We start from the raw sequence: 283,358 nt of genomic DNA, 5'->3' as shown, positions 1-283,358 counted from the left end.
GTAAGTCCTTCATTTCTAAAGGTTAATCTGAACAGTAAATTCATCGCCTTATCCATGACATGCACTTTCCTCAACTCCTAGATCTCTGCTTAAGAGAAACCAGTGCATTCACGCATACTCACCTCATGTACAAGAATGTTTGCAGAAGCTTTATTTATAATAGTCCTAAAAAAAAAACAACCCAAATATTCATTGATAGGAAAATGGATAAATAAATTGTGACATATTCACATAATTCAATACTACACACAACAATAATAATAGAACAAACTACTGCTACTTGTAGCAATATAGATGAATCTCATAAATAATATGTTGAGTGAGAGAAGCCTAACACAAAAGCATACACTATGATTTCATTTTTATAAAGTTCAAGAGCAAGTGAAACGAATCCATGATAACAGCAATAAAGGTTACCTGGAGGGGGAGGGGGCAAGGTATAAATTAAAAGGGCTGAAGGAGACTTTAAGGGATGCTAGAAATTCTGTCTTGATCTGGGTGGTGGTCAAATGGAGTATATAAATATGTTAAAATTTCCAATTATGTTTAAGATTAATCCACTTTTCTGCATGTAAACTAGATATGCCTTCATAAAAAAATATACAAAAACATTTTATTAATTGCACTTACTTTTTTGAATAGTATTACTTGCACATGGCTCAAAATTCGAAATGTATAAAAGAATTTACAAAAGAGTATACCCTCCCAGGCCTAATCCCCAGTCACGCTGGCCCTCTCCCTGGAAGATTCAGAATTATTCTATACAGAATAAGGCATTTTTATCTCCCCCACCTTTTAAATCTTTTTATTATTTATGTAGCATACTATACTCACTGCTATGAACCTTGCTTCTCTCATTTAACAAAATATCTTAGGTATCATTCCAAATGATTCCATAGCTTCCATGGTTCTTCGTTTATTTGGTTTTGTTTTTACAACTGCAGAGGATTCTTTTGAAGGGATATACCATAATTTATTAATCATTCTTGCATCGTTGGATATCTGGGTTGTTTCCAGTCATTACTGCAGCCAATGCTGCAATGAATAGCTTATACACAAGACATTTTGCACCTACCCAAGGATATCTATAAGTTAAAATCCTAGAAGGGGAATTACTGGATTTAAGATATGTACATTTATTATTTTTATGGGTATTGCCAAACCTTCTATAGAAATCGTACCAATTTTCAATCCCACCAGCAATGCTTGAGAGTACCTGTTTCCCACAGCTCTGAAAATATGCACGGGTCCTGGGGCTCCCAGGTTAACCTCTCTAAGCTTCCCACATTTATGGAATAACATCCACATCGCTTGCCTGCACTATTTGACTTCTGCCTGCCTCATTTTCCAAGCCCCACTGAAGCCAAGTGTTGGGGAGACCCAGAAGGATCATTGCAAAAACCAGGATGCCGACCAGAAAGTGGGGTGGGGTGGGGTGTGAGTAGGATTTCTTCCCCAGGAGGAGGTGTGTTTGGCAGTGGGTTTGGCAATCTGTGCCCCATCCTTCGACAGTGGCAAAAGACAGCATGGCAAACGAATGCCGCGGAAGGCTGCAGTTTCCCGACCTTGGGTGTTGCCATCCAGGATTTGGGACCTGGGGGATGGGGGTATTCGGGGATCCCAGATGAAAGCCACCCATCTAGATGTGAGCCCTGTCACGGGCCAGCCAGCAGGGGGCAGTGTTCTGCGTCGGGGCTGGGCCACTTCTCTATGAGCCTGGAGGACGCCGCCCCGAGTTGTCTAGCAGGGGGCAGTGAGGACATGGCCTGGGGGCCGCAGAGCGGCTAAACGAAGCTTGAGTCGAGGGCTGGTAACCACCAGCGTTTTGCGGCTAGAGTCCCCAGCAGACCAAAAGCAGACGCGCTGTTCCGTGGGTCTCAGGCCCGAGAGGCTGGGACCACCTGGGGATGGAAGGACCTGATGTCCTGCGCCCCGAGACGCCCATAGGGGTGGGCGAGGTCCAGGCGTCCCTCTACCACTAGCCCCTCTTAAGCATTGCAGTCATTGGGTGCCTTCCCTGGGGGTCTGCAGACGTGCAATGGGGGTGGGAGACCAGTCCAGGAACCATCCAGGCCAGGCCAAATGGGGCGGCTGGCATGGGTCCCAGCGCTGTGTCAGCTATGCAAAGTGAGACATCTGTTGTCTGGTGCCCTCCAGCGCACCACAGCCTTTTCCTCCCCACACCAAAGACACCAACTCCGTAGAGGAGGGACTCTTGGATATTTCTGAGCACCTACTACATGCCCAGCTCTATTCCAGATGCTGGGTGATAGAGCAGGTCTCAGCCCTCCAGGGCAAAGTGACAGAAAATCAGACAAGTGAAGACACAAATAGGTGAGATAATTTGAGACTGTGCTAAGTGCATTGAAAGAAGTAAGGGGAGAGGCGATCAGGAGCACATGGGAGGGTGGCCTGGGAAGCAGCACCTGAGCTGGAGACCTAATGGCTAAGGAGGAGGCCACCATACATGCCAGGAGAAGAGCGGTTCACATAGGCGGCAACAGCAGGTGCAAAGGCCCTGAGGTGGGAAAGAGCTTGGCTTGTCTGAAAAACAGGAGGCCAGGGTACTGAGTGAGGGACTGTATTTGTTTCCTACTGTTGCTGTAACAAGTTATCACAAACTTAGTGGCTTAAAACAACACAAATTTATTATCTTACGGTTCTGGAGGGCAGAAGCCCTACATGGGTCTTATAGGGCTAAACTCAAGGTGTCAGCAGGGCTGGGTTCCTTCTTGAGGCTCTAGAGGAGAATCTGTTTTCTTGCCTTCTCCCGCTTCTAGAGGCTGCCTCCTTCCTTGGCTGGGATTATAGAGAAGCATGAGAAAATTTGGGGGGTGATGGATATTTCATTATCTAGATTGTGATTGTAGTTTCACGGTGTATATACGAAGGTACTTTAAAAAGTTCATAGAAAAATAGAATTAAACGATAATACAAATCTTTCCATGAACTTTTTGAACTACTCTTGTGTGTATATATGTCAAAACTTACCAAATTCTACACTTTAAATATGTGCAGTTTATTGTATGTAAATTAAACCTCAATAAAACTTTTTTTAAAAACATGCTGATATGTCAGAAAAAAATATTTCCCATCACTGGCTCAAATTTTCATATCTTCCTGTGCCATGTATACTGCATGAGTTGGGGCATGAGGGAATAGAATAATTAGCGGTCGGTAAAGGTGATCAAGGCTTAGTACCCGTTTCACGATATACTGCTTTTCTTGCTGAGAGCCTGCATGCTCGTACAGCTGAGTCAGAGCAATGTAAACCTACATATGCTCAGACCTCCCATAATGTGTTCGTAAATGTTTTGAGTGAGTGGAGAAACAATCTCTGTTCTGTGATGCATTGGGTTTGTGAGCTTTGATTTCTTCCATAGCTCTCAGGTTTTAGAAGACTCGGAGTGTCAGTCTTTCTGGATGAAGTACAACCAATTCCATATTCTTTCATTTTTATATGTAACTAGGGGTTACCTACTTATAACCTTCTGGGTTACAAAAGTATGTACAGGTTTATATTCATAAATTGAAACCAGCACATTTCTGGTGTTGAGAACTCTTCCTTAACACTTTTCCTAGAAGGCTGGCTACTTATGAGTTGAACACACATGCCCACAACTCAGAACCAATGCCTTCACCATCTGGCTTCTATCTTCAATTGTGCTACTCTTGTTTTTATATTATAAACTGTTGTTCATTTAGCTTCATCATGACTAATGGAGTTTGGGGTGGGTTGCTTATACCAGTGTGTAGTGAGGCCTATCAGCTTCAAATCTGGTTTAGGTCTGTCACTTTCCAGGAAGTAAACGTGGGCCGCGGTATTCCTGTGGATCCCCAGTCAAAGTTTACGAGTTCCTAGTGTAGTGGGGAGAATCATGAACTTGTCATCAGGTGAGCTGGTGTGGGTTCTGGTTTTGCTGCTTAAAGACTGTGACCTTGCCAAATGACCTTATCTTTCTGAAACTTGAGTTTCTCTTAAAAATGGAGTTGAGGATGTCAAATCTCTAGATCTGGTGTAAGAATTAAATGTGGTAAGCAGAGCTTTGTGAAAGTGCTTTGTAAGCTAGACAGTCCTCGACAAGGCTAGGCTTACCTTGTCCTCCTTTTGTAAACCTGACATGCTCAGTACAATGCCTGGCCCACCGGAGGCACTAAATAAATATTTGTCAAATGAATGAATTGATAGCCCCCAGCTCCTGTTAGGTGCTCCTCCATTAGACTGCACAGCACTTGGCTTTAGGACATATGAAAGTCACCCCAACTCTCATTCTTCAGGACACCAAATGCAATTATCCCCAAGCCCCTAGTAAGTAGCAAATGTATCAGTCCTCCGTATGCATTTGTGTTTGTTTAACCTGATGCTTGGCTATCTCTTCAACATTCTCATCGAGTCACCAGACAGCCTCTGCTGGCATACCTCTAGTGACAGGGAACTGGCTACCCAGCAAGCCAGCTCATTCCATGGACAGACCACTTCAACAAACTTCAAAGTGTGTCTCCCTGTCATGTCTACCTTTCTGCCTTAGCTCTCCCTTTGGAGTAACACAGAATCACTCTACTCCCTCCCCTCCAGGAGAGCCCTTCAGATAGTTACAGCTGGTGGCCAGGACCCTGGAAACTTCTCCAGCTAGGCCTCCCTGGTCCCTGTGATTGTTCCTCATCAGACACAATTTGAAGTTCCTTCTCGGTCCCCAATCCTGGTCACTTTTTGTTGGACAAGCTCCAGTTTGCCTGTATCCTTTTTTAGAGTGCGTGTCTAGAAGTAGACCCAGAAATCCTGGAGTGGCCTGACTGATACAGAGAAGATGGGACCACCACCTCTTTCCTCTTTCTGAGCCTCAGACTTTGGTGACAGCAGTTCAAGTCCCCATTTGCTATTTTCAGCTGCTGCCGCACACTCCTGATTCATATTTCACTTCCTGTGGAATTAAACCTTAATCATTTTCATACCCACTGCTGCATCATGACAGCATTGATTTAAATATACCTATGCAGTATTCATTTAAATATGACACAATGCTACACAGAGATAGTAGGTGATTATATGGTTATATTTCAGTGCTAAACATTGAAGATTCTGAGGTTCTTGGGCCTCTGAAGAGTCTGTGCATAGAAATCAGGAAACCCATAAACTCAGATGAGGAAAAAATACATTTTTATGTTCTCTAACCTCTCATTGAACTTGCAATTCCAGTAATTATGGATGTAGGCAACCAAACACAGTGCCATTCGCAGTACCTGTAACTCTATCACCAATAGAAATCACAGCTATGCTCATATCACATTCCAGTTGCAGAAAACTCAAAAAATCATTTATGCATAGCACTGCTTTAAAATTGTGTTAGCTACCAGACCTGCTGTGAGACTTGGTTATTTAACACCTTGATGAAGAAGTACATGTAGTACTATGTCACAACTTTGTTTTTATTACTATTTTGACAACCATAAGCTTCCTTGATAACTTGATGTATTTTGTTTTATACATTTAAAAAGCATCGTTCTCAGAAAGGGACCTAGGTTTCACCAAACATGAAAAAAAGAGTAAAAACTTCCACTGAAAGCCAAGGGATTCAAAGAGCACTCATTCCTTCATTCCTTCCAGACGTTTCCTGAGGGCTTACTAAGTGCAGGATCCTACATGGTCCTGACCCTCAAGAAGCTCATGGTCTAGGAAGGGAGACAGACGCACAAACTGGGACATAAATACCATGTTATACCTGCCATGTATAATGGTTGAAATGGAACAAATTTAGAGTCCTAGAGCTCAGGTTCAAATCCTGGCTCCTGCACTGACCTTCAGTGTGATCTCTTCACATCCCTTAGGCCCTTTGAGCCACAGCCTTCTCATCTGTTTCCTCATCACAACTGTGCAAGATAAGTTTTAGTTCCCATTTTACAGGTGAGGAAACTGAGGCTTTCTTACCCAAGATGACTCAGCCAGTGAGGAACAGAGCCAGGATGAGATCCTGCTTCTTACTGATTTCAAGCCTGAGCTCCACCAGCTCCACACCAGCTGCTTCTCAAAGATCTCAGAGGGAACATTAATTGTTCCTGCACCTGCCTCAGAGCCTAAAACCTCTGCACAGCAAACACAGAAGATACTACCTGTGGAGAGCAGGTGGGCTGACCTGCCACGCCAACCTTATGGTATAGCCCCGCAGGTCCCCTTCAAGAAGTATCTTGAAATTCTCACCGGGAATCCAGTGTTAAATGTCCCCATGATAGTGGCTGGTGTTACAGCAGCCCCCAGGGGTCCTGATTACATGAGGCCCCCAGGCTTTTGGAGAAGGGACAAGGAAGGGAAGTAGAAGGTCAGATCGCAGAGACATCAGGGTTAAGAACTTTGCACTGAACATTTTCTGAGGGTGCATTTTCTGCTAGGCCCTGTCCTAGGGTCGTGGATCCAGGCACAGGAATAAATCAGACATGGCCTCTGTCCGCAGTGAGCTCACGATCCAGTGTCACAAATAAGCAATTACAATGTTATGTAGGAAGTGTCATGACAGCACATCACAGACAGCATGATGCGAACTCAGAGACAGGGCACCTAAGTCAGGTAAGATTGGGAGTGAGAGGAAGTCAGAAGACTCCTGGAAGAATTGTTGCTCAATTTTAAGTTACTTTGCTTCTCTGTGTCTCCACTGCTTCATATATAAACTGGGGATAACAATGGAGCCAACCTCCCAGGGTTGTCATGAGTTAAATGAACAACCGTATGTAAAAAGCATGCAACAGTGCCTGATACACAGCACGGGCTATCACCGTTATCGTGATTCTTATTAACCAGTCAGGGATGGCGGATGGAATTCCAGGCAGAAGTAACAGCAGGAACAAAGCCCAAGCAATCAGGAAACAACAAGCAGTCTGGTGCTGCTGGAATGAAAATCAAAGGAGAGAGTGGCAAGTTCACAGGATGTGACATACAGAGAATCTGGACATTGTCCAAAGTGGGGAGCCATTGAAGGAATGAAGCCTGGGATTCTGGCCTGGGTGCCTGAGTGGATAAAGGCAGCCTGGTTCTGTATTAACTGTGTTTTTTATTTCCTCTCTTCTGACACTTTGACATCTGGGGCCTTGCTGACTCTGGGACTGCTCATCCCCTCCTGCCCCGGCCCCATCCTTACCCCCAGGGCTAGACTATTCCTAGAGATAGCAAACAACTCACTCGAAAGCACACTTTTCAAATGTAAACCAACCAATCTGGAGCCCACACCTCAACCACCTCCTTTACCAGGCTGTCACACTCCAGACCACTGTCCACTTGCCCTAATCACCCCAGGGCCAGGTGCCGGACAACCAAGGAGAGCCCATATTCCCAGAGCCTGTGAAAGTATTCAAAATAACCATGTTGCCTTGCCCATTCCTTCCTGCAGAAACCACAGTGAAAGCTCTTTCCCACAGTCACCCCATCCCACACACTCTGCCTCCTGCCTGATCCTGATGCTTCCCCATGTGGTCCCCTGTAGCGTGGCATGCCCCATTCTCTTGGGATCAGTGAGTATAACACAATATCTTTTCAACGGCAATCGGCAATCGTCTTCTGATCTGTTGGCCTTACATACTTAGACAATAATAAAATCTACATTAAAACAGGGCCCCTAGGGCTGGCCCGTGGCTCACTTGGGAGAGTGTGGTGCTGATAACACCAAGTCAAGTGTTAAGATCCCCTTACCGGCCATCTTTAAAAAAAAGAAACAGACAAAAACAACAACAACAACAACAAAAGACAGGGCCCCTAAATGGTACCTGTGGTAGATGGCCACAGTAATGGCCCCCAAGGAATCATACCTCCCTTCACTCTGTATAGTCCCCTCCCACAATGGTTCTGTTTGGTTATGTGACTTCTTCAGCCAATGGACATTTGCAAACGTGATATAAGCAGAGGTTTGGAAAGTGCTTGCACATGGGTCCTTTCCCCTCTTGCTTCCCTGGGACCACCCTATGAAGAAGACCAAGCTAGTTCACTGGAGGATGAAACCCTGTGGAGCAAAGATGAGTCATCCAGTTGAGGGCCCCTAGACCAGCTAGTCCCCAGCCAACCCACCAGCTGACAGCAGCCCCATGAGTAGCCCCAGATGAGACTGGCAGAAGAACCACCCAGCTGAGCCCAGCTCAAATTGCTGACCCACAGAATCATGGAAAATAATGAATAAGTTGATAGTTTATCCACTAAGTTTGGAGTGGTTATGATAAAAAGGAAAGTTTGACGTGAGGTAAGACTTGTTGGACATGTGTCTCATCATGACACAGCTTCAGCATTCATGCAAACAGCTGTTGACCTGGCAGAGTGTCTTCCTGTTCCTAGCACTACAGGAATTTGGAAGAAGTTCATCAGTGATCGTGATCCTGCAAATGCAAGGTAAACGTCCTTCTAGGAGCAAGGGAGCTATGGCAGCTGAGCAGCAGCCCCAGGAGGAATGCCTCCTTCCATCAGAGCCAGCAGGAGCTGCCAAGCTGCAGGGGCAGCAGCTACAGCTGAGTAAAACCAAAGCCTGCAGCAGTGGGCAAGGAATGGAGCTGATAACAGTAGGGCAGTTCATGGGGAAGGAGCCAAACGCCTCCACGATGTGAGGGGAGAGTGTATTGGGGGCACGGGAGAAAAAGGGTAGCAACCTTTAAAGCTCCAACTGAAAGGAATAACGGGTATTGTGGAATTAAACAGAGAAGACATGGTGAGGGACGCAGGGACTAGCATCCAAAGGGAGCCACTAGCACCCCTAGTCTGAAAGAAAAAGGAAGGAAATGGCGGTACAGACCTCCATAGAGTTGGAGCTGTGGAGGAGGGGCTGGCTGACAGGAGCCTTGGCTGCAGAGGGACACAGACCCTTTGGGGTGTGGGGAGCAGAGTGGATTCCAGAACGGAGCAACCGGAGAGTAACCAGCACAGAAGGTAAAGTATTTGTTTAATTTTCAGGAGTCTATGTGGTCTCAAGTCAAATTTACATACAGTAGTGGGCAGGATATTTGAGACAAAGAGTGAAAAGGGCAAACACTGGGATCCAGCAAACCTGGATTCAAATCCTATTCCTCCCGCCTCCCACTGGTGACCTCAGGCAAGTTCTTTCACCTTTTGGAGCATCTGTAATCAGAGAAACAATATTCCAGCTGTCTACCTTAAACTGCTGTTCTCTGGCGAAGGCGCTTTTCATACTGTAAAGTCCTGAAATAGACCTTGATTATTAAGGTGTTATGAGTATTACATCCTTAACTCGTCTCAAACAGAATCCCTCCCCCGTCTCCCGCCCCTTCCTCTCCAATCCAGCCACTGAAGCTGCCCCGGCTACTCTTGGCCAATTCCAGGCCACAGCGGGAGGACCCGAGTTCTGATTCTGTCTTCGCCATTTAAATGAATTACCCAAGGACCTCCTAGACCTCAGTTCCTCTTTGGTATCACGGGGATGAACATAGATAAGGGGGTGTGGTATGAAAGCGCTCGATAAGCCGTAAAGCACAACAATCACTAGGTATTTAGAACGGGAATGATGAAATCAAAACCCCGGCTGGGACACTCGAGCCCCCAAAGCGGCGCGCAGACCCGACTCATGCCAGCCCCAAGGCTGCTCCAGCCCGAAGGAGCAGACCGCACCTCCCGCCTTCTCGCGCGCGGGGAGGGCTGGTCGGTGCGATCCAATTGGGCGGCCCTGGGGGGCGGGGCCTTGGGAGGCGGGGCTTCCGGCCACCTCCTCCGCTGTTGCCAGGGAGACAGCCGCGGGGAGGCGGAAGGAACCGAGACCCACGGTAGGTGCGGGGCGCGGGAACGATGGCGGCCATGGCGGGCTCGGGGCCCGGGTGTCGGAGCTGGTGCTTGTGCCCCGAGGTGCCATCCGCCACCTTCTTCACTGCGCTGCTGTCGTTGCTGGTGTCCGGGCCCCGCCTGTTCCTGCTGCAGCCACCTCTGGCGCCCTCGGGTCTCACGCTGAAGTCCGAGGCCCTGCGCAACTGGCAAGGTGAGCAGGGGTTGGGCCGCGATCGCGGGGCGAGCCTGTGCTCCGACCTCGCCTGTCCCAGGCTCCAGCCTCCCAGGACTCGCCCCTTCAGTCCTCGCCGTCGGTCTGCCCCCGTCTCCGTCCGCGTCACCGTTCTCCCCACCCGAGGACCAGCCGTGAGCACGGGCCCTTGCTCCCCATCTTCGACGTCTTTGTCTCTGCAGAGTACCGTCTTCGTCATCACTGTGTCCCTTTCCTACCCGAATTTGTTCCCTTCCCTGTCGTCACCGTGCTGGTCAGGGCCCCCAGACCATTTGCTAGCAAACCCATGCTCGCTCTCCGAGGATAAGGACTTTTCCTCTCCCCTTCCCATTTCATATACGCACCTACGTCTGTTTTAGGCCTAAGCCCCACTGAAAAAATTTTTTTTCTCACCTTCATCACGAGAGTTGAGCTAAACGACCTGCCCTCTTGAGCTTTGGAATTTCTTCTGTTTCTTCGTTTGTATCTTAATCCTGACTCCAATTCCCAGATCTTGTGGGGAGGAGAGGGTCTTCTGCCTTTGAGGAGGTGCTTGTTTTCTCTGGGGGAGAGAAATTTTGCAGTTTAAGTATAAACATCCGTCCGTAAAATACATTTCTAGTCTCTGTTTCTTCCTCATTCCTTTCTGGGAAGAATACGAGAAATTTGTGTAGCTCTTGCTGTTTTGCAAAACACACTTCTCGTGCATTAATCTCAAAAATCCCATGACGTAGCCCTTATTATTTATTTATTTATTTATTTATTTATTTATTGCCCGTTATTTAGAAGAGATTGAGATGAGGCTTAATGCAGAGAATCGCAGAGCTATTAAGTCATACAATTAAGACAGGAACCCAAGTTTTTCCTTTTATTGTGATGCTTTGGGACTAGAGCCAAGGAGTATATAATTCCCAAATCATAATGAGTAGTTTCTAGAATCTGTTCACATTTATACTTGGAATTTCAGTTTTGGAAGCACTAAGCAAATAATGAAGTACTCTTCAGATAATGAAGCCTTCTGGAGATGCCTGACTGAGATATAGGGTCCCATAGCCTGTTTCCCTGCTCAAATCTAAAACTCTTCCCCCACTCTACATACATGCAGCACCTCCTCCGAGACAGAAGCAAAATGCCAGCCTAAACTGGGCCCCCCCTTTTTTTTTAGTGCATAGCTTCCTTGGGTGTGGGGCTCATGGACCATTAGATACATAAGGACCTTTAAAGGCCTCAAGCCTAACCCTGTCACTCTATAGTGAGGAAACTGAAGCCAATAGGGCCTGTGACTTGACTAAGCTCAGCCAGCCTGAATGTGATAGAGCAAAGGTTCCACTCTAAGTCTTTAGGGTCCCACATTTAATAATTACTGTCACTTCATCAGTCTCCATCCTTCAGTTTAGTGTTTTGGCCTGCAGGGACATAAATGTACATTAGAGATAACCGCTTTTAGAAGAATAAAAAAGTGGGATTCTTTGCTGGCTTATTGCACATAAAGCATTGCCCTACCTGTAAGATTGGATAAGCACTTCCAAAGAAGACTTCTAATTCTATATCTGTATTATTAATGATAGTTTTATAATTCTTATAGCTGCAAAATAATTCATGGTCCCTTTTTTCTTCCTCTGAACAGCCACTGTGGAAGGAGAGGTCAGGATTACAGCTGAGGAGACTGGCACACAGAGTGTTAAATGACACCCACTCAATCCACCCTGAAGCTCTTACAGTTAATTAACACTCACACTGCCCAGTGAGGTAGGTCAGTATTAAAACCTTAAACAAGGATTATAAAGCACTGTACAGATTCAGAGACCACTCCATGCCAAAAAGTATTATTCTTTTTCCACATGGAAGGCAGTTACTGATAGACTCACTGCAGGTCTGGGAGAGAGCAGGGATTAAACATTCATGCCTCTACTTTAAGTCTTGAGTCCTTCGCTGTTGCCTCCCTCTGCTTGTCTTGGGTCCTGCTGATTTTCACTGGCTGTCAGTTCTGTCATGGGAGCTACTCCCTTTCCAAGGTGGGTTTCCTTCCTTGAAGCAACCCAGCTTCAGGCCTCTAACCCAGCTCCTTCTTCAGTTTACAGGCTGGTGACCTACATCTTTGTCTATGAGAATCCAGTCTCGCTGCTCTGTGGTGCCATCATCATCTGGCGCTTTGCTGGCAATTTTGAGAGAACCGTGGGTACCGTCCGCCACTGCTTCTTCACCTTGATCTTCGCCGTCTTCTCTGCTATTATCTTCCTGTCATTTGAGGCTGTGTCATCGCTGTCGAAGCTGGGAGAGGTGGAGGATGCCAGAGGTTTCACCCCAGTGGCTTTTGCCATGCTGGGAGTCACCACCGTCCGCTCTCGGATGAGGCGGGCCCTGGTGTTTGGTGTGGTTGTGCCCTCAGTACTGGTGCCATGGCTCCTGCTGGGCGCCTCTTGGCTCATTCCCCAGACATCTTTCCTCAGTAATGTCTGTGGACTTTCAATTGGGCTAGCATGTATCCTTCCTAGAAGAGAATTGTAGAGTGATACCATGCCAAAGGGTGAACCAGGTTGGAGAGTCTGGGGTGTCAAGTAGATAGAGTCTTGGGCTCAGTTGTAGGCAGTCTAGGTTCTAGCTTCAGCTTTGGAAACCATGTGGCCTTGGACAGTTCACCTCCCCTCTCTGAGCCAGAATTTCCTCATCTGGAAAATATCGGCATAGTTGTCTCCTCAAGCCAGCTTAGCACTGCCAGTTAGTGAAATATGCTGATTTGATTTTTTTTTTTTTTTCTTGTATGCTGAGGTATAAACCTACATTTAACTAAATTATGAAAAGAGTTTTCATTAGAAGGATCTGGGATACTTGTAAACTGGAGATGTTGTCTATGAAAGAAATAAGAAACAGGTTTGTTTTTGTTAGGTTTGATCTTTTTCTGAGGGAAAAAAAATGAAAGAAAGGTAGGCTTTTACCATATGGGTGGTTAAAAACAGGGTAAGCATTACAGCCTTTGAAAAAATATTCTGGCAATTAGGAAAAAAAATTCTGAGATACAAAGTGGGGTTTTTTAAACATTAGAACTGGCAGTGTTGGGGGTTAGACAGGGTACACTCCTAAAATGTCTTCCATTTTAGGATTCTATAAGCTGTTAGGGATAGTGTATAAATACAGGTGATTGAGAGCATAGCTGCTTTTTTTTTTTTTTTTTTTAAAGCATGAACTGTTACTTATGCAGCTCCTACACAAAAGATACCAAATTTAAGGGCAGGGAAAGTCTGAAAAGCATTTAATTTATGCCTTTTTTCTTACCACATTCACTAGTTTCCAAAAGGGAATGGGCAACACAAAGGCTACTTAGCTCCTATTTTTAAATTATAGCTTAATTTCATTGATTTTATACCTTTAACTTCTACTATAAAAATGTAAAGCTATAAACTCTTTTGCTTGTACCACTTTAGTTGCAACCCACAAGTTTTGATATGTTGTGTTTTCATTATCACCAGTTTAAAATAATTCTAATTTTCCTTGGGATTTCTTCTTTGATCCAAAGGTTATTTATAAATGAGTTGTTTAATTTCTAAATATTTGGTGATTTTCCAGGTTTCTTTTTGTTACTGGTTTCTGATTCAATTTCATGTGGTCAGAGAACATTCTTTGTATGACTGCAGTTCTTTTTAGTTGTTTCTGGCCCAGCATTTGGTATATCTTGGTGAATGTTCTGTGTGTATTTGAAAAGAATGTGCATTCTGCAGTTGGTGGATATAGTGTTCTATATATCTCAGGTCAGGGTTTTGAGGTTGTTCAAGTCTTCTATATTCTTATACTTTATCAATTGCTGAGAGAGGACTTTTGAAATCTCAACTATAATTGTGGATTTGTCTATTTTTGCATTTCGATTCTGTCAGTTTTTGCTTCCTTGATTTTGAAGATCTGTATTGGGTGGATACACATTTAGGATTATATGTCATCTTAGTGAATTGACGCTTTATCATCACGAAATGACCCTTTTTATCTCTGGTTTTACTCTTTACTCTAAAGTCTATGTTGTCTGATATTAATATAGTTATTCTAGCTTTCTGCTTTCTTATAATTAGAGTTTACATAGTATATATATTTAAATCCTTATATTTTTAACATATTTGTGTCTTCATATTTAAAGCACATTTCTTATGGATAGCATACAAAGGTACTTCAAAAAGTTTGTGGAAAAGCAGAATTAAAAGATAATGAGTTGGTTAGAGTGTGGTACTGGTAACACCAAGGTCCAGGGTTTGATCCCTTTACCAGCTAACCACCAAAAAAAAAAGTAATAATTCAAACCGTTTAGTGAACTTTTTGAAGAGCCCTCATATAGTTGGTTCTCCAGTCTGACAACCTCTACTTTTTAAATGGCATGTTTAGCCCATTTCCATTTAGTGTAATTCTTGATATGGTAAGGTTTAAGTCTACCAGCTTGCTGTTTATTTCAAATGTTCTTTGTTTTTTTTTCCCTCTCTTCCTGCCTTCAATTGCATGTTTCCTTAGTAATTAATTTAATCTTCTCTGTTTGCTTATTAGCTATATCTCTTTGCTTTCTTTTTTTAGTGGTTGTGCTAGAGCTTACAATATGCATTTTTAGTTTATCACAGACTACTTTCAAATAATATACCACTTTAGATATAATTAAAAAACAAGCAGACATTTACCCACATATTTTCCATTTCTAGTTCTCTTTATTCTTTTGCTTAGGTCTCAGTTTCCATCTGGTATCATTTTCCTTTAGCCTAAAGAATGTTCTTTTACATTTTTTTTTATAGCAAGTCTGCTGGTGACAAATTCTCTCAGCTTTTGATTATCTGAAAGTACTTTTAATTCACTAACTGTAGGATTCTAGCCTTCTCTGATCCCCCTAGATTCCCTTTGTACTATTAAAGATGTCATTGCATTATCATCTGGCTTGTATTGTTTCTGATAAGATATTAGTGATCATTTTTATTGTTCCCTTTTATGTAATGGCTTCTTTCATGATTTTTTGTTTATCACTGGTTTTCAGCTATTTATGATATGCCTTACAGTAGCTTTCTTAGTGTTTATCCTGCTTGTGATTCATTGATCTTGAATCTATGAGTAGAATTTTCATCAAATCTGAAAAAATTATGGTCATTGTTTCTTCAAAAATTTTTTGTCCTATTTTCTCCTCTCCTTCTAGGACTCCAATTACATATGTGTTAGACTACCTGATGTTTGGTGGGTCACTGAGGCTCTCTTCATTTCTTTTTTCCCTGCCTTTTCTCCCTCTACACTTCAGTTTGGATAGTTTCTATTGCCCTGCCTTCAAGTTCAATGACTTTTTCTTCTATAGTGTCTAATCTGTTATTAAACCCATTTCACGTGTTGTGTGTTTTTATTTCACATGCTTGTATTTCAGTTCCATTTGATGCATTTTTATAAGTTTTCATTTCTGTATAGAGATTCTTTATCTGTTCCTTTATTATGTTTATGTTTTCCTTTAAATACTTATTTTTTATATACCTATGTATCTATAATAACTGTTTTAAAATCCTTATCTAATAATACCATCATCTCTCCCATTTCTGGATCTGTTTGTTTCTATTGACTGGGTTTCCTCCTGATTATGGACCCCATTTTCAGGCTGCTTTGCATGTCTGGTAATTATTTTATGCTAGACACTGTGAATGCTATATAATTAAGGGCTGGGTTTTGTTGATTTTCTTTAAAGTATTGATTTTTGTTCTGATAGGCAGTTAATTTGCTTGAAGATTGGCTTAAAATTTGAGATTTGTTTTTAAGCTGTTTTAGGGAGAGTCTAGAGTAGCCTTCATTCAACTGCTAGTTTAGCCTTATTTTTAAGGCATTGCCTTTTTGGAGATCTCTTCCCGAACATCCTGGATGTTCAGTGAGATCTCTCCACTCTGTCTGGTTGGAACTCAAGCTTACATTTTGTAAGCTCTAGGAATTGTCAAGCTCACAGCTTTCCAATAGTTGTTGTTTCTCCAATAGATTTTCTTGCCTGGCTTGAGGAATCTCAGCCTGTGCATGTGCACCTTAATATTCAGCTACAGATTCGGAACTCCTATGCAGATTTCCAGCCCCATCTGTGAGTAGCGCCCTCCTCTCCAGCACTCTAACCTACAAATCCCAGCCACTTCATCCTCCCCAAACTCATCTGTCTCTCTGGCTCAGCAACAAATGCTGCACTCATGCTGCAGTTTGGAAAGTGCCTCATAACAGAAAGCCAGTGTGATCTTTGGATTCACTTCGTTTGTTTCCCTTTTCTTAGGGATCACAGTTTGGCAATGTTTGTTGTCCAAAGTCTAAAAACAATTGTATAATATATTGTATCCTGGTTTATATTTATTTATGGTGGAAAGACTAGCTAGTATCATTACTTCATCAGACTCAGAAGCAGAATAAATAGATTCTTGAGATCATTCTGAAATCATCAGCCATGACAACTTTTGACAACTTCCTTACAGCTTTGATTATCACCAGGTATCAGTATTTGGAGATACACTACCCTCCCTGAAAGAGTTTAGAAATATGCAGGGGCATTTTTAGATATCATAATAACTAGGTGCTACTGCTAGTTAGTTAGTGGCCGATGGCCAGGGATGCTAACCATCTTGTAATGAGTGAGACAGTTCAGCCCAGCAAAGAATTGTCTTGCTCAGAATGCTAGTTGCATTCCACTTACGGACACTGCCTCGAGGTGGTGCTTCCCCACAGCCTTCTCTCCACCACCACTGCCTCTCTCCTTGCTCTTGCTACTCGCGATTTAGGGTTTGGCATCCACGTCACTTCCTCAGGGAAAGCCTTCTGCACTCTCCCTAGACTAGGTTAGGGTCCCCAGCATATCTTCCATAGCTAAGCTTTTGTTTATCACCCCTTATTCTACCCCAATTACTTGTTACTTGTCTGGCACTTATTACTTATTCCTTAGTCAGGCATGTAATAGATGTTCAATAAATATTTGTAGAAAGGATATATGAAAAAGTGAAGGCTGAATCTTTGTGCCTGCCTAGGCAGTGGTTGGCTGACACAGGTCAGATGACCAGGATGCCACCAGTGATGAGATGTGACAGAATGGGAGAAGCACTGCCAAAGAGCCCCAGGTGAAGCTCACTTGGTCACACTGAGGTAGGGTGCCTTCCATTGGGGACAAAAGTACAAGAAGGTATCGGTCCCTCTGAAGGATATTAGGACAGCCTCCTGCCTCGTCCCACTGGAAGGACAGAGTGTGTGCTGGCTTGTGACCGTGGCTGCAGTGGTCAGAAGGCTCAGGAGATGGGCTGGGTTGGCATAGGGGTAGTTGGAGTGTGTTGACACTGTCTGCCCTCCCCTGCTGCTGGGCCATGTTCCCTGTGAGGTCTAGTGGATAGGAACTTTTGACTCTCAGTTTCCCCTGAGCTTTGTGGTGTAGTAAGCATTAATGCCTCTGTAGGTAACATGGGAACCTGTGTTCTTCGTGGGGCGCATTCAGCCCTCCTCCCTTTTGCTGCCTCCAGTTTTACTTAATATGCCAACCTCAGATGGCCTCACGTACTGCTATTCCATCGACCTCTCGGAGCGAGTCGCACTGAAGCTTGATCAGACATTCCCCTTCAGCCTGATGAGGAGGATATCCATGTTCAAGTACGTCTCAGGGTCTTCAGCTGAAAGAAGGGCAGCCCAGAGCCGGAAGTAAGTCCCAGAACTTTTAAGTCATATTCTTAAAGCATCTCCAGAGCCTGTAGAGGGTGTGGCTGGTTCAGTGCCATGGGTAATAAAGGAATAGAGTGTGGGCACATTTGAAAATCTGCACACAAGTGTCTTTTGAGCACTCTGGATTCTGCCCAGCTGTGTCTGAAGTAGGGACCAAGCAGGAATGGGAAAGGAAAGACACTTGAGGACACTTGCGTGTAATCCTGAGTGACTTGTGGACAGGGTAGGAGTGCCCCTGTCTAATGTTGTTAACCATCTATCAATGCTGACAAGCACCCTGTGCAGGTCAGACTGGACTGTGGCATGTGGTAGCCCTCATAAGAAGCATAGACAGTACACACAGCTGACTGTGTTGCCTAGGAGGTGGCACAACCCGGGACCTGAGAGGTAGGGTTTTCTTGGCCACCCATCAAGAGAAGATAAGCTTTACTGTTTTCCAGGCCAGGCTCATTAACTCTCAGATGGAAAGTGCTAGGCAAGCTGCCAGATCTCATGTAGCCTTGGTCCTTCTTTTATAGAGGACATCCAAAGACAAGCTGGCCATCTGGACAGCTTGTCTCCCTGAAGGCTCTTGTTAAGAAAAAAATTTTAATGCCATGAGAAGTACTGTTACATGAAGTGTCCTGAACCTGGACTTAAGCAGCTAATTTGTAAGGTCATGTTTTAATTGAAATGTGTACAGATTGAGTCTAAAACCTAACACAAACATCAGTTGTATTGACATTCACTCTCCATATTTGGAACTGTGCACAAAAGTTCAGAGGACAAAACCCTTGGCTTGTGTCTCCATCCATATTCCCAGCCACATGTGTCTGTAGTGGGGTCTTTAACCTCAGCACAAGCAGCCCCTCACTTCCACTTCCTGCCAGACAGGAATTTGAGCTATGAATCTTAATTCCTGAAGTCACAGGTAGAAAATTTCACACCAGACTAGGCCTGGGCCCAGGCCCAAGCCCTCCATCCCTCCCTCCACAGGTGGCTGTGTTTTCTTTGGGTAAAATTTCTGAGCCAGTCACAAACACACTGACTGCTGTGACCTGGTCCTGTCTCCATGTGCTTTATCAGCTGCTGTGAGTAGGTTATGCCTCTGCTGGTCTCAGTTGCAGACCCTCATACTGCCGACTTGTGTAGGACTGTGAGTGGGTATTCCCTTTCTGAGCATCTGTTTTCTGTTCCGTTGAGATTAACCCTACTCCCCACTTGGTACTTGGAGCTAGTCACAGAAAATGTCCAACACGTGTAATGTCAAGCAGGACAGCAACACTGCACTTTCCTCATGTGGAATGACAAGGTTCTTTGTACGTTGGCATTCCTACCTGAGTGAGCATTTATTCTCTTGTTCCATTCCAGGCTGAACCCTGTGCCCGGCTCCTACCCCACGCAGAGCTGCCACCCTCACCTGTCCCCAAGCCACCCCGTCACCCAGATGCAGCATGCCAGTGGTCAGAAACCAGCCTCCTGCCCAGCCTGTGCTCCAGGGCACACACCCAGCCTGCCTCCATACCAGCCTGCCTCCGGCCTGTGTTATGTGCAGAATCACTTTGGTCCGAACCCTAACTCCTCCAGTGTCTACCCAGCTTCTGCAGGCTCCTCCCTGGGGGTCCAGCCTCCTGCCCCTGTCAGCTGCCCTGGCACGGTGTATTCTGGGGCCCTGGGCACTCCTGGGGCTGCAGGCTCAAAGGAGTCCTCAAGGGTCCCGATGCCCTGAGAGAGAATTTCTAGGGAAGTTCTCACATCTTGGCCTTCTGAAGAAGGTCTTCTCTGAGCTAAGATTTTCTTGACAAAAAATTATTTATTGAACACCTTTATGTGCCAGGCTCTGTGTTGAGTACTTTGATAAATGTCCCTATTTCAATCTCATTTATGCTCATGACAGCTTTGTGAAGTACAGTTTATTGTCCCCAGTTTACAGATGCAGAAAGCGAGGCATACTGTGGTTACATGTGAGTCCCGTGCCCTGTAGTGGCACAGCTGGGGTTCTTAGCTCCAGGCCCAGGGCTCCTCCCAGAGGACATGTGGGAGAAGAGGCCGTGCTGGTCAGTGGCCATTTCCAACTCCACTATCCCTTCCTGTCGTGTGTGCAGTGCTCTTGGTTATATAGTGTCCCTGTGTCTGTGTCTCTGCCCTTCGGGAGCTCCCAGCTGGTGTGCTTGGAAGTTTCCAGGCCTGTGCAGTGTATCTCCCCTGCAGTCATCCCCCCACCCAGACCCTTCTGCCCCAGATGTGATGAGATGGGCCAGTGTGAACTGCACCAGCATGCTGATGGATCCATAGTGTTGACGGCTTTTGTATAAAGATACAGCTTGAACCTGCCCATGGCATCTGCCTCATTTGTGGTCTTGCTGAGGGAGATTGAGAGCACTGAGATTTACGTGGGGTAGTGGCAAAGATGAGAGATGCCCTGGGGTCGGGTCAGGCAGACAACCCACACCCAGTGGGTCAAGAGTGGGCATCCAACATGGATGAGCTGCAAAGGTACTGGGAGAGGTGGAGGGACCAGTGAGAAAGTAGGGCAGCCCTGGTAGGTAACAGCAGGAAGCCACTACTGCCCTGAGGGAGGAGCTGGGACCTCAAGAAGGGTTGCTGGCAGGACCATATACCAAGAAGTGACATGGGCACTGGTAGATGTCATCTGAAGCAAGAGAGATGAGAAGAGAGCCCTGTTCTCTGCCTGTCATCTATCGTCAGTGTCTCCCATTGGCCACATTAACCAGGAACCAGCTGGCAAGTGAGCTCAGAAAAGGTAGTTTGTGGGGGGCAGCCCCCCTGATGCAGAGCAGGGCAAGGGCCAGGGTGTGACTGAGCCAACAGGCACTGACAGCCCCTGAGGAGAGCTGGCTTCTGATCGGCCATCCACTGGGCTCCTCATGGTGGACTCACGTCAACAAGGTGTGCCAGCTGTCGGGGGCTTTCAGGGACATTGTAATGCATGACCTTCACTTATTCTGGGCTGGTTTTCTGATAGGTCCTGGGTATTCAGAGGTGGATGAGACGCAGAACCCCAAACCCACTCAGCCTGGCAAGGGTGGGGCAGTGACAGGCATGTACCCAGGTGGCCTCTGAGACATACTCGGGGTGAAGGGGTGGGGGGTGAAGATAGGAAGATGACACTGAGCTGGATTGGGAAGTCAGATTTGCAGCCAAGGAACTGGATGCCCAGATTGCAGCTGGGGCTTATCCGAAGTCACAGAGCAGGTCTGGCAGGGCCCAGCCTAGGCTTCTGACTCCAGTCGCGCCCGCCCGGGGCTTTCCCCATAGTGTCACTTGATGCATGTAGGCTGCTTTGTGTTCTTAGACATTTTCCCTCCATTCCAATCCTAGGCCTCCACCCAGAAACGGGTGAAAGGGGCACCTGCTCCCAGTGTGGCAGGGCCACATCCCCTGTTTTCTCTGACCTTCCTACAGGGACTGGCTGGCTGGAGCTGCGGAAGCCATGGGGGTGGTCAGGCTGGGGGCCTTTTCACAGGTCCCTGAGACACAGAGCTGTGAGGGTCCTCAGAGGCCATTTGGTCCAACTGCCCCTGGTTTTACTACTGGTGTTCCAGGGAGGCAGGACCCTGACTCGGGTCCCTGCTGCACCTGCTGCTCCAAGACTGGTTCTTGGGTTTGTTCAAGGCCTGGGCGGCCTGGAGCCAGATTAGAATGGGGCCATCCCTCACCCCCACGTGCATTCTGGAGGACCTGGAGGGGATGCTAACCTCCCCCGTTTGCCCATCGAATCATCCACTAGTATGTCCCATGTCCAAAAACCATTGTCAAATCTGCCAAGCCTCAGGCTGGGGATAGAGATTTGCAGTGAAGGTCAGCTCTGTGTGCACTGGGAACCCCTAACACAGGGCCTGCCGCTCAGTAAATATTTGTGCAATGAACAAATGAATAGGTGACTTCTGCCCTCAGGGAGCTCAGTCTAGCAGGGGAATGGACAAATAAAGAATTGTACTTCGGTGTGCTGGAAAACTGTGATGGAGTCCCCCAGCCCAGCATGGGTCACTGAGCACTAACCCTTCCATGGAAAGAGAGAGGGGCTTTAGAGGAAGGGGAGGAGCATTCTGTCCTCTGGCTGTTGTTAGGAGAATGGGGCATACAGCTCAATCAGTATAAGGGAAAGCTGTCACTCCCTACAGGCCAGAAAACTCTCCCCTGCCTCCCCCTGGCAGACCAGGACCCACTGCAGCCAGAGAAGCTTCCAGACTTTATCAGTTTCCCCGGTTCATCAGCTGAGGGCAGCAGAGAAGCAGAATCATGCTCTGCTATCTCTACAAATCTTCCCTGGGGCCGGCCACAATCCACAGCTCAGGGGAAGCAGGAGGAAGGTTTGCTCCTGTACCCCGAGGACCTCGAGGACCTCGTAGGTATGTAGGGGGAGTCCCTGTGCAGCCAACTGCAGCACAAGGTAAAGGACTGGGGGAGCCATGCATGCTCAACCCTGCGAGGATCATCCCTTCACACACCTCTTCATTCATTCATTCGGTCTTTTATTGAACGAACACTTTGTGAGCAACTACAGAGACCCAGGCCTGTGCTCAGCCCTGGGGCTCAAAGATGGAGAAGAGCAGCCACCGCCTTTGATGTGCTCATAGTTCCTTAAGGAAGACGTGCTGTTTGGAGAGAGAGAGAGTGACGTGTGCACAAAGGTACAGTGGGCGCCACCCAGGAGGGGCAGAGGACAGATTTCGTGGAGTGGAGTCACCCGGGTGGGGCCAGGGCCAGGAAGAGAGGGCAACAGCTGAGCCAAGGCCAGGAGGTGTGAAGCCAGTAGGCAGGGCGGAGGGGGCCAGTATGGAGCCTGGGAGGACAGCTAGGAAACTGTCTTCATAGTAGTCTAAGCAGGAAGCCAGGGGAGTCCGGCCGAGGCACCAGCAGCGGGTCTGGGCAGGCAGAAACGGAAGCCTAGGGCACAAAGTGACTCTCTGGAGTCCCATGGGGTGTGGCAGAGCAGAGGGGTTGTGCACGAGTTCCCCCACCCAAAGTCCAGGGCTCCTCCCTGCCTGGAGGTGCCTGCTCCCTCAGGTGAGTGGGGTGGGGCAGGGCCCAGAGAAGGCTGGAGGCAGGATGAGGATCTTGCAAGCATGGAATGGGGGGTGGGGGTGGGCTGTGGGACAGCACTGAGGGAAGAGTTGGCCTTGGAGTTGGTGCTGCACCCTTGGGCTCCTGAGACCCACAGGGGCACCTCCCCCAGCCTCCATCCCAGGATGCCTTCTGAGCTCCCATATGTCGCTCTATGCCTGGTCACCTTCCAGCTGCAGGAGCAGCACCCAGAGCTGGACTTGAAGCCTGGCTTCTGGGGGACTACCACGCCATCTTCAGGACAGATGACAGGCTGCCTGGAACCCTGCTCTGCAGTCCTGTTTTGAACTGGCCTTGATCCCCTGCCAGCTTGGCCAAGATCCCCAAGAAAGGTCTCCAAAGGCTTGCCTGCCCATCCTTGCCCTCGTGTCATGGCTGCCTCCTGGATGGTTTCCTACTCCTCCTAGGGGACTAGCTACAGCCTCCCAGTGGCCAAGGGCAGGTGGGCTTTGGCCTTCCAGGGATGGGAAAATCAGAGCTTCCTGCTCACAGAGGTGGCTCTGGGAAAGCTCTGGCCTTCCCAGTGCCCAGAGCAGTTGAAACTCACAAGGCCCACATGAGTACACATGCACACACACACCCTACAAAGGCACATACAAACAGAGACACAAACATTTGACCTCACAAATCTGGGCCTTCACCCACACATCAATTCAAGTCCAGACAATTCAACACTGATCCACAAAAAATGTATGTGGTCAGGAAAACACCTACATGTATTTGTTAAACACACAAGACATGCATGAGCTTATCTGTACACAAGTACATGCCATGCATACGTGCACATATAAATGTGACTTCACAGAGGAAAGAGAGTACTCAGGCAGGAAGCTCCTAACTTCCCCCTTCTCCTTCCACCTTGCCCAGCTTGACCCTGGCCTCCTTCCCCAGTCTGGCCTCTCACCACCCTCCAAGCACGCTGTGCTGCTGGCGTAGCTTCCTGGCATGAGTGAAATCTCCAGGGGTGAGAGTGGCCGTCTGTGGCATGGCAGGAAAGCCCTCCCCGTCCACCCGCCCATCACACAATGCCTGGAATTCCACCACTGGTACATCATTCCCATGAATTAGGTTTATCAGACTGTGAGGGAACACTGGAAAAGATCCCCAGACCAGCCTTCATACTGCACACGGGAACCTGAGGCCCTGGAGGGTAAGTTACTTGGCTAAGGTCTCACAGTGAACCCATGACGGAGTGAACACAGAACCCAGGTCTCTTGATCCTGGTTGTTGGGTGGAGGAGGCAGCTAGTTGCCAGTTGGGGTCACAAGGAGGCCCAGTCAGGGGCTCTTATCTGGTTCATGTGATCCCGCTTGGGTGAGCCAACTTCAGGAGCCTGGGCACAGTCTGGGACCCTCGTGCTCACCAGGTGCCCTCTCAGCCACATCAGTGGGGACATCCTGAGGCCCTCTATCAGACACTCCTGCAGTGGGGGGTAGCATTGGTACATGGGAGCATTTCAAACCCTTCCAGGACAGTTGAGAACTCTGGGGAGAGACCAGGAGCTTGGATAAGAGCAGGTGAAACCTCTTCTCCTATCAGGCTGGGCCAGGCCCTGGTGGCAGGACATATAGGATTCCTGCCTGGTCCCATCTGCACCCCAGGATCTCCCTGGAGAGAGGAGAGCAGAGAGGGTCCCCTCCTGGGGCTGTATGGGACCAAAACGCTCCACCTCTTCAGCCATCCCTCCCCACCTTTAGCTCCCATTGCAGGGAACAGCCCCTCCCCTTCCACTCGCCCTCCTCCTGAAGGGAAATCTTAGGGAAGGCGTTAAGGGCATAAGAGAAATGCCCTCACCCCAAGACCCCCAGCTCTGCCCTTAGCCCCCTGCAGGAACCCACCACCTGTATCATCCGCAGAGCCCAGGCCTCACCCGGGAAGAAGTGGATCAGGGCCATCAGGAAAGCCAGCAGCAGCAGCAGGGTGGCCCCGCTCAGCACCTCCACACAGCAGCCCCACTGCCCAGACTGCAGCACAGAGCACAGCGCGGACAGCAGTCACCCTCCCCACAGTGACAGCACAGCCCTCCGCCCCATCAGTGCAGCAGCCTCTGGCCCAGCTCCCTGTGCCAGTCATCTCCAGGCCCTTCCAAGCCACCTTGTTCCCTTCGGTCAACATCAAAGTGATCATCCTAGTGCCTGTGAATGTGACATTACTTGGGAATAGGGGCTCTGCAGATATAATCAAGTTAACACGAGATTATACTAGATGAGGGTGGGAACCTCCCAATTCTGGAGCAGGTGACTCAACACTCAGAAAGGGACCAGTGATCCATGGCAACCAGCACAGGCCTCGTGAACCTGAGCTTCTGAGGGCAGGAAGGAAACGAGGCACATTGTTTCCGAAGAAGAGCCAACAGGACCCGGTAAGAGGGGAAGGAGGGGGACGTGGAAGAGAAATGTAACTCTGAGAGTGGTGTCTGGAGTCCCTGCTGGGAAGCGGAAGGCGGGAAGAGGTGCTCCGGCTTCGGGGTGCAGAGGGGCGTGCAGGCAGTGATGGCCGGAGCCTGGGGATAGCAAGCCCACTGAGCGGCCTCCGAGGGAGGCCTGGAATTGGCGAGGGCTCTGAGCAGAACCAGAAAAGGCCACCAAGCCTCCAGCAACCTCTCCCTGGCTGTGAGGCCTTGGGCTTGGCTTCTCTGAGCCTTGGGCCCCACCTCTGAAGAGGGAGAATTATGCCTGCCTGAGAGGGGAGACGATATGGGTAAGAGAGGGAGGGATCCAAACAGTGCTTCTTCCTGGTGTTTGCCTTGGGGGCAAGTTGCCCAGACTCCCTGGGCTTCTATGTACTCACCTGTAGAATGGACATAGTAATTCCTGCTTTTAAAGAGGTGTGAGCATGGGCCGGCCCCGTGGCTCACTCGGGAGAGTGCGGCGCTGGTGGCGCCGAGGCCGCGGGTTCGGATCCTACATAGGGATGGCTGGTGCACTCACTGGCTGAGCGTGACGCAGACAACACCGTGCCAAGGGTAGCGATCCACTTACCGGTCAGAAAAACAAAAACAAAAAAATACATAAAGAGGTGTGAGCAGAGCAAGGGACAGAGGCGCCTGGCATGAGGTGCACTTGATAAACACAGCTTTACTGGGTGATGAGAAGGCTTTCATCACTGTGGCATGTTCTACCAATCCGTGGCCTCCTCGTGGAGGTCTCTGTCCACTGTCCTGCTCCTGCAGACACCTTGAGGACATGGACTGTCTGGCTTGGCATTCACTCATTCACTGAATGTCTAATGAGCGCCCACTGTGTGCCAGGCACTCTTCCCAGTGCTGAGTGCTGGGCATGCCACAGCGAGCATGGGAGCCAAATGCCTGCCTTCAAAGAGCTCTGTCATCTGTGGGGAGAGGGAGAAGAGGAAGTCAGTCAGCAAACAGATAGGTAAGCAAGAAAAATAGGAGGTATGAGATTAAATGTGATATGAGATATGAGTTAACTGCGTGATAAGCCCAGTGCAGACCATTAAAACAAGATGATGGAACAGAGAGAGTGGCAACTGTAAACAGGATGAACAAGGAAGGCCTCCCCGAGGAGATGGCATTTCTGCTGAGACCTGAAGGAATCCAAGGAGCAGCCATGAGAGAAGCAGGTGAAGAGCTTCCAAGTGGACAGAAGAAGCAGGGAGCCAGGTGGAGATGGGCTGGGCATGTTCCCCAAACTTAATGGAGTGACCAGGGGCATGTTCCCCAAACTTAATGGAGTGACCAGGGGAGAATGGCATGAGTGGTGCAGACAGCAGGTGCTCAGTAAATGTTTGTTGCCCTGGGCCTCTGCACAAGGGCAGCCTGGGCTTGGGAAGCCACACCCATGCTCACGGCTTGGTGCTCTGAGCCCAAGTAACCTGTCCACCTGGCCCACAAGGGAACCCATAGTCAAGGACCACAGATCCTGGGAGCCTGAACCTTGACCAGGCTCTCCCTCACCCTTGCACTCATTCACTCACTCCCTCACTCATTCATTCCCTCATCAAATAGTCACCGAGTACCTCCTATATCCTGGCTCTATCCCAGAGGCTGTGACACAGAGATGACCAAGGCTTGTTCCCAGCACAGGTAAGGGACAGAAACCCACGATAGTTCCAGGAGGCACCAGTTCTGGGAGAGGCACCTGCTCATGCTCTGCAGAGCGCAGCAGAGGGAGCAGCCTGCTCTGCAGGATCCAGCAAGGCCTCTCAAGGGAGGTGACCCCTGAACCTGGCCTTGAGGGCTGACCAAACCTCTTCAGAATGGAATGTGGAGAGGGCATTTCAGAGGAGAGAGTGGTTTGTACCAGGAACACACTGGCCTGGCAAGACCAGAAAGTGGGGTATGGGAGGTTACACGGAGCCAGTATGGAGAGAAGGACATGGAAAGGCCACAAGGGCCAGGGGGAGGGCCCTGAAGGCCAGCCCAAGGGTTTGGATTTGAGCTTGTGGTTGGTGGAGGCCATTATAAGGTTTCTCTGCTTATGTTGTTGTGCATAGAACCAGGGCCAGAGAGTCTAAGCACAATGACAGAGCCCCGGGCTTCTTCCAAGGCTGCCCCTGTGTATCCAAGGTATATGTGGCAGGTAGACCTAGCCCTTTCATGTGGCTGCGGTCTGCCAAAACGTGAGCCAGGCTTTCTCTGCATCTCCCGCCAGCCACATGATGGGCCTGCTCTTCTGCCCATGCACAGCCAGGGGCGTTCCTGTGGTTGCAGGGAAGCGAATCTAAAACCCTCAAGCCTCCTGTGTGTTCTTTGTTGTTCTCTGCTATCAGGTGAAGCCCACCTTCTGTTAACTGTCAGGGCTCCAGGTGCGCTCAAAGGTGACCTTCCATGAGAGGTGGGGTAGGGTGTAGCCAAACACACAGCTGGAAGGACAGAGCCCAGGTGTCCTCACCAAGATCCTCCCTGCCCCACATGCTTCCCCTCTCTGCCCTCCTGAGGAAGCGAGCAGACAGAGAGGTTTGTCTCCAGCCCTGCCTTCCCTAGGGGGGAGGAAAGAGAGATCTCTGCCATCTTGACCACGGCTGCTGGGGATGGCACCTGAGCTCGTATTTCTCCCATCCTGGAAGGGAAGACAGCTGGCATCAAACCCACAACTCCGGTTCCCTTCTTACCTGGTGGCTGAGACTAAGGAGGAAGGAGAGGAGGGGGCCTCCCCGGTGTCTGGGGGAGAGGGAGAGAGGTCCCGACAGCAGCACCCCATTGGTCTCCCTTCCCTGGAGACCCCAGGGAGGCACAGAGGAGTGAAGGTGTGGGGGTGGGGGTGGCACCTGGGGAGGCTGAGTGCAGAGCGTCACTCTGTGCATGTTCAAGGTAGGAGCAGGTGGGTGACAGTGAAGTTGCAGGGGACCTGCCAACTGGAAATGATTTCTCCAGTGGGAAAGGCCCTTCTGAGGATAGGTTTGGCCAAGGGCACTGATGACTGCTGGAAAGGCCCTTTGAGCCCCTCTGGTTCTGAAAGGAAAAGAACCTTTCCCAGGGCTGCACAGGGTGTTGAGGCAAAGCCCACACACTCCCCCCACACAGTGAAGATGGCCCCAGCCCCCACCCAGGCCCTGTGTCACCCTCTGCCCAAGTTTCTCCAGCCAATATGGCTTAGTCCTTCTTGGCGTCCAGTGATCCCTCCGGATGTTTGGGGTAGAACAGTCTGCCTGGAGTCTAGCCTCAAGCTCTCCTGCTTCAAACCCAGTCCTGGTGGAAGAAGCCTGGGCCTCCCTGCAGGCCCTTGGCCCCTCCCTTCCCAAGAGCACCTAGGTCCTCCTGCTGGCTTTTGCACCTGGCAGAGGTTCAGCTTCCCTGAGAACACAGAGCTGGCTGGGCATCAGGTTGCAGGCAGCAGAGCGGGGCTGGAGCTCAGGTTGCTGCTCACCCCGAGGCTCTGGGCCTGGCAGAATTAGGTAACAGTTACCACCCTCACCAGCCTTGGGAGACTGACTCAACCCCTTCTGCAGTCCTGAAAGGAGAAGTCTGGTGCCAGGTTGGGAGTGAGAGAGGCAGAGGGGTGAGATCTCTTTCATCTTCCAGTGGCCCTGCAGGGAGCCTTGAGCCTGTCCCCATTTTATGGATGAGCAGACTGAGGCACAGGGAAGGAAGGGACTTGGCCAATAGGGGCACAGTCTTGATGAGCACCTAGGTCTTCAGACCACTGGTTCTGCCCTGCTCTTCCCACTGCCCAGGCTGCTCCACGGACGGGAAGGGGCTTGGAGAAACAGTAGGTCAAAATAACGCCGCCGGATGTGGCTTACCCAACCTGGGTCTTCTCAGAGCTCTGTGTGTGTGCATGTGTATGCACGTGTGTGCACATATGCACATGCACGTTATGTGCCTGTGTGTCGGTGTGAATGTACGTGTGTGCCTGTGGCTGTGTGCATGCATGTTATATGCATGTGAGCATGTGTGTATCATGTTGTGTGCCCATGTGAGTATATACATGCCTGAGTATGTGCACGCATGTGTGTGCACCTGTGCACGTGCGTGTGTGTGTAGGAAGGACTGGATTCCTGAGTCTGGGTACTCAGTGCCTTCATCTTTGTCACTCCTCCTCTGACGGTCCCTCCCCTACTTGGAGCCCCCTCCCCTTCCCTCTGCCCCTCATGGAGTCCCTTTCTCCCTTAAAGAATATTCCTTCCCCTTCAGAAGCCCCTCCCTTCTCACCCATCCCCCTTCCCACCATAAATAAAGCTGCCAGTTAACTTTGAAATCCCTGGCCCTGGCTTTCCTCCTTACCCGTGGCCATCCTGGGGGCTGGACATTGGGGGGGACAGCAGTTACCTATCCAGAGAACAGCTCCTCAGTACTGCTGCCTCCCGGATCCTGGGGAGGAGCCATGTGGTCTCTGGACTGGCAGAGAGAAAGACCCTGAGGTTATGAAAAATATTGAGGACACCAAGTTGCTGTCCCCTGGGGCTTGTGGGGATCAGGCAACCCTTGTGGCTTCTCAGGGGGCCTCGCCTCTCCCCTGCTGAGCACTTGGATCCAGGGCCCAGAAGAAGGGCCAAGCAGAGCATGCTCCCTCCTCAGGGCCTTTGCACCTGCTATTCCTCCTGCCTGGAGACTCCCCCTCCCCCTCCCCCTGGTGTCATAGGGCTCTCTCCCTCACTTCCTTCAGTTCTCAGCTTAATTGTCCCCTCATCAGAGCTGCCTTCCTGGGCCACTATATATAAAACAGCACCCCAAGATGCCTTGCCCCTTCCCCTGCTTTACTCTTCATAACACCTGCTACCACTTGACTTCTTACACAGTAATTCTTCCCACATGAGGACGGCAGTCCCGTGAAACCAGAGCCTTCTTTTCATTCACACCTTTGTCCCCAGTGCCCATCCTCCCCGTCCTGGCACATGGCAAGCACTCAATAAAGTTTTGCTGGGTAAATGTAGTAACTCATTGAATCATTGCAGCAATCCTATGGATCCTACAAAGTAGGCATTTTTATTACCCCCGTTCTCGCACAGCAAAACTATGTGGCACAGAGAAGCAAAGTAAACCATCTAAGATCCCACAGTTAAGAAGTGAGGATTGTCTCATTATACACCAAAATCAACTCAAAATGGATTAGAGACTTAAATATAAGACCTTATAAGACCTGAAACTATAAATCTTCTAAAAGAAAACATAAGGAAACACTTCAGGAAGTAGGACTGGGCAAAGACTTTATGAATAAGACCCCAAAAGCACAAGCAACAAAAGAAAAAAAATAAACAAATGGGATTACATCGAGCTAAAAAACCTTAAGAAACTGCTAACGGAGCAAAAAAACAACATACAGAATGAGAAAAAATATTTGCAAACTATTCATCTGACATTAATATAACATTAATATGCAGAATATTCAAGGAACTCAACAGTTAAAAAAAAAAAAAGTAATCCAATTAAAAAACGGGCAAAGTTGCTGAACAGGCATTTCTTAAAGAAAGACATACAAATGGCCAACAGACACATGAAAAAATGTTCAACATCACTCAGCATCAGGGAAATGCAAATCAAAACCACACTGAGATACCATCTCGCCCCAGTTAGCCTGTCCATTGTCAAAAAGACAGAGAATAACAAATGCTGGTGAGGATGCAGGGAAAGGGGACCCCTCCTACACTTTGGTGGGACTATAAATTAGTGCAGCCATTATGGAAAACAGTATGGAGGTTCCTCAACCAACCACACGATCTAGCAATCCCACTGCTGGGTATTTACTCAAAGGAATGGAAATCATCATGTCGAAGGGACACCTGCACCCCCATGTTCATCACAGCTCTATTTACAATAGCCAAGATATGGAACCAACCTAAATGTCCATCAATGGACAATTAAATAAGGAAAATGTGGTATATACTCAATGGAATACTACTCAGCCATAAAAAAGAATGAAATTCTGCCATTCGCAGCAACATGGATGAACTAGAGAAAATTATGTTAAGTGAAATAAGCTAGGTACAGAAAGAGAAATACTACATGTCCTCACTTATAAGTAGGAGCTAAAACAAACAAACAAACAGCAATCACAATAATTCATTGAACTTTCAAAAGGAGAGAACAGAAGTGAGGCCAACAGAAGTGGGAAAGGGGGAGGGGAAGGAGGGTTGGCAAGAAATTGGTAAAGGAGCACAAAGCATGAATACATTGTATAATGTTGAATAGACTAATTATCCTGATGTGAGCATCACATATTGCACGCAGGTATGGATATTCAACGCTGTACCCATGGATATGTGCAATCAATAGTGTTTCCATAAAAAAAAAAATAGAACAAACTCAACAAAGAGATATGAAGTATAAAAAGTATCAAACAAACAAAAAAAGAGGTGATTGAACCCAGGAGGCAGAACGCCAAAGCTCTGCTCCTGGCCACTCTGCCAGCCTGCTGGGTCTGACCAGTGTTCATTTCACTGTCCCGTGGGGATTGGGGAGTGTTGTGAGCAGCTGGGAACAGGGCTGGGCCCCAGGCAGGGCTGGCATGGCCAGAACATGTCTTCTGAGCCTCCACCTTGGGGGATGGCTGGTCCTCCTGGCCTCACCCCTCCTCCACAGTGAGAGCCCAGGAGTGCTGTCCCCTCAAGTCGACAGAGGCTGGGCCCAGACAGGGACACAGACAGACAAAGGGAAAGGTCCTGGGGAAAGGTCCACAGGGCCCCTGAGGCAGCTGTCCAGAACATAACAGGGAGAGCCCGGAAAGATGGGCCAGGGAGCTGGTAGTGAAGTTCCCTCCCCAGACAGACTTTGGTGCAAGAAGCATGTGCATGCCTTTGTGCAGTACAGTCTCTGGACCTGAGCAGAAGGGTCCCCTGCCCTGGTCCCCACTCTTCTCGGGGCCAAGGGGACATACCAGCCTGGAACCCATGCCTTCCCCTTCTAGAGGCTGCCCTGGGGCCCTGGAATTCCCTGCCAAAAGGGTCCCAGCCTGACCACAGGGGCCAGATGGACCTCTTCCCCAGTTCATCCTCCTGAGATGACCCACATGCCAACGTGCCCACCGCCAGGCCCAGGAGCAGCTGTAGGCAGAGAGTGTGCCCAGCGCATGGATGTGTGGGCTGGGACATCTATGTAGCAGGCCCTGCGTGGCGCAGGCTGAGCAGGGGGTGGGGAGAGAAGGGGAGCTAGTGGCCCACAGGGCTGGGGAGTGGGAACTGGCATGCCCACATGCTCCAGCATGGAACTCTGAGAACTATGAATGTGAACTTGGCCTTCCAGTTTGTCATGAAAGCATAGCTGTCTATTTCACAGTTTGCTATAATGTGTTGGCCTCCTTCATAACTTGTAAATATTTAGCTATCTGGTGTGAAGGACTGCACTGGAACACTTGCCCTGGGCTCATGTCGGGAATTGACCTGCCCACACATGTCTGTGCATGTGTGTGTGTGTGAGTGTATGTGTCTTCTGCTGGGAGGAGGAGGCAGACCTGAGATGGCTGAGCAGGACAGGCAGTGAGCACGGCGTGCTGCCCACTCTGTGGTGGGGAGCCCTGGCGTGGGCTTCAGGAGGCCTGCTTTACCATATGACCTTGGGCAAGTGGCTTGATCTCTCAGCCCAATGTTTACCCAGCTGTAAACTTCAGGGGGCTTTTCTGGGACCTGGGTGGGATGGCACAGGGGTTCAGTGGGGGCTATCTGAGTGTGCATGGTTGCCTTGGGAGATGGTGGGGTCCCGTCAATGAGGCAAGCAGAGGAGGGGTACTACAGAGGGCTGAGTTCCATGAGCTTCAGTTTTCATTCTAAGCCTGACGTTCTGGTCTTTTCTTTTCTTTTTTTTTTTTTTTTATACAAAGATGACCGGTAAGGGGATCTTAACCCTTGACTTGGTGTCGTCAGCACCACGCTCAGCCAGTGAGCTAACCAGCCATCCCTATATAGGATCCGAACCCGTGGCCTTGGTGTTATCAGCACCGCACTCTCCTGAGTGAGCCACGGGCTGGCCCTGATTCTGGTCTTTTCTGCCCTAGTGTCAGGAAGGATATGAAAGGCCGAGGGTTGCTGGACCCAAGGGTCCCCCAGAGCCTGCAGTCTCCCTTCAGGCTGAGGGGGTCAGGGCTAGTGGGGATGGGGACTGGCCACCACATGGAGGTGGGACTGTCCTGCCACATCCAGCCCAGGGCCCTGGTGTGGCCCTCACTGCCTTTCCCACCCAAGATGACCTGGGTGTGTCCCCACTGCCCCAGGAAGAGTTCCCTGTTGCCCACCCTGGATGTCAACTGGGCTGTAGGCTCCATGGTGGGAACTTGCCTGCCTACCATTTCGTAGTCTCCCCATTTCAAAGATGAGGAAACTGAGGCCCAGAGGGAGAAAGTGACTTCTCCAGGCTCACCTGGCTAGGAGTGTTGGGATTTGCACCCAGCCCAATCTGAACCTGAGCCTGAGGTCCCCACTCAGGGTATAGCAAGGCCCGGCCTCTGCCTTGCCCACATTCTGTCCCTGGCCCTGTTCAAATGCTCTAACCAGTAATCTGCTCTCCTTCATCCATGTCTGCAAGTGATTCCCCCATTTCAAATGACTTTGGGGCCCTCTCCGTATCCTGCCCCACCATCAGGGCTGGAGTCTCAGCCCTTCCTCCAGGAAGCTTTCTCTGATCAGTCACTATCACCCTCAGTGATTTCTCCCTCATTGAACCCCTATAGCACTGGATCTTAGACTTCTTGTGGGGTCTAGTCTAGACCTTGCTCCTCAAAGTGTGGTCCCTGGACCAGCAGGATCAGCATCACCTGGGAGAAATGGATGATCTTGGACCCACCCCAGACACAGAAACCAGAATCCATACACTAATAAGATCCCCAAGTAATAGGTGTGAGTAAGTTAAAGTTTGAGCGGTGCTGTTCTAGAGCCTAGAAAAACATTAATGCTGAAAATTTGGGCAGAGTTTGGGCAGATCACGGTTTACCTGGGCCTCATCCATATAATGGGCATTTCTCCAGAATAAAAAACTCTGAGCTCCTATTCCCTGCTGTCCAAACCACTGCCTGGAGCCAGCCTGCTGCCGCTTCTCCTTGCTCACCACCCTCCGCTCCAGAGTCCCACCTTCTCTAAATGCTCTAAGGGAATGGGCAGTGGTTGAGGGAAGCTGCATGAGCAGACCTTACCCTCCCAGGGGTCTGAATCCCTGCTCAGCAGCAAGCAAAGCTACAAGATGCCACCCTTCTCTGGTCCTGGTCCCTCTTTCGGGGCTTTCCTGAAAATTCTTGGGTCTCGGAGGATTTTCTTGCCTATGGCTGGAAAGTGGGCCCTGCCTTGGACAAGCAGGTGCATTGAGAGGGCTGAGTACACAGGAAGGGGCTGCTTGAAAACAAAGCATGCACTCTCTCTGACACCTTTGCCTCCACCTGGCCAGGAGGGACGGCTAGGTGATATCATCCTCGTCTTGTGAGGAGCATGCCGGGTGCCCAGAGACGAGACACAACTAGCTGGGAATAGATCTCCTTTTGCTGTTCTGGTCTGGAGTCCTTGGGGGCAAAACTGAAGATCTGAAGAGCAGAATCCTCTCTGGTCTCCTGCTCCAGCCTGCCTGATACTCACACCCCAACTCTGTCCCCGCGGATCAGTGGCTGTGATGGTTAATCTTACTTGTCAACTTGGCTAGGCCACCATACCTGGATGTGTGGCCAACCATGATTCTAGATGTTTCTGTGAAGACATTTTTTAGGTGAGATTAAAATTGAAATCAGTGTACTTTGAGTAAAGTAGATTATCCTCCATGGTGGGGGTGGGCCTCATCCAATCAGTTAAATAAAGACTTACATCCTGGGAAGAGAGGGAATTCTGCCAGCACGTGGCTTTTGGGCTAGAACTGCCACTTTTCCGTAGGTCTCCAGCCATCTGGCCTACCCTGAAGGTTTTAGATTTGCCGGTTACCACAACTGCTCCTTAAAATAAATCTCTCTGTCCCTGTCTCTCTGTCTGTATGTATATATATACACACATACATCCTATTGCTGCTGTTTCTCTGGAGAGCCCTGACTAATATAGTGGCCAACACAGTGACCAGAAGACAAGGAGTCAGGCTACAGTTCTTCCCAGCCCATTACCTCTCCCTCCACCCCCTGCATACCCTTTGTTTATCAATTAATCCAATAGATGTTAATGAAAGGTCTACTACATGTCAGGAACTGTGCTTGGTGAAAGGACATAATGGTGACCAGAACTGGCTTACAGGCTGGCGTGGAGAGAGACAGTCATCACGCAGTCACACAAATGAATCATCAACCACAGTAAATACCATGGGGGAAAGGAAGATGGTTCCACGGGGGGTTATTTATTTATTTATTTATCTATTTTTCCATGGGGGTTTAAACAGAGGACCCTGGCCAGCCAGTTAGAGGAGCAGGAGTTTGCAAAGGAGCCTGAGTAGGGAAACCAGAAGGTCATGTGCTGCAGAAGCCAAGAGACGAAGGGCAGTCCCAGGTGTCCCATGCTGCTGAGAAGTCGAGTAACAGGAGAAGAAGAAAACGTTCTCAGAGGAATGCCCTGACTTCTTAGCATGGCCGTCAAGTCCTCCATAATCGGGCCTCACTGATACCTCCATCCATCCTCTGGCCACCGCAGACACCAGGCCTTTCATGCTGTTGTTTGTGCTGTCCTGCCCCACTGGAATCCCCTCACCTCTGCTCCTCCTGGCAAATGCCCAATCATCCATTAAGCCTCAGCTCAAAAGCCATCTCCTCCACAAGCCTTCCTTGAAGAACATCCCTCAGGCAGAGTGTGCTACTATACCCTCGGTGCCCCCGCAGCACTCTGTACAAACCTCTGTTGGAGCATGTGGTAGACACAACTGGGCCTGCCCAGGGACCACTCTGCTCATTTATTATGCTGAGAGAACCCTTATTTTCTCTGCAGTAGCAATGTTCTCAGCTCCAGCAATACATTGGGATTGGTCTAATCCAATCATGATCATCCTATGTCTGCTTTTCCAGTCTCCCTTGCAATTAGAGGTTGCCATGTGACCCTGTTCTGCCCAATCAGGCAGGAGCAGAAATCTACTGAGGTAAAGGCAGAATTGAAAACTTTTGTCTTCCACTCTTTATTTTGTCTTGAGCACAGATATGATAGCTGGAGCTGTGGCAGCCACCTTGAGACCAAGAGGGAAAAGCCAAGGAAACAGCAGAAATGTTGGCTATGACACTATTGAGCTGCTGAACCAGTGCCAGCAGCTGACATACTTTGGATTTTTGTGTGAAAAATAAAGCCTTTTTCATTTAAGCTGCTGTTGTTTGAGTTTTGTATTGCTTGCAGCTGAGTGCCTCCCTGATGCCCAGCACATTGCAAATCATGTTGTAATTTATTTGGATGCACGTCTCCCTCCCCTACCTATCTAACAGTGAGCTCCCTGACAAAAGGGGTCATGCCCTCTTCCTCTTTAGGGCCTTGGGATTTGGCACAGTGCTTGGCAGTGAGTTGGGGCCCAGTGAGGGTCCATTGTTAACTGAAGAGAAGGTTTCTGAAGACCAAGGCCACCCCCCAGGTGGAGGTAGGAACAGCAGTGACTTCAGAGTTTTCAGAATAGGATTGCCAGATAAAATACAGGATGCTCAGTTAGATTGAATTTCAGATAAATAATAAAAATTTTTTAGCATAAGTATCTCCTAAACATTGCATGGGACATACTTATACTACAAAAATTTTTGTTATTAATCTGAAATTCATATATGACTGTTTTTTATTTTTTGTGCTAAATCCACTTAGGTCTGCTGTCCACAAGGTGCCCTCAGCTGTGTTCAGGGGCTCTATAGTGGGATTGTGGCGTCTCATTCAAGGTGGGAGGGACTATTCCCAGACCAAAGCTTGGGCAACATGGGGTGGGGGGTTGTGGGCTTTCTGGCTACAGAATGAGTAAGAGGGAAGCTGGTCAGAAGCCCTGCTGGGAACGGGAGCCCAGTGCCAGGAGGGCCAGGAACATGTATGGAGGTTTTGAGAACAATGGATCTGACCTTCCAGGAGGCCAGTGCTAAGACCAGGCCCTTCATGTCCACTGGCAGAGGCAAGCATGGGGACTCCGCACCCCCAGCCTATGGGTTGGAAAAACTGATGAGTTTATGTCTGCTCCACTCTGTTCCCCCCAACTTGAAATACCTCTCACAACCAACCCCCTGAGCTCCTGCCCTGCTAAACAGGCTGGCTGGTATCTGTTTGTCTCTTGCTGGCCCACAAGTACCCTAGGGCTCTTTCTTCACAGCCCTCAGCCCAGTGCATTGTGAAGCACTCTGTAAATGAGAATGTTTACAGAGACCAAGGCAAGGAGGTGCTGTGCCAACTTCCTGCAGCACCAACTAGAGTAGCTTCTGGACTCACTCCTTGTGTTGCATAAAACTTTCAATGGCTCCCCAGCCACTTGGTGAGACACTCAAGACCCCCAATCCTGGCCTCCTCCTACCTCTCCAGCCCCGGCTTGCTGCCCCCAATTGGTCTGACTTGAGTCTCACCAAATGTCCTCTAAGCAAGTTACACCCCTTCATCCACCTTGTCAGCTCAGCCTGGAACACATTCTGTATGTCTGACTGTTAAACTTCTGGGCATCCTTCGAACACCACCTCCCAGAACCCTTCTTGGATTTTCAGGACAGTTAGACTGTCCCTCCCCAACTTTGCTCACAAACTTTGACCATCTGCAGTGGACTGAATGGCCCCTCAAAGTCATTGAATTTTAATCCCCACGGTAACTGTTGAGGGTGGGAAATCCTGTTATGGCAATTGAAAGGTGGGTCCTTGAAGAGGCGATTGGATTCCGAGGACCAAGCCCTACTGAATGGATTAATAATGGTGGTCACCGGTGTGGTTCTGAGGGCTTTAAAAGGAGAGCACGTGAGAGTTTCTCTCTCTGCTCTGCCATCAGCCATGTGAGACCCTGTGTCACTGTCACCACCAACAAGGCCTTCACCAGATGTATTGCCTGGACTTTGGACTTCCCAGCTTCCCAAACTGTAAGCAATAAATTTCATTTTCTTAGAAATTACCGAGTTCCAGGGCTGAGCACGTGGTGAGCTTCTGGCAACTGCTGATGAAGAGCCATGCGGGTGGGGCTGGGAGGAGATCAGTAGGACACGTTCAGATGTGAGTAACAAAACCCAAGTTTGAATTGGCATAACAAATGAGGACATTTGGTATCTCACATGGAAAGAAGCCCAGAGGCAGGGTGGTCAGCAGGCATGGTATGACCACAGCTCAGGAATGTGCTCAGAAACACTCTGTTCTGAGGTCCTCACCATGGGCTTCATCCTCAGGCCAGTTCCGCTGTGGTCACAAGACAACTGCACAAGTCCCAGCTGTTGCATCTGGACGTGACAATATCCACAGGCAGAAGGGGGCCATTTCTTCTAGTATCTTGCTCCTAGGAGCCAGGAACCCTTTCTCTGCAACCTCCCCACAGACCTCCTCTCCTGTGTCATTGGCCAACTAACTGCTTAGGAGAACAGGAACCTCATCATCTGGGCTCAGTGGGCGTCACAGTCTGACAATGACAGCACAGTGGGGAGGCATTCAAGGAGGCAGGTGGGAATGGGGTGTCTGGATCAGGCAAGGGGAGACGTTGAGGAAATAAGGTTGCTAAGGCATGTATGGGTTGGCTCCCACACTCCCACCATCCTGGTCACCTGTCTGTTTTTTCATTCGTTCATTCATTCATTCAAATATCTATTGAGCACCTACTACATGCTAGGTCCTGTGTCAATCCTAAGAAGTATTATCATTATTTCTATTTGGCATAAAATGAGGCTCAGGGTGGCATAACTTGTTTGATTGAAGTTCTAGGGTAGGTGGGAATTGTCAGGTCTGGCTGGCTCCAGAGTTCCCTGCTCCTGAGTCAGGGGTCTGAGCCCCCAAGAGAATGAGTCCCTGAATGGACTACACTCCTCTGGGCCTTGCCCAACCCCATGGCTTCCATGCTTTTGTGTGAGAGGGGAGGGCCTCGGCCAGGAGAGAGGATGTTCCAGAACCAGATCCAGCCTCAGCTGCTGGCTTCAGTGCCTGGCAGGGGCACTCAGAGTGGGGGTGCTTCTCAGATGCATACACCACGGGCTCCACCCCAATTCCTCACACCACACCTCTCTGGCCCACAAAAGGGCCACTGTGAGACTTAAGCCCTGGGAGGCCAGGATGGCCCTCAGGGCAGAACCTGTACTGGCTGGTTGGCCCTGCCTGGGACACTCAGGTGGGTCTCCCCTCAGCACAAGGACAGGGCAGACTGGAGGGTGGGGGGCCACAGACTGAGCTGTTGGAGGTGACAGTCCTGTTGCCCCACCCCTCCTTGTCCCTTCAAGGAATGCCTGGTTCCAGGGAAGGAGGGAAGAGAGCAGGCTGCCTGTAGCTGGCAGGTCAACTGGAACCAAGAACTGAGGTACAGGTAGGGGGCAGGATGGCCACAGCTCTGAGCCCTGGTGAGGAGGCTGGGAACAGGCTGGGCCCTGCTGTGTCTCCTTCTTGTCCCAGGCTGGGGGTGGGGGAGGGGCAGGAGCTGGTGCAGGTCCTGTACCCCAGCTGGGCCCAGGCCTGGGGATGCAGTGGGGAAAAGCCCTAGACAGGGGTGCTGAACCAAGGGCTCTGTTGAGTCCCAGTCCTGCCACTGACTTTCTCTGTGCCCTGGGCAAGTGCTTTACCCTCTCCGGACTGAGTTTTCTCATCTGTACAACCAGACCGTCAATGTGCTGACCTCAGTTTCTTCCATGCTGACCATCTCTGCTGGAAGCTTGTGTTGATGCCCCCGCCTCTCTCACCTTCTTCCCCATCTGCTCCCACCCTTATCCACCCTGCAACTATTTCTGATTTGCAGCCTTGAGCCCCCAAGCCAAGGGATGGTGACTTTGGGTAGTTTTCCAGGGCTTTGTGGGGCACAGACCTTCATTGATGTCTTCTCTCTTCCCTAGAGGCAGCAAGGCAGGCATTATCAGCTGAAGGAAGTGGTTTGGAGTGGCCAAGGCTGCATAGCTGGCCTGTCAAGGCCAGTGCTTTCTACGTAATTCCAGTGAGCTTGGGTGGGCAGCAGGGGCCCTGGGGTTGCCTGCCCAGCTACAGGGAGTGGGGCTGCATCCCTGGAGAACCACCCCTAATTTCTGTGCTTTCAGGACCAGCTGCAGGGCAAAAATGTGTGCAGATTCCTGGCCCGTGGCCAGGAGTGGGGCTTTGTATTAGTTCATTTTCCATTGCTTATAACATAATACCTGAAACTGGGTGATTTATAAGAAAACAAATTTATTTCTTACAGTTTTGGAGGCTGAGAAGTCCAAATTTGAGGTGCACATCTGGTGAGGGCCTTCTTGGTAGGGAGTCTCTACAGAGTCCTGTGTGACCCAGGTGTCACACGGTGAGGAGGGTCACTTGCTCTCCTATAAGGCCACCAGTCACTCCCTGACAACCCATTAAACCATTTATCCATTAATCCATGAATGAATTAATCCTTTCACGAGGACAGAGTCCTCATGATCTAATCACCTCTTAAAGGTCCACCTTTCATACAGGAGATAAAGCTCCAAGATGAGCTTGGGGGCATTCAGACCACAGCAGGCTCCTCTGCCTACTGAAGTTTGGAAGCCTCTGTTCTGGACAACCAGATGGCTGGAGACGCCTCCTGCAGCCTGGGATGCCTGGCATCTGGATGCCCCATGGGGTGGGCACTCACAGCTATCTGGAACTGAAGGTACCAGGCTCAGGCCAGGAGTTGGGGTGTTCTCCAGAGATCCTTTATAAAGGGGAAGGAGGGGAACTACAACAAAGGAGCCACCCTCTTCAAACCTAGGGTGTGGACAGTCACATGCAGGCTGGCAGCCCAAGGCAAGGAGGGTATTTATAGGGCTCTTTCCTTCTCATGCGAAACACTACTCTCTCTTGAAAAACATGTTCTGGGGAATGAGACCAAGGCTGTTTTTTCTTTCTTGAGCTATGGCATTATCTTTTCTTCTTGGCAGATTTGCCAAAACAATTAAACTAATCCTGTAATTGTCCCCGAGGATCTAGGTGAGGGGTCTGATCAGGTTTCTTTCCTTGTAGGACACAGACCTCCCCACCCCCCAAAGCAAAGGATTTCTCTTAGGCCTGAGAGCTGCCTCTGGGGTGAAAAGTCTCTCTGAGCCGAAATGTGAGCAAAGCTCTCTCTCTCAGAAATGCTCTAAGAGCCACTTGGGAAAGGGCCTTGTGAAAAATAATTCTGAAAACCAAAAATAGTGATTGGTGACAAGAGGTGGTTTCATTGCGTTTTGTTAGAGAGCGCGTCCTTTAGGGGCAGATGGGATCACTGGTTCTCCCACCACACTCTCACCGAGATTGTCCACATGCAGAATGCTAAGCTCGAATGCCCTTGTCTCTCTTCCCTTAGCCTTAGGAACAATCAATCAGCCTACTCTCCACTCCTACTATACTCTAAGAATTCATCTTTAGAAGTCAGAGGATACAATAATATCTTGGCTGATATTTTCCCCTACATTTAGCTCGTTTAAGCCTCCAACCAACTTTGGGTAGTGGGTAGGGTCACTCTCATTTCTCAGATGAGGAACTGAGGCCCAGACAGGGCGACAAGCTGCCCAGTGCCAGAGGCAGATTTCCATGAAGTTGAAGTTGCCGAAGCCCCAGGAAGCCCATTCACTGAAAACAATAATGTATATGAAAATTATAACTGAAAACACAATGGGTGAGTTTTAACTTTTCTGTCATGACAAGCCATCCACCTGTGACTTTATTTGGAACACTGTCCCATAAAGCTGGCTCTGGGCCTGCCAGTGTCTCTAGGGGAGTAAGTGGCAGGACGGGGGCTCCCACTTAGTGTCTTTCCCTCTTCCTCCTGTCCCCCACTCCCTTCCCAGCCTGGTTGTTCCTCCTGTCCTAGAGGTAATGGATCGGTTGTTTCTGCCTGCTTTGTTTATCTGCAGAGGTGGTGGTAGACTTAGGGGAAACGGATTGCATAGGTATTCTGATATCACACTTTACAAATAATCCTGTGATGCCCGTGAAGGGAGATTAGACACTCATATTATAACAGGTGGGTATTACACAAGGGTGTATTTCAGCTCATTCACAGGGAAACTTAAACCAGTCAGAGATTTCATAGACGAACAGGCTGCCTGAAAAGGCACTGCACTCCCAGCCATGGCATGTGTGCAATAGAGCGTCTGGAAGCCATTTGTTGCTGAAGAAGAAATTCCAGATTGGGGGTGAGGGAAGTTCAGGCAGATGTTGTGTAAAAGAGGACCTTAAGGGTTTGTAGGGGCAGAAGCGTGGAAAGAGACCAACTTAGCATGCAGGGAGAAGGTCTCAGGATCGGGGTTTGGGCAGGAAGTGGCTTGGAAACCTGGGATGGCCTGCTTTGTGGAGCATGATGACAGCTTGGTGTCCCCACATTTGGGGCAGGTGGCTGTCACTGGGGATGATTTCCTGACTCTACTCCCAGCTCTGCTCTGTTGGGAGGCTTCCATTTCTCTTTGTGTCACTGCTCAGAGGTGCAGAATGGGCTGGGGAAGCCTCATGACAGGCCAAGCTCAGCCCATGGCCCTGCTAGACACTGTGTAAGATACCTCCAGTGGCCTAGGATTCTCTAGCTGGGACCAGCTGCAACCCGGGAAGAGTAATATTTGCTCATCACCTCATCACAGGTGATACAAAGGTAGACCTCGACATTGGGAGGTCCCTAAGAATCCACTCCCTCCATAAACCATCAGCAAGTCGGCACACCAACGAAGGACAGAGCCTCAGTTTCTTCATCTGTGATATGGGAACCACCATCCCCATCTTTGGGGATTGTGTGAGGTTTTAATTGGGTCTGTACTTCTCCATCTTCAGCCTGTGTCAGCATCACCTGGAGGGCTTGCTAAAACACGGGTGGCAGTGCCCCACCCCAGAGTTTCTGATTCCATAGATTTGGGAAGAGGCCTGAAATTTAGCATTTCTTTTTTTTTTTTTTTTTGAAATTTAGCATTTCTAACAATTTCCCAGGTGATGCGGATACCCCTGGTTTGGGGACTGCACTTTGATATCACTGAGCCAGACCAGCAGGTGCCCAAATGTGAGTGTGCCAGGAGACGACCAGCCCCTCCCTGGAGGCCAGGGACCAGTTCTAATCGACTTCCATTTTCACTGAGTGACCGCTCAGAGGCACACAGCAGGTACTCTTTAAGGGCCATCTGAACTGAGCCATCAGTGAAAGAGCCACGCAGGGTCCTCTGGGGAGGTCCTCTCACAAGGGTGCTGGTTGCCATGGCAACAGCCAGCAGCAGCCAGGCGATTTGGGGAACAGACTCCCGTGGCTCTTTGCCATGTTGGGGAGAGAGGGAGAGGGACCTGCCCAGCGGCACGTGGACAAGAATGTGGAAGGGAACAGGGAGGAAGGAAGTGGCTTCCAAAGTCTCCTCTCATCCATTTCCTCAAGGCTTGACCTGGCTCCTGCCTGCAAACCCAGGAAGGGCTTAAACCTCGGTTGCATAACAGAGAGATGAGCAAAGGGAAGGGGGTGGTGTGGGGAGATGCAGGGAGAAGGAGAGAAGAGAGGAGGGACCCTGGGCACTGAGGAATACTGGGCAATAGGCTATTTCACACTCATTGACCCATTTAAGCCTTACCCAAACCACTCAGGTCCATGTTCCAAGGGCCCATGGGACCCACCCACAGTCACACAGCTGGCTGGGCTGTGGCACAGCCTGGATTGGAAACCCGATCTGCTGTTGCTAAAGGCCATGTTTGTTCTTTCATCTCAGGGCTGCCTCTTGTTGAACTTTGGACATGGTTAGGTGGACCTAGGGGTATGGGAGTGACAGGGAGGCAAGGACGAAGGTCTGGGGAGGAGAGCCAGGCTGGTCACCATCTGGGCATTGCACTTGACAGCAACCATCCCCTCCTCTTTATCTGTTCTCATTTTAGATCCATCTGAGCCACACTTGACCCCCATCCTGACCCCCAGTTCTGGCCAAGGTAACCCCGTAAGACTGGTTCTCAAATTTTAGTGTGGCTGAGAATGAAGCTTATTTAGAGTTTCAATTTCTGCCTTGCTCCAGAGATTCTGATCCAGTGGCAGGGGTAGGGATGCCTGAGGTATTTGCAGTTTTAACGAGCCCCATGAGAATTTCAATGCAGGTGGCAGCCCCTTGAAACATCCAGGGTCTCTGATTTCCACCTGTACTTCCATGCTCCCCTCTGGAAGGTCCCAGGTCACAGTGACTTCTGGCTCTAGTCCCTCAGCTGCCTCTGCCCTCTCTTCTCTCAGCTGCTCCCTGGGAACTCCAGCAATTTATCTGGTCCCCACAGTACTGTCTGCAGACAGTATATCCATAGCAGCCAATGGGGCCACACTCATCTGGCCTAGTAAACCCAGCAGCCAGAGCCTTTCCTCTGTTTTATAAGGACCTGGTTCATGACCAGCCATGGGCCTGAGCTTAGAGGCTTTGACCAGGGCTGAGCCAGCTTCCCCTGACATTAGAAGGGAACTAGGATGTCTGGGGGCCCTTTGCAAAAGAGGTTGGGTCAGAGAACCATCCCATTTGTGGAGAAAAAAAAAAAACCTTGGGATGCACCAACCAGATGGGGCTATTGCACTTCTCTACCTCATTTCCTTATCTGTAAAATGGGGAGGATGGACCAAGTGCTCATCGAAGAGCTTCAGGAAGTTCAAAGTCCTCCTAGGCATGAGGTAAGGCATGAGGTTTGGCCAGGGGTTAGAGGTCAGGGAGATGTTTTCAGGATCCTCACTCTCTTTTCTGATAGTAAGGCTCACGTGGGTAACTGCCTCTACTCTGCTGTTACACATTCGTCTTCTGTTCATCTTCATGAGTCTTAGAACCCACAGGAGAAGCAGGCAGGGACAGAATTCTCCCCCACCCCCACCCCCCCACTCCACCCCACACATTTTGCTGGTAAGGAAACTGATTTCTTATCCAGGGAGTACAATAAAGAGAGGGCCAAGTTAGCTTGCTTGGGAGAGCATGGTGCTGACAACACCAAGTCAAGGGTTAAGATCCCCTTACCAGTCATCTTTAAAAAAAAAAAAGAGACTCAGCCAAGGCCACGCATCTGGTTAGCAGTCTAAGGGGAATTTGACCTCTGATCTCCAGATGGAGACTCTGCTTCTGCACTTGGTGAATGTCTCGTCCTTGGCCCTGCAGGCTCATCCCAGCTGTTTTTTTCAGAAATTCTGCAAACTCACTCACCTTGCATGCTCATGGAGACTTCTCAAGGGAAACAGCAATGCTTAATTCAAAGGGCTTGGAGTACCACTGGTGGCATTTCAGACATGGTGTCAGAGAGTTGGTGTGACCTTTGTAGTTTCTGAGAAGTGGGGAGGCTTCTCATCAGTGGATTAACCACGCCCCTCTGGCGTGTGGGAGGGGATGTCAACCCAACTTCTCTTAGCACCAACTTGACCTGGGATCCTCTTTTTCTTCTCATGAGAGGATAGATCACCCCTCAGCCACGCTGGGAGTGAGCTCCTGCTCAAGGCAGAGGGTTGTTCAGCACGACCTTGGAGATTCTTTAGGCCTCTGCGTGCATGGAAGAGAGGAAGCCTGAGTCAGGGGAGCAGGGAAGAGGCAGGCCAGTTGAAACCAGGGCCCTGAGGCTGTCAGCCAGAAGGGGTGCCCTGGACATGGAGAGCCTGCACCAGCGTGGGAGGTGGTACCACCCCAAAGTGAGAGCTGAACAGACACTGCCTAGGGGCTGAGGTGGATGCCCCCAGGGAGCCAGACCCAGCTACCAGAGAAGGGAGGCTCCTCTCCAGGGACAGAGTGAAGGAGGAAGGGTTTGGACGTGTTTGACAAGCCCACTGATGGGCACAAGGCCCAGTCACAGTGTAAATATTCATGAATTGGGGACCTTGGAACAAATCCCTTCACCTCTCTGAGCTTCTGTTTACTCATATGTCAAGTGGGGATAACTGTGTATGTTTTTGAGAGAAGATCTATAGTCCCAGGGATAGAATGTTTAGCACGTTGCTTGGGGTCTAGCTGGTGTTCCATTCACGGCAGCCGGTTCCTCTCCTCCACCCCACAGCAAGCAGGAACACATTGTGAGAACTCAATAGACTTTTGGTTCTACAGAACAAGGAAAGGATCATGGCAATCAAATGGCACTGACGCAGGGTAAGCTTGGTTTCATGGGATGCTACTTGATAGCCTGATAGCACCAGATCCATGGAGGAATTGAGGATCCATTTCTTTTAAACAGAGCCAGAAAAAAAAAAGAGCCTCCAGGCAGAAGAGAAGAGCTGCACAGGAAAAGCCTGAAATCACAGAGATTGTTGGCTCTGCTGCGTTCACAGTGCACAGTGTTAAAACAATGTCACCGGTGCTTGTTGACTTTTAGGCCCAAGCTACAGACAGAGCAAAGCAAACATATTCAGAATGTCAGTGCTATCAAGTTCAATAATGAAAATGCGGAGGTTCAGGCAGCTGAAGTTGGGAGGCAGAGGTGGTGGGCAGTGGGAAGGGAGCGGCAAGCGTGCTGAAGCTTCATCCTTCACCATTAAGAGATACTGCCTGCAGTTCATGGACCAAAACCCAAATGTCCAAAGCTGCTGCTTAAATTAGAAGGATGACTAACAGAGAAACTAAATTTGGCATATAAATAGATACGTTGGAAAGGTATGGGCAGGGGAGGTGAGCTGTGGTTTATATGACCTAACTCATCATTAGCAGGACTCAAGAGATAAGATCTAAAATATCCGGCATAGGATAAAGCCAGCCACAAAAACACGTATTCGCCAGCATGGAAATAATGACTAGATGAAAGTGCTAAACAGGGTAAAAAGTTATCCTTTCTGGGCAGTGAAGATAAGGAAAAACAGAGGAAACTGTTGTCTGTAACTCCGCACAGATAATTTTGATTTAAGAAAAATGAAGTTTATAGTCAGTTTTAAATCCTGGGAGTCAGTCAGTAAAAGAGTTGGTTCCTTGGCCAGCGACAAGGGTGTCTCGGTATTTTTAAATATTTATGTATTTGGCTTAGAATAAGTAAAACATTCATAAGGCAGAAAATTTGAAAGATACAGAGTATACAGTGAAGCCTTCCTTCACCCCTTGTCTCCAGCCTCCCAGGGACAACCAAAGTTACCAGTTTCTTTTCTTTCCAGAGATATTTCATGCACATACTGGCAAATATGTCTACATAGTATGCCCATTCTTCCCCTACTTTCCACCACAATTGTTCGAAAAAAACACAAATGGTAGCATTTTATACCAATTGTTCTGACCTTGCCATTTTTATCAACTTATCTCAGAGATTGTTCTGTATCAGCAATAAGTTTCCCTTTTTATAGCTGGTTGGCATCCACGTACAGATGTAGCAACAATAAATGTCAGACCTATTTCCACACAGCTCCACCAGCTATGTGTCATCAAATGTTTGGATTTTGTCATAGCCATAGGTGAAAAAGCGGGTATCTCAGACAAGTTTTAATTTGCATTTCTTTTATGCATGAGGTAGAAGAACTTTTCATATAGTTAAGTATTTCCTCTTCTGGTACCTATGATTCAAATCTCTTGCCCATTTTTGTTAATTAGTCTTCTTATTAAGTAGTAGGGGCTCTTTCTTAGCAAAACTAGTCCTTTGACGATTAATAGTTGCAAATAGTTTCTCCTAGTTTGTCATTTGTCTTTTGACTTGGCTTGTAGGTTTTTGCCACCCATCAAGTTTTGATTTTTATATAAGCAGATTTCTCAATCTTTCTATTTATAGCTTCTGGGGTTTGCATCATAACTCAAAAGAGCCTCTTTTGAAACTTTCGGTGTTTTTTTTTTTTTTCTTTTTTAAAAAAAATCATTTAAATATTTTATCTATCTGGAATTTATATTATTAGTGTAAAATGTGAGGTGTGTATCCAACCTACCTTTTTTTCCCCAGTTGGCTGGTGAGTGTATTTTTTCCTGGGGTGGGGGCAGGAAAGTGGGGCAGTAAATAAGGAAGAGAAGCTTCCCTGGCCAGGAGAAGAAACGAGGTGGCATACAGTTAGGAAGCTTCTGATATCATTCAGATAAAAGGTGACTCCAGGTGACTAGGACAGGGGCAGCAGGAAAGGTGAGAAAAGATGTTCTGGAGATAGAATCCATAGGACTCTGTTACTGGTTCAATGGGTGAAAACAAAAGAAATAAGATGCCTGTTTCCTGATGTTTCCTAAGTGATGCTAGCAGAAAGAGGGGACTCAGTGTTCTTAGGAGTTCTGCTTCACAGAAACAGGCCACAAGAAGTCAGAGTTTGAAGCGTCAGTGGGACATCCAGGAGAGATGTCCAACAGGGTGTTGAAAGGGTGGGACATAGTATTGGATATCTGGGTGATGAATTTCTCCGCAGCTCTATCGAGGGCCTTGTTGGGAGTCACCTGTTCAGTTCCTTAGTTGGACAGGGTGTGCCCCACCCTGAGAGCTCCTGCATTCATCAAACCTGTTGGAGGGACTGGTTCCTGGACATAGGAAGCCTAACACCAGGCCGTGGTAATAATCTGTTTGTACAGGACTTTACTATTTTCACAGTGTTTGGCTGTCAGTTGGTAGGCCCCGTTTTTAAAGAAGGAGAGCGGGCTCTGAGAAGAGCTGTTCACTGTTCCAAAAGGAACTCGCGGCAGGGTCTGTAACGATAGCAGTAGTAACAACAATAATGGTAATGGCGTATATTTCTAGTGCACTTACTATCGCACTGCGCTACATTCTTTAAAAACAAAGGTTCCATCACTTAATCCTCACAACCCTGTAACGCAGGAACCAGAGTAGGAGGCAGAGGTGGGATTCTTATCCCCGACCAAGACAGCCAGACTTCAAACCCGAGGCGCACTCTGCGCCTTCCCCGCCTCTTTGGTGCAGTCTTCGCCCTCTGCACGGTCACTTCCCTCCTGTAAGCAGGCCAGCATTTCAGTCCCAGCTAGCGCACAGCCACGGCCCCGCAGTGATCGTCGAGAGGGTGGGCAGCCGGTCCGTGGGGCCTGCAGAGTCGGGGAGAGAAAAACCGCTGCGACTCAGCTCGCTGGGCTCCCAGGCCCGGCGGCCTAGCAGAGACGCGAGGGGGCGTGGCCTGGACGGGCCATACCAAGAGCACGGATTCGACGGGGGGAAGGAGGACAGGGCGGCCTGCTTCGGGAGCGCGCGCGGGGCCCGAGTGGGCGGAGAGGCTGCCCGACGGCCGCGCTCACACCCCCGCGGCCGGCGCGGGCGGTGGTAGCGCCTCAGTGGTGTGGGCCTGCGTCCTGCCCAGGTGCCCCAGAGAGCTGCCCGGCCTCCCGCGGTGAGTGCGCGTGATCGCGGGCGCTTGGTGGGCGAGGTCGGGGCCCGGGGGCTGCCGGATGCTTCTGCCCGCCGTGGCCGCCTGGCTCTCGGCGGTGGGGCGGATTCTCCGGCCAAGTCGCGGTACCTCTCACCGGCCGCGGCTCCCACCCCCGCCCTTCCCCCGGTGGCCCTTCCCCGGCGCTGACCTCCCGCGGCGGCTTGAGTGAGGGTCGTGGTTGCCACAGCGCGGGCCGGAAGCGCCCGGCAGGCGTTTGGGCCGGGGATCGGGTCCCGACGTATGAGGGCTCGGGCTCCATTCCCTGCGCCGCCGCCCTCGGGCGAAACCAATTTCCCTCTCCGAGTTTCAGTTTCCCCGTCTGTACAATGGGCCTTGGGAGGCAGCGAATTATAGGGGTAACATGTAGGAGGTGCTCGATGAGCGCGAATGGGACCCGAACCTGACTCTAGCACCAGGTGGACTCAGTCGAGGGCTCAGGGGAGCCCGCCTGCCCTGCCTCTCCTGGGAGTCGCCCAAAGTGCATCCCTGGGGCAGTGTCCCTCACAGGCAGGAGCAACTGGGTAAGAGGTCGAGGTCTCTTGGGCGGCAGGGGGAATGGGGCGCTACAGGGAATTTGACCTCGACCTTTTGTTTTTCGTTTTTCCGGGCAAGTCACAGTTGTGTAAACTGGTGACCAGTACTGAGAAGTTTGGGGCCATTTCAATGGAAGTGGCTGTAAAGCTGTAACTTTCTCTCTGAGCTTGGCCAAGCTAGAGAATTATGCTAGCATACAGGGAGAATGGACTGGAGTGGATGGTCCTGGGTTTGAATCTTGGCACTTTGTCAGGATACTTCTTTGAGCTTCTATTTCTTCATCAGTAGTACGGGTAGTAATATGGCCACTCTGCTGCCCTCATAGGATTTAGGTTCTGAGGATCAAGACAGGGTCCTGGAGAGTGGCACAGAGAACTGAAACCTGCCTCGTAAGGCAAGCGGTTATCTAACCCGCTGGGGTCCAGTATCCATGCTCTACAATTCCTCAGGCCCTGTTTGTGGAGAAGGCACTGATCCATCAACCACCCTATGCAGATCCCCTTCGAGTGGTTGTAGGGTTGACTTGGTCAGGAAAACAATCCAAAAGGCCCAGTTAGTAAACCAGTGAATCCAGAAGGGTCCGCTTTTTTTTATTGCTTGTTTCTCTAAGGAATCCTACTTTCGTTTTGGGAGAGTGGTTCTTGAGCTGCTTCCATACCATCTGATGTGGGAAACTGTTTCATGGAGCAGATAGCTTAATCACTGTCAACAGTATCCCCAAAAGAGGTCTGCATTTCAGTGAATTAGCTTCCAGTGTGTTGGGTGTTGAAAACTTCAGAGCGCTCTTAACTCCAAAATTCCTTACATCTAGCATTGAAAAAATAATAGGTTTGAAATGAAACAAATCCCAGGGATATACTTTGGCACCTGGAAATAGCAGCATTGACTGCAGCCACTATCTGCAGATCCTGATTTTCAAGGAGTTAAAGGAGTATCAACCTGGAGTCAATGGCAGGTCCTGAAAGTTCAGTTTTCTCAGGCAACAGGCATTCCCTGTGGCTGTTTACAAACTCCTACCACCCAGGAGTATCCACCTGACTTACATTGGCTGCGTATACTTTGGAAATGCACTATACATCTGTCAGAGCTGCTTGGCAAATCCAGAACATATACTCGTTAGAACATTTCAAGTTAAAAAGAATTCAGTTCTTAAGCAACTTTTTTTTTTTCCTGATGGACCTTTCCAGGTTCCAAAGAGGCCAGCTGCCCCTGCAGCGGTCTCAGCTTCCTTGTGCTTCAGGGAGGAGCGGAGCACTGAGTTGGGAGACAGAGAAACTGAGGTCAGGCTCTGGCACTAACACTGTGCGTCTTTTGGGAAACCACTCCAGGCCCGTGGGCTTCAGTTGAGTGGTTTGGGATTTAACTTTTTATTGTATGTCAGATCCATTTTTAAAAATTAGAAAAAAGTGAAATGGAGAAATGACTATTTCTATTTAAAAATGTACTTTTTTATTTACAAAGATATTAAGTGCTCATTGTAAATAAAACTATTTACTGAAACATGCCCTATAGATAGGGAATGTCCTTCATAGCCTTACAGTGAGGCAGAAAATCACCACTAGTGGTGTAGGGCATATTCTCCAGATATTTTTCTTTACACAAAAATATTATTATTACTTAAAACAGCAGGAAGTTTTTACTATTTAAATTTTTATTTACTTATTTTAAAAAGATGACTGGAAGGGGATCTTAACCCTTGACTTGGTGTTGTCAGCACCACGCTCTCCCAAGCGAGCTAACCGGCCATCCCTATATAGGGATTCGAACCCTGGGCCTTGGTGTTATCAGCACCACAGTCTCCCAAATGAGCCACAGGCTGGCCCTAACTATTTAAATTTTTAACTGAAAATACTAGCCATACTGCTCTAAGACTGGCTTTTTATTACTTAACATGACTATTTCTATCTTTCTATATAAAGATCTACCTCACTCTTTTTAAAAACCTAATTTTTTTCAAAAATTCCAATAACTAGTACTGTTGAAGAAAGTTTGTGTCGTTTGCAGCTTTTTGCAATTATGAACTCTGCTGCAGTAAGTAGTCATGTTTGTCTTTGTGTACTTGGGCAAATATTTTTGCATAATGAGTTCTTAGAAGTAGAAGAAATGGAACAATGTATATGAGCTTTTAAATGTATTTATTTAACAGATATTGGCTACCTAATATGTAGCAGGCACTCTTTGAGAGGTCAGGGGTATAGCAGTGAGTAAAGAGACAGATCCCTCATGGATCCAGTCTCCTAGTGGGGAGCTAAACATGTATGGTCTGTCAGATCCTGGTAACCACTAGAGAGAAAAATAACACAGAGGAGTGTGTGGGTGTGTGTGTAAATGTCGGGACTTTAAATGTTGACAGAGATGGCCAAACTCCCTTCCAGAAAGGTGGTATCTTGTTATGTTCCCACCAATGGGAAGTCATTTTTAAATTCAGAATTCTAAGGCCAGTTTTGAAGACTAACTGCTAATGGCAGAGATCTTTGTATTTCAGGGAAGTTTATGCCAGACTCTGGGCTGTTTGTACTGTGTATATACCCATGCACATACACACAGAGATAATATCAGAAGTTTAGGTTCTTCTGATGACCCCAAAATGTTTGTGTTTCCATGTCCACTTCACAGCTGGGGAGGTCATCTTGAGGTGGCCTCACTTGCTCAGGGCCGTGAGCGTGAAGCTGAGGCCTCACCTGGCTGTGTGCCTCCAAAGCCTGCTCTCTTTTGTGCTGTGGTATCTCACTCTCTGGCTGTAGAGGATTGGTTTTTTTTGTGGAGGGGAAATCTCCTAATATGTATCATTGCTTAATAATATGATTGGTCCTCACTCCCACTACCACATTGCACGAGTAAGTGTATGCTATCTTGTATGCTTCACTGCACATTTTCTCATACTGTATGTATAAGAAACACAAATGAGTATCTTCTAGAGAGACAGAAAATGCCAATTCTGTATTATTTTCAAACAGGCTACAGAACAAAACTTGTATTCCTGTGCAGTTCTGTTCTCTGGCATTTGGCAGAAATTTAGACTCACCAGGCAGGAGGAGAGAAGCACCCGGGTCAAAGGTAGCTTACCTGCTTTACAGGCCATCGGCCCACACTGAGCATTAGTTTCTTCATTGTAAAGCTGGGTAATGAATCCCTACTCCACCAGCCTTCTGGAATAGCTCAGAAGGTGTTGCTTTTTTCAGCAGTTGATTCTCTCCATTCTTGGCAATGTTTAGATCCCTGTGGAATGACACTTAAAAACGGATTTGGCCCTCAGGGTATATGTTTCTGTTTGTAGGGTCTGGTTCAGGCACTTGAGGACTCTGATGGGGAGGGAAGAAAACATAGAAATCAATAAGTTTGGCAGAGTGTGGAGTTCATTCTTGAGATGATGGTGAAAGGTGCTCATTAGTGCTGAGCCTGGTGTGTACAACCAGAAGAAAGTGTGTGCCTGGGGGAGCATGCAGGAGGAGCCGCCCCTGGGGCTGCGTGGAGGAGGTGCCTTTTGAGTTGGGTCTGGGCGGGTCAGTAGGAGTTCTCTGAGCCCACAAAGGTACACCGTCTCTGGGGTGGTAGGGTGTAGGTTGCATGAGGCTGAGGGTGAATGGTGGGGCTTATCTGAAAGTGTCTAATGAACCACGCAAAGTGATGGAAAGGCTTTTTAAAAGTCAGTGGTGTGACTTACCCAGAACAGTGTTTTCTCGTATTGGGTATTCAGACCTTCTTACTGCCTAATGTCCCTCTGGGTGAGTTACCAGTCATTTGGGAATTTTTACTGTGCCTAAATTTGTAGTCATCCTGTTTTAGAGCTCTACATCTTAAAAGTGTTTTTCCTCTCCAAACCCCTCCCCAGGTGAGATCAGTTGTGTACCTGTTGGGGTTAGCGTGCACACTCAGGTGTGGGTGTGTGGGTGTGAAGGTAGTGGAGGAGTCCATGGGGCAAGCCATGGTCTTCTGCAGGCTGGTGGCTGTGTTGGTTGGGTCCATTGGAGCCAAGTTCATCAGCCTCTGTCATTTCTGATGCTGGTTGTTCTGACACCTCAGTTGATGCTTGGAAGTGCTGTGAACAAAGCACCTGGGGCACCTGGTCCTTCTGGGTGGCTTGTGCAGAAAACTAGTGATGTGGAGAGCTTTCTTATTTCACTTGTAAAAAGAGGAGACTTAGGCAGCTGCAAATCTAGAAATTGTTCGTTAACTGGATTGCTGGAGGGTGAGGCATTCTGATCTCCTTTGTACAGCATCTGTGCATAGCCAAGAGAATTGTACACATGCTTTCCAGATATTAATTGGCTTCAAGGCTAAACTAGAATATGATAATGGGCTGAGCTGTGGTGCTCTCAGCTATGGACTATTCTCAGAGAATCGAATTCTTGAGGAGACATTCTGTGCTAGGACAATAGAATGGAAAAAGTGGGCTTCTGTCCACCTGGTTGGGGTAAGAGGGAGGAAGATGGATGCTGGGGGTGTGCTCTCTACTGTGGAACTTACACAGTTTACTTCAAGGTGAAATTTATGAGTAGTCTGGAGTCATCTCCATTTATCTCCCCTACTTTTATCTTTAGTACTTTTTCCTATGACCCTGCTTGCCCCACCCTGTTTGCAGAGTCAGCTGCCCTGTTACCTTTCACTTTGATGTTTGTGCATCTGTAGAGCACTGTGTTCTGGTGATACTTTGATTTTCACAGGCATGCATCATCACTGTGTTGGGTAGGCTGAGTTTGTACAAAGCTTTGCAGGGTTGAGCAGGAACACATGAACTCTCAGTCACCTCTGAACTCAGGTGTGTTGACTGTAGGTCACCTGGGATCGGTTTTCAACATTGCAAACAGGGATAGTGGTTCTTGAATACACAGGAGAATGTACTAGCCAATTGAGCCCGGATTCTTTCAGGGGTGGGGTTTAAGTTGGTAATACATTCCAGGCATCAGAAAGTTTTCTACAAAGTTTCGGTCTTGTGAAGGAAAGCACTTGTTGGTTTTGGTTAAGGGTTTCAGAACCTGTGTGAGTGTTTATGAAAGCACATGGTGTTATGTGGACATATTGGATGCAGTCCCTTATGTAGTATGATTTGCAGACTCTGAAAGGTCATTTAGCACCATAACAACAATGAAAGGCCCCATCCCACCTGAAACCTCCACCAACAAGGTCTCTATCCTTGCCATTGGCCTCACCATCTTTCTAGTCCCTGAAGCTCTAAGGACAAAAGACACCTTTCTCTTTCCCCCCTCTTCATCCTGGGTCTCCTGCCACCATCAAGCCTGATCAGTTTTTAGTCTTTGAACCTCTTTCTCTGTTGTGGTCTTCATGGAGCCCGTTGTCATTTCCTGCTGTGCTCACCCCCTAACTTGCCTCCTTGAGTCCATAATTCTTCCTCTCTGTTCCTCCGCACCACTGCCCAAGATCTGTCCATGGTCCTAGTGCTAGATTGATCTCGAAGCCATGCCTGTATCACCCTGGCTTTGCTCAAGAATTGCCGTCCCTCTCACTGTCTTATTGTGTGTGTGGGTTTCCTTCTCCTCCGTCTACATCCATAAATGATGCGAAGAGGTTTATAATAAAAGGAGTCTAATTCCCCTCTCCCTGATGGCAGTGTGGCTGGAATAAAATGAATGCAGTAAGAACAGGGGACTTCCCTGTCATTTCCATGAGTGTAAGCCAGTGCACAGAACAGTGCCAGGCGTAAGGTGGGCAGGCAGTAAATAATGGATGAATGGATGCATGTGGCTTTTCTCTTTCGAGATGACTGCTGAGATTTCTCCTGCATACTGATTGAACCCAGATGTCAAAATTGGGCCTGATCTGTACTTTTGATGATTATCCTAAGGTACAATGAACTTTTGGTAGGATTTTAGTTTTCCATCTGGGTATAAAATTTCAAATGTTTCAAGTTCCTGCTGCAATTGATATTATTAATTTAAAAATTAATTCAATAATTATTTTATAATTGCAGCAGAGAAAGAACTTAAGTACCCCCTCCATAGTATTCTAAGTACAGTCATGTGCTGCATAACAATATTTTGGTCAAGAATGGACTGCACATATGACAGTGGTCCCATGAGATTATAATGGAGCTAAAAAATTCCTATCGCTTAGTGACATTGTAGCTGTTGTGATGCAATTACTATTTTAAAAATAAATTTAGTGTAGCCTAAGTGCACAGTGTTTGTAAAGCCTACAGTGGTGCACAGTAATGTCCTAGATTTTCACATTCACTCACCACTCACTCACTGACTCACCCAAAGGAGCTTCTAATCCTGCAAGCTCCATTCATGGTAAGTGCCCTGTACAAGTATACCATTTTTTAATTTTTTATACCGTACGTTTACTCTACCTTTTCTTTGTTTAGATATGTTTAGAAAAACAAATACTTACCTTTGTGTTACAATTGCCTACAGTATTCAGTACAGTAACATGCTGCACAGGTTTGTAACCTAGGTGCATAGGCTGTGCCATATAGCCTAGGTGTGTAGTAGTACCATCTAGGTTTGTGTAGGGACACTCTATGATGTTTGCACAACAATGAATCACTTAATGACACATTTCTCAGAATGTATCCCCATCAAGTGACACATGATTGTATTTCTAGATCTTTCTAGGTTAGTTACCTGGATGCCAAAGACATGAATGAATTGGTTTATTTTTAAAATTCTAATGAAAATAAATAAAAGGAGTCTAGGCTAACTTTTGAGTGTTTGTTGTATGTCAGGTCCTGTGCTGGGTGTTTCTGTCGCATGTAATCATCATAACACCATGAAGATGGTCAGCGAGGGGACTGAGGCTTGATAAGAATGTGCCCAGGGTCCCTTGGTGTGTAGGTGGTGTATCTGGGGTTTGAACCAAGGTCTGTCGATCAACAAGGCCCATGTTTATTTATGCCTCAACTGGGTTGTAATTTTGTCGAATTTCAAATCTCACACTATCCCCAGCAAAACTAAAAACTACAGAAAGAGCTAAAAGCGGAGAAACCTGGTAATTGAGAGAAGGACACTGGGAGGCTAGTAACTACAAAAACAGTCAAGGGAAGCTATTGTGATTAGGCACAAAACTCTACTCAGAGCTTCCAAGAAGTCAAGGCAAAGAAGGATGGGATTGCACAGCAAACATTATTGAAGAAAGGAAGCAGATTATTTTATCACAAGAAGAACTTTTCCCTGGGCCTTCACCTGAGGGTCATGGAAGAAAGCAGTGGGCAGCAGCCTCTGCATTCAGCAGGCCTTTGTAAGGCACCTTGTGTGTGCTGGGCTCTCCTTGAGGTGCTGGAGCTACACTTGTGCAGGGACAAGGCCAGCAAATGGTGGTGGCTTAGGCAAGGGTGGGGGTAACATTCCAAAGAACAGAGGAGTGTGCACAAGTGGCTCTTTCTGGGACCCATCCAGGTAAGGAGTCAAGAGCTTCAGGCTCAGTCATAATATTGTAAGGGCAGATCATTGGGGGAATGGGATCCAGAGAATAGAGTAATATATCTTAGCAGGCAGGGCTGAAAGTTGAAGATCTGGGGGAGAGAGTGAGTAGAGACCTTTTGCCAGAGTGGGAGGCAGCCAGTCCGAAGTGGAGGTCCTGAAGTTTTTAAGACCTCCCACGTGCAATGTCCTGCCATTTTGCTGTGAAAGTTGAAAAACCAGGCTCAGCTTCTTGCTGCTCTTAGTGGTTGACCTTAGGCAGAGCCAAGAGGTCTCAGAAGGCAGCAGATGCTGTTCAAATGCTCCTTGCTGATTCTGCACAAATGCTCTAGTGTGCTGTACCATTGTGTGTGAGGCAGTAACTCCGATCTGGGAGATTTTATTCATCCAGTCATTCAGCAGATAAATACTCAGCACCCATGTTATGCCAGGCCTGATGAGCACCGAGGGTGCAGAGGTGCAGGATAGCTCCAGCCAGACACCAGCTTCCTCCGAGTCCTTCTCCAGGGATTACTTAGTCTTGAGCAATACTGTTTTCTCCTGGTATGGCCAGGATGTCAGCCACAAAATGACCTCAGCTTGTTCAAGGAGGCAGCGTCTATCTGTAACTATGCCTTATTCTAAAAAGGTTTTGAAGGGGAGATGATCAATAGAGTGGCCATGGCACCAACTATCTGGGTTTGAATCCTGTTTCTGTCATTTACCAATTCCCTGACATTGAACAAGTCATTTTAACCTTTGTGGTAATTACAGTTCCTCTGCCTTAGAGAGGTGTTGTAAGGTTGAAGTGAAATAGTAGAATGTCATATTGTAAGTGCTTAATACAGGTTGTTATTGCAATCAGTATTTATTTAGGAAGCAATAAGTAAATGAGGCAGTTAGTGCAAAAAAAAAAAATGATAGAGGGAAAACCTGGCATTAAGGGTAGTGGGTGGCTGCTTGACACTCCACAGATTTGTTGTGAGTTTCTTGGCATCCAGAGTAAAGAGGGGAAGACTCTCTCTTAGACAGTTCACTCTGTCCACCAGTCAAAGACAAATCAGGAATGGGGAGTGACTGCTGATGGGCTGGAATTTCTTTTCAGGGTGATGAGAATGTTCTGGAATGAATAGTGGTGATGGTTGCACAAGAGGTGAGTATAGCAAAAACCACTGAATTATACACTTTAAAAGGGTGAATTTTATGGTGTATGAATTCTATCTAAATTTTTAAAAATTGGGTTTCTAGGCCATGAGTTCTTTCTTATGCAACTAGACTCCCACCAGTTCTGCCACTGGCCCTGCACCACCTTGAGCAAGCCCTGCACACTTGTGGCAGGTGCATTTCTGCTCACTGAATATTTCTGCACTCCTGGCGTTTCTTAGCCCTCTTGAAATTAACTTTGGTTAGTGGACGATGGAAGGAGGCGATGTGCGTTGCTCTTGGATGGAAGCATTTATAAGCTGGGCCCTCCGACAGTCTTCTTCCCATCATTGCAGCCCTGGAAGTTTACATGTTGAGATGGTAGGATGACAAGGAAAAAGCTGCTGAACTACTAAGTCACCTTGTGGAGACCAGGGGCCCAGCAGAGTCACCCTGCCTGCATTGGACAGTGCATGTAGTTAAGCATGAAGCCACTGGGACGTGGGTCGGTGCTCAGGAGGACTTTTCTCCAGTACTACAGCCTGGAGAAATTCCCTCATAGCCCCTCGTGCAGGTGCGCGGTGTGATGTGGTGGGTGTCTTTTCTAACAGGAAGCTACAGCAGATGCATTGAAGCAGCAGTTCTCATAACCCAACTGTGTCCCCACCGCTTGCTGCAGCCAGGGGTGCACCTTTCTGGGTAGTGTCAGATGGAGCATTAAGCCATTAGCCAAAAGGAAGGAGCAGCTTGTGTGACCCAGTGTGCTTGAGCAACAGACGCAGTATGAAGTCAGGGCAGACCAGAGGATTTTGCCATCCCACCTCATAAGACAACTTGGCCAGGCATAAAAAGCTCTCTTTGGGTAATTGTTTAATGCTGAGGGGCAATCTTATAAATGGAGTAATAATTGCAGATGTTTTTATAGACATCACAGTCCTCTATCACCATAGCAATGGGATCTAATTCTTACTGACTTGTTCGTATTGTAGGTTTTTAACAATAACCCTTCTCCCCAAATTCTAGAATTTAAAAACACGGCGTGCATATCCAGACACAGGTCACAGAGATGACCTAGAGTTGGTGGTCAGTACACATTTGATTGACACCGGCCTTAAATGTGTAGCAATGGCCTAATGTCAAGGTGAAATGCACACGAAGTTGGTCAAAACAGTGCCACCTGAGGCCTCAGCTCAGTGGCACTCTGGCCTGACTGCTGGGTGAAATCTGGACTCTCTGCCTTCTGTCAGCGCTGGTGCTTCCTGCTGTTGCCTCTACTTGCTGGCCAGAAGAAAGGCACCCTGAGACCTGCTCCGTGTGTGCGGCTGCTGCCCAGAGCAGCCCTCTGTGGCTCCCTGGTCCTCACTGCCCTAGTGGAAATTCAGTTTTTGCAGAATGGCACAGCCCACTGCTGACTGAACCTGGGTGACTCTGCCAGCATGAGAACCACTGGGAGCCAGCAATTGGGTCGCCCCCTTTCTTGTTAGGATTGCAACAAGAAGGCACAGAGAGGGTCCCACAAGGTCCTTCAGTCTTCCTCTGTGCATTGCTGGCTGTGGGACCTTCGGTAATTTGCTTGGCCCTTAGGTCTTTGAATTTGTATCTATAAAATGGGTGAAATATTTCTCCAAATAGGTTTATCATGTGAATTAAAAGAAAGAACTTGTATAAAGTGCCTAGCATGGTACTTGGCACATAGTAGGTATTTAGTAAACATTAGTTCCATTGCTTGGCTCCTGCTTAGTGAGCCAGCAGTAAACACAATGCTGTCTTGGAGTAGGCTGGCCTTTCTTCTGCAATTCTGAGTGCTTTTCTTTTCTTTTTTAAGAACCAAGGATACTAACCCTTGTTTCTTTGAGATTATAAGGAATCCAGGTCATCAGACATTTGTTCAACACTTGCTTGGATAAATGTTGTCTTGAACAGGGAAGTAGAAAGAGGCAGGAAGGTATAAAGTATGTCTGGGGAAGCTGATGGGAAGGACTTACAATAAGGCTGCTGCTGGAATTTTTGTTGTAATTCTTTTTTAAACAAATTTTGTACTTATAGAAAAATTGCAAAAATGGCACAGGAGAGTTTCCCTGTATTTCTCTCCCAGCCTTCCCTGAAGTTTACATAAACATAATAAAATGATTAAGAACAGGAAATTAACATTGGTATAGTATTTTTAACTAAGTCGTGTGTTGGCAAACTTTTTCTGTAAAGGACCAGATCAGTAAGAACTTTAGGTTTTGTGAGCCGTGAGGTTTCTGTGACAACTACTCAACTCTGTTTTAGCAACAAAGCAGCCATAGATAATACGTAAATAAATGGGTATGGCTGTTTTCCAATAAAGCTTTATTTACAAAAATAGTGGGCTAGGCTTGGCCTGCAGGCCATAGTCTGCCAGTCCCTGAACTAAACTATATACCTTACTAGAATGTCATCAATTTTCCTATTACTGTCCTCTTTCTGTTCCAGGACACTATCTAGGACCCTGCCTTGCATTTACTTTATCACATCTCCTTAGCCTCTTCCAATCTGTTACTGTTTCTTAGCCTTTCACAACTGCAGCATTTTTGAAGTGTATTGGTCAGTCATTTTGTAGAATGCCCTTCAATTAGGTAATGCATTTGTGGCAAGAATACCACAAAAATATTACTAGTGATGTTTACCTTGATCTCTTGGTTTGATTGGTGTCTGCAGGGTCTCTCCACTATAAAGTTACTATTTTTTCCCATTGTAGTTAAGTATCTTGGGGGAGATACTTTGAGAAAACACAAGTCCTGTTTTTTGCCCACTTTTTTTTCTTTATCATTATACAATGTAAACATTTTTTGTGGCCATTTATCACTTTCTCCCTAACCCCCCTCCACCTCCCACTATGCCCACCAATTCTTCAAATGCATTGATGGATCTTATCTGTGGCAGTTATTACTGTCGTATTTGTCTAATGATAATTCCGTATTTCCCTCTTCTACATTTATCAGTAGGAATTCTACTCTGAGGAAGAGCTGTCCCTTCTCTCCCATTTATTTATTTATTTATTTATTTATATCTGTACGGACTCAGTTTTTTTGTTTTTTTAAAATTCTACGATGGAATCTAATACTCTGCTAGCAAGACAATCTAGAAAGGAAGTTGAGAAAACAATTCTGTTTACAATAGAATCAAAAAGAATAAAATATTTAGGAATAAATTTAAGTAAGGAGGTATTAAACTGTTACACTGAGAACTACAAAACATTGCTGAAAGCAAATAAAGACCTAAATAAATGGAAAGACATTTTGTGTTCATGGATTGGAAGACTTAATAATGTCGAGACGACAATACCTCCCAAAGCAATGTACAGATTCAGTGCAATTCCTATCACAATCCCAGTGGCTTTTTATGCAGAAATACAAAAGCTGATATAAATTTGTATGGAATTGCAAGAGACCCCAAATAGCCAAAACAGTCTTGAAAAAGAACAAAAGTGGATGACTCATACTCCCTCATTTCAAAACTACAAAGCTACAGTAATTAAGACAGTGTGGTGCTGTTAGATGGCTAGACATATAAATCAGTGTAACAGACTTGAGAATCCAGAAATAAACTCATAACTTATACATCTATGGTTTTTTGATTTTCTTTTTTCTTTCTTTTTTTTTTTTTTTAAAGATGACCGGTAAGGGGATCTTAACCCCTGACTTGGTGTTGTCAGCACCACGCTCAGCCAGTGAGCAAACCGGCCATCCGTATATGGGATCCGAACCCGGGGCCTTGGTGTTATCAGCACCGCACTCTCCTGAGTGAGCCACGGGCCGGCCTGTTTTTTGATTTTCGACAAGGGTGCCAAGACCATTCAGTGGAGAACGAATAGTCTCTTCAACAAATGGTGCTGGGACAACTGGATATCCACATGCAAAAGAATGGAGCTGGATCTTTTTCTTATACTGTATACAAAATCAACCCATGATGGATCAAATACCTAAATGTAAGAGCTAAAACTATAAAACTCTTAAAACATAGGGATAAATCTTCATGGCCTTGCATTTGGCAATGATTTGTTAGATATGATACCAAAAGTGCAACAAAATAGATAAATTGGACTTCATCAAAATTAAAAACTTTACATCAAAGGGCACCATCAAGACAGTGAATTATTGTGAACATTCATAAATGTTCCAGGAGTCAGGGATGATGCAGAAGGGACACTGAAGGACACTGGATTAAAAGTCTTCTGGAGAATCATTTGGACTAAACCAGAAAGAAAGGGAAATTAATAAAAGTATATTCATTGGTTTCAGTGGAAAAAGAATGCTTATATCTGTATTGATAACTAGGCTCCTTTTGTTCAGTTCATAATAAAATTGATTTTGTATACAAAAAAGAGATGAAAAGACGCTCCCATAATGGGAAGAAATATTTGCAAATTATATATTTGATAAGGGTTTAGTATCTAGAATATGTAAAGAACTCTCATAACTCAACAACAATAAAACAACCCAATTTAAAAAATGAGCAAAGGACTTGAATAAATATTTTTCTAAAGAAGATATATAATTTTTGTCTGTTGGCAGCTGGCTGATAAGGGGTCTGAACCCTTGACCTTGGTGTTACAAGGCAGTGCTCTAACCAAATGAGCTAACTAGCCAGTCCAGAGAAGATCTATAAATGGCCAACATGGCACATGAAAAGATGTTCAACACTATTAGTCATTAGGGAGATGCAAATCAAATGTAATTCAAAACCTCAATGAGAAGTGAGGTACCACTTCACACCTATGAGGATGGCTATTCACAACAAAATAAGACAAAACAAAATGGCATTGACAGGAATGTGGAAAAACTGGAGCCCTCATACATAGCCTATGGGAATGTACAGTGGTGCATCTGCTGTGGAAAGCCGTTCAGCATTTCCTTAGTACATTAAGCAGAATTATCATATGACCCAGCAATTCCACTACTGAGTATATACCCCAGGGAATTGAAAACAAGTACTCAAACAAATACTTGCGCACGAATGTAGCAGCATTATTTATTATAGGCAAAAAGCTGAAACAACCCAAATGTCCATCAACTGAAGAGTGAGTAGACAAAATGTAGTATATCCATACGATGGATTATTATTCATCCATTAAAAAAATGCATTGTCTCCTGATTCTTTCAACAGCCCCATGTTTTCTTGAGCATCTCCTTAGTATATAGCACCGCGAGGTATTCCTGGCTCATCTTTTGTTCTCCATGTCCCAGCTGTGGAATCAACCATTTCTTTAAGAAGCCCTGGTTCCTTTTATTGGAGAATGACGTGTAGAAACCAAGACCTGGGGGCTAGATGGCATGGCTAAGCCTCCGTCTGGAAGAATTTGAGTGGGAGGAGAAGTACTGCCATGTTCTTCGAGCACCCATTGTGTGTTATGTGTCATTTTACACATAATGTCCTCCCAACAACCCTTTTAGAGTTGTTTACGATGATGACACTCCATTTTAGATAGGAACGTGGCTGCCGGAAGTTGAGATTTTCCCGAAGTCGTACAGCTATAAAAGGCAGAGCAGTTCTTGAACTAGTTTTTCTTTTTAAATTGGTGACCCCATTGTCCCTTCAGGCCTTTGTGTATGCTCTTCCCCACCCCCTCTCCATCACCTGCCATTTTGTGCCCCCTCCCATCAGGAAGCCCCACTTAACCACTGTGGCTCATGCCGGACTCACCCAAGCACGAGCTGGCCCCCACAAGCCGTATTGTGTATTTCAGGAGTGAATGTGTGTCTTCTACCAGAAGGGCAGAGGCCGTTCCCTGACCTAGGATGCCCTTCCTTCTGGGGCACAGGTGTCTGGGCCTCTCTCGAGGGCTTATTAATTCCTGTACTTCACTTCTGACTTGTTTGCCCCCCAGGCTCCTGGGATCACAGTGCTGTGGAGTTGCTGCTGTCTGTTCAGGTTATCAGTGTACCTTGAAGATGAAGAGCAGTAGAGAAATGTAGAAAATAAATTACTTTTTGGAAAATAATTTGACAATAAGTCAGGAGTCTTAAAAATACATATTCCTTTTGATTCAGAAATATTTCTAAGATAAATCCAGAAACTCTATTTGAAAGAAGTATTCAAAGGTTCACAAAGACATTGAAAATATATCAATCATGTTTTTCATGGTATTATTTATAATAGTGAAAATATCCAGTAAATGATTCTATATTCATAAGCTGGAATGACATTTGAGAATTTATGATGACATGGGAAAATGTTCACAGTTGAATAAAGGAAAAAAAAGCAGGACAAAATTGTATGTAGTTAAAACCAATAATGTTAAAAATAAATATTCTGTAATATGTGCATAGAAAACTGGTAGAATGAAAACAAATAGTAGGCATTTGGTTTTTTTTTTAACTTTATGTTTTTAAATTTAGCATATTTTCTTCAATAAGCAGGTATTTTTTAATTAACAAATAATAGTTGTATATATTGTGTGCAACATGTTTTGAAATATGTATACACTGTGGAATGGCTAAATTGAGCCAGTTAACATATGCATTACCTCATGTACTTATTTTTTGTGGTGAGAACACTAAAACCTATTCTTTTGACAAATTTTCAAGAATTTAACATATTGTTATTAACTATAGTCACCATGGTGTGCAATAGATCTCTTGGACTGTATATATTTATTTTTAGCTTTTTATTTTGAAATGGTTTCAGATTTACAGAAAAGTTGCAAAAATAGTGCAAAGAGTTCTTGAATACCCTTTACCCAGATACTCCAAATATTGATATTTTACCATGTTTGCTTTATGATTCTCTGTGTGTATATAATATATAATATATACACACACTTGCATTTTTTTTTTCCTGAACTACCTGAGAAGAAGTTGCAGATATTACCTCTAATGTCAGTATGTATTTTCTAAAAATCAAGGACTTTTTTTAATATATAACCAAAGTAGAATGGTCAACATCAGGAAATTAACTTTGATACACCATATTGTCTAATCGTAGAGTTTTGTCACATTTTTCCACCAATATTTTTTATACAGAAGAAAAGTCCTTTTGCTGGGTCCAAGATCACATGTTGCATTTAACTGTAACTACTCTTTCGTTTCCTTTGATCTGGAGCAGCTCCTCAGTCTTTGTGTCTTTCATGACCTTAACATTTTCTAAAAAGTCAGGCCTTTTCTTTGTAGGATGTTCCTCAGTTTGGATTTGTCTGATGTATCCTCATGGTAAGATTCAGGTCATGTATTTTTGGTGGAATATCACGTAAATGGCATTGTGTCCACTGTGTACCATATCAGGTGGCATATGATGTCATTTTGTCCCAATATTGGAGCTGTTGACTTTTATCACTGTGGTTATGTTGCTGTCAACCAGGTTCTATTTTTCCCTTTGTAATCAATAAGTTTCTCACCAAACTTTGTCTACAAGTTTTTTTTTTTTGTTTTTTTTTTTTGTCTTTTTCGTGACCGGTACTCAGCCAGTGAGTCCACCGGCCATTCCTATATAGGATCCGAACCCGCGGCGGGAGCATCGCCACGCTCCCAGCGCCACACTCTCCCAAGTGCACCACGGGCTCGGCCCTTTGTCTACAAGTTTTAACATTCATGATTCTTTTCTGAAACAGTGATTACCATGGCAATTACCAATTGTTGATTTTCTAAGTCCTTCGTTCTTTCTACATTTATTAGTTGGCATTCTACTGTGGGAAAGAACTTTTCCTTTTCACCCACGTGTTTACTTATTTAGGTCAGTATTGACTCATGGATTATCCTTTTATCAGTCACTAATGTTATTTATTTCGATGCTCAAATGTTCCAGTGTGGGCCACTAGGAACCCCTTCAAGTAGACTCCTGTGTCCTCCTCATCGTTTTCAAGCACTTCCTCACTATCTGGCACAGCAAAGCGACAAGGTTCATCCATTGCTTTTTCTGCCCCAATTCTGGAGTTTGCCATTTCTCCAAGGAGCTCTGGTTTTTGTTTTGGTTTTTAAATGGAGAATGGTGTTTAGAAACTAAGATGTGGGTGGGTGAATGGTGTTTAGAAACCAAGATCTGGGTGTCAGATGGCTTGTTGCTGCTGAAGTGTCATTGCTTCTAAGCCCTCTCAGAAGAGAACTAGGAAATACACACAAAAACACACGCATTTCTGTATCTGTCTTTATACATGTAAACCGTTGTGCGTACTGATGCCTCCAAATTTCAGTTTAACACCACAAAATTCATTCTCCATTCTTTCTGTATTTGTAACTTCCTTCTCCAACAGTATGAAATCAAGCTCCCATGTGTTTATTTTTAATTTTGGAAACAGCACATGAATAGCAGTCATTAAGCAAAGATGCCTTTAGACATCCACCACCCCAATTATATTCTAGAGGAAATCACTATTGCATTGTATATATCCTCCTGGATCATTTTTTATGAAGTATCTAATTTTTATTTCATTAATGGTTTCATATTAAAAACAAAAGGGTCTTCAAAAAGTTCATGGAAAGATTCATATTATCTTTTAATTCTGTTTTACTATGAACTTTTTGAAGTAACTTCATATAGCTTTCTTTATTATTTATATGTTTGGGCAGTCTTTCCACAGGAACACTGTAGTTCCATGTTATTTTTAACTGCTACGTAGTATTCCATTGTTTGTAATTGAAAACATAAGCATCCGTTTTGGGCCTGTTACAGACAGTGCTGCAGGAATATGCCACTGGCCCAGTGAGAGGCACCTTCCAGGAAGAGAATCACTGGATCCAGCCGCCTGGGCTTTCTTTTTTTTTTTTTTCCCTTAAGAAAACAGGTTTAAAAATGTTTTTCTGATTATGTAAGTAACACATATTCATTGTTTAAAGAAACAGAAAAGGCAAAAAATACATAAAAAAGAAGTGGGGAAAAATTAAAATCTCACCACTGAGATAATATTTTTGTGATGACCCTTTGTTATGCATATACATACATAAATATTTTTACATCACCAGGGCCATAACACATATGCTGTTGTATTGTGGACATTTATTTATTCTACAGTGCAGCTCACATACAGTAAAGTAGACAGATCTTAAATATACAGCTTGATGAATTTTTACATATATATACTCCCCTGTAACTACCATCCCAGATCAAGATACTGAACGTTGTTGTCCAGCATGCCTAAAGCTTCTTTTGTCCCTCCTTCTAATCAATACCCTTGCCACAAAGGTAACCATTATTCCGATCTCAGTTGCCGTAGATTACTTTTGCCTGTTCTTGAAGTTAATCTGTACATGCAGTCACACAGGTACGCTTCTCTCATTCAGCATCCATGTCATTGCATGGAGCAGCAGTTCATTCATTTTCATAACTGTGGGTACCGAATACATTTTTCGTTGTTCACTTCTCATCTTTCAGAATTCTTGGTCATAGTTACAGCTACATTTATTACAGCACATAATGTGCTAGGCACTGTTTTAAGTCCTTTCCATGTTTAGTTTATTTAATCCTCACAACAACCCAGTGAAGTGGATACTATTATTACCATAATTATGTCTGTGACTTTTTATCTGGTTGAGAAAGTTCCCTGTTACTTCTAGTTTACTGAGAGTTTTCATATGAATGGGTGTTGAATTTTGTCAGATGCTTTTACTACATCTATTAGATGATTATATGGGTCTTTTTTTTAAGTCTGTTGATACTGTGAATTGTATTGATTTTGGAATATTGAACCAACCTTGCATTCTTGGAATAAACTCCACTTGATCATGATGTAGTATCCTTTTTATATATTCCTGGATCTGATTTGCTAATATTTTAGATTTTTGCATATATGCTCACGCGGCATGTTGGTTTGTAGTTTTCTTTTTTCTGATTTTGTCTGGTTTTTGCATGAGAGCAATATAGGCCTCATAAAATGAGTTGGGAAGTCTTCTATTTTCTGAAAGAGTTTGTATTATTTCTTCCTTAAATGTTTGATAAAATTCACTAGTGAAGCCATCTGATCCTGGAGCTCATTTTTGGCAAAGGTTCTAACTACTAATTCAAATTGTTTGATAGAGAACTATTCAGGTTATCTATTTTTCTTGAGTGAGCGCTGACAGTTTATTTATATTAAGAATTTTTTCCATTTCATCTAAGCTACAAATGTTGGCATAAAGTTCATAATTTCCTGTGTTATCCTTTCAATGTCTGTGGAAACTAATGGTGTTCCCTGTCTCATTCCCTGCACTGGTAATTTATATTTTCTTTCTTTTGTCCTGATCAGTCCAGCTAGAGGTTAATCCTATTTGAAGGCAATTTATATAAATTCAAATCTAGTTGGGAATTTAAATTTTTTTTAAAAAACCGGACCAGCCTGTGGCTCACTTGAGAGAGAGCGTTGCTCATAATACCAAGGCCATGGGTTTGGATCCCTGTATAGGGATGGCCAGGTAGCTCACTTGGGAGAGCGTGGTGCTGACAACACCAAGTCAAGGGTTAAGATCCCCTTACCGGTCATCTTTAAAAAAAAAAAAATTTTTTTTTTAAAAACTGGGGCTAGCCAGTTAGCTCAGTTGGTTAGAGCACAGCCTTATGACACCAAGGTCACAGGTTCAGATCCCAATACCAGCCAGCCACTCCCTAACCACCACCCCCTAAAAAAAAAACCCAGGAACCATTTGTCTAAAGATGCTTTTCATAGTGTTATTTAGGGAGGAGGTCAGAGTGGACTTCAGAAAGAGACATACATTAATTCAGGCTCTACCACTTACCAGCATTGTGACCTCAGACAAACTGCTTGAACTCATCTGAGCTTTGATTTCATCATTTAGAAGGCGGTAACAGTAACTTCAGTGTAGGGTGGCTGAGATATTAACATATACCCCAAAGCATCAGGCTCAGTGCCAGCTTATAGTGGGCTCTCACAACACTGTTATTTAGCAAAGTGAGGAATTGGAAACAGCCCTGCCCCACAGCCCATTTGTGTACTCCCACCTCCCCTGCCGCTCACTTCTTCCTCTCTTTGCCTGCGGTTCTTGGTAACCATTTATTTTACAGCATTTCTCACATTTGACTGTGTTTTCTTTTTCCTTGGCCGGTCTGTGAACTTCTACACAGCAGGACCATGGTTTTTTTTAATCTTTTCTCCCTTATGTCCAGACCAAGACCTGGTCTGTATTATAATAAATATTTTAAGGAAAATAAGTAAGTAGTGGTACATCAAATCAGAGACTACTGTGCAGCCAAGGAAAATATCGTTGTAAAGGATCATCTAGCAACATGAAAAAATGTTTTAAAAAATAGAATATATTTTCTCTGCTTTTGGTATGTGTATATATATGAGGGGTCTTCAAAAAGCTCATTGAAAGATTCATATTATCTTTTAATTCTATTTTTCACAAACTTTTTGAAGTACCCTCATATATGTGTGTACATAATATTACATTTATGTATGGGGAAAAAATGAAGGAAAATCCTAGAGAGAAAATAACTGTGTGGGTGGTGGGATTCTGGCCTGAGTTTTCATCCTTTAACCTGTGACATTAGAAGCAGAGTGGGACTTGGACATGAGGTGGTAAGTTCCCCATCACAGGTGGCTTTGCAGACAGAGGCTGGAATGTCACTCAGTAGAAATGCCTGCTGAGGTGCCTGGGCAGGAGGCTATCATTCCTCTTCTGTTCTGTCTTGGTTTACAGATACCAAGCCCTTCCCCCTCAAGCCAGGAGGAGCAGTGCAAATACTGTTTGGGAACAGCATCTTTTGTCTGCGTAGACTTGGTTGGGTTTGAAGAGACATAACACAGACATATGGTGTGCTTTGGGGAACTGGGAAGCAGAACATATTCATTTACTCCCCAAAAGTCTCCTTGTTCAAGCTGAAAGCCCGGCTCTGTGTGGAGCACTGACTGTTCTTGGGACCAATTTTTTATTTTTTATTTATTTTTTATTTTTTATTTTTTCTGGCCAAGGCATCAGATTTTTATTTTTTATTTTTTTATTCATAATTGATTATACATATTTTGGGGATTCAATGTTGACATATGTTGATCAAATCAATATTACTAGTATGTATATTGTTACAAATTGTACTTATTCTTTATGCCCCTTGTCCAATCTCTCCCCATCCCCCTCCCTGCTCCCACCACTGATAACCCTAGATTTCTTCTCTCCCTCTGAAAGAATAATAGTTACTCTGTTGATTTGTTGCCAAGATGATCTGTCCAATGCTGAAAGGTGTGTTCAGGTCCCCCAATAATATTATCATAGGAGCAGATGCTTCTTCTGTCACTCTGGAGTGGGCTTTGTGGAGAGAGACATCCTCTTCTTTTCTTTGGTCTCTACTGGTGACTCTCCTTCTGTCAATGCACTCCAGTGGCTGGTGGACCATCTGCACGGTGGTTGTGACGTCAACCACTTTTGCGGCAGTCATGGTTACTGTGGTGGCTGTGATGGGCTACCCACGTGCAGGTGATGTTTTTGGCATGCTCCTTGGTGCTGGCAGTGTGCCTGGTTGTGGGCAGGGGTCTGGTCCCTGGTTCCATGCCCCAGGCCCCCGGGTGGGGCCCTGAGGCACTGGGACCAGTTTTTTAATGGGAAGAGTTAGTCCTCCCCACTTCCTGCTTTTTTGGAGGGCTTCCCTGAGCTGCTGCTATTCCACCTATTCCCTGTGGCCTTGGGATCTGCCACGGGATCAGTCATGTGTCCCTGTGCCTAGTGTCTGCCTTCTCTTTCCATAGCTCTTGTATAATGTGTGTGTGTGCACACGTGTGTGTTTCAGCGCCTCACAGGGGTAAAAAAAGGTCTAGGAATCGGTATTTAAGTTTTAACTCAGGTCAGAGATCTGGGGATTTCCTTTGGTATTGTCAGTTATCACCAGTCAGCCAGTTCCATTTAATGGACATTAGATCAGTGGATCTGTGCCCCAGGCCCTTGGGGTGTGGGCACTTCCTCTGTCATTAAGCCTGTATCCCTAGCCTTCTGTTGACACCTCTGCTGTGATGGGGTCCCACACCTACAACAGCTCATTCCATTTTCAGACTTTGTCAGAAAGTTCTCACTTGGACAGCAAGTAACTCTCTGTCCTCTGTGACCTCTCCCCGTTTCTGCACTCTGGGCCTCTCCCTCCTCTCTGTTTTCTGACCACCCACAGAAGGGATAAGCTGCCTCTGAATCTTCTTTTCTTTAGGATAAATCTCTCCACTTCCTTTCCTCACGTGACATGTCTTGAGGACCACTCCATGCTGGGGACGCTTATCTGCTTGTGCTCTGATTTATCTTTGATGCCGAGTGTGGAGCCCATTTGTAACTCTGCTCATGAGCTCCCCATGCATGTTGGCTTTCAGGGAGGCCACATCACACTCGCCTGTCCTGTTCTCATTTCTGTGGTGCTGTCCAGGCCACAGGCTTGCTACCGTGCATGAGCCATGGGAACTGTAACATGCACACGTGTGTGTGGTGGGGGGTTCTGATTGTTCTTGGGTTCTTACCACACTGTCACCCCTTGTTCCTGCTGGTGTACTAGAGGCAGAAGCACACTTCAGAACTGGTCTGCTCAGAGTTTGAGGAAACCAAGGCACATCCTCCAGTTTTCTATGTTTCTCTTTTCTATATTTTTATTCCATATTATTTGAGGCCAAAAGGATGTTCAGGAGGCTGAACCAGTATGAATTCTAGTGAAATACTCTGTGTACCTAAATCGCCTGTGGGTTCACCCCACTTGGAGATCAGGCCAGGTGGCCGAGGCCCCCAAGATGCCACAGGAAGTAAACCCACACTGCTGCAGTTGCAGCAGGTGGCACCAGCGGGGCACAGTCCATGCGGAGTGGCACCTGCTCTTCTGCCTGCTTCCTGCCAAGTCACACTTACTCAAAGCTAGTTTTGGTGGCTGCCTTCCTCTTTCACTGCCATTGCATCAGACACATGCCAGTCATGTGTTTCCAGATTAAGCCGTGCTATGTGGGAGAAAGGTCACCAGCTGGGGGCACTTGGCATTTGCTGTAGAGAATGTTCTCTAGGACACCTTGTTCAAGGCTCCATGACTGTACTGATACTGAGGGTAAAGGCACCATGTACAGCATTACCTTCCTATGGCACCATTCTAATCCCGCCACCCCTTGATCAGTCGTCACCAGCTGCCCAAACACCTCAGACTGCATACAGGTCACCTGGGCCCTTGGCACACTGGTCTCGGTCCCTTTTGAAAGCTGCTGTCTTCCTCGCCATCCATCCACCCACCCCCACATACAAACACAGCCTATCATAGCACACTGGAGTCAAATCAGATTCTGTCCATGCTGCTTTTTCATGTTCTAGGCCTTGATAGTGCCTTCTCCATCGAGAACTTCTCTTATTCCTCTGTTTTGACTGGTGGACCCTTGTCATTCCTCATGACCCAGCTCAGATGCTGGCCCCTAGAAATACTTATTAGCAGCTTAAAGCTGGTGTGTTCCTTGTTGATTATCCCCACCTTGCTTTATGGAGAAGAAACCTGAGGCCAGATGCACACAACCAGGAACCAGCAGGATCCAGACTGTTCAGTACAGCTCTAGTTAACTAGGTACACTTCAGTTATCTAGAGCAGGAGCTGGTTAACATTTTCTATAAGAGACCAGGTAAAAAATATTTTAGGCTTTGAAGGCCAAGAGGCATATTATTATATTATGCAGGTATTTATGTAATAAGATAGAAAACAAATTTCCACAGCATTTTTGTTGATGAAGTTCAAATAATAATAATTGAGTACAATTTTTGGGATTGTTTTTGTAGGGATAACATTTTGCTTAATTGGAGTTAAAGTTAGTGTTCTCTGTCATCAAAATCAGCTGCAAATACTCATCTGGTAATGATGATTTGTAATGAGATTTTACATATTTCATCTTTGAAAATATTTTTTCACACAGATAAGTAGTGCCAAATAATGATATCAGTCCTTTTTTTTTTTTTTTTTTTTTTTGGTCAGGTTCAGATCCCTGAACTTTAACGAAGTATAAGTTTTGCATATAAATGCTGTTATGCTTTATAATTTTAGATTGGCCTCATTAAGAAACATCAAGTCTTCAGCAAAACCCAGTTTCCAAAGCCATTCAGTGTTCAGTAATAGTGGTCGAGGTCAGTTCTTCTTGTTCAGAAAATTTTCAGTATTGACTCTGAGCTCAAAATAGTCACACTAAATTTTACCACTGCCAAGCTGTTGAACTGCCACATGGTAGGACAGTAGGATATTCAGCTTCTATTTCTGACAAAAATTCACAGAACTGAGGGCCAACCCCGTGGCTCACTCGGGAGAGTGCAGCGCTGGGAGCGCAGCGGCGCTGGGAGTGCCGAGGCCGTGGGTTCGGATCCTATATAGGGATGGCCGGTGTGCTCACTGGCTAAGCGCGGTGCGGACGACACCACACCAAGGGTTGCGATCCCCTTACCAGTCACAACAAAAAAAAAAAAGAAAAGAAAAGAAAAAAAAGAACTGACAATGGCTAAGTCCATGAGAGCAAATAAAAGTTTACTGTTAACATTCCTGGTTCAATAACACATAAAAGATTCACGTATTTTCTGTGTAGTATCTGCTGATAAATAATATAGTGAATAACCATAGGCTTTAAACACCTTACATTTTCGCATCTCTGCATATTTGTCCAACTAAGCCTTTTTCTGCTCCACACATATTTTTCACCACTGTCCGTTATAACACATCTTAGCTGATTCCACTTTAGTTGTACTAAACTTGTATTTTCTCAACTTAAAATGTTCTTCCTTGTGGTGGTTCTGTGCTAATCATTTAGTAACATCAAACTTAGTATCGACAATTCAAATAAACAACAACTGAGCAGTATTGGTAATGTCTTTAGACTCACAAGAGCCAAGGAAATCTTGGCTTCCTAAGGAAGGAAGAAGACCTACTCTCCTTGGGAGTGATGTCAGAGGAGGCCTAATGGAAGCCAAGTCTTTGCCACCACCTGGCCATGCCAGGATGCCCCACCCTGAGGTGTCAGCTGAGGCCTGGTGGGGAGACTGAATTCCTGCCTGACAGCAAAGAGTTGGCACCCTTCTTCCCCACCAGCAGGATGACAGAGGAGCTCTGCTGAAAGAGAAGAGTTAAATAAGATTCAGAGTCTTATAATATTTGAAATGTCCAGGATACAATAAGAAATCACTCATCATACCAAGAACCAGGAAAACCTCAACTTGAATGAGAAAAGACAATCAACAGATACCAGCATCAAGATGACACAGATGTTAGAATTATACAAGACATGAGGAAGAACCAAATAGACATCTTAGAACTGAAAAATACAACAGCCAAAATCGAAATCTCAGTGGATGGCTCCACAGCAGAATGGAGAGGACAGCAGAAAGAATCTGTGAACTTGAAGATAGAACAGTAGAAAGTACCCAGTCTGAACAACAGAGAGAAACTAGACTGTGGGGGTGGGGAAAAAAAAAACAGAGCCCCAGGGACTTGTGGGACTAATAACAGAAGATCTAACATTTATGTTATTGTAGTCCCAGAAGGAGCAGAGAAAGAGGGTGCTGCTGAAAAAGTATTCAAGAAATAATGGCTGCAAAAGTTCCCAAATTTGGCAAAAGACATAAATCTGTAGATTCAAGAAGCTGAGCAAATCCCAAACAGGATAAACCCGAAGAAATCCAAGCCAACAACATCTCAGTTTGGAAGATAGACTTTCTGGACACTCCAGCTGTAGAGAAATCTGCGTCAATCTTTTGGGCACTGCTTTTAGTAGGTTGCCTTGGGAGTGTACATTTCCCTGAGCACCTCTCAGTCTCTGGAGGTTGAACTATTAGGCAACAGTAGGGTTTGTTCACTCGAGGGTTTTCCTGCATCCTGAAGTCACTAAACCTTGGCAGAGGTTTGTGAACCTGAGCAGACCTTGTCCCCCTTGCAGCTAGGGGAGTGACACCAGACTCTTGTCTAGGCAGCTGTGGTTGACAGTGATTGCCACTGGGCAGTGCATGCTAATGAGGCTAACTACATTGCTTGCTTTCTCCTTCCTTCCTTGTTGTTGCTTTCCTTCAGGAAACTGATTCACCCTGATGTCAGTGCTGTGTTGGTTGCAGTCTTGTTTACTGACCAGAAGTTGCATATAGCAAATGCAAAGCTGCAAATACTTCCTGGAGGATGACCCACTCCAATGTTGTAAGCAGTTGACTGGAGAGAGAGCCCTCCTGTTCTTGCCTCATCTGCCCTTTCAGAAACTGGCTAAACTCCTGCCGGTGCCCCCAGCCTGATTGGCCAGTGATCTATTTGTCCATCTTACTCTGCAGCATGCTGGACTGGAGCTGCTGCCCTTTGCTCACTGCATGGTGGGAACCACCCAGCCGTTGAAATTCAGGAAGAATAGTGGCCACACTCTACTTGTACAGTTTTTGCCTTTCTCTCTATGTATGTTACAATAAAAAAGAAAACATTTATGTAGAGACCTAATTTATAATAAAAGATCAAATCAGATCTGCTCTATTTGGGGTGGGGGAGACCTGCTTGGCTGCTTCCTTGACATTCTCCTTTTTCTGTGCCTGATTTTTCAAAGCCTACTTTTGGTAGGGGATTTGTCCAGGGTCCCAGCCAACTGGTGGCAGGGCTGTGGCAAGAGCCTGGTCTAGTCAAAAAGTTACTTTCCAAAAAAAAAAAAGAAGAAGAATTTTAAAAAGTTACTTTCTATTTTTTGCTGCTATTGCTGACAAATGCAGCTTTTGGCCCCATGAGCTCTGCCTTGTCCCATGACCCTTTCCAGTGAAGGTGGAAAGAAGAAAGTCACAGATTAGAGATCCTTCTGGGGCAGAAGGATCTCATAGCTCCCAGGGTCTCCTTGGAGTGCCTTGTGGGGACCTCAGACTGACTATCTTGTGGTCACTTTTGCCACCACCTGGCATGGAGGACAGTTGCCAAGCAGGACGTCCGGAATTTTCCCATCAAAGTATCTCATACAGCAGGGGTGGTTCTCAAACTGGGGCAAGGTGCCTCAGGGCACTGCAGGGAACTCTGAGAGGCGCCTAATGTCTGAATGCAGTGAGAGATCACATCTCACAGCTCTGTATGAAATGCTGGCTTGGGGCGTTCCCACTTTCAACCTCAGGTGCTACATGCTCCTCCTGAAGATTTGGCATCTCAGCAAAGCTGGCTTTGCAGTAGTTGTTTGGAACTAACTACTTCATACATGGGACTGTTAGGCATTTCTTTTGGCCTTGGGATAGCATGAAAAATGTGCTGAGCTGCCAGGGGTTCCGTGAATGGAGAAAGTTTGAGCACCTCTAGCCTAGAGGATTGCCAGATAGGTGCACTACAAGCCCAATGTTTCTTTTAAATCTTCACAAGTCATGCTGATTCGTGCACAGTTTATGTTCCATGCATTTTAGTATATTCGTTTCCTTCATTCATCCTGAGTAGTTACTGAGCACTGTTTTGTGCCAGAAAAGATGCCCCATGGATGGGGTGGTAGAGCTGAGGTCCGAAGAATGAGCAGGAGGTGCCAGAAGGAAGCTGTCAGGCCCCAGGGCAGGATTGCAGAGATGCAGCTGGCAGGAGGCTGGAGAGGTGGGTGGATGTCTGCGTTTGCTTCAGCTGAAAGTAAAGGCTTGTGTGACTGAAGGGGGGCGGGGGTGTTTACTCATGGCTTCAGCCCCCAGGCACACTGCTGGATCCTCGTGTGAGTGGCATAGGATTAGGAATTTTCCTCCAAGTTTGACTTCCTTCTTGCCAGCCCGCCAGCCCCTCCTTTCTCACCATGTGCCAGACACAGAGGTACCTAAGACAGGGTTCTTCCCTCAAGGAGCTCACAGAGCAGGGGAGAGTGACACGTGTCCAGCCAAGTCTTCCTAGGTAGATGGGCAGTGGATACAGCCCTCTGCTGGGAAGCTGGGGCCCCTTTCTGGTTTGGCCACTCAGGTGAGTTCCTAATACTCTTGGAGCCTCAGGTTCCCCATCTGTAGATTGAGGCCTTGGATAAAATGATCACCAGGTCCTTCCTGCCACTCCTTTATGGCTCTTGTCTGTCCAAAAGTGTTTGATGCTTCAGAGTCAAAGCTGTGGGGAGCGTTCTGAGGCTCCAGGCTGGGTGCTGGCAGTGCCCGACGTGGGGTGGGGGTGCTGCAGGGAGTCAGTCACAGTCACAGCAGGCAGCACCTGTTCATTTTGTCAGGGCTTATTGTTAGTTTCTTCAGGGATGCAAGAATCTGTGGCTCTGACTCTTATCTGAATCGTCAAGGCTCGGATGTTGGAAGAAGCCGTGAGTGCAGGTGTTAGAGACAGAGCCAGAGCACTAAGAAGTGCGCACCACCAGCCTCACAGACCGCGTGGCAGTGATGCCTCCATAGCGTGCTTTCGAGATCATAAAACCATCCCATGATCTGGATGCCATGCACTGCCAGCCCAGGTACCCTAGGATCGGGGGATTCTTGCCTTCTGTTTGTGTGTTCATTCGTTCAGCACTGATGCTCCTTGTATACAAAGGAGCACCTATGAACAAAGCTAAGTCCCTGCCTTTTGGGGGCTAAGTAGTGGAGATAGTCAGTGGAAAAACTGTACCAAAAATACAATGTAAGCTATAGTGATAAGTGCTATGAGGAGAATGGACAAGGGGAGTGGCCAGGAGGCTGTTTTAGATACAAGAGTCAGGCAAAGTCTCTCTGAGATGGTGACATCTGAGCAGAGACCTGGGTGAAGTGAGGGAGCAAACCCTGCAAATAACTAGAGGAAGAGTCCTATCCACACGTGCAAAGGCCCTGAGGCAGAAGGAGGCCAGTGTAACCTGTGTGGAAGGGGAGACGAGTAAGAAATGAGGGTGGTAGGAGTGATAGCCAAGGGCCAGATCATATCAGCTCTATATAGTGCATAAGGACTTTAGATTTTGTACTAAGTATGATATGAAGCCATTGAGGGTTTTGATCAGGGAGGTGATATGATCCGATTTACTTTTTAAAGGCTGCTGTGTGGAGAATGGCCTATCCAGCAGGAGTCTCTTGCAGAGAGTGGTCTGGGTGGCATGAGCCAAGTGTTACCAGGAAGAATGTGATTACATGGGTGCAGATGGTCACTGCCTTTGCTCCCCAGCACTGTCAAGTTAGAAACCAGCTGCAGGGAATGAGCCTCCTCTTCCGAGTTGTGTAGTCAGCGTGTATATGTGCCAAGAAACAGTGACTTCGCTTCATGGGCATTAGTCTTCACTGCGGGAAATAAGGGCCTGGGCTACCTGAGTTAGAAGGGAGGAGGGCAGCAGGCCATGGAGACGACGGGTACCAAATGCTGCTTTGGGATGGACACCACCTGGGGCTGTCCTGTGTTAGCACATCTCCTGATCAGCTGACTCAGGGACTCTGAATGGCTGTTGTGTCATGATTCTGTGGGGTCGGTCCTAAGTGTCTCTTCATCTGGTCTTGTGAAAGCTTGACAGAGATATTGACAGTATTGGACAGACAGACATGACTAACAGTGACTTAATGTGAAATGTGTTTATATGCTAATAATTTAAATATAAGCTATATTCTCTAGGGACACTAGAATTAAATTTGTCTTTGAATGTCAGCTGTTGGGATAAGTTGAGATTAACTCAACCATTGGAAAAGCACCTCAGATTAATAAGAAAGAACCGGGCTTGAGGACCTGTTCTGAATGGCCTGTCCCCAATGTCCTGGGGCCGTGGAGTGGCAGGACTGACACCCAGAGCCCTCGGCTACTCCAGCGGCTCAGGGCCAGCCCTGTGGTTTCCTGGAGGCAGTGACAGCCAGCAAAAGCCATGTGCAAAGCAGCATCCCATTGCCTAGACTGCTGAGGTGTGACAAAGGCATTCCTGATTTCAAAATGGAATTATGTAGATTCCAGAGCTGCACCCAGCCTTGTCGATAAGTGGCAGAAGTGGACTGCCGCGTTCCCAGATGCTCTCACTCTGGCCTATGTTGATTCATATCCAGTCTACCTACCTGCCAGGTTTCAGTGATGGAAGGACCAGCTGAGCATCTTTCAAAGGAACTAGGTTGGTTAAGTTGGGAGTCCCCAAAACCACCTCTGATTCAGCGATTTTCGAGGACTCACAGAATTCAGAAAAGCTTTTACTTAGAATTGCAGTCTATTACAACAAAAGGGCACGTGGGGCGAATTCCAGGAGAGACCAGGTGCAAGTTTCTGGTTGTCCTTTTAAAGAGGATCACACTCAGCGCTTAATTCTTCCCAATTCACACGTGACAACACATAGGAAGTGTTGCCAACCAGAAAAGCTCACCCGAGCCTTGGCGCCCAGGGTGTTTCTTGGGAGTCAGTCGCATAGGCATGTAGTACCCAGGTCTCTAAGCTTATATTCTCAGTCTCCAGCACCCCCGACACCAAACTGACACAGGGTGACTCAAAACCCCAGGCATATAAAACCAGGTCTTTACCATAAATCTCATTGTTTGCATCAACTATCTTTTTATTTATTTATTTATTTATTTATTTTATTAAGTTTTATTTTGTCGATATACATTGTGGCTGATTATTGCTCCCCATCACCAAAACCTCCCTCCCTTCTCCCTCCCCCCTCCCCCCCTCCCCCCCCAACAATGTCCTTTCTGTTTGCTTGTCGTATCAACTTCAAGTAGTTGTGGTTGTTATATCTTCTTCCCCCCCCACCCCCGGTTTGTGTGTGTGTGTGTGTGTGTGAATTTATATATTAATTTTTAGCTCCCACCAATAAGTGAGAACATGTGGTATTTCTCTTTCTGTGCCTGACCCAAGGTCTTAGACGACAGAGACACTCTTATCAGAATATTTCCAGGCTTAAAGGTTATTTCACAGGAGCCATTCAAATGTCAGTCCTGAAGACCTTTGGCGTGTGCAGGGATTGGGGCCACCCAGGCATGCTGTACAGATGGGGAAAGGATTTGCCATGAGGCAGCCGCCTCACTCAAGTGGAACCCACCCTGTGCATATCCTTGTGGGGCTGGAGGATGCTCGATGGCCAGGGTGTCTGTGGTTCCATATCTCTGCCTGCAGTGGACCCAGGCCTACTTCAGCCTTAGCTGGCACCCAGCATACACCCTGGGCTGCTGCCAACACTGCTGGGGCCGTTTGCCATGTTAGTTCTGGTCCAAGGCTGCGTCTGTCTTGGCAGAGCCTCGGCAGGCAGCTCCTGCCCCATTGATGTGTCTGGTTGCTACAGCCCCGTGGGCCTGAAGCCCAGGGCCGAAGTGGTCAGGTGGGCACTCCAGCTGGCCGCAGGTGCACCCTGCTCCTCCATGCTGATGTCTGCTTTCTCTCTCTTGACAGGTTTATGATCAACATGGGCAACTCCCACATGGACACCAGTGCCACCGTGTCTGAGGCGGTGGCCGAAGAAGTGTCTCTTTTCAGCACGACGGACATGATTCTCTTTTCACTCATTGTGGGTCTCCTAACCTATTGGTTCCTCTTTAGAAAGAAAAAAGAAGAAGTCCCCGAGTTCTCCAAAATTCAGACAACGTAAGTGCCACTGCTCAGCACCCCTTGCATTGCTCCCGTCTCATTCCTCATTCCAAGCAGCACCTGCGCTCGGGCCTCAGGCTGAGAGGGAAGCAAGGTCCCTGCAGCATTTCGAGCTCAGTCTTGCATCTGCCTTATTGATAGACCGTGCATCAGTCTACCTTAATAATCCCTATGGTTTACACAGCACAGCAGAGTTCATAAGGCCCTTTCATATTTGTTTCCTGTTTGTACTTCGCAGGAACCATTCAGAGTAGAAGACACCATTTTGCTCTGAGATAAAAAACCTGGGACTCAGTCAAGGTCATCAGCCAGCAAGTGTCTGGGCTAGAGCTGGAACCCAGTTTTCATTTTATCCCAAGCCCAGTGATCCTTCCCCTTTGTAAACAGATGGCATCATAGAGATGGATGGAATTGTATATCGAGCCAGTCACTCTCTTTCAATTTTTTTTCTTCCTTTTGATTATGGACAAGGAGAGAGTCACAGTTTGGTGCTAATAACACCTAACACTTGCTAATTTCTCTTTTTGTGAAGGGAGTATCCTTAAGCTTAGAGCCTTGAAGGGTGACAGTATCGGGGCTGGCCTGGGTGCTGATAACACAAAGGCCACAGGTTCGTATCCCATATAGGGATGGCCGGTTAGCTCACTGGGTGAGCGTGGTGCTGACAACACCAAGTCAAGGGTTAAGATCACCTTACTGGTCATCTTTAAAAAAAAAAAAAAGGTGACAGTATCAAGCTTGACTTTACTGACATTCTTTTGTTTTTGTTTTATTGAGTTTTTGGGGTTTTTTAGGCCAGTGTGGGGATCTGAACTCTTGACACTGGTGTTACAACACCGTGCTTTAACCAGCTGAGCTAAGTGGCCAGCCCTGTTTTATTGAGATTTTTAAACTTCCATAAAGTTTCCTTTTAAGGATAAGTAAAAAAGATGGATTAGCTTAAAGAAAAATATTAAGGAACTAATAGTACAGGTGGTATATAGATGTGAAAAAATGATAGTGAGGAATAACTGAATGACTACCCCTGTCTCCCCAAGACTGATGTCCATAAGCCACGTGTGAAAATCATTCTCCAGACTTTAGGGTCCCACAACCAAAACCATTTTCTTGCATTTACTTTTGGCTGTGTTTAACTCCAATCTCAGATGCCAGAGGTCTGTAACTGTGTTTGAGTGGGGATGTGCCAGGCCAGGTCTGTGCTCATTGAGCCCCAGGGGCATAGCCCTGCCCTCGGGGGCTCACTGGAGTGGGCAAGGGAAAGGTCTCAGGCCAGAACTCCAAGGCTAAGCAGGGCGAAGCAAGCAAGCTCACATTGAGGCCTCATTCCCTATCCCAATTTGGGTAACAGCTTTCTCTCCTAGAAAAGTTACGACCTTCACACATTAAAGCAAATATTCACAGAACATAACCTTGTGGCTTTGACAAGGCCTTGTACCTTAGTTTTCCATATTTAAAAACTGGGTTCAGGGGCTGCTGGTTAGTTCAGTTGGTTAGAGCATGGTGCTGATAACACCAAGGTCCGGGGTTTGATCCCTGTACCAGCCAGCTGAAAAAACACAACTGGGTTCATTGTTACCTTTATCATTAATTCACTGAGCAAATATTTCCTGCCCTACCTACTATGTCTCAGACTCCTTTCTAAAGTGTGTGGCTACAGCTGTGAATAAAATTGATGAATCCCGTTCTCATCAGACTTACACCCTAGTCCTAGGCAAACCCAGGGCAACACCCTTGACCTTGCTTTGCCTCAGTTTCCCCATCTGCTAACTGGAGGCAATACTCTGATCTCCTAGGGCTCTTGTGAGTATTAAATGAGGTAATGTGTATGAACTCACTAGCACAGTTCCTGGTGCAGAATAGCTGCTTAGTGTTTGAGTCAAAATGTATTTTGTGCCAGGCATCATAAGGACCACAGAGGCAGCATTACATTTCAGAAGTTGGGAAGTGAGGGTGTCGAAAGGTACTTTTTAGAAACGGTTTATGAAATGCTTTAATGTACACTGTCCCATCAAGGCCTCCTTGTAACGGCACGGTGCCTCAGGCAGTGCAAGCGACCTTGCCTCTCCTCACACACAGGCTGTGGGACGTGCCCGGGGCTGGGCGGCTGCAAGGTTGCAGGGGGGGAGCACTGAGAAAGGAGGAATGCCTTCTGGTGGGGGAGTTAGGACCGTGTCCTTCCAGAAAGGTGCTGAGCAGGTCCTTGAGGGTGAGTCACACCCCAAGGCAGAGAGGACTTTTTGAGCAGAGGGCCAGAGGTAGGAGTGGAAGAAGGATGTAGGCGCTGGAGAATCCAGCCTGTTCCATCCAGGACCAGTACAGGGTGCATTCCCGGTGTGGGAAAGTATTTGTGGTGAAAAAGTGTAGTACTTGAGATAAGGGCACCAGTGTCCAGGTCCCAGCTTCCAAACTGGCCCTCCATCTCCTCATCTGTAAAAGGAAGTCCCATCCCCGCTAGGAGTGAGGACATGGGTGTGTTGTAGGGGCATGTGGAGCCACCTCCAGCGGAGGTGGCCCCTTTATCATGACTCATTTGTCCCCACAGTCACCTCTCTGGTTTTGCAAGATGAACTTGAAATAAAACTTGAAGCTGTGGGAACAATTAAGTCCTGAAGCACTTGTATTTTGTTGATTTTGCTTCTCTTTGCCAGATGCTAAAACCCTATCCCCCCTTCATAACATCATGTTCTAACCTTACGTGTGAGTGCTATCTTACCCTTTACAAACTCCCTTCTCATCCCTCCAAATATCATCTTGACTACCTGCTGTGGCCGGGGAAATGCGTGCACTGTATGGGGAAACATTTAAGTACAATGGTTCAGTTCTAGGCCCCAAAGTTGGGTAACTGACGTTTGAATCCTGACTCTACCACATGTTAGCCACGTGACCTTGGACACATTACTTAATCTTTCTAAGTCTGTGTCCCCAGCTGTAAATTGAGAATAATAGTTGTACTTACTCATGAGGTTATGGAGATTGAGGTAATCCACTGTGGAGCCCTTTGCCCAGTTCCTGATGCGTGGTTAGCCCTCAGATGTTATGTATTATTATTTTTATCCGTATTTTTAATATCATCTCCAATCTTACAAGAGCTCTTAAGGAAGAGACCCCATTTTGCAGCTGAGGAAACTGAGGCACCAGTGATTGAGGAGTTTGCCCAAGGCCACCTAACTTACCAGCAGCAGAGCTGGCTTTTAAGCTCAGGACTGCAGACTCCACAGCCCATGTTTTCTCTACTTAGCTGTACTGCTTTCAGTGTCTTAACATATCCTTAATGTGCCTGTTTCAAAGATGAGGAAACTAAGGCTCAGAGAGGTCACTTAGCTGATACAGCTGAGCCTCAAGCCTGATCCTGCTAATTCCATATCGCTGTCCCTAGTGACTTGTTTTTTCAGTGAGCGTGGATGATTTTTGCCACAGCGCAGAGCTGGAGGGAGTGACAGGGCTTAGTGTGGGGAGTGTACATGGCCCAGGGCTGTATCAGCAGTTCTCACCATGATTTCTGATGGCTTCTAGAATTGGTATTTTAAAGTCTTTTAAGGCGTTAGCCACCTGGGAGGCCGTGTGCTAATGAGCATGAAACATTGGGCATGGATATTTTTACAAACCAGACCAGTGGGCCAACTATAGTCTGACCAGCAAGCACTTTGAGTAGCAGAGAGGTACAGGAAACAAATTTGCCGTCTCCCCCGGCTCTGGCCCTGGACTGTTAGGTTTGGGGAATCCAAGAGTAGCCTGAATGCTAGGTGACTCTCCCCAGCTGTGTTAGCCTCTGTGTCCCTCACCACCAGTCTAGGTTTGGCATCAGAACCTCAGGGGCCAGGTGCTGTCTCTGCTGCCACTGTCCAGATGTAGCTGGACAGTGAAGAGCCACCTGTGAACCTTCTGGAGGCAGGAGCCTGGTGTCTGCAGAGCTGGCTCTCCGGGCCCAGATCAGCATCACTCCAGGATAGCACTTGGGACAGTGTTTGCCCTCAAGGGCACGGGAGGGAATGGGGGTGAGAGAGGGTTTAATAGACATAGTCAGAGTAGACTTTGCCCGTAACACTCCTCCTGGGCAGAGTTCCAGCTCATGAACCACACTGTGGAGCTGGAATATTGACCTGCAGGCAGATGAAACACACATGGAGACTCCCCAGCCTCGCTGGTGAAAGGGATGGCATGGGGATGGGGGATGGCTTTGAAAATCCTCATTACAATCCTGGGGTTCATTGAGCAGACAAATGACCAGCAAGCACTTTGTCCTTTATGGCATACCTTTCTGACAAAAAGTTCAGTAAAGTGGATCCCTGCCTTCCAATCTTGTGGGAAGGGCAGTCACTTCACAGATTTATCTGGAGTGTGCTGTGCTGGGATATGATTGTGTGAAATGAGTCAGATCGGGGAGACCCAGGGGGAAGTGATAGGTTCTGACTTGGGACAGGGGAAGCTTTAGAGAGGAGGTGGCATTTGAGTTAAGTCTTGAAGCCGGGGTAGGATTTTGACAGCCTGAGACGGTGCTCTTCAGGCTCAGGTCAGAGGGGGACTGTGACGTGCTGGGGCGGCAGGGCTCAGTTAGGTGGGGTGTGTGTTTGGGATGGGATGGGGGCCAGGGAGCCAGAAAGTGCAGTTGGAAAGGCAGGTGGGAGCGTGACTCGAGAGGGCTGGGGGTACATCCTGAGGGGTGTGGACAGCATTCTGTGGAACAGTGAAATGACCAGACCCTGATTTCAGAATGGCCCCCATGCAAGCTGCATGGTGGATGGCAGGAGGTTGCAGGGCAGGGAGACAGGTTGATGGGTCATTCCAGGCAGTGGTCCAGGGGCAGGTGATGAGGCCTGAGAGGAGGATCCTGGGGTGGGAAGGTGTTCAGTGATGGGACCCAGGGGCCCAGTTGGGTGTGGAGAGGCAAGAGGGACAGTTGTGGGGAACACCTGGAGAAGGCAGAAGGGGAAGTTGAGCCAGGGCACAGGGGCAGGTTTGGGAAGGAGTGTTGAAGATGTAGTTTGAAGGTTCCTCTGAGGCATGGAGTAGGGAATAGGTAGACAGGAAAAGGAGCTGAGCTAAACCCACATCTGAGAGATCTGGACACCTTTGAAAGCAGGGAGGCATGGGACTCAAGTAGAGAAGAGAGATCAAGGCTGTTAGAAGCAAAACGGTGACATCAAATTTAAAAAAAAATTTAAGACTGAGAGAGAGCAGTAAGTAGTTAGCAGGGCCATCTACCGCTCCCCTCTGTGGTCTCTGGTCCTCAGGCCGACATGGAGAGGTGAGGGGGAGAGAACCCAGGGAGGGCCTCGGAGGGAAGGTTGTTTCCTGGTAGGGCTCATTGGTTTTCGTTTGTGAACTTTTACTGAAGTATATAACATATGTTCATATAACACACAAACCAAGTACAGGGCCTGAGTGTCACAAAGTCAACGTGCTTGTGTAACGAGCACCCAGGGCAAGAAGCCCCTGCTTACACACCTCAGAAGCCCTGTGCCCCTCCTGCCTCCCTCCTCTATGGGATCACCGCTCTGACCTCCCATAACAGATGAGTTTAGTCTGGATCATGGAACAGGCATTCCTCAGCTTCTTTCTCAACACTGTTTAGAAGGCTGGCCTGTGTGTGTGTACCTGTAGCACTGTCACTCCCCATGCTGCAGAGCACTCCCTGTGTGAATAAACCATCTTGCATTCAGGTTGTGTCCAGTCCAGGACTGTGAAACATAGTCCCGCTGTGAACATTCTAGTGTGTGTGTGTGTGTGTGTGTAGGTTCCCATATGTGCATATTTCTGTTAGGTGTGTATTTGAAGTGGAATTGGTGGGTCCTAGGGATGGTTTGTATCAGCTCTGCAAGATACCGCCAGAGTTTTCCAGCATGGTCATGCCACCTCACAGACCACCAGCAGCACGGGGAGTTTCAGTTGCTTCCTTACCGACACTTATTGTTGCCAATTTTTTTTAGCCATTCTAGTGGGCATGTGGTGGGATATTGGTTTAATCTGCATTGCTCTGATGACCTGTGAAGTTGCTCACCTCATGTGTTTATCGGCCATTCAGACATCTTATTTGTGAGGGTCCTGTTCCAGACTTTTGCCTATTGGGTTCTTGGCCTTCTCATTGCTTTGTTAGAGTTCTTCGTATTCTAGACACGAGTCCTTTGTATATGCACGAATATCTTCTCCCTTCTGCAGCTTTCCCTTTTACTCTTAACTGCGTCTTTTGATGATCAGAAGTTCTTAATTTAAACTTAGTCCTGTTTGTCAACCTTTTGGTTGTCATGAAGCTTTACGGTTAATTTTTCTGTGTCTGGTTTAAGAAATCTGTATTTATCGTAGGTCATGAAGATGTTGTTCATCATGAAGATGTTTCTTCTAGAGGCTTCATGATTCTGCTGTTATACTTAGATGTGCAATCCAGCGGAAATTAGTTTTGGCATATTGTACGAGGTGATTCAAGATTCACTTTTTCCCTTTTGGATGTCCACTTGCCCTGGCACCACTTACTGGAAACGGTCTTTCTTTTCCCACTGTACTTCAGTGTCACTGTCATTACAGATCAGATGGCGTCTGTTCAGGGTCGATTTCTAGACTCGCTGTTGTGTTCTCTTGATCTGTTTTCTGTCCTTCACCAATACCACACTGTTCTCATTTTCTGTGATTCTGTAGTAACTCCTGTCTTGGTATCTAGTAGTCTAAGTTTTGTTCTTTTCTTTTAAGATTCTCTTGGCTTCTTTTGGCCCTTGACATTTTCATATAAATTTTAGAATCAGATTGTCATGTCCATCAAAACCAAACAAATAAAAAAAGGAACGTGCTAGGATTTTTGTTGGAATTGGATTGATTTCATAAATTAATTTGGGGAGAGTTGACATCCTAGAAGTACTGAACTTTGTATTCCAAGAGCACGATTATCCCCCCAGGGCAGTCTTTTGAACTGTTTGTAACAGCAATTAAAGACTTGTTAAGGAGGAGCAGTTATAAGCAGCCGATTCTCTTTAATAATAATAGTGGTAATATTAATAATAAGTGAGTCTTTCATAGCCACTCCCACTAACCAGCAACATTCATGGGACGAGCATTCCAAGCTAGGCAGCCCGTGCCCTAAGGGGAACACTGGTTCCACCAGAGCCCGAGGCCCCCGGGGCCTCCCCTGGGCCTTTGCTCACGCAGGTAGTGCAGCACTGTGTGGGGAGCTGGTCTTGGTGAACGGGAGTTTGTATTTCTGCCTTCACGGTGGTGCGGAGGCAACATCCTGTCCCTGTCTGGGCCCCGAGCTCCGCACAGGGCTGCCTGTCAGAGTGAAGACACTCAGAGAATGGCTGTTGAGTTAATAAATGCTAAGTCTGTATGTGTGGCTGCCTCTAGGGCAAACTGTGCCCCACTGCCTGGGTTTGGCTTACACAGTATTATTTTAATATACTTTAATTAGAACATTAAGCCTGGCAATTTCACATAAAACCCCAGACTTATAGCTTCTTTTGAAAACAGTCGGAGGATTGGCTGCGCTGAGCCACGGTGATGGGCGCCAGCAGTGCGGGAGCTGAGCACAGCCCACCTTCTGGCTGGGGCCTGGACCCTCCGCTCCCCCCGTCCCCCAGCCAGCTCAGGCTGCTGGACTCATGTCTGTCCCCCTGGCCTGGGAAGTGGCCCCTGGACCCTTCCTTCCCTCCTGGCGCCTGCAGGTTCTTTAAAGAAAAAGAAAACTTTTTTATTATGGAGCCTTTCAAACACCAAGTATAGAGCTTGGGAGAGTGAACCCACGTACACCCACCGCCTCTTTTTCACAGGTACCCACTCCTGCCCAATCTTGTTTCTTTCCACACCACCCTCAATGCCCTGCCGCTCCTGGAGTATTTTGAAGCAGTCCCCAGAAATCAGTTCTCTAAGATTCAAGGACTCCCCTTTTTAAACGTAATGCAGGGTTGTCCTTACATTCCTGAAAGTCAGCGGTCACTCTTCAGCTCCTCCAGAGGGCCGGCATTTGTTCACTGCTCTGATCGGCCAGTCAGTATTTTGTTTTATTTTTTAAATAGTTTTTGTAGAAAATTCAGGATCTAAGCAAGACTCATACATTGCAATTGATTAATAAATCTTATGTTTCTCTTTCTCTCTTTTGGGGGATCAGGTATATTAGGGTATAATTTACATACAGTAAAATTCCCCCTTTTAAGTGTACAGTTTGATGAATCTCAACAGATGTATGCAGTTATATAATCAGTATCACCATCAAGACGTAGAACATTCCATTTCCCCGAAAAGTTCTCCCGTGGTCCCTTTACAATCGGTCTCCTCCCTCCAACCCTCAGCCTCTGGCAACCATTGATCTTGTTTTTGTCCCTGTAGTTTTAGCCTTTTCCATAATGTCATGTACATGGAATTACAGTCATGTGCTGCATAATGACATTTTGGCCAACATCAGACTGCATATACAACGATGATCAGAGCCATAGGCTATACCACAGAGCCATGGTGTGTCGTCGGCCACACCGCCTAGGTGTGTGTTAGCACACTAGACGACAGAATCGCCTAGCGACGCATTTCTCAGAACAAATCCCTGTCCTTAAGCAACTCGTGACTGTGTGCCCAGCTGCTTTCCCTTAGCATCATGTTAAGTTCCTTCCTGGGCTTCCCTTCCGTCCCGTTTCTTCCTGGCAGCACTGGCATGGAAGAAGCCACGTCATTTGTTCCCGAGACTTTCCCACAGTCTGGAATTTGCTGATTGTGTCCGACGGGTGTTGCTTTTGAAAAGCCACAAAAAATCTTATTTGCCTAAGTGACCTTTATCTGGGGGCTTGCTCTTGACAGAAAGCTCAGGAAAGCCAGCAGGCAAGACTGCCAGCATGATTTATGTCTGTTTTATCTGCTTCTGCCGGCAGATGGAAAGTGAGCTAGAGGCCTTGCCACAGCCATTTGAGGATCACTGTTTCTGTGGAGGGGTCCTTGGCACCACCATATATGAACTCAGAAGCACAAGTACAGAGAAAATAGAAACAATTAGGAGTGAAGGAAATGGTTAATGGACTTCTGTGGTCAGCACCCAAGGACGTGTTCACTTGGCGAACTTGTAAACGAGTTAACCAAGAAATGTCAAGGATTGCAAACAATCCTTGACAACGCTTGAAGTCGTGAGAACACTTTCTTGGGATGTTCCCAGGAGACACAATATAGATAACCAAGTGCTTGAGAAGGGAGGTAACGGCCTTCTGCTCTTGAGAAAAGTATAACAGAATTTATGCATTAATGCTTATCTTGCATGCACTAGCTTGCTAAATGTAATAAAAGCTGTAACAGCGGTTGGGTCGGTGCTATTTGCCTGAGAGAGCAGTAGCCCCCCACTCTTCACCTGCATCTTGTCTACTGTGTCTTCCTTCGCGTCTCTGATAATTTTAATCAACACAGGAGAGGCCTCTGGGCATGGAGGGTGGGCAGTGTGCGATGCCTGAAGCCTCCCAGTGTCTGTGGAAGTAGCCAGAAAATGGGCCCAGGGTGTTTGTGCCACCACTGCAAGTACAGGTCTAGGTTTTCTGCTGCCACATGACTACTGAGGGGACTTCATCCGCCTTTCCTTCCTTTCCTGGGCCCTGATGAGATCAGGGTGGTTTTTGCCCTTCTGGCTAGTGCCTGAAACTCCAGACATGGCTGTCTGGGGACGTCAGTGCCCAGCACTCAGAGACTGCCCTCTGGACCTCACTGTGTGTCTCCATGTGCCAGGCATGAGGGGCACAGAGGATAAAGAAGAGTGTCCTTGGGTCATGTATAGTCGGGGGAGATGAGGGTGGTACAGTGTGACCAGTGCTCTAACAGCCCAGGGGTGGTGGGGGCACAGACAAGCGGCACCCCCACTGGGTTTGTGTCAGGGAGGAGTCGCCCCCTGAATGTGGCTGGGAGACAGAGCAGGAAGCTGGGAGAGGGCTGCGTGTGCAGAAGCTCAGTGGCGAGGACAAGCAGGGCCTGCTCTGGGAAAGGCCGGTCTTGGTAGAGCCTATGTATAGGTCACCAAGGGAGTCAGGAGTCATGGAAGGAGTCGGGGTCATCAAGGAAGTCAGGGGTCATGCAGGGAACTGAGACAGAAGAGAGGAGGCCAGGGGATGGATCTTGGAGGGTCTCAGGGGCCTTCCTTGGGGCATGGATTTCTTTTCCCAGATTTATTGAGATATGATTGACAAATAAAATTGTATAAGTTTAAAGTGTACAGTGTGATGTTTAGATAGGCATATCTGACACTCATGGGGAGCCAGGGAAGGACTTTGTACTAGGGCCCCATCTGGAAGCAGGAAAGTCGGCCAGGAGGCCATTGGCCTTGACCCTGTAGGAATGGACAAGGTCCCCCGTAGCAGAGGATGGAGAGCAGGGCAAGACAGCAGAAGGTGTCAAAGGGCCAGAGAAGGGGCTGTGTGGCAGCACTTTTTAAAGCATAGCTCTCGGACCCTCACGGCGCACCTTATCCCTATTTTACAAATGGCCGAGCTGGTCTGGGGAGTGGCTCAGTGACTTGCCCGGGGTTGGTAGTGAGGGGGTGAGAGCAGGTTCCCCCAGGTGCTCACATCCTACACTATGGCTCTTCCTCCTGCCAGCCCCCAGCTTTTGTCATGGTTACCCTGCCCCTCCTTCCCTTCCCCCTGATTGCACACGGTGGCCAGGCCACTTAGTCTGTGACAAGACCAAGTCATCTTAGTGCCAGAGGGCCCTCTGTCACTTACAGGCTTCAACCTCAGACTCTCTTCTCTCTCCTGAAAAGCATCAGTGGCTCTGCTTGGCACCTGACTGGCCTGTCACTGCCCAGTGCACTAATGGTCTCAGAGACAACCCTGTCGAGCCTGCATGCTGTGCTGGCAGGGCAGGCCACTGGGCTGCGCAGACTTGCTCACAGAGTCCTTCTCTGCACGTTAGTGAAGACATGTGGGAGGGCATATGGGGGGCACAAGGGAACCAGCAGTGCACTCAAGCTCACAGCACCCTGAATGTCAAAGCCCTGGGAGCCCTGGGAAGGCTGCAGGGTATGTTCTAAGTATGGCTGAGCACACTGGGGACCTTGAGAACTGCACCTTGGCCTATGTGGGGTGGGACTGGGGTGGGGGAGCAGACAGGAGCCCCGGGCACTGGACTGCCATGGCTTTGGTCTCTCACAGGCCTGGAACTGAATTACTGTGTCAGCCTGAACATCACTTCCTTAGCTGTCAAGTGTGGATAGAAACCCTTACCTACTTCACGGGGTGGTGAGGTTAAATGAAATAAAATACAAAGTTCCTGAATAGTAGCTGGCATACAGGAGGTGCTCAGTAAGTGGTCGTTCCCATTCCCTCTTCTGCCTTTGACCTGTAGTCTCTCATGCTTGCTTTAACCTTCCTCCTGACGGCGCAGCTACCCAGGGGGCAGCAACCCTCACTACAGGTCATTAGGGACCCAAGGGGCCTGCCAGTGTAGACAGCTGCTAGTTTTTATTTAAGCTCCAGCAAATCACTTTCTGTTTTCACCAAAGGTGGATCTTTCAAAGCATTAGCCCCATGCCACAAGGCTCAAAGGTAGAGAAATCTGGGGCTGCTTAGCAGAGCCATCTCTCTGCAGTGGAGGCCTCCAAAGCCATCCCTCTATCATGCTATGACTGATCTGCCCGAGCTCTGCCTTTGTGGATCTGTGCCGCTGCTCATCCTCTCTCTGTCACCTTGGTGCCTGTTACCCTGGGCCTGGAGAACTTGGCTGCCAGACACCAGGCTCTGGAAGGGAGCTGTTCAAAGCAGCCCCATGTGTCTCCAAGGCAGATGAAAGTCCCAGAAGAAATCAGTTCTGCTGTGCAGAAAATTAAATTTGAGCTGCCATTTTCAGAAGTGCTTCTCAGCTGGAACAAAGTGAATTACATCGGGCATCTTGGTTCATCTCTGTCCGAGTGACTCAGGCCTTTCCCTCCCCTCCCCTTCACCTTCCCCCCATGGTGGACTGCAGCTGAGTTCTGAAGCCAGAAAAAGGGAGACTCCTGCTCCCAATTTAGGAGCCGAGAGGCCTAATTGGAACCTATCAAGCTCCATTGTGGAGCCACACAATGTCTGGGCTCCCAGCCTGGACCAGCTGCTCCTCTGCGAAGTGGAGCCTTGGGCTTTCCGATGGGCTGTCTATGCCTGGGCACCTCTGAAATGCTCCTCTAGACAGGATGTCTCTGCAGTGCACGGAGTATCCTTGCTGACTGCACATGGCAGAAGGGGAAGGTATGTTTGTTCCACGGCACACAGGATGCTCCCAGGTGGCACGGACCCACGGTCTTAGGCTCTGTTTGCCTGCGGTTCTTTTGTGTGGGGGAAGACGGGAACCAGAGCTAATTTAATATAGTCCCAAGGCGCCCTGGCAGCAGAATCAGTGCGGCTTCCTTTATGGAGAAGCAGCCCTGCCATAGCAACCTGCACAACTGCCTTCTAGAGTCTAGAAGGGCTTTATTCAGCCGATGTGACTTCCTTTTTTTTAATGAGACAGGGAGAGGGTGTGGGGAGAAGGGCTCTGATATAAACAGTTACCAAGGAGACCCGAGTCGGGGTTGGAAAGGTTCTCTCCTTCCCTCGGTCCATACAGAAGGAGGGGTGTGTGCCCAGCCGCAGGGTGTCATGGGAGGCCGATTCCTCCCTGCTGGAGCTGCCAGATGTTGCAGAGTTCTCAGGCTCGTGGGGACGGATGCAGGCAGGGGCTCAGGGAGTTTCCCAGAGGGCTTTGGGGTGCCCAGGAGCACTTTCAGAGTCCCAGGCCCAGGCTCCCTGCCCCCCAGCACTGAGTAGAGAATGGACAGAGTGGAACTTCCTGTCTGCTGGCTCCCAGCCGGTTTCCAGGAAAAAGCTGTCACCTTCCTTTTTCCTTAAGTCCTGGAGCTGGAAGTGAGACGCCATGGGGTGCACATATTCATCTCCACAGGACGAGCCCACCCTGAGAAGGTCAGTTCTAGACAGTGTCCCTGCAGCAGACTGTGTTGATGCCCCTTGGGCAGGGACACACTGGCGGCATGCAGCAGAGTCGAGCGCTCCCCAGGGTCATTTCCCCAGAGCCTCCAGCAGGGGGCTTGGCTGGGCATGGTGGCCCCTTTGGTCCTGGATTTGCAGGCTGCATTTCCCTGCTTCTGAAGAGAGGGATTTGGACTGGAAACTTGGAAGTCCCCATTCACCTGCTCCTTCACCTGTGAAGGGTTAGGTTCTGTGTGCCCATGCAGGTCTGAAGCTCTCGGGTGGGGAAGAACCAGTCCTGAGCAGTCTGAGACGTGTGTGCACTCAGCTGAGCAGACGAGCTCTGCTTCTCTGAGCCCGCAGCAGGGCTTTGGGGTGGGGAGGGAGTTTCCTAGCTTCTTCCAGGCAGGATGGCTTTAACCAGCAGAAACATAAAGGAATAGCTCTTTCCTCACCCTGTGGATCCCAGCCCAAGCTGGATCTTGGAAAGTCAGTCCTGGAGCCGTGGGGAGAGGGTGGAGGTTCTTCCTGTCCGCCCGGGCCAAAGCTAACGAAGGGATCGGTGCTGGGCCTCAGCCATGTTCACACTTCTTGGAGGACTCTTGCTCTGGGGACAGGGAGGCCTCAGATGCCTTGTCCACCCCCTGATGTTCCCAGCCAGACCTGCCCGAGGGCTCCCTTCTCGGCTCCCAGAGCCAGCCAGCCTGGAATTCCACTTTGTTTAACTGAGCCAGGAGGTCACCCCGAGGCCCTCATCCTTGGGCTGCCAGAACCAGAGTTGCGCTCACCACCAGCTGTGTGGTCCTCAGCCAGGTCCCTTGGCAGCCTGGTTTCCGTGCTTTCTCTCTTGGGAGCCATTTCTGTGTCTGGGAATAGAGCCTGACTCTTCTAAAAGGCCTGTCCTGGTTCTTTAGCTGCAAGTGCCTGCTTCCTCTGAAGCCCCATGGCACGAGCCGTCCAGTCCAACTGTGTGTTCTCAGCACTGCCACCAGTGTTGCAGGGTGTCTTCGAGATCACAGATTGACCCAGACTGCTGCCTTCCCCCAGAGAACACCCTTTTGCCCCTTGGGCATTAGCCAAATTCCAGGTGTCGTACAGGGCACGGGGAGCAGTTGCTGTGGATGAGAGGAGCGCGAGGCCTCGGGAGGGCAGAACTTGGCATCCTGTGGCCGTTTGGTGGCAGAGTGGGATGGGAAGCCAGCCGTGTTCCTGAGGTGTGGCTTGCCTGTCCCGCTGTGATTCCCTGCAGCCCTTTGAAGGCAGAAGTTGCCCCTGTCCTAGTCTCTGCCCTCAGCCTGGCACCTCCCGGCTGGCCCGCATTGGCTGTAGGTGGAGGGAGAGCACAGTGCTAATGGGGCAGTGGCGTTTGCCTCTTGTCCCTTCAGCAAGTCTTCAGATCCACCTTGTTGGAGATGTCATGCCTGTGGACATATCTCTCCTTTGAGAAAAACAGGACTTGGCTTTTCAGCTGATGTCAGACCCTCTCAACATGTGATTTATGTTTAGGAGGTAATGTATTCTCATGACTCAAAATATTAAAGTCACGCAGTGGCAGAGCGCACATGGCTGTACCCCCGGTGCTTTTCCTTTGAAAGGTGTATCTTGGAGAGTGAGCCATATTGGTACAGGGATAGATACGGAGTGTTCTAGTTTATATTCTAGTTTATGGGAACATAAACCAGAGGAGTATTGAAGATGTGCTTGTCGTGACTGGGCGTGGACAGAACTTAGACATTGGGGCCAAGGTGTCCAGACACAAGACCTCTCCAGAGTGGGGAGAGAAAGGGGCCAGGCCTGAGGCCCTCCAGTCCAGCTCTTGCCCTGGCTCTGCCAGTGTGACTTCCATGATCCCATGCAATTGACCCCACACCCCAGATCCCAGGGGCCTAGCGAGCCTTCCTGACTGTGGTGGGCCCCAGGGTGGCACATGGGCCTGGTGCTAGCAGGCTGAAGGTGGAGGGAGATCATGAGCTCCAGAGAGCCTCTGGAGCCCTGTTGGGGGAGAGGGTGGACGGTCGCCCTCCCCGAGGCCAGCCGGGTCCCACTTCTAATCCCAGCCTTCCCCAGACACAGCCCACTTTGGGCCCCCTTCATACCTCATCGAGTTCCTTGTGCCCTGCTCTGATCCCATCCACGGCCCACCTGTGTTTCACGGAAAGCGCTGCTCCTTGGTTGGACTTATCTGAATAGGAAATTGGGATAGTCCTGGCCACTCTGTAAAGAGGATTTGCAAAAGAGATCAAAGGAGGCCAGCCATCAGCTCACTTCTGAAAAGCTTTTGGAGTATGCAGTATGCACCTGCACACACCTGCTGTCACTCCTCTGCACTGCGTGCTTTGGGTGAGGACTTGGTGGCATCCCTGCAGCCACCCAGAAACCCTTTGTCCGGTGTCTGGGCTGTAGTCTGGCAAGTGAGGTGGCCAGGTAAGCTTGCAGCCATAGCTCCCTTCCCAGTGTGATAGTGACAGTCAACAGTGAGGTAGAGCCTACCCTGTGCCACACACCATGCTGGGTCCTTTATACCCTTTTTACTTCACCTGATCCTTGCAGAAACCTCTGAAGTAGGGTTTGTTATTCCCAGTGCTAGTGGAGGAGCAGTGGAGTGAGTCCCCCCAGCTGTGAATTGGCAGGACCTGTGCCCAGGTCTGCTGGGCTCCAGAGCTCACCTGCTCACTCTGTGGTCTCTCGTGCCTGCCTGAGAGCCTTGATAGCGGGAGAAAGAGGGTGTGGAACCAAATTGGTGTATGCGTGTGTGTGTGTGTGTGTGTGTGTGTGTGTGTGTGAAGTATGAACTTTTTAATTAAAATTCAGTATCTACAGAAAGGTGCATCTGTATGTCACAAGCATACAGATTGATAACTCTTACCTCCTCGATCAATAAGAAGATGGTTACAGCCCCCGGCAGCCCTCTGTCCCTTCACCTCCAAGGGTAGCTACCACCCTGGCTTCTGTCCCCACAGATGGGTTTGCATGTTTTGGGACTTTCTATAATGAAATCATGTGCTATGTATTCTTTTTCTGTCTGGCTTCTCTCAGTCAGCGTCGTGTTTGTGGGGCTCAGTCATCATAACATGTACAGTAACAGTTCGCTCTTTGTACCGCTGCAGCGGAGAGGGTCTCCTGCTATGCGAGTGGGCCACAGTTTGCTTATTCTTCTGCTGATTCACGTGAGCGTTGTTTCCTGCAGCAGCTTGTCTAACGCTCCTGTGAACACTCTTGCGTGTCTTTTGGTGCTCAGGTACAAACGCATTCTCTTATGTGTACACCAGGGAGAGAATTGCTGGGTTACAGGGTGAACTCAAGTTCTGTTTAAGCTGCTGCCAAACAGTGGTCCACCGAGTCATACCATTTACACTCCCACCGACGTGCACAGGGCACCATCTGCTCCACACCGTCACCTATGCGTGGCGTCAGTCCTTTCAAGCGTTCTGATGGGTATATTATGTACCTTATTGTGGTTCTAGTCTCCATTTCTCTGGTGACTAATAACCCTTCCGTATGTTCTTTGACTGTTTACCTTTAAGAAAGTGCCTGTTCAAGGCTTTCAGCGATTTTTCTGCTGGATTGTTTGTCTTTCCTGACTGATTTATTGGGATTTCTTACGTTGCGAATGCAAGTCCTTTTGTCATATGCACCTCTATTGCCCATATCTTCTCCCACGCTGTGGCTAGCCATTTCCTTAATGGTGTCGCTTTACATGGAGGCAACTGTGCTGTAGGGTCACACTCATCATTTGATTCACAAGGGCTATATTTCAAACATCCTAAAAGTTTGCCACCCAGAAGAAGGTGTATTCACCTTGCTTTCTTAGACCGGGATTCTTAACCTTGTTCAACTCGAGAGTCCTGGGCTTGTTCCCATGGCCCTGCAGGCCTGGGGCAAGGGTAGGAGGGAAGAAAAAGGACAGAAAATGGAGAGGGAAGGGGCGAGAGGCCAACGGCTGGGAAGTGGAGAGTGGACAGGTGATTGGGTCAGCCCAGGCTGAGGCCGTGATGAACAGGCTGCTTTCCGGAGGGGACAGATCCAGTTCAGGGCTCTAGAAAGTACAAGGAACACGGAGAAGGGAGCAGTTAAACTTGGCCCCAGCGCATGGGAAGGGAAGGGGATCTTAGGAATCCCAGGGGAGCTGATACCTGAGCAGGGCCTCAGGGGGAGCAGGGGTCTGCCAGGGGAGGAAGGCAGGAGGCAGTGGCATGACAGGGTTCTGAGGGCTGTCGTGTGGGGAGGTGAATAGCACATCGAGTGTGGTTTGTTGTGGAGGGGAGTGGCAGGCAAGGCTGGGGACAGTTTCTGAGCGCCCTTCTGTTCCCCTATCCTGTGGGCCATGGGAGCCATTGAAGGTTGTAGAGTAGAGCGGGCAGTGGCCTGGCTGTGTGAGCGAGGGTTGGAGGAGGAGGCTGAGAGTGGAGGTGAGGTGAGGCCCTGTGGATCTTGGCTGTGGATGGGGAGGAAGAGGGGAGTGAGGACCTGGACTCTTCTTTGTTTGAGGAAAGCAGGTTCTCATCTATGTGGGGCAGGGGGTCTTGGTTGTGCAAGGCATTGGTGTCGCAAGAGACTTTGGATTTACCATAGGGGGGGTGGGGAGGCTGGACTGGCCCAGGAGGCCTCAGAGCCCTGGTCCTGCCTCTTCCAGCCCCGACGCTGGACCCGAGCCCAGCTGCTGGCATGGTCACTGGGGAGTGGCATGGAGCACAGCTGGAATGTCGCCCTGCACCTCATCCCATGACATTCACGTCCATACCCACTGGACACTTTTGTTTTTCAGGACCCAGTCTGTCAAAGAGAGCAGCTTTGTGGAAAAGATGAAGAAAACGGTGAGTTTCCTCTGCTTTTGCTCTTCTCAGCGAGTCTTGGCCCTGGAGGCACACAGGGGAGTCCCACAGAGGGCCAGCTGCACTGGCCAGAGGAGGGCGGGCAGGCGCCGAGCAGGGGCAGGCTGGGCTCATCGCACGTGCGTTGCTGTCTGACCAGAGCCCCGAAGCTGCTCTGCCGTTGCTGGGACAGTTGACTTTGTTGTTTTGAGTGTTTACTTCTTGAACAAACCAAGAGATAAGAACAGACCCTCCCTCTGACTCATGATGCTGCCCCTTCTCCCCTTCCATCCCAGGCTGTGTCCAGGAGCAAATGTAAATCTCACCTAGCTGTGGTCGTGGCTGCCACAGCTTTATCTCTGCTTTGTTTTTGTTTATTTAAGTGTTTGATTTTATGAATAGGCACTACATTCACATGGTTAAAATCCAAAACATAAACTATTCAGTAGAAAGCCTGCCTCCCCTGTTCTTAGTATTTATGGATCCTTCTAGTGCTCCTTTATGCCCATACAAATAAAAACAGAGATTCTTATTTTACCCTTTTTTTAAACATAAAAGGTGGCATATTACATGCACTGTTACAGACCTTGCTTTTTTTTTTTTTTTTTAACTTAATAGTATGTCTTGGCAATCCTTCCATACCAATACAAAGATACTGCCCTCATTATTATAGCTGTGTAATGATTCCCTTTTATGGGCATATGGATGTTCTGTAGTTTTAACTGTGTCCGTTCATGGTCACATAGGATATTTCTAATCTTTAGCTCTTACAAACAATGCTTCTGTGAATATGTAGATCAATTTGTACATTTTCAAATACAGTACGATCCCAGAAGTGGAACTGTTGGATGAAAAGGTACATGCATTAATTGTGATAGAAGCTACCATTTGCCCCCATAGGGGTTACAGCAGGGCATACGCTGGAGAATTAGCAACATGTGAGAAAACCTGCTCCCCCACAGCCTTTCCAACAGAGTTTGTTATCAAGGTTTGGATTTTTGCCAGTTTTCTAGGTTAAAAAAAAATCTCAGTGTAGTTCTGATTTGCATTTTTCTTATGAATGAGGTTAAGTAGATCTTCATACATTTAGATGGCATTTTTTTCTTCTTTTTTAAATAGATTTTCTATTCAAAACTTTTGCCCATTTTTCTTTTGGGATTGATCTTTCTCAAGGAACTCCTTAAAATGATTAGGGAGATTAACCCCTTGTCTGTGATATGAGTTGAAAATATTTTGCCCATTAACAATCTATCTTTTAACTTGGCTTACCGTGTTTTTGGTTGTGTGGTTGGTTGTTCATTTTACTGTATAACAGTTATATAGTCAACTTTATTATTCTTTCTTTTTATGACTTCTGCCCTTGGAGTCATAATTTGAAAGGGATTTCCTACTCTAAAGAGATGAAGGTATTCTTCCATGTTTTCTTCTAGTAGTTTTATGGTTTTGTTTTTTCATATTTAAAATTTTATCTATAGTGATTTTACGCTGGTATAAGATGTGAGGTATGGATCCAACTCTACTTTTTTACACATGTCTAAATGCCATGTAATAGAGTCTGTCTTTTCCCCACTGGTTTGAAATGCCACCTTTATCATATACTAATTCCCATGTGTTAGGGTCTATTTCCATATTTTTCTGTTCTAGTACTTTGACCTAGCTGTCTGTTTACATTTAGTATCATAATGCTTTAATCATTGAAGTTGTATAATTTGTTTCAATATATGATAGGGCCAGGCACCACCCCACCCCAAGTCATTGGTCTTATTTTTCAGAGTTTTCCTGGCTATTATATGTATTTATTTTATTTTGGGTAATAGCTTTATTGAGATAATTTACATACCATACAATTTACCCATTTTAAAGTATACACTTCAGTGTTTTTCAGTATACTCACAGAATTGTGCAACAGTCATCTGTCAATTTTAGAACGTTTTCATCATCCCAAAGAAACCCTACAGCCCTTAACAGTCACTCGTCATTCCCCAAACCCCCAACCCCCCCAGCCCTAAGGAACCACTCATCTTTCTGTCTCTATGGATTTGCCTATTCTGGACATTTCATATAAATGGAATAATATAATATGTGGCCTTGTGTGTCTGGATTCTTTCACCTAGCATAGTGTTTTCAAAGTTCATCCATGTTGTAGCATGTATCAGTACTTCATTCCTTTTTATTACCAAATAATATTTCAGTGTATGGATTCAAGCTTATTTTTCCATATGACTTTTAGGATCAGTTTGTTCAGGAAAAGAGTCGTTTCAATTTTTTATTAGGATCGTGTTACATTTCTGTATTGTCGTAGGAGAACTGACGTCTTTGTGGGATGAGTCTTCCTGTCCACAGTCAGTGCTTCCATTTGTTTAAGTCCTTTATGGATCATTTGGGAGTTTCTCCCAGCTTTGTTGTAAGTTTGTTTCTAGGTGTTTTATATATGTTGATGCTACTGTAAATATTTAGCTACTATTTTATATCCTGTTTTGTTCCTTTAACCTGATATCATAGGCATTTTCTCCTTTATTAAGTAGTTTTGTAGTGATTATTTTAAAATATCCATTTTAATGATTTAACAATGATTTGTAGAAAACACAGGAAATTTAAAAGGTATAAGAACACATTAAACCAATTGTAGCCCTTAAGTTTTATTTTGTACCTGTATGAGTTGGGGTTCAGTGTGAAAACCAGAGACGACTCCAGGCATTTTAGGCATTTTCATTGGAAGGGATTTCACACGGGGATGTTGGGCTTCCAAATTATTGGAAAGGGCTAAAGGAGGAGGTTTCAGGCTGGTCTGAGGGATATAAGGAGCTGATCTAGGGGGAGCTGTTCCCTCTGAATCTAGCCTGGGACTGTTGAGTTCAGCATACACTATGTGTAGCTGTGATCCAGGGATCAGAAGCTCCTTCTGCATTTGCCCCTTGACACTCCATAAGCCAGGAACCAGGCCTGGGAACTCAGAGTCTGGCTGCCAGAACCACCAGAAATACCTCGGACACTGAAGAATGGGCACTGTGACAACCACTCACATCTGCATAAAGGGACAGGAAGCGTTCGCCTCCCTTCCACCTTCCAGAACTTGCTAATAAGCACATTCAGTTCACTGAACCTAATTTGCTGCAACTCCTGCTGCGAGTGGGTCTGGAGAGCATGATTTCAAGCTTTTCAATAGCTGCTACAGGGGGAGGGTAGAATGAAGAGCATGTGAGCCAATCCCTGTTGTCTAAAATTTTTATAATGAACATGTATTACTTCTATAATCAACCAAAAAACACACCCACAGTTCCCATTTAGAGACTCTTGGTATATTTCTTGCCACTCTTTTTCCTTTGTGCATGTGTGTGTGTAAACAAAATGTATATTATGTTTTGTTTTATATATGTGTGTGTATACATATAAATATATATATATATATATAACAAAATTGGATTCTACTATACATACTGTTTGGCTACCTTCTTGTTTTAATTAACATTATGTTGTGTTCTTCCCGTGTCATTAAAAATGTGTCAGAGGTGTGATCTTGATCAGCTGTGTGTGTAAGATTCTATGGCGTCCCCGGCTGGAGTCCTTTGGGTGACTTTTGCCCTCCTCCAGGACAGTGTCTGTGACAGGAAGATGCCAGCCCCAGAGGGACTTAGAAAGAACTTGAAGGAAAGAGGGTGCCCGTGGGTGGCCCTGCCTGACGGGCCTGCCCCTGCTGGTGTCTGCTGGAGCCTGGGGTGAAGCCTGTGGCTCTTGGGCCTCCCTCTGACCCCCTGTGTCTGGCCTTCCCTAGGGCAGGAACATTGTAGTGTTCTATGGCTCCCAGACTGGGACCGCCGAGGAGTTTGCCAACCGCTTGTCCAAGGACGCCCACCGCTACGGGATGCGGGGCATGGCAGCAGACCCCGAGGAGTATGACTTGGTAAGCTCCCGCCAGGCACTGGCCCCTTCCTCCCGGCACTTCCGGCGGTATTAAGGAATTCATCTCTGGATCATGGAGAGGCATAAAGGGCTGAGTTAGCCAAAGGGCCATCAGGAATGGGCATCTCCTGGCATTTGTTCTGGCGCCAAGTAGTGCCAGTGTTCAGGACATTAAGAAGCCTTGGCCTGGGGGCAGCGAGGCTGCTATGTGCACACATGCTGCTCAGGCTCACCTGCTGTGGCCACCACACCACGGGGCTTCACCGGCTGGGCAGGGGCGAGCAGAAGGGACTTGACCACTTAGTGGACTGGGTGCAGCCTAAAAAATGACAGGGTCTCAGAAGGTCAGGAGAGGAACTCTGTCCCATTTCCCCCCACCCGTAGTGGCCCAAGAGCCAATATGAAGAGTCAGGGGTCTGGATACTGATTCTACCTGCCCTGACTGCCCTGTGACCCTGGGCAGCCCCTGCCCATGCAGGACCCTTTCCTTGCCTACGAGGATGGACACGGGCATCCGACGGCTCATCTCTGAGAACCGTTCTGCTGGCCTTGTGATGAGGCTGTCATAAACTTGTGTGTCTGCACCAGAGTAGGAGGGGACCAGGGGAACGTGTGCCATGGGGAGGGGCTGAGAGAGCCTGACAATTTGGGAAAGGGCCACAGTCTGAACTGCAGGATCCCCCTCCTGTGGACTGCCTCAGCATGGTGCCCCCCTTTGGGCCACTATGAGGCTAAGTTGCCCCCAGCCTTGTCTCTGAGGGCTGTGGGGAGCAGGCCTGCCCCCCACTGCACCCCAGGCTTGCCTCACTCTTTCTCCTCCTGGCACTGGTCCCCTCCTCCTCCCCCTCCTTGCATGGTTTAGGCTCTCCAAAGTGCAGGACATTTCCAGCAGTCTGCTTGCCTGTTTCTGGGTTGGGAGAGCTAGTAACTGTGACCAGGCCACCAGCACCAGGAGGAGGCAGTGGGCAGGAGAGGGGGATCCGATCCTTAGGCATCCACCCCTCAGGAGGGAGAGGCTGGTCGGAGGCAGGTGGGCCTGGGAAGATGCCCCCAGGAGTTGCCTTCCTGTAGCTCGCTGACAGGTCACATTATGGCCAGTTTTTGCCCGGCTGACTGAAGGACAAGCTGCTCCTGTGGCTGTGACAGCACAGAGCACACTTTCCCTCAGAAGCAGCCCTCCTGAGCGCCAGCTGCTTCCCTCACGGCCCGTCCACTCCCCGCTCCACTCTCTGCCTTCCGGCTCTCGGTGATGGGTACCGCCTGCCCCCATCCTCTCCAGGCTCCTTCCAAGTCTGTGGACAGTTTAGTTAGAAATTAGTGAGTGCCCAGGCCATGCCACGTGCCAGGGACTCTGTGCAATGATGAGGCTCCCCCAGAGCAGCCCAGGGCCGGATGCACAGGGGACCATGTTCTGAGTGCCCGAGGGTGGCCCAGAAGCCAGTCTGCTCTTTGCTTATGCCACCAGCACTCCTGGCCCCCACACCGAGCCCTTTGTACCTGCTGTTCCCTTTCCTCTCCATGCCAGCCCCCTCTGGTCCCACAACACCCAACATCCCTGGCTGGGCACTGCTCTGGAGCAGGCATGGTCATGGTTGGTGGGCAGCTCTGACTTTGCCTCTCCAGGCCGACCTGAGCAGCCTGCCAGAGATAGACAACTCCCTGGCCGTTTTCTGCATGGCCACCTACGGCGAGGGGGACCCCACTGACAATGCCCAGGACTTCTATGACTGGCTCCAGGAGACAGATGTGGATCTCTCTGGGGTCAAGTATGCGGTGAGTCACCCAAAGACGCCAGTGGGCTCATGGCAGCCTGCAGTACCTCTCTGGGCTTCTGGATCCTCATGTCCAAAAGGAAATCCTCCAACCCTTCACCCTGTCTTTATCAGCCAGGGCAGGCTAAGTTGCCAGGACGGGGTGGCTTCAAGCCAAGGGCCTGATGGGGAGCTAATCAGGGGCAGCTGCTAATGACTGGATCCCCTCTCCTGTCCTGGGCCCTGGCACTAAGAGAGCATCTCCTCCCATGTCCCTAGCCCCAGTTGGCTCCAGGGGGCATTTGTTGCTGGAGACTAAAGGCAAGAAAGGTCTAGCAGGATGACCAGGCTTTGGCTGAACAGAGGCAGAGCTGCCAGCCAGGTGGGGAGAGCGAGCTGCCCCCTGCTGGCCACACAGTGTGGAAAGAGATCACCTAAACAAAGCCACTTCAGGGGCCAAAGGTGGCCCAGGTGTTCCTCATGGTGCAAGGTGTCTGGTGGGTACAGAGGCGCACAGGTGCTGCCCAGCCAGGCCGGGGCCCGCTGGTCAGGCTGGAGCCAGGCCTCAGAGCCTCCCTTGGGCACACAGGTGTTTGGCCTTGGCAACAAGACCTACGAGCACTTCAACGCCATGGGCAAGTATGTGGACAAGCGGCTGGAGCAACTCGGCGCCCAGCGCATCTTTGAGCTGGGGATGGGCGATGACGACGGGAAGTGAGTGCCCAGGCCCTATCTCCACACACTGGGCCACCCCTCTTGGAGCCCCGCCCCTCTGTCACACATCAGGAGCCACAGGCTGAAGGAGTCGGCTGTGGAGCATGAGGGGATCACAAACCATGTGTCAGCCGAAACTCAGGGAGAAGGGCAGGGACTCACTCCTTCCCCCAGCCCCACTGAGGGCTCCGGGTAGGCTTCTCTGCGTGCTCTTCCGGCTTAGCCAGCTAAGATAGAAGCCTCTCAGCTAAACTAGATGCTCTTCTAGATCCTTCTTGATGCTTCAAGCTTACGTCACTGACGTCCACAGTGACATGGGCGCTAGTGTTTTGGGGTGGGTGCCGGGGTGGGGGACATGCCTGGGGAGAGGGTCCAAGCTGGCCTGGCACCACCCCCAGCTGGGGCCCGGCTCACCTTCTCCCCTCCCCAGCTTGGAGGAGGATTTCATCACATGGCGAGAGCAGTTCTGGCCGGCCGTGTGTGAGCACTTTGGGGTGGAAGCCACTGGAGAGGAGTCCAGGTGAGTGTGGAGGACCTTGGGGGGGGTCCTGTGCCCAAGGGCAACCATTCCAGGGTGGGGGCCTGGCCTGGGGGTGGCAGTGGGGACACGGTAAAGAGAAGATTGGCGGAAGCTCAGTCATGGGGTCAAGGAGGGTCTTTGGTCCCAGGCTGAGGAGCTTGGGCTCTGCCTGAAAATGATGGGAGCCAGGAGAGGGCTTTCCATGCTTCTCTCGGAACCCCATCGAGGCCAGCCCACCCTTGCACGGCTCTGGGGATCTGACTGCAGACAGCCTGGCACCAGCACCTCTCCTTGCTGTCCTGCCTGCCCCACCCACATGCCTCTGCTGCAGGGTCTCCCTGGCTTCCAGCGTCATAGCTGAGTCCTGCCCTCACACCGTGCACTGTCTCCTCTACAGTCCAGCCCCCTCCTCTCTCTTGGGACTGACCCCTGTGGTCTCCCCTTTCCAGCATTCGCCAGTATGAGCTTGTGGTCCACACAGACATAGACATGGCCAAGGTGTACTTGGGCGAGATGGGCCGTCTGAAGAGCTACGAGAACCAGAAACCGTGAGTAGAGGGAGTGGGGTTGGGGGCCAGTGGCCCTGTGGTGCTCAGTGCACCCATGTCGCAGACAGCCAGGGATGGCAAATAGCTCAGGCCACTATGTCCCCACAGGGCCTTCCCCAGACCCCATCCTGTGAGTGGGCGCAGGTGTGGACACCCACACTTTCATGCCCACTGCACAGGAGGGCGTGAGCCCCAGAGCAGGAGCAGGCAGCCGCTCCATGCCCAGGACCCTCAGCACTCCCCCATTACCCTCAGTCTGGGGCACGGCCTCTGAGAGACTGGCACTCGTTCCATTTGCACTTTGTTTGTTTTGTCTCTTGCTCTATAAATATCCTGGGCAGCGGGTGCAATACCCATTCTTGGACAAGGACACAGTAGTTCGGCTTTGTGTCCAGGTTGAACTTTGGCAAAAGGGTTCATTTCCTTAAAAGCTGCAATCTATGGACTTTTTGTCCAAAAACATAATGTTCCTCTCTTGGGCCCCTGACTACCCCTGGGTGCTGCCCAGATTCCTGCTGGAGCCGCCCCAGCAAAGTCCTTGTGCCACTGAGATTCAAGTCCAGCAACGCTGCTTTCGTCAGTCCTGCTGGAACCCTGGGGAACGAGCAGCCCCAGCATTTCAGTGACTTTGCAAAGCAGAATCTTCTCTTCTGTTTGTGTTACAGTCTGGGGCATGTGGGGGTGAGGAAGGTGAGCTCCTTCCATCTGTGGCTCCATCCCTGGGGCCTGGCCCTTGTCTGTGCTTAGCCCACCAATGGGTACAGCGCGTGGAGGGCCTAACAGGTTTTTTAGGAGCCAGCCTCAGTTTCCATATCTGTAAATGAGGACACTAATAACCTAGCTCTGCCCACTTTGTGGGGTTGTTGGGAGCACTGCATGGGATCAGGCTGGGAGGGCCCTTGACATGATTGGTGAGGTTTCCCCATGGCCCTAGGAGGCCCAGAGGACCCCCAGACAACTCTGAGGTTCTCTGTGTTTTGTGTAAGCAGAAGGCCCCTGGGGAACAGGGAGATTGAGATCAAAGACCTGGCCAATCACTGAGCTTCTCTTCTTCCCACCCAGCCCCTTTGATGCCAAGAATCCATTCCTGGCCACAGTCACCACCAACCGGAAGCTGAACCAGGGAATGGAGCGACACCTCATGCACCTGGAATTAGACATCTCAGATTCCAAAATCAGGTACCAGCTGCCGCCGTCACCACCTCCCTGAACCTTTACTCGGGCCTCTTGATCTGAGGGCAGAGCCAGCCTCCTGCCCACCTCCTGAGCCTTGTGTCTGCCTCTAGGTATGAATCTGGAGACCATGTGGCCGTTTACCCAGCCAATGATTCTGCCCTTGTCAACCAGCTTGGTGAGATCCTGGGTGCTGACCTGGACGTCATCATGTCCCTGAACAATCTTGATGGTGAGTCCTGGAATCCAGGCCTGGGGCCTGAGGTGGCTGGGGGGAACGGGCCTCTTGGCAAGACCTGTAGATGCAGCTTCTGTGTGGGCCTGAAGCCCTGATGCCTAAGAGGCCCTTACACCCAAGACTCCACGGTTATAGGTTCTGAAGCAAACCTGGGGGAGGCAAAGGAGCTGTGGGGTCTGGCCCTCTCCCTTGGGGTTACCCCCCCATTACTGTCATAGTCCTTTAGGGAGGGAGGGTGCCTGAGGCCTGGAGGCACAGCCCTGGTCTTTGGGCCTGGCTCCACACTGCTGTGGGCCTGGGGCTCCTCTTCCTGCTCCCAGGCCTCCATTTCCTCGCTGGTAAAATGCAGGGATCAGATTTGGCGACCTTAACAGCCTTTCTAGGCCATCAAGGGTGCTCAGCACACCAAGAAGCACACACACGGTGCTGAGTTTTCCTGGGGCCTCATGGGGCTGCCCAGCCTTATCCTCTTGCAGTGAACCCCTGGCACTCCCCTCTGACCACTGACCTGGGCCCAGCCCTACCTCACCTGTCTCCTGCTCACTCATGTCCTTGGTGACCCAAGCTGGGCTGTCCCTTCTCTCTAGTTCCTGAATGAGCCCTCGAGCAGAGCCCACAAAATGGGCTGGTTGTGTCAAGCTTGGGCTTGCTGGCAGTGGAGCATGCACATGTGGGTGCCCTGCACTGCCTCCTCAAGCAAGACCCCGCCTCTGCTGAGGACTTCCTGTCTGGCCTGAACCTTAAGGCCTGGCTGAAATCCTGAGGCTCTGCCCCAGGGCCAAGGAGGCACAGAGAGCCAGCCTTGTTTCCAGTGCCAGTGGGGACACCTGCTTCCCGCAGAATAGCCCCAAGGCCTCACCCTGCCCCCTACAGCATCTCCATCCCCAGGTGGCAGCCACTGACCCAAATCCTGCCTGCCTTCTCCCTGCAGAGGAGTCCAACAAGAAGCACCCATTCCCCTGCCCCACCTCCTACCGCACGGCCCTCACCTACTACCTGGACATCACCAACCCACCGCGCACCAACGTGCTCTATGAGCTGGCCCAGTACGCCTCGGAGCCCTCTGAGCAAGACCACCTGCGCAAGATGGCCTCCTCCTCGGGTGAGGGCAAGGTGAGCCTGCCACACCCTACCTGCCTCCAGCCCTGCAGCCCAGGCCAGCACCCCCTCAGCCACCCCACCCACCTTTCTCCAAGCTCCTTGGACCCCACCTTCAGCCCTGTCCCCGTCTTTTCTCACGGCTGACCCCACACATTCTGCATCTTCTCCCAGGAGCTGTACCTGAGCTGGGTGGTGGAGGCTCGGAGGCATATCCTGGCCATCCTGCAGGACTACCCGTCCCTGCGGCCCCCCATCGACCACCTGTGTGAGCTGCTGCCACGCCTGCAGGCCCGCTACTACTCAATCGCCTCGTCCTCCAAGGTGAGGGGGAAGCCTCTCTGCTGGTGAGGCCCGGATGGCTGTGGGGGGCCAGCCCTGTGCTGGAGGCCTGGCCCTGCTTAGCAGGCAGCGCTACAGTCCAGCCCGCCCAGTGCCTGGGGCAGTTCCCTGAAGAATCAGGGCTGTGGACTCAGCAGGGCTGGGCAGGAAGATTGCCAACTTGCCTCCAGCCCTAGTCCTGCCAGCCAGTCAGGAAAGCTGCTTGGAAAGGGGTCTATGAAAAGGTCTGGGCACCAGGAAGGGTGCGAAGAGACACTGAGCAGGGATTGCCTGTAGGACAAAGCTCAGTGACAGGGCTGGGAAAGGGCATGGCACACACAGCAGCTGTGCTCACTCCGGCCGCCCTCCAGGTCCACCCCAACTCCGTGCACATCTGTGCTGTGGCCGTGGAGTATGAAACCAAGTCTGGCCGCATCAACAAGGGCGTGGCCACCAGCTGGCTGCGGGCCAAGGAGCCTGCCGGAGAGAATGGCCGCCAGGCCCTGGTGCCCATGTTTGTGCGCAAGTCCCAGTTCCGCCTGCCCTTCAAGGCCACCACGCCTGTCATCATGGTGGGCCCTGGCACTGGGGTTGCCCCATTCATAGGCTTCATCCAGGAGCGGGCCTGGCTGCAGCAGCAGGGTAAGCATGTGGGGCCTGGGCAGGCAGGGCGGTGGCAGGTTGGGGAGCCCATCTCACTCTGGCCTGTGCCACCCAGGCAAGGAGGTAGGGGAGACGCTACTCTACTATGGCTGCCGCCGGTCAGATGAGGATTACCTGTACCGCGAGGAGCTGGCCCAGTTCCACAAGGACGGTGCCCTCACCCAGCTCAACGTGGCCTTTTCCCGAGAGCAGCCCCACAAGGTGAGGTGGGGCAGGCCGCTCCAGTAGTAGCTGGGCAAGACCACCCCCGGAAGAGACAGGGCTGTGGCGACAGGCCCTCCCTTACGGGTCCCCTGCTGCCCCTCAGGTCTATGTCCAGCACTTACTGAAGAGAGACAAGGAGCACCTGTGGAAGCTGCTCCATGAAGGGGGCGCCCACATCTATGTCTGCGGGTGAGTGCGGGGGAAGGGGTGGGGCGGGGCCCTGCCTGCTCACGGGCATGGCCACCACCTAGCCCCCAGTGCCACCTCCTTCCTCCCCCCAGGGATGCGCGGAATATGGCCAGGGACGTGCAGAATGCCTTCTGTGACATTGTGGCCGAGCTTGGGGCCATGGAGCACGCTCAGGCTGTGGACTACATCAAGAAGCTGATGACCAAGGGCCGCTATTCCCTGGATGTGTGGAGCTAGGGCCTGACCTCCACCTGCACCCCACAGACTTGCTGCCCACTTGATCACTTTCCTCATCCCTTCTGCCAGCCTCCTGGGAGGTTTCCACTTGGCCTTGCCACGGGAGGCAGGCCCAGGGACGAAGGCTTCTCCAGGCCTGAGATGTGCCCTCCTGAGCCCCCAGGGCAGATGACAGGGGTGACAGGACCCCACACTTAACGATGCCTGAGGCCCTTGGTGGCTGTCAAGCCAAGGCTCTTTCTCTCAGCTGAGCTGGGAACTGGCCCCTCCATGTGATTTTCAATGAGTGTAAATTATTTTAAATAACCTCTGGCCTTTGGAATAAAGTTCTGTTTTCTGAATTTGGCTGGTATAGCTTGACTGGATCCAAGGCCTCCGCCTGGATCTACTTAACTCAGACCCCAGGAGCCCCAAGAACCTCTGCCGTGGTGAACACACACCTCAGGCTGCCTCTGTGCCTCTCTTCCTTTATTAAGCCTCTGGCCCCAGCTCCTTACACACTGGGACATAGGCCCAGGTCTTCCTTCAGGGCCCACAGAGCCCACAAAACCCCCGGGGAGAAGAGAAGACAGCCCTGCTCCTGCACATGCGTGCCTGCACATACACACGCACATACTTCCCATCCCCTCCCATGACACGTGCAACACAGCCCTTTGGGGCTGGCAGGGGAAGGGCCAGCCTCATTCTTTCTTGCTCCCGCGCCGCTGGCTGTGGAATTTCTGGTGCACAACCCGCAGGGTGGTGAAGAAATTGCCAAGGAAGAGGAGGAGGAAGGGGAGGCCACACATGAGCACCTGCGGGAGGGAGGAACCTGGTCAGGACCGGGGCCAGGGCCCTGCCCTCCCAGCTGTCCTCTCCAGGGGCCTGGGCTCACCTGCCACTCCTTGCACTGAGGGTCCCGGGCCAGGTTAAACAGTGTCAGCGCATTAAAAAGCTGCCAGAACTGAAGGGGAGGGCAAGTTTTACTCAAAAATCTGGGGCCTGCTAGAGCCCAAAGCCAGAGCAGGGGATGGACAGTTGGTCAGGGACACACAGGTACAACTTACATGTCCAAAGAAAAGAAAAGGCAGCAGGAAGGTGAGGCCCCGCCACATCCAGGACTGGAAGCCCTCTAGAGGTAGAAAGGGCAGAGCACGGAATAACCAGGGACAGATGTGGCCGCCGTCACACTGATCCAGATGGGGAGGAAAGAAGTCTGCCTTCCCAGCTCCCCACCAGGATTCCAGAGGTGGGCGGCCAGCCCGACTCACCCACAGTGAGGTCCATGGTGTGCCTCTCCCCCAGGGCCCGCAAGCGGTACAGACAGCCGCTCTGGTAGTAATACTGGAGGAACTGCACGAAGCCTGGGGGCCGGGCACGAGGAAGCGGCTGGAGCCTGAATTCTTTCCCCGCCCCTCCCCCCGCCATGGGCAAGTCCCGAGCCAAGAAGGGACCTCTTAGACACTCACTCTGGTACATGGAGAAGGACAGGAATTGGTTCCGGAACTTCTGGTACATGAGACCATCAGGCCTGAAGTGGAAAGCAGAGGGAGGTGTGGGAGGCTTGGGACCACCATCTCTCTCCTTGTCCCAGCTCCCACCTGTGGAGGCCTGGGCCACTCACCATGTCAGCATTACTCCCGACAGGAACGTGGACACGTAGTGATGGAAAACCCACCAGCCTTTGATCCTGCATCAGGGAGCCACTGTCACGCCCCCAGCCCCCCAGCAGGACCAGTGCTCATGGACAGGGAGGGGTCTGAAGGGAGAATCCAGTGCCCCCGCCCAGCTCCTGCTTCCCAGTGGGTCATCCCCCAGCCCACGGCTTCCACCCCCCAGGAGGAGCTGGTGGGGCCGGCTCCCTTGCCCACCGGGAGCCGTTGTTGATGAGGATGCTCTCACGGATGGTCAGGGTGCAGTAATACCAGACCAGCAAGAAGTTGAAGGCGGCGTCTGTCACCCTGGGAGGGGCACAGAGGGTTGGTGCCAGAGTGCCTGAGAGGGCGCAGGCTCCGGCCCCAGCAGTAGGATGCCCACCTGGAGTTGAGCAGGAAGCGGCAGGTGAAGGAGATGAGGATGAGGATGATGGTGAGGTAGAGCTTGAACTTCTCGTATTCGTCTTTGTAGGCAAACCTGGGGGCACACGCTCGTGGGACAGGCTGGCGGCGCCCGCCTCGCCTCCGCCCCAGGAGGGAAGCTCCTGCTCCAGACACATGTCCACAGGTGGCAGGGGCTGGCATGGGGGAGCAGCCCCTGAACCCCAAGGCTTAGCCGAGGGAAGTCAGGGCAGAGTGGGAAGCAGTCGGGAGGGGTGGAGAGCAGGGCTGAGCACAGCCCGTGGTAACCAATTACTTAGCCTGCTTGCTCAGGAGTGTCACATTGACGTTCCCCAGGACCAAGCTCAGGTACAACCTAGGGGAGAGGAAGACAGGGTGACGAGAGGCCTTGAATGACAGAGAAGCCAAATGGCACAGGGCACAGAGCTCAGAACCCCGAGTGAGCTGGACCTGAGTCGGGCCCACGCCCCCCAGCTGGCTGCCTTCCCCATGGTGTTAGCTTTGGTTCTGACCTTGGGGGTGCTGCTGACCAGCCCCACACGATGCCCAGCCTTTTGTCCTGCCTGCTCCAGAACCTTGACCAAAGCTCCCCACCTCAGGGCCTTGAGAGAATCCTGCCTCCCCCACCTACTGAAGCCATCCCCACATCCCAGAACACTCCGTGGGCCCAGGCAGTGGACCCAACACCTGTGCAATGACCACCACCACCTACCCCACAGCTCCATGGAACTTTCAGTCCTGAGTCCATTTCAGTGACCCATGGCCACACCCTGGACCTCCTCTCAGCCCAGAACAGCCTGGAAACTCGGAGCTCGGTCTGGTTGAATCCTGACCCTGGACACCTGGCCTGTTTCTTCCCACTGCGAGGACCCTTCCCCCGTCCTGAGTCCTCCCACAGTCTCCTGCCCCAGGTCTCCCTTCCCGACTGCCCTCCTCCACATTTCCAGCACGTTCCTGCCGATCCCCGTAGCTCCCAGCCTCCTGGCATTTCTATCACACCCACCCAGTAAGCTCATCTTGTCCTTCTCTGTCAGAGAAACTCCAAGAGGTGACAGCAAAGTCACAGTCATTTACTAAGCAGCTGCACCCGACACATGTGCTCCTGTTCACACTCAACCCATAGGGACAGAGGTTCAGAGTGGTTCAGGGACTTGCCCAAGGCTGCAAAGAGACTATGGGGCAGGGTGGGGCTCCAACCAGCCCAGTGAGCTGACAACCCTCTCACGCAGTCCCAGACTCCGGTCCCCACTGCCAGCCTACCAGGCTGCTGACATCACCACTCAGCTCCCTAACCCCTCCCCACAGTAACACTTCAAGTCCTTTCTCCTAAACCCTCCACCCATCTCCTTCCACTGCCAGCCTTGCCTGCAGCAGCGCCACACAGAAAACAGCCTGGCAGCTGACATCTCTGTCCGCCTCCTCCCCCACCTCCGCACCCTCCTGTCAAAACGAGGGCCCCCACCCGTCTCTTCCATCTCTGTCACCCACTGCCCTTCTCTGAGTCTTGTGCCTCCATCTGCCCCCTGCTCTCAGCAGGTGGATAGACCCAAGTCTCCTGTGTACAAGGTAACACCTACAGCCAAGCAGAAGCTGCCCTCAACCCTTCAGCTAACTTCTAGTTACGGTTTCTAGTTACGAATTCCCTCCTTCCACTCCCAGCCATGCTTCTGAAGACAGCTGCTGTCCCCTCCTCAGCGCCTTCCTCACCCTCCATCCCAACTTCCACTGTCATCGCTCTACCGAGTGCTTCTCTACAAGGTCCCCTGATGTCCCCTTCCTGGGGACCCCACTCCCCTGATCTGAGACTACTGACCCTGCTTTCCTCCTTGCCTTCTGGGACACGTTCTGTGCCTGCAGTCTCCTCTGCTGGGATTGCTAGGCCTAGGGTTTTGCACTGTCCCTGTCCATCTTCCTTGGTGATGGCAATTGATCTTTCTAGTGCATGTGTGCCCATCAGTCTCCCTTGCCTACTGGGCCCAGGGCGAGCTCTGCAGCCAGGCATGCCTCTGGTCTCACAGCTGCCGCTGAACCTCTCCTCCTGCCTTGGCGCTCCCTGATGTCACCCACCTTCCCGTGTCTGTCACTCTTTGTCCTTTAGGACTCAGCTCAGCAAGCTTTCGCCGACCTCCTGGGCCAGGTTAGGTGTCCTCACCATGCCCCCCCCCAAATGCCTATACTTCTCCACAAAGCACCTATCACAGTGCGCTGTCACCATCGATCAGGTTGTCTTCCCTGATGCCAAGACTGTGCCTGACTGCTCAGCCCACAGTGGGTCCAGAGGACGTTTGCCGATTGAATGACCAAGGAGTGGAAGCACCCAGCATCAGGCCTCTCTCCCAAGAGTGGCTGTGAACGGAGCTGGGGGCGGGAGTGTGGGGCCCTCACCCATTCTTCTTGGGCAAATAAGCCTCCATGTCAAAGAAGAGGCCTTGGCGCTCTTTCATCTGGTTCTCGAGCTCCTGCGCAGACTCCTTGGCCTCTGATGAGAGGGAGGGTTTGCATCTGCAGTTGGGGCCAGAGAGAGTAAGAACAGGCAGGCTCCCAGGTGTCGTACCTGACACCCGCGGGGTAGAAGGGCAAACGAGGTCCAGGAGGGGAGAAGCTGTGCCCAGGGTCCCAGTCAGCGCCAGCTCTTCCACCCCACAGGTCAGACACAACACACCCAGCCCAAGGTGAGGTTGGGGGTCAGGGTAGGGTCCTAACTTCTTCAGGACGAGGGCCAGCTCCTGGAGCTGCTTCTTCTGCCGAGCAATGGAACTGGTGCAACTGTTCTGCAGCTGGGTCAGCTCCTCCAGCTTCAGGCGGTATAGCCGGTGGGTCTCCTGGGGGCCAGATGGGAGAAGGCACAGGCTGTTGGGGAGCCACTGAGCCAGAGCCTGCTAGGCAGGACGTGGGGCACAATCTACTCCAGGGTTCCCTGGGAGAGTTTCAGCAGCAAAGGCAGCAGAACTTGCTGTGCCTGCCCAGTGACCTCCCTGAGGTTGCTGTCTCTCCAAGGAAGCAAGGAGCCAGGTGTCCTCCTGCAAGCCAGAGGCCCCCACGGCACCCATCCCCCAGCAACAGATTAGTTCCTGAAGGTGTTCTTAGTGTCAGCCTATCTACTAGTTGTCCCAACCCCTCCACAGGCTCTCTGTCCTCCCTGAATCTGGGTTCTAGGCCCACAGGTCCACCTTCTGTAGCTAGCAGGCTGCTGGAAGCCACCCCTACTCTCAGTGCCTCCTGCCTCTCCAGCCTGCACGTACATGGGGAGAGTGGGTTATCCAAAGTGACTTGTGCTCAGACATTACCAATGTCTTCCTCCCAGGTTAAAGGTCATCAGGCTTCAGTCCTTAGACCTCCTGCTATAAGACCAGTCCCCCTCCCCAACACCTTTGGCCCAAGGCTTCCTTGAGCACTTTGCCCTGGTGAGTCTCGAGATGGTACAGACTAAAGACTGGGCAAGGGGCAGTGCGGAGAGGCCAGGCAGGGTGCTCAGGACTTGAGAGAAGCACTAACAGTGGCAGGCTTGGCAGGGCCAGGGGGCAGCTGGGTTTCAATGGAGACAGGAAGGGGCTGGAAACAGTCCAGGAGAGGCAAAGGCCTAACCAAGTCACTAGCTGGCTTGGGCTCTACTCTGAGTCTACTTTCTCATGCCCAGGAGGGGCCACCACACCCCCTCAAACGCAAGCATATACCACCTCTGCCCACCCACAGCCACACCCTCTCCTGCCTGGAGCAGCCTCCTTCTCCCTGGCCCCTGGACAGAAAAGCCAGTGTTCCATATGAGCCCGATCCACAGAATTCCTCCCGTGGCTTCCCACTGGCGTCAGAGCGACTCAGTCAGGCTCAGGACTGGTCCCTGCAGGGACCCGCCCACTTTTCCCTTCCCATTTCCTTGCAACATCCACATGGGCCTGCCAAGTCACCTCCTTCCCATCTAAAGACCTTGGTGGACGCTGTCTCTCTGTCTAGGACGGCCCCGCCGCCATCGAGGCCGAGGACTTCACCTAAACACCGCTTCCCCGGCCAGGCCGGGCTGCCTCCGGCTGCTCCCCACAGCAGTCAGCCCGGAGCGGCCGAGGGCGGGCGCCCGCGGCGTGTTTGCTGAGTGATGACCCAAGGCTGGGCCGGCCGGCTCTGACTCAGCCGGCAGCTCTCCTGGGAACGAACGGGGTCGTGTTCCGGGGCCGGTGCTGAGACCGGGGACAGTCGCGAAATCCAGGGCCCTGCCGGGAGGCCGAGGTCGCCCGGCGCAGTGGGGTCCCGCCAGGGTCGCGGCGGCCGCGCGGGCGAATGTGGCTGCCACCAGACATCCAGGAGGAGCCCGCCAGGGACAGGGGCACCCGGGGCCTCGCCGCCCCCGGGAGCGACGCCAGAGCCCCCGAACCCTGGCCCTGAGCTCCCCGCTGCCTGACCCGGGGCTGCCCGACCCTTGACCCCAGGCCAGAGAGACGTGGCTCGGGGAACTGGGCGCCCGCAGCGGCGCTCACCTGGATGCTCTGGAAGTCCTGCTGCAGATCCTCCCAGTCCCGCAGGCAGTCGCCCAGCGGGCCCGGGGGCGGGGGCTGCATGGCTGCCGCGCCACCGGCCGCAGGAGCCGCGAGTTGAGGACGGCGCCGCAAACCCCGGCCGGCCTGAGGCGCCTCCGCCCCCGCCGCCCTCGCCGCTTCCGGGCTCGAGCCGCCCGGGCCGCCAACGGGAAAAGGCCCGGCGCCGCCCGCGCGCTGGCACCGCCCCCCGCCGGAGCCAATCCGGGCCCGGGGCGGGGCCAGGAGCGGAGGGCTAGGCGCCCGGCGGCTTCTGGCCTGGACTGAGGCTCGGCTCGGGCGTTCAGTCATGCTGGGAGCAAGCCAGGGTCAGGGAGGTGACACCTGCCTCCGACACCGTCGTCCTTGGGAAGCTGCGCCTCTTTGGGAAAGGGATCCCGAGCCCCTTTTCTCGCTTGGATTTTTACAGAGGCCTCTTTACTGTCTGCCCGCCTTCAGGCTCAGCTCTGCTGCCCCTTCACACAGCCACCAGACTGCCCTTCCTAAAACACAAGGCTAATTCCCCACCATGCCCCTGCTTAAAACTTTCCAGTGGCTCTGCCCTACCTACCAGGAGGAGCCTTTGCTCTGCAGCCATCCCAGACTCTGTTCCAAGTCAGACCCTGACTTAAGCCAGCACGGCCTGAAAAGCCCTCCCCTCTCTGGCAAAACCACATTCCTCCTTGAAGCTTGCCTTTCTGTTGGGGTGGAGGTGGGGGAAATCCTGCAGAGAGTCCTAGGAGGTGCGATGGCATTCACTTATGTATCCCCAGCCTGACCCAGGTGGTGACAGGGAACATTTGCTAAATGTACTTAGGGAAGGCCCTGCATTGATGTACATCCTAAATTTCCCCCCAGTCCCCTTGCCTGTGCCCTCTCCTGACTCCCAGGTTGTTGTGAGTGCTGCTGGCTCTGGAGAAGTGCATTCAGGAAACAACTCTCTTTAAGACCTGAGGGATTTCTAGAAATCTGGGTGTCCGGAGTGGAGGGGTGGGACTCTTGTGAACACAGTCAGGCAGAAATGAGTGGAGAGCAACGGAAAGAAATCTGTACCCACTGACCAGAGGGTGTGTGGTGGGGAGCACTGGGACAAGGGTGTGCCCTCATTCCAGGAGCCTGGGGCCTGGGCCAAGGCTGGGCCTGGCATCTTGGGCTGGTGGGCATTGTGACACCCCCTGTGGACCAACATAAGGCAACCTCTGGAGCTTCCCCCAGACAGCCTCAAAAGGGTACAAGTCATGGGTGGGGGGAGGGAGCGAATGGAGCAGCTGCTCCAGCTGCCAGATTCTGTTCCAGAGGCAGCCTCAGGAGCACAGTGGGGTTGGTCCAGGATGCCCCAGGGATTTAGGTTCCGCTGAGCCTGAGCAGAGTGTACCTGCTGTGTGGAGTGAACACGGCGCCTGGGAAGAACCAGTGCAGGAGGCTGACACAAGCTTCAGGCAGCAAAGGCCTTCTCCTTCCAGACAACCTGGGTACACACTCTAGCCATCTACCCACAAGAAGCCCCCAAGTGGAGTTCTTCAGCACACATCACTGGGCTGCAGAGAAGATCAGTAGGGCAGATCCAAGATGTCTGTGACGGAATTTCCAAGGATAGTCTTCTCCCATTCAGACAGCTGAGTCACCAAGCCCCGATTTGGACTCATGTTGTTCTTACACTTCTTGACATAGGTCCAGGACCTCTGTGAACACAAAGAGACAAAGAAGACTTCACGATTGGTCCTGGGCCCTTTCCATCTGGGTCAGGGGCCAGCAACATGGCTTAAGGGTTGGGGTTCATTTGTTAAGGCAAGGGGTCGTGGGAGCTGGCTCCCCCTTGGGCCAGCCTCTCTGAACCTCTGCTTCTGAATATGGGGACAGAAATAATTCCTATTTCAGACAGCTCCTATGAAGATTGAGACAACATATGTGAAACCTCCTGTGGATGAGAAAACACTGTGTCCAAGCCTGGCTCACAGTGTGCCCTCAACAAAGGTCTGCATTGTAACTGGATGAATTAATGGAAAGGGGAGAGAACTGTGGGCACATTCTCTGAAGAAGGAAAATCGAGCTGCCTTCCTTCAGGTGTCCACCCTAAAGTGCAGGAAGGGTTATTACATGACGGAAGGTGAGCAGCTGGTCTCCATCTGGATTGAGGTCAGAGGAAAAAGGAAAAGGCAAAAATGTGCCTTAACAAACTAGGACTAGAAGGAAACCACCTCAACCTCATAAAGGCCATATATGAAAAGCCCACAGCTGACACCACACTCAGTGGTGAAAGACTGAGTTCTTCCTCAAAGATCAGGAACAAGGCAAAGACGCCCACTTTCACCACTATTAAACACAGTACTGGAAGTCCTAGCCTGAACAATTACATAAGAAAAAGAAATAAAAGGCATCCAAATTGGAGAGGAAAAAGTAAAATTATCTCTGTTTGAAGATGATATATCATACATAGAAAACCCTAAAGATTATACACTAAAAAAAATTGTTCAGCAAAGTTACAGGATACAAAATCAACACACAAAAATAAGGTACATTTCTACATACAGGTTGAATATCCCTTATCCAAAATGCTTGGGACCAGAAGTGATTCAGATTTTGGATGTTTCTGGATTTTTGGATATTTGCAGAATACATACTAGTTGATCATCCCTAATACAAAAATCTGGTTGAGTGTCCTGTTGGCAGTCAAAAAGTTTCAAATTTTGGAGCATTTTGGATTTTGGATTTTCAGATTAGGGATGCTCAACCTGTACTACCAACACACAATTTGGAAAAGAAATTAAGAAAACAATTCCATTTACAACACCAAAAAGAATAAAATGTTTAACTAAGGAGGCAGAAGACTTGTACACTGAAAACTACAAGACATAGCTGAAAGAAATTAAATAAATGAAAAGACATCCCATCTTCATGTATTGAAAGACTTAATATTGTTAAGATGTTAATACTACCCAAAGTGATTTCCAGATTTTAGGCAGTCCTTATCAAAATCCCAATGGTATTTTTTTGCAGAAATACAAAAATCCATTCTAAAATTCATATGAAATCTCAAGGGACCCCAAATAGCAAAAAAAAAAAAAAATTGTAAAAAGAACAAATTTGGAGATTTCACTTTTCTTGATTTCAAATCTTATTATAAAGTTAATATCAAAACAGTATGGTACTGGCATAAAGACAAATAGGCCAATGCAATAGAACAGTCCAGAAATAAATTCTCACATATATGGTCAAATGATTTTTGACAAGGGTGCCAAGACCATTCAATGGCAGAACGGACAATCTTTCCAACAACTGGTGCTGGGTAAACTAGATATCCATATGGAAATGAATGAGACTGAAAAGAGAAAATCAATGAAACCAAAAGCTGGCTCTTTGAAAAGATCGATACAATTGATAAGCCTCTAGCTAGGCTAAGAAAAAAAGAGAGAGAAGACACAAATTACTAATATCAGAAGTGAAAGAGGGGACATTACTACAGATCCCACAGATATTAAAAGGATAATAAAAGAATACTATGAACAACTCTACACCCACAAATTTGATAACCCAAGTCTACAAATCTGATTCACCAATTCCCTGAAAGGCACAATCTGTCAAAACTCACACAAAAAGAAAGAGACGATCCCAGAAATAAACAAAAATAAAATTAAATTTAAAAAAAAGAAGAAATGGACAATCTGAATAGACCTATTATAGACCTATAATATCTATTAAAGAAATTGAGTCAATAACTAATAACCTTCCAAAACAGAAAGTACATGGCCTAGATGGGTTCACTTGTGAATTCTTTATATAATGGAATATTATTCAGACTTTAAAAGGAAGGAAATTATATAAGGTGCCTAGAGTAGTCAAATTCGTAGAGACAGAAAATAGAATGGTGGTTGCCAGGGTCTTGGGGGAAGGAGGGGAATGGAGAGTTGTTTAATGGGTACAGAGTTTTAGTTTCAGGGGATGAAAAAGTCTGGGAGATTGGTTGCACAACAAAGTGAATGTACTTAACACTACTAAACTGTACATTTAAAAATGGTTAAGACAGAAATTTTATATGTGTTTTACCACAATTCAAAAAAATGGTGCTGGGGGCAGAGTTGTGGAGGTATAAAGTTTACCAAGTCCTGACCAGGAAGAACCATAAACCATATCCCTCCACCCCACCCCACACATACCCCTCCAGCCCACAAAGCATCTGCTGGGATTCTCACAGCAAATGCAGGAGGCAGGAAAGACAGGTGGCACTGACCTCATTCTACCTGCTGAGGGGACAGAAAGGTGAAGGGATGTGCCCAGATCACACTTAGTAAGAGTAGTGCCCAGCCCAGACCCCATTCTTCAGACTGCCAGGCCAGCATTCTCCCTGCCACCTTAGGGCCCTCCTGGGCCATCTGGATTCCAGCTCTGCCATTTACAGCTGTGTGGCTTTGGGCAAGTTACCTGGCCTCTTTATGCCTCCCGCAAAAATGGGAATAATAACAGTACCTATGCCACAGGGTCGCTGTGAATGTGTTTTTATTACACATGAAGTCCTGAAATGGCCTGGCATGTAGGAAGTACTCTGCCAACATTAGCAATTATAGTGCCTCGGGAGTTTTGTTTTTTTTCTCTCAAGATCTTCAAGGGACAAAGCTATACCCAGCAGTTTAAAGGCACTGAAATCGATTTCTTAAGGGCTTGCTGGCTCTGGGATCCCAAGCAACCTTGCACCAAAACTTTGAAAGCCCAGGTCAGGGGTGGCTCTGGGTGACAGCAGACTCAGGGTGACAGCTTCTTCCTACCTCACTCCCTGATCCCCCCACCCTTGGCCTTATCCCCCAACGAGCTGGGCGGGGGCCCTGGAAGCAGTATGTTGCAGAGCACACACCCTTCTTTGCCAGTCCCGAGGATGCTGATCATCACAGCTGAGCTGACAGCAGCCAGAGGGCACAGCATCCCCAATGCACAGACAGGGAGCCTGCCCCCAGGATGCCAGAACCACACAGACAAAAGGAGGCAGGAACATCTCCCAGAGAGTCAAGCCCAGGTCAGCCTGTGTCAGTGACCCAGTAGCAGAAAAAGCTAATCGCCACCAGGGACATGGTGGCAGTCCTTCCTGACCACAGCTCCACAGGCTGAGCAGTTTTTTGGCCAAGAGTTATCTACATGGCATCTCTGGGCAGAGCATCCAGCAAAGGACTCCCCTTCAGATGAGACAGATTGATTGCTGCTCCAGTAAGGGAGGACCAGGGTTTCTCCTAAGAGCAGAATCACCTGGACCTCAGGGGCCCAAGCACCTGTCCATCCACTGACCAGGATGACCAAGCCCAGACAAGATGGGCTGTGCATCTCCCTGAAGGGGCAGTAAAGATCGGGGTGCTGAGCCTGTGTGTACTCCATTGCCTTGGGGGCCTGGGGCGAGCCGAGCAGGGGCAGGATCCTCCTCACTTTGCTCTTGCCCTGGCCAGTCCTGGCAAGCAGCCTGTGACATCTGCTTTTGATATGGCCAGAGAGAGGACTGTTATTTTTTTTTTGTAAGGGTCAGAAAACACACTAAATGTCAGAGCTGGAGGGCTCTGAAGACCTATTTGTGACTAAGCCTTCATGTGGAAACCAGTGACCACAGCAGGGCAGGAGCTTGGTGAAGGTCACCAGATTGGCCCCTTTCAAAATCCAGGGGAGCTTAAGTTTTGGAACTCCCTAAGGACCTTGTGGGCAGGCAGGCAGGTGAGCTCTGTCTCCAGCCCAGCTGGGAAAAGAGCCAGCTCCCAGCCTTCTCCTCCTACCAGCACACAAGGCAGCAAACAGGCCTGTGCAAGGACAGATTCCCGGGGAGGGGGCTAGAGAAGCATCTCTGCACAGCCTTCCCTCCCAGGCTTTATCAGTGACATCACTCACCTCCCCCAGCACACGCCAAAATACTCCTTAAGCAGCCAGTGATCCCAGCATGGGGACCCCCCAAAAATTTACCTTGGATGGTGTAAGAAAACAGGGAGCTAGGCCTAACTCCAAGCCCTCTGATTCTGCATCCAGATTCTTGTTTTTAAATTGTGGTAAAATATACGTAATATAAAATTCACCCTCTTAACCATTTTTAGGTGTGCAGTTCGGTGGCATCAAGTCCATCCACACTGTTATGCAACCATCACCACCATCCATCTCCAGAACTTTTATTTCCCAAGCTCTGTGCACCAATACACAACAACTCCCAATTCCCTGCTCGCCCCAGCCCCTGGCAACCACCACTCTACTTTCTGTCTCTATGATTTTGATTACACTAGATACCTCATATAAATGGAATCATTAAATATATGTCCTTTTGTGACTGGTTTGTTTCACCTAGCATAACCACCTCAAGGTTCATCCATGTTGTAACACGTGTCAGGACTTCCTTTCTTTGTCAGGCTGGATGATATTCCCCTGCATATACACATCTTGTACTGTATGCCCAGTCATCTGTCCATGGATAGACACTTGGGTTGTTTCCACCTTCTGGCTATTGCGAATAATGCTGCCATGAACACAAGTGTGCAAAGATCTGTTTGAATCCCTGCTTTCACTTCTTTTGGGTAATACCCAGAGTGGAAGTGTAAGATATCCAGGACTCTTTCTAGAATGTGACATCACTACCAAAGAGCACACTGGTCAGCCTCCAAAACCACTGGTCATGGGCCCTGACCATGGTTGTTCTTTGTGCCTCTTCTCCCCCCAAACACACCCCTGGGCAATTGTGGGGATTTTTCAGGTGCTACCCAAGCCCTCTGAGACCATGAACAGGTTGTGACAGGCAAGGTTTCCCCTCCTCCTGGGGCAGACCCCCAAGAAAGCACTGCTTGGGGGTCAGGAGCCCTGAGGACCCACCACCCCTGGGGTTTGGCACGATGGCTGTCAATGTAAAGGAAGATGCTTGGAGTGGGGCCTGCTGAAGCCCCACCAGTGCTGCAATTCTGTGACTCCAAGCAGCTCTCACTGGGACAACCCCAAACAAACGCTGGTGCGTAGACTGATGGCAGTGACAGCTATGTGGACAGCACTGCCTGCCACAGCCCAGCCCAGCCCGAGTCCCTGGGACTGGCCTGTGTGCCCCACCTCAGGCCTCTGATGTCACAGCTTCAGGCCCCTAGCCTGCAACATGAGGACCTAGCCCTTGGGTGCTATGTGCTAGATAACACCCTAGACTTGGAGTTCCCTTCCCCAATTCTTCCCCTTCCCACTCCCCAATTAGAGCCCCAAGGTAGTGCAGGGGCCCAGTTCCTCTCAGGTTGCCATCGGTTGAATTGTGTCCCCCAAATTTTTATGTATTAGAAACTTAATTCCCACTGTGACGGCATTGAGAGAGCGGGCCTTCAAGAGGTGATTAGGTTGTGAGGACTGTGCCCTTGTGACCGGATTGATCCATTTATGGAATAACAGGAGTGGTTCTGATGGCTTTAAAAGGAGAGCAAGTGAGGAAGTTGCTCAGCCATGTGATATCCTATATCTCTGTGGAGAGTCACCACCCACAAACAAGGCCTTACCAGATGTGTTCCCTTGACCATGGACTTCCCTTCCTCCAAAACTGTAAGAAATAAATTCTATTTCTTTACAAATTACCCAGTTTCAGGTATTCCATTATGAGCAACAGAAACGGGTCAATACACAGGTCTAGCTCTGACCCCCCTGCCTGGGGGTGGCTGGGTCCAAGCCTGGCCGAGGGGATGCGCACCTTCAAGGTCTGCTCATTCTGGTGCATGAGGTAGGCCACGATGGCTGCACAGCTGCGACTGATACCCCGAGTGGAAAAGACCAAAATGACAGAGTCAAGCTCAAGGTGAATTTCTGCAAAAGAAGGAAGCGGGAGGAGGGGTGTTGTGCATGGCCCTCCTCCCTGCAGACCTGGGTTGCTGTCAGAGGCCTGACCTCAGTAGGCCTAAGGGTGAATTCAGAACCAGAACGCCATGTCCTGGGCAAGTCACATGACTTCTCTAGGACACTGTTTTGTTGTCTGGCTGATAGGGATCCTCAGATAGTCTGGCAGTTCAAGAGCACCATGCTGGGCACCCAGTTGCCCTCCCAGGGTGGGGATGAGGGGATCACCACCCAAAGATACTCGGGTGCTGACAGAGACAGTGTAGCCTGGGTGCCAGTCCTGGCTCTGCCATTCACTGGGGCTCGGGCTAGTTACTGTAAACAACAGTTTCCTCACCTGGAAAATGAGATAACAGTACACCACCAACTTATAGGGTTTAGTTTTGTTCTGTGCTTAGCCCAGTGCCTGCCACAGAAATGTCAGCTATAAACTTAGCTTCTGAAGCTGAGTCTCACCTAGTGAGGGATGGGAGGAAGTTTAAGCTGGCATCCTAAGCTGGTCTGGTAACCCCCAAGAAGTGAAGACGAATACACCAAGTGAAAAATTATAGACTGTCCGGGCTAAAGGTGGACTCAGAGATGATTAAGAGCAACTGCCTCATTCTGTGAACAAGGAAACTGAGGCACAAATGAATTAAGGATTGGCCCAGAGCTCCCCAGGGGGGAAGGGCTAGAGAAGAGGCCTCTTTATGCCACAAAGCTCTGCCATGTCATGGTGGGACACATGGGAAGTCTCAGTCTCAGATGCTAGTCAAGTGATAGCTATGATCTGCTGGGCAAATAAGGGATGATTGGGCCAAAATGTCATTCCTCAGGCTGGGAGCTGTGTGGGTACCGGGCAGGTAGTCTTGGGGTGTGGCCTCTGACCTGACTCAGCCTTGCCCTCTCCAGGGATCTTGCTTTCCTCAGGCAATCCTGAGCCCTGGGAATGACTGAAAACCCACCCTTGATGAATTAAGCAACTGGTGGGCACTGTTTGTACATGGTGGGAGCACAGGGGGCTGGGTGCACACCCACAGAATTGTGGAAGTCAGAGTTGGAAGGACTTTGGAATCTTCCTTCCACCCCACCCCATCCAACCCCGCTGACCAGAGATGAGGGCAGGGATGCAGTAAGATTCACCTCCAGGTCCACAAAGCCCAGCCCAGGGCAGGCATCCACGAATGTGGGCACCCATGGTTGGCCAACACCCTCATTTTATGACGGGCCCAAAAAAGCATAGCAGTCTAGCCATGGCCAGAACACGGGGCCCCAACCCACAGTCTGGTGCTCTTATTGGGCCCCATGGCCCCCACAGAAAATGCCATGGCTGCTCATATTGCTGAGGGCTCCTGAGAAGCTGTACTTGTCCTGGGGCTTGTCCACACCCAGCTCGGCATGGGCTAGACCTTGCCCTTTCTCTCCTGAGCACTAAAAGGAACAGACCAGTTGCTACCTTGTTAGGGAATGCTCCTTACCAATGAAGTGACAGAGGTGGCGTAAAAAGGGGGAAATCCTGGCTTCCGAGGAATCTTCTATCTGAATGTGCAGAAGCCTGTCAGGGTCCCCTACAAAACTAAACAGAAGAAAGGCACAGGTGATCAGACAGACTTGCATACACCCTCACTGCAGCATCCCTCATCCATAGCAGCAGGACCACAGGGGAAGGATGCTGGGCTGGCAGGTAAGGGCGGTAACTGAACTTCTCAGAAAAAAAGCAGCTACCTCATAAGAGTGTTGTGCAGATCAAGTGAATTAATCTATGTAAAGCATTTAGCAATCTCTTTGACACATAACAGGCACTCAATACATGTGACATTACTATTATTATTAACCAAAAACATGGTGCTTTCCTAGAACATGGTGCAGATAATTAAATGAGGGTGGACAGGGAGGTGATATTTGAGCAGGGGCTAAAGGAGATAAAGCAGCAAGCCAGGCAGATATCTGGGGGAAAGCTTTCCACGTAAAGGAGAATGCAAATGCTAAGGCCCTGAGAGGCAGTGTGTTTAGTGTACTTGAGAAACAAGAGGGAGGTCAGAGTGGCTGGAGCTCTATGAACAAGGCATGGTGCATGAGAGGATGCCTGCAAGGAGCTTGCACAATGCCTGGCATGCAGTAAGCATGGTGTTAATGTTATTCATGAAGACTATGGTCTCCTGGTGACATTCAGGAGAATGCAGACCACTGTAGCTTTCAGGAAGTTGCAGCAGATTCAGAAACAAATATAAGCTGAGTCAGTTTCTGCACGAGCACTTGCTGTGACAAATACAAGCACAATTCACCATCCCTCCATCCATCCCTCCCTCCATCCATCCATCACTCCCCATCCCACCCCTCCATCCCTCAATCCATCCATCCCTCCCTCCATCCATCCATCACTCCTCATCCATCCATCCATCCGTCCATCACTCCCCATCCATCCATCCATCCCCACCCATCCATTCTTCACTCAGACAGTCAACTAATGCCTGTTATGTGCAAGACCTTGGGCTGGATCCTAGTAGACTAGAGATTAATCAAATAGGGCCCCTCCCAGCTCCCAAGGAGCTCCCAGTCTGATGGGGGAGGCAGACATATAAGCAAATGGCCCCAATCCAATTGGCTAGGTGTTTGGATAAGGACCTGCACATAATACTGGGGAGGTGGGTCAGAGAGAAGTCAGGGGAGCTGGGCAGAGCTTCGCAATGGAGGAGGTATCTGGAAGGAGAAGGTTGAAGGATACAAGGTCAATATATAAAAATCAATCTGATTTCCATATACTAGCAGTAAATAATCAGAAACTGAAATTTTAAAAATACCATTTATAATTGCATCAAAAAAGAACAAAACTTGGGAAGAAATCTGACACAAAATATATAACATCTATACTAAAAACTACAAAAGATTGCTGAGAGAAATTAAAGACCAAAGTAAATGGAGAGACAGATCATGATCATGAAACAGGAAACTCAACAACGTTAAGATGTCAGTGTTCCCCATATTGACCTATGGATCCAATTCAATCCCAGTCAAAATCTCTTTCAACAGGATTCTTTGCAAAAACTGACAAGCTGGTTCTAAAATTTATATTGAAATGCAAAGGAAACAACTTTGAAAAAGAACAAAATTAGGACCAACAGTACCTGACTTCAATATTTTTTACAAAGCCACAGTAATCAAGAGTGTGGAATTGATGTAAAGAAAGACATAGATCAATGGGAAAGAATAAAGAATCTAGATATAGCCCTATATGCGGGCAATTGATTTTCAACAAAGGTTCCAAAGCAGTTCAACAGAAAAAAGATAATCTTTTCAACAAATGATGCTGGAACAATTAGCTACCCATATGCAAAACAATAAACTTTGTTTCATATCTGGCACCAAAACCAAAAATTATTTCAAAAGGGATCACAAAATGTAAAAGTTAAAACTATAAATTTTTAGAAAAAAAACATACGAGAAAAATCTGTAAAAATTCAAGTATTATATATGATGGGATGACGTTTGGACCCTATTTTGCTGCAATGGTTCATTTTCCTACCCTCATACCAACATCGCAATGCCTTACTTGCTATATATATTTTAAGTGTTGATAACTGTTAATTAATCTTCCCATTTGTGGTTCTCCAATATTCAGCTGTTTTTGCCCTTTGCATTTCCATATACATTTTAGAATTACTGTATCTATTTCCATAAACCTTTTGGAACTCTATTGACATTATACTGAATCTATAGATCAATTGGGTAAGAATTGACATCTATACAAAATCAACTCTTCTAATTCATAATCATAGCATATCCCTCATTTAGTCTGGTAATCTTATTAACTTATAGTAATGCTGCATAATTTTTTGTGTAGATATTATCTTGTACATCCTTCATTAGGTATATTCCTAGGTATTTAACATTTTTGTTCTATTGTAAATTGTATATTTTTTAAATTTCCTTTTCTATTTCTCATTGGTATTCACAAAAACAACTGATAATTGTGTGTGTGTGTGTGTGTGTGTGTGTGTGTGTGTGTGTATTTCAATATTTATATATTGATCTTATATCCAGGAATCTTATTTATTAGGTCCAACTGCAGGTCATTTTGGCTTTTCTGTGTGTACAATTATATTGTCTGTGAGTGATGAAAGTTTTATTTTTTCCCTTTTGCTGCTTCTTTATCTCTTTTCTTGCCATTTTTCACAAGCTAGGACCTCCAGTACAACGTTAAATAGGAGTGGTAATGGTGGCATCTTTGTTTTGTTCCTAATCTCAGAGGGAAAACTTTCAGCATTTCATTGTTTTTTTTTTTTTTTTTTTTTGACATTTCATTGTTAAATGTAATGTTTGCTGCAGAGATTTTTGTAGATTTTTAAAAATTAGATCAACAAAGTTCTATTCTATTCCCAGTTTGCTAAGAGTTTTTTTTCAAATTACGAATGCATAATGAATGTTATCAAATGTTTTCACTGCATCTTGTGAGATGATCCTAGTTTTTCCTCTATGTTATTGATATGGTCAATTACATGAATTGATTTTTCAGATGATAAAACAACCCTGTATCCCGGGATAAACCAAATTTAGTCATTATGTATTATCCTGTTCACATATCACTGTATTCAATGTGTTGATATTTTATTTAGGATGTTTACCTCCATGTTCATGAAGAAAATTAGTCTGTAATTTTCCTGTATTATAATGTCTTTGTCAGGTTAGAAAATCACAATTAAGCTGGTCTCGTAAAAGTTGAGAATTCTTCCTCTTTTTTATTTTCTGAAAAGAAAAAAGCTTAATAATGGCTTTATTTCTTCCTTAAATATTAGATAAAATTCATCACTGAAGCTATCTAGACCTGGAATTTTCCTTGTGGTAAAGCTCTTTATTAGTTATTGATACTAATTAAATTTTCTATTTTGTCTGATGTCAGCTTTGATTGGTATTTTTGAATTTGTTATTTTCATCCAAATTTTCATATTTATCATGATATAGTTTTCATAATACAATGGTATATTTCAAAAAGTTCAAGGAAAAATAGCATTAAAATTTCCATGAACCTTCTGAAGTACTCTCGTATCCTCTTATGATCTTTTTAAGATCTATAGAATATGTAGTCTCCTTTTACACATTAGTTATTTGTGCCATCTCTCCTTTTTGCCAAGGGACTACCAACTTTATTATTTTTTTTAAAACTATTTTGATTTGCTTGATCCTCTCTATTTTATTGTTCCTATTTCAATATTCCTTCCTTCTTTATTTGGGCTTAATTTGCTGTTCTGTTAGTAATTTCTTAAGATAAATGCTTAACTGATTTATTTTTAGCCTTTTTACCTCTGGTAGTATTCTTTGCTGTGAAGTCTACTTTATCTGATGACAATATAACCATTCCAGAGGCTGTTTTCTTTCATTAGTCTTAGTCTAGAATATCTTTACCCATCCTTTTACTTTTAAGCTATCTTTAGAGTACACTTCTTACAGGCAGCCTACAACCTTTGCCTTTTCACTGGGGTATTCACACCATTTGCACTTAACGCAATTTTGATATGACTGAGTTTAAATCTACCACCTTGCTATTTGTTTTCTATTGGTTTCATTTCTTCTTCGTTCCCATTTTCCTCTTTTTCTGACTTCTTCTGCATTACTTTTTATGATTCCATTTTATCTCCTTAGTTGTCTTATTAATTTTATCTTTTTGTCCTTTGTTTTGGTTTTTGGCAGTTGCTTTAAAGATTATAGAACAGGCACGCACACACACAAAAAGATTATAGAACACATCTTTAACTTGTGATGGCCTACCTTCATGTAATATATATTACTTCATGTGAATACTGCAAAATCTTACATGTGTATACATGTAATCTTACATGTTTCCCTCTTCCTGCCTTTGTAAATAGATTGTAAGCATAAATATTGGTTCTACCTATCCTATAATCCCAATATATGTTATTATCTTTTCTTTAAACAATCAGTTATATTTTGAAGAGATTTAAAAACAAGGGAAAAAGTATTTTACATTTACCTACATAATCATTATTTCTGACAATCTTCATTTTTTTTGTAGAGATTCAGATTTCCATTTGATATCACTTTCCTTCTGTCTGAAGACCTTCCTTCAACACTTTTTGTACTTCATGTCTGTTGATAATTCTTTCAGCTTTTATACATCTGGAAAAATATTTATTTTGCCTTCATTTTTATTTTTATTTATTTGTGGGAGGGTGGGCAGCTGGCTGGTACAGGGATCCAAACCCTTGACCTTGGTGTTATCAACACTACATTCTAACCAACTGAGCTAACCAAACAGCCCTTGCCTTCCTCTCTAAAAGATGTTTTCATTGATTATGTAGATTTCTAGGCTGAAAGAGTTTTTTCCTTTCAGTGCTTCACAGTCTTCTCAATTTCATTGTTTCCAGTGTGAAGTCAGCTACCATCCTCACCTTTGTTCTTTGGTATGTAACCTTTTATCCCTAGCTGCTTTTAAGATTTTGTCTTTTATCACTCGTTGCAAGCAACTTGACATGATGTGTGTTGCTGTAATGTCTATCATGTTTCTTGTGCTTGGGTTCTATTGAGATTCTTGGATCTGTGCATTTATGCGTTTTAACAAATTTGAAAAAAACTTTTTTCTCTTTTTCTTCAAAGATGTTTTCTGTCTCTGCACTTTCCTCTCCTTCAGAGAGAACAAGCAAGAGATCAAGAGAGAATGAGCAAGACAGAAGCCAATGTCTTTCTGTAACCTAATCTGAGAAGGGACAGCCCATCACTTTCAATTTATGATATTCATTAGAGGCACATCAGGAAGTCCAGCCCACAGTCAATGGTGTGAATATGAGGAGGTGGGGATCACCTGAAAGGCTACCAACCACAAAGATTACATTCCATTTTCTTCTAGTTTCAATTGTTTCTACTGAGAAGTCATCCATCATTCTAATTGTTGCTCCTTTGAAAGTAATGTCTTTTTTCTCTGCTGTTTTTAATATTTAGATTTATCTTGCTTGGAGTTTATAAGTCTTCTTGAATCTATGGCTTGATATACTTCATCAATTTTGGAAAAATCTCAGCCATTACCTTTTGAGATACTACTTCTGCCCCATTCTTTCTCTCTAGACTCAGCAGACATCCCTCATGGAAAAGCAGCACCAAGTTCTGGACTCATCTCTCTAGTTTTCTCTCTTCTCCTAGATATTTCCACTAATTCTTCACTGTTTTGTCCACTCTCTGATACATAAAGCAGAAGATTTCATATTTGAAATCCCTTCTAGTTACTCTTGCTGGCCTGAATCTCCTAGTCCTTATTCATCACAAACTATTTAGTTCCCTATTTGAACTTCAATCTCAAATTGTCTAGTTACACATACATAACTCACTTTCTGAGTGAAATCTTTTTGAATCTATAGATTAATTCAGAGATAACTGACATTATCACAATATTAGACCTACTATCCAAGAAAGTCTTTCCCATTGTCCATACCTTCTTTTATCTCCTTCCACAAACTTCTTTTGTTTTGTTTTTTTACATAGGCCCTGCATGTTTCTTGTTAATTCCTGGGAATGTTATCATTTCTTCTTCCTATTGTAAACTGAATATTTTTTCTTTTAATGATTGTTGTTTTTAGATCAATAAATCAAATTCATTGATTTTTATACGGTATTTTTTTGTTACAAGATACTTTACTGAATCTTGTATTATTTCCATAAATTCTCTTTGAGATGAGTCTTTATTAGCTTTGATCAGGAGCTGAAATAGGAGGGGGGTACCTTGGAGACCACGGTTGGGCCTTAGAAACCAATGACTGGATATGGCTGGGAAGACAGGGGCTGACAAACAAGGCCATGCAGGGCATTCCTGCTCACTGAACATGATGGGGGGGGACATTTATCAGAGTGCCTGAAAAAGGAAAACTTGGGTAGAGCAGGACATTTTGTACAGTACTGTTAAATCCAGAAAAGCATGACTTTTGATAAGATTTAAAGGCAAGTAGGAGGTCTCAGTCTGGGGCAGAGGATCCTAAGGCCAGGACAGGAAACAGACTCCAGGCCAGGAACAGATGAATGTAACAGCCAACCCTGCTCCAATGGGTGCTGGCTTCTAAGAGCCTTTTCAACTCAATAAATGCATGTCACTAGGAATCTTGAATAAATAAGCAATATTTAACCTAAAAAAGCAATCAGTAGTAGCTCCTTTACTTACAAGGGCCCCGCCTCCATGGAGACATTGACATGTGCTTTGATTTTCAAATCCTTCTGAATTTTAGGGTCACAGGCTTGAATGAAATTTCCCAGGAAGACCCTGCCCGGAATTATTTCAACAGGGTATGGCTGAAATGCATCCAGTTCCTGAGATGGGGAAGGAGAAAGGTCACTTTGAGCATATTCCCCAGGAAAGATGGTGGTCTTTTTTTTTTTTTTTTTTTTTTTGTCTTTTGATGTGTGGCTCATAAAACAAGCTTAAAAGGGTAATCCCAGGGCAGGAAATGAGACTGACATCCGGACTTTCAAAGAGATGGGCAAATAGTAACTTGCACAAGGAGTGAGAGGGCTGGTCACTGTGGAAGGACTGAACCACAGCATCATGGTGCAGAGTGCTGGGTCTCCATGCTGATGTCAACCTCCCTCCATGACCCCTGTTTGCACTTGGCCAGGTGCACAAAGGTTAGAAGAGTTGAAGACCTGGTGGCCCAGAACAACAACAACCCAGGATGTGTCCAGTGGCAGGCAGGGTGGGATGGGAAGGATAGCCCTCTTACTATATACTCAGAGGCCACCAGAATTTAAACACCTTAAAAAATAAACAATAAAATTCTTCACACAGAGCCTATTTGCCACTAGGAAATAAATTCTGATGAAGGAATTGAATGTTTAGAGAGGCAGGGAGAACAGGACAACCACTTAAAGTGGAAGTTTACTGAATTCTGAATTCCAAAATTATAACAAAAACTTTGGTTTCTTTGCAATACAAGGAACAAAGAAAAGAAGTATTTCTACATTTTCCAAAGTGTGTTCTAAGAAACACTTGTCCCTCACAATGCACTATGAAAAAAGGTTTCAGAGAAGCAAGTACATACAGAAAGCCTACCTATGATATCCCTCTCTCAGAAACTTGGTGTACATCATCAATCTAAGGCTCCAAGAAGCCCTGCAATAGAGAAATCTGCTCACTTTGTACAACCTGATGTTTCCCATATGCTCTGACCTGAGGCCACTTTCCTCTATCAGTACTCCATGAGAAATGTTGACCTGTGTCATTTCAAAGTTCAAAACCACCTCCAAAGTCCTCTGGCTCCTAGTCTGACTCAGAAATGACGTCTTCAATATCTCAGGCTACTTCAACATCCACATCAGTCCTTCAGAGCCATCTGGCCTCAACACACCACATCCCCCTCCCCATCATGGTGACCCTGCTGCAAGCCCACATCCTTCCCAAGCCGCCAGCCTCAAAAGCCTTTAGCAAAGAGCAGGAACCAAGCTGAGCCCATTCTCAAGCTTGTGACACAGAGATGTACCACTGATTGCCCCAGAGCACAGGCTGACCCCACCCAGGACCTCAGCTTGCTGCAGCCGAGTGAAATCCCCATGATTGCACTTGAAAAAATTTCACTGAAAACCTGTAACAAATCTATTAACTCATTTCCTGCTGCTTTCACACGAGCTTCCTTTTCTGTGGTTGTGTGGGTCTGGCTGGGAAGAGGGTGTGGTGTGGATGAAAACATACTGTACAATAAAGAGCATGCTCCTGTTAATAATGCTGGGACAAACAGTGTAAAAAAATCAGATATCTTCCCCTAAAACAGCCTCCTCCTCCCGCTGTGTTCTGCACCCCAATAAACCACACTACTGCCCACCTGCCACCCACACCTAAACCCAAGGTGTTTTCCCAGTCTTCTCCCTCTCCCATGCCTTCATGTCCAAACAGTTCTCTCCTCTTCATCCTGCCTCCTGGCAGGGCTCCCCAAGTCCACTCTGGCCCCACTGGCCTGCTCCCCATACTGCAATACAAAGTGATCTTTCTAAAGTGCAGTCTGACCAGGCCACCCCTCAACTTAGAGCTGCCCAGGGGCTCCTCATCATCTACCTCTAGTGGTTGGTTTCCAGCATGTTTTAGTCATAGAACCCCTGTGCTCAAATGGAAATCTTATTTAGAGGAGGCCACCTGTAAAACAGAGGGAATCATAAGTCACTCTGACTAAAGGCAATGTCAGAGCCCCAATGCTGGGCTCCATCTCCCCTCACACAAGGAGCTCCTTGGGGAACAACCGAGACACTCCTTTGACCCTTGCCCCTGAATTGGTGGCAAAGGTCCCACAGCACAGAGGGACAAATGCTAAGTACCTACATTCTGAAGATCCACAAACAAGTAGGGCTACAACTTGGCCCCTCCCCAACCCCTCCAGCCCTTATAGCTACCACCAGCCACAACCCACCCACTCCTCCCATCTATAGAAGACTGGGGGCAAGGGACAGGAAAAGTCACAGGTGTATACACACGTGTATACTGACCACGCTGTACATTTTAAATATGTGTAGTTCATTGTATGTTATACCTTATTAAAGTTTTTAAAAGAATGGGGGTGAGTTATCAGCAGTGTCATGTTTGCAGAGAAGAAATCAATCCCTGCACACCCTGCAAAGCCAGTGAGGGGTATTCCTCCAGGAGCAAGAAGGAGTGCCTGGCAGGACAGGGAGACTGGCTGGACACAGGTTGCGCTGAAATTACTAGTGCTGTGATCTCAGCAGAAGGAGGGAGGACGTCCTTGGAGAGCTTGATGTGCACACCCTGGATTTGGGAACATGTGTGACCTGAAATGAGAGTCCCCGCCTTTTCACATAGGCCTGCGGAAACGGCAGAGCCAGAAAGGCCAGCAGGGACTGTGCTGAGATCTTCTGGGCCTTTTTCTCCACCATCATGCTCCCTCTGGATCCTTCTAGGATTCAGATGAAGGAGTAAGGCCATGGTGCGAATGATGAGCTGCAAAGGGAAGGGGGGACGGGTTGGGGGGATTCCTGGCAGAGACTGAAGAGAGTCCTAGCTGGCTCTCTCTGGGAGATCCTCAGCAGCACAAGGGGCCAGGACAAGGCTGAGCAGAGCCCCAAGAAAACCAGCAACAGAGACCACCAGCAGCACACAGAACCAGACCTGGCCACAGTGATAACAGGCTCTTCCTCACCACTAACAAGCAGCCAGTGACATATGACAGGCCCCACTTGGGGCCACCACCCCAAGAAGCTACGCCCAAGAGGGGAAGAGAGATGTCCTTAAAGCTCTCCCACACCCCTCTCCACTACAAATCCCCCAGAAAACTGAAGCCTGCCCAGCACAAGAGGCTGGGAAGAGATGAGTTTTGATTCAGATTTGAGACTGGAATATTAAACTGCCCTAGCTTACTGAACTGATTGTTTATACTTCATTTAAAATTATTTTTAAAATATACAAAAGTAGAAAGCATAGTATTATAAACCCCTCTATCACCCAGCTTCAAATATTATCAACCCATGGCCAATTTTGTTTCTTCTATACCCCTGCCAACTCTCCAACCCACTGCAGATTATTTTGAAGGAAATTCCAGACACCATATCATTTTACCCATAAATATTTCATTCTGTATCTCTATAATGCAGGGACTCATATTTCTCAAAACATAACCATAATAATGTCATCGCATTATTTTAAAAAATGACAGCAGATATCCAGTGAACATTCATTATTTCCCCAGTCATTTTACACTATGACTTAGATTGAAATTTTTCATAACCAAAGGTGGCCAGAAAATATGGAATCTGCCCAAGATGTTGCTAAGGGCAGAAATGAGCACAGCTGAAGGCAACTGGAAAAATGAAACCACTCCATGTTTACATTCCAGTGTTCAGAATCCTCAGTAAATCACACACTGATGTACAGAACGCCTTCAGGGACCGGCCCCTGCCTGTGAATCACTACACAGCCAGTGCTTGCCTTACACACCCTTCAGCCAGATCTCTTCCTTGCAAACTCCTCATCCTTCAGCCTTGGCTCCAGGAAGCTAAGTGCCCCACATTCATCCCAGTCTCCTCTATCTCCTCCATGTCCTCTGTCCCCTTCCCCTCTTTCTCCTATTTGCCGCCTACCCCTTAACCCCCAGGCCCATGCTTCCCACCTGAGCCTACCTGTGCTCAGCACTCTGCCTTACCTGGGGCATCCAGATGATCTTCTGGGTCCGGAAGAAGTGATACATGGCCGAGAAACGCTCATAGCCCCCTTTCAGGATACAGACGGGGTGGCGGGTAAGGTGGGTCAGGATCCTGCCACATTCAAGGGCGGCTCCTGGCACCAGTTCTAAGTGTGGAGACCAGAGAGATGAATGTCTCTTGTGTCCTCACCATTTGTCTAGAGCTGGAGGGATGGCCACTTCCTTCAGAAAAGCAATTATTTAGGAAGCTGAAGCAAGTATAAACTGAAATGAGTATTCCAATTAAAATTAAAAAAGCAACTTACCACCAAGTTGATCTTTTTTCCCCTGTAAACTCTGAGATATATACATATACCATATATATACCACATGCTGTATATCATGCAATTTGCCCATTTAAAGTGTACAATTCAATGGCTTTTAACCATTGTGTAACCATCACCACAATCAATTTTAGAACATTTTCATCACACCAAAAAAAAAAAAAAAAAATCCTGTACCAGTTAGCAGTCACTCCACCAATTCCCCCCAAACTCCCAGCTCTAATCTCTATGGATTTGCCTATTCTGGACATTTCACAAAAATGGAATCATAGTTAATATGTGATGTTGTGTGACTGGCTTCTATCACTTACCATAATCTCTTCAATGTTCATCTGTGTACCAGCGTGTATCAATACTTCACTCCTTGTTATGTCTGAGTAATATTCCATTGTATGGGTTTACCACATTCTGTTTTATCCATTCATCAGCTGACTGATATTTGGGCTGTTTCCATTTTTTGGCTATTATGAATAATGCCACCATGAACATTCATGTACAAGTTCTTGTGTGGATGTGTTTTCATTTATTGTGGGTAAACCAAACTGTTTTCTGAAGCAGCTGCACCATTTCACTTTCCGGTCAGCAGTGTGTGAGGGTTCCAGTTCTCCACATTCTCACCAGCACTTGTTATTATCTGTCTTTTTTATTATGGCCATCCCAGCAGACGGGAAGTGATATCTCATTGTGGTTCTGACATCAGTTTAATCTTAAATGCCTTCATTGATCTACAAAATTACTATTAGACTGTATGTGAATTAGATATATGTGACAGGAAATTTGCATAGTTAAGGCTAAGCCAAGATATCCTGAGGCCAGGATCTAACCCAGAAAGAGAAATATTGTGTAGCAGATTGGAAGAGCCATATAAAAGCAGAATGGGAAAGGCATGGCCTCTGACTTCTATATTGAGTTTGTGTTCAGGAAGACAAGGGCAATTCCATCAGGGGCTGCTCAGGACAGAAGTAGCCTGGGACCTATCTAGAGAGACTACATTTGGAGGAAAAGTCTAGAGTCTGTAGCCTGGCTGGGAGAGACCCTGCAGCTGTCAAGACAGGAGCCAAAGTCCACTCCAGAGGTCCTGGCTCAGACGTCAGAGTCCAGTCAATGGGTCTCATGGCACCTGCCATATCACTCTTGAGCAAGAGTCTGGTGGGGCAGAGGGCCCAGGGGAGCTGGGGAGGGAGTCCCAGGCCACACCACTGCTGCCCTTAGGCCAAACAGCTGCTTCCCCACTGCTGTCAAAAGACCTGCTGGAGGCTTATTCACACTCAGGAACAATGGGGTCAGTGATGAAGAAAGGCCAATTTCCAGAGGCCAATCAGAGACTCCAGCAGACCAAGGCTGCTCTGCCAAGCAGGGTCAGGCAAGATCAGGCTCCACTTTGTTAGAATGGGATGTACCTCAACAACAATAACCATCTATTAAAGGGAAGTAGAGGTTTTCCAATGGAAGAATGTAGTGGAGTTAATATACTTGAAACATTAAATTTGTTTATTTTTATCTCCATCAATTCCATTGACATGCAGTTTCCCACACTCTGAATTGGGGTGCCCACTGCCTCAGGGAGAGAGAGGACACCACCCAGAATGAGGCTAAATTATTTTGGGTCCCTAGCCAGCCAATCATCATAAAAGTCAGGCTTTGCTGAAGGAGGAGAAGAGGAATCCTAAAATTCCCAAAGCTTCTCTTTATACATCAAGAGCCCTGCTTGGGGGTCTATAGTCCATATTGTTGCAAGGCAAAGTAATTAACATAAGAGAAATCTCTCTCATACAAGAAAGGGTATTTGAATGCTGTTTGGAGAGAGTCACAGAGGCCAAGACCAAGGAAGATACTTCCTGGGTCTCTACAAAGAGACTCAGCTGAGGAGGGAGAAGCCCACAGGTTGGGCGGGATGGGGACTGGGAAGGACTGCTGAAACAGCTTGTGTCCCACTTCCCACTAGGAATTCGGAGGCCCCCATGGCAGAGAAGGTGGAGATTGAGGGGAGATGCAGCAGAGACCAGGGCCTCAGCAGCACCCATGGGAGTCCAGGTGGAGCCCAGGCAGGAGTGCACAAGACTGAGTTCCCCATGAGCAATCACTGTGCACTGCCAGGTGCAGAGAACCACTCACAACTTCCACCAGCCATGGGCATTTTGGCTGCAGACACAGCAAAGACAAAGGTCCACAACAAAAGGCCACATGGCTGAGCTACACCTCACCAGGAGGCCCGCAGGAAAGGACGACACATACATCTACACCTTGTACCCATTTCTAGGATGTGATGAAGGCACCCTCCATGCCCAGGTTTCCTTGGGGACCAGGATGGGCTTAGGGAAGAAGGAACAATTCCTGGCCTAGGACCTCCTGGGAAGAAAGTCAGCAGGCTGGTGTTATGAAGCGCGGGAACTGAGCGCCACCCAGTGGTAGTGTGAGCACCCCAGCCTCTGGAACTGATTAGCTACTGAGCCAAGGGAAGCAGATCCCCCCAGGCCAATGGCAAGGAGTGGTTAGCTCAAAACTAGGACCAAATGGAGAGCACAGAGGAGTCTCAGAGGTTCAGGCGAGCACACTGGAACTGACGATGTCTGAACACTCATGCTGGGGTTAGAGTGGATTTGTTTTGCTCTCCAGCATCACAATCCAAGCCTCAGGAAACAGGACAGAGCCAAGCTGCCTGGGTTTGAGTCCTGGCCCACCATTTACTAGGTGTGGTGGTTTAAAAACACATCTACAGATTCTTTCAAATGCCTCCCTTTAAAAGGTCAAGCCTAACTGCTCTCCCCTTGAGAATGGGCTGGACTTAGTGACCTACCTCTAATGTGGCGGACTAGGTCCCAAGACTAGGTCACAAAAGGCAGGTGGCTACCCCTGCCCCCCACCCTCCACCCTGCCATCCTCCCTCTCTCTCAGATCACTTGCTCTGGGGAAAACAGCTGACGTGTGAGGCCATTCAAGCAGCCCTACGAAGAGGTCTCCATGCGGAAGGAAAGGAGGCCCCCGCTGACAGCCAGAATGAAACCAAGGCCCCCTGGCTATAGCCACGTGAGTGACTCATCTTGGATGCTGAGCACCCTGGTACAAATCTCCAGATGACAACAGCCCTGGCTAAAATTTTGATCACAACCTTAGAAGAAACCCTGTGCCTGAACCTCCCAGCTAAGCTGCACCTGAATTCTGGACCCACAGAAACTGTGAGATGGTTAATGTTTGCTAAGTTGCTGAGTTTTGGGGTAATTTGCAATGGATAACTAATCTTCTAGGTGTGGGACCTTGGATGAGTTACTTAACCTTTCTGAGCCCCCATTTTCCCATCTATAAAATGGGGGGTAATGTTAACTATTAGAAGACAATTCTCCAAGGTCCTATGTCCCCACATGTCCTATGAACAAAGGTGCTGGCTGCCTTTGCTCCAGGCTATCTTTTCAAGATATCTGTATAGCTGTCTTGGAAGATAGACAGTTTCTTCCTCTTTTTTGTCCATTATAAAAGATTCAGGTCCCCTAAGGTCAGGTTTTTTTCTCCTATAAAGAAACCCACTCTACGTAGAGGTGTCATCTGGCCCTCTTCATGTCACCCTGTGAGAACTGGGACTTGAAGAACCAGTGCAGGAAAATAATGACATTCTATCTACTTCTGTTGCTCTGAACGATACAGTCCTTTGTCTCTGACCCAGGAGTCTCTGCCAGTATCCATGGACCGTGGCAGGCTACTTTGTCATCTTGCAAGGAGGGTAAAACCTCAGACCCCTCCCAGCTCTTGACATAGCATCTTCATCAGGTTGTTCTGCAGGTTACATGAACTGACCCAGGTGAAGCACTTGGCATCACGGTGCCTGGCACATGGTAAAAGTGTTCTGTAACTGTTAACTAGCATTCTTGATACTCTTGTAAAAACCCACCTTGGCCAGAATCATCAGAGTCTGTATTGTTGTCATCTTTTAAGTGTATCTTCAGGGACCAGGTGTTGTTATCATACACCACACAGTATTTCACACACTCCAGATCCACAGACTGCGGGATAAGATATTCATTCCCCCTCTAAGGAAAACATAAGAGAGGCCTATTGTTGGGTGGACTCAGCTGAGCAGATATTCCCTGCACACCATCACTGGGGCAGGCAAGGAACTAGGACTGTGCTCTTTCCCCAACTACACATGCAAGCATAGAAGCACAAGAGTGGACCAGAGAGTCTATTAAATTCTAAAGATCATTCACACCTACATCCCCTTCTGAGAAAAGCTGACCACAGCTGACTGGACCAGAGATAAATGCCTGACCAATGAACAGCTGGTCTCTTAACAGGCCTGCAGCACATTAGGTGCCCTGGCATCAGAGTATCCGTGGCCAACTGAATTAGTGCCATCCTTTCTCATGGGGAAAGTCACTGGCAGTGGGGGCTGAATCCAAAAACACCCACTAAGAGGGCAGTAAGCAGAGGCTTGGAGAAGCACAATTCATGAGCAAATAGACACAATGGGGTGGACTGTAAGATCAAAGATGAGCTCTGTGAGAGCAAGAATTTTTGTCCTTTTTAAGTCACTGATGCATCCTGAGCTTGTAGAATTGTGTCTGGCGTATGGTAGGCCATAAATACGATTAAATTAATTAATGGATAAACAGAAGCCATGAAGTAGAGAGGAGTTAGTGAACAGTAGAGTCAGGTAGTGGCTGGGTCACCATAATGGTGGATCACAGAGGCAGGAACAAGAGATGTTGACTGTTAAGGCGATAAGGTCACCTAGGAGGCAATGAGGTCACCTAGGGAGGTGATGCAATCTCTCAGTACTAGAACTGCACAGGACCCTACAGGGTGTTCCAGAGCACAGAGAGGGCTGGCTGGGTGGGTGGCTGGGAGTCTAGTCTTCATTGGTTCACAGGGCTCCCGTAAACCTCCACAACTCAGAGGAAGCTGAGCCTCACTCTATCTCTCGCAACCGGGGCTAGCTGAGGTAAAGGCCCTGACAGAGGACATGCCAGTGGGATATGACAAGTGCAATTCTACTCTACTTCAGGGCAGTAAGATAAGGATCATGGAAGTATAGATCAAGGAGGTCCTCTGTGATTCAAAGGGAAGAAATCCTATTGTCTCAATGGATTAAGAGAGAGTTCAAGAAGATGCCAACTAGATGGCACTCAGAGGATGAGCAGGGTTTACAGTGGTGATGAGAAGGAAAAGGGGGTTCTGGGTGTGGAGGAGAGCCAGGACAAGGTGTAAAGATGTAAACAGCCCACAAAGGCAAGGGGTTGGATGGAGCCAGAACAGATGTGGCTGAACATTCATTCGCTTATTCAATAAACATTCTTTGGGCACTGATTTTGCATCTATACCATGCCAGGCTATAGAATACAGAGGTTTAAAAAAGAGAAGAGGAAGGCCTAAGTCAGCCTGGGGGACTGAGAAAGGCTGTGCTGAATAGGAGGTACTGGAGATGAGACTGCAAAGAAACTTCCCAACCAGGCAGGGGTTGGGAGAATTCCAGGCAGAAGGAACAGCTTCCGGTCATTTGTTCTAGTCAACAAATATGTCTTGAACACAGGGGCTAGGTGAGCATCTGAGGTCCAACACGGGCAAAGCAGACATATCCCTGCCCTCAGAGCAAAGGCCCAGAGGCCTGCAGGAGCCATGTGTGCAAGGGCCACACATCTTGTATTTCTCAGATTTGAAGACCTCATTGACTGTAAGATGCACTGCCAATTTAGTAATGAAAGTAACCAGGAGTGTACACAAAAGCAGGGACTTGTGGGCATATGTGAACTCTCCATGCAGGGCAGGGGTGCAACTGGCTTCCAGGAAAACCTGAACCAGGGTTTCTAAATCCTTGACCTCTCCTCTCTGCCTCTCACTTCATGCTGACTCCCCTTCGTAGACAACTATCTCCTGAGGCTTGAGCCATGGCCAACAGCAATGCTCGGACTCCTGTCTTCCAAATTCCACCACCAGATTGGAAAGAAGTGACCTTCTCTAATTCCAGTTCTGATTGGCTCAGCTTTTGTCCCAGACCCGTGGCCAATCACTGGTGGCCAGGGTTCTGGATTTTTTTTTTTTTTTTTTTGGTGGCTGACCAGTAAAGGGATCTGAACACTTGACCTTGGTGTTATGAGCACTATGCCCTCTGGATATTATTTTAGAGAGCACCACTAGAACCTCATCCTTTGAGCAGAGAAAGGAGTTCCCCTCAAAATAAAGAGGGGGAGGTTTCCAGGCAGAAAAACAACAGATGTCCACCACATCCATCTTTTGGGAAAAAGATACTACCACATTCAAAGTACAAATTAATTGTGAAATGGATCCCAATTTCAAAAAATGTTAAGGTATGGGGGAAATATGTGCATCGTAGAACCAAGGAAACATGGTGGCACAATGTCATTGAGGTGTCAGATGAGAGCGGAGAAGGAGGTGGAATCAGATCCAAGAAGGCCATGAACATGAGCTGGGAGCTTCATGTCCTGCTGAGGCTCCCTGAAGGCCTCAATCTGCTAGCTGGAAAGCTAGGAAGCAGAGGCAAGAAGTATCAGCCTAAATGAGAGGTTCTGAGGGGCTGAGGCAGAGGCAATGTCTCTTTTCCAGAGCTGGGGGTGCTGCCAGAATCAAGGGAGTACACAGATCTGAGAGCTGAACCAAGAACTGCAGCCATACGGAGGGCTCTGAATAGGCAGCAAAACACAGAGAAAGGCCTGAAATGGGGATTAAGAGCTAGATAATGGACCCGGAAATTGAAAATCAAGGGAGAAAAAAAGCAGATGATGATGGAATGGGATGGGGAAAGGGGAAGTGCATGGCAGCAAGTTCATCCTGGAAAAATACTTGAGCCAGGGCCCGTGCCCCCTGCCAAGTTGTATGTAAGGCAAGGGTGCCAGAGACGGAGAACATAACAGCACAGTGGGGATGGGGGGAGGGGAGATTTGCAAGACAGAATTTTAGAAGTGAATTTGGCAGGACAGCTAATTGCATGTGGATAGCTGAAGTTTTAAGCCTGGGTGAAATCTCTAGCAAGAAAGTATCCTGACAGATAAGAAGGAGACCAAGGACAGACTGACAGTTATCTTCAGGCAGCAGAAGGAGAAAATGAAGCTGAACCAAAGAGATGGAGAAGAAACTGGGAAGTAAGAGAGAACCTCAAAGTCAAGGGCAGAGAATGTGGTCAGTACTGCAGAGGTTAGAGATGGATACTGAGTGAAGGCTGCCAGGCTTGGCAATGATTTGCGAGAAAAGATACGCTATAGGGGTGGAGAAAAGGGTCTCACTGTAGGAGGGGGACATGGTGACTGTATGCAGGGCTCCATCCCTTTGTTGGAATGGGGAAAGGAAGACGGGAAGGGAAGGGAAAGGAAAGGAAGGGTTTCCATCTTTGGGTTATAGTAAATATCTCTGGTTTATTGTCTGTCACTGAGTAGAACAGATGGTCCATGAGGGCAGGGACAATGAACTAAGGGCCTCTTGTATTCTACTGTATCCCCAGGGTATGGACAGTGCCAGGCACATCAAGGGATTTAATCACCATTTGTCAAATAGAGCTGTTGGGCATGCTTGTCAACAATGTTTTTCATGTATGTCCCCATAGGGGTGGGGACACTAGAGGACGTGTGAGAGGTGTGGAAGACCACCATGTTGAATGCACTGAAAATAGTCCTGCCTCTGCTGCCCACAGTGGCCAACAGTAGGTGCCCCCTCCTGGATTGGGGATAAAATCTCCCACTCCTTCCCACCCTCCTGCCAGGTAGCCAGCCTGCCCGATTCTGACTCTGCCAGCATACCTTCTTCACTCGGTGGGCTGTAATCACATGGCTCTCATCATAGTCCTGTTTGGAACGAACATCTGGAAAGGAAAAGTATTCAACTGAGAACTGTATTATATATTAGCAAAGGAACACATGACCAAACTACTTACTTACATCAGCAGCAGCATATATTTGTCTGGCAGTTAGGTGACAGCACCGTCAGCTTGAAACTCGAGGTGTGTAGTTTTACTGATCTGGGCAGCCCACAGTATGACTCCCCCTGCCCCATCATACCCACCCCTGAGGGCCAGTGAGACTTTGTATCTCTGATTTAGAAGGAGTTTTCTCTGAGGTCTAAAAATAGGGGAGGGGAGAGGTTCAAAGCCAAGTGAGCTCAAACTAAATGTTCCATTGAATTTTAGACCCATATTCAGACTCTAGAACCGAGGAGCTGAGGTTCTAATGTCTGTGCTAGGACAAAGCTGGGAGAAACATGAAACAGGAATTGAACCTTATGCATAAATCCTAAAACCTAAAAGATCTCTGCCGTATTTGTGAAAAGGACTAAAATATTTCCACCCACCAGTCTAAAGGGCTGGCTGGTTAGCTCAGTTGGTTAGAGCATGGTGATGATAACACCAAGGTCAAGAGTTTGGATCCCCATACCAGCTAGCCACCAAGAATAAATAAATAAAATAAAATCACCCACAAGAAACTGAAACCAGGCCTGTTTTGTGCACAGAAACTGGTTTAGGACCATTGAAATTTGCGGGGCATTGTCAGGATCAATCACAAAACTTTTCTGTAGGGATACCTTCACAATTCCCATGGACATATGAATTCACCATCAAAAACTTAAAACCACATGAAGTATGGAGAGACAAAAGACACAGACTAGCTATATTGGTCCATTTCTGTTGCTTATAATAGAAACATCCGAAACTGGGTGATTTGTAAAGAAACAATATTTATTGCTTACAGTTTTGGAGGTCGGAAAGTCCAAAGCCCAGGGAGCACACCTGGTGAGACCCTTGTTGGTGGGTAGTAACTCTTTACAGCAAAGCAGGGTGTCACATGGCAGATGGTGGAAGCAGAGAGAGAGCTTCTCATGTGCTCTCCTTTTAAAGCCATCAGAACCATGCCCATGACCACCATTAAACCATCACTTGTACTAATTCATCTACCAAGACATGGTCCTCACAATCCAATCACCTCTCCAAGACCTCACTCTTTAACCACCATTATAGGACTTTCCACCCTCTTAACACTGTCACAGCAGGGACTAAGTTTTGGGGGGACATGCAGTTCACAGCAATAGCCAACTCCACACTGAAGGAAAGAAACAAAGTCAGAGGACTGACACTACCCAACTCCAAGACCTACTATAAAGCAACTATAATCAAGACAGTGTGGTACTGGCAAAAGAATAGACAAACAGATCAATGGAACGGAACAGAGAGCCCAGATATAGTCCCACACAAATGCAGTCAACTGATCTTTGACAAAAGAACAAAGGCAATACAATGGAGAAAAGATAGTCTTTTCATCAAATGGTGCTGGAACAACTGGACACTCACACGCAAAAAAATTAATCTAGACATAGATCTTATACCCTCCACAAAAATTAACTCAGAAGGGACCACAGGCCTAAATGTAAAAAGCAAAATAATAAAACTCCTAGAAGATAATGTAGGAGAAAATCTAGATGAACTTGGGTTTGGCAATGACTCTTTGGATACGACACCAAAGGCATGATCCATGAAAGAAATCATTGATAGGTAGACTTCATTAAAGTTTAAAACTTCTGCTCTGCAAAAGACACTGTCAAGAAAACGAGAAGACAAGCCACAGACTGGAAGAAGATATTTGCAAAAGACCTATCTGATAAAGGACTGTTACCTAAAAGGATTTTATCTAAAATATACAGAGAACTCTCAAAATTCAACTATAAGATAACAATCAATTAAAAAATGATCAAAAGATATGAACAAACACCTCACCAAAGAAGATATACAGATGGCAAATAAGCATATGAAACGATGCTCAACATCATATATTATTAGGGAATTGCAAATTAAAACAACAATGAGACACTACTAGAATGTCCAAAATCCAAAACCCTAACACCACCAAATGCTGGTGAGGATGTAGAGCAAAGGAAATCTCACTCACTCCTGGTGGGAATGCAAAACGGTACAGCCACAGAAGATAACTCGGCAGTTTCTAACAAAACTAAATATACTCTTACCAGCAATCATGCTCCTTGGTATTTACCCACATGAGCTGAAAACTCATGTCTATAGAAAAACCTGCACACGGATGTTCATAGCAGCTTTATTCATAATTGCCAAAACTTGGAAGCAACCAAGATGTCCTTCAGCAGGTAAATGGATAAATAAACTGTGGTACATCCAGACAATGGAACATGATTCAGCTCTAAAAAGAAAAGAGCTATCAAGCCATGAAAAGACATGAGGAAACCTTAAATCCATGTTACTAAGTGAAAGAATCCAATCTGAAAAGACTACATACTGTATGATCCCAACTATATGACATTCCTGAAAGGATAAAACTGTGGGGACAGTAAAAATATCAATGGTTGTCAGGGGTAGTAGGGAAGGAGAGATGAATGGGCAGAGCACAGACTTTTAGGGTGGTGAAACTATTCCGTACAAATACTATATTGATGGATATATGTCATTATACATTTGTCTAAACCCACCGAATGTACAATACCAAGAGTGAACCCTAATGTAAACTATGGACTTCGGTGATAATGATGTGTCAATGTGGGTTCATCGACAGTAACAAATGTACCACTCTGGTGGGGGGTGTTGATGTGGGGAGGTTGTGCTTGTGGGAGGGGGCAGAGGTATATAGGAACTTTATACTTGCCACTCAATTTTGCTGTAAACCTAAAACAGCTCTAAAAAATAAAGTCTATTTTTAAAAAAAGACATATGGAAGGACTAATCACAAAAGAAAATACTGATAAATCTAACCCTATTAAAGTTAAGAACTCTTTTCATCAAAATACAACATTAAGAAAGTAAAAAGGGCAAGCCACAGAGTGGGTGAAAATATTTGTAACACAAATGACTAACAAAATAATTCTATCCAGAATTTACAAAGAATTCATAAATCAATGCAGTGAGGGCTAGCCAGTTAGCTCACTTGGTTAGAGCACGGTGCTGATAACATCAAGGTCAAAGGTTCAGATCCTTGTACCAGCTAGCTGCCAAATTAACTAATTAATTAATTAATTTTAAAAAATCAATAAACAATGAGAAAAACTTCAGACATCTGAATGGAAAAATCCTTACAGAAGAGGAAATCTAACTTGAAACACCAAGGTCATGGGTTCAGATCCCCATACTGGCCAGCCACCAAAAAAAAAAAAGAGAGAGAAGAGGAAATCTAAATGGCCAATAAGCACATAAAAAGGTGCTTAATCCCAGAGACAGTAATTCCATAGTCAGGGAAATACAAATTAAAACCACAATGAAATGCCACTGTAAGACCACTAGAATGGCAAAAATTTTAAAAGCCAAATAATACCAGATGCTGGTGAGGACCTAAAGTAATGGAAATTCTCATTTCCTGCTGGTGAGAATGTAAATTGGTATGATGACTTTGGAAAACAGTTTTGCGCTCTCTGTAAGGTTGAAGATACATATCCCTATGACCTAATAACTCCCCTCCTAGGTATATACCCTAAAGAAATGCATGTACATGAATATCCAGGTACATGTGTAAGCACGTAGCAGCATATTTGTAACTGCCACAATTGAACAACCCCAATGTCCATCAATAATAGACTGGATAAATATATTGATAATTATATTGAGGTACATCCATATAATGGAATAATATTTAGCAAAAAATGTGAACAAACTGCAGTATAGCTACACATAACAAAATGAGTGAATATTAATAGAATAATCTTAAGAAAAAGAAGACAGATACAAGAAATTGTATGGTTTCAAAACTGGTAAAACAGACATCTTATAAACTAATTTATACTATCTTATAAATATCTTATAACCTAGTTTCTTAAACTATCTTAAATAAATTTCTTTAAACCATCTTATAAACTAATTTCACTCATTAATACAAGGGTTCTTCAAAAAGTTCATGGAAAAATAGAATTAAAAGATAATACAAATATATCCATGAACTTTTGAAGTACCCTCATGGAAGTGCAAAAACCTGAAATAAATAGTTAGCCAAATCTAACAATGGGCACAAAAAAACCAAAATATCATGGTCTAGCAGGGAATACGTAATACTAAAAAATCACATTAAGATAGTAAATGAGGGCTGGCCAGTTAGCTCAGCTGGTTAGAGCATGGTCTTAGAACACCAAGGTCAAGGGTTCAGATCCCCACACCAACCAGCCGCCAAAAAAAAAAAAAAAAAAAAAATGATATTAAAGGAGAAAAATTGTATGTTCGTGTATTAGTCCATTTCTGTTGCTTATAACAGAATACATGGAACTGGGTGACTTATAAAGAAAACGAAATTTATTGCTTATAGTTTCTGAGGCTAGGAAGTCCAAAGTCCAGTGAACACATCTGGTGAGGGTCTTGATGGTGGTGACAGTGACAGTAGGGTATCAAATTGTGAAATGGTGGAGTGGAGAGAACAGAGAGACAGACAGACAGACCCTCCTCTTCTTTTAAAGCCCTCAGAACTATGCCCCTGACCACCATTTTTAATCCATTCACTACTGCAAAGTCCTACAATCCAAACACCTCTTCAAGGCTCCACCTTTCAATGACCATAACAGAATTTCCCACCCTCTTAACAATCACAGTAGGGGCTAAGTTTCTAATACATAAAACTTGGGGACCAGAATTCAAACTTCAGTGAGCTTTGGAGGGACATAATTCAATCCACTACAGTTCGTTTTGATAGACGCAGACAAATTTAAATTCCTATCATGAAAAAAGCCTTAGTATGTTAGGAATATAAAGTAACCTGATGGGTATCTTAATAAATATCTATAGCAAAGATCATATTGATTGGTAAAATGAGAAACGACAAAATGCTTACTCTCATTGTTCCTCTTTAACACTGTACTGGAGGGCAAAGGACACGGCAATGTAGTGAGAAGAAAAAAATAAGTGTGAAAGAATTGAAAGGAAATGAAACGTAACTGTCATGATAAGCAGACAATATGATTGTCTATATAGAAAATCCAAGAGAATCACAAACAGTATTAGGAGAGTGCATCAAGGTTGACAGATACAATATCAATATATAAAAAAATCAGTAATAGCCTGCAAATGTGGAGAAAAAAGATAAGGTTTCCAAAGAGAAAAAGTCTTGTAGTAATGCCTCGATGATCTAACTGACTTCCAGAATTCACAAATCAGGAACAAAGACTAAAGAGATGGATGTACATGTTGGAAACAATTCAGAAAAATCCTGTAATACCAAGAAAAGCAAAAGGAAGATGGAGGCTGAAGCCCACTCCTTAAATGATCCTGTGAATGATGAGAAATGTGTGGCAAAAAAAAGAGAAAGAAGGTAGAAAGCAAAGCCAAAAATAGGAGGTGCCAAAGGGTGACAAGAGAGTGGAGGAGAACAAAAAGCAAATACCTGCTTGAAAAAAAAGTACAAAGAAAACTCTGAAAAGTAAGTCAAGTTTAAAAAGCAGCAAAAGGCTTGTGCATAAAGGGCCTGCTCAGATGAGTCCTGCTCAGGTGGTGGGGGCTCAGGTGGGAGAAGGGGGCTCAGGTGGAAGGGTGCTCAGGTAAAGGGGGGGTCCAGGTGGAAGGGGGTTCAGGTGGAGGGGTGCTCAGGGAAAGCGAGGGTTCAGGTGGAAGGGTTTCAGATGGAGGGGGTTCACCTGGAGGGGCTCAGGTGGAGGGGGCTCAGGTGGAAGGGGTTCAGGTAGAGGCTGCTTGGATGGAGGCTGCTCACATAGACGTTGTGCAGAGGGGCCTGTTGAGATCAAACCACCTCCTTTCATGAAGCTGATTCCCAAAAAGTTTCCTCCCTGAGAAGATAATAAATAGGCAAAGTCCAACATGCAGATTGAAATGGCAGGGAAGGAGCAAGTCCTTACTGCAGTTGGCTTGGTGCCTCTTAAAGACAGCTGGCTTCCAAAGAAAGCACAAGTGCCCAGGCTCCCCTAGCACCATCGCTGCCACCGCCAAAGGAACGCTTAGAGAGGCTGAAAGACCAGAAAGGATCCTCAGGAGGGAAAGGAAACAGAGAAGCCCCTCTTCAGAAAGTAGAAGTAGAAAAGGCAGATGAGAGTCTAGCTGAGCTTGCCGCTAGTAGTGAGGAATCTACCAGTATTTCATCCTCTGAACAAAACTCGAACATGCTAGCAGGTGAAATTTTAGATGGTAAGCATCAGGGTGACACTAGCTTTGTGACATGGAAAAGGACTCTGAGCAGAACACAACGGAGTTAAGACTCAGCAGCTGAGGAATCAGTTCTACCAGGCTGCTTCCCCCACCAGCAGCAGTGTGCACAACTGCTCTGATGTCACCTCCCGCCACCATGGCAGTAGCCAAGTCTCAGGAAATAGATGAAGATGAAGCACCCACAGTCATGTGGAAGTGACCTAGTGACAACATGTTAGAGGGCAGTGATCATTCTGGATGGAATGAGGCTCAGCCTGTTGCACAAGAAACTACTAGTAGAAATAATGCAAAGGAGGCCTTAGCAGTCAAAGTGGCTGAGGGAGATTTTGTTTGTATCTTCTGCAACCATTCTTTTAGAAAGGAAAAAGATCACAGCAAACACTTCAGTCATCATTTGGTTACTGTACACTTCCTTGAAAAACCAGGTAAAGGGCAGGCATAATTAAACTTTGGACAAGGTTTCAGTTCTTACTTTATAAGATCCATTACACATTCATTTACAGTATTAAAAAACCTTTTATTATTTTTCCCCATTTTTTATTGTTAAAATACACACAACATAAAATTTATCATCTTATTCATTTTATGTGTACAGTGAGTGGTATTAAGTACATTCATAAAGTTGTGCAAGCATCACCACCATACATCACCAGACCTGTTTTCATCTTGCAAAACTGAAACTCTGTACCCACTAAACAACAACTCCCTATTTCCTACACTCTCCATCCCCTCGCAACCACCACTATATTTTGTCTCCATAATTCTAAGTACTTCATATAAGTGGAATCATACAGTATTTGTCTTTTTGTGACAGGATTATTTCACTTAATATGATGTCCTGATGGTTTATCTGCATTGCAGCATGTGTCAGAATTTCCTTCCTTTTTAAGGCTGTATAACATTCCACTGTATGTATATTCTGCACTTTGCTTATCCATTCATTTGTCTATGGACACTAGGGCTGCTTCCACACTTTAGCTATTGTAGAAAATGCTGCTATGAATGTGGGTGTACAAATATCTCTTCAAGATCCTATTTTCAGGGCCGAGCCCGTGGCGCACTCGGGAGAGTGCGGCGCTGGGAGCGCGGCGACGCTCCCACCAAGGGTTCGGATCCTCTATAGGAATGGCCGGTGCACTCACTGGCTGAGTGCCGGTCACGGAAAAAAAAAAAAAAAGATCCTATTTTCAATGCTTTTGGGTATATACCTAGAAGTGGAAATGCTGGATCATATGGTAATTCTATTTTTAATTTTTTGAGGAACTGCTATACTGTTTGCATAACAGCTGCACCAGTTTATATTCCCACCAACAGTGCACCAAGTTTCCAATTTCTCTATATCCTTGCCATTTTGCATTTCTCTAATGTTTAGTAATGAAGACCACCTTTTCATGTGCTTATTGGCCATTTGTATATCTTCTTTCAAGAATTGTCTATTCAAGTCCTTTGCCCACTTTTTAATAGGGTTGTTTGGGGGTTTTTTGTTGATGAGTCTTAGGAGTTCTCTATATATTCTGGATATTAATAATTTATCAGATATATTCACAAATATTTTCTCCCATTCCGTGGATTGCATTTTTACTCTGTTGATACTGTCTTTTGATGCACAAAATTTGTTAATTTTCATCAAGTCCAATTTGTCTGTTTTTTTTTTTTTGTTGTTGTTGCCTGTGCCTTTGGTGTCATGTCCAAGAAATCACTGCCAAATCAAATATCATGAAGTTTTTGCCCTGTGTTTTCTTCTAAGACTTTTGTAGTTTCAGATCTTACATTTAGGTCTTTGATGCATTTTGATTTAATTTTTGCATATGGTATTAGGTAAAAGTCCAACTTCATTCTTTTGCTTGTGGACATCCAGTTTTCCCAGTATCATTTGTTGAAAAGACTGTCTTTTCCCCCATTGAATGGTCTTGGCACCCTTGTCAAAAATCATTTGACCATACATGCAAGGGTTTATCTCTGGGCTCTCTATCCTAGTCCATTAATCTATATATCTTTGTGCCAGTACAACACTGTTTTCATTACTCTAACTTTGTAGTGACTTTAGAAATCAGGAAGTGTGGGGGCCGAGCCCGTGGCGCACTCGGGAGAGTGCGGCGCTGGGAGCGCAGCAACCCTCCCGCCGAGGGTTCGGATCCTATATAGGAATGGCCGGTGCACTCACTGGCTGAGTACCAGTCACGAAAAAGACAAAAAAAAAAAAAAAAAAAAAGAAATCAGGAAGTGTGACACCTGAAGCTGTCCATGTTTCACCATGAAGTATGATGTTTGCTGTCGGTTTTTCATAACAGCCTTCATTAGGCTGAGGTACTTTCCTTCTGTTCCTAGTGTATAAATAGTGAGTCGTTTTTTAAATCATGAAAGGGTTTTGAATTTTGTCAAATGCTTTTTCTATATCAGTTGAGATGATCCTGTGGTTTTCTTCCTTCATTCTGGTGATGTGGTGTATTATATTGATCGATTTTCACATGTTAAATCATTCCAGAAATAAATTACACTTGCATTATATATAATCCTTTTAATATGCTGCTGAATTAGGTTGGCTAGTATTTGTTGAGGATTTTTGCATCAATGTTCATAAGGGATATTGGTCTGCAGTTTTCTTTTCTTGTAGTGTCTTTGTCTGGCTTTGCTACCAGGGTAAGGCTGTCCTCATAGAATGAGTTAGAAAGTGTTCCCTCCACTTCAATTTTTTTGGAAAATGTTGAGGACAGGAATTAGTTCCTCTTTAAACATCTGTTAGAATACATTAGTGAAGCCAGAAGGTCCAGGACTTTTCTTTGTTGGGAGATTTGTGTATGTTAATCATGACAACAATAGTGATTTTGATGTGTTTATTTTATTTTGATGTTTTAATGGTTTAAGATGCTGCACATCATTTTCTTGTATTTTTCTTAACCTATGCAGCTAAATTTTTTTCTAGAAACAGCATTTTTGTTGAACAGTAACACTTTATACATGTATATGCATGTTTATTTTGGCCACTTTGGAGGGATGCTTTTAGGCTTGTTCAAAAAGGACTGTTTTCTTTTTCTTTGCAGCAATCATTGTTTTTTGCAGAATATCAGTGTGTGCAAGTTTGTGAGCAAATGAAACGTGCAGGTTGAATCCACTGATTTTGGTTTTCACGTCATATCTATGTCAGAATCCGTATTTCTTGGCATTATCTATTTTGAATGGATGTAGTAAAATTCACAGCTCTCAGTTTTGATTTTGCAATAAATAAACCACTAGGCTGTATATTGAATAATTTTTATCTCAAATACCAACCATCAGTAATTTTTTTTTTTTTTTTGCCTGCTTTGGTGCAGTTACTTCCTAAACGTATAGTAATAAATCATACATTTGAGGAAAATCTTTTTTCATAGATGGTTGGTGTCCATATGGCTACTCCACTGAACTGTAAGTGACATTTTGAAACTACAAATCTGGAAATATACTTATTACCCAAAGTTATACAGAATGTCACTTGTGAGACTCCAGAGTCATAGCTACTATACAGCAAACTTAGGGTAAGAGATGCAGTATGAGTGCAGGCAGACCAGCTGCAACTTCCTATGAATACAACGAAAAAAGTGAAACTCAAGTACTGGCCAGATTTTAAAAGTCACAGTTTCTCAGGGATCTCCACAAATTAGTGGGTATCCTGGCAGTCTCTGTGACAGCCTCTTTCTACAAGTGGGGCCTCAAATGAATTGCAGCTCTCCTGGTATTCTATGGGGGCACTTTGTATGAAAAAGGGTGTGTACTCCCAAATGGCTTTGTAGGTTCTTCGGCCAAGTGCCAAAGAACATTGCAGTGGAGGGAACACTTCCTAACTCATCCTATGAGTACAGCATAGAATATGAAAGAATCCAACATAGGATTTTTGGCAATTCTTGCTGTAGCAGTTATTCATTGCAGTGTACGATCCCAAGAAGGAATCCTGAACAATTCTGTCCTCCCATGTTCTATTATGAAATGACCACCTTATATTTCATTTCTTTTCTTTAATCTGGTGACCTTTTTGAGGCCGGTTTCACATTTTGGTAGTACGACATGAAAGATGAAAAAAGCATTGATGAAGTATGGGTGGAAAACGTATTAAGAATCTGAGAGTGAAGTCTGAGTTAAAAGATGTTTGAACTTGGAATTGCCTGGGAGGGGCAAATTTAATAATTGCATGCGTTTTGTGTGCATGAATGAGAATCAGTAAGTGATGCTGAATTCTAGGCTCTCACAATCATTTTCAACAGAAGATCAAGCTGCAAATATTTACATTTTAAAACTTAAATTATAAAGCTAGTTAAATCTTTCTAATAACTAGTTTTAATGTTCATGGGTACATTTTACAAGTTATCATTTACATTATGTATTACATGTATAAAAGATTCATCCAAAGCAAGATTGGAGATTAGGAAATCAGTTTGGGGAAGAGGTGTTTTTTGTGTGTGGATTCTTTTGTGTTGTAAAATTTAAAAAATTGCTTTCTGGAAAATCTAGTTTCTAATGTAGATTTTTTTTAAAGAAAATGTAATTTTATTAATAGTATCCTTTTACATTCTAGGATGTTGTTGTGGAGCAGTTGGGAGTGAGGGAGAGAGAGGAAAGGGGAAGGAAATGGAATGGAAGAAGGAGGAAGGAAGGGTAGGATTGTGGCATACCCCTCATTCCCATAGGGCAGACTGGGGGCTTCCAGTGGTGGCTTGGTCATTGCCAGGCTGGGTGCAGATGTCAGGGGTGTGTGGCAAAAGCCTTCACCCCCGACTATCCCAGCTCAGGAACCCAGGGTGCTTCCTGCGGTGGCTTGGTGGTCATCACTTGGCTGGCTGCGGGGCGGGGGGCAGGGTGCGCATGGCTGAGGCCCAAGGCCTCCCACCTCCCTGGCTCAGGAGAGCCCAGGGCACTTCCTGCGGTGGCTCAGTGGTCGTTACTGGGGTGGTTGCACGTGTCCAGGGGGTGTGGCTGAGGCCCTTGTCCCCCACCCATGGGACTGGTTGTGGGTGTTGGGGGGCATTGCTGAGGCCCTCATCCCTCCCCCACTTCTGGCTTGGTAGCCCAGGGGACTTCTGATCCTTCTAGGTGTTAATAGGTGTTCTTTGGTGAAATGAGACCTTTACTAGTTAACATCAAACTTTGTCTCTAGTTGCGGGTACTTTGTTTTTTCTTTCAGTTCTGTGTTGGATTATTTGCTGTTCCCACCACTTATATTCTGCACTAGAACTAATTTGTTGTCCTGTGCTTACTTCTAAGTTGGGGGGAACTTCCTGTGGGGACCAGTACTTGAGCTGTGTGGTTGAGCTAAATTGCTACTTTGTTGTTGATTCCCTAGGGAAGGCTTTTTGTGGAGCTCAGGTTTTAATGGTTGACTTTATAGGAACGTCCAGGTCTAGTGAAATTTGGTGTACCTGGGTTGTGTAGAAACTCTGGTCTCAGCCTGAGTCTTTTCATCAAACTGCACTCCATGCAATTCTATATTCCTGACCAATCTCCTCTGAATGGTCCTACACTGACTAGGGGACAGATCAGCTGTCCTTGCTGTGCCCCAGTGTTCTCCCAGTGGGTTCGTCTCTCCCATCGCCCATACTGCAAACACTTCCCATGGAACAGGCTATGCTCTGGTCCCTTGCAATGACTCACCGGCCCCTGAGTGGCTCCTTTTTTACAGTTGTTGCAACTCCTCACACCTATGTGGGTCTACAGGAACCCTATTGGTGGTCCTGCTGGCCTGGTCCTTCTCCACTGCTGCCTCCAAGCAACTTCATCCAAAGGGCACAGCTACAGCTTTTGCCGGTTCCTGCTCTGTGTGCTCAGCAGCCCCAGCCTGAAAGTGGCTGAAGCTTGAAACAGTCAGAGTGGTTTTTTCTTTCTCTCATCATGGCTTCTCCTGCCTTCATGCACTCTGTATGTCTCTCCTCCTCTTCCCCTGAGCTCTAAAGGCCCCAGCTTGGCTTTCATTGCTTTTTTATAGTTGTAAATTAGTTGATTTGTAGGGGAGATTGACACTGGGGACCGTCTATTCCACCATCTTGACCAGAAGTCCTCTAATCTAGTTTTTAAGACTATTTAAAAGAGATACATTTTCATAAGACTACCTAGGATTAGGTTTATGATATATTCCAGTATTTCAAGTTTATCACTAAGTTACCAAACATCAATTTACAAATAACATGTCATTTTTTGTTCTTTTATCAAAGGGAAAACTCTAGCTTCAATTTTATCCAGTGGGAGGGAAACTGAGAAAATAAAAAGATTCCAACAGTTTCACGTAAATATCACATTTTTTAAATTGAAGAATTCCCAACTGGACCAGAGTTCACAAAACTAATATACTTTTCATTGATACAATTTTTAATAAGTACAAGTACATGGCATTAAGGTTCAGAATCTAATATAGGCCTGATAACCAAGACTCTGTTTCCGGAAGAAAGGCCTCAAATCAGTGAGATTTCTAGTAACAATGTCTTTACAGATCAATTACATAACAAGGGGTTTTAGTTCCTTCATGTTTTTGTTTTTAGCATTAAAATACTAGTTTTAGCATAAAAGCACTAGTTTTAAAGGAAGCAGCAGCTCTCAAAAGAACTTTTACAATATAGTACGTTATTTTTCTAACGCAAACCAAAGGTAAATTTCTCAAGGTTCTTGCAGCCTGCTTTTGTAGCATTTGGTGAAGGATCTTTTATACATTTATAATAGATGAAAAATAAACCAGATTGCAAATCCTTTCTTTCAAAATTGTAAAACATGAAGGCTGGCCCGTGGCTCACTCGGGAGAGTGTGGTGCTGATAACACCAAAGCCATGGGTCCGGATCCCTATATAGGGATGGCCAGTTAGCTCACTTCAGAGAGTGTGGTGCTGAAAACACCAAGTCAAGGGTTAAGATCCCCTTACCGGTCATCTTTAAAAAAAAAAAAAAAAAATTGTAAAACATGTACCAACTTTTTGGTCCAAATTGTACAGGATAAATTAAACTTAAATTACATTCCATTAACCAATATGAGTGTATTTCTGTAAGCATAGTTATGTTGAAATAAAGTTTTAAAAAGAAAAAAATCAATAATGCTCCTACCCACCAGCAATTAGAAAACAACCAATTAGAAAATATTATTAAAATGAATAACATTAAGACAATTAGCTGTGTACATGGAAAGAAAAGAAAATAAGATCCCTACCAAAAACCATATCCAAACATAAATTCCAGATAGATTAATGTCTTAAATTGGAAAAGCAAAACTTTCAAAAGTAAATAGAGCAGGAGCATCTTTATAACATTAGGGTTTGTAAAAAATTCTTAAACAAGACCCATAGAGGAAAACCTAACATTATACCTCAAGTGACTAGAAAAAGAAGAACAAACTAAGCCCAAAGTTAGCAGAAGGAAAGAAATATAAAGATCAGAGAATAGATGAACAGATGAAATAGAGAATAGAAAAAAATTAACAAAACTGATGCTGTTTTGAAAAAATAAATAAAATCAAAAACTCTTAGTTGGACTAAGGAAAAAAGAGAGAAGACTCAAATAAATAAAATCATAAATGAAAGAGGAGACATTACAATAGATGCCTCAGAAATATAAAAGGATTATAAAGGACTATTATGAACAATTATACACCAATAAATTGTATAACCTAGAAGAAATGGGTAAATTCCTAAAAACATATAGTCTACCAAAACTGAATCAAAAAGAAATAGAACACCTGAACAGACCAGTAACGAATAGGGAGATTAAAACAGAAATCAAAATCTCCCAACAAAGAAAAGCTCAGGACAAGATAGATGGCTTTACAGGTGAATTCTACTAAACATTCAAAGAAGAATTAATACTGATCCTTCTTAAACTCTTCCAAGAAAATAAAAGAAGAGGGAACACTTCCAAACTTATTTTATGAGGCCAGCATGACTGATACCAAAGCCAGAAAAAGACTCTACAAGAAAAGAAAACTACAGGCTAACATTCCTGATGAAAAGAGATGCAAAAATCTTTAATAAAAGACTAATCTACCAAATTCAATAGCACATTAAAAGGATTATATACCATGTATTAGTACATTTCTGTTGCTTATAACAGAATACCAAAAACTGGATAATTTATAAAGAAATGAAATTTATTCCTTACAGTTTTGGAGGCTGGGAAGTCCAAGGTCCAGGGAACACATCTGGTGAGGGCCTTCTTCTTGATGGGAACTCTAGAGTCCCATGGTGACCAGGGTATCACATGGTGAGAATGGGCTGAGCAAGAGAGCTAACTTTCTTACTTGCTCGCCTTATAAAGCCATCACAACCATGCCCGTCACTCCATGAATGGATTAATCCATTCACAAGGGCACAGTCCTCACAATCTAGTCACCTCTTAAAGGCCTCACCTTTCAAATACCATAATTGGATATCCCACTGTTATAACCCTGCTACAATGGGGATCAAGTTTCTAATACATGAACTTTTGGGGGACACATTTAATCCATAGCACACCATGACCAAGTGGAATTTACTTCTGGGATGCAAGGATGATTCAATATATGAACTCAATCAATGTGATACACCACATTGACAGAATGAAACATAAAAACCACATGATAAAAAAAAAAACAAAAACAACATGATAAAAAAAATCAAAAACTGCATGATCACCTCAATAGAGGCAGAAAAAACATTTCACTAAATTCAACATTTGTTCATGATAAAAACACTGAACAAAATAAGTATAAAAGGAAATTACCTCAACACAATATAGACCATATATGAAAAGCCCACAGCTAAAACCATCATCAATGGGGAAAACTGAAAGCTTTTCCTCTAAGGTGAAGACACCCACTCTTACCGCTTCTATTCAACACAGTACTGAAAGCTCTAGCCAGGGCAATTAGGCAAGTAAAATAAAGGCATCCAAATCAGAAAAGAAGTAAAATTATCTCTATTTGCAGATGACATGATCATATATGTAGAAAATGCTAAAAATTCAACAACAACAAAAAAAGCTGTTAGAACTACTAAATGAATTCAGTAAAGTTGCAAGACACAAAATCAACATACAAAAATCAGTGGCATTTCTATACACAAACACTGAGTTATCCAATATAAAAATTAAGAAAACAATCCCATTTACAATAGCAACAAAAAGAATAAAATACTTAAGAATAAACTTAACCAGAGATGAAAGACTTGTATAGTGAAAATTATGACATGTTGATAAAGGAAATTAAAGACGACACAGATAAATGACAGTGCATTCCATGTTCGTGAATCAGAATAATTAATGTTGTTAAAATGTTCACATTGCCCAAAGCAATCTATAGATTCAATGCAATCTGTCAAAATCCCAATGGCATTCTTTACAGAAATAGAAAAAACAATCATAAAATTCATATGGAACCACAAAAGACTCTGAATGGCCAAAGTAATCCTGATCAAGAAGGAAATAACTGTGATTTCAAAATATATTACAAAGTGACAGTAATCAAAACAGTATGGTACTGGCATAAAAAGGGACATATATACCTGGAACACAATAGAGAGCCCAGAAATAAATCCACACATTTACATTCAACTGACCTTTTTATTTTCTATTTCTTTTTTTGAAGAAAAACATCACAAATTAAATTTAAAGTCAGTTGATAAGGAACAAATTCAACACTCCAAGATTAACATCCTTAATGCATAAAGAACTCTTAAAAATGAATTAGAAAAATCTAAGCAGAAATTTTGTGAAGGACATGAGCAGATAAGTCACACACCCCAAAGAAACACACATGACTTATAAGAACATTCTAAGATGTTGTTGCAGGAGGTGGGGACTAGGCTGGCCCTTGGCTCCTGTCTCAGGACCCCAGGTGGCTGGCTCCATTGCTTGCCTAGTTGTGTGTGGGTGGGGGGGCAGGGCTTGAGGCCCATGGCTCTCATCCTGGACCATGGGTAGCTGGCTCCATTGCTTGCCTGGTTGTCTCAACTGACTTTTGACAAGGTGCCAAGAACACACAATGGGGAAAGGATAGTCTCTTCAATAAATGGTGCTAGGAAACTGGATATCCACATGCAACAAAACGACATTGGACCTTTATCTCACACATAATAATAATATATTATATACAAAAAAATTAACCCAAAATGGATTAAAGACTTAAACATAAGACCTGAAACTATAAAACTACAAGATGAAACATAGAGCAAAGCTCTTGATGTCCGTCTGGGAAATTATTTTTTGTATATTACACCAAAAGCACAGGCAACAAAAGCAAAAATAGGTGGGATTGCATGAAACTAAAAAGCTTCTGCACAGCAAAGGAAACAATCAATAGAGTGAAAAGGCAACCTACAGAATGGGAGAAAATATCTACAAACCATATATCTGATAAGGTTATATATTCAAACTATATAAGGAACTCAAAATATATATATATATATAAAATATATAAGGAACTTAATAGCAAAAAAGAATAAATAAATAAATAACCTGAGTTAACAAATGGGCTAAAGAGCTGAACACACACTTCTCAAAAGAAGACATACAAATGGCCAACAGTATATGAAAAGGTACTCAGCATTACCAATCATCAGGGAAATGCAAATCAAAACCACAATGAAATATCACTCACACCTGTTAGAATAGTCATTATTAAAAAAGACAGAAGATAAGTGTTGGTGAGGATGTGGAGAAAAAGGAACCCTTGTACAATGTTGGTGGGAATGTAAACTAGTACAACCATATGGAAAATGATATGGAGATACCTCAAAAAATTAAAAATAGAACCACTATATGATCCAGAAATCCCATTTCTGAGTATATATCCAAAGGAAATTAAATCAGTGTCTAAAAGAAATATCTGTACTCCCATGTTCATTGCAGCATTATTCATAATAGCCAAGATATGGAAACAACCTAAATGTCCATCAATCAGCAGATGAATGGATAAACAAAACATATATAATGGAATATTATTTGTCCTTTAAAAAAGAAGAAAATCCTGCCATTTGGCAACAACATGGATGTGCAAGCAAGACATTATTAGGCAAAATAAGCCAGACACAGAAAGACAAATACTGCATGATCTCACTTATATATGGAATCTAAAATAGTCAAACTCATAAAATTAGAGAATAGAGTGGTGGTTGCCAGAGGCTGGGGAGTGGGGAAAATGGGATGATGTTGGTCAAAGGGAACAAAGATTCAGTTACGCAAGATGAGTAAGTTCTGAAGACCTAATGCACAGCATGGTGACTATAGTTAACAATCTTGTACTATATACTTGAAATTTTATAAGAGGTCAGATCTTTAGTGTTCTTAGCACACACACAAAAATTAGTAACTGTGAGGTTAACTAACTTGATTCTGGTGATCATTTCACAATGTACACATATATCAAAACGTCAAGTTGTATACCTTCTCCTTGTCAATTATACTCCAAGAAAGGTGAAAATAAATAAAAACATATTTTTAAGAATATATATATAAATAAATAAGTAAAATAAGCCAAAGACATTATCTGCTAAAACTAAATACACATTCCCTTTGACCTAGCAATTCTACCCTGACGAATAAACTCGACAGAAATGTGTGCACATGAACATGTTTGAGATATGTTCAAAGACGTTCACAGCTGAAACCTGAAATAACCCAAATATCTACCAGAAGTAGAATGGATGCATTAACTGTGAGATATTCATAGAAGGGAATGTCACAAAGCAGTGAAATGAATAAATTTCTGTACACAACAACATGGATGAACCTCACAAACATAATGATGAACGTTAACAAGCCAAGCACAAAGGAGAATACTGTCTGATAACATTTATATAAAATTCAAAAGCCACATAAAATTAATCTATAAGCATGTATGCTCAGGTGGGAAGACCATAAGAAAAACAAGGAATTCTGGACAGTGGTTCCTCTGGAGGGGGAGGAATGGAGTAGCAATAAGAAAAGGGCAAAGTGGGCCTTATGGGGGCCAGTATTCTATTTCTTTTTGTTTTATTGAAACATAATTGATTTTACATATCTGTGGGGTACCATGCTGATAATACTCTATTTCTTGATCTGGGTTATAGTGACATAGGTGTTTGCTTTGTGATAAATCACTAAACTCAAAATTTCTATTTTTAATACTCTTCTTCATGTGTATGTACCATATTTCACAAGAAAAAAAAGGCTAAGAAACAGCAAAGAGTGGGAGAAGTTATTTGTGACATGTTTAAATAACAAAGATTAGTATCTAGAGTATATAAAGAACTCCTAAAAATTAATAAGAAAAAAAACAAATAACCCAATAGAAAAATGGAGAAATATGAATAGGTACTTCACATGAAAAGATGCTCAATCTTATTAACAATTAGGGAAATGAAAAATACCATTTTATACCCATCAGATTCCAAAAATATTAAAGGCTGACAAAACCAGGTATTGGAAAATATGTTTCTTACACTGCTAACGAGAATGTAAACGACATAATCTCTTTGGAGGACCATTTGACAATAATGTAGTGAAGCTGAATTTGCAACTTGGCAATTCCATTTCTAGGTGTGTATCCTAATGAAACTCTTGCACACATGAATAAGGAGAGATGCATGAGGCTGTTCCCTGCAGCATTGTTTATAATAACAACACAAGGCAAGCAACACATGGAAATCAATTGGAATGGATACATATTCCAACTAACAGTTAAAATCAATTAATTAGATCTTCACATATAGACATGGGGGGAAATCTCAGATATATAATTTTAAGCAAAAAACAAAAAACAGAAAATTGCAGAATGCTTGCTACTTGTGTAAATATTAAACCACACATATTATTTCAGGATAGCAACATAAATAGCAAAAGTGTAAAAACACAGAAGCAGTCATCTTTGGGGAGGGAAAGAATGCAATCAGAACGGGTACAAATAAGGGGCATCTGCATCTGTAATATTTTATTTACTATGTTAAATCTGAGTGATGGGTACATGAGTATTTATTAGTATTACTATATGTTTGTTATATGTTTAAAATATTTCACTAAAAACAATAACAAAGGATTCAGAGCATGAGTCTTCCAGGAACTTCTCTTCTAAAATTAATCTTGGATGATTTATAAGTCATATCATAGTCAGTAGCAGCATTTTAAGCTAATGAGCAACAGCTTTCCAAAGTCATTCATTACAAAAGTTTAATTCATCAAAAATAGTGTATAAAGGGCACTTTCCTCAAACGTATCTTTTTTTTCTAAGTACTTACCCAATAAACAGAGATAGTTGGGTTCAGTTAATCTGGACAGATTTGTGACCTGATTCAAGATGTTGTAAAGCTCTATTGGTTCACACAAAACCAAATCAGACATCCTAGTGGGAAAAAATCAATAAGGTACAAGCTTAATATACCTTTCAATTTTAGATGAATGACCACAAAGTAAGATAATGAATTGAACTCTTTCTTAACATACCTTCAAACAAAGATGAACCTAATAATGTAAGTGATTAGGAAGGCTTCAAAAATTTGTAATGAAATGTGTACAGAGGAGAAAAAATATTGAACACAACATATCTGAGCCATATAAATTCCAGGTAGGCTGTTAAGTCACCAATTCATTGGTTCATTTAACAAATAATTACTGAGGACCCACTGTATGCCAGGCACTGGAAATAACTATAGTATATGAGACCTACTCTCACAGAGCTTACAGACTAGTGTGGAATACAGACATTGGAGAAAAAAATTGCAAATAGGAAGAGCACTATGAAAAAGTAAGCATCCTCTGTCACAGGAGTAGCTACCAGGAGGCTCTCACCTAGTTGGAGGAACCAGATAAGGGCTGTCTGAGGATGTGGCTGATAAACTGAGGCAGGAGGCTGGGCAAGATGGAGAAGGGAGAGAGGGTAAGGAAGGAGAAAAGAACATTCTCCTGGGAGTAAGCATGAGCTCAGCCCCCAAGAGAGTTTGAAGGAGCCTGGTATGGCTGCAACTGAATGATAAATGCAGACACTGGGGAGGTCAACATAAGTCGCCTCATGAGGAGCCTTGTAGGCTGTGTTAAGAATGGTGATGGTCAATGTAGAAAAGAATCGCTGATGTGTACAGAGCTGGGCTCTGGCCCCTGATGGCAGGGCTGCGCTTGAGACATGGGTTTCTGGGCACAACTATTTCTGGTAGGGTTTGGCCTGTGCAGCAGCCTCCTGCAGGAGGCTACCTTTTAGCAGGGGGGCTACCAGGAGAGCAGAACAGGGCCTCTTGAGGCCAGCAAGGGGGTGGGTAGGGGAGAAATTGAGTACATGGGTAATCTTGCTCAAAACTGTTAGGCTCCACTTCAGAGTTACCAGTAAGATACTCCTGGGCAAAGCCAACACCTCAACTTGGACCTTGCTCTTTCTATTTCAGAGTTCTGTTCTCATTCCCTCCCCCAACCCCCACCCACCATCATCAATTTCGGCCTCCAGGCGGATCCTTCCTATAGGCATGTAAACATCCTCTTCTACCTACCTGTGTTCTTCTTACAAGCAAGGCTTCTCAAAAGGGCAATGGTTTAGTCACCGCCTCCACCTCCTCACCAATAATGCTCACCCTAGAGTCAAACTCTCTAGTTCTGAATCCTGGCTCTGCCACCTACTATTAGCTGCCTGACCTTGGGGAGTAATTAGCTGCTCTGTGCCTCAGTTTCCAGCTCTGTAAAGTGGGGGTAATTGCTTATCTTCCTCCCCCCAACACTCTCCTCTCCCAGTACACCACACCCTCCAAGCTTCCCTCCTTCCTCATAGACTGTTCCTCTCCAGCCTGCTTTGCTGGAGGCTCTACCTCTTCCTGCAAAAATGCCCCGAGCTTAGTTATTTTCTTTCTTCTCTATCTACAATCTCACTGTAGGACAGAGTTTCTCAACCTCAGCACCACTGACACTTCAGGCCAGATAACTCTTTGTTGTGGGGTACTGGCCTACGCATTGTAGGATATTTAGCAGCATCTCTGGTATTCACCCAGTAGATGCCAATAGCAACCTCCCACCCCCACCCAGCTGTAACAACAAAAAATGTCTCCAGACATTGCCAAGTGTCCCCTAGAAGAAGGAGGCAAAATCGCCCCAGTGAGAACCACCACTCTAAGACCTAGAGTCTCGGTGATACATCCAGTCCCTTGAACACCACCTACATGGCAATGACTCCCAAATTTTATCCCATCTTGACCTTTCCATTGAAATGCTTGATAGGCTTCTCAAATACAGCATGACTGAAACAGAACTTCTAATTCACACATGCCCACACCTCCAATACCTGCTCCTCTTTTAGCTGTCTCAGTCTCAACAGCACTGTTATCTACCCAGGAGCTCAAACCCAGTTGCCTGATTCCTCTTTCCCTCATCCCCTTACATGCAATCTATGAGCTCCACCTCCTAAATGTAATGCTGACCTACCCACTTCCCTCCATCTCCAGGGCTCAATAAGCATGTGTGAAATTAACATATTATTGTTAGTTACTGTCTTTACCAGTGGGGCCATCTTCACCTGCTGCGGTACTTTTTCCACATGGAGATTTCTCCTGAGGATCTCTTCACTCCCACCCCACATCAGGTCCTGGATCCTCTGCCTCTGAAATCCCTGTCAGCAGGCCATTTAGGGGGTGATGAGTATAGAGAAGAGAGGACAGGCTTTGTGTCTAGTACTACAACCTTGTGAAGCCAACATAAAAGCTGGCTCCTAACCCATTTGGTCTATGGCTCAGAGCCCATCCTCCAATCCCACCTACTTTCCCCCAATGAAATCTGTATCTCCTCTTTCACTAGCCAAGGAACTGTCTCAGGGCACCCAGGTAAAAACCCAGCCCCCTCTCCCTCTCAAAGGGCAGGGACTCTACCTGGTCAAGCATGAACTGCCTCTCACCTGCTGGAGAGACGGGAGCAGTCCCCAAACCTAACAGCATGGTTCTGAGAGAGGATCTATCCCTGTAAGCTGAGATCAGATCACCCCGCCCCAAGCCTGGGTAGGTCAAGGACTGAACATGAGTAACCATCCCTTTCAGCACAATTCCAAATTCTGAAGGGTTTAGAATGTGCTTGGCTCTACCATTTGGGCCCTAAGAATATTCTCATATTGTGCTTTTACATAAAAATGTTAAAGTAATATGTATGAGTTTTTGCCAGAAGTATTTTCCTTAGTGAATTCCATTAGTGAAAGCCAATTTAATTTCTTTTTTGTTTGTTTGTTTTTTGGGTTTTTTGTTTTTTGGTTTTTTTGACCGGTAAGGGAATCGCAAGCCTCAGCATGGTGTAGTCTGCACCACACTCAGCCAGTGAGCGCACCAGCCATCCTACATAGGATCCAAACCCACGGCCTCGGTGCTACCAGTGCCGCACCCTCCCGAGTAAGCCACGGGGCCGGCCCCCAATTTAATTTCTTAACTGATTTTCTATATTTCACAATAACCAATTCCAATTTTTTTCCACTTTCAATTTTGATTAACTAAATTTATTTTTCCCAGAATCAAGTCTTTTCCATGTGAGTTTTACAATAAAGATTTGGTTCCTTAATCAGATTTTTATCATATCACATTTTCCAAGTGTAGTTCCTGCTGCTGTGAATTTTATTTATATTGATTACTTCCTCCAAGTATTATTTTCCTGGTGACCTGTTCAAAACAGTGGAGCCAAAATGGCAAGTTAAAGATGTCTCCCCTTATGCTGGACTCTTTCAGCACAGCACAGCTCTTCTTAAGAGACTTTCAGGGCAACTAGTGTGATAGTTCCTGCAGGAGGGATGGGCAGGGGGTCAGAGGGAGCTCCTTTGGGGATCCGGCTTGATGGGGGTGAGAGAGAGACAGATCATCCTATGAAGTTACCCCTCTGGTAAATCCACACAGCTCACTGTGGCAGGCAAAGGCACTTACTCTTTCTGTTAGGAAAGTAGAGCACCAGCATAGGCCTTGTCCCTACACACTGGACACCCACCAGTAGGAAGGTTTTTCACCCTCTGTGTGATGACCTGGTCTGACCTTCAAGCCAGGGGCTAATGTGTGGTTCTCTCTCCCAGTCAGCCCAGAGCAGTCTGGAAGCAACTGAGCTGGCAAGCTCACCTCCAGTGAGAGCACATGTCTATATCTGGGGAAAATGGTCCTTTGGAAAGGGCCAGTTTCCCCAAATATAATCCCCAGTGAAAACAGCTCATTGGAAAGGGCTGTTTCACTGGGGATTGCCAGAGCCTGAGACTAAGGGGGAGTCAGCCAGATCCAGCCCTTCTCCCTTTCTCCCTGTGTCTGGCCAATGCTCAAGGACTTCCTTTCTGACTGATGGCAGAACTTGTCAGAGGCTGGGCCTGACCACAGGTTTCTCATAGGAGTCCCAGGACACTGAGAACTTGGTCTAGTGCTCAGCTGCCAAGCCACCCTAAGCCTCCAGAGAGTCCAGGTGGACACAATTGGTGGGCATTTGCTTCTGGTGGAGAAGGGGCATTATTTGATGCTGCTGGAACCATGGTTCTCAGTGGGAAACTCAGGCTGTGCCAAGATGACCAAGGCTTAAACACAGTGACAGACATCAATGCCCTCACCTGTAAACTGAGGCAATACTACACACTGGAAAGGCTGTAGGAATGTTTGATTGAGAAAACTGATATAAATTGTCTAGCACTGGGCCTGACACATATCAGAAACTCAGGAAATAGAATTTCCTTTGCTCCTACCCTATCTCTCTCTTTTCAACTTTATCTTGGCTCCTCTGATAGCTACTAGTCCAGTAAACAGAAAGCACCATTCAGAGAATCTTGAGCCAAAGACCAGAACAGGAGACGGTGAAATCTATAAGCCGGGGGAACCTGTGGTGCTGCCCGAGGGTCAGGATCTTAAGGAATCTGGCAGGTCTTTATTCTATCCCAGCCTGACACTTTCTTTGTGGCCTGAACCTTGGCAAAGCTGGACAACGCAGTCCCAGGCTGCAGAAGTGGTCCTAAAATCTCTCTTTCAGTTCAGAGGACCACCAGGTCCCACTGGCACAGATAAAAGAAAGAAGAATGAAGCCCGAGCTATTGTAACCTAAATTCTCCTTAGTCATCTCCAGTATCTCTATATTTGGGGGAATCAGGTATGGACCAGAGGCCTAGACCCATTCACTCACATCCCTGCCCTTGCCTTAGATCCTGCTTTCACTGGCAGGTCTCCAAACCTAGGCCTATTCTACCCATAAGAGGTGCCCTATAGTCCTGCCTACCCATGCAGCAACTCAGCAGTCGGAGGCAGGGACTAGCGAGCTACAGCACAGTCTCCCAAAGACCGTGAATGACCATCTGGACTCACCTCCTCCAACTCTGTCTCCAGGGCTTGCTTCTCCTTTGCTTCTTGATTGGGCTTAGGCCCCACCTTCTGCTCCTCTGACACGTGTCCTTGGACCTGACCAGGCTCTGGACTTAGTTCTGCTCTCACTCCCCGGCGTCTGGCTGGTACAAATGACTGAGGCTCTGCTCCAGAATTAAATCTGTCACCATCAGTGACTCTCAGCTCTTAGGATCCTTGCCGGCAGCTTCCTGCTGCCTCTGCTGTGCCAGTCCACCACCTCCTACTGATTCTGCTGGAATATATCTTAGAGAGCCAAATCCTTTGACTTTCAGCAGGTATGAGTCACGAGTAAGAGTTAAAGCTATTTATCTAAATACAGTTCTGTTTTACACTATATGTCCCCAATTTCCAATATTCTAGAGCACTTAGAGAAAAATAAATAAACCTCTCATGCAAAGTGGAATGATGAGCACTTTTCCAACTCTTCATTTTAGCTCTGGGGTTCTAAAAGGAATGACTTAAGAGACCTCACTGGAGGTATGATTTTAGGGTTGAAGAGAAGGTAGGTTGGCAAATAACATGTGCACCTAATAACAAAATCCCTGATAGCCCATGACTATGATCTAAGCCCACTGTAAGGTACAAAATGGTCAGTACATGTGGATGTGTGTGGTTTGTGGGTATGTGGGGGTGGAGCAAGAAGGGTGTCAATGTATTGTATATTTTTACATATGATGAAGAATAGGCAAAACAAATCTATGGTGATAGAAATCAGGAAGTAACTATCCAGAGGGACTGATGGAAAGGAGCATGAGAGAACTTTCTGGAATAACATTTTATAGTTTGTTTTAGGTGGTGGTTACAGAGTGTAAATTGTCAAAACCAAACTGAATACTTAAGAACCTGTATACTTTCTGTATATAAACTGGACACCAATAAAAGATAAAAATAAATACCCGTGTAGATCCATGTGTTTATGTGTTCTAGGATGTGAGAATGCAGTTGTGTGTATGTCCATAAACTTGGTATGGGGTCTGGGCTGCAGAAGACCACGTGGACTCAGGCGCACAACAAATACACACTGCAGAACTTCAACGTGGCCCTCACAGCCACTAGCTAATCCCTTTCTCATCTTTACTCATTGGCTCAGCATTTTCCCAGTGGCCATGACTGTTATCTGAACCTTCTCAACCCTCTTCAGGTCCCCATGGAGTAACTTCTCTAATTTTCTAGTTCTTATCCAGGAAGGGTAAGGCCACTGGGTGTGAACTTACCAACTGCTCTCTGGGTGCCCTTCTGTGCTTTCTCACAGAGTAAGAGTGATAAACATCCTTTGATCTCACCCTCTTGTGCACCCGATCACTCCCTCCCTCCCTCCCTCCCTCCCTCTCTCTCTTCAGCATATCAAAGGTCATTCCCCACCCCCCACCACCCTTAGCATCTTTCTCTCTAATTTCAAACACAAGTCTCCGCTTTCTTGGAACAAATCATGAAGCCAGAAGAAAGCCCCTAGAGTAGCTTGGCCTGTGCCATCTGAAGCTTGTACAGAGGCTGTTGCCAGACCCTGCGCTGAAAAATCTGAAGCTGACTAGCTGTTAGCAAAGCAAAAAGAGGCAGCTGCATTTGAAAGGCCTGTACCACCAGAATTTGTTGGGGCAAAGGATGGCTAAGTGTTTCCTGTAGACCAGCTGTTGGTTGGGCAGGAGGGAAAGCCAACTAGAAGTCATTTTAAAGGGACTTTGCCTAAGAGGGCAACCTAGAGTGATAATGGACCAATCACAGGTGGTGGGGGATTCCAGAAACCAGGGGCTGAGGAACTGAAAGCAGCAAGACTGAGACCTAATCACGTAGGTCAAGGGAACGGCAGGTAAGAAATACCCACAAAAGCACTGCATAGGAGTCAGCTACAAACTCCCTTTGAGCTCATTTGTCTAATGTCAGATGACAAAGGGACCTTGCTCCATCTCTACTCTCTTAACAACCTGCCTCCACCAACACCAGGTCTGATGGGACCATTGGGTCAGAAGCCACAGTCGGCCTGGGGTGGGATGGGGCAGGGCAGGGCAGTGAGGAAGTAAGATGAAGAAATAGAGAAGTCAACCACTCTCCTCCCCAAATGTGGGAGACTAAACAAAGCCTGAGAGGGAAAGGGGAGAAGTTTTAACTTTGAATTATGTTCAGACTTTTGATTATTAATGTGAGCTGGACATTTAGGCCATTCCAACAAGTCTGCCCTGGTAACTAGATGGGCAGGTAAAGATTTAAAGAAAGAGTGGGGCTGAAGATGTAAAGCTGTTTTATGACTGCATTCTGCTTCTTGATTGCAGCGGCCCTGCTTCTTCAACGTAACAGTTACATGGGCAAAGCACAGAGCACAGTGCCCCTGGCAGAATCAGTGCTTAACGCAGCAGCTGTTAAGACTGTTATTAATAATGTTGGGACTTGGAGAGAAGCAGACAGGAGCTGAATGTGAGGCTTTTCTAACAGTTAATTTGTTCGGGACAGCCCAAGTAGAGGACTTAGGAGGTAGTGTTCATCCTCTGTGGAGATCCTGACTTGGGAGGGATACAGAGACTGAGCCCCAGATGTGGGAGTGAGCCCGAGAATCTGTGATTCCAATTTATCTCTCATGAGTTTCTATCCCACATCTCCTCTTGAAATAACTCCCCAACTGTCCATCTGATCACTGATATTTCTATATGGACAACCCACCACCACTCCCAAATCAGCCCATCCTAAATGGAGCTCTGAATTTTTTCTCCAGTCAGCTTTCCCTCCACACACCCCCCAACTTCCCTCTTTCTGTACATATATTCTTCTCTCAGCCTGATTTTCCTCATCCCTTTGATTCATTCTTCAAACCCAGATGAGCACAAACTCTTATCCATTCTTCCCTTGAGACCTCTCCCCTACTGGACCAACCGTCTCCATTTCTGTGACCACCACAATTCAGATATTTATCATCTCATAAGATAGCCTCCTAACCAATCTCCCTGCCCTTCATTTTTTTCCTTTGGAATCCTAAACATGCGAAGTCAATCTAATCTTTCTCAAACACAGTTCTGGTGGTGTCATAAAAGCCTTTGATAAACACTTGCTTCCCAAGGAATAAAATACAAACTTCACAGCTAACATTCACAGGCCCTGAACAATCTGGTTTTTCCAATCTGTTTCTTCCAGCCTCATCTAAAACCACTCAACCTTTCCAAAATTCACTGAGGCATGCTCTCGGGCCAGTCACACGTTGGATAATAAAGACACGGAAATGAAAAACATAGTAACTGGCCCCAAGGTGCTCTCAAGATAGAGTTGTAAACAATTACCAGGGAACACAGTCAATGATAAGATAAAGCACACTGCTTTTCCTGATGCACCCACTCCAACAGAAATTATCTGTTCACTGACCCTGAATACAGGTCTATGCTTTCCTACCTTCATGTTTTTCTTTGGGCTCTTTTCTCTTCTTTTGCCTGTCTAAACACTTCCCATTGTTAAAAGCCGATCTCCTAGTGCCTCTCCTTTGACAATTCTGATTCCCAGGCAAGGGATCTCTCCCTCCTCTGGAGTTATATGTTTCCATTGAGTAACACCTACTCTTCCCGCATGTCTCAGCTTAGATGGTTCATATTCTGGAAGGTCCTCTCTCACACTACCCCCACTCAAACCCCAATTCTGAGTTAGATGCACCTCCTCTGTGTTCCCACAGTACTTCATAATTCTGTTGCACATATCATGCTGCTTGCAGTTCACCTGCCTCTGCCACTAGCCTCTGAGCTCCTTGAAGGTGGAAAATGTTCACGTTGAATATACAGCTCCAAGATTGAGCAGGCACATCTTTCTAGTGCAATAAATGAGTGGAAGGGAGGGAGAAAAGAGTAAGGCAGTGATCGTAAACTCCCCTGTATTGATATGTTCTTTGGTGTTTGTGCTGTTAGTTTCACTCCTCCTTCCCCAATCACTGTCCCCAGGCAGACTTAGTCATTGGTTCCCCCACTGGATGTGTACGTTCCTCTATCAAGACAGCAACCTGTGGCATATCTATCTACCTCACTTGACTATGAACCTTTTGAGGGCAAGGACTGTGTCTGAGACATCTCCGTATGCCCAGAAAACAGTAGGGGAGGAGAGAATGAAGTTTATAATTTATAAAGTTAAATGATAAACTCCATGTAAGCAGGAACCCTATCTCCACTTTCTGTTTGGGTAAACTCTGAGCAAATCCACTTAATCTCAGCCAAAGCAGAAACAGTGGAACCGTGTTCACAGCATTGCTGGGCAGGCGTTAGGAGACAGGACCACGCAGTTGTTTCTAGACCTGTTTCCTCATCCGTAACACAGGACTGTGGTTCTGTAAAGCTAGAACAGTGCCTAGTGTTGAGTCAGTGCTGGTGTTCGCCATTACGGGTAGTGGTGTTTATAAAGCTTTGTAAACTGTAACGTAAAGGTCTGTGCAACTTGAGGGATAACGGCTCTGGCGGGTGCACGGGGGTAACTGATGGCCCCATCCTCCCGCCCCACCCCGGGACGCTCAGCCTCTCCTCCCCTCAACCCCTTTCCTTTCCTTGCCGGAGCTGAGCCCCTCCGACCTAAAGGGGCAGGAGGGGTGGGTTTGGCTGAGGTCAGGGGCTCGGGTGCGGAACCCACTCAGCCTGACCTGCTGGGCGACCTTGGCCAGGGTCCCTGTCAGAGCCGGTGTCTGGGGCCCCACCTGAAAAATGGCCACTCTAAGGCGCTTCCAGCCTGAAGTCTGCCCTCTTCCACCTCTCAGGTGCCAACTCCCCCTCCCACTCGGACCGCGGCTCTCCCACCGGTCACACGGACCACTAAGCGAGCTAGGACCCAGCCAGGTACCGGGTTCTCAGGAGCGTCCTTCCGCCTTCTCCCCGGCCACCAGAAGTGGCATAATATCGCGATATCTGGGGTGGGCGGGGTGGGAATTGGGTCATTCTCGCGAGGCCAGGTGGAGCGGAGCCGGAAGGAGCTGCGCGGTGTGGAGGTCGTTGGAGTCATCTGGTGGCTGACAACTTCTTCGCTTGCCAGTCGGCGCTCCGCCGGTCCCAGCCATGCTCTCTGCCTTTGCCCGGCCTGCCTGCGCCGCTCTTCGCCGCAGCTTCAGCTCCTCAGCCCAGGTAGGCCCGACGAGTGTGGGCCTGCAAGCGGAGGCCCCCGGCCCGGGCCACGTGGGCTCCTGGCCGGCGAGCAGCTCTGACGTCCGCCCGCCCTAACCCCGAGCTAGCCTGGACCGCAGGGCTGCCCGGCACTGGCTGGAGGCTTTGGCGCTTTGGCGCCCCGACGCTGGCGGAAAGTGCGGGGAAGAAAGCCCGGCAGAGGGACCAAGTAGCCCGGTTGCAAGGCCGGTGCTCCTCTCAGAACTCCTCTCCCGCCCCCCGGCTCGCCCCCTCAGGTCCCCCAGAGGGTCTGCTCTTTGTCCTGCGCTCCTTTAAGGTTGAGAAGCCAGGGCTCTAGGTCCTAACTAGTTTTTATGCAACTTCCTATTGCTTTGACATAACTAGTGTCGTTCTCCTTGCAGCGTCCGTGTGAGTTGTGAGAGAAATTTGTAGTTATTAACTCCACAGTACAAATTGAGGCACTGAGGTGGAGAACTGGGCCTAGTTTACACAGTCGTTTGGGCAGAGGATTAAAATTAAGCGCTCATGACCACCGTCAGTGGCTTTTGTAACTAGCCTTTAAGAATCTGAAGACTGCTTCCTCTTAAGGACCTTTTTGGAGGATCCTTCCTGCTGTGTGTGGACTGGGCCTGCCCCCAGGTTTTTTGACAGGGCATGACTTGGCCAGGGACCGCTTAAGCTATTTTTAGCCATCTTCTAGGACAGGGTTTTCAAACGCGGTTGTGTCAGAATCAGCTGAAAGTTAATAAAGAACAGAGGCCCAAGCTCATTGAATGAGCAGTGGGCCTCGTATTTTTACCAAGTGCCCCAAATGAGTCTAATACAACCTAAGTTTGAGAACCCAGGAGATGCTCTTAAGTATCATGCCCGAGAGTGGTGATTATTAAAGGGGATTCCAAATTTCTTATTCAGATTATGGCCATCAGTTTCTGTACATTCAATGCATTTGAAAAATAAACATACAAGTGAGAATATTGAGTATCTGTGCTTGCCAACAACTGTGCTGGGTGCTACAGGAGATCCCAAGATGAGTGAGAAGTGGCAGTTAAGATGGGCCAGAAATGAGCACACTTAGGACAGGTGGAGGTGATGAAGATTGATGCTGAGGAGTGGGGGAGGGGCACCTGACCAAAGGTAAGACAGGGAAGAGTGTAAGGGGCAGGGGAGAGGTTGAATTTTGATTGAGCCTTCTCGTATTCGACATTTATAGAGCTGGGTACTGGAAATACAGCAGTGAACAAAACACAGAACTCCTTGTTCTTGTGGAATTTGCTATATATTTCACTTATCTTATTGTCTCTCTCCCCCTTTATGAAGTATCCTAGTGATGAGCATAGAAGAAAAATAAAAGGATCAGAAGGGAGGGTTGAAATTTTTAGATCAGCCAGGGTAGCCCTCACCCAGAAAGTCATATTTGAGTAAAGCCCTGAAGGAAGCAGAGATCACGTCATATAGAAAGAGCACTGTATTCCAGGCAGGGGGACAGTAACTGTGAGAGCCTGGGATTGGGGGCATGCCTGGAATGTTTGAGAACATGAAGAGGCCGGTGCAGTTCCAGAGATCAGTGGAGGTAATGGAGCGGGCCTTGTAAATTTTTGGCTTTGTCTAAGAAATGGGGCAGCCATTTGAGAGTTTTGAGCAGATATGACTTGATCTTACTCCTATTTTAACAAAATAGTCTTGGCAGGGAGAGGAGGACAGAAAGGTTAGGAGTTCATTGTGGTAATCTAGGTGACAGCTGTGGAGGTGGTAAGACATAATTGGATTCTGGAAATGTTTTAACAGTAGACCCAGCTGGATTTGCTGATGAATGGATGAGGAGTATGAAAGAGGAGTTATGGGTGACAGTGGGGTTTGGGGCCCTGAGATGGGTAAGACTTCCAGAAGAGAACAGGTTTGAGCAGGGGGAAGATATCAAGAGGCCCCTTTTAGATATGTCGAGTTTAAACTGCCTGTTGGACATCCATACAAGTGGAGATGTTGAGAAGGCAGTTGAATAAGTCAGAAGGGTGGGCCTGAGGCAAGGGTACAGTGGTCTCTAGAACTTTGGATCCTGAATCCTTAACAGTAAAACTGTTGAGCACACAGACCCAATTTATCTTTTTCTGCATATATGTATTAATATATACATTGTAATATAAATACAGAAATAGAAATTTAAAAACAAACGATGACAGAGTTACCATTATAAAGCAAACTTGTAAATGAAGGAAGTGTTACCTGGTGTCCATTTTCAAAACAGTTGCCAAGCAGTGTAACTGTTGCTTGCCACTCCTCAACCTAGCAAAGCTCAGCAGGTTTGGAAGACAGCTCTACAAAGAGATCATGAACTAAACTCTGTAATACTGAAGATTTTCATCTCATTGCAAAGCACTCTAAAGATTCCATTACTTAAGGATTGCAGTTTTTGTAAATACAGTCGTCCCTTGGTACTTGTGGGGGATTTTTATTGTTGTGTTTTTTGGTTTTTTTATTGTTTTTTTTTCCCTGAATATTTGTGATCTGTTGTTGGTTGAATTCATGGATCCGGAGGGCCGACTGTATTGACTAAGTTGATGACATCTTGTAAAATACAAATAGAAACATCACCTCAACACAGTAAAAGCAGGGACATGAAATCATGTCCCTCCTGCCTCCCTCTTGTGTTCATCTCATGTACCGTGTGAGATTGATCCACTGAAGGACCCTAGTGAGGGCACCAAGTCGGTCTGTTTCTTGATAGAGTTTAATTCTTTATTTGTTAGATAAAAATAAAAACACAAATTTGACATTTTCATCCTCCACTCCAATGGGATTATCTTTTGCTCCCCACTTTGGAACTACTGCTCTGGTCAGCTTTGGAAGCCAAGCTGAGTAATATAGACGTGAGGAGCTTCAGGAGAGTTTTGAGCAAGGGAGTGAAATGATTAGGACTTTGATTTTTGAAGGATAGAATGGGAGTGGAAAGCAGGAGCAGTTGGGAAAATGTTTGAGATGCCAAGTTCTTCATGTCCTGACTGGATGTCTTGGAGAAGGAAGAGGCAGAATGTGGCCCTAAGAGTTTAAATTTGGCAGAACACAGGTTCCATTCGAGAACCAGGGATAGGAGCGGTAGCGACGATAAGTGGACAGTCGGATTCATGGAATGCCTCACAGAACCGGGCATGCAGAGCGGGATTTGGGAGTCCCTAGGACTAGAGACAGATGTGGGGGTGAAAGCTGAAGATGCAGAAGTGAGTGAGATTGCCAGACTTCAGGTTCTAGTTTGGTCCAGCTAGTTATGTTTTCTGGGAAGCCAAAGATCCACCTTTAAGACACCAACTTCAAAACAAAAAACTGTTTGAATTGAAATTGGTTGTAGTATATGCTTTTAGAGTTTAATTTTCTAAGCGGAAACCCACTGTATAAGTTGTTTGGCTTTGGGTTTTGGTTTGTTTGGTTTTGGTTTTTGATAACTGAAGCTATTAACTAGCATCAGTTACTGTAGAATATAATGTGCAGTGACAGTGTCAGGACCCATAGTAGACGCCTGTCTTAGATGACCACACATGGTGGGGTTTTTTTGTTTTTTCGTTTTAACAAAAGATGACCGGTAAGGGGATCTTAACCCTTGACTTGGTGTTGTCAGCACCACACTCTCCCAAGTGAGCCAACCGGCCATCCCTATATAGGGATCCAAACCTGTGGCCTTGGTGTTATCAGCACCACACTCTCCCAAGTGAGCTAGGGGCCGGCCCCCACACATGGTGTTTTGAGGCATTTTTGTTTTTGTTTTTGTTTTGTGGCAGGCAGGTATTGGGATCCGAACCCTTGACCTTGGTGTTATAACACTGCTTTGAGCTCTTGCATCTGCTATCTTCTTGGTTTGTTCCCACTCGGCCCCCCCATCCTCCTCCAGCAGCTGCCTGCCTGCCGGGAATAGGCTCCCCTTCTCATATGTGAGTTCAGGTTAGAAACGAGCTCACTGAGGTTTGCTGGAATTTTAGTTAGGCCTTGCATGAGACCTACAGGGAAAAGGGGCCTTTGAATAATGGGAGTGAGCTTTAGGGCAGGGCTTAGAATAGAGTTGTTTTCTCCAACAGTTTTTCTTTTTTTTTTTTTAAAGCCAAAATTCAGGAGTCAAGCTGCCAATGCTTAGCTTGTATCGTGGCTTGATCACTTGCTGTCTTTGTGAGCCTGCGCATACAACTTTTCTGTGCTTCATTTCCTTATCTGTAAAATGGGTCTGTTAATAGTACATAGTAGAGTTGTTGAGAGAAGGAAATGAGGAGAGACTTAGTTCAGTACCTGGCACAGAGCAGACCCTGATAAATGGCCAGCTATTACCATTTTGCTTCCATTGTTCCCAATAAATGAGGTTACTGGATGACTTGACTTTCATACAAAGTATCTTATAATAAATTCTGCCCCTCACAGAAAATGTTACCAAGACATAGTCACTGAATTAGTTGTTAAAAATCACTGAGGTGGGAGTGGCCTTAAATCACAGTTTGTCATCCTCTTTCCAGACTCCTCTTTTTCCTCCTGTCTCTTCAATGCTGATGTTCACAGGATTCTGTCCCTATGTTGTTCTCCCTCTGTGTTTTCTTTTGTGTCTTGTTCACATCTGTAATTTCCATTAATCCACAGTCCTTTGTCTCAGACGGATGCTTCAGGTGACTCAAATTCAACGTGCAAAACTGAAATCATTATCCTTTCTCCCAAACCCCTTACCCCTCCTCAGTTTTCTTAAAGCAATGTATCCACTTCAGCCAGAAAGTTTAATCATCCCAGATTCCTCCCTCTGCTCACCATTTGGATATATGAATAAGGGGAAGGGGTTGGATTAAACCTATTGATACTATTCCACAAATCACTGGTAACCCATCCACCTTGCTGCTACTGCCTGTATCCCAACCTTGAACCATGCTGGGACTGTTGTAATAGTCTCCCTGCCTTCATTCTTGGATCTGTACAGTCCATCTTCTACTCTTTCTAAAACACAGATCTGGTCCCATTCTTCCCAGCTTTTGAGGCCCTTCAGTGGCCCCCTATTGCCCACAAGGTCCAGACCTACTGTGCTAGTTCCTCAGCTCTGCTCTACCTTCTTCCTTCCTCCACATCTGTCCATTAAGCCATAGAGAACTGTTGGGATTGCCTCTTCTCAGTAGGTCATACTCTTCCCGTCTCCTGCTCCCCTGAGCCCATCCACCTGGTGCACCCCTGCTCGTCCTTCACAACCTGAACAGTTTATTCTCTCCATTGTGCTGCTGCTCTTCCTAGTGTTTGCCTCTGTGGCACTTATCACTCTAGATGCTGTTTTATTTGGTTTGCATGTCTTTGAGTTTGTAGGTCTTGTTGGTGCTAGCAAGTGGCAGGTAGGAGGTTGGTACTTGCTGAATTATAATTAAGCTTGAAAGGATGAATAGGCAGCCACTTTGGAAAACAGTATGGCAGTTTCTCAAAAGGTTAAATACGGGTACCATATGACTCATCAATTGCACTCCTCAATATATATGCAAGAGAATTCAAAACATGTTCATACAAAAACTTGTATGTGAATATTCATAGCAGCATTATTCATAATAGCCAAAAGATGAAAACAACACAAATGTCCTCCAACAGAAGAATGGATAAATGAAATGGAGTATCCGTAGAGTGGGTTATTAGCCATAAAAACAAGTGGTGCACTGTCACATGCTACGACATGGGTCAACCTTGAAAACATTATTCTAAGTGAAAGAAGCAAGTCAGAAAGGCCACATACTGTGTGATTCGTTCCTATGAAATGTCCGAAACAGGCAGATCCATAGGGACAGAAAGTAGATCAGTGATAGCCAGGGATTGAGGGAAATAGGGAGTGGCTGTGAATTCAAAGTGGGGTTTCTTTTGGGGATGATGATTGTACAACTTTGTGAGTACACTAAAAACCATTGAATTGTACATTGTAAATGGGTGAGTTCTGTGGTATGGGAAATACAATGAATAGGATTCAGATGATGATGAGTTGTTAGACATACTTAGCTCTGAAATGGTAATTGAAGGTCAAGTCTTTTGACTTTAGTACCAGTAAGTTGACTAATAAGTGGATATAAATTCTTGGAGCTCTGGCCTTTTGGATATTAATGAGGCAGTCTAGTTTCTTTGGACCCCTGCTCCAGGGGACCCGTGACTTCAGTTTTATCACTCCTTTATTCAGAGCTGAAATGCCCGGGGGCCAGCTGCTACTTGCTCTTCTGCTTAGCTTGGTATGGAGCAGTGCATCTCAGACTTTGGCCAGTATCATATCACCTGGGCAACTTGATAAAAATACAAGGGCCTAAGCCCTTTCCTACTTCAAAGAGCCTGTACCTCCATGGTCTTTATTAGCTCAGCAGGTGATTTTCATACACACCAAAGTCGGAGAACTTTGAGACATTGGAGCCTGAGACTACAGGTCTGACTCACCTTGTAGGGAAGGAGCCTTTTTGAAATATACATTCCCCCTTCTGCCTCTTCCTCCTCCTGCCTCAGGCTCCAGCCAAGACTTTGCTTCCCAGGTGGAATCTTCGCTGATTCCCCATCCCCCAGACAACTGCCTGTTTCCCCTCCACTCCTGCACACAGCACAGTTCTTTTCCCTTTGCTTCTAATACATCTGATTGCATGTCTCCTCCAGAACCAGCAGGGGTCTTCTTTGTTTTGGTGACCCCAGATAGAGTGACAAGCCTGCCTGTCTACTGACACTACATAAATGTTAGTTTATAGTTTTTAAAGCTGCAGATTGAAGGTAAGGCTGCTGATACCAGTCCAGCTGCCCAATGAGTAAAGCTTGTTCTTTTTCTTTCAGAAGGGTTTTTGGAGTATGACCCTGAGTTTCACAACATCTGCAGATAAAAGTTCTCTTCATATGAAACTGGACCTTTGGAATGAAGTCCACAATTCTACCAGAGTGAACGATTATATTTGCAGTACCATGTGGATCCTTTTATGCTGACTCTGTCATAAGAGTCCTTTCTCCATATTTCTTTTTAGAATAATGCTAAAGTAGCTGTGCTAGGGGCTTCTGGAGGAATCGGGCAGCCCCTTTCGCTTCTTCTGAAGAACAGCCCCTTAGTGAGCCGCCTGACCCTCTACGATATCGCTCACACACCTGGAGTGGCTGCAGATCTGAGCCACATCGAGACCAGAGCGACTGTGAAAGGTACCGGGCACACTGATCCTGGAGACTGCATCTCTTCTCCCCGCTAGGCCAGGATCTGAGTTTTAGAGTAACATTCTTAGAGGAAACCAGATGTTTAGAGACTTGGCATTTCCATATTAATTTTAGAATTAAATTTTACAAAGGATTACTTTTTTTTTTTTTTGTGGGCATCTGGCTGGTATGGGGATCCAAACCCTTGACCTTGGTGTTATAACACCACGCTCTAAATAGTTGAGCTAACCGGCCAGCCCAGGATTATACCTTTTTGGGATTGGGTCTATCAGTGTCTTTTAGAAAAACAAGGTAGCCTAATCTTCCCATTTTGGGGGGATGTCTGGTGTGCTGTAGGCTGCCTTTACTCCACCCCCAGCGTTTCCTTAGTCAGCTTCTCCAAATCACAGCTGCCTTAGGGAAGTCAGCCCTTCCACGGGGGGCAGTGCCCAGGCTATTCAGTAAATGGAGGTATGTTGTCGAAGAAATCATTTATAATTATATATGATTATATTCTGCTTATTTGACCTTCACAATATATCATTTTTCTGTGTCACCAAATTCTTGGTAAAATCATTTTTAAAGCTGTACTATAATTTATCATTTATACATTATATCCATACTGTTGACAATTGGGCTGTTTCCTGTTTTGCTTTACCATAAGTGTAAACATATAAGTTGTGATAAACATTTTTATCTTTACATCTTGTTTCTTAGAGTACTAAAAGTAGAATTAGTAGATATGAATATTTGAAAGCTTTTGCTGTAAGATACGAAATTGCTGTCCAGAGAGGGAGGGCTAATTCTTTCCTGCACTGACAGCATAGAAGAATACTTTGTGTTGACACGGGTCTTCAATTGGTGTAAACAATTCTGGAGGTTGACTGTCAAGGCATACATTATTATCTAGCGATGTGCCCTCTATAGTTTTTAATTTGTCTGCTCATTTTCTTTGGGGCTGTATATTTGAGTTTCTGAAAGCTCCTGCAGTAAGGAAAATCAAAGCAGACTTTGGACATTATAGCAAATTTCCCTGAAATCTTTGAAAACACATGTTTTTCCTCAGATGATGGGAGTAAACAAAATGGATAGTAATATTTAGAGTCCTTGGTTATCAGCACAGGGCATTTTCTTCCATGGCTTTCAGCGTGCCTTCTGACCTGATGCCTCAGGTCTGAGTCTTCTCCCAGTGACAGTGAAGTGGGGTGGGCAGCTGCTGTCATGGAGGTGGAGAATGGCCTACAGTGCTGGCGAGTGGCATAAACACAAGCAAATGACATGCTTTGGTTTTGTGGAAACCTGGAGGACTAATCCGTTCTAAGAGGGGGGCCTGGGTGAGGAGAAGCTGAGGAAAGCAGAATGAAAGAGGAACACTCCTGCCATAGGGATTTGTCAGCTCACAGGGCAGTAGTTGTCAATAGGAGGAAATTGCTTCATGGGTGGAGCCTTCTAGCCTTTCTTGAGGCCTCTGGTTGGTGTTGAGCCCAGATAGGGGCTGTCCTTCCCAAGCCTTATCCTTACAGAGGTGGTAGCCTCTCTGGATCAGAAAAGGTGAAATTGCTCTTGTGGGGTGTTTTTTCTAGGCTATCTTGGACCTGAACAGCTGCCAGACTGCCTGAAAGGTTGCGACGTGGTGGTTATTCCAGCTGGAGTCCCGAGAAAACCAGGTGTGCATTTGAAAGCTTTGCCCAACATCGCCCTAAATATCGGGTGAAAAAGTGGTTTCCCATTAAAAATAGATTTAGTCCGATCTCTCTGCAGCAGAAAAAATTCCAAAGGCCCCCCTTTGCCTGTGGTATAAAGATCACATCTTGTTATCAGCCTGACACTTAAAACCCTCATGTGTCTGCTGTGTTTCTCCACTGTCCTCATGTCTCGTTGTTCCCGTATGTTTCGTCCTTGGGCCTCTGTGCATGGGATGCCCTTTCCTCCACCCGGCCCTGCCTGGATATTCTTACTAATCTTTGATGATCCTTCTCAGATATCCCCCTCCCTAGCTCCCCCCGCAGGCCTCTATCCTGGCACTTGTCACACTAGATTATTTGCCCTACAAGAGAGATTTATGTGAAACAGGGACCCCGTCTTGTTTATGATTGAATTTCCTATAACAACTAATACACGGTATATGGCACCTGTTTGGAGATGTCATGTTTTTTTGTGAACATCTTACATTGGATTGTTTTCAGGCATGACCCGGGATGACCTGTTCAACACCAATGCCACAATTGTGGCCACCCTGGCTGCTGCCTGTGCCCAGCATTGCCCTGAAGCCATGATCTGCATCATTGCCAACCCGGTGAGTGTGGCTGGGCTTAGCTCTCTCACAGCTGTAATGGATGGGCAGGTGCTGACACTATGCTTAAAGCTCACAATTAGCAGAAAAGTATGTGAATGTGCTGATAGGGAGAAGAAGCAGATTAGTGTGCCGAGATGGATGGATAAGTTGGATGTACTATATAAGAGGTCCTTAAATTTATTTCCTAAAGATTCCTTCTGGCATGAACCAAATGAGAGTTTTAACCTGTTCTTCTGCCAGCTAACTCTGTGCCTTTGAGCAGGTCACTTCTCTTCTCTGTGTGTTAGTCTCCTTACCTGGAAAATAAGTCCATTTTAAAATCTCCTTTCAGCCATGATTGTGGTAGCCTGTCAGCTCCTTTTTTTTGTTATACAGTAGTCCCCCTTGTCTTTGGGGGATATGTTCCAAGACCCACAGTATATGCTGACATCGCAGATAGTAATAAATCCTTGTATACACTATGTTTTTTCCTATGCTTACATATATGATAAAGTTGAATTTATAAATTAGGCACAGTAAGAGATTAACAACAATAATAATAATACAATAGAACACTTATAACAACATACTGTAATAATTTCCCCTTGTTATGTTGAGAACGTTCACCTTTTCACTTAAAGGAAGCACTTTCTAGCTTCTCTTTGGCATATCTGAATTGCCGGCATCACTCCTGTTGTGCTTTGGGGCCGTTATTAAGTAAAATAAGGGTGACCTGGACAAAGGACTGCAATGCCACAGTCGAGCTAATAAGCGAGATGGCTACTGAGTGACTGAGGGGGCGGGCAGGGGTGCAGTGTGGATACTCTGGACAAGGGAGGATTCATGTCCTGGGTGGGATGGCACAAGATTTCACCACACTTTTCATGATGGCACACAATTTAAAACTTATGAATTATTTCTGGGATTTCCCATTAATATTTCTGGACTGAGGTTGACCATTGGGTAGCTGAAACCACTGAAAGTAAAACCTCAGATGGGGTAGGGCGCCTACTGTATTCTACTCAGGGTTTGCAATTCTTGGTTGCTCATAATCCTTGTCTCCTCACACTTAGACACACAACTCCAGACGCGCACGGCCACCCCAGGCACTGTTTGCGGGTTTTTGCAGGCAGCTGCTTATTTTTCTACCCAGAAACTCCAAGTGCTATACCCTCACTGAGAGGACAGGTGTGGTTCCCAAGCCTGACCTCACAGGGCCTTGTGTTGCATTTAATAGCAGCCCTCTGCATTCTTCCCTCCTGGGTGGATCTGGGCCCTGGTGCCTGAGTGTAATAAGGATCTGGGGGAAGGTACAGTGACCTTGATATTGACTGAGGGGCACGGTTGCCAATGAACATCCAGAGCTTGTGCTTCTGGCCTCTGAGAAGAGAATCCTGCCTTTCCCCCACTAGGTCGCCTTCCTCAGGGGTAGTTGGTTAAAAGTAGATAGTAGCTCTTTCTTTTGTTGGGGAGCTAACTAGTGCCTGATATAAATCTTGCTGTTTTGCTTTGCCTGTATTATATTTTTTCTGTATGTGAGGTTAGTGTGTTAAGCACTTAACCTACATTGTCATTTAATCATCACAACAACCTCATGAGTTAATTGTCATTTATCCCCATTTAACAGATAAAGAACCCAAGTCCTAGGGAGTTTAGGTAACTTGCCCAGGGTTACAACACAGAGAGACACAGCTGGGATTTGACCCTAGTTCATTGGAGCTGATTTTAGCTGCTGTGCTGTCTTTTATCAAGAATGGCCATTCAGGCCTAAGCCCCAGCTGGAGCAGAAGCCATCGTCACATATTTAAGTTGATAGCTGAAGGGCCACCAAGGGAATAAGCGTCCCCTGCAGGAAAGTGTTTTTTTATCTACCTAGTGTGACCCATCCTGTCTGGCAGATGGCTTGCCCATAAACAAAGTTATCAGAACAATTTAGTTTAGAACCTTCTGACTTGTTAGTGGTCTCATGAAAAGGTTTTTTCCTTTTGTTGCTTGGCTCTCCTCTCAGAATGCAGAGCAAATTATGCCTGTCTCTTGGATTTACTAGGTTAACTCTACCATCCCGATCACAGCAGAAGTTTTCAAGAAACATGGAGTATACAACCCCAATAAAGTCTTTGGTGTGACAACCCTGGACATTGTCAGAGCCAACAATTTTGTTGCAGAACTGAAGGTAAGGGCTTGTGTTGGGGATCGTCTGAGTTACCTTTCTGAACTTCTCCAGCCACCCTTGCTCACCAGTGGGCATAGGAGACACCAGGGTACTTAGAGGGGCATTTGTAAAACTTGGGAGTTTTACATGTGTTTATAGCTTGCCCCTTTGATAGAAAGCAGCTCCCGTGTTTTCTTGGGGAATTCATACAACATGTCCCTGTGGGTTTAAACTCTAGCCAGCTTCTGTCGGGCTTTCCCTGGATTTCTCGGTGGCTAGACTTAGATTGTGTTGCCCAGTCTCCCCCGTTCTCATTGCCCCCGAAAACTAGTACTGGCAGGATTTACCTCTAGTCAAAGTTGCAGAAATCCTAAGATATCAGAATTGTCATCCCTGGTGTCTAGTTCTGACTCCCTTTCTTGGGCTATCTGTAATAGCTTACGTTGGAGAGTTCTGGTCTTGCCAGTTGCCTGACTCTTCTTGGGCTGCTAGACCAAGCCACCAGGCTCGTATCGGGATAGATTTGGTTTGCCACCAGCACCAGCTCTGGAGTCCTCGGTGCTTTCACGACCTGCTTTCTAATTGTTTTGGTTGTAGATCCAGCAGAACCACTTCTGGCCCCAAAAAGTGCCCCTTTTGAGCTTCAGGCCATTCTGACTTTGCAGATTTGAAGAGGGCCTCTCAGAAGTAGGAAACCAGCTACTGGGAACACAGCTTGGGGAGAAGTGCACACACAGGACCATCAGCCTTCATTTTGCTCCCCTGTGCAGCAGGCAGATCTGCTGAACTGTCGGGCGGTGCCCCATCTTAATTCATACCACAGGTCACACCTGAGGGCCTGGTGTCCAGGCTCTGTTCTAGGTGTTGGGGTTGCACTGAGGTCCATAGACATGGCCCAGGCTTTGGGAACTCTGTGGAGTGGAGAGAGATGCTTTAATTCAAGATGATTTGAGTAACCAGTTCAGCGCAAATATGTAGAACTCGTAGGGAAGGAACATGTGAGTGTGAGTGTCTTTGAGTCTGAAAGGGGACCAGCTGCAAGGGCAGAGGTTCTAGCTTCCTGGAAGTGGCAGTGCTCCTTCTCTTAGGGCTCCTGTGGTGCTGTGAACTCTTGGGGGCCAGAGCACACTGTCCCCTCAGGCCCTAGTCCTGCAGTGCAGTAGCCACTAGCTACTTGTAGCTATTTAAATTAATTAAAATTAGGTAATATTAAAATTAGATGGTCCTCCACCACACTGGCCACATTTCAGATGCTTGGTAGCCACATTTGGCTCCTGGATTCTCGCAGAACATTCTGTCAGGCAGTGCTGTCTTAGCCTAGAGGCTTCGCTGTTTGAGGTGGGGGACAAGGGATCCTGGCCCTTGCCAGAGAAGCTAGTGCTTGACAGGCTTCGGTCAAGTGAACTGCCCATTAGCTCAGGCTGCCTGGCATTCTCGAAAATTCCTGAATTGTATCAAGAACAAATATCAATCCCTAATCTTCCAGTGTCTGGTTCCTCCCTCTTGGCTGTCTTGAGCCCCCTTTACCGCCACCTTCCCTCTCAACATGGCTCATAGAAATGTTCTGTGATTTGCATTTTCTACACTGCTGGTGTTAGACCTGCTCTGTCACACCCCCGTGGTCTTACTCTGCTCCTTTTGCCTAGAACACTCTTCCCTGGGCTAATTCCTCTGGCTCTGCCAGGAAGCCCTTGCCAGGCTGAGTGCTCCTCTTTGCTTCAGAGCTGCACCTGTGCAACCGTCTTAGCACATCGCATTGAAACATCAGTTTGTGTCTGTCCTTCATGTTAGACAGCTTCTAGAAAGCAGGGGCTGAATCTCTCCATTCCTGTGTCCTTGCTGACCACACAGTGCTGGGCACGTACCCACTTACACACTGGTAAATCTCTCAGTGCTTTGGCTCCCTGCACCTTGAAGCTGATCCTGCATTGCCCGTCATGAGCTAACTGGCCCTCCCTTTTCTAGACAAGGATTGTTTCCTAACTAAGGCTGGTCTCCTTGGCAGCTGTGGTGTCTGGGGCAGGTGGCATCAGTTTGGGAGCTACTCACCTCCCCACCGTAACTCCCACCACATTTTTTGTCTGTTTTAAGGAGTAGCTGGGTCACAGACTCATAGTGATGCTTGAGCAAACAAGTCAGCCTTTCCTAGCCAGCCTGCTAACTTGAACTGTGGTGGTTTGAGCCCGTACAGCTCAGTTTTGTTCTTTCTGGCCTGATCCGTTTGAGTTGCCAGACTTCTCACCTCTGGATCTCCTGGAATAGGTTTGAATTTCTCTCTGAAATGAGGGAGAGGGGACTTGACTTGTTCTCTGTGACACTGTGGGGACATGAGTTTGGGCTTGTGCATGGGGAATGACATTAGCTCTGTGGAAGAGGACTGCCAGTCTCTGAATCTGAGAGGCTGTCAGACCAGTGGGAGCCCCACAGGAAGGCAGCTTTGGCTCCTTGTAAAGGAAGAACCTGCTCCTCACCTGTTCATGCTGGTGGTGGCCATTTGGCAGGCCAGAGATGTGAGCACAGCTGGGGCTGGACAGTGTCTCTTCCCTGGCTTCTCTATTTCCTTCTGAGTTCTCCTGATTTTTCCAGTGTTTGTGCTTTACATGGATATGACATTTTATACTGAAAGAGCCTGCTCACAATTAATCATGCTTCACACTTTGGTGACAGGGTTTGGATCCAGCTCGAGTCAACGTCCCTGTCATTGGTGGCCATGCTGGGAAGACCATCATCCCCCTGATCTCTCAGGTATGTGTGTGACATTGTAGGGAGCTTCAAGATCACAAGCACCTTTACAAGGTGCTTTGAATAGATTCTGCAAGGAGGCAGCCCCACTCAGCCTATCTGAGGCTTTCTGGACTGTGGGGCTGTGGGGGGAGTGTAGTCACAAGGAGCTCAAAGCAGCCAGCTCCAACACACGTAAAAACTGCTTTTGGAAACATTGCTGGACTCCGGTTAGATCAGAGCAGGCAGGGGTGCTTTGTTTAAAAATGAGTGGAGGCAAGGTTAGCTCCATCAGGAATAAGACCTAGCAGATTGATGTCATAACCCCTGAATATAATGCACGGAGAAGGACTCAAGGTATTTGTGGTATTTTTGCCAAAAATGCATAACCTTACAAGAAAATCATGGGGAAACGTCTCATACATCCAAAGTGAGGGGCATTCTGTAAAACGAGTGGTGAGTACAGCTCTTAGGAAAGGCTAAGGAACTATTACAGAACAGACTGAGTACAAGGGGGGTCCTGGATAGGAGCCTGGAACAGTAAAGGGATACTAGTGGGAAACTGATGAAATTTGTAGTTTAATTAATAACGTAGTGATAATAATCTCCTGATCTTCATAATTGCACTATGGTTATATAAAATATTAATATTAGGATAAGCCAGGTTAGGGAAATCTGTGTAGTAATTTAAAAACTTTCCTTTAAAGTTAGTCCAGGCAGGTCCGACTGCAGCGGTGTTTACAACCAGTTGATCACAACCAGTTACAGATTCCTTTGTTCCCTCTCCAATTCCACTGCTTCACTTGACTTGCCTTAAAAAAAAAAATAATAATTAATCTCAAATATGAAAAGTTATTTAAAAATGAGTAGGGGGCTTGCTAAGTCTCCCAACAAAGTTGCTTTGTCTTTGTCACTTCTCCATGGTTTCCCATGCAGTGGTGATGGGAGGGAGCCCACTGGGAGGTGGGCAGGGACAGGGTAGGGAGTGGGAACTGTGGGGCTTTGCATCCGGGGATGGGCCAGAAGCGGCTCACACAGTCCCATGGCTTTGGCTTGCAGTGCACTCCCAAGGTGGACTTTCCCCAGGACCAGCTGACAGCACTCATTGGGCGGATCCAGGAGGCCGGCACGGAGGTTGTCAAGGCTAAAGCTGGAGCAGGTAGGGTCTTGGAGGCAACCCCCAGGGAGGGTGCCGACACCCCATGCTCTGTTAGAGTTCAGAGGTGAAGAGAAGGACTGCCTTTCCTGTCCCTTGGCAATGCCTGGGCAAGGAGTGGGTAGTTTTCTGTATTTCATTTGCATTTGCTTGATAAGAAACCTCTGTGTAAGAGGGCAGCTCAGCATGCTTTGTGGGGTGGGAGAAGTTTTGGAGGTTGACAAAGCTAATTCCATGCCATTTGTGAGTAAGTAAAATTAAGGAATACTGACCTAAATTCCCGACTGGTGAGCTGGGAAATTTGCACACGCTATAGGTGGCAGGGCAGGCTCGCCTTGCTCTTTTGGTTGCAGTACCAGCTTGGCTGACCTGCCTGTTCTCTCCTAGGCTCTGCCACCCTGTCCATGGCATATGCTGGGGCCCGGTTTGTCTTTTCCCTCGTGGATGCAATGAATGGAAAGGAAGGAGTTGTTGAGTGTTCTTTTGTTAAGTCACAAGAAACGGACTGCACCTATTTCTCCACACCATTACTGCTGGGGGTACGTATCCTGGAACTCAGGTCTTTTGACAATGGACAAAGGAGAGTTATCTATAATTAAGATTCAGGAGCTCTTCTCTGTCCGTTTGCTGTATAATTCAGATTTCCTTTGTGTGGTAACTGCATATCACTGCCTGGCATATGCTTGGATTTTTGAGTGGAAGCACATTATAGAATTAAGAGCTGGAGGAGCCCGCCTGTGGCTCACTCAGGAGAGTGTGGTGCTGATAACACCAAGGCCATGGGTTCAGATCCTGTATAGGCATGGCCAGTTCACTCACGGGCTGAGCGTGGTGCTGATAACACTAAGCCAAGGGTTAAGATCCCCTTACCGATCATCTTTTAAAAAAAAAGAATTAAGAGCTAGAGAAATCGCAAAATGTCGGAGTGCAATCTCATTCACTGTGGATTTGACAGCTGGTCATCAGCAGCTGCTTGGGTATGTTTACTGATGAGACACTCTTCCATCTCAAGGCAGCCTACGGACGGCTCCAAAAGAAAGGGCTTCCCTATACCAGCCTGAATGCTGTCTCTCTGTAGCTTGCTTACACTCATTCCTTCTTGTTCTAACTTCAGGGGCTAAAAAGCCTAATCCTTCTTCCAAGGAGGCCTGGAGCTGTTGCACAGCTCTGTACTCCTCAGGTCACATTACTGCCTTAAGCCAGGCTGGTTTAGGGGCAGCTGTCTGGTCTGCTTGACTCCTCAGGAGTCTTCAAAGAGCAGAAATCCCTAGGTCTCCCTCACAAGTCGTCAGGCTGGGTTTCCTTTTCTTATGTGTGGGCAGCTTCTGGGATCAGGAAAATGAGTGGCTGTCGTCATCCCCTGCCCAGAGAGAAAGTTTCGCGACTTGCTAGGCCACCCAGAGGCCTTCCCCGAAGACACCCCGATGCTCAAAAGTCCTTAAGACGTGGCCCCAGGCCTTGGTGGAGAGACAGACACTGAACAGGGTTAGTTCACGCCCTGCGGGTGAGGAACACACAAGTCTGATTGTCTTAGAGCTAGGGAAGGCTTTACGAGGAGATCGAGTCTAGGCTGAGTCTGAGGCTGTTGCAGCACAAATGGTGCTCAGTTTTGGGAGGTGAGACAATGACAAACGCCTGTTGTTTTTTCTATGTCAGACATTTACCTGCTTAATTATGTTTGATTCAGATGAATATTAAAATGTTTCTTCAGTTGTTTACCAACTTGGGAAGAGACTAGAACTCAAAAACATGCTCTGTCAGGGAGAATTATATCAAGTGCTCCTGATTATTGAGTACTTTATGTGCTGGGTACCACGCCAATTGTCCTCTCAGGCTCTCACGGCCTCCTATGAGGTAGATGAAATGTTCATGTTATAGATGAGGAAACAAACTTGGAATGGAAGTCGTTGTCCAGCATACGTGCATAGTTAATGACAGAGCCAGGAACCCCTCCTCGGGCTGTCAGACCCAGCAGTGGCCCCGGGTCAGTGCATTACCCAGCAGGCTGTCCACAGCCCACAGGTATAGACAGTCCAGGCAGAGCTGATGAAGTTAGAAGTTGAGTTCTCTGTAACAAACTCACTCATGGAGACATCACTGTAAAATTTTACCACCTCCCTTCTCTCCTTCAGAAAAAGGGCATCGAGAAGAACCTAGGCATTGGCAAAATCTCCTCGTTTGAAGAGAAGATGATAGCGGAGGCCATTCCTGAGCTGAAAGCCTCCATCAAGAAAGGAGAAGAGTTTGTAAAGAACATGAAATGAGAAAGCGATTAATAAGCAACCAGCTTCCTTAATTTATTAAGGCCTCATGTCACTGTAAAGCCATTTCAGATAACTTTGTATTTTAATTTGCTCTGATGAACATTACATTAACGTCATTATCCCTTCCAAATTGTGGGTTGATCTGTTGGTGCATCAATAAAAGCAGTCTTTGATTTTCTTTTTCAAGGGCCCCTCTAAATGTTGTGCTTTCTTCCCCATTAGAGCTGACTTTGGAGTGTCTGTCACCTCTTTTGATTACAAATCAGAATTAGATATTATTTAAATATTAGACTGAAGCATGATGGTTTCATCAGTAGCTTCAAGAAAGTCTGAACTGTTCATATCTGAAATAGGATAAAATATTCAGAGTTCAGCAGGAACTGCTCCTTGCTTCATGGCACACTGCTCAGGTGTGTAAGCTGAAGGAAGGCTCAGCTCTGGCCTTGCAGGCCTGATTGCGTAGAGTGTCCTTTTGTCCTCATGGGTAATGGTTCAGTGGCTGATGCCAGGCAGCTGTTTTCTGGCCCTAGTTCGGTGTTGTATCTTCCGGCTGAGAAAACAGCACCATCTTCTGCATTGAGCTGCCTTGGCTGACCTCTGTCCCCTTCTGAATTTTATCCCCTTCTTACCGAACCCTGATAGTCTGTGACTGACAACCCACAACGAGGGGCGCAGAAGCAACCAGAACGCCAGCCACTGTGTCAAGGCTGAGGACACCACACTGTCCTCATCAAAAGGTGGTTTTCAGGTTTTCATCAGTGGCCTAGAGAAAGAACTTTGTTGGATTGAGATATGGGGAATGGAAGGGAGATTTGATTCCCTCTAGTGTTGGGTGCAGTCTGTTCCCCAGAAGCTCTGGCCTCTGAAGTGGAAACAGCTCCATACCTGAGAAGGAACTTGCAACAGATTATGGCCTTCCATTGTGGTGGGAGGGTGGGGGTATCCCCAGTGGATGGGCATTCATTTTTTCTTAACTAAAACTGAAAGGGTGGGCCGAGCCTGTGGCGCACTCGGGAGGGTGCGGCGCTGGGAGCGCAGCGACGCTCCCAGCGGCCGCGGGTTCGGATCCTACATAGGAATGGCCGGTGCACTCACTGGCTGAGTGCCGGTCACGAAAATGAAAAAAAAAAAAAAAAACTGAAAGGGATTTTATAAAGGATGATGTAATTGTTTTCTTAAAAGAATAATACATATTCATTATATAAAACCTAAAAAGTAGCCAAAAAATAAAGCAGGAAAGTAATCACTAGTAATATTTGTCCTCTGTGCATACTTCACAAGTTGAGACAATGCTCCATGTGCCATTTTGTAACCTGCTCCTCTGGTGATTTATTACTGTGTGACTATCACCTCTCCCCACCAACTTAGTTCTTTTAAGCTATTTTGTATCTCATGATTCTACCGGCTGACAGGGATTGGTCGGGTGGTTCTGCCCTCTGCAGGACATCAGCTCAGGCTGCAGTCCTCTGGAGGCTTGGCTGGGCTGGGACGTCCAAGATGGCTGGTCCCCATAGCAAGGCACACAGATTTCTCCATGGCTCGGGGTTCCCAAAAGTGTAAAAGCAAAAGCTGCCGGGCTTTAAGGCTTAGGCTCAGAACTGGCACTGCCTTCCTTGTGCCACACTCCTGGTTAAAAAGAAAGTCAAAAGACAAGCCCAGGTGTGTTGTAGGAGGAGATGACACAGGGCCCTGAATACCAGGGGGCCTGGGTGGGGGCCGACTTTGGAGATCAGCTACCACGCCTGTAAGTGTGTGTATTTCCCCATGTCACTTTTTTAATACCTGGATAATCCTTAGGGTGGACTCAACATCTGCAATTTTTCCGCTTGGTCATTAGGTTGTTTAGTTTTTCACTACTATAAAGAGCATGACTCTGAACATCATTGAACTTTTTTCCTTTTTTTTTCTTCTTTTTTGGCAGCTGACCAGCATGGGGATCCGAACCTGTGCCCTTGGTGTTATAAGGCTGTGCTCTAACCAACTGAACTCACTGGCCAGACCCATGATTGTACTTTTGAACCATTTCCTCCTGGTAGTTCTATATGCAAAGCACTATGCCAGCTATATTTGGGGTGCACTCGCTGTTACTTCATGGGATCCTTGTAGCAACCCTTACAGGCAGGACCTAGGACCCAAGAGTCAAGTTGTGTCTTGGTTTAGGATGGTCACTGCTCATCTCCATATGCCAGAGGTTACCACATAAGAACCTCCCAAAGAGTTTACTTAAGATGCTGGTTTCTGGCCCCACCCCTCAGAAGTTGAGATTTAGCAGCCCTAGGGGGAGGCCTGGAATGTAAAATATTCCAGATTCTCTCAGATTTTGCTGAGGGAGGTAGAGGTGGTCCACCTCACTTTGGACACACTGGCTGCCCCAGAGCTCTTTTTACCATGAGCCTGATCTTGCCTTTCAGGGCTTACTGACAAGTGTGGCACTCAAGAATCAGCAGTAAAAAAAAATAGATAAGGTACCACAGGACTCCAGAAGAGGACAAAGTTACTTCTGGATGTCCTGGCAGAGCAAAAATCAGGGAAGACAGCCCCCATGAAGATATCCAGAAGGAGGGGAGAAGGAGGAGGGGACGGCATTTGAGCTGGCCGTGCAGGCTTGGTAGGATTTCAGCCAGCAGGGAGCAGGCTGGGCATTTCAGGCAGTGACAGGAGCAGGCTGGGTTTAAGGGATTGAGCTTGAGATGTGTTTGAGGAATGGGCCCACGATAAGGGGAGGAGGCCATTTTGTGGAAAGTTGAATGCCTGGCTGAGGAGCTTGGACCTCATCCTGTGCTTAGCTTAGCGGGAGCAGGATGGTGACTTGATCCTAGGACAGGCATCTTGAACTCTCACTAGGGTGTCTTGTTAGCATGCAGGCTGTGACTCAGGAGCCTGGGGCAGGCCCCAGATTCTGCATTTCTAGCCAGCTCCCAGGGGATGCCTGTGCAGCAGGCCACACTCGAAATGGGAAGGATGTGGAGGCACGGACTTCTCGGGGTGCTCATGGCAGAAAGGCTGAGGGAGGGAAACTATGGGCTGAGGGTGGCAGTAAGTGGAAGGGGAGGGAGGACAGGGACATGGAGGAAAGCATCATTATCTCCCAGCCCCATATCAGCTGGTTGTCAGTGTGGGTTAAACCAAGCTCACTCCTGCTTTCAAGCTCCAATTATCCACCTCCCAGTGCTCAGATTGGACCGCCGTCCCGCCTTCTGGCCACCTCCTGTCCCCCTCAGCAAGGAACAAAATGCCAGGGATTGCATGTGTGGTGTTAATGACCATCATGAGATGGCTGAGGCCTTTGCTGCTTTTGCTTGGGGACACCAAGAACCAGTTTGTAAAGCACAGAGGGAAGACTGGCGCAGAAGCTGCGGGGGGCCCACATGAGGGTAATTAGATGGCTAGAGAGTCGGCTCTTCAAAGAGGCTGCTGTGAAGTCCTGGTAGACACGGCCACACTGGGTGGTTATGAGGAAAGCGGAGTATCAGTCCTCTGCAGAGGCAGAGGGCACGAGCAGTTTAGCCTGGAAGACCTGACCTCCATTAGGAGAGGTGTCCTGCTGCACGCCAAATCTCCCCTGCAGTTGTCTCCCGCTGCCAGGAGAGGGAGCTAGAGGCCCATGCTACACAGCAGCTGCTGGGCCTGGCTAGGTCACCATCCGTGGAGGGAGGATTAGCATTCCAGAGCCAAATCTGGCTCTCAGCTCTGTCTGGTCTCTGCTCATCCAGACGGGAGAGGGCAGCGCCCTCAGGCAGGGATAATGTTGGGGAGGTAGGAGTGAATCCAGGGAGGGCTGTGCAGACCAGGTTTGGAAACGGGGCCTGGAACCACAATATTAGTGCAGGAGGTTGGGGAGGGCCGGTGGGTGGGGATGGGGGGGGAAGGCGGGTCTGGGGAGACCCCCCCAACCCTATCAGCCTTGAGCAGGAGAAGCAAGGTGGTGCCCCACAAGGTGAGCAACTTCCATTAAGTTTAGGTTCCTTCTATCCAGTGCCCTGTGTGGACAGGGAGGACCCATCACAGTGTGGGAGGAAGCTTCTGGGTGACCAGGAGGAGGAGCCTGGGGCCTGCCTGCAGCCGCTGTGGCCATGTGCAGCAGCTCCCCAATCCAGGTGCAGGGGCCCTGGTCTGGCCCTTGGCCTCCTGGGACAGGCCCTACAAGGGGGCTGGGCCCAGGGCCCACTGGCGATTGCCTCTCCTCTCTGGTTTCCAGTGTCTGATCCCCTAGGGCTTGAGATGGATCTCCTCAATTAGCCCACTTTAAGAGGCCCTGCCTGCCCTGTAGATGCGCTGCATGGGATAAACTCCCAACAGCAGAGCTGACCAACCTGAAATGAGTTCTTTTTCCCTCCTCTTCACTGTCAACCTCTTCACTTCAACTTCTAGTTGTTTGAGTTTCCTCACGAAGTCTAATGGGGTCACCCTGGGGCAGGCAGGACCAGATGCTGAAATGTAGGGCCAGGTAGGTTGATTTGGGGCTCCTTTGTACCAGTACAGCTGACCTAATTGTGAGACAGAGAAATATCTGAACCAACTAATCAACAGCTGCTGCCCCAGTCTGTGGCCATCCCCTGAGAGCTCCCGGACTCCCCATGGTGAAGGGGTAACACCTGGCAGCATGGGGGTCTCCCAAACTGATTGGCCAGGGCCCAAGTCTTTTAATACCACAGTGGACCGGGGCCCCTTCTGCAGAGGAGCTGGAGATCGGGGACCAGAGTACAAGCTACCGACCCCCATCACGCCACCCACAGAGCTGACCCCTTAGCCATGCTTCAGCCTGCCCGAGGGGAGGGTCCAAATGCTGAGTTTCAGAGTGGTTTCCCAGTGGGTTCTCTTATCCCAGCCCTCCCCAAGGCCAAGGCTAATAAGTGAAAGTGCTGATCTGACACAACAGGAAAACAAGTGTGTATTACATGATTCCACTTATGAGGGGGAAAAGCTCCCAAAACGTGTTTGCATTTGAAGGTAAATGTATAGAAAAAGGTCTTGAATAGATACACACCAGTTAGCATGGTGTAAACTAGGACGGGGAAGGAAACTGCCTTTGGTAGGCGTATTGTGTGTAGGGTACTCTCAACTTTTTATTCTGTATACCTATGCTGTGGTTTGAATGTCCCCCAAGCTCATCTTGGAACTTAACCCCCAGTATGGTGGTAGAAGGTGAGGCCTTTAAGAAGTGATTGGATCTTGAGGACTGTGCCCTCATGAATGGATTTATCCATTCATGCAGTAATGGGTTGATGTTTTAATGGATGGTCACAGATGTGGTTCTGATGGCTTTATAAGGAGAGCAAGTGAGAAGGTTAGCTGTCTTGCTTATGCCATCTCTCGCCATGTGACACCCTGCATCGCTGTACAGAGTCACTACCAAGAAGGCCCTCACCAGATGTTTTCTCTGGATTTTGGACTTCCCAGACTCTGAAACTATAAGAAATAAATTTCATTTCTTTATAAATTACACAGTTTCAGGTATTCTGTTGTAAGCAACAGAAACGGATGAATACAACTTATGTGATGAGTTGAACTGTATCCCTAAAAACTCATATGTTGAAGCTTAACCCCCAGTACCTCAGAATGTGACCTTATTTGGAAATAGCATTTTTTTTTTTAAGATGAGCGGTGAGGGAATCTTAACCCTTCCTTGACTTGGTGTTGTCAGCACCATGCTCAGCCAGCGAGCGAACCGGCCATCCCTATATAGGATCTGAACCCATGGCCTTGGTGTTATCAGCACCGCACTCTCCCGAATGAGCCACGGACCAGCCCTTGGAAATAGCATTTTTGCAGATGACATTTCTTAGGATGAGTTCATTCTGGAGTAGGGTGGGCCCCAATCCAATGTGACTGGTATTGTTACAAGAAGAGAAGAGACACAGAGAACAGTCACGCACAGGGGAAGATGGCCATGTGATGACAGAGGTAGAGATTGGAGTGATGCTTCTACATGCCGAGGAGCGCCAAAGATTGCCAACCACCACTGGAAGCGAAGGGAGAGGCCTGGAATGGATTGTCCCTCCAGGCCCTCAAAAGGAACCAGCCCTACCGACAGCTTGATTTCATCCTTCCAGCCTCCAAAACTGTGAGACAGTAAGTTTCTGTTACTTAAGCCTCTCGGTTTGTGGTACTTAGTTACAGCAGCCCCAGTAAACTAATACACTTTGTATAAATATTGCACAATGAGAAATCCCTCCTAACAGGCCAGAATGCACAAGGAGTATGACTTCTGAAACTCAGATCTGTATATTAAAAGCGTATTATTTAGCTAACCCCACATCATAGCACTCTCCCCAGTACGTGTATGGGACTTATTTAATGCAGCAACCACCTATTACTGCCCCATTCCGTGGACAAGGGTGACTTGCCCAAGTTCACGCAGCTCGTGGTGATAGCATGGGATTGGAGTCCTGGCTGCTCGACTCCAAACCCAGGGCTCTTTGCACTTCTCGGGGTGCTGAGCCCACTCCTAACTTTCTGGCTCTAACCCATCATAACATTTGTCAGCTGCAGTGGGCTCCGAGTCACTTGGGGTACAGTGGGAAGACACTGGACTTGAAGTCAAGCAGTCCTGGATTCAACCCTGGCTCTGCCATTTCAAATTGTGTGACCTTGGAGCAATCCTCACCCACTTGCTGAGCCTCAGTTACCTCATCTCTGAGACCAAGGAAAAACTTTTGCAAGCTGTAAAGAGCTGTGCACCAGGGAGAAGGTGTAATGTCTCTGGCACCTTATCCAGATGTCACTTTTTGCTGAAAACAGGGCCAGCTTTTCCTGGCAGCAACTGGAAACCCCTATTGCCTAAAGCATCCTCCAGATGTGGAAGCTGCAGCCCCTGCCCAGGCAGTGAGCACTTGCCCCCTCTCATCTGTGAGCACTTGCCCCCTCTCATCTGTGAGCACTCACCACTCCCCAAGCTCGCTTGTAGTGGGCGGAATAATGACCCCCCCCCCAAAGAGGTACACATCCTAATTCCTGCAAATGTGGAACATGTGACATTATGAAGTAAAAGGGACTTCGTAGGTGTGATTAAATTAAGGATCTCGAGATGGAGAGATTATCCTAGGTTATCTGAGTGGGCCCAATGTCATCACAAGGGTCCTTATCAGAGGGAGGGGAGAGGGTCAGAGTGGGAGAAGGAGAGGTGACAGTGGAAACAGATTGGGGATGGAGATGTGCAGATGCTACACTGCTAGCCTTGAAGATGGAGGCAGGGACCACAAGCTGAGGAGCGAGGCAGCCTACAGGAGCTGGAAAAGGCAAAGAAACAGATTCTCCCCTAGAGCCTCCAGAGGAACCAGTCCTGCTGACACCTTGATTTTAGAAGTATGGGGGCTGGCCAGTTAGTTCAGTTGGTTAGAGTGCAGCCTTGCAACACCAAGGTCAAAGGTTCAGTTCCCTGCATAGGCCAGCTGCAAAAAAACAAAAACAAAAAAACCCAAAAAACTGACCTCCCAAAGTGTTCGAAAATTTCAAAAATAATAAATCTGTGTTGTTTTAAGCCACTAAGTTTGTAGTAACGTGTTGCAGTGGCCACAGGAAACCAGTACACCCCTCCAGGTGCTTTGCAGCTGTGTTCCCTTTGATCCTTGTCACAACAGTCTAAGGTGGGTACAATCAGCAATCTCCGTTCTACAGCCAAGGGAATTGTCGCACAGAGAGATTGAGTAACTGATCCAAGGTCACACAGCAGGTAAGGGGAGCCAGGATTTGAACCCAGGCATCCTGGCAGCAGAGCCGCCATCTCTCAGCAGCTGTGCATCTTGGGCTTGCACATGGGTTGGTTCTATCTCTTGAAAACAGAATCCTGAATTTCTTAGGTTCTGGGCTCACTGTGGTCTGATGTCTCACATGCTTCATGATCTCTGGACGGGGTGGAGGTAGGTGGGTGGGAGTGGGGGTGGGGAGTGGGGTGGGTGGTCTCACTGAGGCCCCTGCTGGGCGGCAGGATCTTGGCAGTACTCTATAGGGGATGGGGATGGGGACCAGCCACTCACAGAGGGGCTGGTGCGCCCAGGGGAAGTCATAGCCCTGCTGCTGCCCAGCTACTCTCAGGCCTGACAGAGCGGCCCCGCCCTGCTCCCACCCTGTCTGTCTGTCTGCCTGTGGGTGTTGGGGAGGAGCTGTCAGAGCACGACAGAGACTTCAGCCCACTTTAGAGCCATTTCACACTCTCCCAGCTGGCAAGCCCAGCCCAGAAACCCCCATGTGGGGTTTGCCTCGGCCCCCACGGCCCAGCAGGATGGCTCTGGGCCATGGCAAGTCCCCCTTCCCACTCTCACCCCTCCCGCCTTCATGAGCTCCCCAGGCTGGCCTGGTCCCTTTTAGGAGAAGCCACTACCAGGCTCCCCTGTCCCCCTGACCTGAGCCCCCCATCATGCTGTGAAGCCACCGGCTCCACAGCAAACCCCACCTCCCTGCCTAAAAATACCTCCTCTCCCCCTTCTCTGTGGCTCCCGGGCTCCTGCTGGCTTTAATATTCTCCCAGTCAGGCTGAGCGGGGGCACTGGTGTGCTTGGCAGACTGTGGGCCAGTAATGAGGTTAACCCTGCTCCAGCCCTGGAGGGAGGCTGCCTGGTTGGGGCCCAGGCAGGGGGGTTGGAAATGCTCCTTTCATGTGCTGGGGGGCGGGGGATTCTGTGTGTGTGGTGTTTGGTGTGCGTGTGCGGGGCGTACGGTACATGTGAGTGAGCATGTGTGTGTTTGGCACGTGTGGGTATGGTGTGCTTATGGTGGCTGTGCTGTGTATGTGTGAGCATTTGTGTGTGCAGTGTGTAGTGTGTGTATGTGTTGTGTGCAGGAGTGTGTTTGGGGGGGGTGTATGGTTCTTGTGTGTGGCGTGTATGGGATGTGTGTGTGATGTGTATGGGATGGGTGTGTGTGGTGTGTATGGCGTGTGGGGGTGTGTGTGTGGTGTATATGGGATGTGTGTGTGGGTGTGTGGTGTGTATGGGATGTGTGTGTGAGTGTGTGGCATGTATGAGGTGTGTGTGTGTGTGTGTGTGTGTGGTCTGTATGGGATGTGTGTGGGTGTGTGGCGTGTATGGGATGTGTGTGTAGGTGTGTGGCATGTATGAGGTGTGTGTGTGTGTGTGTGTGTGTGGTGTGTATGGGATGTTTGTGGGTTTGTGTGTTGGGCGTGGGCACTGTACACCTTGAGAGCTGTGATGGATGCCCAGGTGAATATGCGCTGGGCTGAGCTGGGCTCAGGAAAGAGAGGGGCACCATAGGACCCACCAAGCCCCCACTGCTGCCCATTTGGAGCAAACCTTAGAAGTGCTGGTGTGGGGCCGAGCCCGTGGCGCACTTGGGAGAGTGCGGCGCTGGGAGCGCAGCAACGCTCCTGCCGCGGGTTTGAATCCTATATAGGAATGGCTGGTGCACTCATTGGCTGAGTGCCGGTCACGAAAACGACAAAAAAAAAAAAAAAAAGAAGTGCTGGTGTGCAGAACATCTTGTTCTTGTCCAGAACCTTCCATCTGCCATCTCACAGCATCTCAGGAGGCCTTTGGGGCCCACATTGCAGATGGGAAGACGGAGATGGGCTGCCCCAGCCAGCCACAGTCCCAAAGCGAGCCCAGTGCAGCCACAGCCACCTCTATGGGATGGCTGCCCTGTGCCAGGTGCCCACTGGGCATGGGTGTGAGGGGACAATGGCAAACCAAGGCTCAGGAACTGAATCCCCACTGAGCCCCCAGCAGCCCCTGCCCCAGGATGTGTTCCCCAGGGAAAGGAGCAGGGTCATCGCTTGGCTGTTGGAGAGTGGACTGTCCTGGCAGCTGAGGAGGGTGCTGGCTGCACACCAGAGAAGCCTGGCAGCCAGGCAGAAGCCAGAGCTTGGGGCTGGGGACCAGGCCAGGCCTATCCAAGGGCTGCCAGCCTGACTGAGGCACATTCATTTATGCAATTAATGAATAATTCACATATGTGAACATGTGTATCAGAAATGTTAGAAAACAGCACACAAGCCTACCATATCCTGGGCAGCACTGCTTAGAACCAGGCCAAGTGCAAATGCAAGTGGATTTAAAGACAGAGTAAATAGCTGTACGGGAGGCACTGGGTAGAGCAAAATGTGAAGACAGAACACGAATTATCGACATTTTATTATAAATGGGGCTGTGCTACTTTACAAATTTGACTCCACACTTCCCGGTGTGGCAGAACCTTCCAGAAGGAAGAGTTCAACATAATATGAAAGGACATCCTGAAGATGAGGTCGCTAAGCATCAAGACAAGGTCACCTCACTGCAGACCCCGGACCTTTCTTCACAGCCCTTGTACTCCCCAGCTCCCCCCCCCGCTCCCCACCTGCCACTCTTGTTGCAGAGCTTTGAGCAAATTATTTAACCTCTCTGAGCCTCAGACTCTGCACCTGTAAAATGGAGATGATGATGCCCATTCCCAGGCTTGCTGCAAAGATTAAATAGACAAAGCACACAACATACAGTAAGTGCTCAGTAAATGGTGACTGTCCTTGTGATTTTCCTCACTCGGAGGTCAGGGTCCTCCTGGGGCTAGGAAGAGGCTCCTCTCTATGAATGTGGGGTTTGCAAGGAGAGGGCACAGGCAAGGAAGTGAGGGAAGGTGACTGGCAGCGGAGGATGGGGCCCCCAGGGGGAGCAGAAGATAAAGAACCAGGGAGCAGCAGGAACCAGCAGGCAGAGTGAAGGGGCAGAGCTGGCCAGCAGGGGGCTTCGTCTGAGCTGGCCTCTGGCTCACGAAGCAAATTCAGGCTCTCCGGTTCCCAGAGGAGTAATTAAAGCAGGGCCAGCAGGCGAAAGGGGCCTTTCCGCAGAATGGGGCAGCTCAAGTGGGCAGGCCCAGGGTGCAGTCCAGGGACCCTGGAGCTCCCCAGGGGCTCCCGCCTGGCTCTATCTCCCAGCCCTGCCCCAGCTCACTCTGGTTGCCGCTCCAGTGGGGGCAGGACCCAGAGCTCTAGCAGATCCCCAAAATGACATGCGTTATCTATCATTATGTGTCAGATGAGGATTTCTGCAGCTCAGGGAGGGCTTCTCTTCCGCCCCTGGACAGTCAGAGGAGGCCTCATGGAAGAGATGGGGGCGTGGGCTAGGACCCCATGAAGGGACCCTCAATTGATCAGCTCCTGTCAGTATCTGGGGCTCCGGGTCAGTGCTCCTCCCAGAGCAGGCCCCTTCCAGCCACCTCTGGCCCAGGGTCTGATGAGTTGGTGGGTACACTTGTGCATGGAGGCACAGGAGTGTGCCCATGTTTATGCGGGACTGTGTGTGTGTGTTGTGTATGTGAGGAGCTGCATGGGTGTGGCGTGAGGCTGAGGTTTGGTTTGGGTCTCACAGGGATAGAGGAGGTGTGGATATGTGCATGGAGAAGTGGACGGAGCACTTCATGGGGCGTGCAGGAGTGTGGGGCATGTGTGTGAGACTTTGCATACATGGCATGCATATGAGACCCACCCGCGTCAGGTGTGTGGGAGTCTGGCCTGTGTGTGTGCTGTATGTGGATCTGGGCAGTGGACATAGGGGACTGGAATCTGTTCTGTTGACAGACATATCTGGGTATCTGCTGGAGATGAAACTGGATCACATTCTCCAAAGTGGCCTCAGCTGCTCTCTCTGCTCCGCCGGCTTCCCTGTCCCCCATAGGAACACCTGGTCCTGGGTGTGGTGCTCCAGGCGTCCCAGGAGAGCCCAGTGGACACTCCTTGGGGGGAGAGTATCCAGGCCAGGGCACCTGCCTTACAGACCTGGACACTGTGGGTGCTCAGTGTAGGACAGAAGGACTACAGGTGGGCAGGGGACGGTCAAGGAAAGAGAGGAGGTGCGCCCCAGGCCACAGCTGTCCTCTGCCCTCTGCCCTGCCCACATGATCTCACATTCCCCTGTAGTTCCCATCCTGTCTTCTTTCACTCTTTTTCTCTCCTCTTCCTAACCTTCCCTCTCCTGAGCATTTTTTGTTTGATTTTTGGGAGCTTTATTTTTTGGCAGCTGGCCAGTTTGGGGATCCAAACCCTTGAAACTTGGTGTTATAACACTGTGCTCTGACCAACTGAGCTAACCAGCCAGCCTCTTGAGTGTTTTTAAAAACTTTTACTGAGGCACGATATACATACAAAAAGTGTAGCAATCACACATCTGCACCTCAGTGAATTTCCACAAATCGCACACACCCACGTACCCAACACCCAGCTCCAGATTGGAAAACTGTCACCCTCCTCGTGCCCCCTTCTTGTCACCACCCCCAAGGAAAACCACTCTCCTGACTTCAGACAACATAGATGAGTTTTGTCTGTGGTCAATTTTAACCCCAACACAGAGTCCCTCCTACAACCCAGGAGCAACATTAACTTGTCCCTGAACCACGACAAAGCTGTGAGGTGATGCTGCCTGTCCCCACCATGGGCAGGCAAAGGACCAATGTCCTGACCAGCCTTCATCACAGATGCCTGTTGATTTCTGGGCTAAATTCCCTGGCTCAAGACATAGGGGACTTCTGCCCATATATAGCCTGATGGCAAATAATTGGATTCTTTGTGTTACTTAGGGCAACACTAGCTGCTATAATAAATAAACCCCACAATTTCAGCAGCTTGTCACTACTTATTGTTTCCCATTCTCTAGCAGTCCGAAGCTGGTATTCCTGGTCGGCAGGTAGCTCTTCTCCATGTGATGATTCAGAGACCGAGGCTCTTTCTATCTGTGGCTCCCCACACCACCCAGAGTCTTGGAGTCTCATGCAGCCTGTCAGCAGCCCCTGGGGGAAAGAGTAGAGGGCACACCTGCTTCCCAGGCGGCTTCCATTCCATTAGTGAGAAGTAGTCATGGTGCTGTCTCCATACAGACGAGGGGTGCTGGGAGATGTAGTCCCTGGATGGGCATTCTCTTCCCATTAACAACTCTCTCCTCTGGACATTTGGTGAACACTCTGTCGCAGTGGGCTTCATGGGGAGGGAGAACCCAGAGAGACAGTCTCTTTGTCCTGCCTCAGCCTTGCCTGGCAGATGGAGCTCACTAACTCAATACCTCATTCAGTTATGCATTTGAGCAAAGTCTCATTCATTCATTCACTCATTTGCAAATTGATTAATGAATTTATTCATTCACTCATTTTCTCCCTATGCCTTATACACACACTACATCCACTCATCTGTGCACATACATTCATACATATATCTGCAAGACCCACTCAGGGCCTAGAGGCCTGGGCGGAGACCTCCTTTAAGACCCATTCAGGCCCTAGAGGCCTGGGCAGAGCACCTGGGCCAGCCAGGGTCACACACCCACCACATGGACAGCTCAGGGAGTTCGGGCTCTGGGGTCTCAAGAGGTCCAAGAGAAGAGGGGAACATGCTGAGGAGACAGGAAGCTGGCGACCTGGTTCTGGGAGGTCTGTCCCTCCAGCAGGGCCTGCACTCAAGGGCTTGGGCTCCAGACCCAGAGAAGAGAGATACGATGGTGGTTCTGGGGCAAACTTGGCTTCAGGTCAGACAGATCCTGCCTCAAGTCATCACACAGGTCACTTATAGACTGGGTGGCTGTGGGCAAGCTCTGAACCACTCCGACCCTCAATGTCCTTGTCTGTACGACAGCACAGTGATCCTCACCTCTGGGGCTCTCCATGAAGGTTAGGGGGGATGAGGGTGAAGTGCCATTGCTGGACTACAGCATCGCTCAAAGTTTTGGGTCATTCTCACTCTCTGCAGGGGACTTTGGTGGTGGGGGTTGGGAAGGGGCTGCGTAAAGCTGTAAGGCAGAAGCAGGCAGAGTCCTCCACCTCAGCACGTAGCCCCCTCCCCTCCTGCAGCACATCCCCATATCCCACCAAAAGCTCTTCCCTCACATTCTCACCTCCCAAGGACTCGCACCCTCATAGGCCCCTAATGGGGACAATGCCTAGCCCAGAGCAACGGCCCCTTATGGTGGATAAACAAGCCCAGGACAGGAGATCGCGAGGGAGGAGGGGGGCACGGCGGAGGTAAGCGGGGGAGGCTGCTGCCTCTGCTCATTTTTTATTAAAGATCTGCTTCAAGGTCAGCCCTGCTCGTCTGCCGCAAGGGACTCCTCAATTTCCCAGGCTCTGCAGCCAGGGAGAGTGATCTGCTGGGAGGAGGGGAAGGAAATGGACAGGAAGAGGCCTGGGGTGGGCGGGGGGGGCAGGGAACACAAAGAGAAGCAGGCAGTGTGGCCCGCAGCAACCCGAATTCAGTCTGTGCCCATCAGAGTGCTGGGCAGGGAGGAGCACCAGGGGGCAGGGAGGACAGAGAAGAGAACAGGGGCAACAGCAAGGCAGAGACTGGCAGGCTGGGCCAGGGACAGAGAGTGAATGGCTAAGGCATCGGGACAGGGGAGGGACTCGGAAGACCAGGATCTGTCATTCTCCAGACAGAAGGCACCAAAATATCACTGACCCTTCACCCACATCACCGACTCCCTGCAGGTTGTGACCCTGAGAAGATCTCTAATAATTAGAAATAGAGCCCTTGCTAGGTACCTCATAACAACCCTCAAAGACAGGTGTGATTAGCCCCATCTTACAGATGAGAAAACCGAGGCTCAGTGAGGCTGAACCACTTGCCCAAGTCTACATGGCTAGCAAGTAGCAAATCTGGGCTTAGGTCAGCCACATTCCCCCCACTCGGTGGGCCCAGTTCGAGACTCTCCCTCCAAGAGTACCTCCCAGATTGCTCCAGGAGCCTCCTTGTGGGACATTTTAGGCACCTGACTCATCTCCCGTCTCACCTGTATGGAGAGGGCAATGGTGATGGCTTCAGAGCTCCAGGTCCACTGTTGGCTGGGAAGGCACCAGCACTCAAGAATTTTTGCTTGGTGGAGGGTCAATGAGTCCAGGTGGGCTCAGCCTCTCTGCTCTTATCTATGTGCTCTGGATGGCTTTGCACAAAGTCCACTGGAGTTGAGCTTCAAGGAATGACTTTTGTCTTCCAGGCCTTTCTCTCCAGTGAGAACAGGATCAAACAATAATTAAGCATCAACCATGGGCCCCGTGCAGTGTCTTTGGCAAATGCCTGCCGGCAGCTCGTGCCTGAATCCTGCCATCCTCTTGTGGCATAGCCATGTGTCCCACAAAGTGTCAGTGTGTAGCTGTGGGGAAGTAGGTGGTGAAGGCAGCTAGTGAGTGACAGTGGGGCGAAAAACAGTACCTGAGCCCATGGCGACAGGGCCATGAGGCACGCTGGGCAGAGGAATAGCCTGGGATGAGGGCCTGAACACCGTCTTTAACTTCAAAAGCACCATCATAGGTCTACCCCAAAGAGCCTACTTCCTCTCTCGAAACACTTGCTCTTACTGAATCCAGTAAGAAGTCTGGCTGTCTTGCTGGGAACCACATGAGAGGCCTGATTCTACCAGGAGACAGGGAGAGAGTGAGCTGAGCCCAGCCCTCCAGCCATCACCAGCAGGGCCCTGAGCATGTGAATGAAGGCATCCGGGAATCTTTCAGCCCACCACTCATCTGCCAGCTGAATACCACCAAGGGACCCCATTTGATGCCACATGGAGCAGACAATCACCTAGCTAAGCCCTGCACACATTTCTAACCCATCAACTTGTGAGATAGAATAAAACAGTGGTTGCCTTAAGTCATGAAGTCTTGGAGGATTTGTTATGCAGCAATAAATAAACATCACAGCAGGTCTGGAGTGAGGCTCAGTCACCGACACATTGAACAAGCTCTTGAGGTGGTTCTGGTACACAGAAGAGAGGGACAAACTCCAAGGCCAGGTGCCCCTAAAGTGCATGTCTACATCACAACATTGTGCAGAAAGACAAATGGAAAGAGACCAGGCAGAGCCAGACAGAAAGAGAGCAGACTCGATCGTTTGTGGAAGAGGCAAAAAAAAAAAAAAAAAGGAAAAAACAGAAAACAGCTTGGAGGCAGAGACAGAAAACCAGACTACTTAATTCTCTGTGCTGGTGTGGGAGACACAGAGATAGGTGTGACCCAGCCCTGATTTCATGGAAAATGTCGCAGAGAGAGGGTGACAGAAGGCAGAATAAGAGAGAAAGGGCAGGGCCAATTCTGAGGTCAAGGCCACTATAAGCCACTCTCCCAGCCTGGGTGCTCTGGAGAGTGAAGGATGCCAGCCTGGCCTGGCCTCTCGTGACAGGGTCTTTCTTGCTCTTGCATCTGGGTATGAGGCCCCTGGAAGGGCTGACCAAGCATATGGTTGGGGGGCCTGGAAGGGCACCGTGGAGCCAAGTGTCGAAGGAAAAGGGGAAGTGGGGAAAGTTGCCATAGGCAGAGACCAGCAGGTGTGAAGGCTAGTGGGGGGTGCAGGGGTTGGGGGGAGGTGACAGGGAGGTGGACAATGCCAAATTTAGTAAGAGGTTGAAGATAAGTGAGTCTGGATGTGGGGGAAACAGGAGAGCGTGGATCTGCTCCAGATGGGAGGTGCTGAATCAGAATCTGGGCCCTGTGTCTACTTTGGAAAGGCTTTTTCATGGCACTGTTGTTCTCATGGTAGAAATGGCAGAATAAGAGACGCAAAATTTTGGCTGGTGAGGCTAGGCAGAAGATAGATTGAGAAAGCATTGAGGGAAGCATTTAGACATTGAATCAACAAATATTTATTGAGCATCTACTATGTTCTGGAACTAGGAATACAGCAGAGAGCAAAGTGCTTAGCCTCATGGAGCTGAAGGTCTAGAATGTGAAGAAAGAGCTGAACACAGAGGATGAGTAATATGACAAGTGGCAGTAAGATAAAAATGAGGAAGGGTACTCCACAGAAGACAGACGAATGGCCAGTAAGCACAAGAAAAGATGCTCGACATCACTAATCATGAGGGAAACGAAAGAAAAAACAAAACGAGATACCATTTCACACCCATTAGGATCGCTATTATAAAAAGAAAATAGCAAATGTTGATGAGGATGTGAAAAAATTGGAACCCTTGTGCACTGCCGATGAGAATGCACAAAGGTACAGCAGCTATGGAAAACCGGATGGTGGTTGCTCAGAAAATTAAAGATGTAATTACCATGTGGTCCAGCAGTCCCACTTCTGGGTATACAACCAAAAGAACTGAAAGCAGGGACTCGAACGGATATTTGTACACCCATGTTCATAGCAGTGTTATTCACAATAGCTCAAACACGGAAGCAACCCAAGTGTTCATCAATAGATGAATGGATTGTGGTATAAACATACAATGAAATATTATCAGCCTTAATAAAGAAGGAAATTTTGACTCATGCTACAACATGAGTGATCCTTGAGGACATTATGCTAAGAGATATGAGCCAGTCACAAAAGGACAAATACTGTAGGATTCCACTTATATGAGGTACCTAGAGGAGCCAAATTCATAGAGACAGAAAGTAGAATGGGAGTTGCCGGGGGTGGCGGGTGGGGGGAGTTAGTGTTTAATGGGTGCAGAGCTTCAGTTTGGAAATGGACGGTGGTGATGGTTGCAATAGTGTGAATGTATTTAATGCCGCTGAACTATACACTTAAAATGGTTAAAATGGTAAACTTTATGTTATACATATTTTATCACAATAAGAGTTAAAAAAAAAAAAAAGGGTAAGAGGGAAAAATAGTTCTGGGCAGGGAGACACTTTTATATGGGGAGGTCTTAGACGGGTTCGTTGATCAAGGGCCATCTGAGCTGAGGTGTATGCTCAGAGGGACAGTGAATGGGGTGGGGGCACCAGGCAGGGGTCTAGTACATAGCCTGGTACAGGCACACACCCTGAGAGGGAGGGAGAGGGGACAGTTCCAGAGGTGAAGGTCTGCAGGGGTAAGGGGAAAAGTGGAGGGGTAAAGATTCTCAGGGCTTTGACTTAGGGCCTGGACTTGGGGGAGGGAAGGTATGGGTCAGGGACCCAGAATGAGGTAGAGAGCACCCTCCCATGGCTCAGCTGAAAAGAGCTTGATGAAGGGTCTCTGCAGAGATGCAGACAGGGATATGAGAATAGACCAACAAGGGACAGAGAAGCAGCCTGGAACTTATAATAGTGTGAAGCTATTTCCACTCATAGACCTCAAGTGCCACTGGGAGGAAACTGAAAGAGCTTGGCTGGAGGAACTGGAGCCATGGAAGGGGGGCCCTGGGCCAGAGCCAGAGAGGAACTCATGGGGGAATAAATACCTAACCGCTCTCTCCTCCCACCCTCCACTCCTGGTGATGCCTCTCCTTGTATGAACCCAGTCAGACGCCGACAGCAAGGGAGCCTGGGTAATGGGACTATAGAGGTCAGCCTCCCAAGGCCCAGAGTGGGGCAGAGAAGGGCAGAGAACACAAACAGAGAAGCAAACAGAGAAAAACCAGCACAGATGGTGATGCCATTTGTTGAGATGAGTAACACAAGGGAAGGAGACATTTTTGGGAAATTAGCAGGCTGGGTAGGGAAACTAAGGTAGAGATTTATCCCTATGAGCCAGGGCAAAGGAACATAAGGGGTGACGGGGAATACTGGGATGGAGAGGCAGCCCAGGCAGCCAGGGATCCCCTATCCCAGATCTGGTAGGTGAACTTGGCTTCCCTAAGGCAGCTGGGGAACTTGCTTCCAGCCAGCTTGTAGGCCTCCATCCCTTTCTCCCCTGAAGCAGCCCCCACAGTGTAGCCAGGCAGGAAGGGGCTGCAGAGACATGACAGGACAGGAGGGTGTGCGCCCAGCCGGGGCAGAGTGTTCCCGGGCACTAGTTCTAAACAGTGGAGGCCAGGGCTGGTCAGGAACCAAATCAAGGTGGTGAGGTTTCATAAACCCAGCTTCATTTAAGGACTGGGCTTCACTCTGAAAAGTCCTTGCACCTTCTCTGGCCTTTCTCCACCCCTCTCCACACACCCAGCCATGGCTTGTCAAGCAAGGAGAGGACTGCAGGACCTTCTGGAGCCCTGTCCCAGCCCTTGACCTGCCTCCTCCCTACTCTGCCTGGGGAGATCCAGCCAGACAAGGGGAGGGCAGCCCTTCCTGGGAAGCCGGAGCAAGCCAACTGGTGTTGGGCCAGCCCAAAGCCCCAGCAAATGAAATATTCATGCAGCCAGAAGGTAGGAGACCAGCAGAGGACTCGCCCCTGGGGCTATGGGACTGCAGTACTGGCAGCAGCAGCTATAGCCCACCCCTCAGCCCCACCCTCAACCTTTGTTCTGCAAACAGTACAAGGGCATGCACTGCGAGGATCCTAACCACAGACACAGCACACACTCCAAAGACATATGCAGGTGAGGAATCCTGGGGAAAGGGAGAGGGGAGGGGAGGAGGGCACACACAGACACAGACCCCAGAAAGACATGGATACAGAAACAGGCACACACACACACACACATAAACCTGCACACGGATGCACAACAAGCATATGCTCAGACCCAGGGAGGACTCTCAGTGTCATGCAGATGCTTCTTAAAAGCTGCACCCCAGGCCTGGCCTGCTCTGGCCTGCTCTGGCACTTCCAGCCCTGCCTCCTGAGACAGCTGCGGGGACCACCACTGGTGGGCTTCATTGAAACAGGGGCCTCCACGTTCCTGGCTTCCCCTGGGGAAAGGTCTCTGGGTTCCCGATGTCCCCACCCCTGAATTTCCTCCACTTAGTGGCTCACCAAAAGGACTGATGGGGGACAGGAGCTGCGGGACGAACGGGCTGCCAAGGTCACGCAGAGATTAACCAGTGGGTGACTTGAACTCAGGACCCCAGACTCCCAACCCAGAGATTCCATTCTCAAAATTCTCTCCCTGTTGGGATGTCTCCCACCCCACTCCGTCGGCCTCGGTCCAGCCACCAGGAAGCAAAATGACAAGGGCATCCCCAGCCCGACCCAGCACCTGAGTCAGACACCTGGCTGCGCAGACAGTGTCTCGGCGAGGACTCGGAATACCCACTGCCACTCCCAGATCCAAATTAATAACCTCCTTCCTCAGGCGCCTCCTGAGGCTGACATGCCCCTACCCTCAAAGGCTAAAACAGACGTCCCCGCGGCGCAGGGTCCTTTCCCGACGCTCAGTCCCTTGCCTCCGCTGCGGATGGCCCTCCCGTCCTGCAGTAGGCGCTGTCGGCGCCGGGCGCCGGGGCGTTCTGGCCGGCGGGCGGACAGGGAGGCCGCCTCCATGGTGGTGCGCTGTCCAGCATTTCAGCAATCGGCGGCGGCGGCGGCGCCCGCGGGGAGAGGAGGGCGCCGGGCCGCGGGGACCGCGAGCGGCCCTGCCTAGCCGAGCGAGGAGGGGACCCGGAGGCGGTCCGGACAAGCGGGGCCGGAGAGCCTGGCCCCAGCGCCCCGCAGAGCGTGGCGGTCAGCGGGGAGGTGAGAGCCCCAGGCGGGGCGGGGGCATTTCCTACAAGGGGCTGGGGCTGGGTTGAACCTCGGGCCTCCCCGGCCAGCCTGGAGAGACCCGGATCTGCAGGCCCCGGAGCAGAGGGTCGGTGCTGGCGGACTGCTAGATTGTCTGTCCGGGGAACAGAGAGGAGGGACGCTGCTCATTTCACTGAGAGGGATGGTGAAAATGAGAACCCTGTGGGGTCATGGGCTGGACTCCCCTGGGCATAAATGACCGTGGCCTGGCCCACGAGGCTGCCAGGAAGCCTCCAACCGCAGTCCAATCGCCCTCCCCCAGATAAGGAGAAGAGCCTACTCCCCAGGGAAGGGAGAAACCGATGCAGGGACCCAGTGGAGATGCCGGTCACTGGCCAGGGAGAGGGAGCAGGTCCCCACCTGGATGCTGGGCCTCTGTCTGGCAGGAAGTGCCAGCATAGGAGACAGTCTGGCCCCTTTCCCAGCTGCCCAAGTGCCCCTTGGGAGGCAGGAGCTGGCAACAGGAACTGGGTCTCACACAGGATGGCATCTACTCACACTGGAAGAGGATGGAAGACACAGAAGAGAAAATAGCCACTAGGAGTTGGAGAGGAGGGGGTTAGGTTCTCTGTGTCCTCTCTGGATGCCCAGAGTTGCTAGAGCCCAGAGTGGGCACAACCCCAAAGCGAATTTCTGATAAAGAGGAGAGCTGAGAAAAGAGATGCAGCTTATGTCTTGCATCTCCTCCCCCGCCCTCCTGGGCTCCTTCCTGGACAGTGCTGAAGCCTCCTGCAGTTCCTGCTCCTGACAGCAGGTCCATTGTGGGGAAGGATTTGATTTGCGGGGAGCAAGAGAAGGACACCCAGGTCTGACATGGTACTCCAACGCCTGTGCTGTCTATCCGAGCCATAACTTCTCACTCCCCTAAGCCTTACTCACTCACCCACTTCCAGCATCAGGGTCTGGGCTGGTAGTTTGTCCTGTGTCAAGAGAAAAAGCAGGTACCTTGATGGAGAGCAGGGCAGGAGCTGGAGGGTTCCTCTGTCGAGGGGGCATCTTAAGGTCATGGCCCCAGCTTGTGCCAGATTCTTCCTCAGCCAGAAATAGGACCAAACAGGCTAGGAATTGCTCCCACACAACAGCAGCTTTTTGGTTCCTTAACTTTATGCCCCATCCCACTCTGCTGTGGGGCGGAGGAGGAATTCTTGAAGAGTGACTAAAGAGTCTATTAGGTTTTAAGAGGTGGGGGTGGGTGGGTTGGGAGTTGTGGACTCTGAGGTCAGAGAGACATGGGATCAAATCTAGGTTATGTGACCTCAGGGAAGTCACTTAACCTTTCTGATCCTGCTTCCCAATCTGTTAGACAGTTGTATGTAGTATTAATAGTATTACTTTCCTGTTGAAAGAAATAATACAGATAATAGACGGGAAACTGCTTTTAAGCTACAATGCTGAGTGAGTGTTAGTAACTAGAATACAAGTTAGCCTTCCTTAAGAAGGAGCTGGATAATGGTGGGGTAAATGTTCAGCTGTGTTTGAAGGATGTCTTTCTCATCCTAGAGGAAGTGGACTTGGTTGGGGGCCTTGTACCAGGCTCCATGCTAGGCACAATGCTACCGCTGACTCAGTTAATCCTCACAAAAGCTTCACAAGGAAGGCATCACTGTCCCTATTTCAGAGCTGAGAAACAAGGTTTGGGTGACTTTCCCAAGGTCATGAAGCCACTCGAGCTGTCTTCCCAGGAGCAGGAGTGTTGCTGATGGCCTGTCCCAACCTCTTGATATCAAGGCCCAGTTAAGTGCCAGTTTCCTGATTCATGATGCCAGTTTTACAGGTGGGGATCCTGAAGCATATGGGTGAGGATGTGCAGTGCGGTGAGGAGGTGACTCTTCCAAGGTCGCTGGGATATTTGGAAGTGGAATGTGCTTTGAACTGTCCAGCTGGATGCCCTCACCACAACCCACCCCCACCACTGTCCCACCTGCCAAAGGGGGAGTCTGAGTCTGACAAGACCATCTGCTCACTGGTGTACCCACTTCCCACCACCTCTGCCTGCCAGCCTCTTGCTGACCTTGGCAAGCCAGCGACTGCCTGTTTCTTTCTGAGTAGTTAACCCTCACCCCCTGAGATGGCCCATTGTCATGAGCAGCTGCCAGCATCTCTGAGATCAGCCTTCCCTCCTGACTTTCTTCCTCCTCTTCCCACATCTTATTGCCCCCAGGGACAAAATCACAGCTCCTCCTATCCCAGTAGCCAGCCAGAGATGCTGATGAGGAAGTTAGGGAGCCCAGCATCTCTTCCTTAACTCCTACACACTCTGAGCCCCTGCCATGGCCATGGGCCCACCACTCACATGCATGATCTCATCTCATCCACATGTAACCTGGGGCCAAAGGTGATGCTGGCTCTCTTTCACAGAGGAGCAAAACAAGGCCTGAAAGTGGGATGTGTCTTTCCCAAGGTCACAGAGCAAAGTCTTGGTGCAACCCAAGCCCACTGCCTCAGGGGCCCCGGGTGGCTTCTACAATGCCACTATGTCCTCAATTCTCCAGGTTCTCTGGGGTGAGAGTCATCTGGAACCCTGAGGGCCAACAAGGGTTAGGGGACGGGACATGGTGGAGGTAACTGAAGGGCTCTGGGGAAGGAGTCCAAGGACCTTCTTTCTGGGCCTAGCTCCGACCTGGCTCTTTGTGTGACCTTGAACAGGTCTCTTCCCATCTCTGGGCCTCAGTGTCTCCAACCACAAGATGATGGGGTTTGACTAGATGACCCTCTCTGCCCCCAAAGGCCCTGTCAGCACCAGGATTTTAAGATCTCTTTGTTCTATAAACCTGTATGTCAGGAAGCCTGTGGTTCCATCGGCAGAGGTAGAAGTTACCTACAGTGTTTCAAGGTTTGATTTATTAGTTGGAGCTGATATTTCAAATTCACCTGTCCCTCCCACTACACACTCGAAGTCTTAACTAAAAAAGAGAATATGGCTTGGAGAGGCCCAGTGGTTCACCTGGAGATCCCTGGACTCTTTGGCTGAGCCAAGATTAGGCCCTTCAGGACCAGAATTTGAGGTGACCTGCAGGGACCCTGAAGATGCCCTCAACATACCTCCCAGAGCTGCTTGCCAGAGCCCAGGAAGCCCCCAGAACCCACATGCACATGTCCAGGGAAGCAGCAGGGGTGCAGTGGTTGAGGTTTATACATGGAGTTTGGGGGAGAAGCAGGGATTTTGCAGCTGATACTCTGAAGAGAAGAGGCAGGGCCCTGCGGAAGGATTAGGTCAGTATGGCAGCTAGCCCAGGCTTGTGCGGAGGGGCAGCAGGAAATGGAGAAGTCCCTTCTCAATTCCAGCACCTTGGCTCAGAGATGGGGTGGGGAACTCAGAGAGGGGGAAGGGCTTAATGATAGGAGAAGAGCTCAATGAGGGGGGACTCACTAAAGGGCAGGAGGCTCAGTGGGGTGGAAGGAGCTCAGGGAGGTGGTGCTCAGAGGAAAGGAGAGGAGTTAGATGAGGGGAAGGAGTTTGGTGGGGTGGGGGCTTAGTAAGGAGAAGCGGGTTCAGAGAGGATGAGGGGGTCAGAGAGAGGGCAGGAGGCCCAGACGAACAAAGAGCCTCATTACCAACAATTACAGACCCCAGCCAGCCCAGCCTAGGTCTTCGTGTGTTAGTGCCACCTGACACTTCTGGGTTCCTGCCCCTCCACCCTCTTCTGGGTCATGAGCACAGGAGGGCCATAGCTCCATCCCCAGAGGCCCAGCCCTATTGGCCCCATGTCATCACGAGTGGGACTGGGGGTGCTGGGCAGGTGAGCCATGGCCAGGCTGCCCAGGCTGACTGTTGGCCTGGGAGAAAGGACTCAGCGGCCATGTGCGCCTTGGCTACAGAGCAGCCCCCATCCCCCTGGGACTCCTCCATAGCCAAAAGCCACCAGCCCATCCGTCTACAGCGCTGCTTCCTGGGCAGCCAGCCTGGCCTCAGCCTCATGCCGCCCTCGCCCTGGCCTCCTGCCCGCTGCAGCGGCTGCTGTGCCAGCTGCAGCTGGCGGACAGTGCCCAGCTCCCTCAGCATCCTTCTGGGGTTTTGAGGGTTATGAGGAGGCCTGGGCTTGGTTACCCAGACCCTGGGGTCCAAATAGCTTCCTCAACTGGGAAGCTACAGCACTGAGCCCCCTCCCTACCATCATTCTCCAGAATTCCCCAGGATGGAGATGGGTCAGAGCAAGTTGTATTGAATTCTTTTGATTTTAAGAAAGATACATCTTCATTATATGAGACTTAGGAAATACAGAAACCGAAGGGAAAACAGAAATCATCAATAGTCTCACCACCCAGAGGTAACCACTGTGAATATAGTGGGTATGTCCTTGCAGGCTTTCTTCCTGTGCCCATAGACACATAGAGTTAAATAACTGGGAACATGCTGTCGGGAGAGGTCTGCATCCCATTTTGCACTGTATCATGAGCATTCTCTAATACATGAGCATTCTCTCTCACCAGAGCCCAGGAGGCCCCCAGAACCCACATGCACAGGTCCAGGGGAGCAGCAGGGGTGCAGTGGTTGAGGTTTATTCGTGGAGTTTAAAGATTCTTCAAAAAGCATTCTTTTAATGTATAAAGGCTGGGCACAGGTGGAGCTGCTTCCCGGGGAGCCAGTGAGAGCCAATGAGAGAGCCTCGCTCCCACTCCACCCCTCTTGGGTGGGCACACCTTTGGGGTCTGCTGGCTGTGCGCTTCCCTTGGAGAGGATGGCTTTATGGCCTGTGACAGGTCAATCAGAAAGCGAGGTTGGCCTGCTTCCTCAGCATGGCCCTCTCCCGGTGACTGAGGTGGGCAGTGGCCAAAGCTGCTGGGGGAGGGAGAGCAGGAGAGGGTCACCGTCCTCTGGGGAGGATAAAACCTGAATCCAACAAGACCTCAGAAGGAAGAGCTTAGAACAGGAATCAGGTGATTCCCAGTCTCCTGGGCTCTGATCTCAGCTGGGTCCCAACCTCCACCCTCATGTCTGTTTTCTGTCCTGTAAAATGGGCATAATAATACCAAGTCTCCAGGTATGATGTAAGAAGTGACTCAGATAATGGGTTGAAAGCACCACAGGAAGGATAAAATCCAGTGCACTCCTGAGAGGTAGTGGTCAGCATTTGAGTGGGTGAGACTATACGATTGACATTTATTGAGTGCCTCCTGTTTCCTGGGCACAGTATGAGCCCTGAGGGCACAGGGGTGAATCAGACACTGACCCTGCCCTTGAGGAGCTCCCAGACTCACAGGAAAGGAAGGCTGCTGACAGTGACAACCCACTAAGGTTCTGCTAGAACTAAGCTGTCCACAGTGATGTGGGCAGTGAGAGGAGGCTTCTGGGAGAGGTGACATTTAAGATGGGCCTTGAAGAATGCCAGGGAAAGTGCCAGACAGAGAAGGCAGGGGAACGGCACTCCAGAGAACAGCATGGGCAATGGTGTGAAGGTATAAAAAGCCCTGTCTGGATTAAGGGGATAATGAGTGACCTAACATAGCCACAGCACAGAGGGCATGCCAGGGAATAGGGGGGTACCCAGTGGGAGCGGTAGCTGGGTCAGCTTTGAAGGACCATGAGGACCATTGGAAGAGCGGGGGATTTATTTGAAAAGCAGTGAGTCATGGGAGGCTTTGGAGCTGCGTTACAAAATGGCCAGATTTGCAGTTGAGGAAGACCACTCTGGCTGCAGTGGGGGTGGGGGTGGGAAAGGGTAGGGAGAAAGAAACCGAGGGCAGAGAGTCCAGGGAGGAGGCTGCAGTCTTCGTCTGGGCAGAAGTTGACGGCACAAGTGGAGAGGGGACAGTACCGGAGATGCACCTCTGGGAGACTTGACAGGGGTGGGTGTGCGCATGCTCCAGGTGAGGCTCACCCGGGGAGAAAGGAAGACTTGTGGGCAGAGGCAGGGGCAAGGGGCAGGCCAGAATGAGAGGTGGGCAGCCTGCCCCCCACGCCTGTCCCCAGCCAATGGCACAGGTCTTGGTATCAGACAGAGACCCCAAGTTGGGAGAGTGGGCTTCAGGACTAGCAGAGCAGCCGAGCCACCCCTTCCCCCATCAGGGCACCAGAGGGGGCTTCTGAGGAGGGAGGAAAGCTGGGACACTCAGCAGGTGCTGCCTCTGGGCAGTCCTGTCCCCCTCCCTGTCTGGCCCCATTTGACACATGCTTCTTGGTCCTTATAACCCACTCACTAGTCTCCCCAGACACTTCTCTCTTCCTCTGTTCTCTGCTCTTTGGACATCAGAAAGTAGAGACATTCATTCATTCATTCATTCATCCATCAAACGTTTGCTCAGCCTCTCCTGTGAACTTGAAAGCTCCATTATCATTGTCCTCCACAAGACTTGTGCTAGGCTCTGGATGAAGAGAGCAGCAGGACAGTCCTTGCACCCGGGCAGCCTGCAGTCTAGCGAGGAGCAAGGCCTGTAAACTGGGGACCGTTTCTGGATGGAGTATGGGTTACATGGGAGCATCTGAGGGCTGCCGGGCACTGGTGAGGGGAAGGGCTGCCTGCTCAGTTGACTCTGAGCCGGCTTCACAGATGGACCTCACAGAAAAGTGAAGGTTTGCCATGTGGAGAAAAGGGAGGAAGGTTTTTCCGGCAGAGGGGACAGCAGGAGCAGAGATGTGGGGAAGGAAAGAGCACCAGGCACCGGGGGATAATGTGGCTGGTGACTCGGGGCCTGGGCCAAGGAACAGAGGGTCGGGCTGGAGGTAGGACCTTGTGGATACCTCATGGGGAGGCCTCATGAGGGGATCTTAGTGCCAGGTGAGGCAGTCTGGCCTTTCTCCTGTGAGCAGTGGAGAATGCAAGGAATGTTCCTGCAGGTAAGCGCACAGCCAGAGTTGTATCAGGAAGGTCACCCACGAAGGACGAGCATGATTTGGACAGATGGAGAGAGCAGGGGGTGCCTGCGGTATGTTTTCAGGACACAGGTCACATGGTCTGGGGCCTCTCCAACTGTGGCTTGGCTCGTCCCAACCTGGGACACCTAGAACTACTGCAGCCATAGTCTCTAGGTGCAGAATACCCACCTCAGTATTTCTAGGACATGAAAATCAGATGCCTAGAACCCACCCAAAATGACTGATTCAGAAGCTGAGCTTGAGGCCTGGGGATCTGCATTCTTTAAAGCTCCCAGGTGACCATACATGCAAGAGTCGAGAACCTGTTCCTCACTGCACACGTGGCTCCCTTTGCCTGAGATGCCCTTCCTCCCTCTTCCTCTACCTCCTTGAATTTCAGGCTCTGTTCAGATGTCTTCTGTGCAATGCCTGTTCCAAGCTGTCTCCTCTGTGTTCCCTTGTGTGCCCCGAGTACCCGGTGCTGCCTCTTTCTCAGTCCCTTTTATACTCTATTCTGACTGATTGTTTACCCTTCCGACGCATTCGGCATTTCTCATGTGCGGGGCACTGCTGTGTGTATTAACTCGTTCAGTTCTTACAACACCCTGTGAAGTAGGCAGGTCACAGCTGAGAAAATTAGGGCAAGAGAGGTCAATGATGTCACCAAGGTCACCCCGCTAAGAAGTCGTAGAACCACAGAGGCTGCACTCTTCTGTGATGCTCCAGACTGGTTGCTCTTTGAGGGCAAGGACCCTGTGTTATTTATTGTTGCGGGTCCCCAGTGCAAGCTGGGCCTGGTGCATAGAAGGTGCTCAGTTTCCTCATCTGTATGATGGGCTGAGAGAAGACCGCTTCCTCCCAGGGCTGCTCTGCAGCTTGGGGAAGGCTACAGCCCTGTTGGAGGTTGTAAGCTGAGAGGGGCTTGGTCTGGGGTGTGGGGCAATGGCAGCCGAGGCAGGGGCTCCCTACGGGATTTTAGGGTGGAACAGTTGCCCAGACAGAAGGCCTTTGCCTCTCCTCTGCTGTGCTGAGGTTCAGTCTGTCCCACAGAAATCAGACCCTCTCGACACTGGCTGGGGGGAGCTGGGGGAGAGCTTATGAATGGGGTGGGGTCGGATGCCAATGAAGATTCTGGGGCTGATGGTGGAGCAGGGCAGGGACTTGGAGAGCCCACTTCTTCACAGGAACTCCCACTCCCAATCTGACCTTAAGGGGCTCACCCCTTCCCAGGCAAGCAGGGCTGTCCCCGCCCCCCGCCACTCCTGCCTCCCACCCACGATCCCTCAGGAGCCATGGGTTATTGTCAATGATGTTGTTAATTCACTGCTTAATTGACTATTTAGGCTAATCAGATTAATTGACATTAATTTGTTACCATTTGTCAAGGACCCTGAAAAGCTGTGTCTCTCAGAGTTGAAGCGTGAGACTAGTGCTGGGCAGGGGAGTCAGGGACGAACTGTCACCACTCTGTAGAGCCTAGAGTAAGCAGGTGGCAGGCCATGACAGGACCAAGGGCACCAGGACTGCTGCTCAGTGCACCTCCTGGTGGCTCTCTGGGCTGGGCCCTCGGACTACTGAATTCTAGCCCCTCATACCTTGGGAAGCACGTCACCTCTGCCTCTCCTCTGGTTACATAAAAAAGTTTGACAGAGACCAGGTGGAAGAGGAAGAAACTTTCCTTCCTGTATCCTCAAGGGCTGTAAAGACCTCGGAGGGAGAGAGACCTTAAAATCCTAAATAAGCCATGATGTAAGTAGGTCACCACATAGCAACTACTGGAATGAAGTGCATATTTTCAGTCAAAAAAAAAAAAAAGGAAAGATGAGCAGTATAGGGTAGATAAAATATGCAAAATATTAAACTGTGATAAAAAGATTAGATTTGCATTATTTAGTCAATTACAGCCCCCAAAACCCACAGTGCATTTTTATGCCTGTTTTAAAACACACCTTACAGTTTTAAATTATAGCACTTGAAACAACAACAAAAAAAACTACTATGAAATGCATCCTACGTTTTTTGCAGGGAGGGGGGGAGCCAACTCAATCAAAAATAGAAGTGTAAATTTGTCTTTGGAGCCATTCCCTCAAGACTAAATGGCTCCCACATCTAGTCCAATGCCAGGCTGGGAGTTTGGGAGCCTACAGTCTTGACTTTGCCACTGGCCCCCTGGGGGTCCCTTCCCCTCTCTGGGCCTCAGTTTCCTCAGTGGCAAATCCCTGTCCTGTCTTCCTGAGAGAATGCTGACACGGAGCAGAGGAGGGATGGGTTTCGAGTCGACTGGAGATGCATACAAATGTGAGGGGAGAGGAGAGGTCCATTTTGGTGGGAAAGTCGAGCTCCCAAAACGGGCGGGGTGCTTCCTAGGCAGAGGAGGGGCTCCCGGCTTGGTGACAGAGATCCTTAGCTTAGTAAGGGAAGACATGAAGAATGAAGGTGGGGTCTCTCTCTTATCCTTTACTGCCCGATGCTGCAGCCCCTGGGGGAGGAAGGACCGGGAGAGACTGGAGGCTGTTGCCTAGCAACAAGGAGCATCTGGATCAATGGGAAAGGCAGGCGATGCTCCAGCCCCCAGCCCGGATCTCTCTTTGATCTCAGCCAGCCCAGCAGAAACCTGGGGGGATGCCCTGGGCGGCCTGCCTGATTAGAGCTGAGTCAATAGAGGGAATTTTCCATAATGAGGTTGTGTGGGCAGTGGAGGCAGCTGTCCCCGGCTTCTCCCCTCGCCCTTCCTGGTGGGTGGAAGGGACCTGTCTGTCTGTCCAGCACATGCCCTTCCTGCTGATAGCTCCTGGGGAGGCATATCACCACCCATCTTTGAGTATTCTCAGTCTTGGACTGCCAGGGACTCAGAACCCAGCCCTACCCTGACCCATCTAGGATCCAGGCACCTGACACTTGATCCTGATGAGGAAAATTGAGCCAAGAAGGAAAAGGGGTATGGTCATAGGGCTTCTAGCCCATCTTGCCTTCTGTAGCCCAGCTCCCAGGTGTGAGCCAGGAAGGGTGTGATCCTGGAGAAGGACAAGGAAGTGACAGAAATGGGGAAAGCACACAGGCTCCTCTGATTTCACTGCAGGATCAGCTGCAAAGGCCAGGTTGGGAGGGTCCTCAGAAAGCAGAGTCCTGACACACAGGTGGCTCTCCCTACAACACATCCCCAAGGCCATCTGGCTTGCACCCTCCCCTAGACACAGAAATCATCTCTTCCCCAGCCTCCCATCCCATCAGTGACAGCTCAGCCATGGGATAGTCTTCATCAGGCTAAGCTAAAGCTGCTCCTTTGGAACACCCCCTACCCCCAAATCTCCATTCTAGCTCAGGCAGCCACAGGGAAGCTGCTCCCCCGCTGGAAGGCTACAGCCTCTTTGAAGGCTACTGAGGGCCCTGACAAGGAATGGAGTGGGGCAGGGATTCCTTTGTGTAGAGTGCACAGGAAGGGGACTAAAATACTCCTTGTTATCAGTTCTGGTCTATAAAGGGTCTGTCTACTGTCTACTGGGTTGAACTGGTCTCTATTATTTTCAATGGCCAGTATTGCTTGTCCTGACCTATTCCATGGGTCTGTAATATTGGGGTGCAGGGTCCCCACCATCCTCTGTTAATGTAGCCAGTCTGAGCTCCTGGTTCAGCTGGGTCTGTCCCATTTACAAGACTCTGTATGGCCTGTTTTGGGCTACATCATTCTGCACTGGTCTCACCTGGACCTATTGCCTGTACCGTGGGCCCATCCGGAGGGAGCAGACAGTTGAGGTCTCCTTGTCCCTGGAGACCTACCACCCAGACTTCAACTCTCAGAGCCCAAATCAGAGCCAACAGGGGCAGCGTCCCTGGGTGGATGGGCAGAAGCCTGGGTTTGGGGCAAGTCCTTCCTACCTGTTCAAAGACAGAGCTGGACTCCACGGCTCATCAAGTAGATGACAGTGTGGCCCATGCAAATGTCAACACACACATTGTCTGGGCATATGGTGAGTGGTGACTGAGGAGTTTTCCTACTAAGGTCCCTAGAGATGGCGGTGGTAAAATACAAGTAGTGAGCTCCCCATCAGTGCAAACACACGCTGGATTTCAACAAACATTCACAGACGGCTTCTCTGTGCCAAGCCCTGTGCTGGGCACTAGGGAGATTAAGATGGATTAACCCAGTCACCACCCTTGGAGATCTCTCAGTTGGCCAGGGAGTGAACAGTCACAACAGAACAAGGGAAGTGTGGAGAGGGGTAGCCTGAGGGTGACAGCAGAGGCATGTCCTCTGGGACATCCTTCCTGGAGGTCAGGGAAGGCTTCACAGAGGAGGTGGTGCTTGTGCTCTTGTAGGATGAATTTGAGGCAAGAGGGACAGCATGGCCAGTGTGTTCCTGGGTGGAGTAGAATGCAGTGCATGGGAAAGGGATGAGCCTGGGGCTTGACAGGTTGCCCAGAACCAGTGTGCCACCTCAGCTGCCTGAGCTTTCTCCTGTGGTCAGCGGGCTGCCATCCCTGCCTTGCCAGCCCCAGATGCTCCATCTTGGCCCTAGGAACTTTGCCAGCCCAGCCGCCCCTATACCACAGCACAAGCCCTGCCCAGGCATGGCCGGACCCAGCCCTAGATTAGATAGGGAAGGGCAGGAGAGGGACCTCAAGGGTTGTGTCCAAGGCACAGTGCTGTAGTGCCAGCACCCACTGCAGGCCGGGCTACCTGCCCCTCCTGGAACCAGCCCTCCTACCCCCAGCCAGCCCCAGCATGGAGGCTCTGGCCAAAGCCTTGTTCTGGCTCCAACAGGAGCAGCAGGAAGCTCCAGCTGCTGAATAATTGAAAGGAAGGCTTTCAGCATTCCTCTCTCCCCCACAGCATCTTCTCAAGGGTTGGGTAACAAACAGCCATGCCAGTGCCTCCCAAGAGAGACTCCAGGGAGGCGGGAGGAAGCTCACTCTGTGATAACCCTCTCACTGCTGGCCGCCTGAGCTGCCACCTCCCAGGCTTCTCGCACAGCATCTTCTTACCTGGCTATACTGGTCTCTACTGGTTTCTATGTGGATTGGTATCGGTGAAAAGCAATGTTACTGGGCTACTAGTCTGCACAAGTTTGTACTGATTTGGAATGCTAATTATCTGATCTGATCTGATTTATATGTATGTATATTTCTTACTGGTCTAACTCAAGCCTGTAGTGGCTTAGACTGGTTGGCATAGTCTATGGGTGATAATAACAGCTAGCAATTAATACATGGATCTTACTATGTACCCAGGCACTGCACTGTATGGATGCTGATTACTTCACTCCTTACAATCACCCCAAAAGATGGGTACTTATATTAATCCCATTTTACAGATGAGAAAACTGAGCACAGAGGTTAAGTCACTTGAGAGCACATAGGAACTGATCTGAACACCAGCAGGGAGGATGGGCTCTTCTACTACCTGCTGATTTGCACAGGTCTGTCTTGGCTAATGTAAACTGAGCTATGCATTAAGATCAGACCTCCCTCCAAAGGGCAGGGGCCACCAAAGGTGAGGGGACCAGGCAGCAAGAGAGATCTTTCCAAAATGCAAATCTGACCATGACCTCCCCAGCTCATCACACTTCACTGGCTCCCTACTGCCTGCAGGGTCTGGTCCTAGCTCCCCAGCCTGGCCCTGGAGGCCCTGCTGGCCTGGCCCTTGCTCCTCTCCTGACCCACTGGGCTCAGCCATGCACAAACCCAGACTCACCCCTCTTTCCTCCCCAGGATACATGCCAGTCTCATCTGTGCAGCCTGGCTTCAATGCCAGGGACTGGGGTGGGGTCACACTCAGGTTCCTGGACACAATGGAAAAGGCTTTTCCTTTCCAGCTTGATCAAATATCTAGACAAACAATTGTTGCTGCACACTCGTTTTCACTGGGAACTAGACTGAGTTTCACAACCCTAGTAGCCATTCCGTGTGTGTTTGTCAGTTCTGTCACGTTTCTGACAGTTACAAAGAATCTTTTTCCTCCAGGAAATCAGGAGGCAAGTCCCTCCCCACACCCTCTCCCCGCACTGAGCTTTTCTCTGGAAGGTCTCATCTTGTGTCCACAGCCCCCACCTTCATGGGAATACATCTTCCTCTATCGGGTGTCCCATTTCACCCTGGCCCTCTTAGTTCCAGGCCTCTGGACCCTGCCATGCCCTTGGCCTGAGACTGTGCTGTCCCCTGCCTGGACCCCCCCTTCCTTACTGGAGAAGACTCACCTTTCAAAGCACATTTCAAACATCATTCCTTTTGTGAAAGCTTCCCCTGCCTATCCCAGCAAAGGTAGACCCTTCCTGGTCTCTTTTTTACTCTGCTAACACTGTGACTGGTGGGGGTGGGGTATCAAAATCTGTCTTCATAACAAGCTTGTCACTGAAAGAATGAAAGAGTGAATGATCCTGCCAGGCTACAAGGTAGGAAGTATTGTCTCCATTTTGCAGATGAGAAAGCCGGGGCTCTGGGAAACTTAGTGACTTTCCCTGATCACCCAGGCATAAGTAGTAGAGCTGGAATTCAAGCTGAAGTCTTCTGACTCCAAATTCAGTGCTTCTTGTCTAACACCCCCCTGTCCTGGGCCTAGTGGGAGACAGCAGAAAGACCTCAGTTGCAAAAAAAGGGTTAAATTGTGCACGACCACAGATCGAGAACTCATTTGAAGCCATGGAAACCTGTACCTCGGAGGGCATGGAGTCTCTGAGTCCTGACAGTATCACTGGGGAGGTAGATCTGTAGCAGGCAGGGACAGAGAAAGAAGCCTCCAGGGGAATGGGAGTCCCAGGAGCAAAGGGGGCTCAGGGTTGGTGACATGGGCGCTGTCCACGGTGCTGGAAGCTTGAGGTGCTGCCAGTGAGATGGGGAGGAGGGAGGAGTTTGCTGAGGACAGCAGGGGCATGGGGAAGGTGACCCAGGTCATCCCACCAAGCACTTCCAAATGATGCCTACCCCCTGCCCTGGGCTCCAGCCTCTGCCCTCTCCTTTTCCCATGTGCCCTCCCCAAACAATCAGCAACCTTGTTCACTCTCAGGTTTCAGTCTACAGCTATATATATAATGACAACTCCCAAGCAGGCCCAGATGAGTGCCAGACTCGTGATCTGAGGCTTCCTGGACATCATCACCTGGATGTCTAGGGACTCCTCACATCCACCATGTCCAAAACAGGAGGGTCACTACTGACAAATAATAGTGGTTTCCAGTACATTTATGAGGCCTTTATTGCACACCAGGACTGTGATGGCATGTCACATGCATTAGTCCTTTACAACAAAGCTATTATTAGTTCCATCTTACAGTCAAGGAAACTGAGGCACAGAGAGTCTAAGTCACATGCCCAAGGTCATTCACATCATAAACTCCCAAAGAGCACAGCCCTGTTTCCCTCAAACCAGGGATCCCCAAGGCAGGGCTGGGTCTCCCACTCAGACCCATCTGTGTGCACTGCTCTCTCTCCCCAGACCTGGCCAGGTCATTGCAGACCTGAGCATCTTCTCCCTCTGAGCCTCTGGGTGAGTGATGATCTCATTAGCTCAGAGGCCTCCATGCCTGTCAGCAGCTGAGTTTCCAGAACAGACTGGACCCTGCAGTACAGATGGGCTGTTTCACCTTCAATTAATCACCAGCAGGGCTGGACTTGCACGTACCAGCACCCAGTTTGTGACCCGTCCTGTCCATGGCCAGGCCTGCTCTGGAGACCCAGGTTTGGGTCTGTGGGAGGGAGGCAAGTCAGACATGAGGCTTGGAAATCAGGCCTCTGGCCCTTTAACTGCCTCCTCACTGGCAGAAGAGGGGGTACTCCCTGTTGTCAGGCATTAAATTGGAGCTTCTTGATTTAATCTGCACATGGGTTTGGCTGGATCCAGCATCTAGGTTTGCACTTGGGGCCTGGCCCAGTGCTGGGACAGCCTCAGCTGAGCTCCAGGGGTGGCTGGTGTGGCTCTGGGCCACTGGCTACCTCAGCAGGGAGGGAGTGAGCTGAAGTTTTGGTGATGTGCATGTGGAGCTAGTAGTACCCAGACTTCCAGAGTAAGAAAGGACCTGTGAGGTCTTTGAGTCCAGCTCCCTCATTGTCCTGTGGAGAAACAGGGTCCAGAGAGGGAAAGGGACTTACTAGCCTCTCACAGCCAATAAGTGGCAGAGAAAAGACTTCCCATTTGCTTCTCTGCTTCCAAAGAGATGCAGTGCCAATGTCCCCAAGGACCAGAACAAGTTAGATTATGGCTCTTGACCCCCACAAACCCCTCAGCTGCAATGCACCCCCAGTTTGACCTCCATGCTCCTCATCACAGTAAATGGCTGCACCATCCACCTGGTCACCCAGGCCAGAGAACCAGGGTCATCTAAGATGCCTCCCCCTAATCCCATCCAGTCAATCACAAGTCCTGCCAAATCAGTCCATTTATTTCTTGAATCCTGGTCCAGTCCTCACCTGCCCTAGTTCCCTCTCTCCTGTCCCTTCCCACCCTTGCTGGGAAGCCTCCCCTGACCAACCAGGCAGGGCTACAGGTACTTCTCAAGTTCTGTTCTATCATACTGCACTGCTCTTTACCTGTCAGTCTCCTGAACCAGCCTGTGAGCTTGCAGAGGGCCAGGACAGGGTCTTGCTCATCTCCAAATCCCCAGCCTCTCATAAAGTAGGGCCCAGAGTAGATACTGCATGAGTGTTTGGTTTTTTGTTGTTTTTTTTTTTTTTAGAAGGTGACCAGTGAGGGGATCTTAACCTTTAACTTGGTGTTGTCAGCACCACACTCTCCCAAGTGAGCCACGGGCTGGCCCTTGCATGAGTGTTTGTTGACTGAATGAGTGATATAGTGTCTAGCTCCTGTTCTGTTTGGTTTTTTCCTTTAGTGTGTGTTTGAGGTTTTTGGGTTTTTTTTATTGAATCATAATTGATTATACATGTTTTGGAGGTTCAACTTTGACATATGCTAATCAAATCAATATTACTAGCATATACATTGTTATAAATCATACTTATTCTTTATGCCCCTTATCCAATCTCTCCCCCTCCCCCTCTCTTTCCCCCTCCCCCCTCTAATTACCCTAGATTTTTTCTCTCCCTCTGAAAGAGTAATGGTTATTCTGTTGATTTGTTGCCTAGATGATCTGTCCAATGCTGAGAGGTGTGATCAGGTCCCCCAATATTATTGTAGAGCAGATGCTTCTTCTGTCACTCTGGAATGGGCTTTGTGGAGAGAGACATCCCTTCTTTTCTTTGGTCTCTGCTGGTGACTCTCCTTGTATCAATGCACTCCAGTGGCTGGCAGATCTAGCTCCTGTTTGAATAGCTCCTGTAATAGGGAACTCACTCATCCTGGGAGGAACAGCTTGGTTTTTAAAGAGTTTTGACTGTTATAAAACAAAACAAACAACCCTTTCTTGGACTGAGCTGAAGTCAACTCTAGATGACCTCCCTGTAGGAGTCCTGGCTCTGTCTTCTAGAGCCACCCAGATTGGCTAGGGCTTTGCTCCTCTTAGTGTGGTCCAAGGACCAACAGCATTGATGTCACTTGGGAGAACGCTAGAAACGCACTTTCTCAGGCCCCACCCCAGATCTACTGAATCGGAAACTCTGGGAGAACACAGCAATCTGTGTTTGAACAAGCCCTCCAGGTGATTCTAATAATGCCCAATAAAATTTGAGAACTGCTGCTCTAGACCACCACATCTCAATTGCCGGTCCAGAGATGGGCTGTATCAGAATCACTTGGGGAACACTAACAATGATTTTGATTCAGTACGGCTGGGGTGGGTCCCAGGTTGGATTGACATTTAAAATATAGAACACCCAATTAAGTTTGAATTTCAGATAAACAACAAATAATTTTCTAGTAGAAGTATGTCCCAGATATGAAATTCAAATTTAGTTTTACTGGGCATCTTGAATTTTTATTTGTCAAATCTGGCAAGCCTAGCTAGAGATCTCCACTTCTAACAAGCTTTTCAGCAGATTCAGCCAGGTTTGACCTAAATCCTCTACAATCCTTCAAATATTTGAAGATAGGGATTCTGACCACCTGTATATTCTTATAATCTCCCCCGTCTAGGCATCATTTTTTTTTTTTTTTTTTTTTTGGATGTAGCCTAAAGTAACAGGCACTTTGGGAAGCTACATCATTATATTGACTCAAATTGAGTGTGTGATCATTGAAAATCCCTAAATCTTTCCTAAATATGCTGCTTCTGAACTATGTCTACCCCATTCCAATCTTAGAAAGTGAGCTTAGGACCTGGCTTCAGAATGTGGCATTTCTCACTATCCTGTTTCATCTTCTTAGATTCTTTCCATCTTTCCCATCTGTTGAGTCTTTTTACATCCTGACTCTAAATTTATGAGCCCTCTCGGGTGTGTCCTTAATGAATCTGGTCATGAGGCTGTCAATGTTCCATCCAGTCAATAGTGAATATATTGGATCAGACATGGGTGAGGACAGAGCCCAGTGATCTTCCACTATAAATACATGCATCTAATACAACATTCATCCATTAATCAGCTCCTTTTGAATATAGGTCAATCAATCAATTATAACAGAATATTAGCACTCACCAGCACAATGCCTCCTTCCTATGAAATCTCATAACGACTTCGTAAAAGATAATGTCAGATGACTCACAGAGAGACCCTGTGCCCGCAGTAACCCCTCAATCTGCTGGCCCAGCAACCCCGACTTGGAAGGAAGTGGACTTAGTATGCCAAGCTCATTCTTAGGGGCTCAGCTGCTCCTGTAGGAGATCAAGGGTCATCCTTTTAATGGCCTGCCTCATATTCCCACCTGGAACCATCCAACTCACCAGGTGGAATCGGTAGACTCCACAACCCGTCCTAGTGAAAATCCAGACTGCATCTGTCCTCCCCTGTCTACACCACTCTCCTTCCCTCCTCAGTCATGTCTGCGAACATCACCCTCAGCAACCTAGCAATGTTGCCCAGGCATTCTCCTAGGGCTGGGGACGGAATTTCTCGAGGTTGAGAGGTCTGAGTACATTCAGAACTACTCCCACTGGCTTTCCCTCGCTGCCCTCCAGGAGCTCAGGCCAAGTTCTAGGCCGGGAGCCTCCCCCGGGTCAGAGGGAAGATGTCAGAGCAGCCTTGCTCGGTGCCTGGCTCCAAGGGCTCTCGACGGAGCCTTAGCACTTTCCCCCACACCTCAGAGCAGCCCATGTCGCCTGGTGCTGGGTAGGCTCCAAGGAGCCAAGCAGGAATGAGAGGATGATTCCCTCCCCTCACAGGGCTCACCGTCTAGATGGGAGTCACACACAAACAAACTGAACCTCAGTATCTAAATGTCATATCAAAAAGTGTGGACAAAAGCCATGGGAGCACGAGGAGGGAACGCCATCCTTCCTGGAAGAGAGGAAGACTTCCCAGAGGAGGTGACTTTTGGGCTGGGCCATGGGATGGGCTGACATTCCCTAGGTGGAGAAGAGGGCAAACAGAATTTCAGCCAAGGCGCCCCACATGGGTAAAGGCACGAAGGAGGAAGAGAGAGCGTGTGTTTGGGGAGGGCGGCCGAGGCTGAGGGGCTGGACGTTGATTGCAGGAGGGACGCAGTAAGGCAGGAAGTTGCGAGATACATGAGGCCGAACGTGAAGGGCCTTGCAGGCCTTGTTAAGGACTGTGACGTGTATTCCTCTTCCATGGTCTTTGTTCAACCTGTGTGTGTGGAGCTCCACACGTGTTAGGCACTTGGCTGGCACTAGGAGTCGAAAGCCATCCTGCCCTCAGTCCAGCGAGAGCCAGACCTGTGAACCTGAAGTGACAATAGAAAGTGGCAAGAGCTCTGGAAGGATGGTACCCAGCCAGAGGGGTCAGGGAAGGCTTCCGGAAGGTGAGGATGCCTATGAGTGGTGACGCTGAGGACACCTAGGAGTCAGGTGAAGTATCTCAGGAGAGGGATCAGCAAATGGAAAGGCCTGGAGGCAGGGGAGCAGGAGAATGTGTGTGGTGGGGAGGGGCGAGAATGAGGCTGGACCAGGAGGCGGGTCCACTTCATGGCTTTAAGCCAAGGTGACAGGAAGTCACTGGAGGCTGTTAACCAGGACATGACATGCTCTGATTGCTCCTGGACAATCTGCCAGGTGGATTGTCTGAGGTCTGAGGGCTGGGAGGCCAGGCAGCACACTGAGGCAGTGGACCAGAGGGGTTCAGATTAAGACAGTAACAGGGGAGGGGGGAAGCAGATAAATGTGAGTGATGTTGAGGGGATGAGGGACCGAGCTTGATGGCAGGTGAGCTGCAGTGGGCCAGGGTGGTGGGGGTCTTCAAGCTATACACATGTCCCTGGGTCAGGTGACCAGCAGATGGAGGGGTCACCCACGAGCCAAGCACTGTGGCCAAGGTGGGTGGGGAGTGGGTCTCCCAGAGCTCTGTTTGGGACTTGGTGAGTGGGCAATACTTGCAGAGCATCCCAGGAGAAGCCCCAGTAGAACTGGGATACAAGGCTGGTCTGGGGATAGGGGTGGGAAGCCGGTAGGATTTGGGGGTGGAGAGAGAAGGGTTTGGTCTGTCTGTAAATCCCTGGAACTTCCCCCTACTGAGGAGTCTGGATGATGCTCCCAGGCACAGGTGGGGTTCAGAGGCTCAGAGAGCAGGAGTGACATCCTCAGGGTCACACAGCAAGGTGTAGAGGAGCCCGGCCTAGAACCCAGGGACTTGGGACTCAGGGGGAAGGACATATCATCACCACTGTCACTTCCTGTCACTCTGTCCACTTCAGAGACCCCTGTGCTACTCACAGTCCCTCTTTCTCCTCTGCCTTCTAGTCTGTGTGGCTCTGAACACCCCCCCACACCCCATCACTCTGAGGCCAGTGAGGGGCGGGTGTGTTGGGGGGAGTGCTGCAGGGAAGGCCCATCCAGGATATCCCGGCACGTCCAGCCCCTTCATCTCTTCCGACCTCCCTTCTCTCCTTCCTTCCCTCCCATCCCACTCCCTGGGAATGAGGCCTCCCTGTTGCTTAGCAACTAGCAGAGCCTTAGAGAAAGGAAATGGAAATAGCTCAGGAGGTGCCTCTCCTCTGTTAAGATAGAAGTCCTTATGGTGTGTCTGTGTCTGTCTGTCTGCTCTACTTCAGGCCTAGAATAGAGCCAGGGCTTCTTACCTCCAAGCCTTGCTTACTCCCACCACACCCTGAGCCTACAGGACACAGCTGCCTGGAAAGCTAATGTCAATGTCACCTTTGGTCACATCATCAGAAGCAGTGTTTCCAAAACAAAAAAAGGGGGACAGTCCTGAGGGCCTCAATCAAGGTGAGACCCCCACCTGGAATGTCAGTTTTGAGGAAGTCAGCCAGGTCAAAGTGGGAACTGAAAACTGTGTCTGGGGTGGAATGGAGTTGAACTTGGAAAAGGCCCCATCTTCCCATCTCTGTGGGGCTGCTCTGAGAGCAGACTGGGAGGTAGGAGCACATGCAGTCTGTGGCCGCACTGGAAAGAGTCAGGACAATGGGCCTAGTGTGTGTGTGAACTGTTTATACTGAGCCTGAAGGAAAAACAAGAATAAAACTAGCAGAGATTTGCAGAGACCACCCTGGTTGACTGGGGAGTTGGTGAGGTGTGTGGGCTGGGGCTGGGTTGTCTGGCCCCAGGCCTCATGCAAGGCAGAGAGGGTTGTCCTAGGTCATTGCTAGGTCCCTGGAGATGATACAATTCCAAGCGAACAGTCCTTAGAGGCCATCTAGTACGGCCTGCATCCACCCACCTCACAGATGGGGAAAGCCCGTTGTCCAATCCCTTCATGCCCCGAGGTGTGACCCACAGGTGCAGACCTGCCCCCCTCTGCAGCCTGAGGGGAAGCGGATTAGAGCCATGAGTGGGCCCTTAAGTCTCCAGGATTAACTCGCGCCGAGAAGAGCTTAGCAGGTGGCCAAGAAGTGACCATCCCTCCTCATGTCTGTGTCTGTCCTGCAGGGCTGGCCACCATGTCCTCCACCGTGAACAACGGGGCAGCCAGTGTGCCATCCCCGCCTGATGCTGCTAACGGCTTCCCGCAGCCTGGCGCCTCCTCGGGGGCCTGGCCGCGTGCCGAGGACGAGCTGCGCGCATCAGAGCCAGGCCTAGCCAAGCGCGCGCACCGGGAGATCCTGGACCATGAGCGCAAGCGGCGCGTGGAGCTCAAGTGCATGGAGCTGCAGGAGATGATGGAGGAGCAGGGGTGAGCCGGCCGTCGGGTGGGGTGCGAGGGCCAGAGTCTGCACCAGTCCGGGTGGAATCAGTGCAAGCCCATTCCACCTTTCATTCATTTATTAGGTTTTTCAACCAATAAGCTGTCTTTGGATGCCTGCTCTGTGTCAAGCTCTGAAATGGGCTCCAATTCACAGAAGCCAAGGAGACACAATCCCTGCCCTCCAGAAACATCCAGTCCAGTAGGGGAGAGAGGAATATAAGCATCAATGCTATCTCAAGTCCTCAGTTTCCCTGTCTATAAAATGGATGGATTGAGCTGGTACTGAACCCAGGCAAGAAATCTCAATGGGCCCTTACTATGTGTGAGGGCTGCCTGTGGTTTCAGCAAAGGGATCACTGGCTGCCACACTCATAAGCTCAGGTTCCGCCTTGTCTAGTTCAGAGAACCAGGCACTGTCCTGGGCAATTCTGGGCCCCAGAGCCCCGCTGGTCTTGCTTCCTGTACTCAAAAATCACCCCCACCCTACCATCTGAGAACAGAAACAAGCATGATAACAACCAACTCTGCCACGCAACAGGTCAGAATCATGTTTATTGGACAGGACAGGAGAGGACCAAGTGCTTCAGGAGTTCAGAGGAGAGATTATAAGGCAGAGGGAAGGCTGCTAGAGAAGATGACGTTTGAATGGGCCCTGAAGGATGAGTAGGAGTTTGACAGACTGAGAAGGAGGAGGTGTGGGAGATCCCCAACCACTCAGTACATCCATCGGTCAGTAAGGATTTAGGGAACCCCTTCCCCAAGTTTAGGGGAGATGAGACAGGGCTCACACATGGAGCCTGAGGCAAAGAAACAGACAACAAAGCCATCCCCATCTGTGCAGCTCCAACAAAGGTTGGTAGGTCTCAAGACTCCCTTTTGCATCTTCCTAGAGTGCTTTGAAACTAGTAGGCTGGCTGCTGAGAGAGCAGGACCTGCCTGTCAGACCTGCACTGTCAGTGAGCTGAGAAATCAGAAATTCCCTGTGCATGGGATTAGGACCTGGAGCCACGTGGGGGCTGACACAGCCTATGCACAGCAGTCCTCCCAAACAACACCCTTGTCTGTCTACCCATGCCTCCCGAGCTCCCCAAGAGGCAGCCAAGACATGGACCACCATCTCTGTAGAGATCAGGAAGACACCGAGGCTCAGATGGAGACAGACACTTGCTGAAGGCCATTAGGAAGGCAGAGCCAAGGCTGAGCCTGGATCCAGAGTCCTCCCTGGCTGCCAGGCAGGGCTGCTTGTAGGGAGAGAAAGGGACACAGGGACCTGGTGCTCACCTCCATCTGGGGACCAGGTAGGGGAGAGGAGGCTACCTGAAGAGAGGGATGGATAGAAGGGAGGATGCTGAAGACAGAAAGGAGGCTGCCCACTGGCAATGAAAACACATTTAGTGAGCTGGGGCTAGGGGTGTGGAAAGAGGAAACGAGATCCCAAGGGGCACGGCTGAGGAGGGGCGGGGTGTGGAGACTTCCCCTGCAGAGAGAACCCCAGGACCCCGATTAAACCTGCAAATTCTGCAGAGTTGGGAGACTCGAAGAGTGAGGGCAGTGTGGGCAGGTGGTTGTGGGCAGGGACAAGAGGGTTGGCAGGGCAGACAAGGGCCAGACTTCTGCACCTCACTGCCCCCTCCCCTCCCACAGCCCATCCCTTTCCTGAGCCCCTCTCCCCTCACTAAAGTTTCCTCCTCTTCACTGCACCTTCCCATCCTGAGAGCCCTCCTGTTCTCATGCAGAACCCCATCCTTTCACTGAGCCCCACGGCCCCTCCCTCACTCAGCACCTCCCCCTCCCCAAGCAGAGGGTGATGACATCTGGCCATGTCCTTGGTGTTAGACCCCCAGCATCAAGGACCCCTGCCTCTCTGGGAAGTGCCCACTGGGTCCCCATGTGTTCAGTCAGGGTCCCTTCTCCCACCCAAGCCCTCACTTGAGGTGGTCCTTAGACTGGAGTCCCCCCAAAAGCTAGCTCTCGAGTCACTGTCCTCCACCATCCCATCCTTTGGCAAAAGTCTGCTCAGTGGACGCACAGCCACTCTGCCACGCAGCAATCCAGGCTTCCGCCCAAGCCTGACCTTCGGCAAGCCACTGTTTACTCACTGTAAAATGGGGACACCTGTCTTCTGGAGTTGTTTTGAGGGTCCTATGGACTAAGGTACAAACAGGACTGTCCAGCCCCCAGCCAGTCCCCACAAAGTGCTCAATAAGCACCAGGGGCCTTGCTCTTTTATAAAATCTAGTCATTAATATCCATTTCTAGAAACTCTCGTTTGTTCACGTTTACTTATCAGGTGCTCAGGCATTTAACAGATATTTGCACCAGCCACAGGAACACACATTCTGTGGCCCCATTAGGAAGCAATCCCTTTTCTTAATATTGATGGCTGGCTGACTAATTCACCAGTGACGGATGCCACACGTGAGTCACCTTCCCAGGCAGCCTCTGCACATAGCCTGCGATCATGGGGCGGGGGGGGGGGCAGGGACAGAGCCCCAGCCTTCATGATGGGACGGTCCCCAGCACCCCCCACCCACCCGGCCCATCTTCTTGTGAGGACAGGGGTGAGGAGACAGAGTGCGGCTCTGCCCTTAGCTGGGCTTGGAGCATTAAGCCCTCCCCTCCCCTCATTCTGCTCGCTCATCTGTAAAATGGGAATAAGGCCACCACCCTCCCAGAGCTATGGTGGAGAAAGCCGAGCTCTAGGAAGTGCTGGGTCTGGGCAAGGACAGGCAAAATCAAACATTTCCCACTCTGGGGATCTCTTCAAACATGGGCAAAGTGGACCCCCTCACCCCGCCTCCACCCTAGCGAGTGACCCAGGAAGTCCCCAAAGCCACAGTGAATTTGGCACATCCCTCCCGCTTGGCCCATAGAGTAGAAGGGGGACTGGTGGAGCCAGACTGGTGAGGGGACCATCTGAACCAGGAAGCTGTGGGCACCAGAGCTAGGAAGTGGTGGCTGCCAGGATTCAAACACAGAACTGCCTAGCTCTTCTGCCTCTCCCCTTAGTCACTGTCCCACATGGCCTCAGCTGAGATGGTTGACCCCGAGACATATGAGGGCAGGAGAGACTCAGAGGTGGTGGTCACACTTGAGACCTCTGTGCCCAATAGCCAGATGTCATCCCTGAGTCCCCAGCTTCTCCCAGCAAGATACCCTGGGGCACAGAGGGAGCCTCCCTGAGCTCTGAGTTGGCTCAGTCCAGCACCCCTGCCCCCAGCAGGCAGGTGCTGGAGTTGGTCAGCTTGCCTTGGACCTGCCGGGCCAGTGCTGGGTCCAGGCACAGGGTCTGTAGAACTGGCTTGAAGCCCCTCGCAAGCAGCTGGGGAGCTGGCTCAGCCTCACCCTTGAGCCATGTCCTCCAAGCCCCGCCTGGCCCAGGGTCCTGTCCCCATGGCTCAGCCGGTCTCTCTCCTTCCCAGGGGTCTATAAGTCAGGGGCTGGACAGTGTTGAAGGGCCAGTGCTGTGCTTGTCTCTGTGCTTGTGACAATGACAAGCCAGTCTCCTGAGAAGTTGAGGTGAGAGCAGCTGCTCTGTGTCTCTGCTGCTCAGAGAAGGGCCACCACCCCTTATTCCTGGACACCGGGCTCTGCAATGCCCAAAGAGCAAGCCAGGCCAAAGGACTGCCAGGCTGAATGCCTGAGGCTCATCAGAGACTAAAGTGGTCACTGACGGGCCAGGGCCCAGAGCTTGGTGATGCTGGGTTAAAGGAGTCAGCACAGGGTGCCCTGAGCCACGTAGGGATTGGAAGAAAATCCCCCCACCCCCACCAGGCCAGGACCCAGCCCTCCCCATGGTGGGCTACACAGGAGCCAGACCCTCTCTGGGGGTCAGGGGACACCTGCTTAAGAAGTACTTGGTGCTCCTCATCCAGACCCCCCCCCCGGCCTGTTCAATTGGTCCCCAAGTCTCAGCTATTCTCCCTAGATGGCTTTTCGTCCATTTCTTCCTCTCCATCCTCAGAACCACTCTCTCACTCTGACCTCCCCCTCTCCTGCCCACACCCCTACAGTAGCCCAATGCCGGCCCCCCTGCCTCCAGACACACAGCTGCTGGAGCCTTCTTTCCTAAATAAAAATCCAACTTTCAAACTCTCCAATGTCTCTCCACCCCAGTCATTCATTTATCAAAAATTTTGGGATGCCACAATGTGGCAGGCATGATGCCAGGTGCTGGGGCCACCATGGTGAACCAGACAGACAAGCCCCTGCCCTCAGGGAACTCCTGGCCAGTGCAGGATACAGACAAGTCAACAGATAATTACTAGAGCATGAACCACCTGCCAGGATCTGGAAGCACAGGTTGCTATGGAAACACAAATGCTGGCACTGAAGGTGGGGGCAGTATCTATCCTGCAGTAAACATACATTGAGTCAAATCTTTGTGCTTAGCCATGATTATTGCCACTGGGTAAACCTGGAAGTTAATTTATGAGTCAAAGGATGTGTTCGTTTTTTTAAGGCTTTGGAAGAGAATTGCCAAATTGCTTTCCTGCAAATGTTTGTCAAAGGAGTGGAGGAGAGGAGGGAGAAAAGAGATGGGATCCCTGAGAGGGAACAATGTGCCATTTTCATGAACAGGCAGAGTGGGGAGGGCCGGGCCTGCCATGGGGACAAATAATGGAGGACAAGGAGATGACAGAAACAAGATAGAACCCCCAGTTCTATTCTGCCACCATGTCTTCTGCACAGCCTAATGACCCACACAGCCCAGGGAGGGGTCTGGGACCCAAGACTCATTCTGTAACAGCCAGTGGACACCTGCTACATGGCAAGCACAGGGCAAGGCACAGCATAAACAAAGACCCTCGAGGGGCAGCATGAGGACAGGCTGGAAGGGGAGACACCGAAGGGACTAGGAGGCGGGGCAGGTGCTGCCACAAGGGTGCAGTGAGAGAGGGTGATGAGTGACCCGGGGTGTGGGAGCAGGGATCAGGGGTAGGTAATGCCAGACTTTGATCCCTAGCCTGAGACTGGGCCCAGGGAGGGAGGGAGGGAGGGGTGGAGAAGTCAGGAGCTTCCATTCGAGGCCCAGACTTCAGCCACCCCCCACCCCAAGCCAGCCCAGACGGAAGCAGCAGATCTACCACTGGGCCCCCAGACAAGCCACTGGGCAGCCTTGACCTTGCAGGGGTGGGGAGGCTTTGAGGACCTCCCAAGGCTGCTGTGAGGATCAGATGTCAATGAGGCCAGGAAAGCAGAAAAGGCCACGTGTGTATCAAAGCCAGGATTCTCCCTTCTCCCTGCAATGTCTCAAGGGAGTGACTGCAGCCTGGACGTGGGAGGGAGGCCCACCCTGCGGAGGAGAAGGGCATGGACGAGGGACTCAGCCTCACCAGGGTCATCTCTCCCCACCTCTGGGAACAACTCTTCCTTTTGTTTACTTGTTTGGCTGGTTATGTTTGTTTAGTTGGCCGGTTGGCTGCACTGGTGCAAAACAGAACCCTGGAGCTTCTCAGTGCTGAGGGCCTGGCTAGGCTCTGCGACCTCGAGCAAGTTATTGCAAGCTGGGCTGTGTACTTGTGAGCCAGGGCTGGGGGCTGGGGCAGTGGGAGCTAACTGAAGCCAGGAGAGCAGCCCTCACCCTGTCTTGTCACCTCAGGTACTCGGAGGAGGAGATCCGGCAGAAAGTTGGGACATTCCGGCAGATGCTGATGGAGAAGGAGGGAGTGCTCACCAGGGAGGACCGGCCTGGGGGCCACATGTGAGTGCCCACCTGTGTGGGGGCAGGGGGAGGGGCTGTGGGCTCAGACAGCACCTGGGTACCAGAGGGGCCTGTCCAGGTGCTCCTTCAGGGGGTTGGGGAAGGGTGGTGGGGGGAGAGGAGGCGAGGGTATAGGCCCTGCCCACTGGAAACTCTGGCCTGGTTCAGGGCATAAGATATGAGCACCTGGACATCACCAAGGGCCTCCCCCTGCCCACCCTTATCTATGTCTCAGTAATAGGAGGGGTAGAGAAGGCAGGCCAGATTTCAACTCAGCGAATCCTAGGCTGAAAATTAGGAAAATTCAGAAATGTTCTGACCCTAACATTGTCACTGGCTGAGAGTGCGACCTCAGACAAGCCCCTCTGTGCCTGTTATTACCACCTGCAAATAAGCAAGTGCTCTGGGGGAAGTAAGAACCCACACACCAAATGCCATTGCTACCGTGGCTGAAGCTTGGCAGGCAAAGGGGGTGTTAGCTCTGCTGAGGTCACAGCTCTGCAGTCTGTCACAGGACAGGAGGAGCACTGGTGTGCTGTGGGCCTCTGGGCAGGCTTTGGATGTTACAGGGAAGTTAGAGGGAGGTAAATTTTGTCTCAGATCAGAGAGAACTGTGAAGTACTCAAAACCACACAAAAAATAAACAGGCTGCATGAGTAGGTGGGAGTGTCCATCCATGGCTGGGGGGCTGGCCGAGCTCCATGCCTGGCAGGCAGTGTGTGCTCAGGGAGTATTCCTGAATCTAGTCAGATGGGCCTTCCCCTTGCTAACCCTCAGTTTCCCACCCAGCACCAACAGCCCATGCTTCTTTGGTTGGGAGTGAAACTGAGGCTGGATGAGAGGCCAGGGTAAACATTGCTGGTCACTTCCTTGGGTGTGAGACTAGTCCTTTCTGCAGACTTTCTTCACTGCCGGGGCTGTCAGCTTGTACATTCCCACTTGCCCCACTTACACCTTGTCTCTCTGGCAAGGGTAGGAGACAAGCAGAGTTGGAGACAGCCCCAGGCTTGTGGGGGAGGCTCATGGGTGATCTCACAAGCCAGGTTCAACCTGTCTGATCTCTCCTTCCTCTGGACCTGAGGTGAGGGCCCAAAGTTGGCCACCACCAACTCCTCTTCAGCCTACCAGAGCTCACAGCAGCCCTCAGCAACTCCTACACCATCCCCCTCCTTGAGGCCTGAGCCAGTTCCCCACAAGAGCAGGTCCAGCCCTTCTCTTCCCTTCTCAAACCTCCTGACAACCAGATTCTGTCTGCTGCTGCCCAGGACACCTACAAACAGAAAAGGTCCTGGCTTTCTGATCTGCTCCCCCTCAAACAGCCCCAGAGCTTCTCTGGAAAATCGCCACTCTTTCCTCCTCCATCCAGAGTGAGTGAGGGTGAGCGGCCTTCTCTGGATTCTCCCTATGCCACCTTCTCTAGCCCCCCGCCGCCTTCTATGAGAACCACCCTCCAGCTCAAGCCTGCAGGTATTCCCTCCCCAGCTCCTTCCTCTTAACCTAATTCCTGCCCTAAAAAGGACAGCCCTCCCTCAACCCCGCTTTCTCCTCCAGCTACCAGCCCACATTTTTCTTTCTTTTCTCAACCAAATTTCTGTAGAGAGCGTGCAGCACCTATAGTCTCCCCTTATAAGCCATGCAGACCTGGCTTCTGCCCCCGTAACTCCCATGACCAGCTCGGGCCACGGCCACCAGTGTCCTACTTACCACGGCTGCCCACGGCTTCTTTGAAGGCCTTGACCATTCTGGCATGTGCCGCCATAGTGCATTCCCTTCATGAAAGTTCCTTCCCCCTGGCTTCCAGGATTCAGTTCTCTGTGAGTTTCTTCCTCCCCTCTGATAGCTTCTGCTGTCTCCTTTTCTCCTGCCCACTTCCCATAGGTTGGTTTTACCCCAAGGTTCTGTCATGTCCTCAGGCCCCTTCCCCATGTCTGCCTTCCCTCTTCTCCCTGGAGGATCACATCCATTACCCAGCTGGAACTTTTTCCTGTTAGTAGATATCTCCCAGATCTTTTCCATTAGTCCTGATCTTCTCTTCACTTGAATGAATGAACGAACGAATGAATGATGAATTTAAGAACCAGGACCCATTGGGAAATATACCATGAAGAGGTTGCAGTGTCTCCATCATCAGAACCAGTCTCTTGGAGTGTCTGTGCTGCATGCTTAATCTGTGCTAGTGCCATGAGGTAGGAGGAGAGGAAAGCGAGATGTGATCCCTGCTCCTGGGTGGAAACACAAACCTTCAACTTGAAGTCAGGAATTACTGGCAACTGCTGACAAGAAGAAACAGTGTAGCCACTCGAACTGTTTAGTCTTCAGGCCCTGTGCATGTTCAGAGGAGGAAGAGATGAGACAGACGGAGGTGGTCAAGCAGGAAGGGCTCCTTGGAAAAGGCAGTGCCCAGAAGACCGGATGATCAGGGAGAATTTGATGGTCAGGGAAACTTGATAAGCTGTTCTAAAAGCAGGGGATAGGATAGACTTAGCAGGACCCTGGAATCCTGCTAGTAGAATGTCAGTTCCATGAGGACAGGATTTTTATTGGTTTTGTTCGCTGCTATATCCCTTGTTCCTAGAATAGTGTGGCTTGCCCAATTTTCTCCAAAGCCTCAGTTTCCCATTTACACAGTAAGGGGGTTGAACCAGAGGCTTTCTGTAGCTCAGGCAGCCTAAAATGGTGTGAAAATAGTACTCCAAACAACAGTTGCAGCAAGCTAAAGAAGCTGACAGCCACTTAGGTCAAAGGCGGCGGGGGGGGGGGGGGGGGGGGGAGCTGTCCGTGGTGCTGAACCCAAGGCTGCCTTGGCCTGAGGCAGATAGGTGAGGGTAGGGGTGAGGGAGGGCTGGCGACAGACTGGCCTCCAGTGTCCAGAAGGCACTGGACATGTGCCTTCCTGCAGACCTGGCATCTGACCAGGTCTTCACTTCTTAGCTCACTTCGTAGCTGTTGGGGAGTGGAGTGATAGTATGGGCTCTGGAGTCAGACACTTCACCTGTCCAAATCTCTAAGTTCAAGGTTAACCCCCTGGGCTCCTGATCCCAGCTCCACTACACCCTAGCTGTGTGACTTGGGCAGGTCCTTGACTTCTCTAGGCCTCCATTTCTTTATCTATAAAATGGAGATATTAGTGCTTACTTCATAGGATTGTTGAGGAAATTAAATGAGACAGTGAATGTAAGTGTGTGGAATAATGCCTGGCACACAGCGAACACACATCGCTAGTCTGTGACCACCAACACCATCCTCACGATTGCCTGGCAATGGTGAGTACTCTATTAGCCCTAATGTACTCCCTTCTGCCTGACTGTCTCCATCCTCTCTGCCAACTGTGGAGTTCCCTCCAGAGTCTGGGAAGCCCTCTGACCACCACCAGTCCCTATGCTCATGCCATTGCCTTCTGACCCTGATACCCAGCCCCCCTCCATAGACTGGTATTTTGAGGCATGGAGAAATTCAATGCTCTCTTAGAGTGAAATGCAAACCCAGACCCACACTACAGGGTCTCCACGCTGGGGGCTCTGACAGACCATAAGAGCCCATGCCTCCTTGACCACAGGGGCAGGGGCAGTCCCAGAGTTCTTTGTACCTAGGGATCACTCTTCTTCCTTAGGTTAACTGACTGGCTTGAATGACAGTCTCTTGTAACAGTCCCCCTCCAGTCCAACCCCCATAGTGGACACCAGAGCATCATACTGCTGCAGTGTCTAGACATGATCCCATAGATGGTGGGAGCCAGTGGAAGGTTTTTGTGGAAATGTGGAGAAAGTTTTGAGGAGGTGGAATGTGATCAGGAGGTACTGGGGACTTTCCCCTTTGGAAGACAGATCAGTTGGATGACAGATCAGTTGGATGAAACTGCAGGGGGACCAGTATGGCAGCTAGTGCTGTGATCTGGGAGAGACAGTGGTGATGGAGAGGAGGGGGTTCCACGGATGCTGAGGACAGACAAAATTTGCTCTTTGGAAACTGATCAGATGTGGAGAGCCCTGTTTTTCCACAGAAACCTGTGGTTCCCCAGTATCTATCAAATCAAGTCTGGACTCCTTTGCCTGGCATTCAAGGCTCTTCACACTCTGGACCCAGCCGGTCTCCCAATCTCAGCATCACGCAGCAGCTAGCCTGACCTGATTGCTATGTCCTGCATGTTCCCATTACTAGCCTTTGCTCAAGCTGGGTCCTCAACCTGAAATACCACAGCTCCTTCCACACAGGTTCAAATCCGCCATCACTTAAGGACACCTCTAAAAATCACTGTTGATTTCTCTGGGATAAAAGTAAACTCTTCTCTCTGAAGCACATGTTTTCTCTACTTCTCATGGCTACCATCAATTCTTTTTTTTTCCCCAGTCCAATAAATAACTTTTAAGAATAATTGTTTTCATCATTATATAACATAACAAAATGTTTGGGAGAGAGAATTTATGAAAAACAATATCCATAAGTTACTTCCTAAGACAAACGTAGTGAGCAAATTCCAGTCTTCTTTTCTCTTAGTACCAAATTTTCTGCATAGTGTGACCTCTCTGTGCCTCATTATTTTGTCTATAAGATGGGAATATTAATGATGGTTCCCACATCATAGGCCTGTTCTGAGCATTAAATGATTAAATGAGATAAATACATGTCAAGTGCTCAGAATACTACTTGGCACCTGGGTTTGTAATTATCATAATATGCACCATGCTGTATTTTTGCCCTGCACTGTGAGGAGCTAGAGGAAAAGCATCAGGCCTGAGTCGTCCCTGTTGCTCCCACCACCGCCCCTGCCCAAGGCCCCTGGCAGGGCTGGCTGGGTGAATGAGCAGAGGGCAGACCCTTTGCCTGGAATTCCCTCCCTCTCTATCTAGACTCATTCATCTGTCAACTGGCCATTATGCTCCTGGCTAATGGGAAACAGTACCAGTTAATTAGCAAGATTTCTGGCATGAGGAAGAGCTTGTGATGGGCAGTCTTTACCCAAGCCGGAGCCCTGCCCATGGCGTTTGGTCCAACATGGGTCCTCTGCGGTGCTCCACATTCCACCTTGATACGTTCTTTGTCCCTCTGCAGCAGACTCTGTCTGGGCCAGCTTTGGTCAGCTCTGTGGGACTCAGTTTGTTTTCACAGTAGGGTAATGCCTCCCCAGCCTACCCCACAGACACAATAACAAACATGAATTTAAGAGGTTAAAACATTAAACAAATCTAGAACTGAGCACACAACCCACAACTGTATCTGTAAAGTAGGGAGGGGATGACTGAGCAGAGAGACCTGACTTCGGCTAATGTCTACAGCAGGAAAGGTCTGCCAGCAAGCTCAAAGCCTGTCCTGTTTGCACAGGAATTCTCAAAGCCAGTTGCAGAGGTGACCTTATATGCTTTGCTCAAAGATCCCAACACTATAGAGGAGGTTCCTTTCCCTCTCTGGCCTCAGTTTTCTTATCTGTAAAATGAACCGGGAAGGTCAATTTCTCTAAATCAGGTAGTGGCTAAGAATGGCATTGTGAACTGCGGAGAGCTACTTAAACATTACAGAACATTATTCTTAGTGACAGTATCATCCAGGAGAAGCAGGATAGGAGAACCCAGGGTTCTAGCCCTGGGAGAGCCCACAAAGCAGATGTAGTGATACTAGCAGCAAAAGCCAGCAAGAGAGGATGCAACCATAGGCCTGCTTTTATTCCTGAAACTCCCAGAGCAAGTTTTATCAGAAGGTCTGAGACCTCATGCTTCTCCCTGAGCCTGCTACTCATACCCCATGCCTATCTTTCAGTGCTCCCAGCAGACAAGATCCCAGATGAACCTTCCAGAAGGGACAGGAGAATGACAGAGACCCTCTTGGAGAGGGAGGATTGGAGGGTGGGGAGCAGCTAAAGGAGGGTGGGCAATTCTGTTCCCGGGACAGAGGAGGGAAAGATGCCTGCAGGGGTGCAGCCAGCAGAATAAGGGGGGCACAGTGAGGGGAAGGAGGAACAGGAGGGGAGGATTCCGTAAGGGAGGGGCGTCAGTGAGGGCCTGGACTCCATGGCTAACCCGGCTGGGAAGTTAGAAGGCAGGAAAGGACCTGCAGAAGACAATACCCAAACTGAGCAAATAACCTTCACCATTTCTGTGTCAGGATCAATTGAAGCTCTCTCCTCGTACAGGCTCACCACACAATACTTGAGGTGCCCTTAACTTTTGCTAAAGACTATGTTTTACCTGTCAGGCATTTGTGTGGCTGAAGAGCTTTGTAGGGGGTGATGGGCCTGGGAGGATGAGGGGCTGGGCAGGCTGAGGGCATTGGAGATTTCAGGGACAGGAGGTAGGAGGCCACCGGCTTCAGGAAGAGAGGTTTGAATGAAGGGATGTGGGGGTGTTTGGCCCTGCAAGGACAGAGGATGACATTAGCCTCTCCTCCTGCCATCCCAGAAAAACCTCCCCACTACCTGTGTGACTTCAAGGCTCTCAGGGCCTCACTGGTGTTTGAAAACTAAATGATATTCTTGAGATTGGCCTCAAGGCTAGCTAACCCTGTCATATTTGGGTTACAGTCTTTTGGTTTTTTTTAATACAAAATTCAATTAGTGGGTTTTCTGCTAGAGATTTGTCCCTGAAAATTCTTCTTTTTCCCTCTACTGTGGCCTGCTTCCCTTCACTCTGTGTCTTTTCTATGGTTGCAGCCTCTCTCCTCCCTGGAAGAGGTGCTGGAGGTGTTGGTGTGTAAGTGCCCACAGAGGCCCCTCTGTCTAACGATGTCTACTACATGTGACAACACCTCAGGCCAGGCATTGTGTCAGGGGCTTCACTGACAGAATCTTTCTTCGTCCTGTCCTCTAAGCGGGGATATTCTTCTCCTCATTGTGTAGATAAGGACCTCAAGGCTGGGTGAGCGTGGTCATGCCTAGATTCAAACCTGCCCGTGTGAATCCAAAGCTTATGTTCTCAAAGCTCCAAGCCCTGGCCTCCCTCCTGCTGGGCAGAGGAGTGAGCCAGTGAATGGCACCCAGGAGAGAGGGGAGTTCTGCTGTGAGACCAGAGCTGAGCCTCCCTCGGGAGGGACACTGTCTGAGCCAGCATGGATAAAAAACGCAAGGGGGGACCACCACCCTGGAGCCTGTTACCCCAGTGCCAGGCCCTGGAGGGTCACTTCTGGGCTTGCTCAATAAAAAAAGCTGCGCAGCCCCCATTTCCTCAGAGATTTCTCCCAACAGCTTGTAACATAGTCATCACTCTCATCTTGAAGAAGAGGCTCAGAGAGGGCATGACAGGTCCCAGGTCACACAGCGACTCAGAGACAGTGCATGATGAGGGAGGGCTCGTCTGGGGCTTCAGAGTTCGTGCTCTCTCCTTAAGCCCAGCTGCCTCCAGGGGGGGAAAAAAAAAAAAACCACTCTGAGAAGGGCGGGCAGGGAGTAAACATCTGTGGCAGAGGGTGGCAGGGGCTCTGATGGGGAGAACTCTGCAAGGTGGATGGGGAGCATGGGAGGCCCACACCCTCCGCCACTGGGCTGTGATCGATGAGGACAGGCGGGCAGCCGAGGCTGCAGAGGGAGAGCGAGCAGGGGCTGTGAGTATTTCAGCGACTGAGGCCAGGGCTGGAGGAGGAGAGAAAAATGGGGGAAGGGAGGTGCTCAGGGCGGGGGAGGGGCTCGTGGACCAGGACAGCCGAGTAGGGAAGGACAGATGTCAGTAGGGGCTCAGCCAGGGGGAGCTAAGCGCAGGGGAAAGGGCTCAGGGAAACGGAGGCAGAGACGTGGGATAGGACAGTAGGGTTAAGGGGCACAGGGACCAATGCGGGGTGCGCTGAGGAGGGGGTCAATGACGGGACTGAGGGACAAGGAGGGTACTCAGTGAGGAGGGGGTCTCCCCAGAGGGTGAGAGCCTAGAAGGGGTGGGGCTCAGTAGAGGGCTCCATGCTCCTTCTCTTCTGCAAATTGTCGCACCGCGAGGCTGGGGACCCCGCAGGGTAGCGCCGCGTCGGGTTGCCCACATCTCTGCCAGCGCGGTGACCCTCCCCCGAGCTGGGCCGCAGCCCGGGGACCCCGGAGGCCAGGCCAGGCGCCGGTGCCCGCCGAGGACCGGGCAGCGGGAAGGCCGTCCGCGGAGGCGGGTGGTGAGCGTCCCTGTCGCCAGCAGCGTAGCGGAGACCCCGCGGCTGACCGAAGGCGCCGAGCCGGGCCTCGAGGACGCGCCCTTCGACGAGGACGACGGCCCGGTGGACTGCGACTGCCCGGCCGCCTGCTACCGCGGGCACCGGGGGTACAGGTCAGCGGCCGCCGCGGCGGGGGGCGGCAGGGGGCAGCGCGGGGCCGCCCCTCATTGCCCCTCCCGCCCCTTCTCGCCCAGGACCAAGCACTGGTCCAGCAGTTCGGCGTCGCCCCCTCCCAAGAAGAAGAAGAAAAAGAAAGGCGGCCACCGGAGAAGCCGGTGAGAGCCGCGCCCGGCCCGAGGGGGCTGGGGACACGAGGCTGCATTCGTGAGCCCCGCCCCGCTCTGAGCCCCTCGGCCCTTATCGGGTCCCTCGTCCTCCCCGTGCTGCCCCCAACTAAGCGCCCTCCCCCTGCCCAACCTCCTCTCCGCTCAGCCCGGCCCCCTCGAGCCCCCCTCCTTCACCAAGCCCTTCCGTTCAATGAGTCCCCCAGAAAGGAACACACTGACCTGGCCCCTGTGTTCCCATCGCCTGCTCTCGGCCCCCTCTGCCCTCCCGCAGGGGTCCTGCACCCACCACCAAATGTGTGAGTGGCCCTGGGAGGGGGCTTGGCTGGGCCTCATCGGCAACTCCCCCATCTCTATGTGACCCCTCCTCTGTCCTGAACGAGACCCTGGCAAGTGTTTGGGGCCCAGCTAACCCTGTCCATCTGTCTGTCCTTTCTCCCTGTCATCTATGCTCAGCAAAAAGAGGAGACTAGAGTCAGAGTGCAGGTCAGTGATGAAGGCGGGCAGGGGCTGGCCAGGGGCAGGGGGGATGTCTGTGGATGGGACAGACACCAAGGCCATCCCAGAGGCAGGAAGCCTGGCACCTCAGGGTCCAGACCCTGGACACTGCCAGCATGCCAGCTTCTCCCCACAGAGGCCAGAAATCCCACCACTAACCCTTGAGTTCAAAACCGTCCTCGCTTCCTATGCCAAGGGGGCTGGATGGGTATTTGGACAACACAGCCCATGCCATCAACTACTCTTAGGGACCTGCAGACCCTGGGGGTCTCAGCTTACTCTGTACAATGGGCATTGCCTTCATGGCCTGGAACCCCCTTTAGAGCTTCAATATCCCGGGCACCCAGGCTTCTCCAGCCATTTCCAGGCCCCCATCCCACCCACCCCCGCTCACTAGAGCCCACCCCTGTGTCTGCAGCTGTGGGAGCGCCTCGCCCCTGCGCAAGAAGAAGAAGGGTGTGAAGAAGCACCGCAGAGACAGGTACCCTCCCTGCCCCTCCCCGGGGCCTCCTCTCACTCCTGTGGGGCTCAGGACCAGGGCTGTGCCCACTGCCCACCGATCAACCGATCTGTCTCCCCCGGGCCACCCCAGGTCGGCTCAAGAGAGCTCCTTTATTGCCCTACAGGTCTGATTCTGGGTCCCGAAGGAAGAGACGGCACAGGTGAGCAGTGCTCTGCGGAGGAGAAGGCAATGATGGGAGGGGGCTGTGAGGGTCTTGCGCCCTCCTCCAACTCCAGGGCCTTCTTCCCAGAGCCAGCCAGGGGACTGGAGGTGGGAGGAGCATGAAGACCAACCGTTTGCAAACCTTGCCTACCCCACGAGTCAGCCTTGACATGGGGGCCCCCCAAAGTTCCAGACAACACTGCAGGTCCCGTGTCCAAGGGGAATGTCTGTGGAGGTGCCAGTTGGGAAGGCAGAAGCATCAGGACCTGAATTTGCAGGGAAAGGACATGCCAGGGAGAAGACCTCTGTGAGCTGGGAAGCTCAGTGGGTAGGAGATGGGGAGGACAGACTGTGACTAGAGGTAGTTTCTGAGGGGACAGATGCCAGCCCATGATGGGCCTGACTGCCAGGCTATGGATCTGGCCTCCACCCAGGCAGGGCTGGGAGCCAGCATGGGGCTCTGAGCAGGACAGGATGGGTTGGGGGAGGGGAGGGGAGGGGCTAAAAGGCAGGAGCCCAGGCAGAGGCAGGGGAGCCAAAGAGGAGCAGAGGGATGCTGACAAAGCAGAAAACTCAGCATGGAGGGAAGTGATGGGGCAATCACATCCCCATGGTTGGCATTGGAGCCAGACCCCCTCTCAGCAGCTCTGAGGAGGGGCAGAGTCCCAAGTCCCTCCCCTGCAGTGGGAATTTGCCCACAGCCACTTGCCAGGTAGGCAAAGAGCCTAAACAAACACTTCATCCCACCCTTTCATTGTGGGTCCCTACTGCCCCCCAGTGGTCACCATGAGCTTGCACAGATTCTCTGACCAGCTCCTATCAGTCCTGGAAAGGACCTAGAACTAGACCAGCTTCAGATGGGGAGACTGAGGCCCACAGCAGGCAAAGTGGGTTCCAGAACTCAAATCTTTGGCCTCCTGGGTCTTCCCCCTTACTCACTCTGCTCCTGTGGGAAGCACATCTCAGTGTTTCTCAACATCACTTCATTTGGGGAATCAGAAGGACTAAAGGGATCCTGTGGCATCAGGGAGGATGGCGACCTTCAGGAACTGGGGGTAGGGTGAGACCTTAGAGACCTAGTCAGAAGCTTCTTGATCCTTTCGCCAAAGGCAGAAGGTAAGGCCACGGGTTCGGATCCCTATACCAGACAGCTGCAAAAAAAAAAAAAAAAAGGCAGATGCTGGCCTGCCCCAGACAGCTGGATGGGGTGGGATGGGAAGCTTTGAGAACAGCCCTGGATATGGATCCAGAGGAGTCACTCAAAAGCAGAGAGATCACGCCCTAGGAAAGCATTTCTTCCCTCAAACTCTGGTGAGCTGAGAGCACTGGGAGGCAGGGGGCACAGATGGTACAAAAGAGGTGTGCAGGGGCCACCCCACCACAGTTGCTCATCAGGGGGCCTGTCCCCAGATTGAAGCCAGCAGGCAAGCGCAAGCCCTTCTACCCTTTCTACCTGGCCCAAGCCTGAGGCTGCCAGACCTGCAAACAACACCCCCTTCCTTCTGGGGCCTGACCACACACCTGTGGCACTCCTAGAGGGAGCTGCAGTTGGAGCCCAGGCAGAGATAATCATGGGCCAGGACTTACAGAAGAAGAAAGGAACAAGCCTCAGCAGAGTGAATGGGGCGGAAGCAGTGGGGCAGGACGGGCCAGCCCCTGCCAACCGGGGAGGCTCAGGCCCAAGAGAAGAACAAATCTCAGATCTGCACCTGGGAACAGCCTGGCTCCTAGTATCCGAGGCCATGTCCTCCCCCTGCCCTGCTCAAGCTGCACCATCACTGTGGTCTCTGCTTCCTGCAGATCTCGAAGCCCCAAGAGCAAAAGAAAAGAGAAGAACAAAGAGAGGAAGAGGTGAGCACCCTCCCCACCCTCCAGGCCTCCAGCCCCTCTAACCCTCCACCCCCCACAGCAAACCTGGCCTTGTAGGATCACAGAACCAGGCCCTTAAAGATAGCTCATTTTGTCCCCCTTGCCCAGATGGAAAAATTAAGACCCAGAGAGGAATCCAAGAGCCCTCGGTGGGTGAGTCAGTGGCAGAGCTGGAACTGGAACCCAGGCCTCTTGCCTCCAAATCCAGGGTCCTTTCAAGCTCAGTCCTTGTGACTCCCCTACCTGTCTTCCTCCCTTCTCCTCCCCTTCCCCTCCCCCCCTCCCTCGCCCCAACAGTCACGAGCACCAGGTGAGGGGTGAGTGAGGTCTTGGGGGTCTGGGGCTGTCTAGAGAAAAGGGGGCCTTTTCCTAACTCTCACAGATGACCTATACGGACCAGCTGGGTGTCGCACCGAGCACCAATACAGTTGTTCTTTTGTAGGAGACTGGGAGGAGGGGGTGGTCCGCGTCTTCCTTCACGGGATCCCTGTGGGGAGACCAGGCCACTCAGGGCGGTGGTGGGCAGAACTTAGGTACAGGCTGATTTCCCTCCCCCACGCCAGGCCCCACACAGAGTCCCCAGGCCGGAGGTCCCCTCGCCACAGCAGCGGCAGCTCCCACAGCCCCTCACTCTCCTCCCACTACAGTGATTCGGGATCACCCAGCAGGTAGGCCTGGGCCCCCGGGAGGGCTAGGCCGTCTGGGGGTGGAGTGGGGGGTGGGGTTGCAGATTAAACACTCCAAGGGCTGGGCAGCGGGGCTGGTGGACAGAACGTCAATCAGTGGGTAGAAGTTTGTCACGGGTGTGCTGGTGCCCACTTGGAGGAAGAGCTGCCCTAAGGCACCCCAGACCCTGAACTGGAAATCAAGCTGTGTGCAGGGTGGCTGACTCGGGTTGCGCTCTCTCCAAGTGGAAGAGCTTCTGGGCTCGGTGAAACGGCGGGTGGGGGGCTGCCCCCACCTCGTGCCGGGGAGCTGCAGCTCATAGACCGGGCGTCCCACGCTGGCTGCCCCCCTCCCCGTGTCTTCCGTTCGCCTGTCGCCAGGCTGAGCCCCAAGCACCGAGACGACGGGCGGAAGACAGGCAGCCAGCGGTCCAGCGAGAGCCGGTCGCCTTCCCCGTCGGGCGGCAGCGGATGGGGGTCGCCCCAGCAGAACGGCGGCGGCAGGCAGCGGAGCGGAGTGCACGGGGGCCGCCCGGGCTCGGCGCACAGCCCGCCCGATGTACGTACACTTGGCTTTGCGTAGGGTTCCCGCGCCGCGCCGGCTGCGCCGCCGAGCAGGGTCGGGCAGGTCGCTGGAGGGGCCGGGGCCGGGGAGTGCGTCACGGGGGCGGGGACGCTGCACACCTCCCCCGGGGTCGGCCGCTTCCTCCTTCCCCTGCGCTCGCCGCCCCACACCCCCGCGGGGGGCGTCCTGGCGCGGGAGCCACCAGGAGTGTGTGCCGTGGTTGCGCCCACCTGGCCCTAGTCAGGGTGAGGGGGGCCTGCGGATTTGGGCTACTCTTGAGCTTGGCAAATTGAGAGCCAGAGAGGGCTGACCACCGGGGCACTCGGTTGGGTACAGATCTGGGGAGGAACCAAAGTCTCCTGCCTCCCCGCAGGCATGTTGGGGTGGGAGGGGGCATGGGCACTGGAAGGAGTCGCGGTAGGCACGGATCTCCCCTGGGTATCACTCGGGCCCTGAGCCTCCCTCTCCCCACAAGCTCTTGTCCCCACTCTGAGCGCCCCCTCCCCTCCCTAAACCCCCTCACTAGCACCTCCTTCTCTCTCAGATCCCTCCCCCTTCTCAGTCCCCTTCTAAAGTCCCTGCTCCAAAGAGAATCTGCTCTTTCGTGGGCACTGCCCGCACCTGGACAGGTGTCTCAAACCTGCTCCATGGCCTATCCCTCCTAAAGCACCTCCCAGTGTGCTCACTCCCTTCTGAGCCCGTTGGTCCCTCAGAAGACTCCACACCAACACCGCCCCCAAAACTGTCCCCGCCCATTCTCCAGGAGGGGCACAGACCTACAGGCAGGTGAACTGGCAGAGGAGACAGGCTTCTCAGCCTCTTCCCAGGTGGACAGGCTGGGCCAGGGTGGGGGGTTCTCCCAAACTCCGGGGGAGGTCTGCATTCCCTTTTGTCTGTTGACTGTAGAGTACAGGGCTGAGACCTCTCAGAGAGAGGGAGCTACAAAGCTGGCAGGGGCACTGGGTGGGCACGGGGGACTTGGGGTGGGGAGGCCTGAAGGTTCCCCCCCAGACCCGCAGACTGCCCCAGAAGCTTCATCAGGGAGGGGAAGGGCTGCCCCTCCAGACCTCCGGTCTCAGCAGCAAACATGTACGTGTTGGTCAGTTTCATTTTGATTTTTGGCTGTTTCCTTTCACTCCCTTTCTTTTCTCAAACACCCTTACTCCCACAGCCTCAGAGAGGCTCTTGGTCTCAAGGTTAATTTTTATTTAAGGACATTACCTGTCTGTAGACTGTCTCAATTGGACAGGGTACCAGGCTCTGGGGCTCTAAGGGGGGGTTCACACTGATGGCCCCAGACCTGTCTTGGGAGTGGGAGAGGCCACGCAGAGGAAGCTGAAGGTAGCAATGGCAGGAATTGATGTCACAGGCCCCGGAAAGGATGGGGAAACCCAGAAAAGAGCTTACTTACCCCCACCCCCCAGTGAGCACAGACCACTAAGCGCACAGTGCCCCAAACACTTTCTCCAGAGCTTCACATCCTCCTGGGGTCTCCCAGGAGACACAGAAAAGCAGGTTCTCTTGAGCCAGGGCTGTAAGTAGGTCCATTCTGGTCCCCTCCCTGGAGACCTGATCAGCTACCCCACCCCCACACCCCCCAAGGGCCCTGGGCATGCTCAGACAAAAAGGCCACAGTAGGTAGACGACCCATGAGAGAGCAGTTGGCCAAGCGGACCTAACCTCTGGCCTTGGGGAGGGAGCCTCGGCAGCACCCAAATCTTGTCTCCCTCCCAAAATGGGATTCCATTTTGACATGGCCCTTGGGGTTTTCTAGGAGACAGCACTTTGTTAGTCCTTTCACAAAGCATTGTCGCCACATCCTGTCCCTAACCCTTTGGGCCCTGGGAGAATCTGGGACTTCTGGAACATCCCGGGTCTCTAACCTGTGCTCAGATCACCTGTTTGCCTGAAAAGTCTTTCTGAGGAGTTAAATGAGACTAGTTCTCTCATATCCAGAGAGGTGACATGGGGGGCAGGGGTCACAGACTTATCCTTAATCAAAAAATGTCTTTGGGAAAAGTACTGGGGGTGGTATTTTTGGACGCTATCTTTAACAAAAAAAAGAGAGAGAAACAAACGAAAAAAGAAAAGCTCAACATTTTTTAACCCCGTCTATGTTTTTGTTTGTTTTTTAGCCTCCCATTTGAAACGTGGTAATATTGTGATTCCATTTCTTGTTTAGCCGGCAAGGGAAGAGGGTGGGGAAGTTTATGTAACTTTTCCTGTTATTTTGTTTTTGTTTGTATTTCCTTTAACTTTTTTTTTTTTTTTTTTTTCCTTTTGTAATGTACAGAAATGCAAACTATCTTTCTGGGGTTTTTTTATATCTTCTATGTTGTTCTAGAATTTTGCTTTTTTGTGTGTGTTACTGTGGGAATCTTTCCTCCTAATGCAGAGATGGTTTTTGAATTTCAAGTCAACATTAATCATATACATATCTCTATATACTTATTTTTTTCCTTCATAATCAGAATTTAAAAGGGAAGACAACTCTTAAAAAGAATGACTCCCACACAACAGCTCCTGCCAAATCAGCAGCAGCAGCCAGCCCTCTCCTCAACCCCTGGGCACACACTGGAACTGCCTCAGCTTTTAAATTAACAAAAGTGGTGCAGACTGTGCGTCTGTGTCCTGGTCTATAAGGAACCTTAGAGAGGAACTGAGAGACCCAGGGAGGGGAAGAGTCTTGTCCTGGATCACCAGGGAGCTTCCTGAAGCTTGCTGTGATTCCTCAGCTCAGTTTAGTATCATGTGGCTGAGCATGACGGGGACAGGGGAGGGGACAGGCTGCTCAGCACCTTCAATATCAGGCCTCAGATCCTTATGAAACCCTGGAGGAGGAATCTGAAGGTACCTGAGAGAGTTTAGCTCAGGTAAAAGCTTCAGAGCCAGACACTGCAGCCAAGAGAAATATTCCATTCTGGTTTGAGACTGAGGCCAGTGGGGTGGTTGGTAGCTCCCAACAAATCTCTTGTCCTGACCCAGGCCAGGGCTGAACCTCAAAGGGATTTCTGGGTTCTGCTGCTTACAGAAGGGGAAACTGCAGCTCAGAGAGGTCAAGTGACCTTAATGTCACACAGCTCAATGTCACACAGCTTTTTAGAAGTAGATCCAAATGTAGACCCAAGCCCTACAACCTCAAGACCCCCAGCCAGGCTGTGGAAAGTGATAAATGGAGCACCCTCCAGGAGCCCTGAGGAGAAGGATAGGGGAGGTGGATGCTGGTTATCTTGGCCCCTGCCTTCCCCTTGGTGGTCCCTCCAGATGTCTGTGGCATGCTTCCAGCCTTCTTGGCTCCCTGGCACTGGGGCCTGCCCACACTGAGAGACCAGAGTATAGGTGACCCCCATGTAACAGAAGCCCTCTCTTCATGATTGCTGCTTCAACATCTCAGGGAGTGCTGAGCCCTGACAGTTCACATACATAGAGGGACATAAATAATGAGGCACAGAGATGGAAGGGAGCTGCTCAAGGTCACACAGTGTGGGATGGAAGAATAAAACGCTGAGCAGGAGACCTCACAAGGCAAGTCCTTCCATCCAGTCTCACCTGGTGCCTTTGCCGGCCTCCCTCCAGCCCCCAGGAGCACAGGCTGGTACTAGCTTTGCCCTCTCCCAGGCCCAGCACATTGGCCAGAAATAGTGTGCAGGGTTTGCAATCTCAGAATTGGAGCCATATACCTTGGCTCCACCTGTCTCTAGTATTAGAAGTGTCGGGGGAAGCCTCAGAGGTGACACTGGTGAGATTGGCAGAGAAGGCTCACGAGCAAGTTCCCTGGGCTCTCTCTGGCCTCTGTCTCTGGCCCAAATTCTATCACATAATGGGCAGCCTGGGGTGTCCCAAGAAGAGATGCCCTAGCACTCCCTGACCTGCCTCACCAGGCTCCCCACCACCCATCTCCAGGAAACAGCAAAGTCAGAATAGGAGAGGACAGCTTAGTATTTCTTCCAGGATGTTCCTCTTGTTTCCCAGGGTGAAGCCAGAAGGCAAGAGTGATGAATTTTGCTAAAAGGATGCCAAAGCCAGGGGGAAAGGGAGTGGGGTGGATTTGAGGCAGGATCAATCCTCCAAATTGAATCTGTGGTTGCCTTCCCTTTTAAATGCACAGTTCCCCTTTCGCCCGTCTGTTCACTTTGATTGGCCTTGTTAAAACAGCCTTTCTCTCTTTCTGTCTGGGTCCACCTTACTCTCTGTCTTCCTGTCTCTCAGTCTCTGTGTCCTTCTGTCTTTTTGTTTCTGGCTTTCTGTTTCTCTTTGTCTCCCCCTATTTCTGTCTCTGTCTTTCTTTGTCTCTATCTCTCTGTCTCTGTCTTTTTCTCTCTTCCTCTCCATCTCTCTCCCTTGACATAGGCCTCTCTCCCATGCTGCCAGCCCCTCCTTAGCCCACCTTGTGGTTCTGCTTCCATCAGCTGCTTCCTGCATGTCCTCTGGAGGTTTTCTGTTGTTTAAAGAGTTAAGGAGAGCTTGGCTATTGGAGCCCATGGTTAAAAAAAAAAGGCAAGTCAGTGGCTGGGCACAAGCCCTCCCATGAGTGGGACTAGACCAAAAGCCACACAGCACGCTGGCCGCCCATCTGCTGGCTCAGAGGGGGAGCACAGTCTAGGGTCACTGTCTTTCCCCCATTCTGCATTCCGAGTGCAGAGACCTTCTTTTCTTTTTTATTATTGCATTCCTGTCCCTGACCGCTGAGAAGGTAGGTATCCCGGCTCAGCTGTGCGCTCGCTCGCTCCCATCTCCAGACAAGCCCCGCCACTCTGCTTGGTTTGAATGTGGTTTTCTTCCTCTCTCTTTCTCTCAATCTTGCTCTGATTGGTTTTTTTTTTTTTTCCTCCTCCCTTTTCTTTATTTATTTTAGTGACTACTCATTTGTAACTTGCACTTTCTCCAAATGAGCTACCAAGCTGTGTTTCCTGGTTTGTCGTTTGGTTTTCTTGACTTTTCCCCAACAATTTTTCTGGTTCATCTTCCCTCCTTTCCACTTTTCCTGTCCCTCCTTCTCACTCTCCATCCCCCACTCCCCCCCCAAATCCTCCTTCACCCCCTCTCTTTCTCATTGTGTTGTCCAAATGCATTTCTGTGTGGTTTAGCATTCCGAGTTTGTGTTCCCTTCCTGAACCGTATGCTGCAGTGGAGCCCATTTGATTTCTGTCTGGAGTAGCTGCTAAGCCCCTCACCCCTCATCCCTGCCAGCCCCTTGGGGCCTTGGTCACCCCACTGGCCCTGAGGGCCCACTTGGTCAAGAAGCAGTAGGGGAGGGGCCTTGCTGGGCCTCTTGGCCTCTAGATTCTGGAGGAAGTTCCAGCTGAGGTCAGGCACGAGGCAAGAGGCATCCCACCCTCTGGGGCCTACTGGGCCAGCTGAGCTCTGCATTTCCATAGGTCCTTTCCTCGCAGCAGGGCAGAGCTTTGGGGTGGAAACTGCAGGGCTCTGGGGCAGCAACTGGCACCAGGACTGAGCCTCAAAGTTCCATTTTTTAAGTGTGATGGTAGATTAACTTTGGGGGATGAGCTGGCTGGGAGCAGGCACTGGATTTAGAAGGACTACTTAGCCAATTCCCTGTGGAGTAATTTGGGGGGGAGGAGTGGACTCTTAGCTTACTTGCCCCCTGCCTGGGCCACTTACTCAACCCAGACAGGGGCTCCATCAACTCCCCAACATCCTTCCATCTGAATTTGGGCAGCTTACAGTCCCTCGGTGCAGAATGATCCAAAAACGACAGTCAGTAGGGATTATGGTCACCCGGGGTGATTGGCAGCACCAGACCTAGGTCCTGGGACTTGTGACTCCCATCCCAGTGCTCATCTGGCCACACTAAGAGTGCCAGAGTCAGAGGTAGGCCCTTGGGGACCCCACTTCCCCACCCTTGCCCTATAGACTGTTTCCTGTCCCAGCTGGGAAGAGCTATAGAAGTTTGGCCTCCCAACAATTGTGAGGCCTCAGCAGACCTCCATCTTTTTCTTTTTCCCCCAGCTTTGAAAAGAGAAGGCCTGGCTATTCATCCCCTCTCCCACCCTTACAGGGGCAGGTGCTAGGGAGCCCACCCACTCAGAATAGTCTCCTCAACCCTGGCAGTGCTGGGAGGGCAGAGAAGGAAGTTGTAGGCAAAGATAAAGCATTCTAGGTGCGTCCTTGTTCTTGACCTTCAGAGCACCAGGATCGGTGGGCACCCGATCCTTTGTTACCCCCTTCCATTGTCTTTCCCCTTGACCCTCAAACATTTCTTACATGAGCAAAATGTCAGGTAGTAAGTGGTGCCAAGGAGCAGAAGGGCTCCTGGAAGCAGGGTTCAGAGTCAGGCGAGATCACTCCCTCACTCATTCATTCACACACATACCCACATGTTTGCTCCTTGATGCCAGGCCCCTTCTGGGTGTCTGTGCCAGGAGTGAGGCAGGCAGACCTGGGTTCGTGCTGCTTACCTCCCAGGCTGAAGGACTGACAAAGACCAGTCAGCACATTGGGACGGGAAGAGCTGAAATGTGGTCAAGGAGTGCCAGCCCTAGCCCCAACCTGGCACCCAGTCCACATTGAAGGAAGGAACAAGGTTCTGTGAGATCACAGAGGAGCAGACTGGGCTCAGCTGGGACGTTCGGAGAGACTCCCAGAGGAGGCAACCTTGGGCTGAGGGCAGAGGGGCAATAGGCCAGGTGGGGGTTCCGGGGAGAGGAAAGAGGGGAAGGGAGAGCCAGGCAAGAAGAATGAGAGTCAGTGAGCAGAGCAGGCTTACTGAAGGAGATGTGTGGAGTCTCTGAGCACCAGTTCTGTTCAGCTGTGAAATCCCATAGTGACTGGCCCTGGGTCTTCCCTCAATTGCTTGGAAGAATGAGACCCAGCCAAGCTGAGGACAAGGCTCACCCTCTGGCAGGGTGACCCTTTCTTGTGGACTTCTGGAGGGATGGATGGAGAAAGACATGAGATTGGCCCTAGGAGTCTTCCCCCAGGGCTCTATCCGCAGCACTGTCCTCCCATCCTCCACCATCCTGGGACTTGGGGGACACCCCATGGGGCCCCAGGCCTTCCTTCACTGCTCTGACTCTGTTAGTCTGTGAGGGAACAGTGAGTCAGTTGTACTCTGAAAAGAACCCCCCAAACCCTATACAGGCCCACTCAACAAAGACTCCAGTTATCCCCATTTTACCAGTGGGGAAACTGAGGCCCCCAAGGTTAGGTTACTTCCCTAAGGTCTCACAGCAAATTCACATTGGGGCTGATTTCAGGGTGTTTTGCTTTGCCGATTACTATCATCTTGGGCTATGGCAAGTCAGCTAGCTTGGAGCAGATGGGAGGGAAGTGCAGAAGAGCTTGGACTACAGTAAGACATACCAGGCAGGAAGCATGCAGGCCAGCACAGGGGATCTCACCCAGGGCCTTGGACCTGAATGGTTGGGGGCACCACCATGGCGGGGGTGAGCAGCCATCCAACCCAGATCCCTTTTGTTCCTAGCACTCCCACTCCATTCCCAGCGCAAGACAGTGGCAAGTCAAGAGGGCTCGGTAGAGCTGATGGGGAAAACATCGTGGCCCTCGGTCTTCCTCCCCTACTGCCGGCGCTTTTCCTTGAGTCAGAAGTAGCTGGCCCAGATCCAGATCTAGGATTCACATCCAGGTCCCGATTCCTTTAGTACTCTGCCTGCTTGCCTGGCCGCCTCTCCTGACCCAAATAGCAAGCGAAGACTTCTTAAAGGAGGGGTCCAGCGTCAGCTTGGGTTATGGGTTACCATGCTCCCCCACCTGGTATCTGTTCACTTTACACTCTTTGACCACCTGGGGCATAGGACAGAAACTGCAAATTTGAGAATCCTGGAGACTTCTTTCTCATTTGCCTCGTCTGGGGGGAAAAGAATGCTGAATGACAGAACCTAAGGCTGAGGCTTGGGAGCTGTGAGGCACTGGCCACCTGCTGGGGTGCAGCGGGTGTGTGTTAGGAGAGCCAAAGTTCTCCTGGTGATGTCCACCGAGAGTGGAACTGCTATCAGAGGGGCCATGGCTGAACAACCAGCCTCCAACTCTCCTAGCCTAGGGTGAGGGGTGAGCTGGTGCTAGGAACGCCAGGGGTGCTCAGAGGGGCACCTCGGCACCAGGTGTCATCCACTACACACACTTATGCCTGCATCTGCCCAAAATGGAGACACCAGGCTCCCCCAGGAGAGGTCTTCATAGCCCCATTGGCTTTGCACAGCAGATCCCACTGGCTATGGCTGCTTCAGCCTTTTACCGACGGGGCTGACTCCCTCACTCTACCTCCATGCCCAGGCTTGACCCAGGCTTGCAGAGAGAGGCCTGGGGACCACCCTGCCCCCACAGGAAACAGCCAGGGCCATGCCAAGCAAACCATATTCCTTCCAGTCCCTGGCAGCAACTGCTGTCCTCTCATCCAGAGAGCCTGCCAAGAGAGTTTGGTCCACACCCACCCTTCTTCTAGGACTCCCTGGTTGGCCTGGCCCTTGTGAGGGCATTTCTTCCTCAACAAACAGTATTGAGGCCTTACCAGGTGCCAAGTTCTGTGATGAAAACTGAGGCTACGTAGCTCAATCAGATACCAGACTGCCCAGGAAGTGCTCAAAGTCAAGTTGGTGGTAGTGCTGGGGTGGTAGGGAGGAGCATAACTATGAAGTTTAATCAACTGTTGCTAGATGGAGGCCCAAGCACAGGAGGAGGAGTGCGTTCTGTGCAGGGAGGGAGAAGGGGAGGGTGGTCAGGTGTGCAGACAGTCCTGGAGTATTTGCCCTGGAAAGGGACATCAGAAAGCAAAAGCCAACCCTCTTATTTTGTGGATGGGGAAACTGAGGCCCAGAATGGGGAAATGACTTGGCCAGGGTCACTTGGTGAGGTAGTGGCAGGCTCTCGGACTCCTGGTTCCCAGCCAGGGCCCTTTTGATGGTACCAGGTGCCCTTTTTGGTTTTCTGTATCCCAATCCTTGTGCCCTAACTCCACTTTTGGAAAACCACTTAACATCTCTATCCAGTGGTCACCCAAGAGGTGTCCACTCAGACCTAAGGAGCCGGGTGCTGCCAGTCCTTCCTCCAAAGGCAGCGTGGCCTCCTCTCAGGCCTAGAATGGGGTGGTTGCGTTTTTCTCTCTCTCTCTCTATCTCTCTTGCATTTTTGTGAATCTAATGATGAACTTATGCTACCACACTTTTCCCTTCTCTTACACACCTTACCTACTAAAGGAGGAAGTGCCACTTTATTGGTAAGTGGACGTTAACCAAGAGGGACTTAAAAATCAGAACTTTAAAAAAAAAAAAAAAAGAAAAAGAAAAAGAAAAGAGAGAAACAGAAAGACAGTCGGGTGCTACTGACAGCTCCACAGCTCTCTGCAGGGCCGGAAAACAAAGAAAGAAAACTATTAACAGAAAAATGTCAGGTTCCCCAGGAGATCAGACATTGTTTTTGATTTTGGTATCTAATGACATTTGTGGATTTTGTTTTTTATTTCTGTTTTTCCTCCCTTTCTTCGGTTCAGTTTTGAGTTCAGTTGTCCCGCCCCGCCCCCGCCCTATCTGTGTGCCGTGTGACCTCTCCATTCCCTCGCCCACCCCCTTACGCTGGGGGGCCTGGCCTGGCGGGCTGGCCTCGGCCCGGCCTCCCGGTGCCGCCCTCTCTCTTCTCTCTGCCGGGAATCGTCCGTCCCAGCCGGGGGCAATGCCAGCCCCGGTGCCCGTCCTGGAGCCCCCTCCCAGCCAGCCCCACCCCACCCCCACCGCTCCGTCCCTCTTGTGTTTTGCATGCCGAGAACCTTGCATGAGCTGCACTGTTGAGGCCAGAAGGTGGACACTCAGGAGAGGCAGAGGCAGGGCAGGCGCGGGGAACCGTGTGCGCGATGCTCCGGGACTGGCGGCCCCGGCCTGGGCCCGGTGAAAGCCCTCTCTCCTTCTCTCCCCCCCGCCCGCTCTCTCGCCCTCACCCTCTGGCTCCCTCTCTCGGTCTGTCTGCGCTCTCTCTGCCTCCCCTCTTCTCCCCTGTCGCCCTGCCTCCGTTTCCTTCTCTGCTTCTCTGACTTCTCCCTGGCCCTGCCCCGTCCCTGTCCTCTCTCTGTCTCTGCGTGGCTTCCTCTTCTCTCGGAACCCTCGATCCCCCTATTTTCTCTCTCCGTCTCCCTCTCCACCCCCTCCGTGCCCTCTCTGCCTCTCTCCCCGTCAGAAGCCCAGCTCGCCCTCGCCCAGGGCCCGCGACAAGGCGGCGGCCGCGGCACCCACGCCGCCCGCGCGGGGGAAGGAGAGCCCGAGCCCGCGCTCGGTGCCGTCGTCGCAGGGTCGCGGAGGCCGCGCGGCGGGCGGGACTGCCAGGCGGCGGCGGCGGCGGCGGCGGAGGCGGCGGCGGCGGCGGCGCTCGCGGTCCTCGGCGTCCGCGCCCCGCCGCAGGGGCCGCCGGCGCGCCCGGCCCGCGCTCCCCCGGGGCTCGTCGCGCTCTCTCAGCAGGGCCCGCTCCAGCAGCGACTCGGGCGGCGGCGGCGGCAGCGGCGGCGCCCCCGGCCCCGGGCCCGAGCCGGGCTCCGAGCGAGGCCACGGCGGACACGGGAAACGGTGAGCGAGCTGAGTCCGCGGGAGCCCGGACTCCCGCCTCCCGCTCCACCCCGCACCCCCGCACGGAGTCCCCGCCCGCCCTGGTCACCTCCCCCCGCCACGCTGAGCTCCCCCATCCCAACTCCCCACGGAGCTCCCCACCCGCCCACGGTCACCTTCTGTCCCCCACCGAGCCCTCTCCTCCCCACTCTCTGTCCCACACTTCCGCCGTCGCTGAGCCCGCTCCCCGTCGCCTCGCCCCCTATCTCCAGGGCGAAGGAGCGGCCCCCGCGCGCCCGGCCCCCCAGCCCCTCGCCGTCCCCGGGCCCGCACGGCAGGCGGGGCGGCCCGGAGGGGAAGAGCTCGTCGCGCAGCCCGGGCCCCCACCCCCGGTCGTGGAGCTCCAGCCGCTCGCCCTCCCAGTCCCGCTCGCGCTCCCCGGAGAAGAGGGCCCGCAGCCCCAGCCGCTCGCCGTCGCCCAAGAAAACCCTCGGCCGGTGAGTGTCCGGCCGCCCCGCCGACGCCGCGGACCCGGGCCTGGGGGGCGGGGAGACCGGGCTGGGTCGCTCACGTCGGGCCGGCCCCGCAGGGACAAGGACGGCGAGGGCCGCGCGAGGCACGCCGAGGCCGAGGCCGCCCGCGCGCGGCGCCGCTCCCGCAGCTACTCGCCCATCCGCAAGCGGCGCCGGGACTCGCCCAGCTTCATGGAGCCTCGGCGCATCACCAGGTACGGAGGGGCCGGGGGGGGGGGGGGGGGGGGCAGGGGGCGCGGGGCTAGGGAAGCAGTGACCATGGACCTCGGGGGTGAAGTGTCGCCAGGCCGGGGACCTTCTCCGAGGACCGACTGACTGAAACTGGCGCAAGGAGGGGAGGGGGCTTCGGCGAAGGGAGGGGGAGCTCAAGGAGAGGAGGTGGATTCAGTGAGGGGGAGAGGGCCCAGGGAGGGCTTGAGCGCTCGCCGAGGAGAGGGGCTAGAACTGGAGGTGCTGGGGTTGGGGGGTTGGTCAGAGAGACAGGTGGAGGAAACCCCCAGTGGGGGCCTAAAGGCCCATGCACGGAGTGGGCTGTGTACTTGGGTCTGCGTGGGCAGCAGCAGTCATGGAGTTCAGCCCTGGAACATTCCAGCCTTCCTCCTGGAGCCCCTCCCTCACTCCCCATATCCATCTCCGGACAGTGATGTCTCCTTTTCTCCTTCATCTCAAGGTCCAGCCTGCTGAGTGGCCTGTGGCCAGCCTGGGGGCCAGGTGGACCCCTCCCCACAGGCTGCCAGGGAGATGCCCATGTGAGCTGGTCTGGCTCTGGTCAGCTGTCCGTCTGTCTCTCCTTTTCTCACTAACCTCCCAGCCCCCTGGGGAATTTGGAGGAGGGGGCACAACGGTCTGGTCTCAGAGCAGCTGTCAGAGGAACAGGTCCCCTCCCACTATCCCCACACTGCCCAATGGGGCTGTGCTCAGGAGGTGGCTGGTGTGGCAGAGCCATGATCAGAGCTTCTCTGCTAGTACTGGAGGGGTCTGGGCCTGGGTCTCCAGGTGAGATTATAGCCCGCCTTTGTGGAAGTCACTCTGAAATCCTAGGTTACCCTGGCATGGGATGGAGAGCCACAGGCAAAATTCTGAGCCCAGCCGTGCCGCTGCCTCACTGGGCAGCCTTGGGAGATGGTGTGCCTCTCTGGGTCTTGGTTGCAGAGCTCGCTGAGCATCTTTTCAGCTCCAGCAGTATGATTTTCAATCTAGTCCTTCCTAGTCCTTGGTGATCCAGGTCACGAGAAAGGAGAGGGAGATCATTGCCCGCTCCCCTCACCACAGAGCCAGAGTCCAGACCACCAGGCCTGGGACACCCCCCAGACAGGTCACACACCCCTCCCATAGGCTGAGGGTGCTAAGACAGCCAGACCCCCATGCCTTCCACCTGGCACCCCCTCAGTCCCTCTCCCAGGCTGCCTCCTCCTCCCACTAATTACACCTGTTTTCTTCCTCAGAATTAACCCCTGCGATGGGGCACTGATGCCCCTTAACCTCTCTTCTTTTCTCTGGGTCATAGCCTCCTGGCTTCAGACTAACTCCGGGCCAGCGGGAGGTAGCTGAGTGAGGAGTGGGGCCCATCAGGACTGGGCCAGGCCTTGGGCATGGGCAGCAGCGGCCAGGGTCCCCCTCCTTGACCCCTTAGAGTGACCTAAAAAACCAAAATCCTGTTCCATGGAGAACAGGAACAAAGAAGCAGGGCAGGCAGCAAACCAAGCCAGTGCTCAGCTTGGTTGATGGGAGTCATCCATATTTAAAAGTTTCATTCATTCAACAAATATTTATTGACATGTCCTCAGATCAGACAGAGACTTAGGCTCCTTTCCCTGCAGACGGGTGAGGAAAAACAAAATGATCAGTGTGGAATTGGCAAGTGACCATTGACTCTCAAATTCTGCTTTTTGGGGGGAGGGTGTCTCTAAGGCCAGGGCTCAGGGGAAACTGAGGTAGGAAGCCCTGGCCACTGCTGGGATGGGGCTCAGGGCCTGAGCTAGGGCCCAGGATGGGCAGGGCTCAGGGCGACGGATGGCCTGTAACCCACTTTTCCTTTCTGGCAGTGCGCGCAAGCGTCCTGTCCCCTACTACCGGCCCAGCCCCTCCTCTTCCTCCAGCTGCTTGAGCAGCGACTACTCAAGCCGGAGCCCCAGCCGCAGCCCCAGCCACAGCCACAGCCACAGCCACGGAAGCTACAGCAGTCGCAGTCATGGGACCCACAGCCACACGCGCAGCCCCTCCCGGACCCCCAGTCCCAGCTACCACAGCCGGAGCAGCTCTGAGAGTGGGGGCTTCTGAGCCCAGACAGATTCAGCTTGGTGCCCCCTGGCACAGGGAGAGGCCAGGCCCCAGGACCACAGGAGTGGGGGTGGGGAGACAGTACCCCCCCTCACTGCTACAAAGAGGTCTCAGGGCCAACACAGGGCAGTTGGGACCAGGGAAGACCTTGAGGGTTGGCTCCGTGTAGACAAGGAAGGGCTGGATTGTGCTGCTTCTCAAGGGTGCCCGTCCTCCCCTCCTGCCCACCAGCCATGTCCAGGGAACAAAGAGCCGTTACGAACACAGAGATCGCCCTTCCTTCCTTCCTGCTCGATGCCAGCTCACCAGGCTGGGGACCACTACCAGTGAACGACACAAGAGTCCACAGTCTGCTGTGTCACTTCACCTCAGCTCGGTGTACCCAGGGACACCTCAGAAGGTGCCAGTTCTGGGAGCCTCCCCTCCCCTCTCCACAGGATCCTCCACTTCTCTCTGTCACTGGACGGACTAGGAGGTGGTATAGCCAGTGGGTTCTAAGCTAGACAGAAGGAGGAATGGCCTAAACTTGGTACACCTCCGTCCAGGCTGGGGAGCTGCTTCCTTCTGAGTTGGCTGCGGGAGGATCCTGGCTGAGGGCTGGTGGCTGGCCCCACAGCCTCCCCAAACCCCTCCCCTGGCCCGGGAGTGCCTAGACTGAGTGGCCCCCAGTGCCCCTGCCTGAGCTCACTCTGGGTCCCACTTCTCCAGGCCAGGCCGTGGACCAAGGCCATACCACTAGGCCTTCAGCATGATAAGAGGTGGGGGATACAAACCTGCATCTGACCCTGTGGTCAAAGGGGTTCAAATCAGGAGGTGGAAGAGGTAGATGGAGGAGGAGCCTGTGAGAATGGGAGAAAACAAGGCAGTCTGACTATGGAGCAGGTCCGGGGAGCCGGGAAGGGAGGGAGACAGTTCAGCAGTACCCCAGCCCAACTGGAGAGAAGGCAGCGAGTGCCTGGGATATGGGACATGGGCCAGATGGCAGCACAGGATCACAGGCATAGAATAGTGCATGCCTCAGGGCCTGCCCAAGGGAGCACCTCCTCCTTGGGGTTTGATGGGGACATGGTCAGCTGAAGTTCCCCAGAGAAAGGGTGATACAGCCCTTTGAAGAGAGGGGAGAATCTAGGCTGAGGGCCTTGGCCTGGGGCATCAGTAAGGAAGCAGTGGCCCCCAGTCCTCTTCTGCTGCTCCCAGCCCCCTCCTCCTGGGGCCCTCAGGGATCTCACAAAGTCTTCCTTGGCCCAACAGGGCAGATGCCCTGGGCTCTGGTGAGGGGAGGGGTCTGGGGTCTGGTCCGGGTTCACCCCCTCTCTAATTCCTCCTCCCTCTTTCTCCGCGGTGCGGATAAAAATTGGACTCTAATAAAACACTTGGTGCCCGGATGGCAGGTGATGAGACCAGGCCTCTGTGAATGTGGGCACCTGGGGAGATTTGGGAGGGCAGGGGGTTCTGGGGTCTTTTCCTCCAGGGAATGAGAGGGGCTCAGATTCCTCCTCAGAACCCGAGAGAGAAGAGCTGGCACCAGAGAACTGGGGCCCAGTGTGTCCGTCCCGCTGTCTCTGAGCACATGTCTGTAAAGCCCTCCTGCAGCTCAAGTGGGGAGGAAAACAGGGGACCCTCCTCCCAGCCTGGAGGCTTTAAACACCCCACACAGCCAGCCCAGCTTCATCAGAGTATGGGGCAGGGCAGAAGGAGGAGTCGCAGGGACACACACAGGACCCCCACATAGAGGAGCAGAGCCTGGGGCTGTGTCCCCACATGGCCCCCTTTCTACTTTCTCTTGCCACAAACTAGAAGGGGCACATGAGATAGCCTTTGGCCAGAGGCCTGGTTTCTGACCCAAGGAAGCTATCCAAAGAAGGCCTGGGGATCTCTTTAACCCTTCATACAAGTTCAGCAAAACTGAGCCTCAGGCAAAGGGTGGGCACTACAGAAGAGCAGACTTGGCCCCGCTCTGCAGAAGCTGACTCTGTGAGGGGGCCACAAAATCCACCTCAAGGTTGGCATAAAACTCAACCTGCCTCACACAACCTGGCATTGGGCCTAGAGGCTCTGCTGCCTACCTGCTCTTTCTGCCACCCCCCAACCCCACTCCCTCACTGCCCAGCCCACTGCCGTGCTCTTCTGCACCCACAGTGCGACTGCTTTCCTTCCCACCTCCTCACTGCCCACCTGCCTCCTTCTTGCCCTCTCCAATCCCTCCCACTATTTCTAAAATGCACATCTGACCACTCACTCACTCACTCATTCCACAATTACTTATTGAACACCTACTATGTGCCAAGCACCAGTTCGGGGCTCTGAGGACACAGTATTGAAACAGAACTCCCTGCCCTCTTCCACCAGCTCGAAGGTCTTGGAAGTCCTTCCCAGTGACTCCACTGTGAACTCACCATCCTTTATTCCTGCCCACTCTCCAGTCTCGTCTCCCTTCACTGCCCTCGACTCCAACACATCCCGGTGCAGTTGACTACCATTCACGCCCTCTCCACCTCCACAGGTTCAGGTGAGCTCACTATTTGAGGCCCAGCTTAGCTACCCCATGATCCCCAGCTGCAGCGGCTACTCCTGTCTCTGGGTTCCTCTGGGAACCTGCTTTTAGGGCCCCAGTCTCTTGTTCCAGTTATTTATTTGGTGGTGTTCTATTTCTCCCCAAAGCTCTGAGCTTCTGGAGACCATGTCATGTCTTTGTCTCTGCATCCGCCAAATAGGCACCTTTGAAATGTTTGTTGAATGAGTAAATGAGTGAATGAGGGAGTCAGGGGATGAACCATTCCAGAAACCTTGGGAGAGGCCTGGAACCAAAGGTGAGGCATGGTGGTGCCGAGAAGACACTAGAGGGCGACAGAGAGTGAGGCAAAAAAAATGCCAGGACAAACAGGTCTGGACTGAGAGGAAAGCTCCCTGGGGTAGGGTCCATCCCAGCCTGGAAGCCCCAAACCATCGTCATCCTCAGTGCCTTCCCCAAGTTTGGAGAAGAGGTGCCTGTTCCCAGGGAAGGATGCAGAGAGGCTCCCTCTGCCTCCCACAGACTGAGGGCTCAGCCTGAACTCTGCTCTATACCTTGGGGAAAGGGAAAAATACTACCAGGAAGGCAGGCAGGAAAACAGGAAATGCCGATCCTGCTTCCAGTAGCAAGGAGAGGGGGACGGGACAGGGGACCTAACCCAGGATGTGAGCGTTTCTCACCCAAGGATCTTGGAACGTGCCCTTCTGGTTTGGGGGTATAGCAGGTCCTCTCTTGGTCTCTCTCTCCTCAGATGTGGCCCACCCGGAGCCCCCGTTTTCTTCCCCTCCCAACACATACAGCAGCTGGGAGGCTGGACAGCACTTTCCTGTTTCCTGTTTTCCTGGCTGTATTTTCCCCTGTCTCCTTAATCAGTTTCCTACAGCCCCAGACCCAGGGCAACAAGCCACAGTGCATGTGTCCAGTTTGGGTGTCCCAGCCAGTGTCCCCCATCCCCTGGCTGAGATGCTTCTGGAAGCCCCTGGCCTCCCACCTGCTACTCTTAACTGAGGGAGGATTCAGTAAACCAGCCCAATCACCAGGCACTTTCCCTTCTCCAGGCCCTGCTCCACCCAAGGTGGCATCTCAGGAGACCCAAGACATGGGGTGTCCCAGCCTCAGGCCTCCCGTTCCACTGCCACCTGCCTGCTTTCTAGGGCTCCCTTAAGGTAGAAACCCAAATCCATCTCAGGACAGGAACCCCTACCTCCTGCAGGTTTAAAGAGAACTCTAAACCCCTGCCCCACCCACTCCTTTTCTTTACCTTACTCTGACTTAAAGCTGCTCTAAGTCAAGTCCAAGCTTAGCTGGCCCACAATGGGGGGATGTTCACATCTTAGGCCAGGTGAGTGTCTCCATGTCCTCTCCTCAGCACCACTTCCATTGTTAAAGAAAAAATTCTTTTTTTTTTTTTTTTTTTTTTGTCGTATTCGTGACCGGCACTCAGCCAGTGAGTGCACCGGTCATTCCTATATAGGATCCGAACCCGCGGCGGGAGCGTCGCCGCGCTCCCAGCGCAGCACTCTACCAAGTGCGCCACGGGCTCGGCCCAAAGAAAAAATTCTTCAATGATATTTGTTAAAGCATGGTAAGGAAGATTTTATCTGGTACCATTGCAATAGGTATAGGGACCACTGCAATGGGATTTTGCAGTGGGGGAGAATTTGGAGTCAACTCTGAATACAGCATGGGCAAGTGGGAATTTATAGCCAAGGAGCAGGGTGGGGGTCAGTGGATGGGAAATTACTAAAACATTGGGGATAAGGGGAATTCTGGTTGAACCAACCTACCAGCATTCTTGCTGAAGGCAGGCCAGGGTGATCAGACATCACCCCAGCGATGGTGGAGGATGAGAAACTGATCAGATAGTGAGGTTCTTGCTAAACTGACTTAACAGGGTTCTTGCTAAGGCTGGGTGTTACGAGGAAATGAAAAGATGGGCCTAGGAAAAGTTTCAGGAGCCTGGCTAAAGTTTGGCCAAGCAGAGAATCTTTATCTCCACTCCCCATATACACACCCCCCTCCTGCACCATTAGACTGCAGAGCGGGCAGTGCAGAGGGCCTGGGGGAGGGAGCGAATGGAGGAGAAACTGTTGATTCATGGCCCTGGAAGGAGTCTTAGAGAACATCCAGTCCAATGGTCTCATTGTACAGATGAAGAAAATGAGTCACGGAGCCGGCCCCTGGCCAAGGTTGCAGAATCAAAGACATCCAGGTCCCCAGACTCCCAGCCTAGGCAGATTCTTTCTCCTTGACAGCCATAGCAGGAGGTGCAAGAAAAGGGTCCCCAGCCCTGCCACCTGGCCCCTCTTTGGTTCCCCTTCAGCAATGATCTCAACACCCTGCCAGGCCAGCCAGAAACCAGAGGTCTAGGGGTTGGGGCAGGCTGGAGACGGTTTTTGGAAATGTAATCTTGGAGAGGCAATGTCTAGATGTTTCCAGAAAGACCAGGTACCCCCCACACCCATGCACTCTAATTACTGCTGTCCACATTTTCAGTTCCCAGCAGGCCTGGTGGCTGGTGCAATCCATCAGCTGTCAGGCCTCTCCAGGGAGCTCTGGCAGCTGCCTGAAGACTCTCGCACTTTCTCTGAGGCCGGGCCGGCGAGGGAGGGGCTGGCTCAACCTTAGCTGGCAGAGGCCTGCAGAGGGTGTGGCTGGCGTGGCCCAGGCCTCAGGCACAGTGCAAGGGGAGGAGTCTGGTCTTGGGGCTGCTGCAGAGCAACCCAGATTTTGGGCCTAGGGAAGAAGGGATACCCAGACCCTGCAGTGGGCAATGAAGGGAGATGGGGCTATGACCTGCCCTCCCCCATTGCTTGACTTCTGGGAAATCCCTGGGGGTAGAATTGTTCTCTTTTTTTTGTTTGTTTGTTTTCTGTTTTTGCGGCTGGCCTGTATCCATGACCTTGGTGTTGTGAGGCTGCATTCTAACCAACAGAGTTGTTCTCTTTATCTTAGAAAAACTACTCCTGGCAGCTCAGTGCCCTGGATGCTGCACAGATTGTCAAGGAACAGTGGGCAAGTTCCTCCAGGCCTTGCGAGGCTCTTGGATCCTGGTTTTTGGGTGGGGAGTACAGCCTCCTGGAGGAAGGGCACTTGGTCAGGGCTGGAAGGGACCCCGGGGAGCCTGGCCCAACCCTCCCTGTCCTGACAAAGAGCCTCGTCAGCTGCACACTGCGGCCTGGAACCCCACAGCCTGCAGGCCTTCCTGAACTGCCTGGGAAGTCTCTCCCTTGTTGGATGGAAAATTAGGAGGCCTGAGCTCCAGTCCCTACCAGCTTTGAAACCTTGGGGCAATTCTGACCCTCAGTTTTCTCATCTGAAAAACAGGATTTTGGTAAGATATTCTGACATGTTATAAAGCACATTCAACCAGATAATTCCCATTATTCTGAGTCTCAATATCAAAAACTAAAGGCCCTCATATAACAGTGAACACTTACTGAGCACCAGGCATTTTACATACATTATTGCATTTGAGACTGACCACACCCTGTAAGATGGGCATGTGGATTATTAGCCCTGTTTTGCAAATGGGGACATGTGGGTTCAGAGAGGTCACCAGGCCAGTGAATAGTAGCACCCAGATTCAAGCCCAGCCTTGTCTGCCACCAAAACCCAGTTTCTCCACCACCCCCAACCCCCATCTCACCCCACGCTGTCCAGAGTCCCTTCTCTTGTGGTTGACAGGGTGACCTAAGAGTCGTCCCTCCAGGACTGCCTCACTGAAGATGAATGTGAATTCCAAGTGAGTGAGCAGAGTGCTGGGGTTGCTGCGCCCTGAGTTGCAAAACGTCCCCTCCCCGCCCTGGTTTCAGGCAAGATGAAGGGAGCTATGAAGGGAGCTTGTGTCTACAAAGTGCTGGCAGCCAGCAGGCCGCCCCCACCCAGAGCGTGGCTAGGCCTGGCAGGATCACACTTGAAAGCGTTGGTGACCACACCTGACAGCTTCCTTGAGGGTGGGGCACTCTGGGCTCCAGTCTGGGCCAAGGTGGGCAGGCAGGGGTGGATGAAGGCCCTCCCTGGCTCCTGATCTCACCCTGACTTTATTGAGCTGGGTGGGGCTGGGAGGGCTGGAGTGCGAAGGCCTGGGGCTTCCGAAAGCTGACAGCCTTGGGGCATCAGCTAGGAGCTCCCACCTGAGACCCACTGGGCTCATGACATGACCCAGCAAGGGAGGTGGGGCAGTGGGCAGGGGTCCTCTATGCCTCCCACCTTTGATCCCCAAAAGCCCAAAAGCTCAGAGGCCTTTCCAGGGGTGACCTCAGATTCATGGCTCAGCCCTGGCTCTTCCCTGATGGGGAACAAGTGGATTAGAAAGAGGCATCCATGAGCTCTCTCAAAAAGGAAACAGGCTCAGAGATGGCATGGGACTTGCTGCTACCCCCAGCTCATCAAATTGAATGGCCTTGAGTGGCATCTGGCTTCCAGCCCTTCAGGTGTCCCCAGAGTCTGGGCCTGGGTAGGACAAGACGTTAGTGGCCTCAGCCCCCTGTAGAACTGGCAAGAGCAGAGCAGCAAGCAGGGTGGGACTGGGAAAGAGAGGAAGTGGGAGCCCTGGGTGCTAGAGAGGCAAGAGGTGCTAGAGAGGCAAGAGGCTGGTGTTTTACTGGAGATAGTGGCCAGTCACTCAATCTCCATGTGCCTCAGTTTCCTTGGGATAACAGGACCTAAGTCAGGGGAGAAGGAAGGCTGGAATGGGTCAGGCCTATGAAGGCAGAAGACAGGGAATGTCAGGATTATAGCAGGAGCCTAGAGGCAGCACCCTCCCTCAGAGTTGGGGGATTAGGGCCTGGATTCCCCAGGTGGTCAGACAGAGGAGGTGGGATTGAGGGACGAGCCTCCGGCCCCAAGCAGAGTGCACCACCTGGAGCTCTCCTTTCCCTCTGTACTGTGGGGATCATAAACAAACGGGCTGCAGGATCATAATCTGCAAAAAGGGAAACTGAGACCTAGAGAAAGGAGGGGCCTTGCCCAAATTACACAGTAAATCAATGGCAATGCCCAGACTAGATTCAGGTTGGCAGTACTTGAGGTTCCTTGGCCAGGACTTCTTAAGGAAATATCTATATAATGGGGAGATTGACAATAACCATCTTTCTGACCCCCTCTCAGCACTGGGCCTCCCCGTGTCTGATCTGGGCCAGCCCCACTGCTGGCGGGCGGGGGGGGGATGGCCAAACCCTGGCAGCTTTCTTTCCCTTTCCCTGTCTTCAATTCCAGGTAGATCATAACAACTAATAATTATGACGTACCAGGCCCTGGGCTAAAGTCTTCACTTGTATAAGTCACTGAATCCTTATACCAACCCATTATTATCATCATCATCACCATCATTTCCATTTTCCACATGGGGAAACTGAGGCACAAAGAGTCTAGCTTGCACAAGTTCATCCACTTAGTGGCAGAGCCCAAGACTGTCCAGAGTCACCACCCCAACCACCGCAACAGATTACTTGATATCACATCCATCACAGACACCCTGTGGTTCAAATCCTGACTCTACCACTTCCTAGTTGTGTAGCCCGGGACAAGTAACCCAGCCTCTCTTCGTCTGTCCTCCTTGGCCACAGGCCACCACCTACAGCGATTTAGCGCCCAGGCCTGGCGAGTGCCCGCCACTGGGCAGTGCTCCAACAACCACTGCTTCAACACCGGGCTTCAGTCATTTGTTTTTTTTTAAACAAAAGAAGTTTCCAGATGTGGGCAGAACCTTCCTCTCCCCGCCCACCGCCCCTATGAGCAGGGGAAGGAATGCAGGGGGAGGGGCGGACCACAGCCAGTCATTGCCATTAATAGAGACGTGCAACGCCGCCTGCTAAAAATACCCGGCCAGGGAGCCATAAAAGCGCGGCCGAGCCCAGCGCCCGGCACTTCTCCGAGCCTCAGTCGGACGCGCCGAGTGGAGCCAGCATGACCGAGCGCCGCGTGCCTTTCTCGCTCCTGCGGAGCCCCAGCTGGGACCCTTTCCGCGACTGGTACCCGGCCCACGGCCGCCTCTTCGAGCAGGCCTTCGGGCTTCCGCGGCTGCCGGAGGAGTGGTCGCAGTGGTTCGGCACCAGCGGCTGGCCGGGCTACGTGCGGCCGCTGCCCCCAGCCGTGGTCGAGGGCCCCGGGGCGGTGGCTGTGCCCGCCTACAGCCGCGCGCTCGGCCGGCAGCTCAGCAGCGGCGTCTCGGAGATCCGGCACACGGCCGACCGCTGGCGCGTGTCCCTGGACGTCAACCACTTCGCCCCCGAGGAGCTGACGGTCAAGACCAAGGACGGCGTGGTGGAGATCACCGGTGAGCCTCAAGCCCCTGCAGGGGACGAAGCTGGCGGGGGGAGCGCAGGCTTCCCGGCCCGGGGCCTGGGGACTTGAAAGTTAGCCGAGGACTGGGAAGCAGGCGTCCCCTCTCCCTGCTCTGGGTTCGGGGGGTGCGGGAGGCTGAGGGCCCTTTCGGTTCTACAACGTTCTGTGGAGGGAAGAAACTCCCCTTCCAGCGGAGACTCCCACCCCCCAAATAAGCAGGTCCCCTGGCGCTGTCCCTGTCCCTGCTCCGGGCCGCAGAGGGGGCGTGCGCGCGGCTCCGAGTGCGCTCGCGCGCTGGGTGTGTAGCCGCCGGCGAGGATCCCAACTCTGAATCAAACTTTACTGAAGCTTCGGAGGGCCGGACAGTCCGGCACGCCCCTCCGCCCGCCCCACCGAGCCCCTCGGTCAATCTGTGTCTGCCTGTCCCGGGCTACCCCACAACAGGTGGTCGGGCCTCTGGCCAGTGCGGCCTGTTTGGACCGGCCCCGGCCCCGCCCTCTGACCTCTCTCTGTCCCTTCCCCGCCAGGCAAGCACGAAGAGAGACAGGACGAGCACGGGTACATCTCCCGATGCTTCACCCGCAAATACACGTGAGTCCTGGCCCCAAATCGTAGGGGGTGGGGTGGGGGCCCAGAGAGGAGGGAAGGGGCAGTGACTGACACAGCTTGTAACTCTTGTCCCTCCTCTCTGCCTGTCCAGGCTGCCCCCCGGTGTGGACCCCACCCTCGTCTCCTCCTCCCTGTCCCCTGAGGGCACGCTCACCGTGGAGGCCCCGATGCCCAAGCCAGCCACCCAGTCGTCGGAGATCACCATCCCTGTCACTTTCGAGGCGCGTGCCCAGCTTGGGGGCCCGGAAGCTGGGAAGTCCGAGCAACCTGAAGCCAAGTAAAGGCCTTAGCCCTGCTGCCCACCTCCCAGTAGCCATCCCTGGCCACCCCTATCTGCCAGCCTGTATGTTCTTTTGATACGTTTACCTTCTGTTTTTCTCAAATAAAGTTCAAAGCAACCACTATCACTGTGTCCACCCTGGTGTTTGTGGAGGCCTAGGGGTGACTGCCCTCTGCTGGCTCACACATCTCACCTTTGTTGAGAGTCTACGGTGTGCCCACCCCCATGCCCAGCCCTGGGGTATGGTGGTGTAGATCCCTGGGTACAGCCCCATCCCCCAGCCTCGCATCCATTCAGAGAGAGGTAACGACTGTAATCTGGCAATTAAAACCAAAGGGCCGGGTGTGGTAGTAAGAGAAACCAGGAGGAGCACCTATCCCAGGCTTGGGCATTTGGGACATCTAGGGGTCAAGAGAAAGGAGGCAAAGCAGGGGTGGGGAGGGGAGCTTTCTGGGAGCTCAAAGTCCTAATTTTTTTTTTTTTTTTTTGGCCAGTATGGGGAACCAAACCCTTGACCTTGGTGTTATAAGGCTGTACTCTAACCAATTGAGCTAACCAGCCAGCCCCTTACTGATTTCATTGCCCTCTCAGGACAGGACCATGGAGAAGGTAATGGAGGTGTGGCACTTCCAGGTGACTTACTTGGTGGGGTGGAGGGGGATTGTCCTAGTCAAAGGCTCCATCCTCTGATGCCCATACATGTGGGATGGGGCCCGGGCTCTCAGTGCTCTAGGGCGCCCTGCAGAGAGGGAAGGGAGTGCAGTCTAGGTTTGGTCCAGTGAGGCAATGACCCTGGCACAGAAGGGTAGTCAGCCCAGGAGGGCTTGCCTTGACTGGCCCAGGTAGGAACAGTCACGCCTACCTTAGCCCTGTCCCTTGTCTGCCCTCGCCCTACCTACCACCCTCCAACGAGACCCGAGGAGGGGCCTGAGGGAAGTAGAAAGCAGGTGGGCGCTTTGGAGCCCATTCTTAAATTCCCCAAGAATTTAAGGGCCCCAACACCATCTCCACCCACAATGTCCCAGAGCCCGAGGTTGGGGCAGGACACGCCCACGTTCTTTTCTCAGCCCACAGCCCTACTTTCCCAGAGTCCCTGGGAGCAGTAGCGACCCTCTGGGAAGGGCCTGGGGCACCCCCCACACCACCACCTTTCTCACACCTCCAAGCTGCTTAATTTCTACTCCCTGGTGTGGGAGTTGGGATACCCACACCTGAAGCAGGTGTTGAAGCCAGAGCTGTCTGAGCCCTCAAAGGCCTGGCTGGAGCTGGAGGGAGGCCAATGGAGACATAAACACGTGACAAGAATCGTGCTGGCCCAGCTGGCAGCATGGGTCTGAGCCCTTCAGCCAGGGAGCCACCCAGTCTCCCCACACTTCCTCCCACCCAGCTCCCTCCTTAGTCCCAAGCCCTTCAAGTGCCACCCCTCCTCCCTGCACACATGCACCCCCCCTCAGGAGTCTTCTGGACACTCCCAGGGTCAGGACTAGAGAGTCAGCCTGTCCTGTTCTCACGCTGGCTCTGCCTGCCAGTTCCCACGTAGCTGGCAGCAGGGCTCAGTGGCTGCGTCGGGGACATGATGGCTGGGCTGCCAGCTCCACTGCGGTACAGTTGGAGTGTACTAAGTTGCCAAGCCTTTGACAAGGTAATCCTCACACCACCCCAGCGAAGAGGTACAATTATTCCTGCTTAACAACTGGGAACAGTCTCAAAAAGTCCACAAAGCAAGTCCTGGAGGGGGAAGGGGGGGCCACCTGTGTGGCCCCAGGCAAGGGAGGGCAGATGAGCTCAGACAGGGAGGCTGGGGGAGGAGAGAGGATCTCCACAGCTCTAAGAGTTGCCAAATAAGGCTTGGTGGGGCCTCAGGAGGCAGAGGACGGGGGTGTAACTGAGCCTGGGGCCAGGAGGCAAAATGTCCCTGGAGAGAGCTGCCAGGGGTCTCAGGCCCAGTCAGAGCCATGCCCGGGGCGGGCAGGGGTCAGCACCTGCCGTGCTGTGGTGCTAGATGGGTTTAGTGCAAAGGCAGTAGCTTTGCAGTCCTGGGGGCTCAGGGCATCCTCTGGGATGCAGCTGGGGCATGGGTGGGAGGGGAGGAATTCAGTCCTCATAAAGAAAACAGGCCCTAGTCTCCCTGGGAAACTAAAGTAGGAGATGGGGAAACTGAGGCAGATGCTCGGTAGTCCTGCCTAGGCCAGCTGCGGGGCAGAAGGCAAAAGGGAATCTGAGGCTGTGCTACCCCATGCCCAGAGCGCAGCTCAGAAGATGTGGAGTCTGGGGTAGCACCTCTAGGCAGAGTGGGCTCTGGCTGGCAGGACAGGGCTAGCCGGCCCAGGCTGTGGGTCTCCATTGGGAGGGGCTGGCGCTGGGCATTGGGAGATGTGGGGAGTCCCTCTGCTGCTACTGTGGTGGAGGGGGGGCAGTTCAGTCCTCTCTAGTCCTGTCCCTGTCTTCTCAATGAGTCCATCTCTAAAAGCCTCTGATGTCCTTCAGGTCTGTGGACTCAGGCATTGGCCTTGACTCAACGAATTGTGGCATTTGGGATCCTCTGCTCAGCCTGAGGACATCTGAGGGCAATGCTCTGTCTTTGAGGACCTCAAGTTTCTGTGACTGCTGCTCACGCTTTGTGGGCTCCAGCTCCCCCAGGGATCTGTGTGGCGCCCAAGCCACCCTCAGCTCCAGGGTGATCCCTGGGCCTCTCCTTTTCTTTGCTCCTCCCAGTGGTGACATCTGCCCTCCCTTTTGGCACCACTTCTGGGCCCAGCACCCAGCCAGTTGGTCCAAGTCCCTCCTCTCAAGGGAGCAGGTGGAGGAATCAGCTCAGTGACAAGTGGCACTGTGCCATTAGAGAAGGGCAAGGACTACCTTAGTGGGTCTTAGTGCTGGTGGGAAAGAGGTGATCTCCAGAAGTCAGCTTTGTGTGACAGGTGAGGTGGGTGAGTCACTTGGGCAGGGGCTAGAGAAGGGAGCTGTAAGTGGGGATGTGAGAGGTGTGTGGGACCCCATCTTGGAGGGCACTGAAGGTCAAGCTAAGTGCAGGCTACCAGAGTCAGCAAAGGGTTTAGCAGGCCTGGGACCCGATCAGATCCCTGCTTCAGAAACAGTCTGGCCCTCAAAAGAGAGTGGCTGGGAGGAGCTAGCCAAGAGGCAGGGCCAATGTGCTACTGAGATGTAGTGACAGAGGTCCTGCAAGGGGGAGGGGGTGAAGGGGCCAGGATATTGCAGCAGCAGGCTCCGTGGTGGGGGTGACAGACTGGACAGATGTGGGGGTGCTGGAGGGTGGGGGAAGGAGAGAATCTACTGAGGTGCTGAGCCTTTGACTGCAGTGGTTCCCTGCCTGGGGCTTGCTGACTTTACAATCTGTAAGGTCAGGCAGACCCCTTGGCCTTGGCTATGGGGGCAGTGGATTCTCTCCTGCTGTAGAATTGACCCAGGGTTTGCCTGGCACAGATTCCCACTGCTCCATTGAGAGGAACAAAAGCTGCCCAGAGGAAGGCTGCCAAAGACCCCAGTGCTGGATCCAAAGAGCCAGAGCACTTTCAGGATGGGGGCAGAGCCAACCCAGTGGAGAAAGGAGAGGAGGGTCAGGCAGAACTGGAGCCCCGCCCAGGGAATGGCCATAGGGCTGGCAGAGTCCCAGACCCAGTGGTCTGTTGGCCACCACCCAAGCTCTATACCACCCTGGCAGATGCTGGGGCGGGGGGGGGGAGGCTGGCAAGGGTCCTGTCTGCTGGTTTTAGCTTTGGACCTTCTGCACCTCTGCACCCCTCCCACCCCCACATATGCACACTGGGACCTGTGGTTTGGGACAGTCCCAGAGGTCAGGGCTTGGCCCCAGGCCCAGACTTGCACAGCAGCAACAGAGCTGCCAGCTGGAGACCATGACAGGGAAGGGGAGGGAGGAAGCTGCAGGGTTGAAGGCAGGTGGGCTGCTGGGCTGGTCTTAGCCGGTCCGGCATTGGCCCCGAAGCTCAGAACCCATAAGATGGGGTCTAGGCCCTGCCCTCATGTTGCTGTCCCATGGAAGTGGTGTCCAGAAATGTGGGGGGCTCTTCTGTGGAGCTGTCCTGGGACCTGGAGAGTATATCGAGGCACAGGGGTGGAAAGCAGCATCACATAACAGCCATGAGAGCCCCTAGTATGTAAGAGTCTAGTGCAAATTAGAAAAAGGTGCCTCCTCCCTGTCACGGCTCAGTGCTCAGTGACCTGGCTCACCCCCTGGGGTGGGAAATTTTCTCAGAAACCACCTAGCCCAACTCTCAGCATACAGAGGGGAACCTGAAGCCAGGATAGGAACTGCATTTGCCCAGAGTCAGCTGCAGGTCAGAGCAGAGCAGGACAGAATGCTCCCTGGGATGAATAAGGCTGAGCCTGTGCCCCCTACCCCAAAGTGTGTACTGTTCACCCATCAACCAATGCCCCCTGTGTGTTCTATCCATCAACCAATGCCCCATGTGCCAGCCCTGAGGAGCACAGGGTTCCATGGGGGAGACCTCATTGTGTCTATCTCACTGGGCCTCCCAAGGATGAAGTATATTCTCATGGGCTTCCTATAAGAGACGGCTCCGTCAACCACCAGTCGGTGTTGGGAGAGTTAGCAGCATGAAAAATGCCAGGAATCCCAGGCATGGCTACGAAGGGACAGCTCTGGATCAATAACAGAATCACGGGATGGCCTCAGGCACGAGCGGGAAGGGGGAAAGTCAAGTGCCTGGCCAGGGCTCCCCACTCTCAGCCCAGAGAGAAAAGATCACATCTGGGGTCCCTGGGGAAAACAGACCAACAGAGAAAACAGACCTGGGAGGAATCCCTCCAGCATAACAGCCCCTCTCTCCCTTCCATCTGGTCTGGTACACCTCCCAGCCTTGTTCACCACCATGCCCAGCCTAAGGCAGCAGTGACTGCATCAACGTGTGGCACTGGTGGTCCAGGGGGCTATCCTGGTGGAAAGAAGTCTGTCCCTCACCCCCCATCCCCTACCCCCAACCCCAGGCTGAACAAGACAGAGCCTGCCCGGAAGGCTTGGGTTAAAGAATGGATCGAGGTGCAAGAGTAGCTTTGTGTTCAGGAAAAAGCACTGAGCTGGGACTAGATCTGGGTTGGGGCCTGGGCTCAGTTTCCATTCTGAGAGGTCTGGGTGGCCTCTGATTGTTGGTGTTGTCAGTCCCGTGAAGGGTGGGAATCAAGGGGGAATCACAAAGATTGGAGGCTGCCCAGGGTCTCCTAACAATGGCAGGAAGGCCAAAGCGCCAGCGGTGCCCGAGGATATGAGGACAGCTCTATGCAGGACCAACAAAGGCCTGGCGTGAGAAAGGCCTTCAGTGCTGCCCTTGACCCAGGGCAGGTTCTGGGTAACCCTTTCTTCACCACATGGCTCTGTCCTCTTAGGGATGGCTGGGAGAGACTGTGTTCAGGCTGTGAGGACAATGGGACAGGCTGGTTGATAACTTAATCAGGTAGATGACAAAGAGGTCACTGAGCCCCCTCCCCACCAAGCCCCCTCCCCTCTCTGGGTTCACACCACCTCTCTCAGCTCTCATGGCCTCCCTGGGCCCCTTCTGAGCACCCATCTCCCCACAGAGCGTCCCTATCCTCTCTGACCCTCCATCTCTCTCAGTTAGCCTTGTCCCCTCATTGTACCCATTCCCAACACCAAACCCCCTCTCCCACATTGAAACCCCCTCTTTCCTGGAGTCCTCTCATCTTCTCTGAACCCCCACTCCCATTCTGAACTTTTTCACTTCACCAAGCCCCCCTCCCTTCTTTGAGCCTGCCTCTCCTCTCTCAATCCCACCCCCACCTCTCTCTGAGTCCTGGTGCCTGAACTATCTCTTTACAATCCTTTCTGTGGCCTTCCGGAAGATCCTAAAGACCCTCTTCTCAAGGACTGCCCAGCCTGAAAGGCTTGAACCCTGGGAGTGGCCCCACAGGCCAATGATCCCTCAGCAGGGGTCCTGGAGCCCCAGGCAACAGTCTCTGGGTGGGGGGAATAGTTTTGGAGGAGGAGTCATCAATCTCCACAAAGCAGGTGACAGGCACCCTGGCTCAGGACTCAGGCTGTACTGGCCAAGTCCAGGCAGGAAGCCTTGACCCCATCTGCACCGGGCATGGAGTGGTGCCAAGCAGGCCCTGAGACTGCCACCTGCAAGACACCCTAGGGCTGGGCATCCCTGTTGCCCCGCCCCCAGGCCCAGATAGGATAGTAAGTGACTGCCCTCTGGTGCTCTCCCAGAGATCCCACAGACACCCCACACTGCCCACCACAGAACCTTCAGGAATCTCTGCCCAGGTTCTGGGCCCTGCTAGGCCCAGAGCAGAAATAGGGGCAAGAGACCCAGTCTAGGAAAACACTGACACATACCCCCACCCCCCTAGCCCTGTACCCACCATGCCTTTGGCCTAGTTCTTCTGTGCTCTGGGCCTCAGTCTTCAAGGGGCCTCAAGCCTGCTGGAACTGCCCTCCTGGAAGTCCGTCTCACTGTCTTGGCTGCCAGCCCCTGACTCTGCCTTTGCAGGGTTTGGCAGCCAAGGTCTGAATTCTTGGCCCCTGATCTGCCCTGCTGTACCTTTGCTGCAGGGGTTGTTGATCACTCTTTCTGTTACTAATCAGAACTGGCACGAATTGGGCATCTGCTAGCTGCCAATCACTCATTAACTTATTAATCTTCATGGCATCTCTATGTCACTGAGAGGCAGCAGAAGAGCATGATTATGCTTACGGCACTAGTGTCAAACTGCCTGGGTTCAAATCCCCACTCTGCCATTTTTAACCTGTGCGACCTTGGTCAAGTTACTAAGTCTCAGTTTCTTCATCTGCAAAATGAAGCCAATTATATGAACTAATAGATGTTATGTCTTTAGAAGATGCCTGGAGCAAATAGCAAGCACCCAGTCAGGGCATTTTTATAGGTAGACTGTGCTATTCCCATTTTAAAGATATGGAAACTGACCCTCTGAAAGGCTTAAACTTGAGAGGTTATGCCATATAACTAGGACATGGTGGGATGGGAATTTAAATCCTGAGCTCTTCAGCTTTCTTCCCCGACAGCCCATTATTTAGAAAAGAAGACATTGCTGAGTGACACAAATCTCACCTTTCCAAACAGTGGCCACATTGAATCTGATCTTTAAGTCCTAAATTCAGGTTTGATGTTGACTCGGGCAATTCATCTTCCCTCCAGGGCCTCAGAGTATACAACTCTCTGTTAGGGGATGGAACGGGGAGAGATTCTTTTTTTTTTTTTTTTGTCTTTTTTTCGTGTCCGGCACTCAGCCAGTGAGTGCACCGGTCAGTCCTATATAGGATCCGAACCCGCGGCGGGAGGGTCGCCGCGCTCCCAGCGCAGCACTCTACCAGGTGCGCCACGGCTCGGCCCAACGGGGAGAGATTCTGACATCTCTCCAGACTGCTTCTGGGGGAGAGCCCTGGCCCAGGGTGTCAGGAGTGTGGGGGAGGGAAGGCATCGGGCAGAAGACCACACACAACGCACAGGAGGACGACGGGGCTGTAACAGCAGGTGCGTGCTGGACAGGTAGGTTGGGGCCTGGCTGTGCAGGGCCCTGAATGCCAGAGACACCGGGTCTGCCCCGCACCTCCCTGCGTGTAAGGTGATGGAGCCTTTCAGATCCAAGTCCCCATCCCCCTTTGAAACCTCCAGCCGTTGTGTGGGTTGGGACAAGGTGTGCAGAGTCCGGCTTCCTCCTCGGAAATATGGGACTAATGCAGACCACCTAGGGATTTTTCCAGAATGAGAGATATGTAGGCAAGATTAGCAAGCCTGTACAGGACATGAGAGATCACGGCATTAGTCAGATGGGAAAATTGAGGGGCAGGCGCGGGGTCAAGAGCCCACCAGGAGCCTCAGGCTCCGCGCTCCCAAACCAGCTCCTTCCACGGACGAGGCCCACCGAGGCCACTAACGCCCTGCAAGGCGCTATAGTGCCCTCCAGAGCCCAGACCAGGTTGCTCTGCTAACAAAGGGACAGCCAGAAGACGGAGGGCGGAGACCGCGGAGAGAGAAGAGGATGAAAAACAACACATAACCCTCCGCGGTAGCCCTGGGGCGGCTGAACACTCAGATCTTAGAGCAGACACCCCAGGGTTAGCAACAGGCCGAACATTGGCGGAGCAGGGCAGACTGGCCTGTGATTGGCTCTCGCCTTGTCCGCGGCCGCATGGGGGGGCGGGGCCACAGACAGCCTCGGCCCCGCCCAATTCACATCCGGGCCTTGGGGCTTTCCGCGCCTGGGCGGCTCAGATCCCGTGGGCGTTCTTCCTAGGATCGTGAGGAGTGGAGCGGTGTTCCGGTATACGCCGGAGCCCGGGGCCGCGGGGAGACGGAGGCAGTGAAATCCTGCCCTTGGAGCTCAGGAGTTTGGGGAGGGGGGACGCCAGAGAGAAGCCCGAGGGTAGCGCTCCCGGAGGGTTGGAACCGGGGGCGGGCTGGACTCGAGGGCGCTGTTGCCGTCCAGAGTCTGGGCCGAACCTGGTAGGGTGGAGGCTTGAAGAAAGCAGAGCCAGGCTGAAACCCCGGGTCCTTGGGGGAGAAGGGGGTGGCCCTGGAGGGACCAGCTGCAGATCCGGGCAGCACCCAGCAGGAGGCAGTAGAGGACGGCAGCGCTGGAGCACCAAGGAGCGGGGACGGGGCCCAGACCCAGGCCAGACTGGATGCTGAGTCTCCCTTCCCTACTCCAGGGCCCTGCAAACCAGCATCACTGAAGCACTTTGTAGCCCAAGTAATGGGACAGGGTCAACCAGACCAGTTGTCGTTGGTGCATTCTTGGGTGCTGAAGCCCTGAGGGATGGGCCAAGGCTGTTTTGCTGTTTTATACCCACCTAGCTTCCTTTTGGCTCTGTCACCATTAGACTGAAGAAATCGAATGTATAAATATATATATCACGGGGAGTATGATTATTACTCCTTTTGCTTTCGTCCCAGTGGTAGTATGTAACATCTGTTTGATCTTGGAGAT

General features: G+C 49.4%; 7 protein-coding genes and 1 non-coding gene across 20 annotated transcripts; 5 read left to right on the top strand and 3 right to left on the bottom strand.

The window, feature by feature from the left end:
* The first annotated feature begins 9,735 nt into the window (after positions 1-9,735).
* Positions 9,736-19,904, top strand: RHBDD2 (rhomboid domain containing 2). 4 transcript variants are annotated; one of them, XM_063091170.1, is made up of 4 exons: positions 9,736-9,950; positions 12,032-12,432; positions 17,444-17,594; positions 18,966-19,904. In XM_063091170.1, the coding sequence occupies exons 2-4, from the start codon at positions 12,270-12,272 to the stop codon at positions 19,321-19,323; spliced, it is 672 nt and encodes a 223-aa protein (XP_062947240.1). In that variant the 5' UTR covers positions 9,736-9,950; positions 12,032-12,269; the 3' UTR covers positions 19,324-19,904. The 4 variants fall into 4 exon arrangements, with proteins under 4 accessions (XP_062947240.1, XP_062947237.1, XP_062947236.1 ...); XM_063091167.1 differs by having other exon boundaries at positions 12,025-12,129; positions 17,420-17,594; XM_063091166.1 differs by having other exon boundaries at positions 12,025-12,432.
* Positions 13,133-13,266, bottom strand: LOC134374414 (small nucleolar RNA SNORA13). Its single transcript, XR_010023262.1, has one exon. It is a non-coding gene; the product is annotated as a small nucleolar RNA SNORA13 (small nucleolar RNA).
* A 29,348-nt stretch (positions 19,905-49,252) lies between the features above and the next one.
* On the top strand, positions 49,253-110,284 carry LOC134371974 (NADPH--cytochrome P450 reductase). Of its 2 annotated transcripts, none has more exons than XM_063088959.1 (16): positions 49,253-49,286; positions 80,501-80,692; positions 98,342-98,390; positions 102,160-102,288; positions 103,911-104,060; positions 104,628-104,752; positions 105,183-105,272; positions 105,722-105,820; positions 106,883-106,999; positions 107,107-107,225; positions 108,163-108,344; positions 108,504-108,653; positions 109,022-109,292; positions 109,369-109,514; positions 109,621-109,706; positions 109,799-110,284. In XM_063088959.1, the coding sequence occupies exons 2-16, from the start codon at positions 80,505-80,507 to the stop codon at positions 109,941-109,943; spliced, it is 2,046 nt and encodes a 681-aa protein (XP_062945029.1). In that variant the 5' UTR covers positions 49,253-49,286; positions 80,501-80,504; the 3' UTR covers positions 109,944-110,284. The 2 variants fall into 2 exon arrangements, with proteins under 2 accessions (XP_062945029.1, XP_062945028.1); XM_063088958.1 differs by lacking the exon at positions 49,253-49,286 and adding an exon at positions 51,122-51,139.
* Positions 110,285-110,504: 220 nt separating this feature from the next.
* Positions 110,505-116,643, bottom strand: TMEM120A (transmembrane protein 120A). Of its 2 annotated transcripts, XM_063088960.1 has the most exons (12): positions 116,449-116,643; positions 114,683-114,801; positions 114,365-114,481; positions 112,275-112,334; positions 111,960-112,055; positions 111,794-111,883; positions 111,547-111,612; positions 111,392-111,453; positions 111,194-111,286; positions 110,990-111,054; positions 110,818-110,886; positions 110,505-110,737 (listed from the first exon to the last, which is right to left on the bottom strand). In XM_063088960.1, the coding sequence occupies exons 1-12, from the start codon at positions 116,527-116,529 to the stop codon at positions 110,624-110,626; spliced, it is 1,032 nt and encodes a 343-aa protein (XP_062945030.1). In that variant the 5' UTR covers positions 116,530-116,643; the 3' UTR covers positions 110,505-110,623. The 2 variants fall into 2 exon arrangements, with proteins under 2 accessions (XP_062945030.1, XP_062945031.1); XM_063088961.1 differs by lacking the exon at positions 111,194-111,286.
* A 1,271-nt stretch (positions 116,644-117,914) lies between these two features.
* On the bottom strand, positions 117,915-174,160 carry STYXL1 (serine/threonine/tyrosine interacting like 1). Of its 7 annotated transcripts, none has more exons than XM_063091157.1 (11): positions 173,825-173,917; positions 169,025-169,306; positions 163,994-164,097; positions 144,463-144,524; positions 140,607-140,745; positions 136,401-136,546; positions 132,428-132,573; positions 126,895-126,969; positions 125,748-125,845; positions 124,148-124,260; positions 117,915-118,166 (listed from the first exon to the last, which is right to left on the bottom strand). In XM_063091157.1, exons 3-11 carry the CDS (start codon positions 164,094-164,096, stop codon positions 118,035-118,037), a joined length of 1,014 nt encoding a protein of 337 aa, XP_062947227.1. In that variant the 5' UTR covers position 164,097; positions 169,025-169,306; positions 173,825-173,917; the 3' UTR covers positions 117,915-118,034. The 7 variants fall into 7 exon arrangements, with proteins under 7 accessions (XP_062947227.1, XP_062947226.1, XP_062947228.1 ...); XM_063091156.1 differs by having other exon boundaries at positions 173,855-173,890; XM_063091158.1 differs by having other exon boundaries at positions 169,025-169,202; positions 173,855-173,888.
* On the top strand, positions 173,949-192,017 carry MDH2 (malate dehydrogenase 2). The gene is made up of 9 exons (XM_063091161.1): positions 173,949-174,132; positions 181,104-181,272; positions 182,847-182,930; positions 183,450-183,559; positions 185,586-185,711; positions 188,358-188,435; positions 189,471-189,570; positions 189,955-190,106; positions 191,700-192,017. The coding sequence occupies exons 1-9, from the start codon at positions 174,067-174,069 to the stop codon at positions 191,829-191,831; spliced, it is 1,017 nt and encodes a 338-aa protein (XP_062947231.1). The 5' UTR covers positions 173,949-174,066; the 3' UTR covers positions 191,832-192,017.
* Positions 192,018-232,778: 40,761 nt separating this feature from the next.
* On the top strand, positions 232,779-266,092 carry SRRM3 (serine/arginine repetitive matrix 3). 2 transcript variants are annotated; one of them, XM_063091111.1, is made up of 15 exons: positions 232,779-233,011; positions 238,626-238,727; positions 246,824-246,952; positions 247,034-247,114; positions 247,580-247,609; positions 248,040-248,102; positions 248,248-248,283; positions 250,086-250,136; positions 250,718-250,822; positions 251,201-251,378; positions 261,528-261,910; positions 262,162-262,386; positions 262,479-262,616; positions 263,093-263,171; positions 264,468-266,092. In XM_063091111.1, exons 1-15 carry the CDS (start codon positions 232,779-232,781, stop codon positions 264,684-264,686), a joined length of 2,052 nt encoding a protein of 683 aa, XP_062947181.1. In that variant the 3' UTR covers positions 264,687-266,092. The 2 variants fall into 2 exon arrangements, with proteins under 2 accessions (XP_062947181.1, XP_062947182.1); XM_063091112.1 differs by lacking the exon at positions 263,093-263,171.
* A 6,935-nt stretch (positions 266,093-273,027) lies between these two features.
* Positions 273,028-274,515, top strand: HSPB1 (heat shock protein family B (small) member 1). Its single transcript, XM_063090528.1, has 3 exons — positions 273,028-273,494; positions 274,030-274,093; positions 274,203-274,515. Exons 1-3 carry the CDS (start codon positions 273,125-273,127, stop codon positions 274,390-274,392), a joined length of 624 nt encoding a protein of 207 aa, XP_062946598.1. The 5' UTR covers positions 273,028-273,124; the 3' UTR covers positions 274,393-274,515.
* The last annotated feature ends 8,843 nt before the right edge of the window (positions 274,516-283,358 follow it).

Source organism: Cynocephalus volans, chromosome 3 (assembly GCF_027409185.1).
Source record: "Cynocephalus volans isolate mCynVol1 chromosome 3, mCynVol1.pri, whole genome shotgun sequence".
Classification (NCBI taxonomy): Eukaryota; Metazoa; Chordata; class Mammalia; order Dermoptera; family Cynocephalidae; genus Cynocephalus; species Cynocephalus volans.
This window is presented reverse-complemented; position numbering and strand designations above follow the sequence as displayed.

Excerpts from the sequence above, each read along its gene's own strand:
- RHBDD2 (XM_063091166.1), top strand. The coding sequence starts at position 9,764 with ATGGCGGCCATGGCGGGCTCGGGGCCCGGGTGTCGGAGCTGGTGCTTG. Across the intron at positions 9,951-12,024 it reads GGCCCTGCGCAACTGGCAAG|TTTACAGGCTGGTGACCTAC; the intron begins GTGAGCAGGGGT and ends CTCCTTCTTCAG. Across the intron at positions 12,433-17,443 it reads ACTTTCAATTGGGCTAGCAT|ATGGCCTCACGTACTGCTAT; the intron begins GTATCCTTCCTA and ends TGCCAACCTCAG.
- LOC134371974 (XM_063088959.1), top strand. The coding sequence starts at position 80,505 with ATGATCAACATGGGCAACTCCCACATGGACACCAGTGCCACCGTGTCT. Across the intron at positions 80,693-98,341 it reads TTCTCCAAAATTCAGACAAC|GACCCAGTCTGTCAAAGAGA; the intron begins GTAAGTGCCACT and ends TTTGTTTTTCAG. Across the intron at positions 108,345-108,503 it reads CCTCCTCGGGTGAGGGCAAG|GAGCTGTACCTGAGCTGGGT; the intron begins GTGAGCCTGCCA and ends ATCTTCTCCCAG.
- TMEM120A (XM_063088960.1), bottom strand. The coding sequence starts at position 116,529 with ATGCAGCCCCCGCCCCCGGGCCCGCTGGGCGACTGCCTGCGGGACTGG. Across the intron at positions 114,482-114,682 it reads CTGGCCCTCGTCCTGAAGAA|ATGCAAACCCTCCCTCTCAT; the intron begins GTTAGGACCCTA and ends CCCCAACTGCAG. Across the intron at positions 111,287-111,391 it reads GTCCTTCTCCATGTACCAGA|GCTTCGTGCAGTTCCTCCAG; the intron begins GTGAGTGTCTAA and ends CCCGGCCCCCAG.
- STYXL1 (XM_063091154.1), bottom strand. The coding sequence starts at position 173,949 with ATGACCCAATTCCCACCCCGCCCACCCCAGATATCGCGATATTATGCC. Across the intron at positions 132,574-136,400 it reads AGATCATCTGGATGCCCCAG|GAACTGGATGCATTTCAGCC; the intron begins GTAAGGCAGAGT and ends TCCCCATCTCAG. Across the intron at positions 125,846-126,894 it reads CTCCCCAGTATTATGTGCAG|TTTTGTAGGGGACCCTGACA; the intron begins GTCCTTATCCAA and ends TCTTCTGTTTAG.
- MDH2 (XM_063091161.1), top strand. The coding sequence starts at position 174,067 with ATGCTCTCTGCCTTTGCCCGGCCTGCCTGCGCCGCTCTTCGCCGCAGC. Across the intron at positions 181,273-182,846 it reads GACCAGAGCGACTGTGAAAG|GCTATCTTGGACCTGAACAG; the intron begins GTACCGGGCACA and ends TGTTTTTTCTAG. Across the intron at positions 185,712-188,357 it reads ATTTTGTTGCAGAACTGAAG|GGTTTGGATCCAGCTCGAGT; the intron begins GTAAGGGCTTGT and ends CTTTGGTGACAG.
- SRRM3 (XM_063091111.1), top strand. The coding sequence starts at position 232,779 with ATGTCCTCCACCGTGAACAACGGGGCAGCCAGTGTGCCATCCCCGCCT. Across the intron at positions 247,610-248,039 it reads AGACTAGAGTCAGAGTGCAG|CTGTGGGAGCGCCTCGCCCC; the intron begins GTCAGTGATGAA and ends CTGTGTCTGCAG. Across the intron at positions 262,617-263,092 it reads GAGCCTCGGCGCATCACCAG|GTCCAGCCTGCTGAGTGGCC; the intron begins GTACGGAGGGGC and ends CTTCATCTCAAG.
- HSPB1 (XM_063090528.1), top strand. The coding sequence starts at position 273,125 with ATGACCGAGCGCCGCGTGCCTTTCTCGCTCCTGCGGAGCCCCAGCTGG. Across the intron at positions 273,495-274,029 it reads CGGCGTGGTGGAGATCACCG|GCAAGCACGAAGAGAGACAG; the intron begins GTGAGCCTCAAG and ends CTTCCCCGCCAG. Across the intron at positions 274,094-274,202 it reads TGCTTCACCCGCAAATACAC|GCTGCCCCCCGGTGTGGACC; the intron begins GTGAGTCCTGGC and ends CTGCCTGTCCAG.